Source organism: Culex pipiens, chromosome 1 (genome assembly GCF_016801865.2).
Source record: "Culex pipiens pallens isolate TS chromosome 1, TS_CPP_V2, whole genome shotgun sequence".
Taxonomy (NCBI): Eukaryota; Metazoa; Arthropoda; class Insecta; order Diptera; family Culicidae; genus Culex; species Culex pipiens.
In genome coordinates this window covers 133,600,642-133,888,999 of record NC_068937.1, presented here as the reverse complement: position 1 = coordinate 133,888,999, position 288,358 = coordinate 133,600,642, and the positions used below count along the sequence as shown (strand labels likewise).

The window sequence follows — 288,358 nt, the reverse complement described above, 5'->3', positions numbered from 1 at the left end:
TTTAAAGAAAAAAGATACATTTCATAATGAAAAGGCAACATACAATTAACGCTTTTTGGACTCCTGCTGAATGCGCGGCGAGGAATTCGTGGACATGTTGAACGAGGAATTAGTTTCATCAAGACTTCTTTTAGCTCGACGTTGATTCAGCTTCCGGATATCGTTTTTATCGCGAACACGTTCGATTTTTGAATTTTCGGTTCTTCTCATCAGGATAACACCATCTCTTCCCGGCCAGACGAACTTGATTTCCAGACTTTCCTGTAGATCACGTACTTCACGAAGCAGATTTATCCCGTACGGCGTAAGCTCATCCCGCAAGACGATTCTGCCCGAAGCTGATGCAAAGTTCGATCCTAGTTGAGCTGCCTTCAGGACACCATGCGTTCGCTTGCAGTCAAACAGCTTTTCTTTTGTCTCCTCGTTCGCAAAAACCACCCTAATCGGAGCCACTTTCCCTCCGTCTTTCTGATCCCCCATCCGCTTAGCTTCGAAAACTGCATCCTCGGGTAGTTGACAATTGATTGCCTCTGCTATCGCTTTGATTACAGCTGTGATGTTCTCGTCCTTGGTTGCCGGTACTCCCAGGATGACAGCATTTTTCAAATTCTCGAAATTCTTCAAATTCTTGAAATTCTTCAAATTCTTGAAATTCTTCAAATTCTTCAAATGCTTCAAATTCTTCAAATTCTTTAAATTCTTCAAATTCTTCAAATTCTTCAAATTCTTCAAATTCTTCAAATTTTTCAAATTTTTCAAATTCTTCAAATTCTTCAAAATCTATAAATTCTTTAAATTCTTCAAATTCTTGAAATTCTTCAAATTCTTAAAATTCTTGAAATTCTTGAAATTCTTGAAATTCTTGAAATTCTTGAAATTCTTGAAATTCTTAAAATTCTTGAAATTCTTGAAATTTTTGAAATTCTTAAAATTCTTGAAATTCTTGAAATTCTTGAAATTCTTGAAATTCTTGAAATTCTTGAAATTCTTGAAATTCTTTAAATTCTTTAAATTCTTAAAATTCTTGAAATTCTTGAAATTCTCGAAATTCTTCAAATTCTTCAAATTCTTGAAATTCTTCAAATCTTGAAATCCTTCAACTTCTTCAAATTCTTGAAATTCTTCAAATTCTTCAAATTCTTCAAATTCTTCAAATTCTTCAAATTATTCAAATTCTTCAATTTTTTCAAATTTTTCAAATTCTTCAAATTCTTCAAAATCTATAAATTCTTGAAATTCTTGAAATTCTTGAAATTCTTGAAATTCTTGAAATTCTTGAAATTCTTGAAATTCTTGAAATTCTTGAAATTCTTGAAATTCTTGAAATTCTTCAAATTCTTGAAATTCTTGAAATTCTTGAAATTCTTGAAATTCTTCAAAATCTTGAAATTCTTCAAATTCTTCAAATTCTTCAAATTCTTCAAATTCTGGAAATTCTTGAAATTCTTCAAATTCTTCAAATTCTTCAAATTCTTCAAATTCTTCAAATTCTTCAAATTCTTCAAATTCTTCAAATGCTTCAAATTCTTCAAATTCTTCAATTTCTTCAAATTCTTTAAATTCTTTAAATTCTATAAATTCTTCAAATCCTTCAAATTCTTGAAATTCTTGAAATTCTTGAAATTCTTCAAATTCTTCAAATTCTTCAAATTCTTCAAATTCTTCAAATTCTTCAAATTCTTCAAATTCTTCAAATTCTTCAAATTCTTCAAATTCTTCAAATTCTTCAAATTATTCAAATTCTTCAAATTCTTCAAATTCTTCAAATTCTTCAAATTCTTCAAATTCTTCAAATTCTTCAAAATTCTTCAAATTCTTCAAATTCCTCAAATTCTTCAAATTCTTCAAATTCTTCAAATTCTTCAAATTCTTCAAATTCTTCAAATTCTTCAAATTCTTCAAATTCTTCAAATTCTTCAAATTCTTCAAATTCTTCAAATTCTTCAAATTCTTCAAATTCTTCAAATTCTTCAAATTCTTCAAATTCTTCAAATTCTTCAAATTCTTCAAATTCTTCAAATTCTTCAAATTCTTCAAATTCTTCAAATTCTTCAAATTCTTCAAATTCTTCAAATTCTACAAATTCTTCAAATTCTTCAAATTCTTCAAATTCTTCATATTCTCAAATTCTTCAAATTCTTCAAATTCTTGACATTTTTAAAATTTTTGAATTTCTTGAATAAATATGTTTTCTAAATTTCTTCAAATGTTTTTCTTATTTTATGAAATTTTCGAATTTCTTGAGTTTCCGAAGTTTCTTGACTTTCTTTTAAACTTGATATTCCTTAAAAAAATGAAATTTGAAAACTTTAGTTTTGAATATTTGTAGATTTGTAAAATCCAAAAAGACCAAAAGAAAGTAATGTCCATGGATGTGTTTTTTTTCTCGTAGAAACATTTTTATTTTTGGGGATTGACGATTTGACGAATAGCTTCGAATTTCGAGGAATTTATTTAGAATCTTGATTTCTTTGAATTATAGTTTGTTTGAATTGTCGTATATCGTTTGGCACAATTATTCAAACATGTTCCATAAGAACTGGAATACCGGGTATTCTGGAATGCTGCCAAAGGATTTGATTGTACAGATTAGAGGTATTACGAAAACAAAAAAAATGACCGGATCTTTTGGTGGGTGAAGTTTAAAATAGTATCTAGAGAGAACACGGAATGATTTTTCATAACAGATTTTATTATATACTTTTTGGATGACTAATAATAATCAACCATTTTTATATGTTTAACTTGTTTGCATGTTTACTTCAAAAGTTACACAAACTAATATTATAGAAATCAGCCACGAAACATGAAAGAATAAATCCAAAATAATGCTTGCGCCGCGCACGAGAGTGTGTGCGTGAGACCGATGCAGACCACGCGGCGCACGAAGATTTTTTTTGGTCTCTGAGACTTCTCCTTTGTTTCGTTGCCCGTTGCTTTGCGCGAGCCGAAAATTATAAGTTTTTTTTTGGTAATCAAAAAACTCTGTTACAAAAGTTCATGAAATATTGATTTATATACACCAAAATGTTCGTTATATTCTAACGAATCCAACGGTATATAAACATATAGGCAAATAGTGGAAAATATTGTCAAAATCTGGGGAGGAACGGTCCCGCTCCGATTTTCCGTGAAGTCCAAGGGAATTGTAAAAAACGCAAATTTGATCATTTTTGCAAAAAAATTACAAAGATTGCTCTGGATAAAAGTTTACATAACTTTTCAAAAGAAACCAAAATACACTTCTGAAAGCTGAGACAATTTCCCACAATCGGACGAGTTTAGATTTTTGAAATTCGGTTCCTATTAAAAGTTATGAGCAAAACAAAAAAAAAAGTTAAAAACTCAATTTTCGCGGATGACCTCATCGGTGCCTGACCTTAATATTCCTTAGTGCGATCGTACGGCACTCACACACACCAAGTTAGGCGGTGGTGCTGAATTACTAAAAGTATCAAAAAAGGAATCTTCTTTGAAAAGTTTTCGTACATTCTTTCATTAACTGTAAATTATTTGTCATACAACTTGCCTAGGGCGTTTCTTAAGGTTCTTAATATAAAATAGTTGATTCGCCCTAAGCAAATGATGTGACCTTATTTTAGATTATTTTTTCTGTTATGGACATTTGCTTGCTTAGGGCAGGTATCCTACGGATCTATAGAAAAATTACAAGATTCGCCCTAAGCAAGTGATGTGACAAAATTTTTAATTTTATTTAAAGTGATTTTTGTTATTGGTTATTTGTCATGCTTAGGGCGTATCCGGAAGTAATTTTAATTACAACTTGCTTAAAACGTATCCTAGCGTTCTATATAAAAAGTATTAGATTTGCCATAAGCGTTCCATATAAAAAATATTAGACTCGCTCTAAGCAAGTGATGTGATCATATTTTAAATGATTTTTTTTCTTGGTCATTTGCCACGCTTAGGGTGTATCCAGAAGTATTTTTTCATAACACGACTTGCTTAGGGCGTATCCTAGGGGTCTTTATTGATATTACTTGATTCGCCATAAGCAAGTGATGTGACCATATTTTAAATTTATTTTTTGATGTTTTTTTTTGTTCTTTTTCATTTGCCATGCTTAGAGCGCATCTTGACGTTATTTTAATACTAGATAATACAACCTTCTTAGGGCGTATGCTTTGGGCTCTTTATAAAAAGCATTAGATTCGCCCTATGCAAATGTTGTGACCATATTTTAAATTTTAATTTTTAATATTTTTTGTTCTTGGTCATAGGGCGTTCTTTATTAAAAATATAAGATAAGCCCTTAGCAAGTTTTGTGACCATATTTTAAAATCAAATTTTAATTTTAATTACAATTTTTGATTCCAAAACCATTGATTCATGCTATCCTTACTTTGTCGGGATCTACTTCCCTTTTCCACGACAAACCTGGTAAACCCTAACGACGACGCTGCGAACGAACAGCTTATTTTATTTCGTTTCGCAATATGTACCTTAGCCTGGTTGTGTACGAATGTTCGTGTACATTTGTTATTATTGTCCATTTAGTTAATAGCTTTTCATTTTTCACCCGCCACCGCCACAACTGATTCATTAACACATCCCAGCAAGAATGTATGGACAGGGAGAGACTCTTCACGGGCTGTTTAGAATTCAAATTAGCATCCCTCTCTTCACAGCATTTATTGAGTCGTGTGGTACTCGTCAGGCCTCAAATGGCAACTGTCGTTGGACCTAAATGTACTTCTCTCGTCGACAATTAGTTGGTGTCCACCTCTATCCTTCCCATCGGGTATCGGTTTAGCTTGGAGATTCTCTACCGGCCAATTTCTGGAGTGTCACTTGATGGCTTTCCCGGCTGTCTGTTTTGCGAAATGGGACTCCGTCCGTCATTCTCGAGAGTGCTCTCGGACCTAAAACGACAACAAATTACGCAATTAGGCAAACAAACTACCCGCTGTGAGATGGGTTCGAGAGGGGTATTAGGTAATGAATGGACTTTATGTAGATTTAGAAGTGAGCTATTGCTATCAGAACTTGGTGGAATTCACATGGAAGTTTGACCATTTTTATGATTGAACTAAACAAAACAGTAAAAAATGTAATTTACGTCATTTTCACGTAATTTTACATCAACTTATGTGGAAAGCGAAAAGACATACAAGTACATGTAAATTGTCATCAAGTATTGTAACTTTTTTCCATGATTTTTTTACTGTGAATACAAACTATTGTTCAAATATCTTGAAATGTCCACAACCAAACGCCTCGATACTTCATAGCTGGCTGCCAATTAATCTCCGTTCCACTCCATCAGAGAGTCATTTGAATATTTTATAAGTGTGTTTGCTGTTTTCTGGCCACCCAGAATTGGACCCTCTCCTAATATAATAGTTTGGTTTGCCGAATGGACGCCGCTCAAAGTGCTTGCCGAAAAAAGGCGGGAGAAACATTTTAAAAAGGGTTGATTTTTAATTTCCATGCTAAACAAAGTTAAAGGTATCAATTTTTAATATAGTAATACAAAATAGACAAATAAATATGGTGTAACTTTACTTCGTTCGTATGTAATTTTTCTCAAATTAATGTGTAAGAAATTAAATAACTTGAAAAAAGACGTTAAAAATTTACATTGCGTTTTTTTGTTTTACTCAGATTGTGATGTAAAATTACATTTTTTTTTATTTTTTCGTCGAATATGGTGTAACTTTAACTTTTTTTTTAATGTAATTTTCTTTTTTCAATGCTTTTGAAATTTCCTTAAAAAATATGGCATTTTATGTTACCACACTCGAGCGTAGAATACTTTTAAAAAGGAATAAAGTGCCAATTCCCCAAGAAATCACCAACAAAAGAAGCTGTAAAACTTCGAAAATTGCTTTTTTTCCAGGATGCGATCGCGGAGTCCAATTTGATGAATTGGATCGATCTGTGAAAATTTGGATTGGGACTCGGGTTGATCGTTAAAGCTCCGGTTATTGCATAAGCCGGACAGCTAATAAGTTGCTGTTGATGAGACGCGCTTTTATGACTCGAAAAGGTTTAGAAGTTTCGTGTTTTATAACTTTTATGGCTTAGGCTTTTAACGTTTGGCATTTAAGTTTATTAGATAATGGATTTTGGTGTGGCATATGTTCCTCAAAATTAAATTTATTTGATTTGAATTTGCAAAAAAGTTTTGTGTCTCTTCAGCGAACTGTTTAGTTCCGGAATCGATCACTTCCAGTTCAATTTCCATTCCACTCTCCACCAAAATTGTAGTCACTACTTTCTACCACTTCAGCAAGAATCCCACGCACTTTACGCCCGGTACCTCCTACCGAGGCAAGCCACCATCGCACGGAGTCATCAGTACACGGCAGCAAGTCATGTTTTAATCATCACCCGACTTTGGAACTCCCCCACGTCTGCGCGGCTAGGTTAGACGCTCGTCTTTAACCCTCAAAGTTCCATTTTTGAAAAAGCTCAATTTCCTTACAGTTTATTTTAATCATCGAAGAATTTATTTGATCATATTACTTGCTTAGGGCGTATCCTCTTAAGTTATGTGAGGATGTATTGGTGTTTTCTCCCCCTAAATTGTAGGATTCGCTCTGAGCAAGTGTTATGACCATTGACCAAACTTCGGTCTTATTATTTAAAAATCATAATGTGCTCGACGAAGATCTTTTTCAGTAAGTTGAAAATAAGCTAAAATTATTTTATTTTATTTAAAAATCATATAGTTGATTCTACAGTAATTTTTTCATAACAACTTGTTTCAAAATTTTAGTTCAAAATTTCAAAATCATAAAAGTTTTTTTATTTTAAATTATTTGTTAATATTGTGGTCATACTACTTGCTTAGGGCGCATCCCTCTAATTATATTTATGATTGTAGTTGTGTAACTTCCTCGGAACAAGTCGTAAGATTCGCTCTGTGCAAGTGATATGATCTTTAACAAAAATGGATTGTGAAATCATTTGTTGAAAAAATTCCCACTTCCTTTGTTTTAATTCGGGCGCCGAAAGGGCACCCCCCGGTTTGGCTATCGCGCCAGCTTGTCAAGACACGTCGAGACAAGCCCGAAAACATGACCCCCGCGCGGATTTCTTTGCTCCGGCTGACGGCTATAATACCACAACGTACAATGAAAGAGAGTACCTACTCCGAAAGACAAACACAAATTTCACTTTCACTGAGACTCCCACCGCAAACAGCGCCAAACTTTTTCTTTGTTATTGTTTTTTTTTTTTTGGGTTTTGTTGTACTGACTCAGCACACGATACAACTGAATCGCAACGAACAATCCATATGCAAATTGTGGGCTTGAATCGCAATCAACTTTTTTTTTAATTTTGGTAGATTTTTTCTGTTACAGGCTTCAGAAAAAATAATAAAAATATTTTTAGAAAATTCAAATTCAAATGAATTTGCAAGCAGCAAATTCACCACCACAGACAAAGGCGCTCACACTAACACACTCACACAGCCAATTTAATTTTCGGCTGATTATTCAATCCAAGTTCCGGTTTCGCGCTCGAAACCGGAGAAATGGTTGGTTATGTCTCGTGGTCATTGCGAAATCGTCGGCGGTGTTCAGCGGCGGCGGCAGCGTGACTTTGAATCGGTAATGTCTCCTTCGCGATGGTCTTTTTTTATTTGCTGTTGTGGGCCGCGATTTCCGAACCCGAGGGGATGACACAATTGACCGAGTTATCGGCGTTCGATCGAGGGGGGTTCTTTTTTTTTGACGGGCGGAAATGAGCGAGTTGTGTGTATCTTGCGAATGTTTTATTGGTTTATCGAATTTACGTGCCGCTCGCGAGTTGGTTGCATCATTTGCGGAGGGGAAATTTTTGGTTTCTTTTTGGCGGGTTGTGCAGGAAATAAATTAAGATTTTCTAATCCAACACACCTGCGTGAATGTCGAAAGGTTTCGTTGAAAAACCCTATACCCATATCGAAGACCATGATCTGACATTGAATTGCATCTATTATAATTGCGTCATCCAATTAAAAAAATCAAATATTGTTTGAGGCGAAACCTGTGTCGTGTGAGAAAAAAAAACTGTTCCAATCTTGTCAAAGGTATGATATATTATGAGATTTTCACTCATAAACAAAATCTTATCACACAGTTAAAAAAATGTCAATTAACCCTCTACTGCCCAAATTTTTTTTTCGAAATTTTTTATTTTTCCCGTGTTCAGGAGGTCATTTTGAGCAACTTTTGCTCTACGAAAAACTTTTCTTCTCTTGTTGTATGTTTTTCTTGTTTCATTTTTAGTATTTTAATTTGCATTTATCTTGTTTAGTTTATGTTTGTTTTTGGTAGTTTTTGGACTACTCTACTACCTCCTTTTATTACATTTTGCCTATCTAATTTTGTCATGTTTTTACAGTAACTTTTTCAAATTTTTGCATATTTTTCACATTTTCTGCTATAAAATGGCACCATTACCATTTAAATTGTAAATAAATGCGTAGAGTCGTAGTCTGGGGCACCAGAAAAATTACTGCATACTTCTTTTTACTTAAAATATAAGAAATGTTAGTAAATAACACTTCCAAAGTTGACCTCTTAAAAAAATGACATTTTTTAAAACATTGGCAAAGTCACTTAAAACAAGTAAAACTTCCAACCCATAATTTTTTTAAAATTTTAAGAGTTCTTCTTTCCAATGCATTTTAAAGATCAAAAATTGGTTGAAAAATGATTTTTTGGCGATTTTTTAGATCGAAGCCCGTGAGTTGCGTTGGAGAATTTGAACGGTGCGCGTCGCGGTCCTCACGCAGGATATTCGTTGCCGTTTCCGTCTTTGTTGTCCCCCCGATTGTGTGTGTATTTCGATCCGGGCGGTTTCGGGATGTTTGACAGTTGCGTTGGAGAATTTGAACGGTGCGCGTCGCGGTCATCACGCAGGATTTTCGTTGCCGTTTCCGTCTTTGTTGTCCCCTCGATTGTGCGTGTATTTCGATCCGGGCGGTTTCGCGTTTTCGCATTTTATTTCGTTTTATCTTTCCACAGCCGGCTGTCTAAGATTAAATCATTTATGCTAAACTCAACACCAAATAACCGGGAATAGTCTCATCCGCATACTCCGACTGATTGCCTTGAGAATGCATAATACATCACACCGTTAAACAAAATTTATTGATTATTGGGTCGCATCATCATCCTCTATGTTGAATCCTGGCCATTACCCTTACCCACTAACAAAATCCCAAGTAGAAGTAGTTTTCCGGCACACGCGGGGGTGTGGATATCGTATAGAACCCACCCTTGGTAGCAGCCTGTGCTAACTAACATTCCCGTCCCATTTCCTCGAGATCTACAAACTGACATGGCGGGCGCCGTTGGTGGCCAACGACTGTTTCCTATTCGCACCGGCTCTAGTTTTGATGATTGTGATGTTTTATCTTTTCAGCGCATTCATGCATGCTGTTGATAAGGGAAACATCATTTGATCGTTGAAGCGTGTGACCGGTTGTGCTGATGGGATATTATGGTCCTGTTCAGCAACGGAGAAGGACAACCATGGGTGATCTCTCATGCTCATGCTCATGCTCAAAAATGATTTTTTGGCGATTTTTTAGATCGAAGCCCGTCTAAAGGCGGGGTTGGGTTGTAGAGGGTTAACTCTTTTTTTTAAATATCGAAAAAAGAGACATTGTTTTAAAATGTAAAACCATTTTTTTTTTACAAAAAGCAGCCAACAGCATTTATCTGTGCTTTACTTTTTAAAGACAGTGCAATTTTTTTTAATGTTGTTGTCTTCCCCATTTCCTCCCTTAAAAATTAAGGGGTAAAAAATTATTGCCTTAAATTTGTGTTTTTTTTTTAATAATCGTGTACAATACATTGACTATTTACAATACATTGACAAATTTTTAATTTTGGGACCCCAAAAACCAAGAGTCGTAAATCAGCAGAAAAAAATATGTTCACTAATTCATTGATATTTTGCAAGTATTTGACGGTAAAGTCTCTAAAATTTTCCTTTTTTTTTTTGCTAGATTAATAATTTGCTTAATTTGCTTGTCCAAAGAATTCATTTTGCATTTTTTATATACTCCATACAAAATGAACATATGAAAATTCTAAAATGATTACCATGAGTAGGGATTTCCTTATCAATTTGGTGTGTTGGGCAAAGTTGTAGGTTTTGAGGAGGACTATTCAGGAATTTGCATTCCGAAAACAAGTTTTTTTTTATTTTCGAGATTTATTATTTGTTTTAGAAGACTAAAAAAGGCATCTTTTGCGATAGAGTTTAAATTTTTTTTTAAGAGGACTAAAAAAGGCATCTTTTGCGATAGAGTTTAAAATGGTGCAATATCTGGTACCAGAGATTTGATTTATATTGTTAAAACAAATCTTCAAAACCTATTTTTTAAATGCAAAATCAAATTTGCAATCGAAAAGATTGAGGTAACATTTTTCGAAAAATGCTCAGACATTTGCAATTTAAAAAATACATCGTGAAGAAACAAAACTGCAAAAATAAGTCGAGAAAATTTCCAGAAATTTCCTTACAAGGTATTGTTGCTTAGATAAGGCCTCGTAAAATTTAAATTTTGTGAAAAAATGATTCCTCTTTTTTTACTTGCGATGTCTTGAAAGTATAAATTCTTAGTTTTTTTTTGTTTTTTTTTTCAACAGCATGTTTGAATGCGCTGATAAGATAAAACACCATGATTGATAAAACCAGATCAGTTGCGAATAGGTAAAAGTCATTGGCCACCAACGGCGCCCGCCATGTCAGTTTGTAGATCTCGATTTTAAGGCATTGGAATGTTAGTAGGCACAGCTTGCTACTAGGGCAGCTGATTTAGTCTGTAAACCACAAGTGCTAGGAAGCTGAGGTTTGACAAAGGCTCACATAAAAAAAATGTTTTTTTTATTTTCATATGATAAAAAATGTTTTTTTTTAATATTCACATGACGATACATAAACGACATTGATCAAATTTTATTTCGTTGGATTTTATGTTTTTTCTTAATACATTGGTCAAAATCCCACTTAACATAAACAAGCATCTGTAGTACAACGAAATTTCATTTAATTTTTAAAGAAAATAAATCGTAAATTGTGACCGTATTGAAATTATTCAAATTCAAAAAACGCGCTCAAATCACAGTTATGTAACGACGCAAGCTTATGCGTTACCCCAAAAAAACCTTACGTCATAATTCCGAGGCCCATAAACCCACTATCTGTTGGGCAGTATCTTTATGGGCTTCCTTAAACTGTCGCTTCTTTAAAACCAACCCCCTTTTCGTTGACTACGGACTTATTGCAGTCAAATCGCGTTTTCACGTCCACAATAAAACACAAAAGTCGAGCAGTTTCGCGTCCGTTCATTTTGTTATGACACACAAAAACAACGACCAGAAACTGTCATTTTGCCGCGCGCCACTCTTTTGTTATGCACTTTGTCCAGCATGGGTAGATGATCGCGTCCGAACCCAAGTTACGCATGTACCGCTGTGACTTCACCGCTTTGCCTACCCTCCCCGAAGGGGTCTGAAATTTGGTCAGCCAAGCTTTCCGGTCTGACGTGATGTCGTAACCGCTTCCAAACCATGACAAGAATCGTCGTCGTTGGCTTGTCTTGTCGTGGTTTTTGTGGTCGTGGAGACTTTCTTCAATGGTCACACGCTTTCTGGGTTAGTGAAAGTGAAAAAAGAGAGTGCAGTTATAAAAGGGCTTACGTAAGAAAAGTCTTCTAAACCGTTGGACAAACTCGGTTGGTCGGTTGAGAAGTTCGTTGATCTCGGCGGTTTGCTTGTCTCTCTGACCTCATCCGATTATCTCGTCGTTTGTTTGTGCCTCCCCCTTCTTAATATTTCTTTTAATTGAAGTGTCCAGAACGCGCGATGGGGCGGATTGTCAATACCCTCCAAGATCACCGCAGATGTTCATGTCAGCTTTTTTTTTGCGTTGTTGAAACTGTTCTGCTCGACCACCTCCCGTGAGCAATCAATCAATTAGCGGTGTCTACCTGTTGCACTTCTCCGGCGGAAGACATGACAAGACATTGCGCAGCGAGTAAATTTGACACGCTGAAGAGTATTCGTTGCCACAAATTTGAGCGCTTCGAAAAATAAAACCGCAAAGTTCTTAAAAAAGACGATTTTTTGTACTCGCTACACAGATCCAGATCCTTCATCTTTGGGACACTTTGCCACAAAGTATGCCTTTATGTGGGGGGCAGTAAAGTATAGAACGTCTTTGGACAGCTCTCGCTCGGAAACATACATTTACAATTGATGGTCGTGAGGTAGGATTTTGACGGTTTTCGGTTTTTCACCACATCATGTTTAATCCTTTTAAAAGCGTGTAAAGAGTGTGTAGCAAATGTTGAAGTATTTTATTTAATCGTTTTACAGGGTTGCCAGATCGTCCAAATTTATAAGGGGGGGGGGGGGGGGGGGGGGGGGGGGAGTCTTTCAAATATCTACAAAAATGTGCTTGTGGAAGTCTGATCTTGAAAAATTAAACAAATAACACTAAAGGTGGTAACGATTTTCAATCAAAATAACAACGGTGCGCTACTTCCATCTAAATATTCCCAAAAGTGAGAATCTCATTGGAAATTTTATGATCTACAACTTTGTAGAACATGCAAAAACTGTAACACTCGATCCTGAATAGTTATTAGCGATTTAAAAATAACATTTTTTTCACCAACTTTAGGCTTAGTCTCAACCAATTTCGCTCAAAATTTGCACAGATGCTTAAAATAACCCAAAACCTGTTTTCCGCTTGTGGAAAAGGGGGTCATTTTATCTGGGCACCCTACTGATGGGTCATACTGACCCAAAAATCGAAATTTTCTTAGCTGGTCCGTAATTTTGAAATCGTCCTTAAAAACATTTTTCCGCCCTTTTTTAAAATTCTGGGCTGAAAAGGTTACTATCCAAGATGTAAAAAGATTTTGTTTTCGAGAATAATTGTCAACCAAATTTCTTGAATCCAGTCTAAAGTCATAACTTCAAACAGTGAGTAATTTAATATTTAGCTCTCATTCAAATAGTCTTTAGAATAACATTGAAATTGACCTGAATAAAACCTGCAAAAACTGAGTAGAAAAAAGTAAAAAAAAAACTGAAAACTTTTGATCAAATTAAATTATAAGTGGGCATATTTTGAAAACGGTGCAATTTCTATAAAGTACTTTTCGATTGCAAATTCTCTATGGCCCAAAAGTTGCGGCTTTTTTCCACTAAACTAAAAACTAAAAATTCAAAAAATTAAAAAAATCAGATTTTGTAAAATTTAATTGTTGTAAAAACAAATATTTTAAAAATCTGCATTTTTCCGTGTACTTATTTAGTCCTACAACTTTGCCGAAGACACCAAATCGATCAGAAAAGTCCTTTAAAATATACAGATTTTTTAAAAATTTACGTACCATTTTTTACAAAATTGTATGGAGACCAAAAAATTTCAGCCAAATAATAAAAATACAAAAAAATGCTCAAAATCAGTCGTTTTCGAGAATTACTCTTCTTTTATACATCTGGCTAATTTTAGCAAATATGGTGTTTTAGCATAACTTTTAAATATCATAACATTCAATAGGGACTTATAATAACTAGGGTCAGTGAATTTTCACGATTTCGCGGACAGCGTAAAATTCGTGAAATTTGAAGATTTCCGTGAAATCCCGTGATATTTTTCAATTTTCTCAAATCAATAAAATTGACTGAACAAGTATATCGCGATATTTTTGTTATGATCGCAAATTTTTTTTCTTGATGCTTTGAATAATATTTAGTCTTAGGAAACTAACTGAATTAAGCAATATTTTCATTCGCCGCAAAAACAATTTAACTATAATATAATTTGAAATTCAAAAGGTATAACTTAAAAATAAATTTAAAGATTCAAGTTTGGTTTAATCAAGATTAAATAGATAGTTTTTTTTATCTCCAAAGTCACCTTTTTAGAACATTTCAGATTTTTTTCCTGAGTTCTGTTTGATTTTCATGATATTTGATTATTTGTATGGATGGTTCCCGTGGATGTTCTTTTTTTGTTTTTGATTTTAACCCTCTACAACCCAACCCCGCCTTTAGACGGGCTTCGATTAAAAAAATCGCCAAAAATCCATTTTTCAACCAATTTTTGATCTTTAAAAAGCATTGGAAAGAAGAACTCTTAAAATTTTAGAAAATTTTAGGGTTGGAAGTTTTACTTGTTTAATGTGACTTTGTCAATGTTTTTAAAAATGTAATTTTTTTTGGGGTCAACTTTGGCTGTGTTTTTTACTAACATTTCCTATATTTCAAGTAAAAATAAGTATGCAGTAATTTTTCTAGTGTCCCAGACTATGCCTCTACGCATTTTTTTACAGTTTAAATGATAATGGTGCCATTTTATAGCAGAAAATGTGAAAAACAAGCAAAAAATTGAAAAAAATTGAAAAAGTGACTGTAAAAACGTGAAAAAATAAGATTGGCAAAATGTAATGATAGGAGGTGGTAGAATAGGCCAAATACTACCAAAAACAAACATTCACTAAACAGGATAAATGCAAATTAAAATACTAAAAATGAAACAAGAAAAACATAAAACAAGAGAAGTAAAGTTTTTCGTAGAACAAAAGTTGCTCAAAATTACCTCCTGAACACGGGAAAAACAAAAATATTCGAAAAAAAATTTGGGCAGTAGAGGGTTAAAAGTATTTTTTGCAATTCCACTGTGAAACTGTCAACTTTTCCTGCCCTTCTGGAGAAACGAAACGGCCTACTTTTCCCTACCAAAAATAACAGAATGGAAAATTAATACCTTTCAATAACAGTGCTGAAAAGTTCTACTTTTCAGCACTGAAATGGGTGCTGAAAAGTTGAACTTTTCAGCACTATTATCGAAAAGTAACATTTTTCAATATTGTTTTGTTTTGAATGATGAATTTACTAAACACATGAATGTTTGACATAAAATTCCATTAAATAAGCGTTTTTCGGAATTGCAAAAAATTTTGTAAGCAACTCGTTGCAAAACTTGATTTTTTCAGCACTCGTCGTATTTATCCAACTCGGTAAACCTCGTTGGATAAATGTACAACTCGTGCTGAAAAAATCTTCTTTTTGCAACTTGTTGCATAAACTACTATTTTAAGATTTCGTTACAGATTAAATTATTTTCGCCTATTGATTTTTAATTTTGTTTTTGAAAAGTAACATGAAAAGACATTTTTACTGGGCAAAATGTCATAAAAAAGTTATTTTAATAGTTAGATTGTTTTGGTAAATTTGGCTTTGATATAAAATTCAATTAAATGTACCAAATTAAAATAGTAGCAAACCAGCAAAAACTATTAAACTGTATTTGTCGTACATTAATAAAGGGGCTCAATAAATGACAATGCGCATGCCCTACATTTTGTTTTCAAAATATATATAAAGCAAGTATAAATTTTATTTTGAAATTAGTAAAAGTTTTGTTAAGATTTTTTTTAAGTTTATTGAAAAATAATATATAATAAAGCATAAAAAGTAGTTTCTGTAAGTTTAACATAAGATTTTCATAGTTATTTTAATATATTCCACGTTCCGCGAAATTTCCGTGAAATTTGATGTTTTGAAATTAAGGTCCCCGTGAAATTTAAAATTTTTGAGCGTGAAAAATCCTTAAGCCTAATAATAACTTTTACTAAGTCAGAAGAACTGAGATTAATGGTATCATCTAATTCTGAGTTTAATACAAATTTTACTGTCCCATAATTTCGCTGCCGGCCACCAGGTATTTGGTAGGAAAACACAGAAATCTACCTAAAATCTACCTTTTTTGCAAGGTTAAGACTAACCAACGATCACGGTCATTGACAGACGACTACTGAACTTACCGTACATCTCAAACACCCTTTCTCATACATGACGCAAATCTCTAACAAGCCTCGCGGGCATTCGGGAAAGCCATCCCAGTCGTTTTGCTGATGCTAATCCATCAAAAGAATTCGGCGCGCGATGCCCGTGTCCGTCCGCGTACCATTCAGACAAGAGCTGACAGGTGACTTAATTCGCGAAGATAAATGGTCAACGACCGGCTTTCCCAAAGTGGAGATTTCGGGGAGGTTAACTTTCAACGTGGAGTTCACCGTGGAGTTGATTGGAGGTAGCTAAATGACGGGGTGTAGTCCTTGGACGGATCGCCGAGCTTCCGGACACTTCCATATCCGAAGAGTGTCCCCGAAAAAAAACGAGCAGAGACATTTGATTAATCACTCAAACGCAAACCGGAGGGTAATCATTATTAGCCGTTTCGTGTCCATATTCGGCATAAGCCACAGATACTTAGCGGGTGGAGCGGCGTTGATGTCTTCGGCTAGAGACCTTCTTGGTCGCCGTAATTACGGCTGCCGTTGATGGGATGTCCCTGAACTTTATGCCTCTACCTCTACATCTGATTCTGGGCAGACGTAATCAAATTAGCCAGATCTTCCCTGCGAGCATCACGACGATACCTCTGGCGTAGAATTGTTGCACGTCCCAAGCAAAAAAAAAAACTCATAAAGCCCATAAACAAAGTTGCCGTAATCATAACAATATCACTTAATGACGCAGCTCCGACCAAAGTTTTCGCACCAAGTTCAACCGGCTCTGGCTGCTCTGTGAACTGTGGAGTATGCAAATTGGCTCATTTGGGATTCAGCGGGCGACACCACCGCAAGACACGGCAACGCCCCACAAACGCCGAGTCTAGAAATTGGTTTGTGAACCGCCGGGATGAGAGTGTCCTTCGAAGACGCGGTGACATTTCTTAGTTCCTGTCCTGGTCGCGTCCGCGATATGGCTCTGAGTCGGCGTCCATAAATCACGCTTTGTGGTATTTCTGGAGACGAAAAGGTTCTGGAGTTGTTCTGGGATGAAGCTTCTTTTTGATCCACACGGAGAAAAATCAGTTCACAAAATCGAGAACAAACGCTCACGAAATTTGGAACTACGAACAAAATGTTTAAATTCCATGTTTCGTTTTTGAAAAACGTACATTGAAATTTAACACTTTGTTCATGGTTCCGAATTTCATGAACACTTGTTCACGATTTCAGGAACTGATTTTTCTCCGTGTAGGTAAATCTTGATTGAATTACATAAGGTGCCAAATCCTTCATATTGATCATCTTTGTGACTTGAACCCTGTATCAAGAACAAATTGGCCATAGCTGTCAAACGACCTAAGCAGGACGATGACAACAACCACAAGTTTGCGGTGAGCGTCGTTTGCGCGGAATTTATGCCGGGTTCCGCGAGGGTCTACCCCCTCGGACATTACCATAAGAATAGAGATAGCATCTTTCACCTCTCGGCGGCGGTCGACGGCACTCGAAGATCGTCGTCGTCGTCTTGCTGTTGTTGTCGTGTGCTAATCTCGTCACATATGCGCCATTCAACTTACTTTGGCGGTCGTTGTCGGTTAGAGCGGAGCGATTCCGATCTCCGCCCGTTGACGTCTTGGCCTAAGGGTTAGAGTACCCGTTTGGTCGATAACCTGGCCTGGTGAAGAGATGTCCAGATCTCCTGACGTGCCGGCCCGATTGAGCTATCCCGACAGCGGTCGCGTCAGCAATTTGTCGTTTGAAGTTCTGGTGACCATCCGTTTTTTGGGACATGTCGCGACATTCTTCGACACCTCGCGACGCTCCATTAGACCGCGCAAATTTTATGGATCTGGGCCGAGCGCGCGCGCGCGAGTTATGAAAAGTGTTCATTGTATTCGCGCCAATTCTTGAAAGCAGAGTCGTCGTCTCAGTCGCAATTTGGTTCCCATTCGCGCCAAAACCAACAATGCCATTGTGGTGGCCAGAAGTGTCTCAAAAAGTGACAGGTCGGCCGGCGAAGACCGCCGGCGTGTATGCAAACAATTAAATCAATTCAGAACTGCGAGTTGCGCCGACTCACGATTTCACCGCGGGTCTATTGAACGCCGCCGCCGGCTTGATTCGAATTTAATTGTGATAAATGAGCCCTGGTGTAAGAGAGACATCGCAGGTTTCTTTCAATTTCGGGGCGAGGATTAGAATCCGCTTCCTGGAACCTAGAGATAATCCATCAATCAGCGATCGCCAGCAGCGGCAACCTGCGGTTGAAAGTGGTCTACGGAGCTTACAGGTTCCTAGTTTGGAGAGCAATTCCCAACAGCAGGGTTCCATCTGGTACCAGATCGTACCTCTCATCGGCAATCAATCAACCGGACTTCTGTTTGTTCGAGCTAGGAGTACCTGAACATGATCTGGATCCCCGAAAACCCACAGCTCCCCCAACTTGCTGAATATCGTAGACCCTCGTCGAACAGACAGCAGGTTTCTTGGCCAACTGTACGCGAAGCAAGTTTTGGAGGTCACCTTAGTTTACACAACAAGCTACGCGTAGCGTTCAGGGTCTCCAACAGGCGCATACACACGATATGTGGAGTCGCCGCTGCCGCCGCCGCACAGGTCGACGATCGGCAAGAAATATTAATTAGCCCATAAATAATTCGCTCGTTTACGCACATATTAGAGGTATTTACACGCAGGTATCGCGTGCCGTTGAGGCTTGAATTTGAGCCGGCTTTGGCAGCTATTTAAGGCCGGAGGGGGGATAAGCTAACCCGGTGATGAGGATCGGTACGACTTAAAAGCGGATAATTTGGCATTTTTCAGAACTCCGCTAGGTTCGTTTAAGGACCAAGATCAACTTCCCAAAACAGTCAAACTGCAAGCAAAACTTATTTGGGAATACCGTGGAGATTTTCCCTTGTCCCCTTAAAAAAGTAGAACACTTCCCATTTTTCAAATCCCTTTCCTTGCACTAGTGCGCGGTGAAGTTGGGAGCGGCCAGCAATCGATGGCTGTCATGGTGTTGTTCCACGTGCAGAACGTACCCCTCAACTACCGTTCGTTTCGACTGCATTCACAGAAAAAAAAATCATGGTAATATTACATCTGGGAAGAGGTACATCTTTTATGTCAGAAAAAATGTGTAATTTTACCTCTGAAAACGTGTAATTTTACCACTATTCTGGTGTAATGTCTCTTTTTCAGTCTAAATTGGTTACTAAAGCCCTATGTCAATTTTTATGTACAACGGTAAAAAACAAGATCAAAAACCATTTCTGATCACTTTTTTTCATTTTCATGCAAAAAAAAATAATGACAAGACAACATTTTTTCGATGGATCAACTATGGTCCCCTTGGAACGAGCTGTCAAGTACACAGCAAAAAATACGATGTTACATCGCATGCAAAAGCATGCACATCACCTTTGTGAGAAAAAGCATGGGATCTGGTACGTTTCGCCGAATGTCGTTTCGCCGACGGTCATTTCGCCGAATGTCGTTTCGCCGAATGGTACGTTTCGCCGAAAGTCATTTCGCCGAATGGACGTTTCGCCGAATTGAATAAAAATTAACTTTTTTGTAAATTTATGCTATTTGTTCGCTGCCATCTATAAAAATTTAAAAAGTAAAGAACGTCTCATGTTTCAAAGAATGCAACAACTCACAGAAATAATACAAATAATTTGCTTACAAAATTAAGAATGCAAAAACTATCAGAAATTTTTCTAAATGTTATGCTAAAAATCAAAAGAACTGCTCATGTTTGAAAGATTGCAAAACCTCCCAAAAATTATAGAAATAATATGCTTAAAAACTAAACATACATAAACTTACCCAAATAATGGAAAAATATGCCAAAAATATAGAATGCAAAAACAAACAGCAATTTTGCAAAATGTGGTGCTGAAAACCAAAAGAACTGCTCATGTTTGAAAGAATGCAAAAACTCCCAAAAATTATACAAATAAATTGCTTAAAAAACAAAGAATGCAAAAACAAACAGAAATAATCTAAATTATAAGCAGCCAATTAAAATAAATGCTCATGTTTGAAAGAATGCAAAAGCTCACAAAAATTATACAAATAATTTGCTTAAAAAACAAAGAATGCAAAAAGAAACAAAAATAATCAAAATTATAAGCAGAAAATAAAAAAAAAACTGTTCAAGTTTGAAAGAATGCAAAAACTCTCAGAAATAATTTGAAAAATATGCTAAGTAAACAAAGAATGCAAAAACTATCGGCATTCTTTCAAAATGTTATGCTGAAAATCAAAAGAACTCCTCATGTTGGAAAGAATACAAAAACTTACAAAAAATATACAAATAATATGCTTAAAAATCAAAGAATGCAAAAACAAACAGAAATTTATCAAAATTATAAGCAGAAAATTAAAAAAACTGCTCATGGTTAACAGAACGCAAAAACTCACAGAAATAATTCAAATGATATATTAAAACAAGAATGCAAAAAAACTAACAGAAATTAATGCAAAAACTCACAGAAATGATTTAAAATTGTTTGCTGTAATTAAAAACTGCTTATATTTGAAAGAATGCAAAAACGCGCACAATTTTTTTCAACTAGATTATTTTTTAAGCGATTGTTTATGCATGTTTTGATGCATAAACTTATAAAAATAACATACTAAGAAACAATTTTTTTTTTTTAAGATTGCAAAATCACCTTTTAGGGACATTATACTTTTTAAAAATATTGTAATACAATTTGTGTCCATTTTATATATTTATTTAACGATTATTTGTCAATTCGGCGAAACGTCCCATTCGGCGAAACGTCCCATGCGGCGAAACGACATTCGGCAAAATGACCTTCGGCGAAATGACTGTCGGCGAAATGACTGTCGGCGAAATGACTGTCGGCGAAACGACATTCGGCGAAATGTTCCACACCCAAAGCATGTAATATTGTATGAGAAAACGTGTACACAAAAAGCATGTACCGAAGAAAAAAATCAGGTCTGCTCAAAAAATAACATCAATCCGGCGAGAGTCATATTCAGATTACCAAGTCCGCGCCCCAACCCACTCGGCTATTTCGCCGCTATGAAAATAGTTGGATCTTCACCGATGTAGCTGTAGGTTCCCCATACGTCGTATGCAGTTAACACAGTACATATTAGACGTACGGAAAACCTACTGTTACATTGGCATTGATCCGACCAATTTCATTGCGGCGAGATAGCCGAGTGGGTTGGGGCGCGGACTTGGTAATCTCAATATGACTCTCGCCGGATTGTTGTCATTTTTGGGGTGAGCAAACCTGATTTTTTTTCTTCGGTACATGCTTTTTGTGTACACGTTTTCTCATACAATATTACATGCTTTTTCTCACAAAGGCGATGTGCATGCTTTTCCATGCGATTTTACACAGATTTTTTTTGCTGTGTAGGAACTTTTCTGTCAAGAAGGACCGCGAGGTTAATTTTTCAAAATTGATTAAAAAATCCATTTTAAACTCTTTGTGGTCGTACAAAGGGTCATTGTACTCAGAAAAAAAAGGTTTATCGCTGTAAACAATAATATCAGTAATCTAAGCTTCATTGTAGGACCCAATTGAGGTAAAATTACATCATAAAAGAGGTAATATTCAACCTTCCAAAATTACAACTTCCAAATTTACATTATTTTTTGCTGTGTTGTTATTATTTTTGGCTGCTCTGTTCTTATCAATCGACGGCCATCAAAAACTTGCACGCGTGCATCGAAGGCCTCCAAAGAAACAATACCACGTGCCAACACAATTCAAAATTGAAGGTTTGAAAGTTTGGATGTCGGTCGCCCCTCGTCCAAACCTCCAAGACCCGCGCGCGCTCGTTTGGTTTTCATTAATCAAAACTACACCATAGTAGTTGGAACACAACCTGCTTGCGCTCGCGCTCGCACGCTAATCGGCCTAGATTTAAATATTAACTAGCCATCTTGAAGGGATTGGCGAGGGGCGTGTCAACCACGCGAGGAGATTCCTCGAGGGCTCTCTTTTACGAGAGTTTTGTAATTACATCGCGAGCGCTGCCGGCTGGTCAAAGGGTAGTCACCCTGGGGCCAGATCTTACCGCGTGCCGTTCGAAGAATCTCGTTTAATTGCTCAACGCAGCCTAATGCGCGCAACTCAATTGCATCTACATCTTGGAAGCTTATCACCAGGCTTCGCCTGGTGCGTCGAATCCCTGGGCTAGGACGATGCACCCTGAGGTTGTCGCGTCCGCCGCAAAACCAGCAGGTGACCTCTCCTCGGCGACCGGTTTATTGCGCGATCACGCAACACGCGCGATAGAGCTTGACAAATTCCTTTTAATTTGTGCGCAGTTTAGTGTAATCACTGGCGGTGACGATCGCGAGTTCGCGTTATTTGAATATCGGCACAAGCGCGCACAAGTGGAAGTTACGTCTCAGCCGAGATGACGTCTCGAGGGTGCAAATTGAACGTGCCGTTAATTAGCACTTCTCCGATAACCCGGTACACACTGATGTAATCCTTTCCAACTCTCTTCGCATTGCTCGGCAGTGATTGGATTCCAAACTTTACGATCTCCGCTCACGATCATGTCTTTCGAGGGTCATATCAAGTTTGTAATTTTCATTCCCAGCGTTAATTACCTCGACTTGACTTGGCGATTTTTTTTTTGCTCCTCAATTTTCCAATTTATTCATTCTTCGATTGCTCTCCAATTTCCAGTCAGCCAACTTTGTTTGCTGCTGACCTCCTCCTCCTCCTTCGCTCGATTAATCCAATTGCCGAATCAATCTCTCAAGTGTTTTGTTTGCGGCCAGGGGTGAGCGCGCGCCGCGATCGCACGCTTGAGGGCCCCACCACCATATTCAAATTAAGATCTGGACGTTCTCGCGGGTATCGATGATATCTTCCAAAGTAATTGAATTCCACAAGTTCTTCCGACACACAAAGAGCTACTCGAGAGAATCGCTCGGAGGAAGAGAAAAAAAATCCAGATCAATTCTTCGCGATCATTGGGCCACTTGAGACGGGCTGCTTTCAAGCATCGGAGAATGGGTTCTTCCTGTTTGGAGGAACCGCTCAAGAGCGCGCGACTCCAAAAGAGAACCACAAGTTCTTGGTCAGCAGATTCTTGGAACCTCTTTGGTTGGTGGTTTTTGCTCTTGACATCAGGGGGGCTATTCAGCTGCTTTGTGATGGATCATCAATCCAGCGTGGACTCTTGGTGTCACTCGGAGAAGGTGTCCTCTGATGTGGTTAGGCTCGGACCGAATGACGAAGAAATGAATTAAGCACCGGACAACGTTTTTGAATTGTTGTACTTTGATTCTACGACTCGCCGTGAATGGTTTGATTGGTTTTGTTTGCCGAATCGTGATCTGACAAGCATTCTCTAAGAGCTTAAGTTCATGCTTTCATTACATAATCTTGTTCTTTTTGAACAATTGGAGCTTAAATTCATGAAAAAACTCTTCAGTACAAATTGACATGAAAAATCAAAAACAAATATACAAAAACAAAAATGACAAAAAAAAACAAAAATGACAAAAATCTCAAAAATGACAAAAATGACAAAAATGACAAAAATGACAAAAATGACAAAAATGACAAAAATGACAAAAATGACAAAAATGACAAAAATGACAAAAATGACAAAAATGACAAAAATGACAAAAATGACAAAAATGACAAAAATGACAAAAATGACAAAAATGACAAAAATGACAAAAATGACAAAAATGACAAAAATGACAAAAATGACAAAAATGACAAAAATGACAAAAATGACAAAAATGACAAAAATGACAAAAATGACAAAAATGACAAAAATGACAAAAATGACAAAAATGACAAAAATTACAAAAATTACAAAAATTACAAAAATTACAAAAATTACAAAAATTACAAAAATTACAAAAATTACAAAAATTACAAAAATTACAAAAATTACAAAAATTACAAAAATTACAAAAATTACAAAAATTACAAAAATTACTAATAAATTACAAAAATTACAAAAATTACAAAAATTACAAAAATTACAAAAATTACAAAAATGACAAAAATTACAAAAATTACAAAAATGACAAAAATTACAAAAATTACAAAAATTACAAAAATTACAAAAATTACAAAAATTACAAAAATTACAAAAACTGCAAAAATTACAAAAATTACAAAAATTACAAAAATTACAAAAGTTACAAAAGTTACAAAAATTACAAAAATTACAAAAATTACAAAAATTACAAAAATTACAAAAATTACAAAAATTACAAAAATTACAAAAATTACAAAAATTACAAAAATTACAAAAATTACAAAAATTACGAAAAATACAAAAAATACAAAAATTACAAAAATTACAAAAATTACAAAAATTACAAAAATTACAAAAATGACAAAAATTACAAAAATTACAAAAATAACAAAAATAACAAAAATTACAAAAAATACAAAAATTACAAAAATTACAAAAATTACAAATATTACAAAAATTACAAATATTACAAAAATTACAAAAATTACAAAAATTACAAAAATTACAAAAATTACAAAAATTACAAAAATTACAAAAATTACAAAAATTACAAAAATTACAAAAATTACAAAAATTACAAAAATGACAAAAATGAAAAAAATGACAAAAATGACAAAAATGACAAAAAATGACAAAAATGACAAAAATGACAAAAATGACAAAAATGGCAAAAATTACAAAAATTACAAAAATTACAAAAATTACAAAAATTACAAAAATTACAAAAATCACCAAAATTACCAAAATTACCAAAATAACAAAAATTACAAAAATTACAAAAATTACAAAAATTACAAAAATTACAAAAATTACAAAAATTACAAAAATTACAAAAATTACAAAAATTACAAAAATTACAAAAATTACAAAAATTACAAAAATTACAAAAATTACAAAAATTACAAAAATTACAAAAATTACAAAAATTACAAAAATTACAAAAATTACAAAAATTACAAAAATTACAAAAAATACAAAAATTACAAAAATGCCAAAAATGAAAAAAATTACAAAAATGAAAAAAATGACAAAAATGACAAAAATGACAAAAATGACAAAAATGACAAAAATGACAAAAATGACAAAAATGACAAAAATGACAAAAATGACAAAAATGACAAAAATGACAAAAATGACAAAAATGACAAAAATGACCAAAATGACAAAAAATGACAAAAATGACAAAAATGACAAAAATGACAAAAATGACAAAATTGACAAAATTGACAAAAATGACAAAAATGACCAAAACGACAAAAATGACAAAAATGACAAAAATGACAAAAATGACAAAAATGACAAAAATGACAAAAATGACAAAAATGACAAAAATGACAAAAATGACAAAAATGACAAAAATGACAAAAATGACAAAAATGACAAAAATGACAAAAATGACAAAAATGACAAAAATGACAAAAATGACAAAAATGACAAAAATGACAAAAATGACAAAAATGACAAAAATGACAAAAATGTCAAAAATGACAAAAAATGACAAAAATGACAAAAATGACAAAAATGACAAAAATGACAAAAATGACAAAAATGACAAAAATGACAAAAATGACAAAAATGACAAAAATGACAAAAATGACAAAAATGACAAAAATGACAAAAATGACAAAAATGACAAAAATGACGAAAATGACGAAAATGACCAAAATGACAAAAAATGACAAAAATGATAAAAATGACAAAAATGACAAAAATGACAAAAATGACAAAAATGACAAAATTGACAAAAATGACAAAAATGACCAAAATGACAAAAATGACAAAAATGACAAAAATGATAAAAATGACAAAAATGATAAAAATGATAAAAATGACAAAAATTACAAATATTACAAAAATTACAAAACTTACAAAAATTACAAAAATTACAAAAATTACAAAAATTACAAAAATTACAAAAATTACAAAAATTACAAAAATTACAAAAATTACAAAAATTACAAAAATTACAAAAATTACAAAAATTACAAAAATTACAGAAATTACAAAAAATACAAAAATTACAAAAATTACAAAAATTACAAAAATTACAAAAATGACAAAAATGACAAAAATGACAAAAAGGACAAAAAGGACAAAAAGGACAAAAAGGACAAAAAGGACAAAAAGGACAAAAAGGACAAAAAGGACAAAAAGGACAAAAAGGACAAAAAGGACAAAAAGGACAAAAAGGACAAAAAGGACAAAAAGGACAAAAATTACAAAATAGAAAAAAAAATTACAAAATAGAAAAAAAATGTCAAAAATGACAAAAATACAAAAATTACACAAAATTCCAAAATCGCAAATAAAAAAATTAAAGAATTTTGCAACACCTGATTTAATTTGTTAATCACATTGTTTCAGGTTTTTGACTCGAAATCATCAAAACAAACAAAGGCTCTATTTACAAACAATTTCCAACTAATATCGCGTAGTTATGCTCATTTGGCGCGTCCAATTTCGAACCGGCCATTTAAACCAATTTCGATAGTTTTGTGCAGTTTATTGGTCATTTATCGCGAACCCGCCCGTCATGATCCAATTTTCCGTTCTTTGACCCTGATCCTGAATTTTGTGCGCGGCGGCTACGCACAAAAATTCCGAAATTGAACCATCAAACCTCCAAATTGGTCCGAATTTGGCCGATGCCAAAGTTGTTTTTGATGTTCTGAGTTCGAATGAAAAAAAAAAACACATATTTTTATGAGGAGACCCTGCCGGGCAGCAGCCTTAAATTGGCCAATTAAATCATTTACATTATTAAACACCTAATTTAGCGAATCGCCTGTTTTTTTTTTATTCTGAATTCCCTTCACCTCGCGCGATCCTCGCGCGATCTACCCAAAACAGTCCGCAAATTCCGCGCTTCTCCGATCTCCGATTCTGTTTCTTTTTTTTTGGCGCAAAAATCACGCAAACCAGCGCATACAACCTGCAGTGTGTAGCAGTGGTCGATCAGCAATTAATTAACCTTTCAATTTGTTCTCTCTCTTCTGTTTTCATGCCTCGTTACAGGTACGTATCGGAATAAACCAATTTAGGGGGCACCTTACCTCTCCCCGCCGTCTCGCTACCGCCAAGGTACGCCGGTTGAAAGTCTCGGTTTGAGTTGTTCTTCCTTCTCGACGGCGAAGAACCTCGGCGATCGATTTTCGAGACCGGTAGTGGGTAAGTGGGCTGCCGAAAAACCGGCCGCGGCCAAACAAGATTTCAATCGAATGGACCAACCGCCAATCGATGGACCAGAGTTGGATAGCTGCTCAATGCTGTACTCCAAAACAAGAGAACAAGAGTTGCCTCGACGAGACTTTTGGGAAAGAAGGGGCACTCTGCGAGAAACACTTTTTGAAGAATCGTTGAAGGCTGCGCGCGCGCCTGGGTCTGCTACCAAATACTCGAATGCAAAGAGAGATCTTGATCAGGTACAGTGAAACCGGGGTGGTTTGACAGTTGGTGACTTTTGAGTTCACAATATATAGCCGATCGAAGCTGCACTGTACCTCCTTGTACGGCGCAACGGTTGGGCAAGCGATCCCTGAAGAGAATTTCAATGATCGTCAATAGGAGCGCGATCGGAGTCAATAGTGATTTTACAACCACTGCGCTCTGCCAATGTTCGCAAAAATGTCCCAAATGCATTTTAATCACTTTTGTAGTAATATTTTGTTGGCCTTTTGTCTTGCATTTTTACCAACCTGCTGTTTTTGCAAGTGACATTTATGCGAAAAAGTTAGTGCTTTGCCACACTGGACTATAAACTGTCAGCTCTGGAATGTGTGCAGGCCTAGGTCAGGGCTGGTATAGGCTAATTGATGGGTTCTCTCTCTCGCTCCCCAGTCAACCGGGAGATTTATGCAACACCTGGCCACCGAGCCCGGAATTGGGGCTAATGGTCAAATTGACGTAACTGCAATGATTTGTGCGAGTCGTAATTTAGTGCATGGTGTGTTTTTGGAATCTACAACAAGTTCCGTGACGATAAATTTTCAAAGTTGATTGAGCGATGATAGATTTGGATTCTGATGGATGATCTCAAAAATGGTTTGGGATTGATTGTTTTAAAAGATATGTCCATGTCAGGTATCCCAGATTGCCAAGATGTCTGGTCAACTCCTTTTAGTGATATGCAGTTAAAATTCAGAGGAACTCAACAAATCTCGACTTTTTTTTATTAGTTCCTATACAAATATGAAAGACAATAGCTTATAGGACCTTTTCAAGAAAAAACTCTGGAAATACAGAATAGCGATGATGCATGACAGGGTTTTCAGATCTTCTAAATTTATGAATCTTTAAATATTTCTTTAAAAAAAATCTTTAAAATGCTTTGCTGAATTTGAGTAAACTCAACCCCTGTAGGTTGGTCACTTTTTCGTTTGAAACTTTTATAGTTTGTACCCCGTTGGTTGGTCAAAGTCAAACTAAAAAGTCACGAACTGTCACTTTTTACGTGGCCCTCACAAACACTTTCAAAACAAACGTTTGGTAGTGTGTGTAAGCTCTGTGTAGGGTGTCAAACTAAAAAGTGAACCCGTTCGTTTGACAACAGTTGGTGTCAAACCATCAGGGTTTGAGTGTAATTTAGTTTTTTAGACAGGGTTGCCAGAACTTAAATATCTCTTCACAGTTAGAATATTTTTAATTCAGTTCTTGACAATTACTCTAGTCAAAAATTCCTAATAAAAGTGATTTTATAAAAAAGTAATTCTCTAGAACTTAATTTTTAGGACTTTTTCAGAAAATAATGTCCCACGAAAAAACTGTTTGCCGATTTGTTAATTTAATTTTTGTCACTTTAAGTTAAATTCCTAAAATAATTATTTTTTTATATTTTTCCCCATCTTTTGCAATATTAAAATGACTCCGATTTTTTTTATAAATTGCATTGTTTTCAAGTAAAAAGCATTTTTAGCTTAAAAAAATTCGAAAATGTTTTTTTTTGCAATTTAAAACATGAAGAAAAAACCTTTCTACAAAGTAAAACTTTCGAAAAGCTGAGAAAATTTCCTACATATTTTTATGTTAGACTTAGTTATGCGCCTGCTGGTTGCTGAGATATATTCTTAAAAATATAAAATATGAGAAAAATTAGTTTTTCTCAGTGTTTCTTATTTACTTTCAATTTTCAACTGAAGATATCTCGGAAACTATTGGTTGGATATTGATAACAAATGAAACTATTGTGAAATTTTAGACTTTTTCAATAAAAATAATTATACAATTCAAGAATCAAGCCTAATATTTGAAATGGTCCAAAATAAGGGTTTGCAGCTCTTTTAAAATGTTATGCTTAATTTGTAGTTATTTTTATTGAATGAAAATATTGGAAATAAAACTAAGGTTTTCCGAGGTAGCACTGAGCACTCATTTTGCACAAATTTTAAGCTTTAAGAAACTGTATCTCAGCAACCAACAAACAATCAACTAAGTCTTAAAAGGAATATTGCAGGAAGGTTTCAGAGCCTTTCGAAAAATATGTTTTTAAATTGCAAATTTGCACATTTTTTGAACATTTTAACCTCCAATTGCCTGTAACTTGACATCAGTGAACTTCATTAAAAAAAAAAATATTTTTCAGTGGTACAGTCATCCCTCATATTCGGAACAGTTTACAGATCGGCCAATGTTCAGAAAATCATAGAAAATCGATAATTGAACTTGATGATTCGCTTTTACCTTCATTTGAAAGCTTTTCTTGCGATCTTTCGAATGCTGTATCAAACAACTGCAAATTTTAACTTTTATATCAAGTTTTTGAAGAAAAACTTTGACCCTTGAAATCCACAAATTCGGAACACTTTTTTCTTACGGATGTAAACAAACTTTGGTTCTCTCCATGAGTACACATTTTTTACAAAATAATGACTTCACGCACTGAAACCAACGAAACTCAAGCTTAGTTATGTTTTATGAATGGTCTGATAACATTTTTTTTGTGAAAATATCAGTTAAATTCAGGTGTTCCACAATTGTGGGAGGCACAATAACATCCCACAATCATGGAACAGGCAATTTGGAGGCAGAGTTTTGCTGCTCTGGATAAAGTAGTCTTGAAATGGGGTTTTTTGTTCAAAAAGTACTACTTTTACTAGTGAAATAGCAAGAGAATGTCCAAATGAAGGTCCTAATAATAGTAGGGTCGACACAATAGCTGCATTTGGCATGTTATTGACAAATTACCACAAAAGTGTTCCGAATTTGTGGGTGTTCCGAATATGTGGGATGACTGTACATTTGATTTTGCATCTAAATATTAATTTTTGGTTTCGTATGACCATGGCCGATATTTTCCTGATCATCCCACAAATTGTGTGGGAGCGGCCGTGGCTGACTGGTTACGGTGTTCGCTTTGTAAGCGAATGGTTCTGGGTTCGATTCCCATCTGCTCCCAACGAGAAAGTATAGGAAATATTAATCTTGAAACTCTGAACATGAACGAAAAATCAAAGTCGCTCGAGTCGGGGTTCGATCCCCCGTCCGTTGGATTGGTAAGCAAAAATGCTAACCACTAGGCCATCACTGTTTGGTGAGCTATGACTGGAATTAGTAATACTGTTACTATCAACTATATACGCGCTGGGTCCTTGTCCATTTGACAAGGGTTTGGAAGTTCTAAATAACGTTTGAATTTGATTGGTGCAAATGTTCTTCAGGGCGGGGCTTGTCGATTCAAGCTGAGGTACCTCGCGCTTGGCTAGCCAGCGTAGAAGTGGGTCACCGACCTTCCAAATGCCTATGCGAGTTATTTGCATGTAAAGAATGTAGATCTTAAAAATACATGGAAACAACTCAATTTGTAAGAAGTGGCCGCGTGGTGCCGTTTGGTTGGTTGCACACACACACACACACACACACACACACCTGATCAGCCCACAAGTTATATGGAAACTAATGTGGAAAAACGAATGATAAAAAATTGTTTCTTTTGACATACACAGCAAAAAAAAGTAGTAATCCAGCTGCGTGTAAAAGGCATGGGTGTTAAATAAATTTTGCATTATTTTATGAAATTCAATGCAATATTACACCCTGAAAAATGTAGCCCATCAGTGTGGGAAACGTACATAACCAAATGTCAATCTCATATATGCGCTTATCCTTCCCATTTTTCATCGGTCTGATGACCGAGCGGTGCCATTCCTTCCTATTGATTCTGGGTTTGAATTCCATTTGTTGCAACTTTTATTTTGTGTTTATAAAAATTGTACATGCAGTGTGTAATATTAAGGGTCTTAATTGACCAAGATGCACAGAAAAAAATAATATTGGACATACGAACATACGAAATAATACGAATTTATGTGTGATCCAGACGATTACACTGGATCTTAAGTTTACATCAACCGAGTTTACATGGGATTCATATTTTCCGTGTCGAGTAAATTTACACTTTTTTTCTGTTTGATGTGCATGCTTTTTCATGCAATCTTTATCATAAGATTCTTTGCAATACATGGAAACAAAAAAAAAAAGAAATCATCGAGAATCAAAAGTGGAAAAAAAACATTTTCAGTCATTTTCTCCGCTAAGGCTGATGGAATTCTGTCCGGATTTGTTCCATTCGGCCCAGTTTCGGGTCTTTTTGCTTGGTATTGAAAATCATAAAGTTAATAAAGTTGTTTAAGAGATACAACCTAAAAAAACGGTACAGCGATGATATTTTGTTTAACTTTCAAGTTAATCCCTATTTATAAGCAATCTTTATAACCAATCAGTGCATCGCTGCGAACGATTTGTCATAAATCAGAACTTCATTGTGCCGTGTCGGCGGAACCGTTTGCTGTCATCCAGGTCGGATGACAGCTCCCTGTATCATTATTGCTGAACAATGCGTCTGACGATGAAGTCACCCGCGCAGTCACCTTCCCGGGCAACAACCGGGTTTCGCGCGTAATATGACAGTATGACACATTGTGCGCGGTAGCTAATTTAGCGTCCCAAGTGATCCATTAGAATTTTTTTCGAGGTTTAACCGCCTAACGCCTTCAATCAACCCCGGGACTCCACATATCACACGTTCCGTAACGCGCACAATAGGTCACGACGACGTCCACCTGTCTGTCACACGACGGCGTTTGCAAGTTTTTGGCGTCTGGCTCCGCGTGTAGGACGGTCGTCACGCGAGTTCTTGACTCGTTCTCAGACCGACCAATATGGAGTTGGGTACCTTGAGTACACGCACGCGCGACAGCCGTGATTAGGTTGTCGACTTATGACGGACGAATCAGCCAGCATAAGAGCCCTTAACGAGATTGACAGCTCTTTGACATCGCGCTCGTTCGTCCACGTGACGCGCGACATTTGGAACTGTCACAGAGCTGTCAAAGCTTGTGTGATGGGGCTTTAGAACTTTCATCGTCGGGACGTCTCCAATTATTCACACCTCAACGTTGATTGAAGAGTTGGGTTCGGTCAAGGTTGTTAAATGTTAAGCTATTCCCGTTATTTCGAGACGATTAGATCGCAACTTTGATCAGCTTTGACAGGGCAACTCTCGCGGGGCTTGACATTTGAACAACCCCGCGGGGGGACGCTCGGCACAACTAAAGACTAGACTCAGAACCCTTAAAACCAGTATATGTATGGAAATGACGCGCTTTCCAAGAACGAATAAATCACCTGCGGAGTTGCGGCGGCGGTAAATCCCAGCACGTCATTAGTGCCATAACTCATTCGCGCGAAAAGACGGTGCCAATCGTCGTCGGCCGGGCCGGATCAGAAGGCTCCGCTCGGAAAAGGCTTAACATTATTACCCAACCCCGGTGACCGGTTTGACACTCTCGCGAGTGTGTGTGTGTTTTGAAGCGACAATATGGGCTTGGCGAGTTGCGCGATGATGAAACATAAACATCGAAACCAGATTCGATGACACTTGACACGGTAATTTTGCGGCGGCGTCGTTGTGTGGGACTACCTCAAGTGACCTGGGGCTGGACTCGGTTGAAGGACAGTTGAGAGTGAAAGTTGGCAAATTCAACTGTATTTTATTTTCTCATAATTTCATATCCGGCTCCTTTTTAAAATTTCTTTGTACTATAATTCAACGCTAAAGCATCTAGTCACGTAACTTTGCAGTGATAAAACATCGCCGAAAAAATTTAATAGACCTCTAATCAATGATCGATGATCCTAACCTTATTTAACTCTTATTTGTTCAAATTGAATGTATGATAAAAGGTCGAAAGACATAAGGTCGAATGGACAAAAGGTCAAATGCCAAAAGGTCGAATGGATAAAAGATCGAAATTGGACAAAATGTCGAATGGACAAAACATCGAAAGGACAAAAAGTCGAATTTAGAAAACTCACAACAATATTTAAGAAGCAGACCTTTCCATTTTTCGGAACTGTTAGAAGAAAGTATGAAAAAATCTCAAAAATATTATGACAATCAAGAAAAGTTTGTTTTAAAAAATAAAAATCAACTTTCAAAATATTTTGGATGTTGAACCTTTATTTTCGAAGAACTGGCCATGTTTGACAGAATGGAAAAATTCACAAAAACATTACGTTGTTAAAAAAGTCGAACTTTTTGCCTTTCTTACTAAAGAAAGGTATACACAGAAAAAAAAAGTTGAATTTTGGAATGTTGAAAATTTGGTAGGTTGAATATTACCTCTTTATTTGTGTAATATTACATAAAAAATGTGTAAAAATGTGAACCTGATGAATATTCATCAAAAACTGATGAAAATTCATCATTTTCTGGGGTAAAATTTATCATTTATTTTGCCACAAAATCTGTCACCATTTCCTGATGAATATTACCATCATTTTTTTTTTCTGTGTAGGTTTTACTTTATGGCTGGACGTCATTTTCATCTTCGTTAATATTACGATTTAGCATGAATTTTCATCGGAAAAATCGTCAAAAAATCACACTGCATCGATTTTCGACGCTCTATCGATTCACCTTGACAGAACTCGTCTATCTCCAACCCTCAAAGTTTGAGAAAATAAATTCCGTGGAGTTCGAGTAATGTTCGTGTGTGGTAAATTTTTTGCAAAATTTTTTGTCGCGAAGTCCTCGGCTCTCCTATTTTCGATTTTGATTGTTCCAAGTGCATTTGAAAGCTGGTGTGCTGAACAAGGGTCATTTTGAGACCGAATTTAGAAATATCCATCTGTTTTCGGATGTGGCCAGACTTTTCAACAAAATACACAGTTTTCAAATGAAAATATGGTAATTTTTTTCATTTTCATATCTTTTATTTATCTTAAAAGTTGCATTTTTCGAGCTCTACAACCTCCCAAATTTTCATCCAGATTCATAATTTGGTTCTGGAGTTAGAGCCGATTGATTAACCTACCATAAGAAAAAAAAATCCCTAAAAAAGGTAAAAGCCCACCTGGTGACCTTCGCCAACATTTTTCATTTCTGATTTTATCCGAAATTTCTTTCTACATTCATAGTACAGACCATGAGTGAGCATCTGAAACAAATTTGACATCTATCGGCAATCCCGATCAATTTTTAGAACGATTTACTTTTTGCCTTTTGTTACTAAAGAAAGGTATAGGTTTTACTTTATGGCTGGACGTCATTTTCATCTTCGTAAATATAACGATTCAGCATGAATTTTCATCGGAAAAATCGTAAAAAATCACACTGCATCGATTTTCGACGCTTCGTCGCCAAGTCGTCAAGTTGAGATTCGAATACTGTCGCGAGAATGCTGGCGCATATATTTTGTGGCTCGACTTATACTCGTTTTGTAGTTGCTTGTCTACCGATGTTTCCTACAAGTTGTAAGACATGTAACATGTAAGATATCGTAGCTTTTCGGTTTCTTTTGCCTTGTCCGTTTATGCATAACTGTCCAATGTTTATGCAAAAACTTTTGTGGCATCGGACATTCATCCGGCTACAATCAATTTGTTTCCCGTGTGCTTCTAAAATCGCCTAAAAGTAGACTGCATTTTTTCGTGGTTCTTTTTTTGGGAGCCATGGTTCGTTCGCTCTTTTAAATGAACCGGCTCTTTGAGCGGATCGCTCTTTTTTTGCCCACAATAGCTCTGTAATCAATGATTGATGATCCTTATTTGTAAAAATATATATCAATCAAATCGCCGGTCAGTCCGTAAAAAAAACGTGCAAAGAATCGCCAATTCTAGTGCAGACTGCTCGCCAAACAACAATAGACCTCTTGGCGGTTCTTGAACCTACCGCCGTCAATCGCCGTTTAATAGTTACAGTTGATGAGGCCATTTATGGTGGCAGTCACCGCTGCCGCCGCACTTGATAGATTAATAGCTACTTCGCGAACTACACAAAAGTTCAAGCATGATGAAGAAGCTTGTTCTTTTTCGGTTGACATTTCGTGACCCGCAACGGTCAAATTAGGTCGTGTTCTAGTGCTCCAGGAAGTGTACGCGAACATACCGCAATCTAGCGGGCGATAGTAAAAACTTCAAACACGTCCATAAATTAAGCTCCTGTGGAACATTTAACGACGCAACTGATGGGATAGGTTTAATTGTCAAAGCCACTTATCGGCCAATTAACCTTTCGCTGATCGGCCAACCGTATTACACCGAAACACCGTTAGCTCGGATCGAAAGTTGTTAGTCCTTGGCGGTTTGTACCGGCCCGATAGAACGAGCGTTCTAAGTACGACCGGCCAAGCCCCGTCATCAATGAATGTCAGTGTCGCGCTAATCGCCGATAGACCTGGAGGTACCTGCCTGTCTGCCATCTAAACAATATTAATTACCCTGCGCGAGATCTTGGACATGGCCACTGGCGAGAATGTCACAGAGTAGCGCGCGTTTAAGGGGAAGAGGGACCTCTCTCGCACGTTGAAAAACGATCTCCTGCGCTGGACGGTGGAGCTGCGGATGCGAGGGAGGCGTTGAAGATCTAATTCAATTACCACGCCGTGATAAATGAACCCCTTTTGGAGAGGTAAGCTGTAAACATTGTATGGGTGCGCCATCTATTGGACGCTAGCGTAGCTCTTTCGTGATGTACAAGATTTTGGGAGTTTGATAAGCCTTCAAGGTCGAGGGGGCGTCCAATTACCCCGGCATGACAAATGGGCCACTCGGGTACGCGCTGGCAACAATGTTCGGCTGTAATCGCAGCAGCGCCATCTCTTGGGCGATAGCTTGGAACTCGATGCCGATTGGAGAGGCACCCCGCGGAGGCGGATCAATGCAGTTTAACGGCACGACCGACAGGTCGGGGTGTTGGTGTGATACGGTTCGCCGAGCTTGTCATTACGGTCATGACTGGGGCGTTCCGGGTCGCGTCGTCGTCGTTGCAGTCATCATCATAAACCGGACTCGCCTAAAAAGGCAACACTGAAGGGCACTCCTTCCATAAATTAGCATCGCTCGAACTCGAACTCATCGTCTACTCGCAAGTCTCGCGATGTTCTGCAGACGTACAGACACAGAGTGCTCTTCCGGATCACCGTCGTCGATCGTCAAAACTGTAATAAAACTTGTCGAAGCGCCACATGAATTACCGCGCGGCGTTAAGGCGTATGACTAATTTCGTATGCACTCTTCGCGGATGGATGTTCACCAGCAACAATGGGCCCATTAAAGTATGGATTCGGTGCAGGCCTAATAAAACAAAGCCATTTCTTTCGAGGGAGAGAGAGCAAAAATGTAGATTACTGCGCCTTTAAAATTGGAATTTCAAATCCACAATCACGACAAAGTCAGCGTCCCCCGCCAACAGCTACGAGTCGCTCTCGTACAGGACATTGAACTAGATGGGCGTGAACACCATCTCTACCTCCCTCTCTCTCTCTCTCTTCAAAAGCAATTTTATTGTCAATCATAGCTCATCATTTGAATGGTTATGAAATTTCAATGACTCGATTCTTTTCGCCTTAGCGCGACACTCCTCGAATTCTGGCCGCCCCCCGTAACGGCACTCTCAAGAAGTGTACTTGCTTTCGGGCAAAGTCATGGTTAATTCGTTCCGAAGGCACGACCTTCGCACTCGAAAAGGCAATTATGTGGTGTGTTGCATTCAAGAGATCAAGCGTCGAACCTTCTTTGTTGCGGCGATGATGGGCACGGATTTTTTTAGGGGAATTAAATTATGAATTGACGAAATTGTTTGCGGCACTTCTTTGGTTCAGCAAATTTAAATTGAGGATCGATTCTCAGGAGGTTACAGGTACCGTTACTGTACAATTTGAAAGTCAATTCTGGGAACAATCTACCATGGTAACAGTTAAGCAAATACACAGAAAAAAAATCATGGTAATATTACATCTGGGAAGGGGTACATCTTTTATGTCAGAAAAAAGGTGTAATTTTACCTCTGGAAATGTGTAATTTTACCACTTTTCTGATATAGTACTTTACTTTTCAGTCTAAATCGAGGTAAAATTACATAAAAAAGAGTGTAGATTTTTTCAGAAGGTGGGCATACATTTTAAATTTTCTGACAAATTTTGCTCAAATAACTAATGAAAATTTCTACAATTTTCATTTTCATTCCCATATTGTTTTGGTCACCGAGAAATTAGATTAATAAAGTTTTAATAAGACTATTTCGGTGAAAACTGACACAAATTTTCTTCTAACATTTGTGTCAGTTTTCACCGAAATAGTCCGATTAAAATTTAATTAACAATTTTCATTTTTGGCCATGCAAATCGACTGAGATAAAGCATGAGCATGGGCATGGTTGACTGCCAATAAGCTGCAACTCCGTTATTGACAGATCAGCTGAAGTTAAACAATGAATCAAAAATAATCAGTGGGAGCCAACCATCCGTTCACTGTTTAACCTCTGAAGATCTCTACTTTGTTAGTCAATACCGGCGCCCTCCCAAGAAGCCTGCAATTCAATGAAAGGGAGGAATGTTGATATTGGCTTTTCGGTGCCTCCCGAGGTACGATGCTATGGGGAAGACTTACATAACAGACCCGTCGGCGAGCCTTCCGAGCAACGATGCTATGGAAATTTCTTTCTGGTTAACACACAATATCACTCACACAAAGTTATTTTGCTCCACCATTATCTCGACGATCCAAAATGTCAGCGCGTCTTTCGATCACTATATAAAAATGGCTTTTTCACCGTAAAAAAATAACACCTTATTCGAAAAATGTATACACAATTTACCCGACGCCGTGCCTTCCGATCAACGTTGATATAGAAAGGGTTTTGAAAATCACAGAACAATTAATTAAGGTTACACAAGCACATAAAACACAAATTACTCAACGAAAATGACGCTCAAGACTCAAATAATTTAGTAAGGCAAGCGCGTGGCCTAGTCGCAGCACACAATTCACGACAAAAAAAGCGAAAAATATGTTTTACGACCACACGCTCCCCTTGCCAATTATGCGCTCTGAACACGATCACGAATGCCGCACAAAATGAACATCACAAAAAATCATCATCCCGGTACTGCTGCTAACACGATTCTCAAATCGACTGAGATAAAGCACTGCCTTAAAAGAGCTCAGGCTCACTGGCTAGTGCAACAGTTTAGTGTGGAAGATTAAAGATCAATTGAAAAGAAGGGAGCCCATCCCCAAGCTTAAAAAGACAGCCGAGCCTAACTCCAGGTAAATCTTACAGTAGGTGAATATTCCAGCAAAATGCTGAGAAGTGTGCACGACGAAAAATTGAAATGACTCAAAACACAAGTTTTCGATTTGCATAAAATTCTGCCGAAGGATTTTTCATCTTAAACCATTTTTCACCAGCAAAAATTCCGAAAATAAGAGAGGGGTCTCCCTCTAGGACCACCTGCAAATTAATGACAGGGGCGTGTCCCGCCAATCGATACAAATCGCAAATCGTAAATTTTTGCACACCTTTTCGACGGACGGAACCGGTTCTAATCTCGTTGCCCGGGTTCGGGCGTCAACTAATTGTGGCAATTAAGATGACAAATCGAGGTGGTCAAAAATTCCGCCGAAATTGAGCGCTCATATTTTTTTGTTCTGATTTTAAGGTAAAAGTTAATGAACTTTGAAGTTTGAGGATAAATTTGACAAAAAGCAGGTTCGTACGTCAATTTTCCCAGGCAACGAATTTCATCTCATTGGCACGACAAAGTCATCAAAATCTCGCACGCAAAACTGTCCTAAACTAAATCGTTAGCGGCGATGCTCAGCTCCTGGATGGCGGCGGTGCCAGATGGTAATCTGCGACTTCTCCCGTTAAGAGTCGGGTTTTTGTGTTTAAGGCGATTAAACAAAATTTTCCAACGAAACGACTCGACGTCATGCAAAGTGTCGGTGCTGAAAAGATGAGTATCGCCGATTAGGTCCGAGACTTGGGTAGACTGACTGTCGTCAGCTTCAACGTTTTACTACCTTCGGAAGGCTTTTCTTTCGTCGTTCTTTAATTGATACGAATTTAAAAGTGTGGCCATTTCGGGGCGTTGAACTCTCTGTGGGAACAACTCGCGTCAGATCAGCCCTTCGCGTCGTCGTGTGAGATGACTCACGACTTCAACATTGTTGTAGTCCCCACCGTCCTCTGCTCGTTAGATCGAAAGTTATACCCTACTACCGTATAGTTTGCCAATTAAGTTTGCCACCCCCGCGCCCACACTTGGCTTGGAGCTCACGTGGAATCGAGTCCTGAATCGAGATCGCGTGAATGAAGTTGTTGTTTTGCTGTTTTGTTTCCCCCCGGCGAAACTGTGTCACCAGGTCTTTTTGTGGGCGAAGAACTTCGTCGCAGGCAGCTTCCTTGCGGGTTCTACCATGTAGTTGACTAGCCCGAAAAAAAGTTGTATTCCTACGCGAGAAGGGGGCTCAACCATATTTGATTCGATTATTTTTTGTGATTTTCTTGCTTCACACGATGTCGGTGGTGAAGAGATTCCCATGAAGTGATCTTAATTGGATGAGATGGTACACGGAAAACAAAGTTTTCCAGTAATCGTGATTTTTGTACCATGAAAACGTAAATATCACGATTTTTACGTTACGATTTTTTAAACCATGATTATTGGGTATCAATAACCAAGAAGCCGTGAATAAATGTTCATGACTTGCCATGATCGATATCACTCTTAAACGTGAATAAAATTCATAATTTCATGAAATTCAACAAAAAATCATGAATATTTTTCATGAATTTGAAAATTCATAAAAGTTCGCAAAAATGTTGGAGTCATGAATACAATTAATAAGTTCATGAATTTGAATTCACGATTTCATGAAAAGTATCACGAATTCATGAATTGAAGTTCATGATTTCACAATTTTTTTTGTTGAGCAATTCGCCTATTGAGCAGTTCTCTAAGATTTCGGTCATTCGATTTTTTTGTATTTTTTAATCCGACTGAAACTTTTTTGGTGCCTTCGATATGCCCAAAGAAGCCATTTGGCATCATTAGTTTGTCCATATAATTTTCCATACAAATTTAGGGCTGGCCATACAAAAATGATGTATGAAAATTCAAAAATCTGTATCTTTTGAAGGAATTTTTTGATCGATTTGGTGTCTTCGGCAAAGTTGTAGGTATGGATATGGACTGCACTGAAAAAAAATGATGCACGGTAAAACAAATTTTGGTGATTTTTTATTTAAGTTTATGTCACTAAAACTTGATTTGCAAAAAAAAAACACTATGTTTTATTTTTTTTATTTTTTTATATGTTTTAGAGGACATCAAATGCCAACTTTTCAGAAATTTCCAAAATTAGCATTAGCATTAGCATTTGGAGGACGCCCCACCACCGGAAGGCTCCACAACGCTTATCCCACTGTTTTGGTGTGGTTGTGTTAGACCCTCATCCGGAACAATTGAGAGAGATACCATGTTTTCATCTTTTGATGAGTGTGTAATACAACCCAGGGCATAAGAGGGTCCTGGCCGGGTCCAAGCTATCCTCAGGGATGGGGAGGATCGTTAGTAAACACCTATCTAAAGTACGCAAGGACCCCTACGTCACCTTAGTGGTATAGATGTTTGTAGGGAGGTTTTGGACTCAATGTTAGTAGGAAAGGTAGAACCCTAGGATACACCTCGAAAGGCATTGCGGGTTGGTTGTAACAGTATTCCAAATTCCAATCTTTGCGCACCAAGTCGTCATGGCCTAGTGGTTAGCATTTTTGCTTACCAATCCAAAGGATGGGGGATCGAACCCCGCCTCGGGTGACTTTGGTTTTTCGTTCATATTCATCATTTCAAATTTCTGTGTTCTTAACTTTCTCGTTGGGAGCAGATGGGAATCGAACCCAAAACCATTCGCTTACAAAGCAAACACCGTAACCAGTCAGCCACGGCCGCTCCTCACTTTTCAGAAATTTCCAAAATGGGCAAAAAATCTTTGACAAAGTTATAATTTTTTGAATCAATACAGATTTTTTCAAAAATTCGAAATATTGGTCGCAAAAATTTTGCAACATCAGTTTTCGATGTAAAATCAAATTTGCAATCAAAAAGTACTTAAGTAAAATTTTGATAAAGTACACCGTTTTCAAGTTAAATCCATTTTCAGGTGACGCAGTTTTTTATTTATTAAAATAAGTGCACATGTTTGCACACATTAAGAAAAAATATTTTCTATAAGCTGAGAATATTCTCTATGACTTTGTTGATATGACCTTTAGTTGCTGAGATATTGCAATTCAAAGGTTTAAAAACAGGAAAGTTGATGTTTTCTAAGTCTCACCCAAACAACCCACCATTTTTCAATTTCGATATCTCAGCAACTTATGGTCCGATTTTCAATGTTAAAATATGAAACATTTGTGAAATTTTCCGATCTTTTCGAAAACAATATTTTTAAAATTTTCAAATCAAGACTAACATTTCAAAAGGGCCAAACATTCAATATTTCGCCCTTTTAAAATGTCTTGATTTGAACATGTGCAAACATGTGCACTAATTATAAAAAATGAAAAACTGCGACTTTTTTCAAAAACCTGAAAACAGATTTAATTTTAAAACGGTGCACTTTATCAAAATTTCACTTAAGTACTTTTTGATTTAAAATTTGATTTTACATCGAAAAATGAAGTTGAAAAATTTTTGCGACCAATATTTCGATTTTTTGAAAAAATCAGTATTGATTCAAAAATTCATAACTCGCTCAATGATTTTTTGCACAACCTGGAAATTTCTGAAAAGTTGGCATTTTATGTCCTCTAAAACATATCAAAAAAAAATTAAAATTGTGTTTTTTTGCAAATCAAGTTTTAGTGATAAAAAGTTAAATAAAAAATCACCCAATTTTTTTTACTGTGTATAATTTTTTTTCCAGTGTAGTCCGTATTCATACCTGGGTAATTCTCCGCCAACTCACACAGCAGTTGCCCCGATCCCTCTTCGATTTGCGTGAAACTTTGTCCTAAGGGGTAACTTTTGTCCCTGATCACGAATCCGAGGTCCGTTTTTTGATATCTCGTGACGGAGGGGCGGTACGACCCCTTCAATTTTTGAACATGCGAAAAAAGAGGTATTTTTCAATAATTTGCAGCCTGAAACGGAGATGAGATAGAAATTTGGTGTCAAAGGGACTTTTATGTAAAATTAGACGCCCGATTTGATGGCGTACTCAGAATCCCGAAAAAACGATTTTTCATCGAAAAAACACTAAACACGTTTTAAAAATTCTCCCATTTTCCGTTACTCGACTGTAAAAAATTTTGGAACATGTCATTTTATGGGAAATTTAATGTACTTTTCGAATCTACATTGACCCAGAAGGGTCACTTTTTCATTTAGAACAAAAATTTTTCCTTTTTAAAATTTTTTTTTCGTAAAATCAATTTTTTTTCGTAAAATCACGATAACTCGTGATGTTTATAAGCAAACCCCTTATGTCAATACATCAAAATTTTTGTAATTGTCTGCTCTACAACATTGTAGATTATGATACACTCTAAAAAATAACCCTGCAAAGTTAGAAAAAACACGAAATTTTAAAATGAAAATTTTTGTACTAAATGAAAAAATGACCCTTCTGGGTCAATGTAGATTCGAAAACAACATTAAATTTCCCATAAAATGACATGTTCCAAAATTTTTTACAGTCGAGTAACGGAAAATGGGAGAATTTTTAAAACTTTTTTAGTGTTTTTTTCGATGAAAAATACGTTTTTTCGGAATTCTGAGTTCGCCATCAAATTTGGCGTCTAATTTTACATAAAAGTCCCTTTGACACCAAATTTCTATCTCAAATTATTGAAAACACCTCTTTTTTCGCATGTTCAAAAATGGAAGGGGTCGTACCGCCCCTCCGTCACGAGATATCAAAAAACGGACCTCGGATTCGTGATCAGGGACAAAAGTTACCCCTTAGGACAAAGTTTCACGCAAATCGAAGAGGAGTCAGGGCAACTTTTCCCGATTTCGTGTGAGTTGGTAGAGAATTACCCACCTACAACTTTGCCGAAGACACCGAATCGATCAAAAAGTTCCTTCAAAAGATACAGATTTTTGAATTTTGATACATCATTTTTGTATGGACAGCTGCCAATTTTGTATGGAAAATTATATGGACAAACTAATGATGCAAAATGGCTTCTTTGGGCATACCGAAGGCACCAAAAAAGTTTCAGTCGAATTAAAAAATACAAAAATTAAAATTGAAGAAAAAATACCGATTTCGTAGAGAATTACTCTATTATGAAAAAGGGTGCCTCAAGATTCATTCAGTTCTCCTCAAAGGAATTTGGATATCGCAGCATTTCAAGCCTTTCTTAATTGTTCAAAAAAAACTCATAAACTTTGACCATCGATGACGTCAATCTGCAGAGATTGCACTGGAAGCTTCTCAATCACCAGGGCTTCCACCAAAAAAATCAAACCAGCCCCATTCCAGCGATCCAAGTACCTTTCGAAAGATCTCTTTGTCCTCCACTTCGAAAACGCCCGAAAAATTGGCGCCAAATGTCAAGAGCTCGTTAACAAAAAAAAGCACGCCACACTTGGGCAACACGCCACTCTCTCGAAACCACCGGTGACAAACTCCAAAGTTGTGCTGTTGGTACATCGGTCAAGAAGGTCAGCGAGCTTTTCCCATGGAGCTTACCCCGAAGAGCACCGTTCATAGTTCACGCGCCGGCTTGCGCGGGCTCTGTAATCAGTTTGGGAAAATCTGCAGCATCTCCGACAGAGTCTGAAGACCGACTCTGGTGAGAATGATCTGATTCTGCAGCTGCCCTATGTATGCAGGTCACTTGGAAAGGGTCTTGCACCTTTCCCGAGAGATGATGGGTATCCCGTTCAGAAAAAGAAAGGTACTTTCTTCGCGCGAGAGCAAAAATTATGATGTTTGTTTGGCCCTTGGCCCGCCAAGGGTCGCGAGAAAGGGCTGCGCGTCTCGGAAATCTGAACACTTTGGGACGACACCAATCAACAGCTTGGTTGTACCTCCTCTTTGCTGAAGGTAGATATTAAAGGGATGATAAGCCCGTTGGCTACCGTGGTGATGCGGCTCAGATCTCGAGCAGTTTGTGAGTCATCTTCGTGGGCAGGGTTGCCAGTTCGTCAGAAAATGTTTATTGTTACAAGAACTTCAGTAAATAGAAAAACAAAAACGAAGTAAGGCTAAAATCTTTTTGTGAAAATGAACATTTCGCGGCAAGCTTGTAGACACACATTTATGTATATCTTCCGTTTGAAAATCTGGCAACTCTGTCTCAAGTTATGACTACTCAAGTAACATATATGCAGCCGGATTTTACTAATCTGTATAAAAACTTTGGCCGGATCCGTAATTTTTGTATAGGTCCTGTAATGGTCCTGTATCTTTTCGAAGAATTTTCTGATCGATTTGGTGTCTTCGGCAAAGTTGATGGTATTTATTAGGACTGTTAAAGAAAAAATATGTGGACGCTTTTTGAGTTTTCTTTTTTTCACGAATAAAAAGCAATTTTCAAAAATCCATTATGGTTTAAAAACAGGCCAATTCTCGCCTCTTGCTAACACTGCTACGATCCCACAATCTCTGGATCGTAGCTACGTCAAGTTTCAGTTTTGAAGGAGCCACTCAACGCTCCCTCCTCGGGACGGTGTATGTGTGTGTGTGCAGTGTGCATAAATAATAACATACTGCACACACAGCAAAAACCGCGCGGGATGAAAGTTGCATCACGATTTCACCATGAATGAATCTGTTTACAAACCCGACAACAACATGACGGACGAATCTCCTCCTACTCCTCCTCCGCGCTTGGTTGGTTGAATGGTTTCGGAGGAAGTAAATCAGATCACCAACCAACCAACCAACAAGCACTTGCTGACTGAAGTCTCTGAGGGTTTCATGAAATAATTGTGCAGCTTCAGCAAAACATTCCGAGCGCTTAAGGCCTCCATCAGTGTGTCCAGTACCTCGCACGGAGTCACGGAGGGAAATCGGTGACTTGGACGCCGCACACTAGAGAATCTCGAAGGTGGTTGAAGTTTCTCGCCGTGCCGCGCCAGCTGCATTCGGGGCTAGATTGACTACACCTTCAAGTCGTGAACAGCAGCAGCAGCAAGTTGTTGTTGAGCAGGCCCCCTTAGTTAGCCCAGTGAACTACTTGTTGGTGCTGACGAGATGTGGCTACCCTTGAAGTGGTGTCCACCGTAATTCCAGAGGGTTTGTGCTGATGTTTGCTTTTAGACACATTCAGCCTTATGGAAATATCTATCTCCGTGTCAGATCGTGAGAAATCCAAACATGCACCTTGTGGATTTTCCTAGAAGCTCCGCGAGTTGTTGTAAAGTCAGGACTTGCTGCAGTCGTGAATGAGATATGAGCTACTTAGCGCGCGCGCAACCCTTCAGCTACATGAGCTTCATGAGGTTCCGTGCCAACCATCTGTCAACAGCTTTGCGAGTCCCGTAGAGGTGACCATGGGGATCCGGACTCTCCGCCGACGAGCTGTCTAGAACGATTTGTTCAACAACTCGAGTTGCGAGTCCTACGCCGTGATAATTACTGGGCGCGTACAACTTCCTACGGATGTGTACGACCACGCGGATCGGAATCGTAACGGTTTCGGGTGGGACATGTAACGGCCGGCCGGTGGAGTTGTGAGCTTTATTCTGATACGCCTTTTTGTCAACCCAGCGGGAAGAGAACGCGGTCGGAGTCTCAGGCAAAAGTTGGTTTCGTTCGACTTCGTAGGATGTCGTGGCGTTCAACGGTACGGAAATGGCCCTGTAGAGTGCGGTTTCAAGTTTGCTGTAATGCAAGATTGCTACAAAAAAAATAGATAAAAAATCAATATATCAATTCAATGATCAAATCACTTTTTATGCATTTCTGAAGAACATTTTAAAACTTTGTTTTTTTTTTTGTCACAGGAAACAACCATAAAATTCTTTCTCAAGCAAATTCGTATCTTGAGACGGGTTGTATAGACAATTTGTAGGGCTAGTGATTTTTCGCGATTTCGCGGAAGCCGCGTAATCCGTGAAATTCGCCCCTGGCCGTGAAATTTCGTAAATACCGTGAAATGCCGCGAAATTTCAAATAGTGATTAGAAAAATTACTTTTCAGAGCAATAAAGCATTGATTTTTTTATTCGTACGCTTTGCAAGTTCCCAAATTAAACAAAAATGCCAGGCAAATTTAGATTTTTTTTTTTTCAAAATATAGTTCATTGCAATATTCTTTGATGTACAGATAATTAATTGAAAATTTCTAGCAATTTTTTTTGACTTTGCAAAATTTTAAAAGCATGTAAAACGTTATTGAAACCTACAGTAAAAGAAAAAGTTGAATAAAATAGCTATTTTATATCTTGAAGAGAAGAGAATTTTTATATTTGGTTATAAATGAACAGGTTGAAATAAAATTTACTTTGCATTTTGTATGGTATCATAATTTTCTGGAAATATCAATAAATGTAAATAAATGCTTCAAATGAAATTTGCCTGATCTTTGTTTGAATGCAAAAAATATCTTCTGCCGAAATTTATGAAAACGCGTAATTTCGTTTTTTTTTGCCGTGAAAAATCACTAGCCCTATCAATTTGGTATAATTGGCAAAATTGTAGTATTGGTTAGTAGACCATGAAAAGGCTTGTAAAACGGATTGCATTTTTTTTTTAAATAAATTTTATAACGTTTATTTTTGCATTTATTGGACATTTTAAAGCATTTCATAATCAAAAACATTTCTAATTTGAAATATGGGTATCAAACGAAGTGAAGTTTTGTATGCTTTTTCACTTATTAGATTCTTTTTTTGAAAAAAATAAATTTTCACAAAATTTTTAAAATTTGAGTATTTTTGAAAAATACGGTTTTTTTGTGAAATTTTAGTATTTTCAAAAAAACACATTAAAAAGTGAAAAAGCATACAAAATCTCGCTTCGTTTGATACCCATATTTCAAATCATAACAATTTAAGTACGTTCGAAAAAATACGGTATTTTGTGAACATATTAGTATTTTTCAAAAAAGACTCTACTAACTTGAAAATGCATAACAAATTTCGCTTCGTTTGATACCCAAATTGTAAATTTAGAAAATTTGAGTATTTTCGAGAAATACGGTATTTTGTGTAAACGTTATTATTTTACGATACCGATATTTACACAAAATACCGTATTTTTCGAAAATACTCAAATTTTCTAAATTTACAATACGGGTCAATATAGATATCAATCAATGGAATATAGATATTAATATAGAAGCGAAATTTGTTAGGCATTTTCAAATTTTCCTGATTTGAAATTTATATCAATGGAAGCGAAATTTTGTATCCTTTTTCACTTATTAAAGTCTTTTTTTTTAAATACGGTATTTTGTCAAAAAAAACATAAAATTTTTTTTTTTTTTTCAAAATTTTAGTACTTTTGAAAAAATATAGTATTTTGTGAAAATTTTAGTATTTTTTTACTGGATTTTTGCTACACTATAACTTTTAATGTAAAATACTAAAATTTTCACAAAGTACCGTTTTTAAAATACTCTAATTTACATAATACCAATACAAATGTTATTTTAAGTTTTCGTTTCTCCTTTATTTCAATTGTCAATTTTTAACACTACTTTTCACAATCTATTTTTTTTAAATACTCGAATTTTCATAAATTTCTCTTAAAAAAAGTTACGCTCCAGGAAGTATATTAAAAAAAGTGTTTTGACAACTTTAAACTGAAAATTTCGTTAATTTTTCTGATGTTTCTATGAAAATTATTTTTATAATTTGATCATCCAATTTATGTTCAAAACATGTTCATAATCAACAGCCCGATAGAAAAAATATCTTTCGAGTCACAGAGTCCATACTGTGTGTTTCTTATGGATTTTATTTCCACTGAATCCAGATTAGCTTCGTTTGGTCACAGTTTTAAACCATGCAATTTTTTAATTGAAAATAGTTTAAAGAAAATGATTTTTATTTTTGGTAGGAAATTTTCCCATCTTTCCAAAAATGCTCAATTTTGTTAGGTTTTGATGTGTTTCAGCGGAGAGACAACGACTTTCCCAAAACAAATACATCCAACCAATATTACTATTAGGCTACTAGGCATGACTCAATATCTCAAATATCAATATTAAAAAAGGGCGTAGCTTAAAATTTAGACAAGTTATATCATCAATTCCACATCCAGAAATGCAGATCGGCATACGAGTGGATAAAGAGCACGACTTGGTAGTAAAATGGTACTGTGTGCGGACTGAGAGGATAAATCCCGAAATTACCGAGAGTACTTTACTCATGGGTTCATCTTCAAAATAAAGTTCATCTACCAAAAAAAAAAGTACCGATACCGAGACTCGAACCCAAGACCTTCAGCATATTGAACCGTGCATTTACCGTATGGGCCACCATGGTTCGGTGACTAAGTGGCGGTCATTTGTCCATATAAGCCACTTAATAGGATGAACTGTTCCAATGAACGAATGAACACGCGAGAGGACTATACTCTCGCAAAATAGCACTTTCCTCACGTTTCTTTTCGTGAGGACTATCCCCTCGTTCTTTAACTTTGGGTGCATAAATTCTATCAATATAAGAGATTTTACTTCCTAAGTTTTGGTAAGAACAAAAAATAAACGATAAATACTTAAAACAAAGTAAGAAATTTACAAATTACTAAATTAATTAAATCATTTAAAAAGATCTAATTAATCGAAATAAAAACTCAAATTATTTGGTTTAATCTTTTGAAATCAATTTATTGTTTTTTGAAGTTAAACAAACTACTACCCTTGCAAGGGTCAACCTTGCAACTTTCCAGATCGGACTAGATCGTGGGTTAAAAAATTATCACGCAGCATATCCCCCTTCCCAGGACAAACCTCTGCTGGCGAGTGCAATGTGCATCGCGCATAAATTTGAATAACTCCGGCAATTGTTTGTCACGATAATTGCCCAGCAAATGGGCCTCAAAGTGTGTACGCGAATGTGAGCCAATAAAAATAACTCGCGCGGACGTGTGCGCGATTCTGGCAGGAAGAATCAGAAAGGTTGAGCGAAAAAGAAGGGGGGGGGAATTTCTAATGGGACACTTGGAACGACAATTGATTTAGTTATAACGGTCGTAAATTAAAGTATCCGCGCAATTGAATGCAGCGCGAAATTCCCCTTTGCATTGTTTGGAGTCCTTCTCTTTGGTTGGCCGCAGATGCACACAAAATTTAACTTGTTTTGTTTGCAACTCTGTTTTTTTTTTTTTTGTTTGTTTTTCTTATATCTGTTTTTTATTTTGTGAGTTATTTTTGTCAATTTTCGATTTTGAGTGCACGCAACTGCATTTTGTGCTCTACACATTTCCCCCCGTGTAATGCAGTTTTGCAATTTTGCGCGGGAATTAAATTAAGCCACAGTCAGTTTCTGTCGCTCCACCAACGTACATATAATTCGATTGTGTCTGTCAGAAAATGTGGACCGGACGTGAGTCGTGGCATTTGTCACTGTGACGTGCGGCGGCGGCGGCGGCGGATGTCAATCAGCATCAGGGCTATTAGAGGGCTCTAGTTGGTTGGTGCGGGAAAGGTTTGGTCGGAAGAAAGCTTCTTGTGGGAGAGAAGGGCACTCTAGAACCGTGTGACAAGCCATTAGTCGACAAGTGGGTTGATAGTTTTGTTTCAGATGATCAGGGGTGTAGCTCTTAAGATGAAATCTAGTACGTCACTGATTTTAAAATTAATCAAATATGTTATAAATACTGATCCTGAATTCAACACTCATAAATTTGTCTATCATTCTAGTACTACAGTTGAATTTTATGACAAAAATATCAATTTAATAGCAAAAAATAACAATTTGTTTTCTTAGAAATCATTAAAATAATAGCAGTTTATGCAACAAGTTGCAAAAAGAGGATTTTTTCAGCACGAGTCGTACATTTATCCAACGAGGTTCACCGAGTTGGATAAATACGAAGAGTGCTGAAAAAATCAAGTTTAGCAACGAGTTCCATACAACATTTTTTTGCAATTCCAAAAAAACACACACTGATTGAAATTTTATGTCAAATTATCATGTATTTTGTCAATAAATCGTTTAAATCAAGAAAATGTTGAAAAGTGTTACTTTTCAGCATTTATTTTGAAAAGTGTTGCTATTCGATTCTGTTATTTTTGGTACAGAAAAGTAGGCTATTTCGTCGTTCAAGAATGACAGGAAAAGTAAGTAGTTTCACGACGGAATTGCAAAAAATATATTTATAACACAGTCAACTTATTAGTAACTTTGTCTTTTTATTCTAGTACTGCAGAATATCATTTGGTACCCTTTGTATATATAATAATAAAAATTTATATGTTTAAAAGTGCATCTCAAATTTTGTTGATTTATGATGCTCCATGATTTTTTTTCTTTTTTTTTTATTCTTGAGTTATTTCTTTCATTATTCGATTATCTGAAATTAAATTTTTGCCTGGATTCTCAATAGTCAATTATGGATTTAATTCTTGTACTACAATTTTTCAAATATTGTTTTGAAAGATTTCGTACTTTTCTAGTCAACAAAATTTCTCAACACGAATCTTAACATATTTTTTTTTAAATTCTCAGCAATCTTTGTATTCTAGTACTACAATTAATATTCTAAAAATGTTTTGTTTTTTTTTATATATTTCAAATTTATCCGAAGTTCCATGATTTTTTTTTGTTTTATTTTTTAATTCTTGAGTTCATTTTTTTTTTGTTATTTGATTATCTGAAATAAAATTTTAGCAGTCATTTTTGAATTTAATTTTTGTTCTACAATTTTTCAAACATTTTTTTAAGGATTTCATCCTTTTCTAGTCAACACAATTTCTCAACACTAATTTTAACATGATTTTTTTTAATTTCTAAAAACGTATTGTGCGTCTAGTTTTTTTATATTTCAAATTTATCCGAAATTATTCGAAGCTCAATGGTTTTGTTTTTTCTTTTCTTTTTTAATTCTTGAGTTAATTTTTTTCGTTATTCGATTTTTTCTGAAATGAAATTTTTGCTTGGATTATTAACAGTCAATTTTGGATTTAATTTTTGTTCTAAAATTTTTCAACATTTTTAAGGATTTTACCTTTTTTAGTCACTTTTTCAAATGCCAATTTATCAACACTAATCTTAACAAGATTTTTTTTTTAGTTTCTTAGCAATCTTTATATTCTGGTACTACACTTAACATTGTAAAAAAAAGTTTTGTTTGGCTAGTTTTTTTTCTCAACAAATTTGATTGTAGTATTGTAGTATTTCAGTCTTGTACTACCTCGATATTAATCCCAGCAAGCTTAAAACAAAAGGGCACAGAGGCATCGAAATATTGGTCTTATTTCAAATGTTGAAAAATGTTGACCTTAATGTCATGATTCTAGTATTTTATTGAATTTCCTAAAAAAATGTACTGTTATTTATTTTATGATGTATTTCTGTCTTAAACGTTGAAAACACAAATAGCGTATTTTTCACAAACGTTATGTTATGTATTCCTGTTCTAGTACTGCAACATTTTCTGATTAAAAAATCGTGTTATTTTTCTGTCTATTTCTAATTTCTGCCATTTTCGTTAAAATAACATATCGATAAATTAACACTTATCATAATTTTGAAATAGAGAAAAAAAACATTCTTATTGTTGTAGTACTACCGTTGATTTTCTGAGGTTATATTTTGTTCGTCTAGCTCTTTAATTTGAGTTTTATTTTTAACAAGCAAAATATTTTATTACGGTTGATGTACTGGTTAAATTGTATAGATGTTTAAAACATCATTTGTAAAAATCTAGAACTTCTATTTTTAAACAATTTTAATTGCAAGCAAAATGTTTGTGTCAATCTCATTATTGTAGTTAGGTTAAAGTCACGTCATTATTTTAGTACAGAAATGATGTTGGAGATCAAGTTTTTTTGTTTCGTTCTTAAATTATTTTTTTATTTATTCAAGAAAAATCTTTAAAATTATTTTTTTTAATCAGTTAGTTTAGTTTATTAAGTATTTTGATTTATAAACTAGTACTGCAACGTGTTTTAACATTTATGTGTTGGCATACAATAACTATAATCAATGATGTGTTGATTTATGTTGATCTGTTGATTAATGAGCCCAAATAGATATGTTTTAAATAAGCTGGTATTCAAAGTTATTTCGACCAATAATCCTCATTAAAGGATTCATCCCTGCCACTTTCACAAAAGGGCGACAATTGCCGCCGTTGATACATCATTAACCCTTTCTTCTGCGACGTAACAAGCCACTCTCCGTTCTACACAACTGCTCGAGTCACGCCCATTTTCCACCCTGTTTCCGCTGGGAGATTTCGATCTTGGAGTTCCACTTTTGACGCCCCGGCGTTCCTCCATCCGCCTGTCGAGCAGTGCGCTAATCAAGTCTTGTTAATTATCATCAATTAAAAGGGGTAGTGCTCTGCATGCCGCTGCTGCTTTCCAACTCCGGAAGAGATCTGCGATCAACGAGTCCGTGCAGTACTAGATTGCAACCGTTGTTGCGCGTTACAAAGTGTTCTCGACCCCGCAGATCACCAAATCTCGCACGTGCCACGGCCACTCGCCGCAAATCGCCCGTTTTGACCCCAATCGGCCCCGAATTGGTCCCGTGCACCGGGCCAATCTTCGATGCACTTTTCTTGATTTATTACGGGGGTTATTAGTGTGGCCCAGTTCCAGCCGCTGCTCATGGCGAGTCCGAGGCTAATTGTCTTCGGTTGCGCTCGGGGGTTCCCGGACTCACAGTCTTGTAAGCGTATGCACACGGATGAACTATCGAGAGCAAAAGCGCAGCCAGTTCAGGGCGCAGTGGAGACCCCCAGGAGGACCCGGGGCCAGGTTTTTAGTTCCGAGTGTTTCACTCTCTAAGGGTTCGACGAGAAATGGCCGTTGCCAGATGTAACTTTGAGCTTTTCGAAAGGGTAGGTTAAGCTGTGAACGAATTGAACAAATCAACCACCTCTACGGTGGCTCGCTTTATCACTCTAGAAATAAAAGGCTGAAACAAAACAAAACGCAAACCTTCCTGGCAAAAGGGCCGCACCCTTCTTCGAAGGCTTCAGAGCATTATCGTAGAAAATCGGTTTCACCTTCGTGGCATCCACGTAGCGTCCAGGGAAGAAAAACGTGAAGGATGGCTAGCGTGCCCCATAATAGCCCTAAGTTGGCCCCGCGAAGGCTTCGTTTAAATTTTGAATTGTATTATATGCACATTTGCATGCCTGTTTGGTAGGCAAAAGGGAAAGATTTATAAGTTATGATCCGTGGCCAGTGATACCTCTCTCGATCTGCACACGGAGTTGATCTATATAAGATGTGTTACGGTCAACTTAGTCACGTTACTTTGAAATCGAATTTTCAAGATTTAAAAAAGATTTGTTTCGCCTGCGCAGCAACCCACCTTGTGCCAATCTAGTACTACACCAGGTGATAAAATTTTAATGAGCCCATTTAATGTCGTACTCACAACTCACTTTCAATCCGGCAAGGCAGACGTCAAGCAGGGCCAATCCCTAACCCCTCTCCGTAACTACTGCCCCGCCAATGTCAACCTTCTTTCCCATCGACGAACAAAAAAAGTGTCGTAAAAAAGCCCCATAAAAATAAGGAAGAATTTTAATTGATTAACCGTAAATCGACGAACGAAATCGCGCAAAAATGCAATAATAATAAAGTCGATATTTGCACTTGCAGCCAGCAAAGACTATGAAATGGTGTTAATCTCGGTGTTTCCTCCTTCTTTTTCTTCTTCTTGCAGTGTCCGTAGCGCCGCCACCGCAACGTCCCTGGATCCCGCTGGCGAGGCCAAATCGGTCCCGGGGTGCATGTAAGTAGATTTGGGATCGGTTTTCCGCATGCTGGTTTTTGATTTGCTTAATTAATTGTTGTGGTTTAGGTGGTAATCTAGTACTTCATTTTTTTTGTTTACACCTTAATTAACTCATTTTTAGTTGCACGCTTGATTAATATAAACTGCTTCAAGATAACACAAGCTAATTTTTAGCTAGCTAGTACTGCAGTTTAAACTGCTATATACAGATGTTGTACTAGATCACTTTTTGTTAGTCGCATTGTAATTTTTTTCTTGTTATTAACTAACCAGTTGCGCAAAGAATCGCTCAAATATTACATATCCCAAGATAGCCTTCTTCTTAATGTGTTACGTAATATTTGAATGACGCCCAATTGCACAAAATAATTTGAGACTTAGCAAGAAAATTTGTGAAAAATTACAACTGACCTTTTTACAGATTATAAAAAGGTTTGAAACACATCAGAAAATCATTATTTTGCTGAATTTAAAAGATTATTTTAATTCGCGATAATTTCCCTATTGGTTTCTTTTACTTAATCTTGTGGTCCATGTACTGCCCAAATGTTTATTTTTAGTTTCACTTTAATTTTCTTCAATTTTTTGTACATTTTTATAATGCATTTCTAGTATTACAATTATTCTATTCTGAGCAATTCCATGTCAAATAGGGAATCGGTTGTACCCGACCCTCTCCGATTTTAATGAAACTTTGTAGACATGTTATTCTACGCTTGTATAAGCCATAATGACATTTGAGAAGGGCGTAAGTGTTTTAAATATTTTTGTATTTCGTAATTTAAATATTGCTGTATCTCGAAGCCGTTTCTTCGTATCAAAAAGTGGTCAAAGTCAAACTTGTAGGAAATTTGACCGGCTTTCCGAAAAAAATACACTGAAACAAAAAAACACTCCATTTTTATGAGATATTTTGATTTTAAGTTTAAAATTCAAATTTGAAGGTGTGCCCACGATTTTTTTTCGTTAAATTTTTTTGTGAAAATAGCCTAAGATGTTACAAAAAGACTCACGAAAAATCATCAAAAAGCCATTTTTTTCAAAATTTTTATTTTTAAAACCGTAGTAACTTCACAAGGATTGGACTTAGAACAATGGTCAATATGGAGAATTTTTTGTAAAATTGTCTGGTGAATCGACTCTCGTGTTATATAATATTTAGATTGCAAATAATACAAAATATTCCGTATGTTAATGTCACTCTAGTACTGCATTTAAAATAACGCTTCGGTTTCGGTGTTGCATATTTCTACAATATTAAATCCATTACACAACTCATACTATTGCATGCAGCTTGCCTCGTATTCTAGTACCTCCCACCAAACTTGTGAAGTTGACTTTTTGGGTGATTTTTCAATTCTTTACAAACTTAGATTTTTTAACCGAGTTTGGTAAACTTTACCGATTTTTCACCGGCATTTAAATTCGTTAAAATCTTGCTGGAATTCTGTAATGAAATTCATCATTTTCATCGTACAACCAATTTTTGGTGAAATTCTGTTTTTTTACGGATTGTTTACCGATTTAAACGTTTCCGATTTTTCACCTACCGACTTCTTTATCACCTTGATACAATTCTAGTACTTCAAATCTTCGTTATGTAAGAATTGCTTAATTTAACTTAGAATCGGTGTTAAGAACTGTGATTTCGGTTGTTTTTAGTTTACTGATTTCTCAGCAGTTGAAATTATTCTAGTACTACAATTACTCTATCCATAATGTAAAAATGATTTCCTGAAGAAACAAAATTCTAGACAAATGTATAGTTTTTTTTAATTTAAAAATCTGTGTTGAAATTTATTATTTGTTGTCATTCTAGTACTGCATTTTTGCATAAAAGCTTCGGTTTCGGTTCTCCAGCAGCATAGTTTACTAATTTCCAACGAGTTTCACAAACTAATACCATCGCATGGTGCCTGCCTCGTAGTAATCTAGTACCTCCCACCGGCTCCCCCACGCCGCAAACGTCAAAATTTGAGAAGAAATCTTTCTCTCCACGCAGGTATATTCACCGTCATGTGCTATAACGTACTGTGCGATAAGTACGCCACCAGACAGATGTACGGCTACTGCCCGAGCTGGGCCCTGAGCTGGGAGTACCGGAAAAAGGTGCGTCATCAACCCCCCCAGGTCTCCAAACCAAACTGTAGTACTAGATTTACGTGTTTCTTTTTTTTGCAACTTAATTTGCAGGCCATCCTGGACGAGATCCGGCACTACTCGGCGGACATCATCAGCCTGCAGGAGGTCGAGACGGATCAGTTTTTCAACTTCTTCAAGCCCGAGCTGAAGAACGACGGGTACGAGGGCATCTTCTCGCCCAAGTCGCGCGCCAAAACCATGTCCGAGAGCGACCGGAAGTACGTCGACGGGTGCGCCATCTTCTTCCGGTCGAGCAAGTTAGTAGCAAGAGGTTTGTGGAGAGGACTTTGGATGTTGATATTGATTTTTTTTTGTAGGTTTTCGTTGATCAAGGAGACGCTGGTGGAGTTCAACCAGCTGGCGATGGCGAACGCCGAGGGCTCGGACAACATGTTGAACCGGGTGATGCCAAAGGACAACATCGGGCTGGCGGCGCTGCTTAAGGTGAAGGAGAGTGCGTGGGAGGGTTTGACGGTGGAGCAGGCCGCGATCTCACAGCCGATTCTGGTGTGTACGGCGCACATCCACTGGGATCCGGAGTTTTGCGACGTCAAGCTGATCCAGACGATGATGCTGAGCAATGAGATCAAGACGATACTGGACGAGGCAAGCCACAGCTTCCGGCCCGGCCACAAGTACGACACGAACAACGTGCAGCTGGTGCTGTGCGGTGACTTCAACTCGCTGCCGGACTCGGGCGTGATCGAGTTCCTGAGCGCCGGCCGTGTATCAATGGACCATCAAGATTTCAAGGAGCTGGGCTACAAATCCTGCCTGCAGCGTATATCAAATTGTGATACACCAAATGAATTTACTCATTCCTTTAAGCTAGCGTCTGCGTACAGTGAAGATATAATGCCATATACAAATTATACATTCGATTTTAAAGGTATTATTGATTATATATTTTACTCGAAGCAAGGTATGGTCCCGCTCGGTCTACTCGGGCCGATCTCGGGCGAGTGGCTGCGGGAGAACAAGGTGGTCGGCTGCCCCCATCCGCACATACCGTCGGACCACTTTCCGCTGCTGGTGGAGCTCGAGCTGATCCACATGGCGAGTAACCAGAACGGCCTCATCGGTCGGAGGTAGCAATAAAACTGGCGCAAAACAGCCGCCGCCGTCGCCGCAGCGGCCCCAGCATCCACCACAAAACAATAAGAATCATCATCACTCTAAAGCAGCAGCAGCAGCCGGAACAACACCACGTGGCAGACGTAGCACTAGTACCAGCAGCAGCAGTAGCAAATTGAACAAAAATCTAGCAGGCCCCGGGCCCTGCCCAATCTAGTACCACCAATTTGACCTTGACGACACCAAGAAGACTACGACCATCACCAGCACCAGCAAACAGCGCAGAGCCTACTTCTCCCAAGTACCAACACAGCACACACCCACGTCAACACACAACGACGGAAAGGCAGAGCCGGAACCTCCCTCCACAAAAAAACAGCAGTTAGGGAGGGAATGTTAGTAAGATCAAGCGCGCGCGAGAGAGAGAGAGGTTTGAATCTCAGCTAAAAGACCAACCAAACGCAACCATGCAATAGTTTAATCGATGAATGCGCGCGCACCGTGAAATCGAGATAGTGTCCAAAAAGTGAGCAAAAAACCCCAATTTAGTTTTGTCCCCACCCTCTTCTAAGCGCCCTTCGGGAACCCTGCGGGTTTCACCCCGGAGGCGTCAGTTTTGTGATATTTATTTTTTACTTAGGATTTTACTTTAAATTGTACAAACTCAACAAAACAAACAAAAAAAAAGCAAAAGAAAATCACAAACTTTTTCGACCAAAAACAAAGCAACCAACACACATTCATCGATTGTCGATTAATCTAGTACTACAACCGGAACCGGAAAGCTTTAGAAAACAAAACAAAAAGAAACTGTAAAAAATGGCCCCTCACAAGCCTCTCTCTGCATGTTTTTGTGTTCGTCGAATCCCGCGTAGGCTACTTGGATCCAACCACAAACTCACACACACACACACTTCGCATGGCAAACTGGAAAAAAAAATCAGCACCAACCTTTTTAATTACTCTGGATTTATATTTCCTTTTTCGGTACTACAGTAGATTCACCCACCTTTTTTTTGTTTATATTTTTTTCTCGGAAAACGTGTAGGCAAAGTATTTTGAGCTCCTAGAATGTAAGACTGTAATTTGTAGCAACCGGAAGAAGAAGAGGCAGTAGGGCAAAGAGCGCGTTTATCTGCGACGAAAGCGCACGAACAAAGTAAGAAACCAAATAACAACATTTAATGAAAAAAAAAACATACACAGAAAAATGAAAACAAAATGTCTTTTTGCTAACCCAAGGTTGTCCCGTCTTTTTGATCATTTTTTAAGTGTTAGGGAGCGCGCTAGCCTTGAAGTTAACTTTGGCGAAGATCGCAACTCGATACGCCTTCATACTCCAAACAACTTTTTAACTGTTTCTCAAACTTTGTCGCCCATACAAGTATCCATACAATACAATTTTGGCAGCTGTCCATAAAAAACGGGTACGAACAAATTTGAACAAGAAAAAAATCTGATCGATTTGGTGTCTTCGGCAAAGTTGTATTGGTATTGGTGACGATTTTTCCAAACTTTTTAGCCATAGAGAAGTACTGACAAAAAGTTTGCTGCCGTGTTTCTTTGAGCAAAAAAAACATAGAAATCTTACCTAAACACATCTTTTCACTTCACGTAAAATTTAATTTGCAATCGTAAATACACAATTTTTTTGTAAGGTGCATCATTTTCAAGTAATAGCAACTTTAAGTCTAATTAATGGCAAAAAAATGATTTTGATTTTATTTTTTAATATAATGAGCTGAGACTGGTGAGACATTTGAAAAAATTATTTGAACTTTCAAAATCGGACTATTAGTTTCTGAGATATCCCTGCAAAGAATATTTTTTTTACTTTTTTATTTTTAAATTACGTTTATCTATGTACCAAAAAGATTTATTTTTCAAAATTTTAAAATCTGTCCTAATCTTTGAAAAGATAGTTCGATCTCAGTTTTTTATTTGTTTACTTTTTTTCAAGTAAACCAATACTTTTCTATATTTACGTGATTTTTTAAACTCTATTTAGAAAAAAAATATTCTTGAAAAAGTTTCAATAGAAAAGACTTTATATTTAAAGAAATCTTCACTCATTTTGAAAATATTTTGTTGGTTATCCAAATTAAAATATTTTGAAAGGTTTTTTTTTGTTAAAAAGTCTTACCTGAAGCATATCTTTGCATTTTTTCGAATAAATCTATTTTTTCGTGATTGTTTTTTTTTTTGCGATAATTTCATTTTTTCCAAATATGAGCAAAACGTGCTCATATTCGATCATTCAAAATTGCCAGTTTTTTTTTTTTAAGTTGGCTTGGCTTTGGTTCTGGCAAAGATGTTGGAAAAATTTCTCGAACTAATAAGATTCGTGTAACAGTTTATATCGGCTCGCGCTGTAGTTGGTTGTAGTTAAATTCATGCATTTTTCCTATAAGTCATAGTACATTTGTATTTACTAACATTTGCAATCTAGTACTTCTTAAGTTATCCTTACCATAAAAAAAAATTTCTTAAAATACGCCCCTTTTCTTTCCATTTCCCGCATTTTGTTTTCTTCACCTCACATGAGATTACAAACGAAAACATCAGCCAAACGTCGCTCACCATCAAAAACAAACACAAAGCGCTACAAAACAAAACACGAAACAAAACACCCAAAAGACAAAAACGAAATGTGATCTTATTAAAGTTTTAAAACAAACACACGTGTGCTGTTGAAATTAACTCGTAAACAAAAGCAACAAAAATATTGTAAAAAAAATAACAGATTGTTACTTTAATATCTCTAAGATCAGATATAAGCGAAAACAGAAAAAAGTACAAAGTATCAACAACACTCACTGTGAACACGTGCGCGATCGGAAAAAAGTTAAAAATAGTGCTGCAAACAAAAACAATCATCTCTCGAACAGAAACCTTAAGTTGGCTTGCTATTGGTTAGTGTCAAACCATACTTCATTTCGTTATGAAGTGCTACTCTAGTTTTCAGTGTGAACTGCAGCTTCTCTGAGAAAAAAAAACACCCTGAAATGATTTTCTATCAACGAATTTGAAATAATAATTTAAATTAAACTTTTTCCCATACATAAAATTCATCTTGAATGGTAGTATAAACTTTTGTTCTCCACTCAAAATTTGATTTTGCTTGTCTAATCGTTTTTTTCAATCAAAACCTGCTGCATTCTAGTACTACGTTTGGCCACTGCTGGCCAAAGAGACAAAATCCCCTCTATTTTTAGTAGTAGTAGTAGAAGTAATTATTCTTCACTGTACAGGACGACGCTTGACGCGGAACCGGAATACCCGATCTCGAGCCGTTCGAATCGAAAACCATTTAAACGTAAACGCACTCTCACACACCCACACACGAAAAAAGAACAATGGCAGTTTGTAAGGAAGTTTAAAAAAAGGGGGTAACTGAAAAGGACTTATCATGGTACCTGTATTTTCACCATCTTTTCTAAGTAAACACACGCAACAACATCAACAACCACAACAAAAACATGGGAAAAGGGAAAAAACAAACATGGCTTGATGAAATTTAAGGTGAAAAATTCGTAAAATTCATCACGATCTGAAGTCCATTCTAGTTCCTCATTACATTTGGTTTAATGGAGAATCGTCGAACAAAAAAAACATCAACTTGCAGATCTAGTGCGATCTAGGGATTCTTCTGTCGAAGATCGCTCAATTTCATGCAGTTCCTGCATTTTCTAGCCAACTGAGCTACAGAACATAACTTGAAACTTTGAAATAATCGAAAAAAAAATGATTTTCTTAGTTTAAGAAAAATTAAAATGTTGATTTTTAACATATTTGAGTTCGACTTTCTGAGTAAAAATACAAAAAATCCCGTTTTCGCAAATTTGTTAAATTTTGATTTTTGAACCCAATATTGTCACCATTGGTTAATCTTTCTTTAAGTGAATTCTAGTACTTCGTTCTCGTTTCATTCTGTTCTTTCAAGATTTCTAAAAAATTCAAAGCAATTATTAATCTTAATCCTTTTTGATATGTTTGTTCTGTAGCCGTGGCTAAAACAAAATCATCGCCATTTTTTAAGAAGCTCATCGCCAAAAATATCGCACACTGACACAATCACAAAACACATTGAATGCATCGGTATATCCATACTCTTAAGCAGTCCTAGATATGAAGTTGAAGACAATGAGACAAAGGAATAAAAAAAAGAGAAAAAACACTCTAAAATCACGGTAACATTAAGCGAATGGTTATGTGCAGTCTGTAACAGATTACGAAATTTGCAGCAAAAGGGAAGGGAGTGACACTCATGCAAACATTAAAAATCAACATGAAGAAAAAGGAAATTATATTTTTAAAGAATAAACACTCACACAGAAACATAAAAAAAAAAACACTACACGGACAAAGTTAAAAAAAGAGGACTAGCAAAACAGCAAAAACAAAACAAACAAAAAACACTTCCGTCGCACACGTCAAAAACACATAGAAAAAAAAGATAAACAAACAACTCGTGACAGTAGCAAAACACTTTTTGGACCTCAGCAAACAAAATCAACTAGCTTAAAAGTGTGTGTAATTGACCTGGCTTGAGAACAATAGAGAAAAATCAATCAACATTCAAACTTTTTCCAAACTGCAGATCCAAAAACAAAACAAAAAAGAAGCATCAAATTTGCAGACCGCATTTTAACAATTATAATAGAGTAAAACAGAATAAGGTAACAAGCAAGCATAATTGGCAAACAAAATAAGCAAACACAGAGGAAAAAAAACCGATTATGCGAATATTTATTTGATCGTAAAAACACACACACACACACACCGATACAAACGTGAAGAAGAAAACAGCAGTGAATAAAAGGAGAATAGATGTTGCAAGGGAAAAGTAGTGAAGGTGGATAAAAAAACGTTTTTTTCTAAGTTGCAATAATTTTAAAACGCAAGTCAGCGAAACGTAAGGGAAGCCGGTGGCGCAAACAGTGTAATCAAAAGAATCAAAGTTTTTTTTTTCGTTAGTAAATCTGAGGAAAATGAGAAGTAAACAAAGTAAACAAACACACAGAAAATATATTAGTTGAAGCGAAGAAGAAGAAGAGGAAGGGTACGGGCGTTTGGTGAGACTGGAATAAAGCAGAATTTATGCAATGACACAAAACAAAACAAAAAAACACACTCAGACAAAAACATACATAACATACACACACAACAAACAAAAATACATACAGATGAAAAGATGTATGGTTTATAGGAGTAGTGAGAGATGGAGGCGGAAAGTAGATTTGGAAGGGTAGAGCGAAAGCAGAAGGTGGAATAATTTAAATGAGATGAGATTAGGAAAGTGTTGCTTCCTTATCAAAGAGATGAAAAATTACAGAAAATAAATCAGAAAATGATGGAAATAAAATGATAAAAATCTTATAAAAAATAAATCGACTGCCGATTTTGGTGATGAAAGAAATCCTTAAAATTTTGCTTTTGAATAAAAAACGAAACCCGTTAAATAGATTCTTAAATGGGTCAATGAAAGAAACACCTTTTTTATCATTTCGTAGCCGGCCATCAGTTAAAAAATTGGATGCAATCTAGACAACACCAAAAAACATTATGAGAATCATTTTTTTTCGTTTAGATTTCCAGCAAAATATCTTTAAGCATGTACGATGAATTAGTGAAAAAAAATCCTTTAATTGCGCAAATCACTTTTTTCATCGCTTATAACTTTTCGGTCGTAATTCGGGGTCTTGGACAAAATTGTAGAGCGGATTTTCAACTAAAATTACACACATTAAATGGAACAGTTGAACATGATTCGACAAAAACTTCTAAATGAACTCTTTTAAATTTCTATTTTTGTGAACTTAGCTAAAAAAATAAAATGATTTTTCGTGAATATTTTTTAACACCAAGTTAACAGCCTTTCTTGACAGAACGTATATTCATTGACAGCTTGTTTCAACGTTTTTCTTCGATTCGATTCGATAATAATATTTACCTTTTCTGACAGAAGTGGCGTTGTGGTTTTGCCGTGGGATTCCTAAGCTACTGTCAAAAAAGGTAAATACAGTAGTTGTTCGGTAACTGAGCGTTGTTTAACTGGACTGCTTTTTAACTGGGCGCTCGATAACTGGGCCGTAGCCCAGTTAAAAAGCAAACAAACGTCAAAAACCCAAAACAAACGGAAATGATCGAGGGGCTACTGGATGCAATAATCATGTTCAATAAATAAAAAAAAACTTTTTTTAAACTTTTATTTAATTTCACGTCACAATAAATTTTAGTAACTTCTATTTCCATATTTCATCTGGAAAATAAATATGCATCGGTGGTCCCCTCGTTATTTTTTGTTCAGTACAGTTAGCGAGCAGCATTCGGTGACTGGGCTACGTTCTCAGCCCAGTTACCGAACAAGTACTGTATAACTATTAATCGGATTACTAGATGAATTGGAGAACTGCCGAATTCTAGCATTTCAGGGCATGATCCCTACCTCAACCCTAAGCTGGATTCCGGAAATAATTGATTTTCCTCCACAAAAAAATGTAAATGGGCCAGTGTGAATTTGTAAACTAAGAGAGTTTACTTACTGCGCACTCCTAATGTAAACATCTACTGACATGTGCAGGATACCTTGGCAGGTTATGCTATTTGTTTACAAACTTAAATTGGTCTAATTACATCGTTTTGATCAATTCGATTTATTATGTTTAATTTTGGCCTTTACTGGTTGAGTTTTCGTCCAATTTAGCTCGTATTCGGCATTTTGGATCAGTCCAGAGAATGTGTAACAAAGCTCACTTATTTCGGAAATCTCAAATAAAACCCACAATTTCCTAACAGCACTGCCTTTATTCCACCGAAACCGACCTCCCCCAAACAACTCTAGATGTACTTGAACACCACGTCCTTCCGATCCTCGGTCGTCTGCAGCTCCAGCGTCACCGGACACTGCAGCCAGTACGCCAGCAGCTCCTCGCAATACCCGATCAGGAAGTACATCTTCCGCGGCGGGATTCCCCTCCGTATGATGGCCGCTATCCGGACGTGGTTGTGCTGCCGCTTGATGATGACCTCCGACAGCACCAGACCGTGCCAGGTTCCGGTCATGAAGCGCCGCACGAACTCGTCCTCGAGCATCGTCTGCGAGGCGCGCTGTTCGCCCTCCAGGTTCGAGGTGTTCCACGAGTTCCACGCCTTGCGGTGGGCAATCAGGTGGGGCGGGTTGGCCATTTCGTACGTGAGCGGCCGGTCTCCCTTGGGGGTGATTTTGTACTTGCCGGATTGCGTCTTGGCGCAGGCGGCCGTCACATGGAGCGAACGGCGGCTGGCCGCCGCGAGGGCCAGCGGGGTCTGGAACTATGAAAAGCAGTGATTTAGTTTAAAATTCACTTAAATTTTACGAAATTTTACTACCAATCGAATGTTTTGTAACAGGCTCATGGTGATATTCGTGTGCGCTGCGAGAGAGAACTGTCAAACGATTGGTCGATTGTTTTGATTTTTTTGGAGTTTCGTCGATTCTTTCGCGCGATATTCTCTCCTCCCTGCGACTGAAACTCGATTTTGCGCAAGTACCATTTTTCAGCACAGAATTTGTCTTGTTTAACGATCCGAAATCAAACTTCATAAAACAGAAAAAAATATTTTTTTTATTAAATTGCAAATTAGATACCAATACTCTCAAAACATAATTTTTGAACAGATTCAACATTGAAAATTGGACCAATAGTTGCTGATATATAAGGATTAGAAAATGGACAAATGTTATAAAGAGACATGCAAACTTCAATTTTCTTGTTTCTTTTTTTCCCTTTTATTCGCATGTATTTCAGAGGTCCAATCTTCAATGTCTCTTAGGCAAGTTTATTGAAAATTTTCTGAACTTTTCGAAAAACAAATAATTGAAAAACGAGATTTTTCAGTTGAAATTAAACTTTAAGTGGTTATATCTTGTAAACGGTGCACTTTATCAAAAATAATTGTAGAGTACTTTTCAATTGCAAATTCAATTTAATTTTTTTTTTTTTTACTCAAAAAATCGTAACTTGGTGGCAAATTGTTTGTCCATACGTCTCTATGGCTCAAAAATTGCGGTTTTGTTCTGAAACATCTAAAAAAAATAATAAAAATGGTTTTGGGAAATGATATTTTTTATAAAAAAAAAGCAATTTGGCTGCCGATGCGAAAATCCGAACTGCTAATATGCCACTCTTATGGGAAATTTCCCTGACGGAATAATTTTTAATTTTTTTTTTAATTAAATATGTCTTTATTGAACTTTCTTATAAAAATTACATTTCTTTTACATGCTAAGTGGTATGGCCTAATGCTCTTCATCTTTGTTGTATTTTTCGTTTTATTATTAACTGATCACATTTTTTTATTTACTTCAAATTGTTTTACATTATTGCATTGAATCGAATACATTTAGGTAAAAAAGAAAAAAAATTACTTTAACAACTTATCCTAACTTAAAACTAAAAAATAAATTCATTGAAATATTCAAAATCACTAGAACGAGTAAACTACGAACTGTATTTTAAGATGAATGCTCCAAGAGTTCTTACTTGTTCCTGGCGAGTTTTGCAATCACGAAGTGTTGTTGTCATCTCGATGAAAATTTTCAAAAGTTCTTGTGGTGAAAACAGGTCACTACTGCCTTCACCCACAGAGTAATCCAGAGGGAGCAGTCCGAACTAAAATCATCAAATTTTGTGGCTGCGTTACAGTTGTTGTTGTTGGACTTCGTAACGGTAGCAGGCGTTTTGATTTTCGATGCAGGCGTTACGAAAAAAATCAAACGATCTAGTAGCAACTTTTTGGTTTCCGTTGTCAACACAAACAAAATCAATATTCATGTTGAAACTAGCTCTGATGGTGAGTTGCTTTGCAGTAAATATTATTTTCTAAATTGATTCAAATTCTTCTTTCTAGGAAATCGACGATCAACGTTCCAGTCCGAATTTTCTATTTATTTGTTTGTAAAGAGTGTACGCTGCTGACAAGAAAAGGGGCTAAGAAAATTTGAATTTGCAGCGAAAGGAAGCCAGAGAGGATCGCGAAGAAAAGTAAAAAAATGGGTCCCTTTCTTTTGTTCTGCTGTTCGAAAACCCCTTCTCTTGGGAGGTATTGAGTGGCACTTTATGTTAAGAGTGGAAATAAAATATGAATGTGACTTTCATGGCTGCAAGTTCATGTGCTAAAAATCATGTATTTCCTTAGATTTAAATTAATAGAATGTGTTGAGATCAGGTGCCCGACTCCGGGGGTCGGGAGGACACGGGACTTTTTCCCCACCAACTTCTCCTCAATTAAGACCCTTTCCCTTAGCGAGATAGACTGCCCCCCATGTGTCCCCACAAATGCCCCTCATACTCAGTCATAAGTTGGCACCGCTGATTAAGATTCAAAACGGATAACCGGATATCGCAATCTTACTTCTGATGACGCCCACTTTGCTCCACATGAACAAGCCAGAGTCAAAGTTTAATAAAACCAGCGCAAACATAGCTTTTGCAAATTCAATGCCAGCTGCAATACTTTCATGAAAAGAAACTTACTTTCTTTAGAAGATCAATGAAAACCGAATGTAAAGCTCTGGAAACAGTGCGAGGGCAGCAACTAGAATTATAAATTTCAAATTTTCTTGTTGAGTTTGTTGATACGGCAACAACTGTCAAGAAGCTTGGAAACGTAACGCCTCGAATCCAGTGAACTGAGATTTAATGGTGTCCTACAGACAGCTTAAGTTTTCCTGAAGGGGGGATGTACCACGATTTACCGCGTAACGCAACCATAAATTAAATGCCAGTGCTCCCTCTGGATTACTCTGTGCTTCACCCGTTGATGTTGGTTGGTTTTCCCTCGGTTGCTGACTGAAGCCTGGAGGTGTTGTATTCTGTGCAACTCTTTGCCGCTGATTCAACAGCAATGGCTGCAGATTTGGTGCCACTCGAACAAATCCCGCTCCAGGTGACGCCAAAGCAGGAAAATCAACGTCCGTGAAAGTTGGTGGTGTTTTGCGACGATTTGGTTGGTGCCTTGTCGTCGCTTGCTGCCGAATTTTTACAAACTCAGCTCGTTTTGGGCAGTTTCGATTCTCGGTAGAATGGTCGCCGCCGCAATTGAAGCATTTCGCTTCGATGTTCTCGTTGATTGCTTCGCAAGCTTGAGTTTTGTGCTCACCTCCGCAGGTTGCACAACGACTCTTGATGAAACAGTTCCTTCCACCATGCCCAAACTGCAAACAGTTTGAACATTGTGTCACGTCACGGTGCACTGGACGATAACGTTCCCAAGACACGATGATGTTGAAAATTGCCCGAACTGCTTTCAGCTCAGACGGCGTTGTCGATCCTTTCTCGAGATGAACCAGGTACAGTTGATCACGATACTTGATGTCCTTGTTGTGTCTCGTCATCTTGAAGACTTCGATCACGTTCAACTTCAGAGTTTTGAGCTCTTCTTTCAGCACACTCAAATCCATGTCGTACAGGCCTCGGAGGACCTGTTTCATGGGCCGTTTACCTGGATCGTCATGGCTGTAGTATTCAATCTTTGTGTTGTTCAGGAAATTCCGAACGTAGTTGTAATCCTTTCTGGTAGGTAACAGAATTTTGAGTCCATCAGCACACCAGCGAATGGAAGCTCGTAAAGCACCAGATTTGATAAATCCGGTCAGCCACTTTCGCACCGAATCCGATGACGATGTTTTCACAAAAATGGGTGGCAACTTTTCCCGTCGTTCAAATTCTTCCTTCTCGCTCACGTCCACAGGGAGGGTAGCGAACTGGTTTCCAGACATTTTTTGAGCGTCCTTGCTCAAACTGCCTGGCTTTGCAGGTAGCGCTTCGGCATTTTTTAGCTTCTTCAAATCTGCCGATCCTACTGGTGAGGACCGCCTCTTTTTCTTGCCGTGAGGCATTTTGCACTTTTTAAGCACTTTTCAGGAGCTAAAATCCAGGAGTACCTCACTGATTGGTGGTCCACAAAGGAATTTCCTTGACGGAGATTTGGTGACAAACACTAAAACGCGTTTTTCTCGGAATACTTGATTTGGCATGATAGCCAAATTTTAAATTATGGGCAGTGTATGGGTGAATCAATCACACAAAATGGCTTCTTTAGTCATTGGAAAGGACCCCACAAAGTCTGAACCAAATAGAAAAATATGAATAAAATCCATTTCCCGTGTTGGTGGAGGACTGCTCAAATCGTCGCTGTCGTGCACGTGCATTTTGGGCCAAATTGAGTTAAAAAACGCCATTTTGTGCAGCTTACAAAGCCGCCCCTTTTGACCTTCACAGATCCCCAAAATTCGTTTTGAATCCTAAGATATTCAATAAAAACCGAAAAAACTTCGTGCATATGAAAGAAGTTTCAGTCTTGTCGTGCGACAAAGGGCAAAGCGATTTCAGGTCAGAACGCGTTTGACACAAGTACGAGCTCGACTTCCGTTTACATTTGTAATTATAACTGGAGACTCCAGCCACCAAATTCAACCAAACTTCAGGTGCTCCCGTTTTTGTTTATTCAAGGTCAAACATCTCGGAACGTCAAAAACGTCGAAATGCCAATAAACTCATTTCACCTCAATGCGCCCCTCTCTTCTTTGCCAACCCCTGCGACTGAGCGTTCATCCCTCGTGCGAAGGTTTTCCCCGTTTTTCTTCCACCCGACCCCACTTTTGGGGCTGCTGCCTGGAAAAACTACCCCCTCTTCCCTAGTTCGGTGCTGTCACCAGAGGACACTGTCAAGAAGTAATTTTCACCAGCTGGTTGTAATTTCGCAAATGGGCTTAAAAACTTAATGTTTCAAAAAGTAGATTTTTTAAAAGGAATGTGGGAAATATTCCGATAATTTCATGTGTTTGATGTTTTGTAGATATTTCTATAAAATTTATTTTTTCCATGAAAATCCTCCGCATATTCACTCATAATCCCCAACGCAATGTTAGTCCTCCCCCAGAAAGAAAAGTGAACCATGAGAAAAAACGAGAGTGCAGTGCGTTAAAAAATGAGGAAAATTGGATAAGCTAGCTCAAATCGTGCACTTTGGTGGGTTTTTCACGGTTCGGAACGGGCTCGCCTGCTGGAGCAAGTGATGGGTTCCGTGGGCCGCTACGGTTTGTAGGCTCCACCCGCCCCAAGTTAGGCTCGCGCGGTCAAGTGCAATGCAGAAGCCAATCATTAGAGCCAGTAGCAATAGCAGCAGCAGCAGCAATTTAGGCGCAGGGTGTGGATCAACGACGACGACGACAACGGTGCGGTTGCATACATTTGGGGGTAGTTTTTTTTCTTCTTCGTACGACAAATCCGGATTAAGTGGAACCGTGGGGAGGCGAGTGAGGGTAAGTTATGGCACCAGCAGCATCATCATCGCCTCGTAATTGTCGCGTCGCCAGCCTCGGATCTGCTGCCTGATGAGTTTAGAGAGGGCAGTAAAACTGTGTGTACCAGGCGAGCGCCGAAAGTTATGCTAATTTTATGTATCATGTAATCAGAAGGCGCATACATTCATTCATTTTTCGTCGCGTTTTTTGTTGTTGTTGCTGCTCTTTTCGGGGTTCTGTCTCTGCTGGCTTGTGTGTCCTTCTCTGCCTTCGGTGCGAGTGTGCATGCAGAACTGACCAGGGTGGCGAATTAGAAAAAAATGCAAGCAAAAAAAAAATACTGAAAAAATAAAAGTAAAAAAAACCAAACCAATTTTGAACTTGGCAAAAATCAAAATAAAATAAAGGAAAAATCATTGAATTATTTTAAATGTATGTTCTGAATAGTTTTCAATTTGTTAAGAAGTTTTTTCATTGAAAGTAAATTTTAAAACTCGACAAACAAAACCACGGCGTGTTTTCTGGGCAACCTCAAGGAGAAAAAATAGTCATCGCTACTTTCAAATGTGTCTTTTTTGAAATTTTCTCAGCTTTGCAATGATTCTAAGAGCGAAATTTTTTATCGGGAAATTTCTGAGATATCGCTATTTTAAGTTATTTGTTTTAAATCCTTAATCATTTATTGGAAACTTTTAAATAACAGTCCAGGAAACTTGTCAAATGATGTGTGTGTGAAATGTGTTTCATGTGTCATTTGCTCATCAAAAGGTGCAAAATAAGACAAGAAACAACTTTGTAGAAGGTTGCAAACCGCCAAACATTTTGAAATTGAAGTTTTAACCGAATTTTTTAATATATGGGATTTATTCAGAAATTAAAATCATGAAACCGCATTAAAATATAATTTTCACAAGAACAAATAAATTATTACATAATTGTTGTGTACAAATAACAACGGTCTGCTCTGTTTCAGCTTGGAATTAGCTGCTATAACCGAAATCAAACATTAACCAGTTGCATGGATACAAAACATTTTTAATACTCGAAATTAAACTTTAGGAGAAATACTTTTCATTAGTATGGAATAATTGTTTTAGTTTTTTGTATTAAATGATCAAGAAATTACCAATATTTTAGAAGTTTTTAAGACTCTCATCTTCAGTCTCATCTTAAAAAAAATATTTCTTGATTTTTGTTCAAATAGTTTCGAAAGATTTTGATTTTTGATTTTTTTGTTAAAATAATGTTAAAAAAAAGTTGTGACGGTAATTTCAGCATTCTGAATTGGAAGACTCGAGTTTTATTACTACTTGCAACAGAAAACATTTTATAAAATTTTATCTTCATTTTATACTCATGAAAATATGACTTTTGAAGCTTGCAACAGTAATATGTAGTACATTTTCGATTTTATATCATATTTGTATTTATGGTTAATGTTTGCTTAGAAAAATATCAAATTTATTCATTAAAATTCAATAATACCATTAATAATCACAGACCTGCCAAAGTTTCGGTTGAACAAACTAAATCAGAGCAGACACGTGATATTTGAACACAAAAAATATGTTATAATCTAATAATTCTTTTTAAAAAAATATTTTTAAACTGTTTTATGATTTTAATTTCTGAATAAATTCCATACATTCAAAAACTCAGACAAAACATAATTTTCAAAATGCTTAGCGGTTTGCAACCTTCTGCAAAGTGGTTTCTTGTCTTATTTGGAAACATTTTGATGAGTAAATGACACATGAAAAACATCATTTGATAAGTTTTCTGAACAGGTAGTATAAAATTTCCAATAAATAATAAAGGAATTTAAAACCAAAAAACTTAAAATAGAGATATCTCAGAAATTTCCCGATTAAACATTTCGCTCTTATAAGCATTGGAAAGCTGAGAAAATTTCCTATAAGACATATTTGAAGGTAGCGATGACTATTTTTTCCTGAAAAGTTTGTTCTAGAAAACACGCCGTGGGCTGAATTAGCAAAAACAAACTTCAAATTCATTTGTTGAAAAAGAAAAGATCGTTCACAAAAAATAAGGACAAAACACATATTTGACAGTGTTGCCAACCTTAAAAACAATTGAAAAACTGTTTAAAAAAATATAGTGGACTCTCTGGCTTTCGATCTTCTCGATATCAATATTGCTCCAGCTGTCAATAAAATTTTCAGTCCCTTCAAGAAGCATGCTTTGATTTTTCGTTCTATAATTTGATGCCTCCCGCTCTCGACGGTTCCTTCAATGTCGACAACGAGAGAGTCCACTGTATTAAAAAAAGCTTAATTTTTAAAAGTCGCTTCATGAATCAAAACAAAACATAATTTATGAAAATTTGATGTATATAGCAATGTAATCTAACAGTTCAAAGGAGCCTTATTTTACATCTTTCAAATGTTTTTCTTGAGTCATAATTTTTGAAAATATTCAGAAAATTTCAAGTATATTTAATTTTTTGACATTGACCATCGAACACATACATAGTTGCTGAAATATCTGATATTTCAAAATTGAAAAAAAATCCTCAAATTTCCTGTTTCTTTTTTATTTGAATCTGTAAATCAGCAACCAAAGGTTCAATCTTCAAAGTTTCTTAAACAGATTTAGTTTTTTTTTGGCTAACCTATAGTTAATTTTCTGGACTTTTTGAAAAATATATTTACAAATTTGGGTACATGCACTGTGATTATGTGCTGTGATTCTCATCAAAAATTTCTATTAAATACTTTTTTATTTCTATTCCTTTTTGAATAAAACGAAATTTTGACCATTTTTTAATTTTTTTTAGCAAAATATTGTATGCCTTTGCTAAAAAAAACTATAAAACAAGACGATTGTTAACCTAAAAAACTAAATTCAAGAGTAAGTAGCCACCCTGCTTCACAGGAGGTGCCACCCCTTTTCTTCAGGGCGGTAAAATCATGAGGACATGGTCTGTGGTGGCTGGCCCCCCACTGCTGGACTTGCCGAGAGGGGGAAAACACCAAACTGAAACCCCGCAGAGATAGCACGAGATGAAAAATGTATGCCGATTCTTATCAGCTCCTTGATTCAACTGTCCTGGTTTGTGTCCTTCTTGCAGCCAGCGGAGCCCACTACTCAACTCATGCACTGAACGACGACTGAGAAGAAGACGACGACGGCAGAGGATGTGAAGGCCCACCCCCGGAAGGGAATCGCCGCCAGCCAGTCAACCAAACCTACAAGAAGAAACAGCAGTCTAATAGGACAGCAAACGGACGCGTAACTTTCCTTATTTTGTACTATCGCCCCTCCTGAAAGTAGGCCACCAGCAGCGCGATGGAGCAGGAAATCGGCAGCTGGGACTCGGTCCTGCTCGAGAACCTTTCCGAGGACAGTTTTATCAGCAATCTGCACCAGCGCTACAAACGAGATTTGATCTACGTAAGTCTGTTATTATCGCTACCCACATTGTTTGAAACAGTTTAAAGTTGGACACACTAAATGCTTCATTATCTTTTTCCTTACATGGCGTCCTTTTCAGACCTACATCGGTACGTTTCTGGTGGCGCTGAATCCGTACAAACCGTTGGCCATCTACACGCCGGACCTGGTGCGGAAGTACGCCAACAAAAGTCTGTTCCAGTTGCCGCCGCACATGTAAGTTTTTTAACAGTTTCAAGCAGGGTGACGACTTGAGTGAATGATTTTGAGCTGTCCTGATGTCCTTTATTTTGAGACTTGTTTTAAATCAAAATTTTTATCTTCACAAAAATACATTGCCATATATTTTTGAAAGCATATCAAACTGATTTATGAAAAAAAAAACTGCAAGGCAAATTATTAATATTGTCAAAAAAAAAACATCAAAATATCAATAAAAGACGTGTAACCTACTTTTACCATGAATTAAACAGTTTATATGTGAAATTTCAATACTAACATGTTATGAACACCAGCAAAACAAAATATTTTTTAGTTTAAAATGTAATACACACAGAATGTTTCAGATAGTTCTAGGATCTTTATATTATTTTTTTTAATTTTGTAACACATACTACTGATTATGAAACAGCTTATTTATCAGTAAGAAAAAGTCATGCTTGCGCTTGAACAGCCTCCTACTTTGTAGATGTAAACAAAGTGGGATCATTCGAAAATCACGTTACGCATTCTCTCTATTTATTCATCACCCAGAACACCATCAAAACAAAATATTTTTGAGTTTAAAATGTAATACACACAGAATGTTTACGACTGTTCTAGGATCATTATTATTTTTTTGAATTCTGTATTTTTTTTATTAGAGTAATGCTTTGTTTATTTCAACTTTTGTCAAGGTCAAAAGAATCCATTTTGCATTATGATTTATTTGTTTTAGTTTGTATCACAAAACAGTTAAATTCCCAAAATTAGTACTTTATGTAATCCCTGAAATACAATTTAGACAATAAAAGTTTTCTCTCGAGGATTATAAAAAACTGGAAAATTTCAATAAAATGGCAAAATAAATTGTAAATTCAAATTTCCAATCGAAAATGTCTTTACATTTTTTATGAAGTGCTCTGTTTTCAAGTGAAAGGCACTTTCAGGAGATTTTTTTTGAAATTGTTTATTTGTTGGTTTTTTAAAAATGTTGCATGATGGAAAAACGCCCGATATTTTCAAAAAGCTGGAAAAAAATTGCCCAGTTTTTTTTTCAATTTTAAACGAAGAAAAAACAATAAAAAAAAGTAAACATAAAGATTTTGAAAAACGTAAATTTTCAAGAAGCTTTTTAATTTGCTATTTTTTATATTTTTAAAACATTGTTAGGCTAGTACAAATTTTATTTTTAGTTTTGTCCTCCTGCTTTGGTAGAAGTCAAAATGACTAAATTAGGTCCTTAAATTAAGCTTAAGGCTGGTAAAAAATTTATTTAAAGGTTTTGTTCAAAATTTTTGAAATTTTTTCGATCTTTTGTATCGCAAAAAGTTTTTTTTCGTTGAAATGTTTGTTTTCGTCAAATCTTACATTTTTGAAGACTACCCCACGACCCCGGCCGGAGCCTGGACAAAAACTTTGAAAAATATTTGCATTGGCCTAAATTGGCGATATTATTTTTCAAAACGATAAAGCTTATTTTTCTGAGAACAATTATCCTTTGTACGACCGCAAAGGATATAATATGGATTTTTAAATCAATTAAAAAAAAACTTCGTGGCCCTTCTTGACATAATAGGTCCTACTTGACAGCAAGGGGACCATTTTGTTTGCATTAAAATGAAAAAAGTGATCCAAAATGGTTTTTAATTGCGTTTTTTACCGTTGTACATAAAAGTTTACACAGGGCTTTAGGACCCTAATTCACATTTAAAGTCTTATTTTCAACTTTATGCTTAACACATTTTTTCAATAACGGTAATGCCACAAATTTGCAAAATATAAATGAGTTCACAAAAAATAATAGTACAATTTTTGTTTATTTTTCCGATCTGTAGTCCTAAAATTCAAAGCTTGTAAAAAAAAAACCTGCAAAATTGTTTACAATCGATTCTACAAGTATGCTCAATGAATGTTTCTCGACTTTTTTTTATTAGGTCTTATAAACATATTAAAGACAATAGGTTATAGGACCTTTTCAAGAAAAACTCTGGATTTAAATTATAAGCAGTAAACTTATTTATTATTGGCCACCAAGGGTTGAAAATAGATATTTAAACCAATTTAAAAAAAAAAATTACTTCGCGAACTTTCTTGACAGAAAGTATCTTACTTGACAGTGCGTAGTTTATCCATTACGAAATGTTGTCTCGCCAATTATTATTATTTATTTATTTTGATTAGAAAAGTGATAAAGTTATACATAACATTTTTCGCAGCGCTTCGAACCATATTATCCTAGATTTGACTATCCGAAGTGATTTTTTTCCGAGGACTTCGGATAATCGAGTATGGACCAGTGCTTACGAAATTTCAACTTTGTTTGTGATAGGTGACAGAACACTCCAAACGTCTTCACCACGACAACCACGATTTTGACATTCTGCCTTCATGTGTTTCACACACAAACGAATGAGTGCTACGCAGAGTCACTCACATTGACTTTCCGCCAGAAATACATTCGCTCAGAGAACGGTCGTTTGACATTCTACCGAGATTTTGATCATCCCTCCCATGATCGCATTCAAATGTCTTCCGTCACCACACCACGCAGCAAACACAAGAAAGAGAGAGACGAAAAACGAGAGAAAGAGCACGTTGTCTCGTTCGGGCGGCTGCTTGAGTGGCGCTCATTTTTCGTTCGTTTCGTCTTTGTGTTCACGTTCACCGACCGTCGACAAGCAGTGACGATCAGGATACTTCTCGTTTTGGGAAATGATCACTGACGGAAAGTTCCTTCAAATGCCGAGCAGTCCCATTCAGTGACAGATCCCTTTTCAAGCATTAGTCTGTACTGTGTGTTCCCCTCAGATTTTTTGAAGGAAATTAAATTTAATAAATTGAAATAAAATTGCCTTATCAAATTATTTAAATACAATTTCTTTCGAATGCTTCTTCAGCTTCGCCGTGGCCAACTCGGCCCACCAGTTCCTGCTCAACTACAACGAGGACCAGTGCATCGTGCTGTCGGGCGAGAGTGGCGCCGGCAAGACCGAGTCGGCCCGAATGATCGTCCACTTTTTGACGCAGCTGTCGGAGATGCGCCGCAGCCGGGCCCCGATCTTCTCGCTCAAGGGCTCCAACCCGGGCTCGCGCCAGTCCACGCCGAAGCACAGCACGATCCAGCGGGTCGGATCGTCGTTTGAAAGTGGCACCAGTGGCAGTTCGGGGATGGGGGCGACGGGTCGGCTGGACAGCATCATGAAGCAGTCGAGGGTGAGCGCGTTTTGCTGCATGGGCGATTATGATTTTGATCGGGATTATTTTTTCAGAAATGCTCGCACGAGAAAACGGTCGAGTTTGATTTGATTTCGCACCACAAGAGTTCGGAGAATTTGGCCGCGATGATGAACGCTGGCCACGTGGTTGGGACGGGTCCCGGAAGTGGCAACTTTTCCAGCACTCCCAAGTGTTTGAAGCACTCGAACCAGTCGATCAGCCGCTCGACCGAGGCCAGCGATTTTCCCACCAAGGCGACCCTCAAGTCGGCGTTCGCGTCCTGTCCGAAGCACAACAACTGCACCAGCGCCGGAAGTAGCCACATGGACCTGCACCGGATGTCCAGCTGCATCAATTCGCCCTCGCTGCAGAAGCGGTGCAGTTTGGTGCGCGGCTGTTGCCACCAGAGCAGCAACCGGTCGATCCACAAGTCTTCGTCGTCGATCACGTTGACGTACGACCACAGCAGCATGTCCCCGTCGGTGCACCGCCGTCAGATACTCAAATCCATCACGAAGGAGGTGTACCTGCGCGATCTGGAGCTGGCCAAGATGCGGGAACGGGTGGCGCACGCGGAGATCTTCCTCGAGGCCATGGGCAACGCGAGCACGGCTAAGAACACTAACTCGAGCCGATACGTGAGTGGGTTTGAGGTTAGATTTGATGCAATTTGATGATCTTGATCTTTTCCAGGGTAAATTCTTCGATATTGAGTTCGACTACAAGGGAGATCCTTCCGGAGGTCACCTGACTTTATGTGAGTATGAATCAAAAGCTTTTGGGAAGCTGCTTGCAGTAATGATATTTATTTTATCACTTTCTTAATATTGCTTAACCATAAAGACATGTTGGAGAAGGTATGTCTAAGCAATTTCTATCGACTCATATCTTGAAACTTATCTTTAAAATGTAATTTTTCTCCACCAGTCCCGCGTAACGTCACGAAGTTCCGGCGAACGAAACTTCCACATCTTCTACCAGTTGCTGTGTGGCGCCGACATCCATCTGCTCAGTAAGTTTTGATCAAGCTCAATATTGAACGACCTTACAGCTCCCGATAATTTCCAGAATCCCTCAAGCTGCAGCGGAACATTGACAAGTACGAGTTGCTCAAGTACGGCCTAACCAGCGAGGAAGATCGGACCAACTTTGGCTTCACCAAGGTACGATCTAGAACTAACATTTAAAGATCATTGAAGCTATTCGTGCCATTTCCAGCGTTCCCTTGAAGTCATTGGCTTCAACCCGGAGGAAATCTTCTCCATCTTCATCGTCCTGGCGGTGGTGCTCAAGCTGGGCAATCTGACGTTCATCCCGACAACCAACATCGACGGCAGCGAGGGTTGTGAGATCTCCAACGAGTACGGTAAGTAAGCCCTGATCTGATCCTCGCGAGGTCGTAACGCGATCGTCTTTGTCGCAGAACTCGAGGAGATCGCGCAGCTGCTCCAGCTCGACAGTCACCTGCTGTTCCACTGCCTGACGCGGGCCGGCGAGTCATGGGAGCAGATTGAGACGGACGGGACGGAGATCGACGCGGTGTACGCGTCCAAGATCAAGTTTGCGCTCTGCCGGACGCTGTACAGCCGGTTGTTCTCGCTGATTGCCGTTCGGATCAACGAGCAGCTCAAGGTGAAGCAGTACGGAATGAGCTCGGGGGCGACGGTGCGGGGCAAGACGATTGGTTTGCTGGATTTTTACGGGTTCGAGGTGCTCGAGAAGAACTCGTTCGAGCAGTTTGCCATCAACTACTGCAACGAGCGGTTGCAACAGGTTGGAGATGGATCATACGATGCGTCTAGATTTTGAGCTAACAATTGTTTCTTGCAGCACTACGTGAAGAACGTACTCAAGTATCAACAGGATCTGTACCTGGCCGAGGGATTGGACTGGATCAAGATTGACTACTTCGACAACCAGCCGATCTGCGAGCTGATCGACAAGCCGTGCTACGGAATCCTGCACCTGGTAGACGAACCGCAGATCATCAACGACGGAATTCTGCTGACGCGGTTGCACCAGTGCTGTTCCGGCCACACCAACTTCCTCGCGCGCGATCCCACGCTGCCTTCGAACTGCTTTCAGTGAGTTCGAACCCCACTTCCACTCCGTACTTGATCAACATCTCGTGCATTTACTCCACAGAGTTCGCCACTTTGAGGGACCAGTCCTGTACTCCAGCCAGGGCTTCATCGAGAAGAACCAGGACGTGCTGCCGAAGCACGTGAGTGCCTGCCTGTACCAGCACTGCGAGCTGCCGATCGTGGCCAGCCTCTTCCCGGAGGGCAACCCCAAGCGGTACAGCGGCAGTGCCGTTGGCCGCAAACCGCCGACCAGTTTGAGTACAAATCTACGCACCTCGCTGCAGACGCTGCTGAAGCAGCTCGAGCAACGCTACAACCACTACATCTTCTGCATCAAACCGAACGAGCTGAAGCAGCCCAAGATGCTGGAGCTCGGCCTGGTTCAGCACCAGGTGCGGTACATGTGGTAGGTCGTCACCCCCCCCAGGATTCTTTCTCAAACTCATCTAAATCCCACCCCATCCCATGCAGTCTTATGCCGCTGATCAACCTGTGGCGCAACGGGCACTACTTCAACATGGTGCACGCGCGCTTCGTCCAGCGCTACAAGCTGCTCTGCCAGTACACGTGGCCCCACCTGGCCGCCGGAACGACCATCGACGGGGTGGCGCTCATCATCCGGAGCGTACCGCTGCCGGGGGCCGAGTTCACGATCGGCCGCAAGAAGGTGTTTATCCGCAGTCCGCGCACCGTGTACGAGCTGGACGAGTTCCGGAAGGTGCGCCTGAACGAGCTGGCCGTGCTCATCCAGAAGACGTACCGGTGCTACACCAAGCGGAAACACTTTCTGGACCTGCGGCGCAGCCAGCTGGTGATTGCGGCCTTCTGGCGGACGTGGCGGGTGAGTTCTGTTTAACCTCACTTTGTATTCACTTGGATGGACTGTATTTTTCGGTTCCGGTTGGATAAAAACACGTTGGACCTACAAAACTGATCTGATTTTAATCTGATTGCGTCTTGCGTCTCGAAACGAAGTGAAAATTTGCCCTCTGTCTCGCGTCTCTATTTGAAAGTGCCTTCCCGGTGTGACGTTTCTCGCTGCCTGGTTGGCAGCATCGTTGACGTTTGAAGCACGTGTTTCTAAATTTTATGGACATTTGGCCTCATCGACCAAATTGACGTATTCTCAAACCACAGACGCAACAGACTAACAAAATGTGTTTTTTGAACTCTTATTATAGGAACGAGAGAAGATCCGTGTGGTGGAGTTCAAAAAGCAAGCACACTGGGCGGTCCAGGTGATTGGCCGATTTTTCGTCCTGATCAAGGTTTGTAGCACGTACGACTACAACAGAGTAGGCCCCCCTAACAAAAACGTTTTCTTCCAGACGCGCGAGTTCCTGCTGACGCTGCTGCTGCGGCTGCCGCACGACAACATGAGCCCCATCTGCCACGATTGGCCCCCGGCGCCGTCCTTCCTGGCCGAGACGTCCCAGCTGCTGCGAAACATCTTCCACCGGTGGCGGTGCTACAAGTACCGGAAGTCGTTTGACCAACCGGCTCGGAACCGGATGCGCGAAAAGGTCACCGCCAGCATCATCTTCAAGGACCGCAAGATCTCGTACCCCCGGACGGTGGCGCACCCCTTCCACGGCGACTACATCCGACTGCGGCAAAACGTCCAGTGGAAACGGGTCAGCTGCGAGCACAACGACCAGTACGTCGTGTTTGCCGACATCATAAACAAGATCGCCCGATCGAGCGGGAAGGTTGGTCCTATTCCGAAGACGGCTACTCAGAGCAAAACCTAACCTAATTTCAAACCCACAGTTCATCCCGATCCTGCTGGTGGTCTCGACCAACTCGATGCTGCTGCTGGACCAGAAAACGATGCAAATCAAGTACCGGATACCGGCCTCCGAGATCTACCGGATGTCGCTGAGCCCGTACTTTGACGACATTGCCGTGATCCACATACGAGCCGTAAGTGACCCACAATTCCCTCCATTTCCGCAAGTAGAGACCGTGCACCACCCAGCGCACACAAAACCGCTAAACAAATAGTTAAAAAATAGTTGTTCAAAAATTCTTAGAGCCCGTGTGTGTGTTCTTGTTTTTTTTTTCTCTTCTCTTTTTTCTCCCGCCACAAACCCCCTCGCCGTCTAACGAACCCGCTTTGAACCAAACAAAACAAATACACGCTTCTCCCGACCATCTCTGTGTGCGTAACAAACCCACCACTTCCCGTTGCGTGTTTTTATCCGTGTGTGTGTGTGTGTGTGAGCACCCGATTCCCGCCCCCTCTGTAGGACAATTACAGCTCCAACATGTCGGACCGGTCCGAGTCGCCCACGGGATGTTTGTTCCAGGTAAATGGTGCAGATTTTATCAATTATATAAAAAAAATATATAAATAAGGCTTTCTAGTCAGAAATTTACCAACACATTCAAAGTATGTTTACATGACAGCTGGACATTTGTTTGCATCAGGTTTCCTATCTCTTTCTAGCAAAATTTTTTTGTCAGGCGACTTCTAGCTGGTTTTTTTTGACTGACTGCCCGATATGTCAGCCAACATACTTCGCAGGGCTGTGACAGCTACAGCTCGATCATTGTTTGCATCAGGACACTGTGACGAGGAGTTCGTCATTTTTGAGTTAAATTATATTTTTTTCACTGGGCCTAGAAAGCCTTATACTCGACCTCAATCCATAGACCAGATTGTTACTTTTTACAACATATGAATATTAAGTTTCCCAGTCTGCAAATATTTTTGTCTTTGGTTTTGCTTGACATCTAACGAGGAATTTTAGAAAGTGCAATCAAAGATGGCCACTCGCTCGGCAGCTCTCGCAGTGATCGGTCGTTTTTCGAGTTTTAACGCGAGGGGGAGGGGGGGGGGGGAGACCCGACGGGTTTGAAGCGGAAAAGTAGCCGGCGACAGACAAGAAGAAGGGCTTGACTCTGATGTCACACCCCGCGTTCGCAAGTGGCTGACCGACCAAGGAGATGCATGGATTGTTCACTTCCGGCCAAAGTGTCGAGCGAACTGGCACTTCCGGGTTTCCTGCTGATTGACAAGGTACACTCAAACTCCGATGGTTTGACACCAATTGTTGTCAAACGAACGGGGTCACTTTTTACACTACCAAACGTTTGTTTTGATAAGGGCTCATCCATAAACCGCGTGAGCGGCGTGTAAAAACTGACAGTTCGTCACTTTTTAGTTTGACTTTAACCAACTAACGGGGTACAAACTAAAAAAGTGTCAAACAGATTGGAGCTGGAACTGAAGAGGCGGTCTAAGTTGCGAGCGCAAATGTAAAAGTACAAAGTGGAGATGCCAAAGCCGGCATCGCGAATGATAGTCAAACGCCCAGCGTAGTTTAGATATATCTACCCACCTCCCATCTTCCTCGCCCCAACCCCCTCCCTTATTCCGTCGTGGGTATGTCTAGCTCTAATAACCTAATTTAAAACACTGCCTTCTTTCAGAAAGAAAGCAGTTCTACCAAAAAATCTAAATATTATTGTTGTGAGACCATTATAGTCAAAAGATGACAAACATTTTAAGTTAGTCATCAAGAACGTTAAAAAGAGTCTGTTCGTAGTTGCAATAGCGATTTACAGGCACAAATCATGCGCGAGGTTTGGGCATGAACATCACGGTGAAATATTTCATCATTCGTCCAGCCAACCAGCGATCACGGAGCACGAGGGGTCCACTAATTTAATATTACGGCCGATTACAAGAGATTTTAATAATTATTTTTGTTTTTCTGTGGCAGATTTCAAACGCTCATACATGACAAGATTTTTTTTTCGAAATAAATAGGAAATAGGAAACTAAATGGGTTATTTTCAATTTTTATTCGCGTTTACGCTCAAAATATTGCGACTTTCAATCATTAATCAATCAATCATTAAAATTTTATAAAAAGTAAAAATCCCTTTTTTTGTTTTAGGAGACAAAGACTGGAAACTTATGAGCTGAACATAACAAATTGCGAAGAGTTATTAGTTTTTGGGAAAAATATTACTTTATATATATATTGAAAATTTACTTACTACCATATTTCGTTAACTGCTGAAATATTCCTATAGGATGTATAGATATATCTTTGAATATCTATAAAAAAAAAAAACAAAAAAAAAGTCTCAAAAGAAGTTTTAAACATTCAAAATTTCGAATGCATTTTCTCGTTCTCTTGCAGTCGGAAATCGGCAAAAAGAAGGGCGACTTCGTCTTCCAAACGGCACACTCGATCGAGATCGTGACGAAGCTGTTCCTGGTGATCCAGAACGCGACCGCCAAATCACCGGAAATCGTCATCAGCACAGAGTGAGGCTCATTTCAAGTTGAGTGTGTAGATTTTGCAATTGAAATTCGTTTTCCCACGATAGATTCGAGGCCAACTTTGGCCAGCAGACGGTGGTGTTTACGTTCAAGTGCGGTGGCCTGGCGGACAACCCGTACAACCAGACCCGGGTCCAGCGCAAGGGCAACCGGATGGAGGTGACCGTGTAACAGAGGGCGTTCCCGGAGCTGGGCGGCGGCGGCACGCACCACCACTCCACGTCGACGGAACGTCTGGTGCCACTGTTTGACTACGACGACGAGGACGGGCTGGAGTTTGGCGTGCGGGGCCTGGAGTTTGACTAACTTGTTTGGAGGTTTGGGCAAATAGTAAACCACTACACAAAACTACGATGATAGAAAACGAGGACATCTTTGAAGCGACGGCCTGGCAATGGCCAAATGCTTCGCGGAAAATCAATTAAGACAACCTATTAGCAATTGGAAATACGAAACTACTTGGAATTTGATGTCGACGGCGAGAAACAGTTTAATGAGTTGAAATAAAGTATAAAAATTGAATACAATCATAGAGTCTATTCTAGAAGAAAAATCTATCGCGAAAAAGAAATTTTACTAAACTCTAGCAAGGTTAGCGCGACTGGCAATGTGCGTTTTTTCAAACCGGAGATGCCATCGTGCAAACATTAACTCGTTTGAGCCAAATACTAAATTTTAACCTAGAACTTATTTTTGATATTGATTTTATCAACTACTTTCATATAGACCACGAAACGATGTTCAAGAGTTTAAAACACACGTAAATTAACAGAGTTTTTAAAGGAGTAACGAAAAAGTGCTCTCATTTCCAGCGTGTGTTGATCGACTTTGGCATTTTAAAATGTACTATTATAACCGGAACAGATATATAGAGAGTAAAATTATATAATACAGCTAGAACGGTCAAATAACACAACACGTATGTATGATATTTAGAAAGAGAGCAAATAAATTTAGAAAAAAATGTGTAGCGCATTGAATTTAGAAATTCCATAACAAAACCATTACAATTTAGGTAGCTCAATTTGTCTTACTAAATCGCATTAAATAAAACACTTATATTATAAAAAGCACTATCGTATCGTAAAAAGAGCGAAATTCTAATTAATTTGTGCTCGGTCCCATCTCAATTTTGAATCGAGGTGGTAAAATCACAACAAAACTAGGCCAAAAATAAAACAATTATTAGTCATTATTAAAACAAAGCATAGATCAGAGTAAAATATAACTTTAAACAAACAAAACATAATGGCAGTTGTGAGCAACACTGATAAAAAGAGAAAACTCAAAGACGCTTATTACGGTGACAGATATTATAGTGAACAGAAAAAGCAAGAGAAATAAACAAAAGTCGACAGAAAAACACTTACCACTAAGTATAAGAAAAAAAAAGAAGCAACTTTAAAAACAGGCTAAACCAAAAACAAACAAACAAAAATTAAATCAATTACTACTGCAAGCAAACAAACAAAATTAATCATAAGCGCAGAGGGGGGACTGTTATCGGCAAGGGGAAGAGTTTTTCGTGACGTGATTTTAATTTCACTTTTTTTTCTTTCTTCCATGTGCAAAACGGCGCGAGCTCATAGAAATCAAATAGAATACCTCAAGTCGTCGAAGTGTGCAATGTTTAGATGGTCGTAAACACGAGAGACACGGGTTCTTCCTTTACCGTTTAAATTGAAAACCGCCAATTTTGTGTGCCAAATGGTTAATAATGAGGGGGAAAATCGAATCACGTGTGGGTTCTTAAAAGCTGTTTGGTGACTTTTGAACTACAGAGATAAAAAAAAATGTGCCAAATGTTTTCCTTTTATGTGTACACATTCAGTTATTTTCTACGTGGAACTGTTTCGTACTGATCAAGTTTTTTGTATTTGTTGAGCAGTTGAACGGTTTTTCTATGCGATCTTTTCTCAAGTAATTGTAACGGTTAGCAGTAATATGGAATTATGAGAATATCTAGTTGAAAATGTAGCCAATTTACAAACACAGAAAATGGTTAATATAATTAAAACATCACACAAAAAACGACGTTACAGTTAACATAAAGCAACCAATTTGTGTCGAAACGTGTATGCCAATAGCAAAGTAGAAGTAAACAAAATAAACGGTTCTACGGTTGTTGCCAAATGTTTGTGTAGGCCTGTCGATAATTTAAATTGGTCTTGTTAAAAAAAAAATGTTGGAAAAATTGTTTAAACTCACAGCAACAAAAGTTGCTAAAGTTTGTTGATTTAATTTGAATTTGTTTTATTTATAAATTACATGACAGCAATATCGGCGTACCCCTCGTAAGTTCGTCACAAGTTCATTCATTCATTTTACGTGAAAGGTTTCAAAATCATAACCAAGGAAATATTTCACCCAAAGGCTCAAGCCTGGTTTGCATTTATTTTAAAATTGGAAGCAATTCGAAAAATCAAACTGAAACAAAGCAAACCGGGTGAAACATCATAAAAAGAAAGGAAAACCAAACTAAGCGAATTTAGATGACTAAACATAGGTGCCAAACGAATGAAATTGAGGGCAAATTGGACTCACCAAGCATTATCAAGCGATTTGAAAACAATAGATGAAGGAACCTCCTCACACTCACAATGATTCACACACACCACACCACACACACACATCAGATTCAACGTAGCCTCCAAGAAAATCCTATTAAATTATAAATACATATCTCATTCATTGAACAACCGGAGTAATAAATCGAATCATTAGAAAGAACCAACTAAATTGTGTTGGGTTTGTCATTTGAAGAATCCCCTGAATGATTTCATCCCATCCCTAGAAATCAGAAGCGGAAGTTGCTGGGTGCGGTCTCTGGAGCTGTCGACGGAGAAGGAAAGGTGGAGCAGAATCGGCTCAACAACAACAAGTATCTGCTGAAGAGGGATCTCGAGCTGGACGCACTGGAGCCACATGTCATCAAACGGAAGGAAAAGCACAAAAGTTGTGACAAGCACTATCATCCGGTGGGAGGCCTACCGGAACAAACAACCCAGGGTGGCCTAGTGTAAGAAATACCTGCATTTGGGAAATGTCACCTGCAGTCATCGTAGCCGAAGCCGCGAGCACGGACGTGATGAACTCAAGGATGAACTAAGAGCAAAAGGCAACATCGTAGTGGTCTACTAGATATTGGAAGATTTCATAATTATTCCTGAATTATGAGAGTATCGCCTCTGGACACTCTCTCAAAAATTTCTAATCAAAAATAATAGAAATAGAACTTAAAAAGAAAACACAGTAATTGATCTCTCAACTAAAGTCAATTATAGTTTACGATATCCTCTATCGATGAGTATATCAAGATATTAGACACAAGACATTGGTCTCCCTCCATAATAATCGGGGGAGAAGTCAAAAAGTTCTATTAATAGTAGAAATAGAAAATATTGAGAAAAACGCTTTTTATAATAATACTACCACAATTGAACCATGATCGTTCTTGTGCACTACTGATGTGTACAATCAATCAATTTTCTACAGATGTCGGTAAAGTAGACGGTTTATTTATAAACCCCTCTATTGCGACACCGTCAGCAACTGTCATTTCAAAATGCTTTCAGCATAGTCGGTAATGCAGTAGCGCGGAGTTTTCGCCCCTTCGAGTTTCGACGCCGGCGCTCTCAACCTCTCTCAGTGTTTTCCCCCAACTCTCTGTTTACCTTTTCAAGCTATGCATCTCCCATGGCAACGAAATCAGCATCGTCGACGTTCGTTTTTGCCTGCTTACGCTGTAGAGATGCCGGCCGGCAATCGCTAGCGCACCCTGATTGGCGACGGACAAAAGGCTGCTGCGAGCACTGCCAAAGCATACTTACCTGGCATAGGGGTTACCGTGATCACAAAGGCGGTTCCCCCAGGGCGAGGCCTTTCCATTGCACTTCGGTTAGGCTGACCCCTGCGATTATCCCTCATGTGGATAACTCGTATGTGTAATTTTTGGTAGCCGGGACGTGCGTACGCGCACATCCCGGTCCCTTAACTAATTGTAAAAAAAATGAACTTAATTCATTACTCACAGATATGTTAAGATGACCGTAAAATATTGAAATTTCGGTAGGTTTCCTCTATTATCAGTTATGTTACATAAAAAATGTGAACCTGACACAAAATCTGTCATCACTTCCTGATAATTGTTACCATTATTTTTAGTGTCTTACGTTACGATTTTCTCTCATTTCTTCAAATGACGCTTTTCATATTCTAACTTATCGAGAAATTAAAAGTGAGAGTGTGTGCGTGCAACATGGGGTTAAACTTTTCAAAGTTCCATGGTAATCTTCACAGCAACTTGACAGTAAGTTTAGCTCCATGTTGCACACACTCTCACTTTTAATTTCCCGATTGCAGGCATCCTTTAGGAAGTGTCCTGCTGGAGAATGATGGGCCGATTACGTCCCAACACCGTTATGTTCTAAACGGCCAGGCCAACAGCGTGAAGTTAACCGTACCGATGATTTAATGAAATGGATTGAGTTTGAGCATGAATATTCAAACAACAATACAGTTCTGAGCCTACAAGGGAGGAAGAAATGTGGAGTTTTCCCCCGCTCATGACGTGAGCAGGATACACACTCTTTGTTTACAAACTGTCATTAACCCATTTAAACTGTTTTGCTAGATTTGAAGGAAACTCGAAAAAATCTAAACCATTGGTGCATGGCGTTCAACAGAATGCATGGAAAAAGAGTTCAACTGGTTTTGAAGAAAGAAGAACATTGTATATCTCATTGTATAAGACTTTTTAAACAACTCTAGATTTACTGCTTCTGTTAGTATAGTTAAGAAAAAGACGACTGCTAAATAGCGGTGTAAAAAGTAAAGAATAAGGTTTTCTTCACAGACCAAACCAAAGCCTTATGTTCCATTGATTTAATCTGGCATTAGGACTTATTTGGTGTAAATAAAAAAAAAGCAAGAGCCATTTAGAAACTAAACCGTTTTCGATCCAGGTTTCCAATGAAACAATACATAAATTCTCTCATATTGCACATTTTTGCCCCTGCTGAACGCCAAAACCCACCCACACCCACTAACGAGTTCAGACCTCCCAACGAAAGAAAACAATCCAGAGATGTCTCGTGGTGCAAGTCTCACTCTCTCTGGCGCCGTCGCTCTCTTTCTCCCGGAGCGTCGTGTGGGTAAATAAACGGGACATTTCTCCACTGAATCCATTCAGTTGTCGGTCCGCTCCGGACGCGTTCAGTCACGATTTCAGTTACAGTGGTGTCTGTATACCAAAGGACAAGTTTGTGCAAAAATCGCGTGCCCCCAGTTCCGATCTCGTGCGGGCAGTGGGAGTGTGTTTGGGATAATTTGCTAATTTTGGGAGTTGCAGGCCGCCTACCTGTTGCCCCGGGAATAACTTCCCAAAAGTGTGCACCATCTGGACGAGGGAAAAAGTTAGATCGTCAAGGTTTTTTCGTGAAAAGGCGCACTTTTGCAGGTTCAAATGACACTTTTGCTGTTGATTATGACAGCTGGAGTGACATTTTGATCTCTGTGCCCGGTTTGTGGTGCATTAAGTTAGGTTTTATTTTGCGCGTAGAAAGTTGAAAGCGCGCTTCGGAGAGTAACCTAAATTCCTGTGACGTTCTTTACATGGCAAAAGGGCAAAGCTCGAGCTGCAGACACTAGAGTGAAACGTGAGAAAACGTCATTAGTCATCATAATTGTCTCTTTGTAGTGTATCGTCGTTTTCTGAGGTCAAAGAGTGAGCTCAAAATAATCACAAATCTAGTTGTGATGTGTCTGGTTGGATTACCATAATGACGAATGACGTTAACACGAATTGATAACGAATAGCACGAATGCTTCCGGCTTTGAGAAAGCCTTTATCACATTTCACAATTGAATAGCTGTAAACAACTGACTCATGAATGTCCTATTGACCGTTGCATGATTGCCTGTCGCCTACTTTGACGTTCATTGAAAAAAAAACGTCTCAAAAAGAACAATGACCCCCTAGCCCAGATTGACAATTTGCCGGTTGATCCCGTTATTTACGGAAACACGAAACTGATGCTTCTTTCTTTACCATAACAGAAAAGTGACTGGTAAACCACTTGAAACTTCGCGCCAACGCCACAGCAAAAAAAAAAAGGCGAGTGAAAGAGACCCAACGAAAACAAGTCTTGGCGCGGCCGGTGTGCGCGCCCCGTCCAGTAACCATGACCTTGGGTACGTCATCGTTCGGCCTACTTTCGGCCTTTTCCCTTCTGCTTTTGGCTGCTGAAACGCACGCGATCGCAGCAACCTCGCCGGCTGCCGGCGAAAGTAACAGCATCTTCGATAACATCATCAGCCAGCTGATCTCGACGGCGGCGACGGCCCAGAACTACCTGGACCTGGGAGCACAACAGGCCGAGGCGGCAACCAGTTCGATTCTGCGAGACCAGACGACGTCTGCTTCGGCGACCGGTTTTGGTCCGTCTACGCCGACGGTGACGACTACCACGACCACGACCACCGAGAGTACACCGTTCTGGAATCCGTTTACCTGGCTGAAACCGCGAGCCGTCTCCATTCCGTACAATCCGGACACCGACTTGAGCACGGTAAGTTCTAAAACATTTGTACTGTTTCGTAAAAAGTGGGTTTTTAGCCCTCTGATTTCAAAAAAAATCCAACTAGATCTAAGGGATGTCTCCATGCTACATTATACAGTAGTTACTTAGTTAGAGTGAGAAGGCATTACCGGCAAATCGTAGAAGGAGGGCAGGCCGACTGGCAATCTCCATGAGGAGGATAAACAAAGCTCTGAGAATTTGGCGGTGCGTGTGAAACGGGGAAAAGAAATTTGCACAGCTACCTACAAAGGGCAATTCACTTCTGATATTGCACCAATATGAAGCCAATATTGGAGTCGATACGGTATGCAGCCAAGGAATACTGCGCGAGTATTGCGCGCGTATGATATTCACGCTGATATTTGGGTACATATGACCTCAAATATGACGAATATGGGGTCTATATCGTCAATACGGTATGCAGACAATGAGAATATTATGTGCGTATGATACGCGTATGCAGTATACTCGAAGTGATTAACCCCTAGGCTACCTAGCAGTGTGGAGATATTTCTTTGTTTAATCAATGTAAATTTTACAGTCTATTCAGCTGTATAGTTTATAAAATTATGAACTCTAGCGTTGTTCTTACATTGATCAATTTAGTCCAATAGAGCTATTTGTTGTAAGATACGCAATAGTCTATATCCTTATGGAATATCAGGAGATTCTGATTGATTCAGACCTGACAGAGGTGACAATATTGACAGATGACAGATATTTATGCTTTGTGCTCAACGCGGCTTGTTTTACAAAGTAAGCTATTAGGTTTTACACCGTGACGTCCTTTGACAGTTGGTGTGCACTGTCCATGTAAACAGTGCACAGTTGAGTCGGTGTAAAATCTAATTCAGATCTCCTTCTTCATCCATAGTTCTGCTTGAGTGTACTTGTTGCACTAAGTTAAATTGTATCGAGTTTAATACCCTAGGACAGCACATTTTTGATCTTATTTATTAATATATACTACCTTGCTTCTGTCTAAAACAGCTTCCAGTATTATTGACGAAACCCGTACTTTTCTGGCGATGCCAAAGGTAAGCCTGGCGTCGCCGACGAAAAGAGGGTAGCTTTTTCGTCCATTCGGCACGCGTTGACTGCCGAAAAGAAAAAGATGTGGCCTGCTACGCGGTGGTTACCCAGCGACCGTCGTCTGCAGCTGATATTTTCTGCCTTTTTTGCCCCCTCCACTTCGCCGGCTGTGTATTGCTAACGGAGAACGTCCTGGCGCGGAGTACTGCTGCCGGTCGACCGTAGACTCGTTAGCTTTGCGCAGTGGCGATATCGTAACCAATGAGGTACATCCGAGGTGCGATTATTGCTAGTTGAAAACTAATACCAATACCCCGCCTTGAGGACGTGAAATACCGTCCGCTATGGCAATTTTTGGCACCCCCGCGAGGGGGACATAATTACAATATAAGGAAGTCCACAAGTCAGCAAAATCCAAGTCTGATACAAACTTTAATTGGCCATGTCAGCTAACGGGTATTGGTCTCAGACAAAAAAGGACAATTGTCCTGCAGTATAGACACACTTGGTACATTTGTCTTAACCTGGTTATTTTTTTTTTTTTTTCTCATAAAATTATTTTTATTAGGTCCTTTTCGGTACTGGGACCTGGTTAGGACCGAGTCGGCTTTTGTAATTACAAAAAACTTAATAATTACAGAGGATCTTGTGTGTAAATGTTAGTGGGAGGGGAGCCGATTACCCGCGGCCTACTCGGGGTTAGTAGGGAAGGGATTGATGTTAAAGACAAGGCGTGGGAAGGGAAGGGGGATTGTGTAGGGGTCTTGGTTGGCTCTTCTGGCCTTTGCGTTTTGTCCTCAGCCGCAACTCGGTGTCCAGCTGCTGGGGCGATCTTGCTTTGCTTCCGGTGCAAACCAGAAACGACGGCTTTGTGTGAAGGCGAGTTATACTAAATAGAGGAAAACTAACTGAAGAGAAACTAACTGGAAGAAAACTAAATAGATATTTTGGAATCTGAGAGGAACTGATAGATAGGATAGAGAACATCAAGGTCTAGCTGAGATAGCGCGTCTCGCATCGGGATTTCTGGTGGTCTTCCTCGGGCCCTGAGGGTATCTTTCAACTTAATTCTGTGAGCCTGGTGATCTGGACACGCCCATACGAGATGGTCGATGTCCTGATAACCCTGCCCACAGTCGCATAAGTTTGTATCACTCATGTTGATACGGTAAAGATGAGCCTTGGACGAGTAATGGTTCGACATAAGGCGGGACATCGTTCTGATGAATCCACGCGTCAAGTCCATTCCCTTGAACCAGGCTTTTCTTTGCACCTTAGGTCGTATGGAATACATCCAACGTCCTTTGGTGTCGTCGTCCCATTGATTTTGCCAATCCAGAAGCGCACGCTGCCTCGGAAAACCGTAGCATTCTTGTAGGCTAATTGGCCTTTCAAAAATGTTTCCACTCTCAGCACCCTTCTTGGCGAGCAAGTCCGCTTTCTCATTACCCGGAATCGAGCAATGAGCGCGGACCCATACCACCGTGATGCTGAAGGACTGAGCCGCCAGGTTGTTTAAAGTCTTGCGTATTTCCGTGAGGAAAAACGTAGACTCCCTGGTCGGCTTCAGAGTCCGGATAGCCTCAACAGAGCTAAAGCTATCGGTGAAGATGAAGTAGTGGTCAGGTGGCATGGTCTCGATGATTCGCAGTGCGCAGTAAACCGCGGCTAACTCTGCGACATAAACCGAACTCGGGTCCTTCAGCTTAAAGAACAGCTGATAAGATTCATGATAAACACCGAAGCCCGTACAGCCGTCGAGCTTGGAGCCATCGGTGAAGAATCTGTTGTTTGGAGGAACATGGTTGTACTTTGATGCGAAGATCGACGGTACAACTCCCCGCAGAAGATGGTTTGGGATACCGCGAGTATCGGCTTTCATGGACGTGTCGAAGCCAATCAGGGTGCTGCTGGTTAACGGAGGCGTGCGCTGTACCGTTGTGCTCGGGCTCCACTCCCACGATGACATAAAGTCATAATATAGAAGCATGCGCCGAGACTCAACGTGAAGGTTCAGCAACGTTTCAAAGTTGTCAATTACCAGTTTATTCCTGTAATCACACCGGATCAGGAACCGGTAAGACAGTTCGTAGTAACGAGTTCGCAGAGGCAACACTCCCGCCAAGACCTCGAGGGTCATGTTGTGAGTTGAGTGCATGCATCCCAAGACAATGCGAAGACTTCGGTACTGTATCCGCTGGAGAACCAACAAGCGTGATTTCGCAGCTGACTGGAAGCAGAAACTGCCATATTCCAGCACCGAGAGTATCGTTGTCTTGTACAGTCGAAGCAGGTCAGAAGGATGAGCACCCCACCGGTTGCCAGAGACGCTGCGCAGAAAATTAGTTCTTTGCAGGCACTTTTGCTTCAGGTAGTTAATGTGCTTCCCCCATGTTCCCTTCTGATCAAAGATGGTTCCCATGTACATGAAGTGGTCCGACTGCTCGATAGTCTTTCCCGAGAGAGAAAGATTGAGCTGCGGCGGTTCATGCTTCCCCGTAAAAACGACCAGTTCCGTCTTCTCCGGAGAGAATTCAATACCCTTTCCAACTGCCCAATGGGCCAAGTTGTTCAGGGTATCTTGCAAGGGTTCTAGCAGATCGACTTCCTTCTTGGCAGCGATTGAAACCACTGCGTCATCTGCGTACTGTATAAGGGTGCAGTCTCCGGTCAAGCAATCATCGATGTCGCTGACGTAGAAGTTATACATGGATGGGCTAAGGCGTGAGCCTTGTGCCAAACCCATGTAACTTATCCGGGTGATTGCCAGATCACCTTGCACAAAGTGCATGTGTTTTTCTGACAACAGGTTGATGAGGAAGTTGCACATCGTCGGATTGAGACCGCTCCGCCGCAGCTTTACTCCCAACACATCGATGGAGACTGAATCGAATGCACCCTTGATGTCTAGGAAGACAGAAGCCATTTGCTGTTTTTTACCACGGGCTATGTCGATCCCTGTGGCCAGCAAGGCTAGACAGTCGCTTGTTCCCTTGCCTCTCCGGAAGCCATACTGCGTGTCAGACAGCAAGTGCTCTCGTTCCATCCATGGTTCGAGGCGGTCGAGGATCATCTTCTCCAGCAACTTGCGTAGACACGACAGCAAGCTGATTGGACGATACGAGTTGTGGTCGGACGCCGGCTTACCGGGCTTTTGAATGGCAACCACCCGGACCTGTCGCCATTCGTGTGGAATTATGTTCTGCTCCACCAACGTGTTGAACAGATTCAACAGACGCTGCTTGGCGACGTCCGGAAGATTCTTCAGCAAGCTGAACTTGATCTTGTCCGGACCAGGAGCAGTGTTGTTGCCCGTCAATAGTGCTATGGAGAGCTCTACCATCGAGAAGGGAGGATTAGAATCGCTCCCATCAACAACGTCGAATGATGGTTGTGTCGGCACCGAGTCCGGGCACACCTTCTTGGCGAAATCCAATATCCACTTGTCTGATTTTTCCACACTCTCGTTCGGAACGGAACCTCTACGCATGGCCCTCGCAACGCTGGGTAGGCCGACTAGCAATCTCCGTGAGGAGGATAAACAAAGCTCTGAGTTTTTGGCGGTGCGTGTGAGACGGAGAAAAGAAATTTGCCCAGCTACCTAGCAGTGTGTTTCTTTGTTTAATCAATGTTAATTTTACAGTGTATTCAGCTGTTTGGTTTCTAAAATTATGAACGCAGCGTTGTTCTCACATTGACCAATTTAGTCTAATAGAGCTATTTCTTCTAAGATACGCCACAGACTAAATCCTCTTGTGAATCTCAGGAAATTCGGGATTGATTTAGATGACGGATCTGACAGAGGTGACAGAATCGACGAATGACAGATATTCAAGCTTTTTGCTCTACATGGCTTGTTTTACATAATAAGTTATTCAGATATCTCTCTTCATCTATAGTTCTACTTGAGTATACTTTTTGCACTTAGTTAATTTGTATTGCGTTTTATATTCTATGAATGCACAAGTTTGATTTAAATTATTAAAATATCCTACCAAGATACCTCTGTCAAATACAGCTTCCAGTCTTATTGACGAAACCCGTACTTTTCTGGCGATGCCAATGGTAAGCCTGGCGTCGCCGACAAAAAAGAGGGTAGCATTTTCGTCCATTCAGCACGCGTTGACTGCCGAAAAGAAGAAGATGCGTTCGGCAGCTGATATTCTCTGCCTTTTTTGCCCCCTCCACACCACACTCCATCATCGCCGGCTGTGTATTGCTAACGGAGAACGTCCTGGCGCGGAGTACTGCTGCCGGTCGACCGTTGACTCGTTAGCTTTGCGCAGTGGCGATATCGTAACCAATGAGGTACATCCGAGGTGCGATTATTGCTAGTTGAAAACTAATACCAATACCCCGCCTTGAGGACGTGAAATACCGTCCGCTATGGCAATTTTTGGCACCCCCGCGAGGGGGACATAATTACAAATAAAAGAAGTCTCCTTGAAATGATCTGTTAAATTTAAGTGTCTAATCTACAATGTCACCACTGCCCAGTCACGAAATATTCTAGCAGAGCTGGTTCTGCCAGAATCCTGCTAGAACGGTGGAACATTTTTGCTAGAATACTGTAAGAATATCCAGCTCTGTGAGAACTCTGCTAGAATCCTGCTAGAACGTCGTGACTAGGTGGGGCTGTGATAAGCCATATCAGCAGAATCCAAGTCTGATACAAACTATACTTTACCATAATTTCGCTGTCAGCCATGCAGATTGTAATGCAGTGTAGACATACTTGTTACATTTGTCTTAGCTTGATTATGCGTAAAGTGAGATAAATCGGGTCGAAAATCTGGTAGAATATCTGGAATAAATCAATTTAATTTTAATTTTTGTTAATCTACTCACAACAGCTTTGTTTTTTAATGATTCATTCTCATCTTTAATCATACTTAGCTGTGACCCATTGAATAACCGCAGATTACACTATGACACCGGTGACTAATCCTTAGATAATGATAACGAAGGCATTATATTAAACATGTCTACATGACGCAACACACATTCATTGCATCGACTGTAATGGTTCTGTTTGTTGACCCATCCGGTAACGACTGTTCCAGTGTGATAAGCTTACTCTTTAGAATTATAGTCTGGGTCAGAATGAACTACTTTCATTGACCAATCCGTAAACTACGAGGACACTTTTTTGGAAGTTTGGGACAGTTTGGTTCTCCATTAGTCCTGCACACATAATTAGCATGAGTACTGAAAACAGTAAAATTTACTTAAATTTGCACAGCAGATTTTTTCAATGAAAGAAAACTTCAGCAAAGTTTGTCAGCTTCCAACTAGAAAAACACACATATTTCGTAGTCGTATGACGTTTTTCAACGGATGTTTTAAATGGTTTACATATTCTCACGAAACCCCGTTAACACAAATTTGCAATTTAAATTAACATATCGCAAGGCGATGCAGATTAAAACCACTTAATTTTATGCATGTCTTCCCCCTCAGACTGAAAAAAAATCAGCTCCCACGTGGCCGTTAGAGCTGCCAGTCATTCCACAAATTGTTGACATAACCTTGAATAAATCACGCCAATTAGATGGAAGGCACGGAAGAATCGCATTTCTTGCTTTTATTAAATTAAAAAAGCTGCCCTTTAAAAATTCAGAATAAAAACAACCTCTACGCTAGCTAGCTGCCACCTTCATAATAAAATAGTTTCTTGCACGAATGCAGAAACATGATATCCACCCCTTAGGGAAAAACGCGAGAGGGTGGAGATGGCGTGTTCCCTATAAGACCGCCAGACATAATAGCAAGAACATCTTCGGAACTGCCATCGACCACCCCTATGAACAGCTGAATCGATAATTTGCATTTAAAATTAACTAGGCATTATGGTGGACTGTTACAGCACAGTTGTTTGTGGGAAAATAATGTTTCATAAGAAAATGTAAATTTCTTCTGACTCTTTGAATTGCAGATAAAAAATATAAACAAATATAAATACAAAGAACGCTATAACTTCAATCAATTACTTTTAAATAAATAAGACTATTTAAGTTGATAAAAAAAAATAAACATGGCTTAGAAGCATTTTTTATAACACTCACCCAATTGACACACGAAGTTAGCTCGTAAAACTATCCGATGGTCACGTCCGCCGCCCATAATTGGCCCCACAGACGGCTTCCATTGTACTGTTACAGTTTATGTCCGTGGCGTGGATGCCACAGTTCCCCACGCTCCGAGGACTCGTATTATAGTGGAGAATTTATGCCCACCAAAGGACATCCTGTTTTGAACTCGTTTCTTGCTGTAGATCGCATTAGAGCGTTTTTTAAAGCTGTGGTTAGCTGCCCATGTTCGTATAGCAGTCCCATTAGCAAACGCAAGTTTTCGAGCGCAGACTAAAATTTAGAGTCATTCCACCTGAAGTGTGCAAGAAAAAATGCAAATTTAAAAATTACCATCTCCGATTCTGCTCAAATTTGGCAGAGCTGTTGAGACTATCAAAACATGGAAAAATCCCAAATTTCATCCAAATCGGACCACCCCCTCCATTTTTGTACCCTCACAAAAAATCGACTTTTTGGCGATTTTTGAGCGAAACCCCTATCTTCAAACGACGATAACTCAGGAACCACAACTCTTAGAGGGTCGGTCTTAGACTCAATATTGAAGGAAATTGGTCGTAGAATCCATTTCCGTGATCAAAAGTTTAGATTAAATTATTTGTTCTACCTGTATTGCGCAATTGAAAAATTTAAATGGCTGTATCTCAAAACAGCCCTATTTATTTTTTAAATTTGACCTCACCATCGTATTCCCCAGCCAATTTTACATAAGAATCACTTATCGACAGAAAGGAATATGTTTCGTTCCAGAGATATCGAATTTTAAAGTTCTAAGTATTTGAGATTACCTGTATTTGCTTTATTTGCCGCATATGCTAGAAGCACTCGGGCGCGCTGATCAATAACTGCTAGAGCAAGAACGACACGCAATACAGGGCAGAATGGAATTCCCGCAGAGCTAGCAGGAAATTGCAATTGATCTTGAAAGTAACACTTAAAAAAAGTGTACGATACATTATCGTGTTAAAAATTATGAATTAACATGAATAAAACTCTCGTGAAGCATGATTAAGGAGGAGGATTTCTGGAAAGTATAAAACTGAAAAATGTAAGAAAATCACAAAGATTAATCTGATTTATTATCTGATTAAGATCAAATTCCGTGGTGTTGATTTCGACACCGTCCAAACAATATTTTTTTTGTTTCTCAACTATTTCGAAATCTTGGAAGACGATACAGCTGCTGTCCACATGTATCAGAAGTATACACAGCAAATTTTGGGTTGCAATTTCAGTAAAATAATTAACTGAATGCGATTCAGTAATCATCACATTTACTGAAATTCGGTAATAAACAAAAACATTACTGAAAAATCAGTAACTGGCTATCTGTCAAACTGAAATGTCACTTCTGACTTATTGTTTGGATGCTGCCGAGAGAAAATCCTCTTTCAAATGTGTTTTTGTATTGTGATCTTTAGAAACAAAGGTAAGAAAAATGTTAATAACAAATGCCTCGATGCTAACCACCTGTTTTTTAGGTTTGGACGATTGATGAAATAAATGAATGAATAACAGTATTTTAATGACAACCGAAATAAAATTTTGATAACTGAAATACCAGCAATGATTGCTGAATCTTCAGCAAATGATCTGTCAAACTGCCACAAGAAAATTACTGAATTTTCAGCAAAATAATTTGACGTTTCTTTTGCTGAAATTTCAGTTGTTTTGACAACCATTTTACTGAAATTTCAGTAAATCATCTGTCAAAGTGACAAAAATCAGTTAACTGAGAATTCAGTAAAATCTAGATTACTGAATCGTTTACTGAAATTTCAGTACATGAAAATTCAGTAAAACTTTACTGAATATCAGCAAAAAAAAAAATTTGGTGTGTATGGATGTTTGAAAAATCATCAATTATTCAGATGAAAACAATCTAAAAATCGGTTTAATTTAATCAATCTTTCAAACCGTAAGTCAGATTTTGGGGTTTTGCTGAATGGCACTATTTCGCTACCGCACATGGCAAAAGTTCTAGAACCCATGAGAATTATTTCATCTACTGCAGCCAGCTCTACATTTGTGCTTGCTTAAAAAAAAAAAAAAAGAAATAATTTGATAAAGTGGGAAGGAATGAGGAATTGGGAAAAATATGAAAACAATAGAAAAATTATATATTTTTTTAAATTGATTGTAAAAACGTTGTAGCATTTGCAAATAAATATTAAAAGTTCAAATTTTTATTAATATGGTTCAATGACACTGTGATCAGGAAAAATAGTGCATTAAAAATTACGCAATAAATATTCCTTAAACAAAAAATAGATTGTTCAAGATATTGATTATCTCAAAATCGTATAAAATTATAAAAATAATTCATATTACAGAACACCAGGTAGTAATTATTGATCAGTACGACTGAGTGCTTCTAGCATATGCGGTGAGTGTAGCTAATTTAGGTAATCTCAAATACTCAAAACTTTAAAATTCAATATCTCTGGAACGAAACATATTCCTTTCTGTCGATAAGTGATTCTTATGTAAAATTGGACGGGGAATACGATGGTGAGGTCAAATTTAAAAAAAATAAATAGGGCTGTTTTGAGATACGGCCATTTAAAATTTTCAATTGCGCAATACAGGTAGAAAAAATATTTTAATCTAAATTTTGATCACGGAAATGGATTCTACGTCCAATTTCTAAGATTTGTGGTTCCTGAGTTATCGTCGTTTGAAGATAGCGGTTTCGCTCAAAAATCGCCAAAAAATCGATTTTTTGGGAGGGTACAAAAATGGAGGGGGTGGTCCGATTTGGATGAAATTCGGGATTTTTGCATGTTTTGATAGTCTAAACAGCTCTGCCAAATTTGAGCAGAATCGGAGATGGTAATTTTCAAATGTTGTTCCGCTTCAGATGGAATGACCCGTATACTATTGTCTTTCATATGTTTATAGGACCTATTCAAAAAAAAAAAAAAAAAACTAGAAATTCTTTTGAGTTATGTAAAAAAATTTATTTCGAAATAAAAAAAAATATATGGGACATAGTAAAAACTAGAACACTGTCTCCATTTTACTGTGGTTTTCTATACTGCCCAGAAAAGCTTAACTGTCCCATCTGTTTGCAAGAATGAATTCAATATTGTTCAGCACTTTTTGCTTAGTTCTTTCGTTTTTACCTCGTAATAATTCTACGAAAAAGTATCTTGTTTTCAGTTAAACAGACGTTTATAGAAATAATTTGAGTTGCAAAAATAACCATTTTTTTAAAAAATGATCGAATAAACCAGATTTTCAGATTTTGCTTTTTGGGTTTTTTTAATCCCCTGACTCAAGGCGGTTTCAAAAACACCCAAAAAGCAAAAACTGGAAATTTGGTTTATTGGACCTTTAAAAAAACTCCAGAACATTACTTTTCTGGTCAGTAGGTATTTATAAAACCAGGGCAAAGTTTGTGTGCTTATCGTGATATTATTTGCAGGACTCAACCACAGGATAATAGCTACGTCTTTCCCTCTTTTTTGTAACGTGTTTTTTTTTGTTATCCGCTATGAGACGACGACGGTGTTTTATTTGTCCTGGTCATGACTTTGGCCATCAGCTGCTGCTGCTGACCAAAACGGACCACCATATCTGTCCTCGTGCACCCACCCACCACAAGTCATTTTTTTTCGCTCCTCTTTTGTTTGTGATAAATCTATTTTGGTCGCTTTTGGTGGCTACTGCCTTTGTGTTTGGAGAAAGTTACTGTTTTGTGTAGATCACAGCGGCTTTATTGTTGGGGCTTTAACTTTAAGCCCTAGGAAGAGAGGCTAAAATCCTATACAGACAAAAAATTTAAATAATTGGTATTACTGCAATAAATTATTTTTGCAAAAAAATGTTAAAATAAATACAAAACGTTACTTTATCCACCTTTAGGTGGTTGGTGCCTTCCTCACATTTAGAGGGTAATGCTATCCAAAATAGGTACAAAAGGGGTAACCTTTCAGTGTTATATCAACTTGATTTATTATTCATACCATCAGATTGAGTTGTCAGATCGTCATAATTCAGGGCACTTATGTGCTTATAACTTTTGATAGGGTTGTCAGATTTTCAATTTTTTGAACTCGATGAAAAGGTCTTTTGAATACCTTTTTAAAAATGTATAACATGACTGGGTTTCTTACAAAAACCACCCTTTTTACAATTTTCCGAACTTTTGTTAAAATCGTTTTTTTAGCATAACTTTTAAAATACTTAACTTAACTTTATAATTTTCAATAACGACTTATGGGACTCCAAGACGGATTGAATGAGACCAAAACGGTCCAAATCGGTTCAGCCAGTGTCGAGATAATCCAGTGCAATTTTTTTTTTATCAACATCCCACCACACACACAGACATTTGCTCAGGTCAAATTAAGAATTTCGTTTTTCGAGTGATTTTATAGCCTTTATTTATTTTATAGTTTAGTTTAAACTTTTTTTGTTTAGCTTATTTATCCTTAATTTTAAATTTAAGCCAAATTTTCATTGCATAAAAATGATACGATTTGATGAAAGTAGATAGTTTTCCATATAAGTTAAAAAGTCAAAATTTTTGGTTATTTTGGGTTGAACTGAACCACAACTGAACCTTAATTTTCTCTTAGAACCTTTTACCTCGGGATTTGAACTGATTCGTAAAGACCAACATGTATTCTAATTTATTGAAATAGATGGAAAAATTGTTGAATATTCCTTTCTTAACAAATTAGTTTTTTTTCAAAAATAAAATAAACTCTGTTATTTAAATATTCGCAATTCGCAATTTTCAGTGTAAGAACGGGCCTTGACCGATCTTATGCACCAGGTTCCCGACGATCACGCACTGCCCTTACACCTACATCTCACCCTTGCTCTGAGTCAGTACGAGCAGCACGCTAGAACACGCTTTGAGTGTTCGTGCCAGGCATGCACACCTTCTTTTCCGGTTACGCATTTTAACTCGGCCGGGGGTGGTACATTGCGTAGGGTTTGATGTAAGTATAAGCGCCTAACCATTTATAGTGTGCCTATCAATTTTCAGTAAAGCAAAAAACATTTTAATTTTTAGTTTGAATTCAAAAACTAATTGTTATTTACAGTGTATTGTTTTCTCCTGAAATCTTGCCTGATGTTGAGTCGTGTTAATCTGTTGCTATTTCTTCTGTCGCGGTGTTTTGTTACAATTTTTGGTCCTAAGCATGTTATAAAAGTTTACCAAAAATACAATAGTAATATTTGTGTTAATCCTTTAACCATTCCATAAATTGAGTAAGGGCTCAAACCTCACTTGTTTAAAAAAAGGGTGAAGATTGAAAACAATAGACAGTAAAAGAGAATTTATTTTATAAAAATCAAGAATCCATAGTAAGAGAATGATGAGCGTATTTAAAAGAAAAAAAATGAGAAGTTAGATGTATTAGATGTAAAATTAGACAATAGTTAATAAATAGAGATACAAAACAAGCTTAGATTATAGTAATGATAATTTATAGGACAGATAAAGAATTATTCAAATAAATAAATTCGCAATAAAATCAAAAAAAAAAAGATTAGACAAATGATAAATAGACTTGATATTACTAGTACATTAAGGAAAAGTATATTTTTAGGAATTGAGAATCAGTAGAGCAAAATAAAAATAGAAGATAGGTGGTAGCTGAGAATGAAGAGAAGAGAAACCCCGTTCTGCGATGCTCAGGTACATCCACAGCAGTTGACTCAACATACTGCGAATCAAAACAATACCGTCTACAATCACAAATAACTTCCCTTTCCCACATTGTCGCGCCCCTTTCTTTTAGCCGTCTCGACTCTGACCCGCGGAGGTCAAAGGTTTACGATCCGTTTCCACAGGCCACCAGCTAGGTCATCATGAAAACCAAGCCAACGTGGAGGTAAGAAAATAGGACACTCGCAAGGAACCAGAGCTATACTGTTCTGATCAAGATAATTCGGATGATCTAACAGAACTACGAATGTAGTTAGTTGCGCTCCTTCTAGGATGTTCCTTACGTGGACGTCAACCGAAGAGCACGCAACAAGGTCAATGCCATTGCATGCTCTTAGGTATCAATCCTTGGCCTGCAAACTCTGTTACTTAAATATATTTTAAAAATTCAAATAAATTTTCAGGATTAAAAATATAACGAAAACACAATTGTAAACAACTAGGTAAATGCCGTTAATTAATTTTCATTATTATTGTGTTGTCTTCAACAGCAAAAAGTTCTTCTCGACCTTGGACCAGACCGAGGGATTTAAATTTCTTATCTTTCTTATCAGGCAGCTACCTGACCTGATTTTTTTTTTGGGTTTTGTTGATTTGCATGAATTTTAACCAATTCAATTGGTTGGAGCTTATAAACTTTTGAATAAAACTATTGGATAGTTGTTATCTTCTTTTATCGAATAATTGCAAGATAAAAATGTCCAACAAATACTTGAAATTAGAAAAAAAAAATCAATTGATAGTGGTATTTCCCTGTATTTCCTTATGAAATAATTCGAATAAGCGTAATTTTTTTTCCACATTTGGCCGCAAGCTCAACTTTGATACTATATATAAAAAAAAACAAAAATGGTCAATGCAAAAAAAAAAATAAAAAATAACGAACATGATTTAACATGAACATGAAACTTGAAAAGTCAACCCCAGATGGAAAATATAGATTTTTTCTTTACCAGCATGCAAAGCAAATCGTTAGGCATGTGGTACACACTGGCACTAGCCATTTCAAACAATTTACGACGACTGGACTTCCTTCTTTTGCGCCGCATTTCACATGCAAGGTCAACCCAACCATAAATAACGGAGCCTTAACAACCTTAAAAACGCCCCGCTGAGCGTTATCTAGATCCTCCCATTTCTAATGACCACCTTTTCTTTCCTCCCTCTCTCCCTCACATAGCCGGAAATTGCCGTCCGCCACGGGTACGGCGCGGAATCGCACACGTTGAAAACGGCCGACGGCTACCTGCTGACGTTGCACCGAATTCCGTGCGGCAGAGCCGGATGTTCGGGCGGCAAGGGAACGGGCCAGCCGGTGTTTCTGCAGCACGGTCTGCTGTCCAGTTCGGCGGATTGGCTGCTGAGTGGACCGGAAAGGGCGCTGGCGTTTATTTTGGCCGATGCCGGGTACGACGTTTGGCTGGGGAATGCCCGCGGGAACACGTACTCGAGGAAGCACGTGTCCATGAACAGCGACGAGACGGCGTTCTGGGACTTTAGCTGGCACGAGATGGCGCTGTACGATGTTCCGGCGGAAATTGATTTTGTGTACGCGATGAGGGAGCTGGAACGGAACGATACGAGGAAGAATCTGCTCTACGTTGGCCACTCGATGGGAACTACGATGGCGTTTGTGCTGCTGGCCAGTCGACCGGAGTACAACGCGAAGATCCAGGCGGTTTTTGCGATGGCTCCGGTTGCCTTCATGGGTCACGTGAAGAGTCCGATTCGACTGTTGGCGCCATTTTCACACGACATTGAGGTAAGAATCGGTCCATCTCACGCAATTATTGTCCTCTGTGTAATTCATTACCATCATCCACACCCACATTTCACTAGTTCCCGAAGCTACCCATCGATCGGGTCGACAATCTTCATGTTCCCAATTGGGATAATCTCGCGAATGACATCCTGAAGCGTCTTTCGTTACGCCTATTGGTGAGTTCTCGTCCTTTGCAGTTCAGCATAACAAACCCGTAATCGCTGTACATAAAGCTCATCGCGTAACATCCGTTGGGAATAGGAAGACCTTCTCCTCTCACGCTAATCTGTCTCTCTATCACTCACACCGACCATTTCCGATTAATCTATTTCGTCACGTATGATCAACCGCACACTCACTCAAACTTCTCATTCGCAGATGATCCTAAAATTCTTCGGCGGCAACGAGTTCATGCCGCAGAACAAGATCATTCGCTACCTCGCCAAATACGGCTGCGAGCTGACCGAGGCGGAAAAGTACATCTGCGAGAACACAGTTTTTGTGCTGTGTGGCTTCGACAAGGAGCAGTACAACGCCACCCTAATGCCGGTCATCTTTGGCCACACCCCGGCCGGGACGTCCACCAAAACCGTCGTCCACTACGCGCAAGAGATCCACGAGTCCGGCAACTTTCAGCGCTTCGATTACGGAGAGGCGGAAAACGAACGCCGCTACGGGCAGGCCAAACCGCCCAGTTACGAGCTGGAGAACATCTCGACCCCGATTGCGCTGTTTTACGCCAGCAACGACTGGCTCGCCGGACCGAAGGACGTGGCCAACCTGTTCAACCGGCTGACGCGGACGGCGATCGGAATGTTCCAGGTGCCGAATGTTAACTTTAACCACGTGGACTTTTTGTGGGGCAACGACGCGCCGGAAGTGGTGTACAAGCAGCTGGTGATGCTCATGCAGCGGTACAAGTGAGGGGTGGGAGGAAGACCATGTGATCATGTGGGTTGGCTCTCTGTCTTAATGCTAGTGAAGGCATTTTCCAAATGAAATGAACAAACGCTTTAAATATTGCTATTTTTTGAATATATAGGTAACATATATTGCTAGTAACAAATCTGTTTCAATTCTTCTATCCGAAAATTAACGCTGGCCACTCAAGTCGGCAAATCGGGAAAGTCGGGCAAAAAGTCGGGAATTGGGTCCTAAAATGAAGCTTAGATTGCTGATATTATTGTTTACAACGATAAAGCTTATTTTTCTGAGTACAATGACCCTTTGTACGACCGCAAAGAGTTTAAAATGGATTTTCAAATCAATTTTGAAAAATTAACCTCGCGGTCCTTCTTGACAGAAAAGGCAGAAAAGCTCCTACTTGACAGCTCGTTCCAAGGGGACCATAGTTGATCCATCGAAAAAATGTTGTCTTGTCAATATTCATTTCTGATCACTTTTTTTCATTTTAATTCAAAAAAAAAAATATTGACAAGACAACATTTTTTCGATGGATCAACTATGGTCCCCTTGGAACGAGCTGTCAAATAGGAGCTTTTCTGTCAAGAAGGACCGCGAGGATAATTTTTCAAAATTGATTTAAAAATCCATTTTAAACTCTTTGTGGTCGTACAAAGGGTCATTGTACTCAGAAAAATAAGCTTTATCGCTGTAAACAATAATATCAGCAATCAAAGCTTCATTTTAGGACCCAATTTGCCAAAATCTACAAAAAATCGGGTAAAAGTCTGGTGATTTTTTGTCTGAAATTTTTTTTCTAACTCTTGAATAATTTTGCCATATTTTATACAGTTTTCAAATTAAATTCACTAAATTTTTCTTCAGTAACTTACTTACAGTGTTCAAGGTTCCTTTCATAATTTCAATCTGTTTCAGAATGAAAAGGCCATTTTAGACATTGAAGATCCTGATAAATATTGAATGCATTTGTCACAGATTTTCATGATATTTTTTATGAATCAAAAGATTTTTACTATTTTTTGTTTATCAAACAAAATCTATTTGAAAAAAAAAACAATTTTAACTGAAAACAACAAAGTTCGTTTTCGTTTTCGTTTTACGGAGCAAGGTGGGGGACGCGGCCTCAAGTCAGTCCAAGTCCGGTTTCTTGTGGAAAAAAGGGTAGTGGCCGAACTAGTATTGCATACAAAATGAACACCACCGGAAGATATAGGGAATCGGGAGGGGGAAGGTGAAAGAAAATTAGTGTAGGTGTGAGTAGTAAGAACTTGGATGACTTGAGCAGTTTAACACTGAATAAAGGAAATCTGAAGTTATGATTCAAAGTAAAAAGACCCGGAAGAAATTAAATTATTAGTTGTTTAAATAAGAAAATGTAACTATTCGGAGATTTATACACAGAAAACCTCAAATTTAAAGGAAATTAAAAAAAATACTGGAAATCGAATGATGAAAACTAACTTATCTAGGGAATAATCATTTACGGAAAACTAACTTGAATCAACAACCTTAACTAAACTATCTGAAAGTAACTTGAATCTCAAATCCCGAAATTTTAATTGCAAAGCCAAACATTCCTTTACCTTGTTTTTAAATCTGGTTTGCCGCTTCCAGATCCAATAAACATAAATTAACAGTTTATACTTTACAAGTTGAACACTCTTCGTACAGAAGCTCTGCAAACAAGAGTGTATCCCTATCATACTTTATGTAAACTGTCATTTGAGTGAAAGAGATACACTCCTGTTCACAAAACCCATGTGTCCCTTTGAAATGTTAGGCTTCATTTGATCGTCAAAACTCCAGTAGATCCTCGATTCGCAACAATGGTCGATACAACCATAATCCGAAAACCGTTAGTTCAACAGATTAACGAATTTTGTCCGATATCATTTCATTATTGATTGATCGAGACTCTATGGATTTTTTGACAATTCTGAATGGTTAGTATTAGACCACATAAATTGAAATCAGAGATTCTGATAGCATTACTTAACTCGCTTACACATAGATGGAGTCTGGAACTATTAAACAACCTAAAGTTACAAAAAAAAACTAACTATTCTGAGTGCCTTGCAAAAAAACTCATTTATCAAAATACCAAATCCTAACCTAACACTCACTTTAAAAAACGAAAAAAAATCTCAATGCATAGAAGAGGCCTCTTTTACTGTTGTGCGTAAGCGTTGTTTTGCTTTATGAATTTGTACCTAAGCTAACGATGTATCAAAAATATTTAAACCTGTTCCTACCAGATTTTACAAAGAAGAATATTGAGATGCAAATAAAAAAATCAATATCTGGCAATTTTAAATAGTAGGTATAAAAGTTGTGATTTCTATCAACACAAGTATATAAATATAAAATAAATGTGTGATATATATCAACATCGGAAACCATCTTGGCAAATAGCCCTGAAACGACGGCAACGTGTGGCTCCATCTCCAGGGAATTTTAACTGAAAACTACAAAGTTAATAAAAAACTAATAGAAAAATGGAACCTAATTTTAACGATTATGGCCAGGGTAAAGTTAAGATTATATTGAATGTATTGATTCTGTTTTAATATTGATTGAATAATTGAAAAAAAGGTTCCAACTAGAGTTTGGAGTTTATTCATTAATTAATTTCAAATATTTTTTCAAATGTTTATCTTGAACTTTTTTTGTGAGTATGGGTAAATTACTATAGATTAAGCTAGATTTTCAGTTTTCGGAAAACTTAAATATCGTATAAAATCCAATCGTTGTTCGTTCTGAATGAAAAAAAATAAAAACTTTTTTACGTTTTGTAAACATGAAAAAAATATTGAAAAATCAAAAAAGTAAATAAAAGAAATTTTGATTTAAGTTATTGCAAATATGTTTAAAGAATTTGTCTCTTCGAACATTTAGCATATGGTAGGTTGTAAAACATGGAATCTTATCAATCTGAATTTTTCATTGAAAAAAATTAAAACAGTTAAATACTGACAACTGGATACATCAGCATTGATTAAAAATCAATATCAAAATTTACAATATTTAGAAGGGAACTTAATTTTTTTAAGCAGTTTTCTAGATGTTTTTCTAAATTCTTTGAAATCATGTTTTAAGCGCTCTTTAATTTAAAATAAAATATTGCGCAATTCCCACTAACTTGGACTTCGCACTAATTTATTGCTATCGATCGCACTAGAGGTGGGCAAAACCGCTCTTTTTTAGGAGCCGCTCGCGTTTTTTTTTTTTTTAAGAACCGTGTAATTTTATAAGTTATTTCACATTTCACAAATTATTTGATAAAAAAAAATAAAACTGGAAACGAGAAGATGCCCTTGAAAACCATAGGTCTTGGCGGTCTCTAAGTCAAGATTTCTACTCGAACCGAAACATTCGAGTAATTGAATGGCATCCAAACTTAAATCTAGGAAAAACTGCTATTAATTTTAAAATTGCGTTTATTTCTGTAAGAATGGAACTAATGCTGATATTTTATTTGGAAAAAACATTCTGTGAACTCTTTTCTACATTCTGATTTAATCGATAAAGTCTATAAACGCTAAAGTTTGATCGGGAAAAAGGGTTTATTTTTTCAAAAATCTCTAAACTGTTCAGTAGATTTTTGGTAATATTTTACAAATTATGCAATTCGAAATGCTCAAATTCTCATCCCGGTAATACTTTAATGTACAATCAGTTGTACAATAAAAAGTTTTTTTTTAATTTTTTTTGAAAAATCAGTTACTTTTGGGATTATTTTTTATAAGCATTGAAATATTTGAAATTGCATTTTCGATCCTCAAAAACAAATTTAACACTAAATTTTGCATGGAAATTCAATAAATTATATTTATGACATAAATCATGCCATCTTGAAACGGTTCTTTCAAAAGATCGAAGTTTAAAAAAGAACCGCGGTTCTTTTTTTCTGAGCCACGGTTCGTTCGCTCTTTTCAGCGAACCGGCTCTTTGAGCGGCTCGCTCTTTTTTTGCCCACCTCTAGATCGCACTATTGCGACTTGTCAAACTGGCTTGAAGGATTTCAAATTTCCTAAAAAATGATCAAAGCGAGTCGAGGTTACCCGCTTGTTTTTCAGCTGTCAATCGCAATTTTGAAGTATGGAAGTCTAGTTTGGTGGAAATTGCGACTAGAAATGTAAATAAACAACAGCTGGTTGCCTAGTTTTTCAAACTCTTGTTGCCAAAAGTGCGAGAGAAAAGTGCGAGCCAAATCCAAGATACAGTGCAAGGATCACTAAAATTAAGAATAAAATATTATATTCAGTTATCTTTAACTTTTTGCCATTTCCAGTTGAAATTATGCATCAAAAACTATACGTTTGCCAGTTTTTAAAATTAACATTGACATTATAATTATTTGTAAGGTTTCGGTTGTTTTCAAAGTCTCTATTATTTGTTTATGTTTCTACTCTGAATCAAAATAATGAGTGCTACTGTTTTTAAAGTATTTTTTAGCAGTTTGTTGTTGAGTTTCTTTTTTACGAAAATTGTAAATAGTTTGATTGTTTTTAAAAAAGTTTAGATTTTTTTCGATGGCTGATATTAACTTTTTTATGGAGAGTTTTTTGTTTAAAATCATTATTTAGATAAGAAAAATGCCTAGCTTTTAAAAGCTATAAATATTTTTTTTATGTACTCTGAAGAGGTTTGCCTCAACTTAACAACCACCCTGTGGTTATTCAAAATGTCGATGAAGTAAAATCGATGAACTGCCTCTCTTCTCTCAAAATCCGCATAAACGTCACTTTTGTTGCAACCTCATCCTCGACTGTCAAACTTTCAAACCAAGAATCATCAGAAGCAGTGCGGCCGCAGCAATCCCGTAATTTTTGCCAGATTTGCAGCAAGTTAACACCCTTCCAGCGCCCAAAATGTCCACGGCAAACGTTGCGGCGTATCTGGCCGAGCAGAAGAAGACCACCGACCGGGAGTTGGCCACCGAGTGGACCCAAATCGAGGAGCTGTACAATGAAAAGTAAGTGCGCTTTGCTGCTTTTGGTGGGGTTGTTTTCCGCTAATGTAGCCGGATGTTTATCCCCCCAGGTTGTGGAACGAACTGACCATCAAGCTGAACACCTTCGTCAAGCATCCGGCCCTGCAGAGCGAGGAAGCGCTGCTGGCGTTGTACAACAACTTTATCGCCTCGTTCGAGACCAAGTGAGTAAAACTTCCCCCGGGGGAGAATGTTCCGACCGACGGTATTGACGCTCTTGCTTTCGCACACCCCCCTCGCAGGATCAACCCGTACGGACTGGTCGAGATCATGACGGTGGTGGTGGGCCACATCGCGGACAAAAAGGAAGCGGTGGCCTTCCTGGAGAAGCTCAAGGACAAGGTCTGCAAGGTGTGCGAGGAGGCGCTGTGGATGTGCAAGGTCCTGCAGGGGCAGATCTATCTGGAGCACCTGAACGAGCTCGACGAGACGAAGAAGATCATCGAGGACATGAAGGACAACCTGGAGGAGGCGGGCAATGTGACGCCGGTGCACGGAAAGTATTACATGCTGGCGGCGAACTACTACCGGTGAGTTTGCTGGAGACGGTTCCAGGGGCAATGGATTCTGCCCTTTAAAGATTTGTATGCTAAAGTATGATGAACGAACTTCAACGAAGAAAGTACTTGAGTACTTCAGTTCAACGCAGAGTCGATAAAGCAGTTTTGTGTGTGCTGCTAATCGACTAAAAGGGAACTGCACAAATGTTTTTGCTGCATATTCAATGCTAGTAGTTCGTTTTGTCACTTATCTAATTTTTGTTATAATGTTTAATCAATTTTGTTACAGCTGTTTTGTGAATATTTTTCTATTATTTTTGTTGAAAAAACTTACCCCAAATTCTACGACGGCTGCAGCGTCCGTTAATTCAGGATATATACAACCAAATTCACTCAAATTCTTGACCTGGTACACAGCTTCAACTAACAGTGCGGCGTAACCAGTAAAAGAACACCAAATTACTTAACTTTTTCACGTAATGCTTGTTGAAATACTGAACTTTGCCACATTTTCACTCGCACAGCTTTCTAGTTGACAGCGCGCGTAAAATTGCCTGTCAAACTTTTTTCACCCAAACTTTCATAAAACGATAAAAGTGCCTGATCGACCGAACTCACTAGGCTCACAGAAGCAAAAATCAAAGACTGGCAAATAAATCAAGACTACAAGTTATTTTGATTTTCAAGTTATTTTGATTAAAGTTTATTTAAAACCCTTAGCAAGATACACTTTAAGGGAAAATGTAATTTATTTTTTATTTTGATACAAAATAAAAGCTAAATTTCAGCAATCTTTGATAAGTTTAATTGATTTATCGCACAAGTTTCGATTAACAACTACTTCACAGATTAAACAGACAATGATTAAAATTAAACATATAAGGCTTTCTTGTCAGAAAGTTACCAACACATTCAAAGTATGTTTACATGACAGCTGGACGTTTGTTTGTAACCTCTTTCTAGCAAAAGTTTTTTTTTCAGGCGACTTCTAGCTGTTTTTTTTTGACTGACCGCCCGATATGTCAGCCAACATACTTCGCAGGGCTGTGACAGCTACAGCTCGATCTTTGTTTGCATCAGGACACTGTGACGAGGAGTTTGTCATTTTTGAGTTAATTATATTTTTTTCACTGGGCCTAGAAAGCCTTAAAAAAATTGTTTGGGATTTGATCATTAGTTTAAACCTCCTCTTATCGATAATTTTTAACAAATACTGAAGTTCTAGACAATTTTACTAAAATAAATCTTTCCCAGTTCCCATGAGCGGAACCATGCGGAACACCTTTGAGGAGTATCGGGGCCAACACGGGAGAGCTATCTTGTTTGCTTAAATACACAATGTTTAACATAATTTGGTGCTCAAAATAATATCAGGGTGGCATTTTGACGACTTACATAACGTTCTTTTTAAAATCTTTTAGGGTTATTTTGAAAAAAGAAAATTGAGTATTTTTGTTGAAGAAACTTTTGGTATGAGATTGAGGAGGAATGTTTCGAAGAGGCTTGCGAGACATATGCATGTGGACTGGAACAAGTAGGTACACTGTTCTATCCAATTTTAGTGACTTTCAAGAAATATTCTTAAGAACAAAGAACAAAATAACAGAAAGGAATTAGACCCCCTGCAAAATATATCGATACACCCCGAAAAATTTCGGCAAAGAGCCCTTTTGCTGTGCTGAGAAATCACAGACTTACAGATTTGAATGTGCCCGAAAAAATAAACCGCGACGGCGATTTTTTTAATTTGAAGCCTTTTTAAAAATAATTACTTAATTATTGTTATCAAATTATCAAATTAAAAGAGCCAAAATATTTACGAGGAACTGTTTCAGTTTTCGCAATATTTTGAATTTTCTATCAATTAAAAATATCTTTAAAAATGTTTGAAGGCATTGTTTGTCAAACAAAATTGAATGTTATTATTTTTTTCGAAAATAAGAATTGCACTCAAAAATTAAACCATATTCACACACAGTTAAGACTCATATTAATTCTGATTCCCTTCGCAGCTTGGTCGGTCAGCACAGCGACTACTACCGCTGCGGTTTGCAGTTCCTGGGCTGCTCGATGGACACCTACCCGAAGGACCAGTGGCCCCAGCAGGCATTCTTCCTTGGGCTGGCCGCCCTCCTCGGGGAAGGCATTTACAACATCGGTGAACTGGTGAGCTCTTGGTGCTGTTTCTGTTGCTTCTGTTTGACGATTCGAATTCTCTTCCAGTTGGCCCACCCGATTCTGGACTCGCTGACCGGCACCGAGAACGAGTGGCTGGTGGAGCTGCTGCGTGCGTTCAACTCCGGTGACATCAACAAGTTCGAGCAGATGAAGCCCAAGTGGAGCACGATCGCCGATCTGGCCGCCCAGGAGGTGAAACTGCGCCAGAAGATTTCGCTGCTCTGCCTGATGGAGATGACGTTCAAGCGGCCCGCCAACAAGCGCACCATCACGTTCGAGGAGATCGCCAAGGAGGCCAAACTGCCCGTGAAGGAGGTCGAGATACTGATCATGAAGGCGCTGGCGCAGGGACTGGTCAAGGGCGCCATCGACGAGGTCGCCGGAGTGGTCAACATGACGTGGGTGCAGCCGCGCGTGCTCGACCGGAAGCAGGTCGCCGCGATGGCCACCACCCTCGACACCTGGATGTCGTCGATCACCTCGATGGAGCAGCTCATCGAGAGCCGGGCGAGCGAAATCTTGACCAATTGAAGTTTTTCTTTTCTCATACGATTAAAACAAACACAAAACCTTTCTTTTTGCAAGTAAATTTAGCACTTATATTTAATAATGAATAAAAAGCTGTCTTATACAAATAGTTTGCGCGTTTTGGTTTATTCCGTTAGGGACCATCCATAAACCACGTGGACACTTTAGGGGGGGGGGGGGGGGGGTATGGCGATTGTCCATGATCCATACAAAAAAGATTTTTTTTGTATGGACAATTGTCCACGAGGGGGGGGGGGGGGGGGGTTGAGATTTCCAAAAAAGTGTCCACGTGGTTTGTGGATGGTCCCTTACATACATACTAGATAATATCGCTCCATAGTCACAACTTGACACTCAAGCTCAAGCAAAAAATAACTTAATCGCAACATAAAGAAGAAAAAAAAAACACTTATTGGCATACAATTAGGTTAGCAGCATGCAATGTTGGTCTTAAATGTGCAAACATCTGAGCCTCTTCTCCGGCACGCGTGACGTAAACTCGAACGAAACGTGGCGTCGCACGTTCTCGTGCGAGTCCCGCCGAATGCGGCGCGGCGTGCTTCCCAGCAGCGCCCCAATCGAAAGGTTCGCCTCGGCCACAAACCGCCGCACCAGCCCCTCCAGTTCGAACAGATGCTCGTCCGAGGCGCCCGGCAGCTCCTCGCGCATGAACACCGCCAACCGGACGAGATACTCGACGTTGTGTCCGCTCGGGCCACGGCACTGGGCGATCTGGCGCGCCGTTTCCACGATCGGTTCCTCGCCGATCCAGAGATCGTTTTTGGGCGTGGCGATGTAAACCAGCGCCGGGAAGGCCTCCCCGCTGATGCCGGAATGTTCGCTGGCCAGCCGGGGGAAGAACTTGATGTAGTCGGTGAGATAGCCGCCGAGGGTGCACTCGCGCTGGCGCAGATAGTCGAGGGCTAGCGTGCCGGACACTTGGAACGCGCAGCCCCACGTGATGCCCTGGAAATGGAAGCGAAAATTGGTTCATCAAAAAAAAGTTGGAAAACTTGAAATAAAATTCGTTTATTCAGTCTGTTCAGTCTGTGGCCGAACTGTGTTTCGTTTGATGGTCGGTGAGGCACAATCCGCCATTTTGATGACAGCTCTGCAGCTTGCCAAGTTGGCAGCAGAATAAGTTTCGCGCTAATTTAAGCGAAATCAAAACGGTCGGAAGTTTGACGCGAAAATTATAGAAAAATTTAGTGGTTTTCATGGTTTTCTTCGATTAACAAAGTCTTCTATGAAATCTCGATAGGCTTGATAGGGTTTGATCATTGTGATAACGCGAGTGCTTTGTGAATGTTTTTAACTAGTTTTCCGGTAAAAACGTGAGAAATTTATTATTTTGTTGAATGAGGTAAGCATTTTGCTATAATTCTAAAAATGCAAACATTTTTTCCCCCAATTTCCTTCCACAATAATATTTTTCCTGAAACTTTAGTCAAAAGCCACTTAAGTGGTTCTCTACGATTCCGCAAATCGAATTTTCTTTGTACAGTCCAGACTCGATTATCCGAAGTTCGATTATCCGAAGGTTTGTATGAGACTTCGGATAATCGAATCACAAAAAAAATTGTTTTTTTTTCTTTTTTTTTGTTTTAAACATCAAATTCGAGTTCTGCGACCTCATTTTAGTCAAACTTGAATAGTTGATTGCCTATTAAATTATAAAATGCCATATTGGCCGCCATCTTGGATTTAAAAAAATTTCAATCACTTTGCCGTAGTTTAGGGGTCCATACTTAAGCTCAACAATTAAAAATTAGACAGCGAAAAAATTTTTTTTTTCGTGATTCGGTTATCCGAAGTTTTGATTATCCGAAGTGAAATTTATCCGAGGCCTTCAGATAATCGAGTCTGGACTGTATTTGTATTTGATTTGGAGGAAACTTTTTCTGTGCATTTCCTATGTCAAAAGAGGTCTAAAAAAGCATTTTTGCATCATTAGTTTTCCCATACAAGTCTCCATAAAATTTTGGAGGCTGGTCTTCCCAAAAGGGTATGGAATTTATGGATTTTGTAGGTTTAAGATTAGCACTTTTCGGAAAAAATAGGTACACAAAATGAAATTCCGATTTTTTCTAAAATATTCGATCACTTCAAGTTAAAATCCCAAAATACGTATTTTCTAATTATCGATATTTTTATTAGCTATTGATCCGGTTTTCAATGATAAATAATGAAACCAATGCGATTTTTTTTTGTATCATAAAAATATTAAAAAAATCGGAATACAGTCGACTCTCTGGCTGTCGATCTTCTCGATATCAATATTGCTCTATGTACCGATGAATTCTTCAGTCCCTTCAAACTGCATACTTCGATTATCTTCATTCCTCGATATTTTCTCTTGTTTGAAGGATCTCTTCCTCGACGGTCCGTTGGATTCTATTTGCTCTAAAAATCTATTCCGGTTGTCAATAATTTCATTTTCTCATGGCTTGCATCGATATTTTTCTTTGAGAAACGAAGCTTTGAAGGTTGTTTGACATTTCTTTGTTTTTGTTTGCTGGACGTTGCCATGATTCTCTCCCATAGCTGGTTAGCAAGAAAACCCCAATTTCAATCGAGTCTTCATTTTGCATCGTTCTGTAAACTGATGCTTCTCTTCCTCGACGGTCCCTTGGATATTGACAACCAGAGAGTCGACTGTAATAGTTTCGGAGATATCGTTAGTTGAAAATAACAGGCTAACTCAGAAAAACATATTTTCATCGATTCGAATTCTTTTTTTTTTTCATAAAATTGTTGTTATTAGGTCCTTTTGGTACTGGGACCTGGTTAGGACCGAGTCGAACGTTCGAATTCTTTGTGAAGCTATATATCTCAGAAACTTGTTGCCAGATTTTTAAAGTTCAAGAGAGAAAATTTAATGCAAAATTCTCAGCCTTTAAAAAAAGTTCAGACGTGCTTTTCTACCAAAAAGTATCTTTTAATTTTATTTAAATGAAAAGAAGTCGAAAATTTATGCATAAAAGTAGCTATAATTTGTAAAGTGTAAATTTAGTTTAAAAAATTAAATAAACGAAATGTGAAAAACTCTTGGATTGTAAATTCAATATTGCTCTTAAAAAAATTTAAAAAATGTGCAGGTTTTCGATATTTAAAAAACTAGTTTTTTTTTCTTCAAATATTTATATCTTCTGAACCAGATATTGCATCATCACGCACTATAGCTCAGAAGATGTATTTTTTGCCCCTTAAAACATATCAATTTTTTTTTGTATTTTGGGATTTTAACTTTAAGTGATAATAAATTATTTGAATTAAAAAAATCGGATTTCTTTCGTTTCTTTTTTCCCGAAAAGTCCAAATTAGGTATAACCTACAACTTTGCTGAAGGCACCAAATCGACCAGAAAATTCCTTCTCAAGATACAGAATTTACATGTATGACAAGCCCCAAAATTGTATGGAGACTTATATGGAAAAACTAGTTATGCAAAAGAATGCATAAACAAAGTATCACCCAAATCAAAAAATTAAAATTAATAAATTGCGAAATAATTGGCAAAGAATTCTTAAAGGGACCATCCATAATCCTCGATCTAATTTTCAACTTCTTTTAATCCCATTAGGCAACTCATGGATCAGCGCGTTTATAAATAATGAAAAAAAAAAAAATATCGCATTTTTATAAAACAAACTGAAAATCGAACTCTCAGCCTGCTGCGACGGAGCGCACCCCTCGTACGGCGCCGAAGCAAGCCTCTCGTTTTATGCGTGTTGTTTGTTATTGTTTTGACAGGTGCCCGTGCTGTCGCTTGGCAATCAATCAGAAGAATCAAAACAATCTGACCAGGTCAGCTGCGAAAAGACACCAAAAATGTAAGTTTGAAAATTGAAAATACAGATGTTTTACCCTCAAAAAATACAGAATTAAGTGGGGCAACACCCTGCCCACATCCATCGCTAGAACCAAAGCATCAGCTCGCCCGCTATATATACCCCCTCACGTCGCAATGACTCTCAGGGTAAACGTGGTTCTTTCTAGTTCAATTCTCGTGGTCACATACGAGTCTCTTCTTGATGACTCCCCGCCCCTTCACCATGGGTAAAGTCCCCAGGCCGAGGACAGAAAGTGTTCAGGATCTAACCGGGTCCATATTGCATAGTCTCGTAACAAAGGACTTGTTGCAAATTCGCCAAATCGACTACAGTTATGTTTGAAATGATTGGAAGGGGGCGACCTCTTCCCGTCAAGCACAATGGGGCTTACTAAGAGGGAACTGCGGCACCTTTTTTGGATGAATTTGTTAAACTTTTGTTGCACACGATACTTACATCTTTCTCCTCGACCAGGGTGGCGACTCGCCCGGGCTGAAATAGATAGAGAAAATCACTTTTATTATGCTTTTATTGTGTCTTTTAAAATTGATTTTTTTTTTTTTTCATAAAATTATTTTTATTAGGTCCTTTTCGGTACTGGGACCTGGTTAGGACCGAGTCGGCTTTTGTAATTACATTTCTAGAGGTTTTTTTGAATAGGTCCTATAAACATATGAAAGACAATAGTTTATAGGTCCTTTTCAAAAGAAACTCTGGATTTGATTTAATAATTACAGAGGATCTTGTGAGTAAATGTTAGAGGGAGGGAAGCCGATTACCCGCGGCCTACTCGGGATCTTTTGAAATTGATGGTGGGATTATGTCTAAACCTAGTTAGCATGTGTTCCATCGGGCATCTAATGTTGAGGTTGTATTATAGCTTCTCTAAGAACGATTTCAATCAAAGCAAGTTTTTTTAAACAGTGAAGCAAACCCGTGACCTGCCAAGTCAATATGAGAATTTTCCCTGTACAAATCATAGATTTGGTGAAGCATTAATTATACTGCAGATGTCGTTTGAGCTAAGATGTCAGATTCCTAATTGTTGTCTATCTTTGAAGTTTTGTTTTTTATTATTAGATTAAGGATCGGGATGTGCGCGTACGCACGTCCCGGCTACCAAAAATTGCGCATACGAGTTATCCACATGAGGGATAATCGCAGGGGTCAGCCTAACCGTAGTGCAATGGAAAGGCCTCGCCCTGGGGGAACCGCCTTTGTGATCACGGTAACCCCTATGCCAGGTAAGTATGCTTTGGCAGTGCTCGCAGCAACGTTTTGGCCGTCGCCAATCAGGGTGCGCTAGCGATTGCCGGCCGGCATCTCTACAGCATAAACAGTCAAAAGCGACGTCGACGACGCTGCCTGGTTCGTCGTTGCCATGGGAGACGGACGAAGAGAGTGCAAAAACAAAGTGTTTGGGAGAGCACAGCACCATGTGCTTGACGTTTCATCCAGTTGCTGCTGAATTTACCTACTTTACCGACTTTGCTGAATGAATTCAAACTGGATGTCGGTGGGCATTCACGTGTCGATGAATCAATACTACTTAATTTGCTTTATAAAGGATTTGGCAGAATATGCATTTATCATACAAGTTACGAAAATGGGTGTTTCCTCGGTCGTTCGCTGTGAATTGTAGATAACCTGCTTACCTATTGAAGACACGTTACGTTAAAATGCTCAAAAAGTGCCATGAAAAAAAAACGTACATGTTCCTGAATACGTGCTCGTGGCCGATTTACGCTCGTAATTGTTGATGTTCCAGAGCCTTACACAACCGTGACTTGCATCCGTGGAACGACGTTATCAGTGCACGAAAACACATTAAAACCTGTTTGAACCTCCGCACTGAAACCGGTAAAGGCCGGTCAGAAAGTTGCGTATCCTTTCGTCGTCGTCTGCATCAGGCAAACCAGACTTGTCACGAGTGCTTCAAACAAAGAGCACCATCTGGCGGAAAGTGGGTGATAAAAATAGCAACCACTCAAAGCCGCGCAAAAACCGGGATTGTTTGCAAACAAATGGCCTGCTTTGCGTTTATTTTTAAAACTCACAGCGCGATTTGGCGATAGTGTTTGCTGAGCGGCGGCACACGTGCCGCATACTGCAGGTTTGTTTTGGTAAACATCAGGTGCAAAAGTGCAACTGTCGCGAGTGGTTGACAGATGTTGTCTGTTGAATGCAGCACTCAACGATGGTACAAAGTAAGCAGAGCCAAGTACGAACTACCTTCGAAAGCAGTGCTACCGTCGTGAAATTTTAGCCGACAACGAAAGAAGCCGTGTCGCCGACACGGTCTACAACCGAAACCGCAGACGGTACGGATTCTTCAGGTGTCGAATGGCGTGCGTTTGCTGCTTACCTTCTCCAGCGTTCCCCGGTGGGTCGTGTTGCCCTGCCAGAACCGGCGCACGTAGCCACGCACGTACCCGGTGATGCATTTGTCGTACTCGAAGCCCGGATACCAGCAGAGGCTCCCATAGCCGAAGATCCAGACCAACGGTCCGGCTGGGCTGTTATTGTTCTGGTTGTCTTCGTAGTTGAAGTTATCGTTATTGTTCATCATGTCGTCGAGATCAAGGACGTTTGCCGCCATGGTTGCCTTGGATCACTAAATATCTTGGCACAGTCTACTAGGATGGTCAACACGCGCGCGCTCCCCGGCGAAATAATATTACCCACTTTCTCACAGTCACTGCTTTTGCCTTGTCAACGGGTGTTTTAAAAACAAGAACCAGAGTTAATCGCAAACAATAACACACAACGCGGCTGCGGGTGCACACAGCTTCAGATTTCACATATGCAGAATCGCGGGAATGTTTCGAGCTTTGATCAGAAGTCCTTTGTTTGCACTGAGTTCACACTTGCGGTGCGCAGTTGCGCATCGCATCCTCAATCGAAGTAGTCTTCAATCGAGTACTTCCGGTCTCGAAGGGGGGGTGGCTAATCCCAGTGTGCCATGACGACCGACGCCAAGGGAGGCGGTGGCGGTGCTAAACGAAACGGAAAATGGCGCCGCTGGTGGTTGAAGTGGTTCTTGGCCACGATCGGAAGCAGCTGGTTGTCGCTGTTGGCCGGAAGTTCCGGAAGTTCGGTAGATGCTGACAGGATTGCAGCTTGTGCTATGCTGGACTGACGTTCTCGGCGACCGCTAGATACTGGCCTCATATTCTGCGAAAAAGAGATTAAATGGAAATTAATACTCCAACCGGGCCGAGGTGTGTGCGTGGGACTGGGCTGTGCCCGTGCGCTCGTCTGTGTGCAATCGTCATCATCGTAGCAATCATTGAAACACGCTGGCGGGACGTGATTTGCGCGCGTCGTGGCTTCGCCTACTACCACTGATGTTTACGTGCGCATCGAAGTGTTGGTGCGCCAAAGCCTACTTTGCGACGACCGCGCTGTGAAAGTTGGCAGTCGACTGAATGAAAATGCGCGGAAAATTTGGCGCGGCTGATGATTTCATTCCCCATTTTTGGGACAAACGCGTTGGCAAAACTATTTATTCAAAACACGTGTGTGGGACGTAGATAGATGGCCACCTGACAAGTGTCTATCCCTTGGGGGACATCAATTATTCAATTTATAAGTCATCCTATATGCTTAAACGGTCAGTAAGGGTGGCAATTTTTGCACTTGGGTAAGTGAGAGCGACCTGTAATCATCATACGAAGGTGTTGTTGTTGATCACTAGGTTGATAACGTGGCACTTATATAAATTGAGTGTTGACGCTTGTTGGAAGAAGGATGATTTTACTAATTGAATTGAGTGTTACTGGACTCAAGGGTCTATTCAATAATTATCCAAAAAATATTGGAACATCAAACTTTTAATGATCGTTCGATTGTCCGAAGGTCTTTTGAAATTAAGTAAGTATTAATTAATTAAGTATGCCAAAATTTAACAAACCCATCGAAACACCTTCCCTACGTGGCCAAAAGATTGAAGATCTGGCAACTCTGCCTCACGTTTTGACCACTTATGTGGTTTTTATTTCGAGTAAGTTTGCAATTGGTCTTTAGCGCCATTTGTAAGAAGCTCTTTTTCGAACACTTCTCGTTCAATTAACTTCAAAGATGCTTTGAATTGTTCAAATGAACTTTCTTTAAAATAGAGAACAATGAAAATTCTATTTGCTTTACATTTTTACTTTACTTTTTTTAGAGTTTAACATCAATTTTGTTGCATTGGTAATCGAAAGATCTTCCTACAATTCCAAAATATTGAAGATCTGGCAACCTGGTTCCAAGTTACGATCAGTTAAGTGATGTTAACGTTCTTTTAAACGCCGAATCACATTTATCTGTTTAATACTATGTCCAGATCCATCATTCGACCTATTGTTGGATAGGTTTATTGAAAAACTTTTCAAACGGATTGAAGATCTGGCAACTTTGTCTCATGTTATGACCACTTAAGTAATATTTATGTATTTTTTTTTATCTTGTCCTCACTTATCAGTATAAAAACTATGTTCCATCATTCCACCTATTGTTGAAAGACTGTCTAAAAGAGTATTAAAGTTTGAAGATCCGACAATCCTGTCTAGAGTTACGACCACTTAAGTTATATTTCTGTACTTTTTGACGGATCCTCATTGGAAGTGCATTTTTTTATTGAGTTGAAAATTATTTTCGAAAATACATTTCGTTCAAAAAGTGTTGTTGACATTATTCTTTGTTTATATTTTGCCTTGCTGATTTTTTTAGTGAATCGAAATAGAATATTAATTTTTTTTTTCTTTTCAAATTAATAAAAACGCAATTTTCAATAGTTTTACCAAATTTACGCAGTTTCAAACAGCCAGATTGGTCGTTAACCTAATTTCTCGACGCCATTCAGCGAAGGGCACTTATGCGTGGCCCCAATTTCAGACCAAACGCCGTCTCTCGTTCGTCTCAAGGACATTCTTGTTTGTATGCTAGAATACTCACGTTCAACGAAATTCCCCGTCTGGTGCCCGCCAAAATTTTCACTCACAAATTGTTCTGTGCCTGTTCCTTATTGCCTGTGCCTCTTTTTTTTAGAAACTACCACCACAACCGTACGAAACACAGCCACAACTACAGCAGGCCATGATTGGCAATGATGCAAACACTCACACACAAACGCAGGAAAAATACGCAAATCTAATTTCTTTCTTTTTCACTTGGTGGTGAACCCCTTTCAGTTAGGTTCAATGCCTACTGTGATCTATCAAGGTCACGGCTGTGATTTAGAGGAACTTGGTTGAATACTGAAATCTCGCAAAATATCACACCGAATATGGCCAACCTTCCCTGCACGACTTTGATTTGACGTGTCAAAAATTCCACTTGACCGATCTTAAACGACGGAACAGTGCGCAGAAGTCACAACTTTTTTTCGGTAATTCAGACGTCGCGATGACGGAGTTGCGACGTGGTCAATGAACGACGCGACGACTGATGCAGCTGAACTGAACTGAACCTGAACTCGCGGACGAACGGTGAAAAACCTTTTGTGGTTCGTGGCTGAATGATGAATGAGTTGGTTGGCTAGAGGGAAACACCTTCCTGGTCGGTGCATGCCAGCGAAAAACGCGAATGAATGAAACGCGACTTTGAGTGAACTTTTGAGAGGATGAACGGGGAAGCCACGTGTTTGGTGTTTTTATCTCTAAGAGAGAGAGGTGGGGTTCTCTCGCGAGTGAGTGAGAAAATGAATTGTTTGATTAACTTTAAGATACCGTTTGAACTCTTTGTTGGAAAAGCATTTTTTAAATGTATCCAAGATTGCAAATAAGCTTCGTGAGTAAAATTCGATTTAATCAAAAACAAAAATAAATTTAATTAAATGTAATCGTTTTCACATAACTGAGCCTAACAAAGCACGGTGAAGAGTCGAGAGTAATGAACCATTAAGTCGTATAGGCTCTCGTACTACACCTACGTTAAGAACAATGCAACGGCTGGATGACTCAAACAGGAAACTTTAGAACTTAGAACGTGGCGTAGAACGATGCAGTTGGTGCCAGCAAAAACCACGGAAACTTATTCAGTTTGAATGTTTTAGTTTCAAGCTGATTTTTACACAGTGAAACTCTAACCGAAACCGGATAAATTATTTGGTAAAGTAGTTTTTGCCAGCTTTCAACACTACTTTCAATAGTAAATCATTTAAAAAATAGCGAACGAGTCCCCAAACTTGGAAAACTTGTATGATGCAATAGTGTATCATGCTTTCGGCATACATTTATTTGAAAGACTTGCACGGAACATGGGAGAGAGAAATTAAAAACAGAGAGGAATGAAATGAACTAAACCTGAAAAAATATTCTTATTTGGAGAGAGTTGAGCGTGAGCGCGCGAAAACATTTTGGTTCAATGTTTGTGGTTCATTATTTTAGGATATTCTCTTTTAGCTCAATGTTACCAATATTGTTGTAAAAAAATGTCTAATCAAACTAATATTTAACAATTTAATTATTTTTTTTTCACATTTCAGGTTTGTAAAATATTGAGTAGGGTAGAGTAGTCATCAATGAGACACGGGGAACAATGATAAAATGGCTCTCACAAGTCGTAGTTTCAACCAATCAGGCTCATATTTGGGGGAAATGTGTGTCTACTGGAAACACGTCTGCCATATTAGTGGCTTTGGTTATGGACGCTCCCTTAAAAAGTTATTCGTACATGTTTGATTCTGGGGTGTAAAAGTAAATTATGGACATAAAATACTTTTTCGCTCGTAGGCTGCCATTTACTCCAAAACTAATATTTCTTCAAATTTCTTTCGACGTTCCATAGGGATTAAGTTGGGCTACAATGTCCTTTCATTAGATTTGGCCAAAATTTAGAATATACCCAGAATCCAGGGCTGTCTCATTGTTCCCCACTCATTTCAGCGCATGGGTAACAATGAGACACTTTGATTTTTCTTCATTAAACTTTTCAAAATCGATGGAAATCTTTCAAAACATGAATTAATAGTGATTTTTGGCATATTTATAGAGTTTAAACTTCATTTAACCAAAAATATAAAGTTATTTGGTAAAATATAAGGATTTTACAAAATTTAAACACTTTTTAGTATAACTTTTGTTAATTGAAGTTTCATGTTGGCCATATTGCTCTAAAATGTTCAAGGCAAGTCACCTGCAATGGAGCAATACAAAAACATGATGTTTTGCTAGAAAAATGTTGATTTTCGTAGAGTGTCTCATTGTTCCCCAACTGTCTCATTGTTCCTGCCAAGTGCGTCTACAATGAGACAGTTGAATAACTCTGGCTGTAGATGTCGGATCGATCTCATATTTTGCTCAATGTTAGAACACATTAAAAAAAAGATAATGCAACAAAAAGCTCATTAAAACATGCCGATGAAAAAAAAAGAAAAATCGCTGAAAATTGAAAACCAAAAGTGTCTCATTGATGACTACCCTACCCTACAGTCCAGACTCGATTATCCGAAGCCTCGATTATCCGAAGTTGGATTATCCGAAGGTTTGTATGGGACTTCGGATAATCGAATCACGAACAAAAAAAAAGTTTTTTCGTATTTGTTATTTTCTTACTTTAATAAGACAAAGATTTTTTTTTTGTGATTCCATTATCCGATGTTTTGATTATCTGAAGTGAAATTTTGCCAAGGCCTTCGGATAATCGAGTCTGGACTGTATTGCGTAATATTTTATTCTTTAAACATTCAGGTTTCATTTGAAACCTTGGAAAGGAGAATTTTTACCAATCTCTGACCAAATCAACATCAACTTGATCCAAAATTATGGGAAAATGGTTGAATCATTATTACTCTGACGTTCAACTGGAGGCCGGAATAAAACACGCGGTTTAACTTAAGCGGATAGAAAAATAGCGTGTATTCTCGTTTGGTTTTGTCACAGACTGATAGCGGAAGTGCAGCTGTCAAACAGCAGCAGCCCGCGTGTGCCCAGTGGGCTTGAGCGTCGTAGGGGCGAACAGAGTGCGGTGGTTGCCAACTTATCACCCCTGCTCAATCACAGCACGTCTCCTCCAATCCCAGCTTGGCGCGAAGATCCTTGAAGACAGCTGCCGGTAGACCTTTGGTCATGATGTCCGCTTGTTGCTCCGCAGAGCGCACGAACTTGAACTCGATCGTCCTCTGCTGCACCAGCTCCCACAGGAAGTGGAACTTGGTGTCCACGTGCTTCAGGCGCTTGCAGTCTCGGGAATCCTCGGCAATCCTGATCGTGGACTGGTTGTCCTCGAACATCGGTACGGGACCGTCCACTGGCTTGCCCAGATCGTCCAGCACGCGTATCGTCCACAGGGTGTGACACGCCGCCGTGCAGAGTGCCGCGAGCTCCGCCTCCGTCGACGACAGAGACACCGTCTGCTGCTTCCTCGTCAGCCAGCCGACCGTACATCCGAACAGCTTCACCACGCAGCCCGTGATCGAACGACGATCGGTAGTGTCGTTCGCCCAGTCCGCGTCGCTGTAGACTTCCAGCAGTGGAGAGTTCTCCACGGCCTTGTACACCAGACCGACGTCCAGTGTCCCCTTGATGTACCGCAGCATCCGCTTCAGATGGACCCAGTGTTCATCCGTCGGACACGACTGGAACTGACTGAAGTAGTTCACGGCCGCAGCAAGATCCGGTCTTGTTGTGAGGGACGCGTACGTCAGGCAACCGACCAGCTCACGGTAGGGCATCGACGATCTCTGCTTCTCCTCTCCTTTCACCAGCCTCAGCCGGTGCTCCATCGGTGTCGAGATCGGCTTGCAGTCATCCATCTGGAAACGCTTCAGGAGGCCATCGAAGTAGTCGCGCTGACTGATCTTCTGAACTCCTTTCAGCTTGTCACGTTCAAAGCGCATTCCTAGGAACTGCTTGATCTCACCTTCGTCCGTCATCTCGAACTCCTCGGTTAGCTTCTGCTTGACCGCTTCTAGCACTTTCAACGACGTTCCGGCCAGGAGGATGTCGTCCACGTACAGTACCAGGATCAGCTTCTTGTCTCCAGCTCCTCGGGTGTAGAGACACATGTCGTTGGCGCTCCGGACGAATCCGAGTTTGCTGATGAAGCCATGGAATCGGTCGTTCCACGCCCGGGACGCTTGCTTCAACCCGTAGATGGAACGGTTCAGCTTGCAGACCAGACCATTCCCCTGCTGAAACTCTTCCGGCTGGGTCATGTAGATCTCTTCAGCTAACTCACCGTTCAGGAACGCGGTTTTCACGTCCATCTGGTGCACGAACATTCGATTCTCGTTGGCCAGCGCCAACACCGCCCGCAGCGTGTCCAACTTCGCCACCGGAGAGTAGGTCTCAGTGTAGTCGAACCCGGGCTTCTGCGTGAAACCTCTGGCGACCAGTCTCGCCTTGAACCGGTCCGGTTTCTCAGCGTCGCCCCGCTTCACCTTGAACACCCACTTGCAGGTAACGGCTTTGCGTCCTGCAGGCAACTTCACCAGCGTCCAGGCGTTGTTGCGCTTCATGGAGTTCATCTCGTCTTGCATCGCAGCTCTCCACTCGTGCCAATCGTCCCGCTTTTTCAGCTCAGGGACCGAACTCGGGATGTCCTCGATGAAGTTCATCGCGTTGAGTGCAAAACTGGCGTACTCAACCTCGAAATCCTTGTGCCAAGCGGGAGGGTTCTTCGGTCTTTGAGGTCGGCCGCTGCCATCAGCTTCCTCAGCTTCGGGTTCATCGGCAGCACTGCTGAACTCGTCTTCCGAAGTCTCGTCTCCATCGTCGACACAGCTCGCGTCATCGACGCAGCTCTCTTCATCGGATTGAAGTGGCACAAACTGCGAGTCGGGTTGCACGACCTGCTGCTGCACCGCGACAGACTCCACGAAGTCCACGTCGCGCGCCGTGACGACCGTCCGTTTCTTGGGGTCCCAGACTCGATACCCGTTGTGTGAGTACCCGACGAGCGTTCCTTTCCACGCCTTGTCGTCCAGCTTTCGGCGCAACTCCTTCGGGACGTGGACGAACACATCGCTGCCAAAAACACGAATGTTCGACACGTCCGGCTTCTTGGACTCCCACAACTCGTACGGCGTTTTCTTCATCTCGAGAGCAGCGGTCGGGCTTCGGTTCGTCAGGTAGGCCGCCGTCAGCATGGCTTCCCCCCAGAACTTCTTGTCGACGCCAGCATCAGCAAGCATCGCTCGCGCCTTCTCGACTAGCGTCCGGTTCATGCGCTCGCTCAACGGGTTCATCTCCGGCGTGTAGGGGACAGTAGGCTCCATCCGGATCCCCTTTTGCTTGCAGAACCCCTCGAAACGCTTGTTCCGGTACTCGCCGCCGTTGTCGCACTTCAGCCGAGAGATCGGCCGCTCGAACTTCGCCGTCACCAAGGCCTCGTACTCCTCGAAACACTCCATGACCTCATCCTTGGAGCGAATCAGGTACACCATCACGAAATGGGTCCAGTCGTCGATGAACGTCACAAAATACTTCATCCCGTCGAGTCCCTCCGGCGATACGGGACCACACACGTCGGTGTGTACCAATTCGAGCACTCGCGACGATCGACGACCTTCACGCGGTGGATGAGGCTTCCGCGTTTGCTTGCCGACAACGCACGATTCACACACGACGGTATCGTCAGTCCCGGCGGTACTGAGGTCGAGTCCGGATACCATCTCCTTCTGCACCAGACACTTGAGGCTTTGCTCGTTCAAATGTCCAAAACGACGGTGCCAGAGAACGAACCCTTTCCGCACGCGACCGCACGTCAACAGCGAAGAATCGTCCGTACCGTGCCGAGCCAGAAAGTTCATTTCGTACAGCTTGTTCTGCACAGTAGCACACGCGACGATTTCGGAACCACTGTACACTGTCGCTTTCCCGTCTTCGAACACGACGCGCATCCCGGCTTGTTCAACGCGCAGCACCGAAAACAAATTGCAGCGCAACTTCGGCACGTACAACGCGTCTTTGATTGTACAGTTCACTCTCTTACCGTCCACGACCGCCACCACCTTCACCGTGCCGGAGTGCTCCGCCTGGATCGTTTCACCGCCCTTGGCCACCGCGATCTCGATGGGCTTCTTCAGACGATGCAGCTCACAGAACAGTTCCTTGTCCCGCACGAGGTGGTCCGTCGCACCGGAATCGATGAACCAGCGCGTCCGCGCCTGCTGGGGGTTCGCCTCGCTCACGAAGCAAACTTCCTTCCGGTTGCTGCCGGAATCCGCCACGTTCGCCTTCGACTTCTGCTTCCTCTTGCTCTGCTGCGGCTTCTTCTTCTCGGGACAGTCGGCCACCCGGTGGCCCTCCTTGTTGCAGCCGAAACACTTTTGCTTCTTCTGCGGCTTCGCCCCGTGAAACGCAGCATCGCTCTGGGACGGGGTGGGCGATTCAATGCCCTTCTTCGTCTCTTCGTCCAAGAGCCGGTTCTTGACGAAATCGAGCTTGAGGTCCTCCTGCGACATGGTTTCCAGCGCCGTCACAGCACCGGAGTACGCCGATCCCAACGAGATAAACAGGTGGCAAATCACGTCGATCTCCTCCAGCTTCGCGCCGGCAGACCGATACTCCCGGATCAACTTTTCGAACTGCAAAAAGTGCTGCTGCAGCTTTCCCCCATCGTAGCGCATCGTCACGATCTGCCGTTGGATCCGCATCCGGCTCGCGACGCTCTTCCGCGCGTGGATGTTGTGCAGCTTGTCCCAGATGTCCTTCGGGGACATGTCCTCCTCCAGGTGGTCCATCTGCGCATCGCTGATCCGCGCCATCAACTGCGAACGGCAGTGACGGTCCTTCCTGATGCGCTTGTCCAGCAGCTTCATCCGGGCCGTCTTTTCCTCCGGCTTTTCTCCCGCTTTCTCCTTCAGTTCCGCCACGTCGCCCACGTCCGACCGCACACATTCCAAGAGCTCGTGCTCCTCCAGGAACGATAACATGCGGAGACGCCAAGGGTTGAAGTTGGACTCGTCCAACATCGGCACCTGCACCGGAGCGGGTTTTGCGTCCGTCATGACGCCCGACGATTCCGCGCACTTTTCCGTTTGACCGAAACGCGACCTGGGCCCACAACCTAAAGAGGTTTCGGGGAGGCCGGAATAAAACACGCGGTTTAACTTAAGCGGATAGAAAAATAGCGTGTATTCTCGTTTGGTTTTGTCACAGACTGATAGCGGAAGTGCAGCTGTCAAACAGCAGCAGCCCGCGTGTGCCCAGTGGGCTTGAGCGTCGTAGGGGCGAACAGAGTGCGGTGGTTGCCAACTTATCACAAAAAAGGTGGAAACCTGCATGTGGTTTCCGACTTTTTCTTGAAGAAAGTCATCTTATAAAAAAATATCTGAAGTTATTGTGCAGAAATTTATTTCCCAAAAACTGATCTGAGATTATCTTTTACCAAAACTGATCTGAAGTTGCAAAAATGCATCTTACTAACGGATTTGAAATTATCTTGTATGAATTTATCTTGCAGAAATTCACCTGAAGTTATCTTGCCTTTTCCAAATATTGACTTCAAATGTTCATGCTCCTACAAAAAATGATCGGAAGTTATCTTGCAAAAATGTATCTTACAAAAATTGAGCTGAAATTATCTTGGAAGATGTTATCTTGCAGAAAGTTACTCAACAAAAAAATGATCTGAAGTTATCTTACAGAAATTCACTTGAAGTTATTTTGCCTCTAAAAAAATTACTTAAAATCATCATGCAAAAAATTATCGGAAGTTATCTTACAATAATTAAGTTGAAATTATCATGCAATATGTTATCTTTCAGAAAGCTGTTTAACAAAAAAATGATTTGAAGTAATCTTGCACAAATTGACCTGCAGCTATCTTGCTTCCTACATAATTTACTTGAAATTATCATGCAGAAAATATTCTTACAAAAAATTATCGATATTTATCTCGCAAACTACTGCATATAAACTTCACAATTTGCAAAAAAGGGTGGTTTTTGCATGAAAACCTGACATATTATATATTTATAGAAAGGTTTTGAAATGAACTTTCTTATGGATTAAGAATTTTTAAGATCTGACTTACTTATCTAAAATTACAAGCAGTTTCAAAAATGGTCTGAATTAACATAACCTCAATATATTTCTCCATAGGTTTTTGCCTTCCTCACTGATCGCCATGAAAAAGCCGTGTAGAGGGGAGCCATTTTCCTCAAAGGCGGTGTCTGTATAATCTTGACAAAAAGTCTGTTGGCAGTCTGTTTTTATTTACTCATCACTTATTTTATTAGGACCTCTTAGGTGCTGCGATCACGTTAGGAGAGATCCATAAACCATGTGGACACTTTAGGGGGATTGGAATCATAAATGAGAGGAAGGCACCAACCACCTAAAGGTGGATTAAGTAACGTTTTTTTTTATTTTAATGCAAAAAAAAAAAAATTGACGAGACGACATTTTTTCGAAGCATCAACTGTTGTCCCCTTGGAACGAGCTGTCAAGTATGACCTTTTCTTTCAAGATCTTATCTTACAAAGATTCGGAGTTAAAAGAAACAAGACTTACTGTAACCTAAGAATTTCGAAAAAAAAAATGTTAGCTTTAAAAAGCTATTATGAGGATTTCAAATGTTGCAGGAAAAGCATTGGAAAATTCTCTAAAAACTCCTGCAAGTAGTCTATCCGACAACGTGTTCGCGCCAGCTTTCCCAGCTTAGATTTCCCAACGTGCAGGGAAAATGCTAATCCTACTCAAACGCGCACACTCACACAACGACAAGCTGTGGGCGTGATCCTACTTCTAGCTCCACCCCTTCTTGACTAAACAACAACAACAACCCGGCAAAGAAGATCAAATTCTGAAGCACGATCCGAAAATTTGTCGCGCGCGTGCATCACCCATCCAAGGCGGCCGAGGTGTCTGTCACAACAAGCGTGCACCTTTTGGACGCAGAGGAAAAGGAAAAGTCAGCTCACGACGATGTTGTGATCGGCGTGTGTCGTCATCATCACAGCAAGCATAGACCAGCAGCGTCGCGCTAAGAATTTCGGGATTGTGAGACATTTCTTTTTTGTCACACACATGTGACAAACATCACGCGCGTCTCAAGGCGGTCGTCACCAACGGAGACGCAGTCTGCTCGTGAATCCGGTCGTCGACGGTTGGTCTGATCCGGGTTCTGGCCTACGGAGTGTGTGTTTGACGGGGCAGAAGATTCGAAGATCGTGCGTGGTCAAGTGAGCAGTGAACCATGACCAAGTTCAACAAGGCTCTGTGTCGGGGAACGGCTACTGCGGTTCCGCTGCCCAAACAGGGCTACGAAATCGGCCACAAGGGTTTGGAGGGGTCGCATATGACCATGACCATGGGTGGTTACGTGGGTCACAATCGTGGTAGCAATGGGGAGAGTGAGTTCTACCACCACCAATCAAGTGCAACGAATCCGGGATACGTCGTAAACGGCGCCTGTGGTGGTGGCTTGACGGCCGAGCAGAAGCTCAAGCTGAACATCCAGCAGTTGCAGATCCGGCAGAAACAGTTGCAACTTCACCAGCAGAGTTCTGGAGATGATTTTGACGAGGACGATGAAGACGACGACGACGACGACGACGAGGGGTGTGGTGTTGGGGGTGGAGTGGATTTTAGTTCCGAGGCCGAGGCCGAAGAGCACGTGCTGGCACCGGTTCGGGGCCCCGGATGTATGGCCACCGCGAACAGGCCGTGTTTGGCGTGGGCCTGCAAGGCTTGCAAGAAGAGGAGCGTCGCCGTGGACCGGCGGAAAGCGGCTACCCTGCGGGAGCGAAGGCGGTTAAGGAAGGTCAGTTTGGAGTATGAGGATGAGTTTTGGTTGGGATAGGTCGAGAAGGTATTGGGGTTCGGGGTGGTTTTAACAATATCAGATCCGTAATGGCTTATATACAAGATTTTTAACAAATAAGTTTTTAAAGGAATTCCGTTTTTAAGTTGAAATCATATAAAGGCTAAAATTTTGAAAAATGACAGCTTTTTTGCAATGGAACACTTTTATTCGAGCAAATAGTTTTTGATTTTGTTTTTTCCATGTATTCTTTAAGAAGCACATTCATTTGTACCAATCGAATCCTACTCCATTTCAAAAATATTTTATGAAGGAAAAGCACCCTTAAAAAACATATTTTCAACAAGCAGATAATTTTCTCTTATGTTTGGCAGATTAAAGACTCGGCCTTAATTCCGTCCAATTTGTAAATTCTCACTATTAGAAACAAATTGTTTTGCATATTTTTCATAGTAATTTTATTGATTCAAAAAAATAAAAAAAATATAAATATTGAAATAATAAGCCATAGTTTCAACATTTGCAAGTAAAAAATGTTTTAAAAAGCATTTTAAACTAGTTCAGTTGTTTTGCAATCATAAGTTTTCAAAAAATGTAAGATTTGACGAAAACAAAAATTTTAGCGAAAAAAAACATTGTGCGATGATGATAAAAATGATTCTGAACGCAGGGATTTCAGCTGATTGTAGTTCAATTCCCATTGAAATTTTCAAGTTTAAAAAGAAATTTTTTTGCCTCCTGAATTTTCGGGCCAACTTTGAAGGGGGAGGAGACAAAAACTTTAAATAGAATTTGTACCAGCCTTATTTTTTTTTTATTTTCATATTTTCAATGAATTTGTCGTGTTGTAATAGTACTAGACAACTTGTTATTATTGTTAGATTTTTGTTCAAAAGTTAAAATAAAAATTATAATACATTTTTAATTTTTAATATTTCCTCGTAGTAGTGTCATTAACAACTTTTATTGGCATTTTGTACCAAGTTTAATTTTACATTTTTTGAATTGGCATCAAATGGCTTTATATTTCCTGTAGAATTAAATTCATTTGCTTAAATATTTATAAGTATCCAAATTCCCTTGAGTCTCGACCAAATTCTCGGGAACCGAGAGGCTCAAAAATGGTCGATTTCTCAGAAAATTTGTCACGGGAATTCCCGCTCGTCACCCGCTACTCACTTCCCATTAAGCTATTTATTGCTTGATATCTAGGTTGAAAATGCTTTGTAGAAGTTGTGTCGGAGAACTCGCGATATTTTGGAACTGTTGGAACTACATATCTAAAAAAGTGTTGTAAGCCCTATCTAAAGGCTACGCTTGTTTCTAAAATTTCGAAATTATTTTTAATCGATAATTCAATTTTAAAAATAATTACCTTCTGCCATGGCGTCCCGCCCCCCCCTCTCGTAGCAATTTCCACACAAAAAACATTTTTTTGTATGGAGCGTGGACAACCGCCCCCCTAAAGTGTCCACGTGGTTTATGGATGGTCCCATAAAAGTTTCATGCTTCTCCATCGAATTGAGTTCCTGGTAAATTTTGCTGGAGATGCATGGTGTTTTATACTCATTGATGTATCGAATTCCCATTTTTTTATGATGTCTCAGAAGCCTGTTTATAAATATGTTACGTACATTTTCTGAAAAATCCTAGAAAAATATGTTTATCATACGTCAAACATTCTGAAAAATCCTAGAAAAATATGATTTTAGGAAAAAATCTTTTTACGAAAATCGTAAAATTCTTTGAACTACTTTATTTCGGTTAGGACCACTCTAATAGCTAAACAAAAAACGTTACTTAATCCACCTTTAGGTGGTTGGTGCCTTCCTCACATTCATAAAGTTAATACATTCAGCAAAAATAGCAACATTCCCCCTTAACATGTTAAGAGCGAGTTTTTCACCAATGTGTAACAGGTCGTATCGAGGTGCTCCGATTTGGATGAAACTTTCAGCGTTTGTTTGTCTATACATGGGATGAACTCATGCCAAATATGAGCCCTCTACGACAAAGGGAAGTGGGGTAAAACGGGCATTGAAATTTGAGGTCCAAAAAACATGAAAAATCTTATTGCTCCCATTTGCGTAAAACTTGATCAATTCCAACTCTCTTAGATGCATTCGAAAGGTCTTTTGAAGCACTTCAAAATGAGCCATAGACATCCAGGATTGGTTTAACTTTTTCTCATAGCTTTTGCAAATTGCTGTCAAAAATGGATTTTTTTAAAACCTTAATATCTTCTTGCAACAGCTTCAAACACCCATACTCCTATAGGTCAAAAGATAGGTAATTTCATGAACTATAAGCCTACGGAAAAAACTTTTTGGCCAATCGCAGTTTTTGTCATACTTTTTCGATTTTTCTATAACAAACATTTTACAACGTTAGTTTTTGCCCTGTAGGCCGTCATAGCGGCAATTTTTGGTCTCAATTTTGTCATATTCGGAATCCTCGGACAACGTAAGTTAGAAGTATTGGAGTTGTAAATTTGATTTAAAAAATAATTAAATTAAACATTTTTGAAAAAAGAAAAAGATCTTATTTACCCTGTGATCAATACGTCAAATGCTGTATCAAGTAGGCTAATATCTGTTTTACCCCTTATCTGAAAAATTGTTAAAAAATATTTTAAATCATTTTAAATGGCCATCATTTTAAATGGCATGTTCGATGTTTTGAATTTTTGAAGTACTTAACTAAATTTGCTGATTTTAAATAGAGACCCTTGGGACCCCAAGACAGATCGAATGAGACTAATACGGTCAAAATCCGTTCATCCAGTCCGGAGATAATCGAGTGACAATTTTTTTGTCCACCCACCTACACACATCCACACAGACATTTGCTCAGAACATGATTCTGAGTCGATATGTATACGTGAAGGTGGGTCTACGAGGTCAAATTAATAAGTTCATTTTTCAAGTGATTTTATAGCCTTTCCTCAGTAAGGTGAGGAAGGCAAAAATACGGGTCTAATTATGTTGGCCAAGAAACTCCCATACTAAATTTGAGCCAAATCTTGAACACTTCGATATGGATCCTGCTGGTCCGACGTCGAATCGCTGTATTCACAATTTACTGTAATTTTTTATTGTTAATTATTCTACAGAAAAATAACATTTTCTGGAAGATAAAATATTATTGAGCACTCTTTTAAATTATTGTCAAACTAAATCTAAACATTCGTTCCCAGGTTAACGAGGCATTCGAGGTTCTAAAACGTCGCACAAGCACGAACCCAAACCAGCGGTTACCAAAGGTGGAAATCCTTCGGAACGCCATCGAGTACATTGACAGCCTGCAAGCCCTGCTCGAGGTAGGTTTCAGTTTGTTGAAGATTGGTAATAAAAATCCTCTAACATCTCAAAATTTTCTCCTCTACCTCCAAGGAAACGCCTCCCATCCGCCAGAGTCCGGACATCCTCACCGACAGTAGCTCGGCGTCCAGCTTTTCATCACCCCAGGACTACATGGTAAGTAGAGGAAGGCGTAGGGATCGTTTAGTGCCCAATTAGCATCGCGATCACCTACGATCGTCAGTCCTCTAAGTCGTTACCCAGGGCCGTAGCCAGGATTTTTGTTCGGGGGGGGCTTGGGTGCAAAAATTCAAGGAGTATAAAAATCAGCAAATCATTTATACCATCACTTGGTTTGTGGTATAATTATTGAGATGAATTGTAAAATTTTAATGTAATGTATGCAAAAAAGTTTTCGAAGATTTTCATATTAAGTTATCAATGTATTTATTGAAAAAACTCGTTCGTCATTTTTTTTTTATTTTAACAGCTAGTTTGTATTAAAGGAGTAGAGAAAGTGTTTTTTTTAACATTTTCTTGAATTGTTTAATTGTAATCCAATTTCGTGATAAACGTCGCTAAATTTAAAATATACTTAACTTGAATCAAATTTTTGAAAGCATAATTTTTTTTTTAAAGAAATATCGATTTATCTAACCATAAGTATTATGTTTTCTGTATTTTATACTGAGAGAAATTTTAAACCGTCTGGATTTACATTTTCAGCTGTGTGATAATTGTGATGGTTTATCTAACATTTTTCATTTTTTCTAGCACAACATAAAACTCATAACTGGAATATTTGTTTTTCTTAAAATTTTATAAACAAACTTAAACAATGTTTTATTTTAATTGTTCTAAGCTATTGAAGCCATTTCATATTTTGCGAAGCTCCTGGTGCTCTCAAAAATAAATAATTTTAATGAAATACAAAAAAATATAATCGTTGAAATTTCAGCTTCTGAAGTGTCTCCATGGCAACAAAAAAAAATTACGTCGAATCTCAAGTTTACATCAACTGAGTTTACATGTGGTTCATTTTTTCCGTGTCGAGTAAATTCACATTTTTTTTCTGTGTAGGCCTATAATAAATATATATTTGAAGAAAAAAAATCAGTGCCTGTGTTTAATTTTAATGTGTTAAAAAATTTAGATAAAATGTATTAAATTAATTTTTAACGCCAAAATATTCACTGGAAGAGTTGTTAATAATGCATATGTAACCATTTTTAAATGCATATGTAACCGTTAAAATTTTCCTCGATTGCATCAAACATTAAAACGAATCATGTTTAACTTTAATATTCCGACTAAACGCCATTTTCAAATTCATTACTCATTGTATTCTGAAAATTGGTCCAGAATTTGAGCAAAAATAAAATTTTAAAACATGACAAAAAAATTTAATCAGGTCTCAATTCTAAAGATAATTTTTTAGTAAAATTTTAATCTATATACATGTTTAATAATTTAGGATTGTAACCATTTATTAAAATCGATGTTTGTTCAAGCAATACCTGGACTCTAGGAACAAAATCCTGCACATTTTATGGTTTAGAAATTTTATATTTACGAAACGTTGCTAAATTAAAAATAAAGAAAACTTTATGTAAGAATTCATAAATTGATTAGTTTTATCCTGTAAATCTTGAATTCAAACATACCAATATTCGAAGCATCAAAAAAATAAGATTATTAAAACATAATTTATTGAAATGATTGAAAATTATTTTTTGAATATCTTTATTTAAAAATGATAAAAAATGTTTTTTTTTATAATTTAAGGATTTTTTTAGTTGTAATTATTTTATATTTTTTTATGTATTTGATTTTTTTCATTTTTGGAATTTCTGATTTTTTTGAAATTATCATGTGTAATTATTATCTTAAATTTTTGTTTTAAAAGTAAAGAATACTTTATGTAAGAATTCTTAAAACAATTACATTTTTCCTGTAAATCAAATCTTAGTATGAATTTTGCTACAAGAACTATATTTTACTTTCAAACGAAAATTTTAAAAAATGTCCTGTAGTACGGAGACTCTTAAAACTCCATACAAAAAAATCTCAAGGAACGGTCAAGAAAAGGTTTACGAAAAGACTTCTCTTAAGCGGTACGCAGCTGAAAAGGAACAGAAACAAAAGGCGTCGTTTGATATTTCTTCGGGAGCTATATGTGTTGATGAGATTTTGATTTGTTTATTTGGATGCGACTGAAAATAACGTTTGAAAATAATGTATTCGCTTAAATAATATTGAAGAATTGCCTCATGAAGCTGACTATCAAAACGCTGAATCTTAAAATGCTGAAATAAGGGAAAAGCCATTACAAAAATCACTTAATTTTCTGGTAAATATAAATTAATTTAGGAATACTAGAATTCAAACATAAAAATATTTAAAGCATCCAAAAATTAAGATTGAAAAAACATAATTTATTGGATTTTGAATAACTTAATTTTAAAATGATATTTTTTTTAGTTTAGGATTTCTTAAGTATCAATTATTTTATAAATTTTTCAGTTTCAGATTTTTTAATTTTTGGAATTTCAGATTTTTTGATATTATTCTGTTGAATTGTTATCTTAAATTTTTCATGTTTTTCAAAAAATCAAATCAAATTATTCGCTCTACAGCATTGCCTTGGCGTTCTCGATTGCGAGATTCCTACTCGAAACTAGGTGTTCGAAGGCTTGATTGTTGAGGCAATTGCAAACCTCTTTTTACACCTTAGCTTCCATCCACCCCGGGATTCGAACTGACGACCTTTGGATTGTTAGTCCAACTGCCTACCAGCGACTCCACCGAGACAGGACCCAGGGAGACGACTCCTACACCTGGACTGAGCTAACGACCTAACCTTTTTTAGGTTAGTCCGGGACCAACATTTACTTCCCTTCCGATGGAAGGCGTGATCAGACAAATCTCGTCTCGAAAAATGTCACCGGGACCGTCTGGGATCGAACCCAGGCCGACTGGGTGAGAGGCAATCACGCTTACCCCTACACCACGGTCCCGGATTTTTCATGTTTTTATTATTTTTATTTTTGATTTCTGGCATTTCTTTGTCTTATATCAAAAAAAATTTTTTTTTTTTTTTTTGAGAGGGTGATCCAGCCGCACATCGTTGATGTCGAAACCTCTAAACTGGGCCCTCGTCCTGTCACGTCCGTCAGTAGTCTTGTCGTACATTACAACTAGAATCAGATCTGCCAATGAATTAGTACACTTCGACCAAATAAACACTGACGCTGTATGGATCTGACTCTAGAATAAATGCACAGTTGTGTGTTATTCATAAGTCCAAAATGTTCAATTATTCATATAAGTCCAAATATTCATTTGCTAACTACTTTGGATTAAAAATCTAAACTTTAATCTAAAATCCTCTAAACTTAATGTTCAAAACTAAACATTCCTTTAACTGTTGTAGTACTACTTCTATCAAAAACAATAAAAATCTATGAACTGATATACAAATAGGATAGAATCGCGATTTGAAAAAGAAATGACCATTTACGTCAAAAAATCCGTAGATCCTCGATTCGCAACAATGGTCGATACAACCATAATCCGAAAACCGTTAGTTCAACAGATCAACGAATTTTGTCCGATATCATTACATTATTGATTGATCGAGACTCTATGGACAATTTGACATAAAAGAATGCCTAGTATTCTACATCAATCAAAGTTTATTGACAGCATTACTCTTACTTAACAATTGCAACTAACTTTAACACCAAATAGATTTGGAAAGGATACAGATTTATTTTAAATGCTAATGGTAAGCAACAAATCAATTTTACTATCCTGAAGACCCAACCTAAATCCCACATTGTGATAGTGAAAAAGTCACAGAAGCAGCGGTGTCTTGTGCAATTGTGATATTTTCACTATCGGAGAACTACCTAGTTCACGAAGACAGCTTATCGGTCAACGCTTAAGCCCTGGGGCTGCGGCAAAGCGAGTTCTCGTAGCATGAAGTGGTGTCCATAGTGCTTATAAAAAAGAATGTTTACCCAAATTTTAACTAATGCACTAGGATCAAATCATGCCCCTTGACATTACAAGGCCCAGGGATTTTTGATTTCTGGCATTTCTTTGTCTTATACCAAAAAAATTTAAATCAAAAATTATGAAAATTGAAAAGTGTAAATTTATTAAATCTTCAATTAGCCGTTGCGAATATTATTCTGAAGTTTATGTCACTAAACTCTGACCAAAGTTGAGAGGGTTACAAATCAAAACTACAAGCTATGGTTTTATTATTTTAAAAGTGTTCAAAACACACTTTAAATCAGTACAGTTGTTTTGCATCATAAGTTTTCAAAATATCTAGCTGATGGCGAAATCCTTTTTTCGTGAGAAAAAACTTTCCGCGGTTCCGCGACATGTTACAAAAATTCTAAATATTTTTAAACGAGCCCAAACATGTCGTATATGATTATCAAAGCAGGAAAAACATTTCAAATTTGATTTCCGGACCGACATGGTCGCTGGTCCTAAAAAGACTTAATCGAAATAAGTTATTTCCATTAAAATTGTGAAGCTATTTTTTTTTTAAATATTGTATTTGCTCTCTGTTTTTTGGTCCATTTTGAAAAGGTGGCAAGATAAACTTTGGAAAATATTTACATATGATATTCAGAAATAAGAAATTATAAAAAAAATAATAAAGAAATTTTAAAATTTTCAAAATGCAAATTCTAATCTGTAAAATCCAAAAAATAGAAATTAAATAGTTAAAAAATGAATTATTGATCAGAAATTATATAATTTGAAAGTGATGTTTAATTAATTTAATTTCAGAGTTTTTGAATCCAAGCTTAAATTTTTTTAACGTTTTGAATATTTTTATCATTTTATTTCTTCCTTTAAAAATCGCAAGCTCATGCACAAAGTGAAAATTAGTTGATAATAAGTATTCACTTAGTTGATCTTCCGATTTTTGATATATTAAATAAAAATTGGAGATTGGCCACGGTGGAAACTAAAAAATGTGACCAAAAGAAAGCATTTTGGACGAGTGGTTTCGGAAAAAAAGTTTACGAAAAAGTAATAAAAAAATACACACAGATATTTCTCAAGCATTTTTCTCTAAGGTCTTAGATATGTAACTAACCATATTCTTAAAACCAAAACGATAAAATTAGAATTGTGTTTCTGATAATAGTCAAAATTCACTCAAATGTTTTTCATATTAAATGCTTTCGTTTTTGAAAACAAAATCTAAATATTTTTGAGAAATTATGATAAATTTTGAAAAATGTAGAGACATGTATTAACAGTTTAAAGGTTTTAATGCAAATAAAGGAGGGCTATTAATTTTACAATCCAAATTCGACTAGCCGAAGCCTCGATTATCCAAAGTTTCGATTATCCAAAGTTCGAAGGACTTCGGATAACCGAATCAGGAACAAATGAAATCGGCATGTTTTATTTGCTTGTTTTTAACATCAAATTCGGCATCTGTTTTTTTAATGGTCCAATACACCAAGTTTTTGCTTTTTGGGTGTTTTTTAATACCCCTGACGGTTTCAAAAGCACCCAAAAAGCAAAAACTGGAAATTTGGTTTATTAGACCTTTAAAAAAAACACCAGAAATATTTCTTGACCTCCATTTTGACCGCCACATTGAATCCAAAAATTCTAAATTATTTTATGGTTCTTCAGGGGTCATACTTAAGTTCTACAATCAAAAATAAGACAACAAGATCTAAGGATTTTTGCTGTCCCTATTCAGACTGTAGTCCCGATTCACCCCAGATGACGGTAATTATTTCTATGTAGCCCCTTAGAGCAATCCGCTCGGAAATTGCTATTTTCGAAGGTTAATAATATTTTAGCAAAAAAACCCAAAAAAATAAGGTGTCTTCGGGAAAGTTTTTCCAAATTTAAAGAAGATATTAGTTCTGAAAATTGATAAGAACTGGATAGTTATTGCGCCTTCCATTGGTCAAAAACTGAAACAGTTGCTTTTCTCCATACAATTTGACGATTTTGCCCAAACTTGGTGGTCAGTGGTCAGAAAAAGCTCAAATTTTGGAACTTAGGCTAGTGATGTGTAAATCTTTGATTTCAGGGGATAGCCCCAAGTAAGCCCAGATTTGGACCATCATAACCAATGTAATGCTAAAACTACAAGATAAATGAGATGTTACTGAATGGAACAATGTTCAAATCTGCAGCTCAAATTTTAAATATCCAAATTTTGGATCCATAATCTACAAAAACTGAGTCCGGCAATGGACAGGCAAATTACTTAGTTTGATCAATCAATTCTTGATTCTCTATCTTACAAATTATTTCTGGGAAGAGAACACACAATCATTGATTTAAGATTTTTTTAAGGTAGTTCAATTTTAAAAAAATTGGAAAAAATTTCGGGGGGGGCTGCAGCCCGGAAGCCCCCCCCCTGGCTACGGGCCTGTCGTTACCTATCAGCTCACACCTTGATCCATTAGTCGACTCGCCGTTGTCACATCACACGCTTGCCTGAAGATCGCGATCGTAGCAGGCCGTACCGTGTCATGGCGAGGCGTCAAGGGTTAAGTGGGCGGGAAAACATGATCGCGTGTGAGTGGAAAAATATTGTCGTTTAATTATTTGTTGATAAACATGGAAGTGATTCCACTCTGGGAGCCGGGTGGCGCGAATTCAAACGTTTTGCTCTTAGCGACCCATGTTTGATTCGAAAGGCGGTGGGATTTGACATTACACTACCTTTAACAGTGTTTGCCTTGATTTTGTAAGGTGTATCACATGTACCAATGTGGTACGGTAAGGTAAAGGTAAGGTAGCTGTCAAACTGATAAACAAAAGTTAGGGTCACAAAGTGTTCATTGCGAGATTGCTCAAGATTATGTCCACGAAATCGGTCCGGATCCAAGCTGGCTGCTTCATGGCAATAGTCTCAATCGTCGCCTACCGAGATGCTACTGGTGGAATCTGTCATCGGATGCCGTAAACACACTCACACACACGAGCACGGTTACTTTTTCCACGACGCGCGAATCGCACTCGCACACAAGATTAATGTTGTTGACGAATGGAGCGCTCCGGCTGATCATTAATCGTTTTGCGGAGGAAGTTGGCGCGTTGTGAGGGCGATCAGCCAAGGCAGAAAAAGTTAAGCCTGGATACTTTGTATAAAAATTCCGCCCTAGCGAGATAAATTTGTTTGCTTTCCTTCTTGTTTGGCAAACTCCAGCACGTGTCAACGTGATTTCGCGTGCGCGCGTAGTAGGCACAGGAAAAGGTCGCCCCACAGGGGAAAATCTCAATTAGCGTGCGCCGGGGCGTTGACAGCTCGGCGACGTGACAGTTCGTGACACCGCCACCGCCGACGACTAGCGCGGCTATAGCGATCCCCCGTCAGTTTGAAAACATAATTAGTTTCTAAGTGCAGTGATCTTGTCGTCGCCTACTACACGGCGGCGGTCTGCGCGGTGATGCGTGATGGTGGGAGATTCTCCAAAAATCTTGCACGCATTGGATCACGATCTACGGCATAGTATGCGGCTGAAGCGGGCCATAGATTGGGGTTGAAGATGGGTGGCGGCTATCCACGATCGGTAGCTGTCAAAGTGACAGCTGAATGTCACAAAGAGTCTGAAATTTTTTTCGAAAGTCAACAGACTCTAGTGTATGTCAAAGTAGTGTTCTAAATTTACAAAACATTGATTTTTCAGAGCCATTATTCAGCAAGACATACGCTTCAAGCAGTATCGTGTCTAGAATATCGATCTATGGTTTCTAATCCGTGAGTCTGGATCCGCGAAGGGGCGATCTACGCCTCGTAGTAGTTGAAAAATCTCGAACCATTTATTTTGCCGCTAGTCATAATATGTCACGCTGTCACGGTGACACTGTGAAGTGGCGGTGAAACAAATGTCACTCTGACCCGAAGACAGGGCCCAGACGATGCTTTCTCTCTGTCTGTGTACAATTGGGCGCGATGACATTATTATGCCGAACCCGTGGAAATGTTTAGATTCCGGGACTTGGACAACACGCTTTGCGGTGGCTATTTGAGTTTTATAGCGACCACCATTTTGGTTGAAACGTCAAAAACACGCGCACGCTGCATCGCAGCAAATCTGCTCAAGAGTTGAGGAAATTAATCTCCCCGGTTTGGAAAAGAGCAAAGGGCTACCGAGAACCGTTTCAAATGTCAAACTGGCAAGATTCTAGGCAAAGTAGCCGATGAAATCGCCACAATAACGAACGTTGACAGCAGCTCAAAGCGGCTAGTCAACATCGCGTACCGTTACAACCAATATCTCACTCTCTCGAAAGAGAGAAAGAGAGAGAGATATCCGTTGCGTTGCGTCGCGCACACAAGTGTCATCATTTATTTGTTTATTTTTGGGATCCTAGCAGCCGTCGGCGGTGACAAAGTCTTTGCGCCCAACTGAGTGAGTGTTGGAAATTGAAAGTGATCACCGCTCGATCGAGTTGGCTGTGACAGAACTGCGACACGTGAAGCTCACGTGAATCGTGACGAAAAGTCACCGAGTGAGCACGGCGCGGAATGCGATTACCCGAATTCCGCGCTGTCAGATCAGGTCTCGGTGGAAAAAAAATGTTCGCGGGTTTGTGTCAAGCTCGAGCGCGAAAAAATGGCGACGAGGCGCGCGAATTTGTATAATTCATAATGCAAAATGACTATTTTTTTTCTTCTCTGGGGTCGGATGTTGCCTGTCCGTGTGACAGCGTCAAAAAATGCGACGCTAATGGGTTGAGATATGGGAAATATTTTCTGGGTGGCACTGACAGCAACGGGAGTCGCAGACAAATAATGATCCTTGGTTGTCGCCATAATGGCGGATGCTATAAAAAAATCTTGCGGTAGCTGGATCATCGCAATGCAGGCCCTAGTTTATGTACAAGCTGCAAAAATGCAGGGACGGCAGCCGCCTCAAAAAGACGATGATTAACAAATTATGATCTAATTAAGCCGGATTAATCATTCATTTAGTGCGACAGACTGCGCTCCCGCTGACGGTGACTCTTTGATCTTTTCGGCGCAGCAATAACTCAGCTGGCGTGCGATGTTTCCCAGCCAAAATCCCGCGGGCCATAATGGCGACCTGTCAAAAACACGCCACTTGGTCGTCGGTTGGGGAGCGGGGCTCATTTCGATAGTTTTACGATCGTCTTTTGGGGAAAAGTTATGCTCGCTGATCCTCGCCGCCGTAGCCATGAGTCATTGTTTTTAATCCGGAGACTTTTCTGACGTTTGTTGGCCGCCATTTTTGCACGATCGCGCGCAGCGACCTAATCCAGAGGCGGCGGTATTTTACGATTGCCGCACGAATCGTGCGGGCTTCGAATCGCATAAATTAATTTTGTCGCTATAAAATAGCATAAACTCGTTCAGCTCCGTGACACACGAGCCAGGGAAAAGCTGGGAAAATATTTCGAAAACAAACAAAAGTGATCGCACACTAAACTGTCACGGCAGCGCACGCCACTCACCGCCGCCGGTTTTGTTTGCGTGTGACTTAACGGCAAAGCCTACTCTGTGCCAGGCCAGGCTGCTGCTGTCGGTCACAACGGCCAAGTCCGTCGTCGTCCGTGGAGTTTGACAGATTTAGGGGATGCTTATTTTTATATGGAGACGCAGGGAAAAATACGAACCGAGTGACACCCCCCACGGTCGTTATCGTTGGTTTTCCCGATAAATTACGCTTTTAATATTTCCTGAGGATTACGGCTTCTCCATTCCATTTTTTTTTCTTGTTGTGTGTGGCGGAATTTCAACCTCGACACCCTCTTAACCGCAAAAGTTTATGAATTCCGGAGCAGTTTTTTCATTTCTTCTAGAGCAGCAGCGGTTATCATTTTTTGACGTGTAGCTGTCACCTCAAATTTCAAGTATTCGATGAGGACGCCCTCCGTCGTCGCTCAAAATCAGGCAGAAAAAAAAGAATCACCCCAGAAAGATACAAATAGCTGCCTGTCTAACGGATACATGATTTTGTAATATGCGATCTTAAATGCCATCTTAAATCTTACGTTAAGTGGTCCGTATTATAGGCGCGACTGTCGTGCGTGTTGTTTTCAGGGCTGTTTCCTCGTATTCTTTCTTTCTTTTTTTTTCTTGCTGCCTTTTTCCAAATTTTACGACCTTTTCCCGTCCCGACTTCTTGTGCTGCTACTGTTCTTCGGCGCAAGAAGAAGAGGCAGAGATAGACGCTGAGAGGTGAGGACAAATATTTTGAAGTGCGTCCTCACCCTTCGCGCGCCACTTCTTGAGATTTCGGAGGTATCAATGTGACGCCCTACCCCGAGAGCGCATCGCATCGTTGTTTGCACCCTAAGTGGGTACACGTTTTGTAAGTTAATACACCACAATTAAGGGCTAAGTGACTTTTGGAACGGTGAAGTGGTCGCAAAAGGATGCCTTTTGCTAGCTTGGAAACAGTTTTAAGTGCTGTTTTTACGGTTAAGATTTGAGTTTGACATTTTTTAACTTTGACAAAGTCTCATAAAAAGTCAAATAACCAAACCTGAAAATTACTAAAAATGTAAGAGTTGTTTTTTTCGATGCTTTTGTAGCTGAATTTTGTATTTTTTCCATCTTTTGAATATTTGATTTTCGATGAATTTTGAAATAGGTGATCGTCTAGAGGCGGGATTGGCTTGTAAAGGGTTGAGCACACAAATTTGACCTTTTCGACTAGAACACGGAGAAAAATGAGTTCCGAAAATCGTGAACAAGCTTTCATGAAAATGAGAGCCAAGAACAAAGTGTTCTAATTCCAGGGTCGTTTGTTCACGATTTTGGGAACTATTTTTTCTCCGTGTTAAAAAAGAAAAAAATTCAAACGCATCAGAATGGTTAACGAAAATGTATTCAGTGTAAAAACATTACAATTGGGTCCTAAAATGAAGCTTGGATTGCTGATATTATTGTTTACAGCGATAAAGCTTATTTTTCTGAGTACAATGACCCTTTGTACGACCACAAAGAGTTTAAAATGGATTTTTAAATCAATTTTGAAAAAATAACCTCGCGGTCCTTCTTGACAGAAAAGCTCCTACTTGACAGCTCGTTCCAAGGGGACCATAGTTGATCCATCAAAAAAATGTTGTCTAGTCAAAAAAAAAATTGCATTAAAATGAAAAAAAAAAAAAAAATGATCAGAAATGGTTTTTAATCGTGTTTTTTTACCGTTGTAAATAAAAAGTGACATAGAGCTTCTGTGATAATTGCCATTTGAAAATAAGGTGCTTGTCCGGTGACACTTATTTATTGCTTTTTAAAATCAGTTCTCTTGCTTTTCGCAATTTTGTTTGGCACTTTCAAATTTTTAATTTCTCTGAAACATTGATTTCTTATGTCGAAAAAGATCGAAATAAGCCATTTTGTATCAAAAGCTTTTTTCATGAAAAATTGGGAACAACAAAATTTAATGATTTAATTTAATGATCTTTTTGAGCTTTTAAAACTAATCAAATATTTAATCGAAACGTAGTTTACCGAATTTTTGATAAAGTGCACCGTTTTGGAGTTAAAGTAACTTTTTGCAATTCCGTCGTGAAACTACTTACTTTTCCTGTCATTCTTGAACGACGAAATAGCCTACTTTTCTGTACCAAAAATAATAGAATCGAATAGCAACACTTTTCAAAATAAATGCTGAAAAGTTCTACTTTTCAGCACTGAAATGGGTGCTGAAAAGTTGAACTTTTCAGCACTTGTTTCGAAAAGTAACACTTTTCAACTTTTTTTTGATTTAAACGATTTATTGACAAAATACATGAAAATTCGACTTAAAATTTCACTCAATGGGTGTTTTTCAAAATTGCAAAAAATGTTGTATGGAACTCGTTGCAAAACTTGATTTTTTCAGCACTCTTCGTATTTATCCAACTCGGTGAACCTCGTTGGATAAATGTACGACTCGTGCTGAAAAAATCCTCTTTTTGCAACTTGTTGCATAAACTACTATTTAGGTTATAATTTCCGGAAATTTATCATTTTCCGTTTTTTAAGTACTTTGCAAAAAAATAAAAAAAAACAAAGAAAATGTTCTCCAATTTTCTCTCTGAGACTTTGGACAAAAAGTTTCTGAGATACAGCTTCACAAATAATTCGGCACATAACTAACCTGTAATTTTCAACTGACGATATCTCGAAAACTATTGGTACGATTTTCAATGTTAAAAATTTAAACTTTTGTGAAAAAAAAATATTTTTTTTAATCAAGCATAACTATTAGATCAAATTTAAAAATTTAGAACTATTTTTATTGAAAAGATCATAAAATTTCACAAATGTTAAATTTTTTAACGTAGGAAATCGAACCAGCAGTTTATGAAAAACTTATTTTCATCAACTCGAATCATTTGTGAGGCTGTATGTCCAATTATTCGATTTTTTAAGTCTCAGTGAGAAAAAAAAAAAAAACTGTTCATCAAGTAAAAAAAAAGAAAAATGTTAAAATTTCCGAAATTATAACCTAAAGTGTCTTTAACATTAAAACGGTGCACTTTATCAAAAATTTGGTAAAGTACTTTTTGATCGCAATTTTTAGTCCCCTAAAACAAGCCGATTTCGTAGAGAAGGGTTCTATACACGGAAACTGTAATGACTATGATTTGCAAAGTTTCCACAGTAGCATACCAGCACGGTGGCCACTCAAGTCGGGAAATCGGGAAAGTCGGGATAAAGTCGGGAATTCGTCGAAATCCGTCAAAAAATCGGGAAAAAGACGGAAAGTTGTGATTTTTGACAAAAAGTTGGGAATTCCAAGCAAACATGTTCTACTACAGTAACTTTCTCTAAATTTAAGGTTCCTTTCACAATTTCAATCTATTTGAGAATGAAAAGGTTATTCAATACATTAATAATCCTATTAAATATTGGATGCATTTGACACAGATTTTCATAACATTTGTTTATGAATCAAGAGATTTTTTTTTTATTATTTGCAGGCCAAGGATTGATACCTAAGAGCATGCAATGGCACTGACCTTGTTGCGTGCTCTTCGGTTGACGTCCACGTAAGGAACATCCTGGAAGGAGCGTAACTAACTTCATCCGTAGTTCTGTTAGATCATCCGAATTATCTTGATCAGAACAGTATAGCTCTGGTTCCTTGCGAGTGTCATATTTTCTTACCTCCACGTTGGCTTGGTTTTCATGATGACCTAGCTGGCGGCCTGTGGAAACGGATCGTAAACCTTTGACCACCGCGGGTCAGAGTCGAGACGGCTAAAAGAAAGGGGCGCGACAATGTGGGAAAGGGAAGTAATTTGTGATTGTAGACGGTATTGTTTTGATTCGCAGTATGTTGAGTCAACTGCTGTGGATGTACCTGAAACATCGCACAACGGGGTTTCTCTTCTCTTCATTCTCAGCTACCATCTATCTCCTATTTTGATTGTGCTCTACTGATTCTCACTTCTTCATTGATTCTTCTATTTAATATCCATCATTTGATTTTGATTTTACTAACTTTTGATTCTCTTATCTCTCAAAGCTTTTCCACTCTTTTTTACCAATTGATACTGCTGTAACAAACTTTGTTTTTTTCCTTAAAATATACTTTGCCTTAATGTACTAGTAATATCAAGTCTATTTATCATTTGCCTAATCTTTTTTTGATTTTATTGCGAATTTATTTATTTAAATAATTCTTTATCTGTCCTATGAATTATCATTACTATAATCTAAGCTTGTTTTGTATCTCTATTTATTAACTATTGTCTAATTTTACATCTAATACATCTAGCTTCTCATTTTTATTCTTTAAAATACGCTCATCATTCTCTTACTATTGATTCTTGATTTTTATTAAATAAATTCTCTTTTACTGTCTATTGTTTTCAATCTTCACCCTTTTTTTCAAACAAGTGAGGTTTGAGCCCTTACTCAATTTATGGAATGGTTAAAGGATTAACACAAATATTACTATTGTACTTTTGGTAAACTTTTATAACATGCTTAGGACCAAAAATTGTAACAAAAAACCGCGACAAAAGAAATAGCAACATATAAACACGACTCAACACTAGGGAAGATTTCAGGAGAAAACAATACACAGTAAAATAACAACTAGTTTTTTAATTCAAACTAAAAATAAAACAGTTTTTGCTTTAATGAACGTTGATAGGCACACTATAAATGATTAGGCGCTTATACTTACATCAAACCCTACGTAATGTACCACCCCCGGCCGAGTTAAAATGCGTAACCGGAAAAGAAGGTGTGCATGCCTGGCACGAACACTCAAAGCGTGTTCTAGCGTGTTGCTCGTACTGACTCAGAGCAAGGGTGAGATGTAGGTGTAAGGGCAGTGCGTGTTCGTCGGGAACCTAGTGCATAAGATCGGTCAAGGCCCGTTTTTACACTGAAAATTGCGAATTGCGAATGAATCAAGAGATTTTTTTTATTAATTTCAGTTTTTAAAACAAGAGATAAAGTTATGATTCTGTTTCATTTTGTCACATTGATTGATTATTAGAAAATAGATTCCATCTTCATTAAATCATTTCAAATATGTTGGTTTTTCCATATGATTCTCTTGAACTGTTTTGTGAGTATGCGTAAATTACTATATATAAATCTTGATTTCAGTCATCTGTAAACTTAAATATCGAATAAAATCCAATCGTTGTTAGTTCTTAATGAAAAAATGGAAAAAAACTGTTTTACGTTTTGAAAACATAAAAAATATTGACATTGCAATAAAAATAAATCTAAGAAATTACTGTAAATTACTGCAAATACGTTTTCAAGAATTTGTCTCTCCAAACAAAAAAAGTTAAATACTGTGAAGCAGACATTGAATCAACATTGATTCAAAAATTCAATATCAAAATTTACAAAATTAAAATGGGAACTTGGTAAAAACACCTTTCAAACGAATTTTTGTATATTTTGCTAAACAGTAATCTTCAGTAATCAAAATTTTAAATTAAGTTATCTTTAACTTTTTGCTATTTCCAGGAGAAACGAATATCCTATACATTTGCCAATTTTGAAAATAAACATTGAAATTATAAGTATTGTAAAGTATTCAGTTATTTTTCAAAGACTAATTCTAGATTACTTTTTCAAAACCACCAATGCGCCATGTGTTTCCTATGTACATTGGACCTTTTTAAAAAGATAGCAAGAATTGATTACGTTTCTACTCTGAATCAAAATTGAAGTCTTTTTTTTTAATTTGTTGTTAAATTTGTGTATGGTCAGCAATTTAATTTTTTTTAAATTTATTTGGATTTTTCTTTTTGATTGTTGATAAATATTCACTTTTTTACAAAGAGTTTTTATTTGGAATCAATTTTTAAGATAAGAAATGGCTATTATTTGAGTTTCTGGAAAAATCGGGAATATGAAAATGGGATTTTAGTTGTCACCTTGATATCACCTTAATTCTAATCTAATCGAATCCCTAGCCCATTTAACCTTTAGGACGCATTCTGGAGAATGAAGCATGCCACCTTGAAAAAAAAAAAAAAACAATTTGGAAACGATCCCCCTTCGCTAATTGTCTGTTGACCCCGTTAGAAATTCCACGCGTGCAAAATTTGCTTCCTGTCACAGCGAATTTCCCGCCAACCAAACGCAAGAACCAAACTTCAAAGAGTTTTCAGTACCGACCCGACCAGCTGTAAGGTCCAATTAAGTGCCGCTGGTGACTTAACCTCCTCGCTGCGCTGCTCTGCGCACCGCTCGTCCTAATGAGTAAGTGCTAATTGCATTAAACACCAGTGGCGTCCGCAGAAAGGGAGGAGGGGGAGGGTCCCCGTTCGCACAAACACACGTGTTATTTATTCATTGCGCAATTTTCGCGAGCACAAAGTTTTATGATCCTTTCAACACATCCCGACACGACAGATCTTCCGTTTCGCGCGGCTTAAAGGTCTTGGCTACGGTGCTGAACATGTTCAAAGCAAACTCCGCGCTTGTTGTGAATGGGAAGAAAAGACTTTCTCTCCTTCTAAAAGACCTAAGGGAGCGGTCGACCGCGCTACACTGAGCTTGATTAATTAGGAAATTAGAACTACACAGAATGCGATTAATTAGTGCGGCCGCCACTTTTTCGGGGCATGTCCGCAAGGACTGAGTGTGTGTGTGTCCCTTTGAACTGGAGCGAAACCGTGACGTACAACGGTTGACGCCCTTATGTACGCGGTGGCGAAGACCCGAACTCGATCCGTCGTGTCTGACATCTGACAGCGGCGGACATGGGCGTGACTGACAGCATGTTTGCCGTCCCAATCCAAAACGGCGCGGACTTAATTAGTGAAAAACACGCGTTTCTTGCAGGAAACTTGACGTAATATCAATACACATAATAAAGCCTTTGCATTAAACAAAATTAAAAAATCGAAATTCTATTGTTCCAAGAAGTCATTTTGTTTCGTTTATTCGACCATGCAATTCTTCGTACAAATTTGAGGGCTGTCTATACAAAAGTACTATGAGGGTAATTCTCCGCCAACTCACACAGCAGTTGGCCCGACCCCTCTTCGATTTGCGTGAAACTATGTCGTAAGGGGTAACTTTTGTCCCTGATCACAAATCCGAGGTCCGTTTTTTGATATCTCTTGACGGAGGGGCGGTACGACCCTTTCAATTTTTGAACATGCGAAAAAAGAGGTGTTTTTCAATAATTTGCAGCCTGAAACGGCAATGAGATAGAAATTTGGTGTCAATAGGACTTTTATGCAAAATTAGACGCCCCGTACTCAAAAGTCGGAAAAAAACGTATTTTTCATCGAAAAAAAAAACAATTAGAAAGTTTTAAAAACTCTGCCATTTTTCGTTACTCAACTGTAAATTTTTTTGGAACATTTCATTTTATGGGAAATTTAATTCGAATCTACATTGACCCAGAATAAAAGTAAAAAAAAAACCACCAAATTTCCATCCCATCACCATTTCAGGCTGCAAATTATTGAAAAAACCTTTTTTTTCGCATGTTCAAAAATTGAAGGGGTCGTACCGCCCCTCCGTCACGAGATATAAAAAAACGAACCTCGGATTCGTGATCAGGGACAAAAGTTACCCCTTGCGCCAAAGTTCCACGCAAATCGAAGAGGGGTCGGGCCAACTTTTCCCGATTTCGTGTGAGTTGGTAGATAATTACTCATGACTCTATTTGAAATTGTTATCTTACGAGAAAGGACTCTCTGAACGATTTGATGTACGTATCTTATGCAGGGTTAATCTGGATAATTCAGGAAAAAAATGGTTAAATTCTGCAACAACAAAAAAACAATTCAACAATTCTGCAAGATGGCGCGAACTATCGAAGAGTGACGATTTTTTGCCGTTTAGTTTTATAGCAGAGCAATTCCAGCTCAAATCAGGAATTTTTCTGGTACTTTTACCCTCTCCGATTTCAATGAAACTTTTAAGACATGTTATAAGCCATTTTTGTGTACATGGAGCCAGTTGCACTCGAAAATAACATTTGAGAAGGGCGCAAGTTATTTAAATATGTTTGTATTTTGTTATTTAAAAATTACTGTAACTCGAAGCCGTTGTATCGTTTCAAAAAGCGGTCAAAGACAAACTTGTAGGCAATTGGACGGGCTTTCTGAAAAAAATACACTGAAAGAAAAAATAAGTATCAAAGCTAAATTTAAAGGTGATGTCAAGATTTCTTTTCGTTCAAAATTTTTGAGAAATAGCCTAAGATGTTACAAAAAGACTCACAAAAAATGCAGGATGGTATGTCTCTCCTAAAAAAAATAAAGTCTGTCATATAGAAATTGCCAAAAACTTGCAAAAACCTATTTTTTCAACATTTTTATTTTTTAAACCGCTGTGTCTTCACAAGGATTGGAAATTGGACAATGGTCAATATGAAGACTTTTATGTAATATTGTCTGGGAAATCGATTCCTACTAATGTTGACGTTTAGACCACTTTTCTAAAAAAACAGTTTTAGTAAATGATTTTTGTATTTTTTTAGGAGAGACATACCATCCTGCATTTTTCGTAAGTCTTTTTATAACATCTTAGGCTATTTCCTCAAAAATTTTGAACGAAAAAAAATCGTGACATCGCCTTTAAATTTAGCTTTTATACTTAAAAATTCAAAAATCACATAGAAATGGCGTGTATTTTTCTTTCAGTGTATTTTTTCAGAAAGCCCGTCCAATTTCCTACAAGTTTGTCTTTGACCACAAAAAGTGGTTCGGTTACGGTAATTTTCAAATAACTTGCGCCCTTCTCAAATGTTATTTACGAGTGCAACTGGCTCCATTAACACAATAATGGCTTATATAGGCCTAGGATAACATGTCTTAAAAGTTTCATTGAAATCGGAGAGGGTCGTGTACAAAAGTACCAGAAAAATTCCTGATTTGAGCTGGAATTGCTCAGTAATGAAAACTAAAAAGTTTGCTATACATCTCTTAAACTAACTTTTGAGCAAACATTTATGTGGCTCGCTGTTAGACTTGTCGTCCTCCATACATTAAAGCTAAAAAAAAAAAACAGAAATACAAATATTCAAAAATGTGTTAAAGCTTGTCCTGGATCACCTCGAATTTTTGCTCAAATTTTGGAAATTCACAGAACAGAATTTATATACTAATAGGATGTAACAATATGGGTGAACTTTGCTTTCAGGGCATGATCCTCTAGTTGTACCGAATCCCAAATAAGGGCTTGATTGGTTGTGACAGGACCTGGCACTTTGACCTTGAAGTTAAAATGGAATTTAACCCGTAAAATCGGTACGTTTTGTTTTTTGCCAGTTTTGAGCCTCTTTAAAAATTTTGAAATATTTCAAAATCCTCATGAGCCTCATGTTTTAGCGAACAACTTTGGCGAAGAGTGCGAAAAGATTCGTAAAATATTAGGAAGGTTACAGAATAACAGAATAAATTTTAATTTGAGCGTTGGTTAGAATTGCCGAAGCACCCAAGTCGACTTTCAAATGAAAAATACTCAACTTGAGTTATTACCAAAGGGACAATATTTTGACAGTAACGTATACTTTTAAGCTGAAGCGAAATAATTCATCGGCCCAATTTTCCATTTCCCAAAATTGATTGATCTCCAGGGATTTGCTGCGCGCGCCCCTTCTCGAGATCGGTACAGATCTCTCTGAGAACACTTCAAAGCCCACAGGAACGACATTTCTTGGAAAGAAAAAAGAAGAAGTAAATTTCAAGAGCTACTAGCCTCACATGTACACCATGTGCGCAATTAGCCCCTGCTGTCATGCGGGGTTAACTCCGACTCCAATCTCTCGGCCGAGAGCTGGAATGTGAAACTTCCGTCGCAAAATCTGGGTTTCGCCGCGCGCGTCACCGGATTACCGGACCAGATGCCCGAGACCTGGCAACGGTCGCGCGCGATCGCTCTGTGATGAAATTTATTGAGACATGCAATTAAAATTCATTAAACAGCTTGTACTTGCAAATGTTGCGTTCCGCTGCCCGCGTGTCGTCGTCCTTTCGAGATTCCAAAATTAACCCGCAAAAAGCGAGCGAATTTTCCGCCGAGAGTGCAGTTTAATTTTGTTGTAATTTTGAGCACATTTTGAGGTTTTTGGACACCAGTCAATTTTCGGTTCGCCCACGGCTGGCGACGATCGACATGGAACGCGTTTCTGTGTCATGCCTTTGGAGAGCGAGAGGCATGTTCAATTAGTTTGCTATCGCTTCTCGAGGGACCATTCCGGACTTGGATCGATCGCGTCCTGCTCCCGCGAGGTGTTCATAGCTTGCGGAACTTCCCTTTTTATAGCAACACGATTCTGTTGGCTCTTTTTCGCGATCATCATAAACTGTCACAAATCGTCACCGAAACCAAGACAGATGGCCTGCTCCCCTCGTCGACGTCGACGCTGATCCCGGTTCGGGTCCAGATGGCATCAACTATAAGCTGCAGAAGAGAGAGGTGTACGATTACACAAACGCTGTGTGCGGTTTGCTTCTCCGCAAAATCGGCAATCCGTCTTCTGGGCTAGCGTCGGCGAAGACAGATAGACAGTTTGTCTCTTGGCACTGCCGTTGTGGCGGCGACGGCGGCGCGAGAATCCGCAGTGCTAATCGGCGAAAATGGGTGATTCCGAGCAAATTTTATTTGAAGCTTCACGAAATCATACTTGCGGTAAACCTTGAGCAGTAGGTCTGGCTGAGTCTGAAGACTCGATTACTCGAAGTCCTCAAAAAATTTACATACGCTTCAAAGTGATCTGGAAATATGTATTTCAAGATAGTGGCCAGAATGGCGGTAGACGAATTTTGAGAATTTTAATTTGGTAATGTAACAGGAAATCAACCACTTGATTTTAGGTCGCTGAACTCGAATTTGATCTAAAGGATAAGAAAATAAATAATGCATAGATCAATATGTTTTTCCCAATTTGATAATCCGAAGTTTCTTTGCAGACAAAACTTCCAAACTTTTTTTTTACAAAAAAAAAAAAACAAAAATTTACATATTTAGGATTCATAAAACAGTTAAAAACTAAAAGTCCGTTAAATTTGGAAAAATACAAAAAAGAAAAAAAAAATAAATGAAAAACAAAAAAAAAAATGAAAAACAAAACAAATGAAAAACAAAAATGTTGAAGTAGTAAATAGAAAAATATAGCCATCATATAGGCCGCTGCAAATATTTTTTGAAGTTTATGTCCCTCGACTCTGACCAAGTATTTAGGAAAAAATTAGTTTAGGTAGAAAATAAGTTTTTGCGCTACTATGATTATCAATGCAGACAAATGCAAAAGGAAAGATTGTTTAAAGTTGAAAAGACTTTTCCTTCCATCGAAATTTTTAAGTATACAATTCACATCTTTTTATTTTCTAAATGAAACATTAAAAAAAATACTGTTTGTAAAACCATTAAAAGTTTCAGAAATCCGAAAAGGTCTTAATATGAAAAAAAAATCTAAAACAAAAAACAAAAAATAACTCAAGTTTACAAAATTTAGATTTTTTTTTAAATTTGTCAAATTAACGACGAAAAGCTGTGACAATTTCCTACAGTGGTTGCTGAGAAATTGCCTCTAAGATATTTATTATCATTTTTTTTTTCAATGTCTTATAATTTGCCCACATTTTTCAACTCATGATATCTTGGCAACTTTTTTGATTTTCAATGTTAAAAATGAAACTAATGTGAAATTTTCTGTTCTTGTCATTCATATAAAAAATATGAATGGGCAAATTTCAATCAAAATAAAAAAAAAACAAAGAACAAAATCTCAAAAAAAAGGTCAGCATTTCCAAACACTAACCTCGTTGGATAAATGTACGACTCGTGCTGAAAAAATCAAGTTTTGCAACGAGTTTCATACAACTTTTTTTACAATTCCGAAAAACACCTTTTGAATGTAATTGTAAATCAAATGTCCATGTATCAAGTCAATCCACCGTTTAAATCAAAACAATGTTGAAAAGTATTACTTTTCAAAACAAGTGCTGAAAAGTTCAACTTTTCAGCACCCATTACAGTGCTGAAAAGTAGAACTTTTCAGCATTTGTTTTGAAACGTGTTTCTATTCAATTCTGTTATTTTTAGTAGAGAAAAGTAGGCTGTTTCGTTATTCGAGAATGACAGGAAAAGTAAAAAGTTTCAAGACGGAATTGCAAAAAATAAGATTTCCATAAATTCGTAGAAATTTTTATGAACTTTCGGCATATCGATGCCTCTGTGCTCTCTTATGCTAACTAGATAGGAGAACCAGCAAGCTTAGCACAAGAGAGCACAGATGCATCGATATGCTGCTGCCTGCTACTGGCATTCTGTCAAGGGTAAGTGAAATTTCGGAAGATATATTTCGCTTAAGCGCTCTGAGCGGTGAAATTTAGATGACGTCAGGAAATTTAAAATCGCTGAACTTACTGAACATTTTTGTTTTGTAATTTGTGAGTTAATATTTTCCATTATTTTGAAATTTAGCATGTCACAAAACAATTTGTTTCTATCTATATTACAGGAAAATGACATGGAATCAAAACCAATTTTGTATTAAATTTGGTCTCGTTGCAGGACGGGTCGCCTCGCCGTGAGCAGTGGCGTATCGTACAAGCAGGGTGGGGTGGGGCTGAAATGAAAACGTCAAAACAAAATTTGTCCCGTAAATCGCGCCGCCGTATTTAACGGTTCCGCGGGTCATAAAATAAAGCAGTAGGTACCTTAAGATTTTTCCTGGCGTTGCTTTTGTTTTGCGATGTTTTTGTTGACGTTGACATTTAGAGCCATCTAGTGCGCTAGTGTGTGCGTGTACGTTACGGCCGTATTTAAATGGCGGCTGTGCAAGTGAATTTTATAGCGGGTGACGTTTATGCTACCCTAAACAGATTGATTTTACGACAGTTGAGCCATTAACGGGGCGTTAAATGGACGGAGAGATAGGATAAGTTTGCTGTGATAGACGAAAGCTCACGCGGATTATGCTCGCAATTTAGCTGGTCTACTTTGATGGTATTGGTATTTTGAGTTTTAGTATTGATCAATTTGAAAATCTTCAACACAGAATCGCAAAAGATCGCTTCCAAAAGAATGTGTGCTGTTTTTCTCACAGGTTAACAGATATTATCCGATATGAACTGCTAAAAATAGCTCACCTTTTGATGTGTGGTTGGTGAGCTTCTTCCTGAGGATCTCATTTTCCCTCCTTCTTAAAACCATCACAAATGGGCGGATAGCCGGAGTAAAAAATGCTCAAAAGTTACGACTTCATCTTATTTTATAGTCGAATGTCATCTTTTTAATTGACGATATAGAAGAGCGAGTGTCGTAAAAAGTGATGCTCGCGAGTGAGACAAGGAGGGAGCGAGAGTTTTTCCTCGCGAGGTGATCGCCGCCGACGAGGGTTCCGTGAAAATAACTTAAATTAGGCATTTTGTTGCAACGTTTCTTCGTTTTCCTCGAGCGGCGGCAGTTATTTCGGGACCAGACTCATTTACCAAAATATAGCAAACAAATGGGTTGCTTGTACCGCAGCAGCAAGCTGAGAGATAATCAGAGAACCCGAGTTCGAGTCCCGGAAATTAATCACCAATTTTCATTTTCTCTCACTCTTTCCCAGAACTGCTGCTCCAACAGTTACCTGCGCGAACGGTTACACCAGCTCAGCAAGGACAGCGACCGTTACTCGCCAATCACCGGTAAGTTTGGGGCGTTTATAGCATCGCAGTCGCCATTATGGCGGCGCGTTTGACATTTCGCATCATTCGAGAGGGGGTGCAAAACGGGGAGGGGGAAGCTGCTTTGCAGCGGATCGTGAAAATCGTCCATTTCCTGGCAGCACACACAAGATCGCAGTAGGCCGCCGCCGCCGGTTAATGATGTGCCAACAGGCCAACTGTGATGTGGCCAAGGTGCACCACCGCCTCGAAAGGTGATCTAATAAACGTGACAAGATCTAAGTAGCACTGGGAGCAGATGAGGACGAGTCCGCGGACGAGTTGATTTCGTTCCAAATTAGAATATTCGGAATTCATCCGTGGCTTGATTTATCTCGGTTGCTGCGAATTCACCGAGGGTCTGCGATTCTCTCTCGGCTTAGGTGAATGTGCCCTTTATTGCGGGGTTGTTTCAATGAGTTGTTTTTTTTAAATAAGAAGAAGCTAAAAAATTTTCAGATTAATATGTGTTGAAAACATACAACAACACTTGAAAATAAATATAAATGTGCTTTTATTTAATTTTTTTTTCAATCATACAATCTGTATTTTTAGGATGGAATACTTTCAAAGACCCCTATCATGCTGATCAATACCGGCGCCGGCTATGACCAGTGGTAGGGTCACTGGGAAGTGGATGGGAATGTTAGTCCGATACTTGTGTGATAGAGACCGCCCAATCTCTGAAAATATGTTTTATGGATTTAGTTTCTAGTTTTAGTTTCTAGACTTAGCTGCCATGATATCTTTTTGGTCTACCAAATAAATCTAGTGACAAGAATCTGATCTTGATCCAGCACAAAACAACTGTTCTAATAATAACAGCATTCTTCATGTTAACATGTGCCGGTAGCACTTTTAACTCGCCTGAAGATGCGCTTCTCTCACGTTTCTTGCGTTGTTAAGCGTGACGGGAAAACATAACCTTACAATGCATCATACGCACGCCAGCCATAACTCATTTTTCGAGCGAGAATAAAACAATAACAACCATATCTTGCCGTTCTGCCGTGTAGAAAAGGGTACGCTCAATTCTAACTCCAATCTTTCCCCCTTCTCACTCTTTTCCAGGCCACCACCCCTCCAACTCAGCCAACGGCTCAAGTCTGGACTGTCTGAACCTGATCGTCCAAAGTATTACGAACGTGTCGGCTGCTGCAGCAGCGGCGGCGGCAGCGACAACCTCAACGACGACGACGACACTAGCGACATCGTCCCCGCCAGGATCGTCGACGTCCAAAATGACGGCACTACCTTAGGCCCGCCAAAATGCCATAGTTCAAATAAGTGCAATAGCTCCCTAGTCCCGTGCTCTCTCTCTCTAATTAATTGTAAATATTCGCTACGTTGGGAGCAAACAATGCCTTTCCTTTTTGGCGTCATCGTAAATTAAAGGGGCTAAAGCGTTGCTCAACCTTTTTTATTGTGTTTAGAGAAAGAAGAAACTAGTGCCAGTCGTAAAGAGCAGCAGTAGTTGAAAGCCAGTAACAGTATAAATTGCTTTATCTCTCTCTCTATGCAAGAGTCATTAGGGAATGCCAAAAATTGCAACGCTAGCCGGGGGTAAATGAGTCGAGGGAAGGAACAATACTTTTATTGTCTTTAGTTTAGTTTAGAGTGTAATCCTGGTGCATGATATATATATCAAGCAATTTACGCAACAGCGCAGCCCTTTTTTTGTCTTGGGTTTGAGAAATGGCAAAGTGAAATGCGTTAATTGAGAATAAATTATTTTTGAAGCGAATGATATTTTTAAATTGGCGTCAGATTTGTTTGCCGGCAGAATGCGAAAGAAAGTCACATGTGAAGATTAACACGGGTCTCAAAGTACATTGAATTAATTACAATTTTTATTTATTCATCAGAAAAAAATTAAAAATGCTATATTTCTCAGGTCTGACAACCTTGACCAATTTTTTATGTAATAACAGAATGCTTGGGAAAAATGATTCAAATATTGATACATAAATCCAAAATAAAAAAATCACGATCTAAAAATGTAAGATTATAAAATTCTAAAATCCTAAAATTCTAAAATTTTAAAATTCTAAAATTCTAAAATTCTCAAATTCTAAGATTCTAGAATTCTAAAATTCTAAAATTCTGAAATACTAAAATTCTAAAATTTTAAAATTCTACAACTCTACAATTCAACAATTCTAAAATTCTTAAAATTCTAAAATTCTCAAATTCTCAAATTCTAAAATTCTAAAATGGGAAAAATGATTCAAATATTGATACATAAATCCAAAATAAAAAAAACACCATCTAAAAATGTAAAATTATAAAATTCTAAAATTCTAAAATTCTAAAATTTTAAAATTCTAAAATTCTACAATTCTCAAATTCTAAGATTCTAGAATTCTAAAATTCTAAAATTTTGAAATACTAAAATTCTAAAATTTTAAAATTCTAAAATTCTACAATTCAACAATTCTAAAATTCTTAAAATTCTAAAATTCTAAAATTCTAAAATTCTCAAATAGCATAGCATAGCATAGCATTGGTGTCTACCCGTAGCTGCTACTTCGTTATTGACCAGGACCCCCAAAAATTGCTCCGTGGACCACAGATAAAAAGTAGGAACCAATCATCACCCCTTCGCAATTTTCAAAGGTCCCTATCATGCTGATCAATACCGACGCCGGCCACGACCAGTGGTAAGACACGGGGAAGTGGATGGGAATGTTAGTCCGATACTTGAGTGATGGGACCGCCAAATCGACTGCGTCTCCGACAAAGTATCACATGAGTTTTGAGGGGTTAGTAAGATGGGTATGAGGTCAGGATTCACTGTGGTAGGTGATGCGACCATAAGCAATTTGTTTATCGGTTGAAATTTTTAAAAATCTTAGGCAGCCGGCTGCGGAAAGATACATTGTTAATTATTTAGAAAGTTTTTAAACGAACGCGTGCCTTCCGAGCATTGGTGCTGTGGGAAGGACTTTTGATTTGCGAAAGCATATTAAATTTTAAATAAAAAATATATAAATGTAAAAGTAAAAATATATAAGAAAATATTCGAATTGATAAAATAAATAAGTCAAAGGATTGAGAATAATACACAAATGTGATCGGACAATAATCAATAAAATCGCGTGACAAACTCGACGGCAAACGTGGCAAAACATACTCTGGACGAAAACGAAACCGAACAACTTTTCGGCCCGAAAAATCATTCGCGACTCGGGACAACAAAGACGGAAAAGGCAACGAAAATCCTGCGAGACGACCGTGACGCGCACCCAATCGTGATGATCTAATTAATCACAAGAGAAACATTTTTAATTATCGACCGATTTTGAATTATTTCGCGGCAAAAGAATAGTATTAAGTCATTGAGAAGATTGAGAAAATATTTAAAAGCAATGTAAAGTCGAATCAACCACGCACGGAAAAGAGATAAAACCGATGATTACAATAAGGCTGACGCGCTCGAATCGAAGCCGGATAAAAATAAACAACTTTTCGATCAGATCTAATCACATGGAACGACAAACCGGCGGTACGAAACGATAATTACGGAATTACTTAGCGGGGAGAACCGACCACGACACGGAACGTTTAACGGCACCGAATGAACTGATATACTCTGAAAATAAAAACACTGACACAGAAAATACAAACAAGCAAACACACGCAAACACACACACACACACACACACACACACACACACACACACACGGCTTTAATCCACATTGTAGCGAATTCACTTAACCGTTTAGTAGTTCCTCATTTAGTAGCCGATTGTTCCGCAAAAGTCAACGCGTATAAATTATGGAAAAAAAATAATATAGGATTCAAAAAATATTGGACAATCCGGCAACACTGAATCTAGCTCAATTTTACTCTCACATGCAAACACGCAAACCCTCATACGTGCACTCTCTCACTCTGAATTCCTATTGGAATTTCCTCACCAGTTTCTGCCGCTGCTCCCGCCGACACCAGTCTCACGCCACGATCACAAAGTTTGCCACAAAACTTGCCGACAAAAATGATGCCGCTCTGCTCTCTCAGACTCGTGAGTGCTGCGCGTCTCCTTCGCCCCTTTCCTTTCGTTCAGAGTCCCGTTACCGTGTCCACCGCACTTACACCAACGCAATCTGCGCTGGCACATATGTAACCCGCTGTAACCTCGTGTCATCGCTGAACAACGCACGCATACAGGCAACCAAGCTCATTCCTTTTTCTTTCCGACGACACTAATACACAAACACACACCGAACCGAATTGAACCGACGCCGCGCAGATCATCAATATGGACAAAAAAAACTAATAGAAAAATCAAATTTAACGGGATTCAAACACAAAACCACCGGAAACTCGACTTCAAAACCAATTCCAGCACCAAAGTGGACCGAATCACACAAAATATGGAACAAATATTTCTCAAAACAGCCAAAAAAACACAAAAAATCGCACACGCGAGGCACAACGATCCGCACTCGATGACCCATTGGCAGCAACTCCTCTAAAATTCTAAAATTCTCAAATTCTTAAATTCTCAAATTCTCAAATTCTCAAATTCTCAAATTCTAAAATTCTAAAATTCAAAAATTCAAAAATTCAAAAATTCAAAAATTCAAAAATTTAAAAATTCAAAAATTCTAAAATTCTAAAATTCTAAAATTCTGAAATTTTTAAATTTTAAAATTCTGAAATTCTAAAATTCTGAAAATATAATATTCTAAAATTTCAAAATTTTAAAATACTAAAATTCTACAATTCTACAACTCTGCAACTCTACAATTCTACAATTCTGAAATTCTTAAAATTCTAAAATTCTATGATTCTAAAATTCTAATATTCTAAAATTCTAACTTTTCAAAATTTCAAAATTCTGAGATGCTAAAATTCTAAAATTTTAATATTCTAAAATTCTAAAAATATAAAATTCTAAAATCCTAAAATTCTAAAATTCTAAAATTTTGAAATTCTGAAATCCTAAAATTTTAAAATTCTGAAATTCTAAAATGTTAAGATTCTAAAATTCTAAAATTCTCAAATTCTAAAATTCTCAAATTCTCAAATTCTAAAATTCTAAGATTCTAAAATTCTAAAATTCTAAAATTCTACAATTCTACAATTCTACAATTCTACAACGCTACAACCCTACAATTCTACAATTCTAAAATTTTTAAATTCTTAAAATTTAAAATCCAAAACTCTACAATTCTACAATTCTAAAATTCTAAAATTCTTGAAATTCTAAAATTAAAAATTCTAAAATTCCTAAATCAGTAAATTCTTGAATTCTTAAAATTTTTAATTCTTAAATTCCTTTACTCGTAAATTCATAAATTCTTGAATTTTCAAATTCTCAAACATTAAATTAAAAAAATTTAATTCAAAAAACTTAAAAATTAAAATTTCAAAAATTTAATAATTTAAAAGAATTTAAAAGATTAAAAACTTGTTAAGTTTTCAAGCTCTTTGAATTTTGTATGCTATTTTTTTGAATTATTGATTCCTCAAATTTTAAATTCTAAAATGCCGCCATAAATTATAGAAAATCAGACCATTTTGGAGCATTTTTGGGAATTTTGGCGAAGGCTTTGGATAATCGAACACGAATCAAGTAATAATATTGTCATAACCCTTAGATTTTTGAACTTTTTTTTTATTTGAAATTTAATAATTGCTGAATTTGTACGTGAATATTTTTTTTTTGCATTTGTGAACTTTTTAATTCTAGAATATTTAGGTTTCATTACTTAGATTTCTTTGATTTTTTTTAAGAATTTGCATTTGGGAAGCTGACAAAAACTTCAAAAAATATTTGTACCAGTCTAAGCAAATCTAAATTACTTGAATTTTTTCATCCAGCAAGCAACAAGAAATCTTTTCGTGATCCATTACTTGACCTTTTTTTATTTATTGACAAGAACCGACAAAGAGAGGAATGTCAAGCAAGCGAAGATCGACAAATTTGATTTGATTCAAATGTTCCATAAATTTTACCCTAGTGCTAAATCTTTGGATAGGCTTGTCGGAACGCCCGCACTTACAGATATACGTTAATTTTTTGATTCTGAGTCGATATGTATCTGTGAAGGTGAGTCACTAAGGCTTATTCCTAAGGTGTCTATTTATCGAGTGATTCCTTACTTCAGTAAGGAAGACAAAAATGGGTAGACGGAAATTTGGACAGTTGATTTTTTTTCCGATCTAACGTACTGTTTCAAAAGGTCGTATCTGGATCGCAAAATGATTGAATAAAGGGGAAAGAAGTTTTGCTTGGTCGTTGACAAGCTAGGTTATGAAAAGTGCTCTAGAATGGTTTGTTTTAGAAATTTTGCTCTGAATTCAAACATTTCATTACCCTATCAAACAATTCCTTATCAGAGATAATCCAACAACGCCAAGGCCATCTGCCTTAAAACTCTCTCCATTCTCTCACAATGTTTACTAACATCGGCACATATCACCTTCTCTCATCGCTTAAACCACCTCTTATCACAAATTACGACTCTCTTTCTCTCCGTTCCATGCTCTCACTTCAAGTGTTTTGTTTTATTGTTCATTTCCTTTCCATTTGCAACAACATATCAACTCAGTCCAAATCGAGCCTCCAAGTTGTGCGCGTTGATCCGATCGTCAATTTCACGTAAAATTCCATGCCGCACTTGAACTTGATCGCAGCGTGCGCCCTCCTCTGGGCCGCTGGATCAGCCAGCTTGACCGGTGAGTACCCCCTTATGGCGGGCATGGCCTACTACTCCCAGCGTGTGATGTAACGCAGCTTTTTCGGTTTTCCAGCCGGTGCGTCGCTGCCATGTGCGTTACGTCAGTACCCGAGCGGGTCGGTTTGCGTTTGCAACGCGACCTACTGCGATACGTTGGAGTTTGAGGCACCAAAGGTGGCCGGGGAGTTTGTGCTGGTGTCGAGTGGTCGGGATGGCGCGAGGTTTAGGGAGGCGAGAGGGCGCTTTGTGAACGCGAGTAGGGTGGAGTTTTTGCCGGTGGTGATGAGGACGAACGGGCGAAGGGTTGTGAGGGCGACCCGGGAGGTTACGGTTACGGTGAACCGGGGGAGGAAGTTTCAGCGCGTTGTTGGGTTTGGGGGTGCGTTTACGGGGGCGGTGGCGTACAATTTGGGGCTGTTGAAGCCGGAGTTGAGGAAGAGCTTGTACCGGTCGTATTACTCGAAGAAGGTGGGGATCGGGTATAGCTTGATGAGGATCCCGATTGGGGGTTGTGACTTTGACTTGAAGCCGTGGGCTTACAATGAGGTGCCGGTGGATGATGCGGGGTTGAGCAACTTTACCAAGCTGGATGATCGGGACGTGGTGAAGATCGCGCAGATCAAGGAGTTGATGGAGGTGGCGGAGAATCGGGATGTTAAGATCATGGGAGCGGCGTGGAGTCCGCCACGGTGGATGAAATCGAATAACGACTGGAGTGGATCGAGCCGGTTGAAGACGGAGTACTTCCAGACGTGGGCAGATTACCACATTCGGTATTTGCAGCTGATGAAGGACGCCGGGTTGGACTATTGGGCGATCTCAACGGGGAATGAACCGATGAATGCGGTGATTGGATTTCTGTTTATACGGTTTATGAGCCTTGGTTGGACCGCTATTGAACAAGGCAAGTGGGTTGGGGAGAATCTCGGACCAGCATTGAGGAATTCCGCATTTAAAGACGTGAAACTGTTTGCTGGCGATGATCAACGGTACACGTTTCCATGGTGGTTTTCGCAAATGGATCAGGGTCATCTAAATGCTACCCAGTATCTGGACGGACTTGCCGTTCATTGGTACTGGGATGGCGTAACGCCAGCTGCTCTTCTCGATCAGGCAGCTAAGCAATACCCGGATAAGCTGCTCTTCAACACGGAAGCTTCGTTAGGGGATAAACCCTTCCAAACCCATGGTCCGATCCTTGGCTCATGGGATCGCGCCGAATCCTACATAACCTACATCCTGCAAGATCTTCAGCACAGCGTCAACGGATGGATCGACTGGAACCTGCTGCTGAACGAGATTGGAGGTCCCAACTATGCCAATAACTACGTCGAAACAGCCGTGGTCGTAAATGCGACCTCCGGCGAAGAGGTGTACAAACAGCCCATCTTCTACGGTTTGGGTCACTTTTCCCGGTTTATTACGGAGGGATCGACGCGGATCGAAACCAGCAGCAGCGACTCGGGCGTGATCGTGGTAGGCTTTGAGCGTAGCGACAAGCTGACGACCCTGGTATTTTACAACAAGTAAGTTTTGTTTTTCTATCAATCAAAATCAAAGATTGACAGCGTCTACTACGATTGACACTTTCTATGCTCAACAGGAAATCCACACCCTGCGAGTTGACCATCAGGGATCCGGACCGCGGCACGACCCAGCTGCGGCTCGAACCCAAATCCGTGCATTCCATTCTCTACGCCTAATTGAACCCGTGACAAATCGGTCGTGTAAAGGAGAAGCCAAAAAAGAAAAACAATAAACCAAAGCTCGCACATCCTCAAAAACACGGAACTGTCTGTCAACCTTTCTGCCGACCCTAACCTAGTCGCCGCCGACGACGTTGACTGCGCATGCAGCGATTGCAATGAGCCGTTCCTCCGTTTTCCCGGATAATCCCGGGGAACCATAAACAAAGATTTGGCACGTTCGTCTCGGCACACACACACATGTTGGCGTGACGCGAGCGCGCTCGGTACATGAAGAAACTGTCACGGTCTATTTCCACAACATGTTCGTTCGTCGTTTCTTTCGCCACGGCAACCGATTTTTGACAGTTTGGGTTGGTTCGCGATCGCGCCACCAGGTGCGCTGCCTGTCTCAAAACTTGATTGATCGCAGCAATCCGTCTGGATTTTCGCGCGTTTGATTCCGAGTGGAATGCCCCTTCGCGGAGTGCTTTGTTTACACTTGGATAATGGGCTTGACGGGGCGGCGGGTCTCTTGAGAGGAATTTTCACCGCTTGCTACTTAATAAATATAATGAGTTTATAATAGCTCTCCCCCTTTTCTCGAGTGTGTGTCGTCGCACAGAGTGAAAGACCTCTCTCAAGAGGCGTATAAATTATATCAGTGTATTTTAAAAATCCGATTATGATCCTTTATTTGTTTATCTTTTTGCCCCTTTCTCGAGTCACTAAAGCCACTCTCTCGTCGACGACTTTCTTCCAAAAGAATAAAAATAAGAATTCTCGCGTGAGCGAGCAAGCTCGTCGTCGAATAAAGATATCATTTCGGAGAATTTATAGTTTCTGATGAGTATATTTTGAATGTAATTGAGAAGGATTAGTGGGTCGACATCGCGCGCTACCGCGCTTCGTAGTAACGCAGTCGGAATCGGAGTAGGCCGCTAGATCGGTGTTCGATGGAGAGTGCGTCGCGACGTAAAAAACTTTTAAAAGATTGTGGCAAGATCTGCTTGTTATTGCCTTTTGGCTCGCGCAATCGTCATATTTTACGATCTTTCTCTCTCTCAAAGGCAGGTTTAGGGACGTGACAAGTTTTCCACCGGGGAGGTGAAGCAGAGGGTTGCGGAATTTATGGGATGGATTTCGGAAAGAGTGTTTTATTTTGTGATTTTTTGCTTTTTTCTTCTTGTTTTAAGATTTAGTAATAATGGCTATTAAAGCTAAGGCACGAAAGCCGGGCGCGAAATCTCTCGAGAGATTCCAGGGGCTTAACGGTCGGGTTGATGAAAGAAGTTTTTTTATTAAAATTTCTGAAATAGTTGTGTGATTCAGCTGATTTGTTTTTAAAAGATTTATTTTTTTGTATTTTTTTTATTTCCAAATCAAACAAAAAGCATTTTTTCAACATTTCATCATCGCCATTTTGGCCGCCATCTTGGACTCATACTTGGTCAAACTTGAGTTTAAAGGCGGTATTAAACTATGACAAACAAACAAACTTGCACTTTTGGTGTTTTACAGTTTGCCAAACTCGCAAACTTGTTTGCGGCAACCTCGCAAACAAAGCAAAATGATACTGTGAGCAACTCTCTACAAAATCGGCCGATTTCGACCATTTTTATTTTTTGTACCATTTGATTTGACTCAAACTTTGGGGGGGCCTTCCCTATGACCAAATAAGCTATTTTTCGTCCTTGGTTCACCCATACAAGTCTCCATACAATTTTGGCAGCTGTCCATACAAAAATGGTATGTAAATATTCAAACAGCTGTAACTTTTGAGTTTTTTCACTAAAACTCAATTTCCCAAAATACGTATTTTTTGATTTTCGAGATTTTTTGATATGTTTTAGGGGACAAAAATCCGCAACTTTTGAGGCCATAGAGAAACATGGTAAAAAAATCTGCCGCCGAGTTATGAATTTTTGAAAAAATAGTGATTTTTGGAAAAAATCGAAGTTTTATGCAAAAACAAGTTTGACATTATTTTTTAATGCAAAATTGAATTTGCAATCGAATATCTCAGCAACTAATGGTCCGATTTTCAATGTTAATGCATGAAACAAACGTGAAATTTTCCGATCTTTTCGAAAAAAATATTATGAAAATTTTTAAAACAAGACTAACATTTTAAAAGGGCCATTCATTGAATATTACGCCCATTTAAAATGCTAGTCTTGAATATTTACATACCATTTTTGTATGGACAGCAGCCAAAATTGTATGGAGACTTGTATGGGTGAACCAATGACGCAAAATAGCTTATTGGTCATAGGGAAGGCCCCCACAAAGTTTAAGTCAAATAAAAAAATACAAAAAATAAAAATTGTCGAAATCGGCCGATTTCGTAGAGAGTTGCTCATTTCAAGGTTTTTTTGTTCGAAATGAAAACTTCCAATTCCTTAGGTACGCCGGTTTTTTAGGTATCAAAAGTTTGTCAGCAGGAAAGGTGAATTCAAGCAAAACAATGTAAAGGGGCCAAAGCCGAAGTGTCTTTGAGTCTATCTTGCTCATTCCAAATATAAACATCAACTGACGTGAACAGGACAGACTCTTTGTTTACACTCTTTACAGTGTTTTGCTTGAATTATACTTTCATCGATTTCACCAATTTCCTGGCAAATCATCTGTAAGCGTTGCATTGCGATGTTGTTTTTGGATAAAGCGTTCCTTAATCCACCTCGAGGTGGTTGGTGCCTTCCTGACATTCATTCATCAACATATTTGAGATTCAGCATAAAAAAAGTTTGGAAATAACACTAAATTGTTAATAGCTTTTGAAAGGATTGTCAGATCTTCAATGTTTTTGGCCCTTTTGGAAAGGTCTTTTGAATACCCTTCTAAAAATGTATAACATTGTGGTTTTTTTCCCTCTAAAACCACCCGTTTTACAATCTTCCGAAGTTTAGTCAAAATAGTTTTTTAGCATTACTTTTGAAGTACTTTACTAAACTTTATAATTTTCAATAGCGACTTATAGGACCCCAAGACAGATCGAATGATCCCAAAACAGACAGAATCGGTTTAGCCAGTGCCGAGATAATCGAGTGACAATTTTTTGATCAACATCCCACCACAAACTCTGAGTCGATATTTATACATGTCTACGAGGTCAAATTGCGAAGTTCATTTTTCGAGTGATTTTCTAGCCTTTCCTCATTGGGGTGAGGAAGGCAAAAATAAACCAAAAGCGTTTTGCGATCCAGTTCAGTCCCTCAACTAGCTTTTGTCGGTCGAAAGAGCCGCCATACCATAATTTGGTATTTTATTTCCAAAGTGATATTCGAGTTTCGCAAAAAAGAGACACTACTTTTTTCATCGCAAAATGTCGGTAGGAAATCGACGTATTTTTTTGCTTGTCAACTTAAACGAGGGTATTGCTCGATGAAGAGCAACCCGAGTTAAAGCGGTGGATTGAGAAAATTTTGTTAGTAAGGTTGTTAGAATAATTTCATGCAAAGTTTATTATTTGGTAGAATTGTTAAATTAAGATTTTGTTAAGCATGCAGAACGAATAATGCCAGGCTTTCGGATAAGCGAAAAAGTGCCAAAATCTGAAAATTTAAATTTTTGTCACAATGATATACATAATATTTTATTATTTCCCATCGAATTGAAATACAATAATAATATTAATAATATAATAATAATAATTTTAATAATAGTTCGTAAAAAGAAAGAATGTTTCAGTTGTGATATCATCTTTCCCCTTTTTCAGTTTCGTATCTTTGATTACCTTTTGCTCACTATGATGCTGCTTGCCTTTCCTCATCGCGATCTTGAGTAACGAGTATAAACAACGCAAATTATAGACGTAGTCTTCTTATTGTTTTTGTTTTGTTATATTTTTCACTTTGCTACATTTCATAAATATATTCAGTTTAGCTTATAAAAAATAATCAATAAAAATAGTTAGTTAGCTTTGTTTCGCCTAATAGGGTTGCAATTCGGAATCGAAAAATACTTTTTTTGTTGTTGTTTAGCTATTTTATCAGTTGTTCTACATTTTGAAAATGAGAGTTTTTAAAAACGAAAAAAATGTCAACAAACGCGAACACGCAGCATTCAGTTAAATGTGTGTTTGTATATATGTAGAAGATATATTCAGATAACAAAATAAACCAGAATGTTTGGTTAAATAGAATATAAAAAGATTTTAATTAGTTTTCTTAGAAAAGATAACGAAACAAATGGAACTTCTTTTTTCGTCGCCAGCGTCTCCAAACTAAACTTTTCCCTTTTCCTAATCTATCCTCGTCTACTGAAGTTGTGTTTTGTTTATCTCTCTTCAAAACGTAAATTTTGTTACAATTTTCTCCCGATATATTCGATTATTGTTCTTTCGTTAGCAACGACACCGGTTCGTACTTCCTAACCTCTCCTCCTAGCCATCGTAAAGCTGTTTTTGGGTGACCGATTTGTTCGAAATTTTCACGTGTTGTATATGTATGTGTGTCTGTTTGTATGTATGCATGTATGTGTACGATAAGAGATATTTACCTACGAGACCATAGGCGCGCGGTGAGTCTATGTCGTATTTTTTTGTTGAAGTTGTTGTTCTATAAATCTTCAACAAAGGTTTACTATTCTCAAAACCCCTCAGACAGTCACGTATGTTTTTGTCATCATTCTGATATCCGCACGATCTCGCTTCCGGGATATATGGTTCCGGATGTCCACACAATCTCACATTCTCGCTCACACGCACGGACAAACCTTGTTAACCATGTTAAATCTTTCTTTGTTGTTCTCTCGAAATGCACTGGTGCGGGCCCCGTTCTTTGCTTTTAAGAGCCACCTACACGGAACCTCTAGACAATCTCCTGCAGCGAGAGGAGCGACTGGCGCAGAAACTCGTACTGCGTTTTGGCGTGCTTCATCTCCAGCTCGGCCAGTTCGATTAAGCTGTTTGTGATTTTAAATTTTTGGTTTTGAAAGGAGAAAAAAATACAGAATATTTGTTTAGAAAAATTGGTTTGGCAAAACTAATCTTAACATTACTTCAGAATTTGTTCTGTAATATTGATAATATTTGAGTGCTCCAACAGAGCGCCTGTCAGCTGTCATGGTCGTAATTTCGAAGCGACCGTCAGTGAACGCACACAAAATTGAAACGAACGAAACCGAGCGCGACACTCAAGCAGTCGATATTCTCTCTTTTTCTTACTCTCTCAACCTCTCTAATTATTGCGCGTGCAGTGCTGCATGGGCCAGCAATCATTTGAAAGCGTTTGTGGGCCAACTGGTAATTTTGGTCACTGATCACGAATCCGAGGAATTTTTTTCGATACCTCGTGAATTTTCGAAAAAAGACTGAAATTGTTATGAATTGGAATTTTGGTGTCAAAGGAACTATATTTATATTCGGAAAAAACGTATTTTTCATTGAAAAATACACAAAAATGGTTTCAAACCCTCTGCCATTTTTCGTACACTGTAAAAAAGGAGACATTTTATTTTATGGAATACTTTATGTACTTTTCGAATCTGCAATAACTCAGAAGGGTTATTTTTGCATTTTAAAATAGAGTTTTTTTTTTTGTAATTTTGCAGAGTATTTTTTTTCATTTCGGATAGCAAATTATTCAAAAACACGTCTTTTTTCTAATGTTCAAAAATGAAAGGGGTTGTACCGCCCCTCCGTCGCGAGAAATCGAAAAATGGACCTCGAATTCGTGATTAGGGTACCAAAATAACCCCTTAGGACAAAACGCAGCTCAAGTGGAGTCTGGGCAACTGCTGTGTGAGTTGGCGGAGAATGACTAATATCTGGAGTTTTTTTAAAGGTTCAAAAACGATATTTTCATTTTTTTTGCTTTTGGGTATTTTTGAAACCGCCTTGAGTCAGGGGTATCAAAAACACTCCAAAAGCGAAAAAATAAAATTTTGGCTTTCCAGGCCCAGTGAAAAAATATAATTTAACCCAAAAATGACGAACAACTCGTCACAGTGCCCTGATGCAAACTATGATCGAGCTCGAGCTGTCTCCTGCGAAATATGTTGGCGGACATGTCGGGCGGTCAGTAAAACAAAGTAGCTAGAACTCGTCTGACAAAAATCTTTTGCTAGACAGAGATAGCAAATCTGATGCAAACGAACCCGCAGCTGCCATGTGAACATAATTCGAATGTGTTGATGAATTTTTGACTAGAAAGCTTTATTGGACTATCATTTGTGTTTTGGCACAAGTTGGTCAAAATTCAATTGGAAGTGTTGCCAGTTTTGTAGGTTTTCTTTTGCTTAATGTTTTCATGGAACAGTTACTAAAAATTGTTTTCTTGCAGTTTTCTCTGCATCACCAAAAAAGCTTCGATTCTTTTTGAGTGACCATAAATCAGCAACCAATTTTCAATGTAATTGCAGCTAATTTATAGTAAATATTCTGATACTTTCGAGTACATATTTTTGGGATGCTTGGTCATTACTTTTACAGGTAAAAAGTTAGTTATTTATTTAGCAAAAAATATTTTTATGATGGCGAATAACTTGAAAACATTGCATGGCAGCACTTTTCGATTGAAAATTGAATTCCACGTCTGAAAATATAGTCAAAATAACTTTTTGGATTTTTTTCCCACTGTTTTCGAACATTATGATTTTTTTTTCGAAAATTGGCAACACTGCCAAATAGATTTTGACCGATATACCGATACTTTTTTCCTCTTATAGAAGCAATAATTGTAAGGAGCTGCACGACATTTCTCTTACGACCTTTCTTCCCATTCAAACACTTGTAATAAAAGGCCGTAAGAAAAACATCGTACCGCCCCCTTCAAATGTTGCTCTAGAATAGTCAAAGCTCAAAGATGACATTTTTCTTCTTTAACATATCCAACAACGAGAATTAACCGTGGTGATTATTGCATTCGATCTTAATATTACGATCGTAATTTCTCGACTCACGATCGAGATTTCTCGATAGTAAGATTACGATTTACCATCGACAAATCTCGATCTACCATCGACAAATTACGACTTACCATCGAGAGATTACGATCGTAATTTTACTATCGAGAAATCTCGATCGTGAGTCGAGAAATTACGATCGTAATTTGTAATACATTTTTTATTAAATATTTTTTATTTAAATGGAATATAAAAAAATCAAGTTTATTTTTTACTGTGAAAAAGTTACAAAATAAAATAAATCTAAATCAATTTAAAAAAATTCAAAAAATTCAAATATTTGAAAATTTTTAAAAATAAAAAAAAAATAAAAAATTTGAATAATCAAATCACGAAAAAAAAAATCGTTGTTCAATTTTTGATTGTCAAGCTGAAGTGATATTTTTTTTAATCCAAGATGAAATATTGAAAAAATGCATTTTATTATTCAACAGGCAATACACTATTCAAATTTGATAAAAATGGGGTCGCAGAACTTAAATTTGATGTTTAAAACAAGAAAAAGGAAAAAAACGAAAAAAAAAAATTGGTTCGTGATTCGATTATCCAAAGTCCCATACAAAATATAAAATAATAATAATAATAATAATAATCAAAACATCGGAATTTTTTATTTATTTATTTTATTTTTTTTCATTTTGATTTTGTGGAAATTTTTGATTTTTTTAAAATTTTTGAATTTTTGAAATTTTTGAATTTTTTTAAAATCTTTGAAATTTTGATATTTTTGAAGTTTTTAAAAATTTTGAAATTTTTAAAAATTTTGAAATTTTTGAAATCTTTAAAATTTTTGAAATTGAAATTTTTAAATTTTTTAAAGTTTTTAATTTTTTTGAAATTTTTGAAGACGAGCATCGAACCCATATCGAGATTTTCTCGATCGTCGGTCGTAATTTGTCGATGGTAGATCGAGAAACTACGATCGAATGATCTCAATCTACTATCGACAAATTACGACTTACCATCGACAAATTACGATCGTAATCTTACGAGTCGAGAAATTACGATTGTAATATTACGATCGAATGCAATAATCACAACGAACAATTACAGATACAGATTTTTGAAATTTTAATAACCTGTTGTACAATAATTGTCAAAATTGTATTGTGTTATGGAAAATGTTTTCTTTGGTCATAGCTGAATTCCATAAAACTCTTGGAAAAAATGCCCTTTACGTCAAAATTTTGCTTCAAAATGAAAGAACGTCACTTTCTCATAAAGCAAAAATGATGTTAACTCAACCAAACTAAAAACATTAACCTGAAGTAACGGTTAAATCATTTCCTCGATAGTATAGTGGTCAGTATCTCTTTCTTCTTTTTCAAACTGCAACTCACCTCTTCTTGAACGCCGCAACGCGACGCAACCGGAAGCTCACCAGTTCCTCCTTGCCGCGGGCCGACATCGCCTCGAACTTTTCGCAGGCCTGGGTTTGCGCCGTTTCAGCCTTTTGTTTTTATGTTTATTTATTTTTTGGAGAAAGAAACAAAAGTTCGATTATTAATTCGTTAAGCTTGTAAAAATTAGAGAAATCAAAGTTTGGGAAATTGGGTGAAAGTCGGGACTGCTAATTTGTGAGGGCGGGGTGCAACGTCAACCTAAAAATAATTAATTCAAGCGAAACTACCAGCTTAAAGAAGGGGGGAAATTTAGTGGGACTTCATGCAAAATTTCACGCAACAAGTTTAAGGGTATTGTTAAGGGGGGTCCACATCCAGTACCTCTTGCACCTCCGTTGGCTTCAGACGTGGGGGCGCAGACAGACAGAGATCGAGAGAAGGCGGGGTAAGACAGAGTGATTGATTTTGTGTTAAAATTGATTCAGCGAAAAGTCTAGTTGAACAAAAGATTTCGCGCGCCTTTTGAAGAATCTCAAAGTGAAAAATAAAAAACTTACCGCGTGAACGTCCTTGTTTTTGGCGCGCGCCTTTTCCAGATTCCGGTTGGCGGCCTCGTACGCCGCGAGGCAGCGTAGCCGGCGGATCAGCAGGGCCTTGGCGGCATTGCTGTCGCGCTGGTAGTACCGCAGCGTGTCGCCGAGCTTTAGGTCCTGATCGCTGGCGACGCGACCTTCCATGTTCTGGAATTTAAAGCAGGATTAAAGATTTTTAAGGATGTTGGTGTATGAGTCTTACCCGGATCTTTTCGAAAATGTCCGACGTCTTGGCCAGGAACTTCTCCATGGTGCCGTGCTCGGCCGTGGACAGCGTCGTCAGCACCGACGAGAAGCGGATGTGCGCGTCGGCCACCTCCTTGTGTTTGTTGGTCATCTTTTCGGTGCGCAGCGCCGCTTCCTTGAGGTGCGCGTGGTACTCGCCGAGGAATTGCAGCTCGTGCTCAAAGAAGTCGTTGACGTCTTTCACGGTCGCGCCCAGGTAGATTTCGTCGGTGGTTTTGCCTATGCTTCGCATCAGCCCACCAAACACGTCGATCTTCTTTTTCAGCTTGGCGCACAGATCCTGGTCGAATTCGAGAAACACTTTCAAGTGGGAATCGTTCCGGAACACCGGATGGGAGGCCAGTCGGGTGAGGAACACCTCGTGCATGGCCACCGTCTTCTTGAACGTCGCCAGATATTCCGCCTCCAGTTCCTGCTTCATCTTCTTAAACTCTTCCTTAGTCATGTTGCCTTCGCCCTCGCCCAGCCGCTGCAGCTTCTCCCGGGACGCGTCGAAATCCGGCCGCGGTGGACACGGCGGAATAATGTACCCGGCGTACTCTTCGTTCTCCTCGAACCGGTCGTGCAGCCACACGAACTCTTCATGCTGCCGCACCACCAAAAAGTCCGACTTGGCAAACCCAGGCAGGTTGGTGCGCGTGTGGACGGTAAATTTGACCCGCTCCTTCTCGCTCAAGGCATCGGAAATGTCCACCTACAAAGGACAAACAAACAGATCGTACCGCTTTCTCTTACCACCCCCGCGCACACGCTAATTGAATGACTCACCAGCAGCGAGTTTGGAGGGAGTGTCGCGTTATCTGTCTTGTTGCTGTTTCCGTTGCCCTGCTGTGGTGGCTGCGGCCCTTCCGCCGGCACTCCATTCCCGGAAGACAACTTCTGCGTAGGCAGCACATCATCATTCCCGCCCTCCAGCGGACTCCCGGCCAGCTGCGGCGTTCCGTTGCCGTTCTCCTCAATCGTCCCGTCCTGCAACGCAACAATCCCAACAATAAATTTCCTTCTTATCAGTGGTGCACCAAATTACTCACCATCATTTTGATTTGCTTGCAGCTGCTGCTCCTCCTCCTCCTTCCGAACGGAATCGATCCAACACGAAAAAAAAAAACACGCAAATCCCAAAACAACCTTCAACACCCGCTTCCGGAACACCCGCAGGAATCGATATCACCGCACTGCAAAATAATCTGGCCACAACACAGTGGAATCAAGCAGCAGCAGGAGCAAAAAAAAGCGACTTCGTCAGCAGATTTTCCGTGATAAACGAAGACAACGACGGAACAATCTCCTCCTCCTCCTCAGCGAAGAATGACAATCAACTGGCGAAAGGAGAACTGTCAGATTGTGGATTGCATTTTGTTTGGTGTGGATCGTGTGTGGTGGATGCAGGCGTGCCAGATGTAGAAAGTCATCAATTTACAGACTTTCCGTCACAGATACTTGAAAATGTCTGTAATGAAGATTTGTTCAACCGCTTTGCTAACTTTTCAAATAGCGCCATTGATACAGGCATTGCGTGAGACACAGCGATATTTGAAATGTTAGCAGCGATTTCGATTTAAAAAATGTCTATTCAAAAGTCTGTTACAGGGGTGCCCAACCTTTTGGCCCTGCGGGCCAGATCTGATTTTTCTAAAGCAGAGGCGGGCCGGAACTAATGTTGGTGAAAGTAAAAAACAGTAAACATTTTTTTCATAAAATTTATTTTAATAGGTTAATTCAAGTAAACAAATACAATTTACTTTTATTTTGTTTTGGAAAAAATTGTAACGTAATTGTTTTTGTCGATTGAAATTGAATTCCCTGACATCATTAACTTAAAAAAAATATCAAAATTTCGTCGTTGCAAGTTTTTTTTCAAGTTTGAAAAATCAACGAGACAAGATAAAATTTATTAAAACGAAATTTGGATTCAAATCTTCTCTACGAAAAAAATATTTTTGCGTTGTTGTGCACCTATATTCAAATATTTTACAAACCTTTCAAATTTTTATTAAAGAAATGAAATTTAAAAAAAAATGTATACAAATAAATATCTGATTCGTCATTCTTCAAATTTCTTAGAATTATTGAAGATTATGAAAAAATTGTTATCTTATTTTTTATTTTCTCTGGATTGTTTTTTTTTATTTTTTTAGATATTTGCAGCGATCTTTATTTTCAATATGAATAATTTGCCTTTTCAAGCTTTTTTCCCAACAAAACTTTATCATTGAAAAGTTGCTCTGAATTTTTTTATCAAAATCCTCAAAACAGAAGCAATTCAATTAGAAATAAAAACAGCCAAAACTTTAAGAAATTAGAATTCAGTGAATTTTGCAATCTTTTGGCATATTTTTCAAGTTTAATAATTATTTCTGATAACATCTCGGATAACATCAATATTGAAATGATAAGAATTAAATTCAAACATAAAGAATGTTTGGATGTGAAATAAACTCATTTCAAAAAATACAAAGGCATAATCCTAATAAACGTTGAATTAGCAACATTGTATGTCAAAAGCAAAATAAACAAATAAATGTTTTGTTATAATATCTGAAAAATTGAACTCAAGATATTTTTTTTTATTTAGAAACTCAATTTATTTATTGAATATTTAATGAACTATTTTGAAAAGCCATCGCGGGCCGGATGAAATGGCTTCAAGGGCCGGATCCGGCCCGTGGGCCGGACGTTGGGAAGGCCTGGTTTGTAATATAGATTTTGTCTACCGTTTATTTTTTATCATTTCAACGCCAACATTACAAAAAGCATCATGTACGTTCGTTTTGAGAAAAACGCATTTCTGGAGTTTTTTTTAAGGTCCAATAAACCAAATTTTAAGTTTTTTGCTTTATATGAGTTTTTTAATACCCCTGACTCAAGGCGGTTTCAAAAACACCCAAAAAGCAAATACTAAAAATTTGGTTTATTGGACCTTTAAACTCGAGATTTGAATGTTGTGCATCATTTTTCAAATTCCATTTTAATATAAAAGCAAAATAAGATATTCTCATGATAACATACGATGAAAATCGTTTGTTTTATTGATACTTGCAAGTATGTTGAAGATTAGATCAGTTATATATGCGTTTATGTAAGGTATGTACACTCAACCCCCGGTGGTTGGTCACTTTTTCGTTTGACACTTTTTTAGTTTGTACCCCGTTGGTTGGTCAAAGTCAAACTAAAAAGTGACGAACTGCACTAAAAAGTGACGAACTGTCACTTTTTACGCGGCGCTCACGCACACTATCAAAACAAACGTTTGGTAGTGTGTGTGAACTCCGTGTAAAAGGGGTGTCAAACTAGAAGGTGACCCCGTTCGTTTGACAACAGTTGGTATCAAACCATCGGGGTTTGAGTGTACCATCAACCCACTGAGAAATGTAACGACCCGATCAGTCTGATGGTTGGACAAAATCGGGCTTACCAAGGCCGATCGGGGCGTTACATTTATCAGTGCGAAGCGATTCTGACATATCAGGCGAACTTAACGCTGTTATTATACGTTACCATTTTAAAAATCACCAACGTAAAATATGGGAAGATATCTTATAAATGAAACACACATGTTTATTAAAAATAAATGAACTTTATTCAACTAAGAGCATTCTTCAAATTCCTTTTTTATCTAAATGCCTTCGTGCATTCTTGCTACTTAAATCTCAATACAGCTAATGGTCTGTTTTTAAAATACATATATATGTTTTCATCTATTTCCATTCTTCTTGCACTCGCTTACTCTGAATAAAAGATTACGTTTTTCAAGCGTTAGCACGTCAACCGCAGCTTTGCCGAAAACGTAACGCACATACCCTCGCATCAGAATTCCGTCTAAAACATTCAATTAAAATCTTAAATAATTTGCCGTTTCTTAGATTGTTCTGCCTTACAACTATACAAAAAGCAATACAAACTATTAATTTCCATTAAATAAAATAATCAACTAAAACATTTCTTTCTTTCCGTCAATTGTCCGAATCTACTTATAATCCTAAGCTCGTGAATGATACAACAACTCCTTCCCTTTTTTCTTTCTTAATTGCCGCACAGATTAGATCCGCTTCTGCCGCCGGTCGACGCGCCTCCGGAACAGGTGCTGGCAGTTGGCGAGAAAGACGACCATGGTGAGCGCGAAAAAGAGGATGCACGTGATCAGCAGCCCCAGCACCGTCGACGAGTACATGTCGGTCGGGTCGAGCACGTGGTCGCGCGCCAGCAGCTGGTAGTCCACCAGGACGGCGGTGCCATTTGGCGGCGGGCACGGCTGCTGCACGATGATCTCCTGGTGCTGGACCTGGGTTGGAAGTGAAGTGAAGTGTTAGAATTCTGTACGAGAAGCGCCAAAATCTGCGTTTTTCCGAAACGCAAATTGTTGCGTATTTGCCAGAACGCATGCGTTACCTGCTTGTTCCGGCACATCTGCTGGCTCGTCAGCGCGGCGATCGTTTCCGGGCTGTACTCCTGCTCGGTCAGCAGCGGCAGGATCCACTTCTCCAGCGAGAGCACCTCGCCCCACCGCAGGAAGTCGGGAATGTTGCGCGAGTGGAGCGCGTACCCGCCGAGGCTGGACACGGCCAGCAGCATCAGCGTGGTCAGGATCGTGCCGGAGATGCCGCAGGACACGAGGTGCGCGACGAACAGCACGATCGTCTGTATGGCCATTAGGTAGAGGAGCATGTAACCTGGGGGAGAAGGAAGGAAAATTACGGGTAAGAATGTGTAATTTTGAAGCGGATTTCGGGTTGCCGTACCCATGTACAGGTAGATTCCCATGTCGTTGTTACTCGAGGACGAGTACAGGCCGGCCATGCTGTGGGCCGGCAGAAGGTACGCCAGCCAGATGCACAGACTTGGCAGGACGCTCAGCGTCGTTTGGATGATGATGTACAGGAAGCGGCCGTACAGCCCCAGCCGGAGGTCCTTTTCGGCGTGCCGTCGGTCCTCCTGGACGTCGCGGATCTGCAGGATCAGCAGGGGCCACAGCGCGACCATCATGATGCAGTGGAGGAAGCTTGGTTGAAGAAGAAGAAATTGCGATTACAGAGATCGATCGTGGAGTGCTCTAACGCTGCTTACCCTAGTCGGTCGTTCAGGTTTAACTGCGGATCGGATGCAGGGACATCCCAGAAAACGGTTCCCACGAGCAGGGAGAGTACGGCAGCCAGGATAAGCCGGCTGATCCAGTTGAGCAGCGATCCGGGTTGTTTGTAGGACATGTACCTGTTTGAGCGAAAAATTTCAGTTACAGTACGTGCCAAACGATCTTTATTTTCAAAAATTAATGATTTCATCAATATTTAGATAAAATCTGGGTGTGTATGTCTTTGTCAACCCAAAAAACTGTGAATTTCAAAATTTCTCGAAACAACATAAAAGTCTGTGATACCAGACAAAGCTGTGTGTCTGGCACCACTGCCTACAACCTTGAGGAACCGAAAACGTAACGCCTGAAGGCATCGTAACGCACAACTGTCAATTGCGCGTGCATAATTGTTTTTGTGTTTGAATTCATGAAAAATAGTCATTTTAAAGTTAATTTCACGTAGAAGGCCAGATTCTGGAGATTAAGAGTTGGTAACAGTAGAGACGAGAATATTGGAGCGAGTAGAGAACGAGAAATCTGGGACAAAAATTGGGGGGGAAAGTGTAAAATGCGAGTGTTGGAGAGAAATAAATCAGTCTTGTAGTACGTACCTCTTGGCAAGGGCATTGATCTGTCCGAAGAAGCCGGCACTCTTGGTCGGTTCGGGCATGTTGGCAACGGGAGCGGCGAGCGGTGGTTCCGAGTTGACGTGGTCCCACGAGTTGGCCAGGGACTCGATCCGGGCGGACGACTCGAGCAGCGCAGCCGCCGACAGGTCGTCCAGCGTGACCAGATCCAGGTAGTAATCGGCCGGATTTTTGAACGGTGGACAGGGATAGCCCAGCTGGCCCATGTGTCGCGGAAGATCCGCGCGGCTGCCGGAGTAAACGGTGCGACCGCCGGAAAGTAGCAACACTCCGGAGCACATGGACAGGATCTCGAAGGTCGGCGGTTGCAGGGTCATGATGACCATCCGGCCGGCGCTGCACCATTGCCGCAGGTACTCCACCAGGAAGAACGTGTCGAAGATGTCCATGTTGACGGTGGTCTGGTCGAGCAGCAGTATCGAGGATTGCGTCAGCAGTTGGCAGGCCACATTCAGTCGCTGCTTTTCCGAGTGAGTCAGGCGGGACACGTTGGCTGAACGGACTGCCGTCAGGCCGAGGTCTTCCACGAGGATGTCAACGCGCTCCTCGAGGTCACTGCGGTCGTACGGACCGCGGAGTGCCGCGTGGAACGAGAGTGTGCTTTGGACGCTCATCCGGGGATCCAGCGGAGCTTTGTCCAGCGCGGGAACGTACCCGCACAGCTGTCGGAGTATGCGTCGGTTGACCTGACGACCGTTGACCAGGATTTCTCCGGCCATTCGTTTGCTGCAAAAGACTTTGTTAGAATCGAGTTTCAAAACGACAATTTCAAGAATCTTACCGAACTCCGGCCAACGCCTCGACCAGCGCGGTTCCCTCGCGACCCGACGTGGCCATGATGGCAAACAGGTCCCCGGCCTTGGCCTGCAGCGAAACTCCTCTCAACCCGGGCAGCACGTCCAGACAGTGCACCTGAATGTTCGGGTAGACCAGCCCCGCGATCGAGTGCCTCCGGCTCTGGGTGTTGTAGATCTCCTCCGGGTACATCCGCGTCTCGCCGTACGCCGGAGAGTCGTCGTAGTCCCACTCGGCCAGCAGGTCCGCTTCGCTCTGCGAACGCATGTTGTGATGCTGCCGCACGTTCGTCGCGTACGGATTGTACACGTGCGTCCCCGCTATACTGGCCCGGCTGTTGGCCTGCTTGAGCGCCGCCAGGGGAATGTTCTGGGCGCGGGAGCTTGGCCGCGAGGCGGTCGCCCCAATTGCACGGAAATCCGATTCGCTGCGGTATTTTCTGCTAAAGGTAAATTGTCGTTCAGTCTAGAGAATTTCAAAGTTAATCAAGCCACTAACCTTAAATTAGCTGGCACTCGACCCCGGTTGGTTTCGTTATCGCTGCTGTCGTACCCGGACGATCCCGGCCCGGGTCCGCTACTGTCCCGATAGCCCCGGTTCACGCGGCCACGCCCGTTCGCCTTGGACGAGTTACGCGGCCCCCGGCCTCCGTTCGGCGGGAAGACCCGCGGCAGGCCAAACTTGAGGTAGGTGTACATGTTGGAGTTGAGCGGGTTCGCTTTGGGGCCGCCGTAGCGGGGGTGGTTCGAGATGGCGGCCGAATCGTCCCGGTAGCCATTGCTGCGGTGCTGGGGGCTGTATGGCTGCGGGGATTTGTCCGACGAACCGAGCGCCGAGTCGGCAAAGTCTGAGTTGAGGTTTTGTCTGGAAGGAAAAAGAAAAAAAATAAAGGTAATCCAAGTTTGAAACAAACTATACTTTCCAATAATTTCGCTGCCGGCCAGCGAAAATTGGATTTGAAGTCACACAAAAAACTTGAATTTCACAAGTTTGGGTCCAGACGTAACTCAACATTGCATCAATATTTTGATCGCAGCTTGTAGTTATGATTATTCAATTTGCACAAACCTCAAACTGTAATGTCTTAATTTGCGAAACGAGTAAGCAAACAAAAGTGCATAAAACTTGATGTTTTTTGTGAACTGTATCATTTTTGCTTTCAAAACTATCCAACCCATCAAAACGAAACTTTCCATTTCGCCAAGCTTTTTTCTTCTCGCTCTTCAAACAAATCCAAAGTGCTGCCGCAATTAAGCAATCTTGATAAACCGTCCACCCCCCGGCTTCTCCCGTACGACTGCTAATTGCCTGCCAGCATCCCCTATTTGGTGCTGATTCCGCCATCAGTCAGTCAGTCAGCATACATTGAAGTGGTTCAATTATTTTCAATTTCAGAGACACGCTGGAAGAGAGAGTGAACTTCACCGAGTTTTAAATTTGACGCTTCATCGCACACTGCTAGGTGGATCGGTGCATAAACGCGCAATATTTCATTTTCCGTTGACAGGCGAAGAAAATTGGAAAACCACCCTCAATTATGCTGCTGACGGGGGTGGTGGTCAAATTGGTCAAGTTTCTCTTCCTATTTTCGTTAAAGCTCACCCCCGCCCGGGAGCTGACTGTTGATAGGCAAATTTTCGATTATTTTCATCGCGATTGCCACCGGATTTGTTTTCGTGGTCAAGTTCAATTACGGTCGATGATAGAAAAATAATGCCACAGACAAACAGATGCAAATCGATTTTTTTTAAATTGAATCGATATTTCAAAAACTTATGGTCTCTAGTTTGGTCCCATCTCCAAAATAATACAAAATATTGTTCAAATCGTGACAATTTTTCATCCTTTGAAACAAACTTAACATTATATGGCATTTTCAGCAACCTTTCATGTATGTCGTGATTTTTTTCTTCAAAACTGAAATGGTTCACTAATAGTCAAACAGTCTGAGATATTTGTATTTTTTGGGGTATTTCAATACAAATAAGTGCTAATTGGGTGAAAATGAGAAAATTTCGGCAATTGTAGCGGGAACTAGAATGCATATTTAATGTTTCCTAGGAAAACTTAAATTTTTTGATAGCATCGAATATTTTTTTCTGCTATGCCCATGGTCACAACTAGGGTTAGTGAATTTTCACAATTTTGTGAAATATGAATTTCCATGAATTCCCGTAAAATTTAACAACTAACTCATTCAATGCTGAAAATAAAAAACATTTAACAAATGTTTTCTATACATCCTTTTATGTAAAAAAGTTTTCAATTTAAAAGCTTAACAAAAACAATTTACCTCAAGATATTCTTCAGGACAAAAATTAAAGAGAAATAAACATAAAAATGGAAATGGTACAAATTTTTTAACTGCTGTGAAAAAGAATACTTAAAAAATCCGAACCATCAAGTCATTCCAAAATGCGAAGGGTTCCATAACTGCAGTTATTTTTAAACCAAGTGATCTACTTGACTCATTTCCATGAATTTTGGCTTTTGTTTGTTATGCTTTATTCATATTCACCTTGTTATTTTTTTGTTCAAAGATTAGTTCTTTTTAGAATATTTGAGATTTTTTCTGCGTCCGTGATATTTTTACGAGATCTGTTGATTTGATTTATTAATCCTGATCAACCAAAAATAACCAAAATATGATTTATTTTGGTAATATATTTTTTCTCAATTATTTTCTGAACTGTTTTTGATTTTTGTGTTGAGTGAACAACAATTTTTAATGATTTTTTAACAATTTTTTTTTCTCCTGATTTTCAATTAAATTTTTGAAGGGAGGGATTAAAGCATTTAAGTTTACTTTTATTGAACTTAAGATATCGTTCAAAGTGTTGAAAGAAATCCAAGTTATATTATTAATTTTGATTGGACTAGAACCTGTTAAACCTTGTTTTGTTTTCTTAATCAGTACACAAACAAATAAAGGAGATACAACAGAAGCGAATTTGAGAGAACAAAGGTTTCATAAAACGACAATTTAACTAAACAGAAAATTAGCGCATGCTTCATTTTAAAATTTATGTTATACAGTTAAACCTCGTATAGTGCGCAGTCATTACGCTTTGTACAGAGAAACCTCTTTTTACGCTGTGGCGTTACGCTTTTTATTTCGTCGATTTCTCTAAAACCATACAATGTTTCCGCAAGCTTCAAAAAGCTTTTTGTAGATCTGAACAAAACCTACAAATTGCTTCTAATAGAATGAAAAAATGTTGCATCGTTCCAGAGAAATCGACGAAACAGAAAATCGTAACGCACCGCGTAAACAGAGGTTTTACTGTAACATTTTTGAAATCTTTTTGCAACTAATTGTAGATTGGAACAAGACGAACAAATTGATTCATTTGCATTTGAGAAATCGACAAAATACAAAGCGAGGTTGGACTGTATTTTTATATACAGTGAAACCTCTTTTTAGGCGGTGCGTTACGTTTTTCTAATTTGTCGATTTCTCTGGAACGACGCAACATTTTTGCAATCTTTTGAGAGCAGTTTGTAGGTTTTGTTCAGATCTACAAATCACTTTTTGAAGCTTGCAAAAATATTGTACGGTTTAAGCGAAATCGCCGAAACAAAAAGCGTAACGCCACCGCGTAAAAAGAGGTTTCTCTGTATATTTTTTGTTTTACTTTCATTTTTTTACTAAACTTGTTTTGCAAGGCCCGATAATGTAATGTTTAGAACATTTTTTGGTTCAAAGCAATTTAGAAAAGGTTTTTAAATTTTATTAGTATCACCTTAAAAATTGGAAAAAAATTTCAAGTTCCTATAAATACTAGAATATTATAAAATAATGTATAAAAAGTACTTTTTGTAATTTCACATAAGTTTCCCAGGTTTTTTGAACACTTTTGAAGTTCCTTTGAATTGTTATGTAATTTTGTGTTTTGGAATTAAAGTGCCCTTAAAAATTATTTTTTTTGAGCGTGAAAAATCATTAAGCCTAGTCACAACTGAACAAAAAAAATGCTTTGTCCTGAAAATCAAAATATCACTTGTTTTTTTGTCAATTTAGGCCCCCTTTCAAAATTGGTTCGAAAAATCAGGGGGCAAAAATTATTTTTTTCAAAAATCTGCAAAATTTTAATGAAAATAGAAGTCAAATCAACTTAAAACAATCTAAAACGCATTTTTCTGCATGTATTATCATATTAAGCATTTTTGGGCTGGATTAAAAGTATTTTGAATTTTTATTAAATTCCAATGTACCAGCACCGCAAAAACTTTTTTTTTGCAAAAATTTTTTTTTTTCAATACTTCGGTATTTTGGAAACTAATGATGGCAAAACAACTGGGCAGGTGTAAAATGCATTTTTAAACACTTTGTTCATTCAAATGTTTAAACCATGGCTCGTAAATTCAATGTTTATTTATTTTTTTTTATTTTGTGCCCTCCTCGACTTTGGTCAGAGTCGAGGGACATAAAATTCAAAAAATATTAACAACGGCCTTATGAAGTATTTGTCAAAATCCCAAATGTAATTTGTTCATACTTCTTTAAAAAACAAAAAATGTCTTTTTTTTTGAAAATTAAATTCTAAATGATAAAAAGTTAAAGTAGAAAGAATATCTGATACAAAATCTATCAGATACATAATTTCCTAGTTAGAAATTTGCATACCATTATCGTATCGACAGTGGCCAGAATTGTATGGAGACTTGTACGGTTGAACAATTTAAGCCAAATAGAAGACACGTGGCGCAGGGGTAGCGGCTTCGGCTGCCGATCCCGATGATGCTATGATACGCGGGTTCGATTCCCGCCTTATCCACTGAGCTTCTATCGGATGGTGAAGTAAAACGTCGGTCCCGGTTTCTCCTGTCTCGTCAGAGGCGCTGGAGCAGAAATCCCACGTTAGAGGAAGGCCATGCCCCGGGGGGCGTAGTGCCAATAGTTTCGTTTTTTTTAGAAGACACAAATGAAATCCATTTTCCGATGTTATTGAAGAATGAAAAATGGATAAAAGAACAAAAAGTTGAAAGGACAAAACACGAAATACAAAAAAAGGACATAAGGTCGAAAGGGCAGAACATAGACAAGCAGACGAAAATTGCCATAATTTTTTTTTGCAAAATATTTTTGCGTGGCGTAACGTAATATCCCCCTGTCAAACGCGGTGAATTAAAATGTTGATTGACGAAATTTTCAGATGAGATTAAAATCTGTGTGATTTGCTTTCGATCAGATATTTAAAAATTTAAAGAAAAACATAATTGAAAATTTGATAAAATGTGAAGTTGACAACTAAAACTTTTTTCCATCAAAATAGTTAATGTTTATTGATTTTATTCAAAAACAAAAAGAAAGTCATTTTCCTACCTTTCCAAGTCCAGAAACAGCGTGGCAAATTTCCAGAGTTTGAAGCCCCATTCGGCCCGCGGGCTCTAATCAAGGTGAAAAAGTGATAATTATGCCGCGTGCGCTTTTTCTCCCCGTCAATTGTACACCGCCACAGAAGAAAAAATATGCTGGTTGCAGATCTTTTTGGCTCGGGGTGGTAAAATTAGGTTACTTTTCTCTTGTGCGCAGAGAGATCTCGTTGTGGTGCGGGTCAGTTATCAGCGAGCCAACCGAATTCCCAACCGCATCGGATGAGGGTTTTTGGAAAATCGAACATGTGTAGCGGATTCTGGCTTCGCCATAAGCCACTTGAGCCGCATGTGAGTAAACATTTCAATAGTTTTTGGTTTCTTGTTCACTCTGGAGAGCCTCCTTGAAAGCTGGCTTCGGCCATTGTTCAAACCTAGCAAACTAGGCTAGAAATGATTGGTTTTAGGCGGTTTGGCAATGCAGCATGCTTAACTGTTATCTAGTACGGGCTTTTTTTCCCTCGATTACTCAATACGACTTTCCACACAGATGTGTGGCTTCTGAAGATGGGAGGCAAACGTAGTTGGACGGAGAAAATGGGTCGAATTAAATCGGGATTGAATCATGTTTTGAGAGCGTAAGTAGATAAACAACCATGTCGATGAAAATATTGAAACGAAAAAGCATAATAATTGATCTAATTCGAGGTTTCACAAAAGGTTAAAGGAATCTGAATGCATGCTTTCGATTATTTTGACCATTAATGTAAGCTCTCATGTTTGTATGGTCCCAAGATCTTTGAGATACACTAAAACCCCCGATTACGCTCAGGCGTAACGCTTTTTGTTAGGTTGATTTCTCGAAAACAGTGTAATGTTTCTACAATCTTTTGAAATCAATTTGTAGATCTGCACAAGACGTAGGGTATTTTAACCATTAGTGGACCCCCTAGTAGAGCCGAAGCTCATTTTTCATAAATTTTCAATATTTTAAGCACTTTTTCATAACCTTTTGTACAAAACAATGAAAACTGAAGTCTTCTGAACAATTTTGACTATTTGTTTTATCAGTTTATTTGTTTTTGAGCAGAAAAATAGCCATTTGAAAAAAAAAGTTATTTTTGCCTGTTATGGACCCCCTTTTCCTATAGTGGACCCGGGTCCATAATCCGATTGTGGACCCGGGTCCACTATAGGCAAACTGTTATTTTCATACCATATTTAACCGATATTTGATGTTTTGATGCATGGTGTAGGTCTAATGATATGATATGATCTAAAGATTGATTTTGCTCACTTTTCATAATAAACAAATATGTTTTGTTAACAAATTTGGCTTTAAACAACAAAAAAAAAAACCTAACAGACATTTAAACACATTTATTTCCGAAAAAGATCAGAGAAAACGTTTCAAAAACTACAGTGAACATAAAAATATTAAAAAAATAATAATTTTTATTTTGATGCACATTTTTTCATATTAATTACATAAATAACTGACCGAAACTAAACAAAAGATTTGTTTACAGTTGCTGATAAAACCACGCATGTTTATTAAAAAAATGTTTTGTTCTTGATTTATTATTATAAAATATCTTTTTGCAATTCCGTCGTGAAACTACTTACTTTTCCTGTCAATCTTGAACGACGAAATAGCCTACTTTTCTGTACCAAAAATAACAGAATCGAATAGCAAAATAAATGTTGAAAAGTTCTACTTTTCAGCACTCAAATGGGTGCTGAAAAGTTGAACTTTTCAGCACTTGTTTCTAAAAGTAACACTTTTCAACATTTTTTTGATTTAAACGATTTATTGACAAAATACATGAAAATTTGACATAAAATTTCACTCAGTGCGTGTTTTTTGGAATTGCAAAAAATGTTGTATGGATCTCGTTGCAAAACTTGATTTTTTCAGCAAAGCGTTTTGTAGTTCTGAACAAAATCTACAAATTGCTTTTAAAAGATTGCAAAAATGTTGCGTCGTTCCAGAGAAATCGACAAATTATAAAAACGGAACGCATCGCGTAAAAAGAAGTTTCACTGCATTCATAATTTTAGAATTACAGCGTTGTAATATTGACAAAGGACTTTGTCTTAAAGCTCTATCTGCGGTGTCAATGCAAAAATTTTCGAAAATGTAGCGTTACCGTCGCATGCCCTTGGCGTGACATTCTGTTTCTGTTGCGTGGATGCCGTGCCAACTATTTAAGCTAAAAGTTAGCCTCTGGAGGATTTAGTGTCCATCACACTTTCATCAAAGACAGACCTTACGTTGAGAATTGTATTGCTCACACACACACACGCACACGTTGAAAGAAACAGGTGGTGCACGAACTTGAGAGGAGGTCCAAGAAGTTATTGAAGGTTGCCAGAACGGTCACCGGATTACCGAAATGATTGGGAACGAATTGGTAGAGTATCGGCCACACCCGGAGTGGCCAGTGCCCTGAGGGAAGGTTCTCCCGGGAGGAAATTTATGGAACCATACAAATTGGGGCAATATTAGTATCAAAATGCATGGTTTTTTAAACTGGTAATGAAAATGACCATTTTGACAGGATTGGCCACACCCGGAGTTTTCCAAAACATGCTTGTTTTGGCAATATTTTCGTTTTTTGGCAATTTGTTTCCATAGAGGTGCCAATTATTGAAAACATTAAATTAGAATTAATTATTAAAGATTAAATAAATTGGCGAAGAATTGAAAAATATAAATAAAAATGGATTTACTTTTTAGAGTTTTGTACAAAGTTCTTTGTCATATTGGTCATGTACAACATAACCACCTGCACCTTTTTTTACTCCGGGAAACAGTTATTTCTTTTATAAATCATTTAATCAAAAAAACGACCATCCATTAACCACGTGAATTTCTTGTGATTTCACAATCCCCCCTATCCCTCCTCGTGGACGATTCTACAGTTTTTTAAAATAAAAGTATGAGCTTACAGGGCCATCTAAAAAAATCTAGAATTGTCCACACAAAAAATGTACGGAGTGCTGAAAACTGCCAAGCATCCACGATATTTAGAAATAGCCCCAAATTCCAGAAAAAAATTGTTTCTTTACAGTTAAACCTCGCATAGTGCGCAGGCGTTACGCTTTGTATATCTTCGATTACTCTAAAAAGACACAATATTTTTACAATCTTTTTTAAGCTAATTGTAGATTGGAACAAGACGAACAAGTAGCTAGAAAAGGATTGCAAAAATATTGTGTCGTTCTAAAGTAATCAAAGAAATACAAAGCGTAACGCATGTGCATTATGCGAAGTTTAACTGTATATGAAGCCATTCGAGAAAAACATTTGAGAAAAGCGTTAAAAAAAGTTTTATAAATTTAAACATTGCTACAACCCACCCACTTAAATGTCCACTTGACGTTTTGAATATTTTTTTTCTACAGCTTTTTCCAAACAACTGAAACTGCCTTGATAATGTTTGAAAACCAAGCAAAACAAAACTTGAAAATACAATTCCAAATTCGATTTCCTCTCTGCATGGCATCGACCTTCACCAGCCAATTCCACCTTCAAGTGGCGTGGAACATAAAATAAAGGAAAATCACAACAAAAGCTGAATTTCCCATTCAAATCAAACCGGTGGTCTCCACGATCATTTCGATGCAAACTTATTATTTGCGGCGTTGATTGAGGAAATTTCTATTTCAATTGAGTCATAAAAGTGCCGTTTTTTTTAGTCTCAAACCTGTCAAAACGATTTTTTCACTCGACAATATTATCCGCGCACCACCAAACCGAAGTGCGCATCTCTTCTGTTCCGCAAAAAATCTGTTGCGCCATACAAAAATTTAGTGGTTTGTCGTAAGCGTGTACATCAGCCCGTGGCGCAACAGGCTTTGACAGGTTGCGCTCGTATTTTGATTTTTGTCTGCCTTCACAATAATAACCGGAGCAAGGTCCGTAAATTACGTAACAAAAGCGCGTAAAACAAAAATTAATAAACACATAAAACTAACCTGTAAATGGACCACGCGTGCAGATCGTCGGACGCGCCCGGGGGTAACGTGCCGTGCATTCCGTGGGGCATCGAGTACCGCCGGTCCTCGCGCTGTTGCTTCGGGGTGGTCATCGTGCGCAGTTCCATAACATTCGTGCCGGTGGGTGGGGGCGAGGGTTTACGGGGCGGGGGGTGTCTGGAAGAGAAAGAAAGTGAACAAGTTAGTTTTAGTTAAAAATTTAATCCAGTTTGAAAAAAATCGACCTTTTAACGATTCTGAAGCGTAAACACAGACAAACAGATGTAAATCATTCAACGTTTTTATCAGAAAGAAATACTCCTCACTAGAGCCATCTATTTTTGAACACGCACAACACGCTTAATTTTGTGGTGCGCTTCAATTTCAAGCAACTGTCAAACGCGCCAAAACGAGCTGTGGTGAATTCAAATGTGCCGTGGTGAGTTTCCAACAATTCAAATTTACCGTTAAATTGTAGATTCATGAGTTGTAAAGTCATTTGAGGGTTAAAACTCGATTCAAATTCCGCAAAGTCATGCCCATCTGAGCGATAATTTGTGACCAAGCTGGAAGGAGGAAAATAGATGCAGAGATTATGCTCCGGCGGACGCAATCACTAGCGTGCCCAGGTCCTCAAGGAAGGTGGGGCAAAAATATTAGAGTTTTGAAAATTTCGTCGTTTATGGACACCCCCTGCCCAATTTTAGAACAAATTTCCGAGGATGGTGGGGCAACTGCCCCATGTTGCCCCACCCTGGGCACGCTAGTGGACGCAATTAACGGACTGGTCTTAAGTCAGCTTGGTGAATAAGGGCGGCGCATGTTTGCACAAATCGGTGGGCGGTTTGTCAGGGCTGGATAAGTGGAGCGTTGAAAATGACACATTATGCAACAGGGGTGGGAATGTGCACTTTGTGCAATCCGGGGCCAGATTTGAAAGGTGATATAAATTGGCTGCAAGACGATTGAATTGATTTCAATGGACAGAAAGATAAAATGACAGCTAATGTGTTTTGAGGTGCTAAATGGTGAAACGGTCGAAAAAAAAAAACAGACAAGCATTTGTCATTTAATAAAAAAAATCCTCCTCACAAGAGCCATCTAGTAGCAAACATGAGCACCGCACGAAATTTAGGAGCAGTGGTGAAAACCAATTTGGTGTGGTGAGATTCAGACCGTTTAAATCGACCGTTAAATTTTGATTTTTGCATTTTAAAAAACATCTGATTGTCTCTTCTTTAACTTAGCGAACCTGTTAACGAGCTTTTAAATCAGAGCTTAAAGAAAAGAAAAATTAGAAATTACACTTTGAGCATGCCACAAAGGTCACACCGGCGTCAAAACGCGGCGGAAAACAGGCAATGAACCAAAACAAAAGCTCTCCTCCATCGAACGAGCGGAGTAGGAGAGGGGTAAGACACTGGGAAAATCTAATCAACGAAGAAGTATTTAAACGAGAGTGAGAGCGCGAAGAAATGCGTTGCCAGCGGTTTTCATGCTCTTTCACAGATCAATAGACAGAAAACTTTGCAAAAAATCGATGTTTCGGTTTTGTATCTTCATCTGGAAATGTCAAAATTTATTTATCAGAGAATTTAAAAATTAAATAATTTTAGAAACTACCATAGTTGAAGACCTCTGGCGGTAAATGACCCATTCGTGGGAACCTGCCGCCCGGTGGTCCCACGGGTCTTGTCACTTGAAGCAACAGGTCATTACCACAAGCCCGTTGGCCAGCCGCAGCCCAGTCACGGTTGACATCTTCATTAAAAACACTCATTTATTTCTTTAGTTTAGTATCCGCGAATGACCCACGCGGGCACAATAGAGTTGACCCCTCGCAGCGCCACGCTGCGGGAAAATCGGCAACTAACGTGACAGTTGCCGAAGGCGACATTGTTTTGATTGATGATGACGGCGGCGACATTTCACCTCACCGTAATTAGTCGGCATTCATGCCCGTCGTTGTCGTTTTCCGGGCGATTTGATTTGGACTTTGTTTATTGGTCGGCGATGGTCGTAAAGTGAAAAAAAAGGGAAACTTGGCCTTGGCTTTAAATTTTATGGTATTTTAATTGGATTTAATTGAATTCAAGGTGGCGGTGTCACCGAGTGGTGCATTAGGCCAATTCCGGCGCAGGGTGGTGAAATCTGTCCCGAAAAAACATTAACCTCAAACATTTTGTGGTTGATGTAGCGACCTGTCTTCAGCGAGACGTGACTTCTTTCTTGTGTACGTAAAACTTTGACTAATTGGATTCAAATGATTGTCAATCTAATCGTCCCTTTTGTTTTTATTTAATGTCATTCAAAATTACTTTAAATTTGTCAACACCGAAACTACCCTTAAATATGGTTTCAGACAAATATCAGCATTGGGTAAATTTTACTCAAAATCTGACAGTTGTTCAAACACTAATTTTTGAGTAAGTTTTTTTATGGCTTCCGTGTGATTTTGATGTAGTTTTTTTTGTTGAATAAACGATATTTTGAAATAATTTGGCGCCCTTAAATCGTGACTCATAAAACGATGCCAATTTTCATTAAACGTACACGACGTGTTACGTTGGACACAACATCGAGTGCCATTCATGCGGTCTTGTTTTTGTTCGCGGACAGCGTCACGCGGCGGAAAAGATTTGTGTCTAATTAATGCGAATCTAACACGGTTTTTTTTGTTTTCGTCTCCTACACCAAAGGTTAACGGATGTGCGCTTTTGTTTCACGTTGAAAAGTGCGTTTGCTTTCGTGTCGTGAGGGTTGGATTTTTTGGAGGTTAACCTTTTCCGTTGGTCTCAGGGTAACGCAATCGAAGGCAATTTAAAGACATGGTTCGAGTAATTTAATTTAGGGTCACGTTGAGCTTTGGTGCATAGCTAATTTACATAATTGACCAACCTTTAGAGAGTTTGCATTACAACTCAAAAAACTAAAATGATTCCAATTGTGTTAATAAAATTAGCTTTAAGAAACAAATCGTTGAAAAATATCCAAGAAAACAGAATTGAACTGATTGAAGGTTTATTCAAATTTAAGCACCTACGCTTAAATCTTGGGAAAACCACAGACAAGCAGATGTAAATTATTGAACATATTTATTCATAATCCATCAATCACCCTTAAAACAGTCATCTAATTTAAAAAAAAAGAATGTGTAGGTGAAAATAAAGTTTTAAGCAGCTGTCAAATGCGTTTAAATGCAATGTGGTGAATTTAAAATTCCCGTTGTGAGTTTCCGATAATTCAAATTAGCCGTTTTATTGTTGATTGATTGAAATTTGAGAAGATTTGCATTTGTTCACGTGTGTAATTACGCCGGTTGTTCGAAAACGATGTCCAACTTTATAATCACGTAATACCCGGACGACCCCTTCCCCGGGGAAGTTTATGGTCTTTCGATGGCCCGCGAACCCCGCTTGCACGTTGGTGGCACAAAGTGAAAGTGAGAGTTCGCGAGGCGTCACACCACTTCTTGTGTGTTGTGTCGCGCGGAGGGGCCATCCATAGGTGCCCCTCCCCCCCCCATTCACAAACAATTCTTCATGTTTCTACAGCCCAGCTGACTGACTCGCGACGTCGACTCGATGTTGAGGGAATGTTTATTTCTTCCCCGCTCGGCTAAACATCAGTGATCGACAAGAAAAGAAAACTTTGCGCACAGAAGAAGGAGAGAAAAAAACTGCAAAGAAAGAACTGTAACATCCATTGTTGACGCTTACGGACCATGGACGACCCCCGACCACTCCCCCCCCTTTGTGGACGGGAAAAGGGCGTCCACGTGGACGGGTTGCGTAATGAGTGTTGGAGTTTCGCCAACGACGTGACGCAGTGACGGTGGGGTCCAATCTGATGCTGGTCTTGGCGATTCAACTTCCAAGAGATAGGCTAATGTAGTTCAATTACTAGGGAGGCGCAGAAGGAGGAGGAGGGTTAACTTGGCGAACCGTTATGAGTGCATGGTGCAGAAGCGAAAGGGTATGATTATGAATATGGAACTATTCATGTCATCGACAGCTTGTTGGATGACAGGCGTCAACATGGTGGTGGCGAAGGTAACGATGTGGACCCTTAACACCACAAAACTTCTAACTTTGAAACTTATTTGATGATTTTTTCGAAAATAATATTTTTGACATTTTAGAATCAAGAAAAACATTACAAATGGGCGTATTATTGAATGTTTGGCCCTTTTGAAATGCCTTCTTTCTATTTTTTTTTCTACAGCTTTGCCGAAGACACCAAATCGATCAGGGAATTCCTTCAAAAATTACAGATTCTCGACCATTTTTGTATGGAGCCTTGTATGGGTGAACAAAACGGCTTATTTGGTCACAGGGTCCCACAAAGTAGGAATAAAAAAAAAACACAAATAAAATCTATTTCTATAAAAGTGCTTAAAAAGTTGAACTTTTTAGCATTACAACCACATCCCACAACCTTCACGTATATGCATCAATGTTGTTTAGCGATAAAATCATCGTCAAACAGACGTAAATCTCTTCCAAATCGATCAAAAAGCTTTTAACGGTCAGTTAAAATGATCGAAAACTCACCACGTCTGTCATCGATCAATAAATTATTTGGGATGGGTTGATCCCATACTTTTTCGAAGAAAAAAGATTTCCAGAAAATCCCATGTTAAAAATATAACTTTTTTTTTTTCATTATTTGCAATAATGGTTGTTAAAAGTTATTAAATTGGCATGAATTTCTACAACGTTTATGATCTCTTGCACAACATTTTCACACAAAACTTTTCTTTTGGATTATAATGCAATTTAAAAAAAATCGTCTTCAGCTAAATTTTTTTCTCAAACAGTCAGGAATGAAAAAAAATCAAAGCTCCATTGTAATTTCCTACAAGTATCAAATTTGATTTTTATAGGTCCTATAAACATATAAAACACAATAGGTTATAGGACCTTTTAAAACAACTCTTGTAATAATTGTTGAATGTTCATCTTAAAAAAAGAAAACTGAAAGTTATTTTCTTAGCCCCTCGAAAAAAATATTTCAGAGATGGACAAACAAAGACACTTCTATTCAAAATCAGAAATATCATTATTTCTAACTGATATTAGCTCTTTAGTAACATTTACGCCAGGCCTGCCTAACGTCCGGCCCGTGAGACCATTTCTCGACCGCGACGGCTTTTCAAATAGTTCTATGACCGGCCCTTTAGGCTGTTCATGAAATATTAAATAAATAAATTGAATGTCTGATTAAAAAAAATCTCGAGATCAAATTTGAACATATTTTAACAACATTCTTCATGTTTGAATAAAATTCCTATAATTTCTATTTTGATATTTCTAAATTGAAAAATGGTGCAAGAAAAAAAAATTATCCATTTCGTAAAATTGTGAAATTTATGAAAAAACTTGGATTGTTGTCTAAAAACATACAGAAAGACACTAAATTTAAATTTCTTTCAATTTTTACTGTGTTTGCTTCAATTTGATTTTTTTCTTTTTTCTATTTTTTTTAAATAAAGAAGTTAGCAAAAACAATTATGTATTTTTCCAGAATATCTTTTCAGTGATAAAGTTTTTTTTTAAATAAGCTGAAAAAGGCATATTATTCATAATGAGAATATAGCCAAAATATATTTTTTGTTCATAAACTTTGAATTTCGAAGGATAACGAATTGAAAATGATTAAATATATATTTTTACACTTTTTAAATATAGTGTGTGGTTAAATCATTTTAAAATATTTTTTAAATATTTGTACAAAGGTACACCACAACGCAAACAGCAAAAAAAAATCAAGATATGTAATGATATGATATGTAAAAACAATACAATTTTAAACAAACAAAAATTAAAATAAGTCAAATAAACACATTTTGGAATGTAATCTTGGATTTTCATTCTTAAAATAAAGATTTATGAATCTTATTTGCAACGATAGTTCTTATTTATACTTACTTTAAAAGAACCCAACCATAAAAAATGGAAAAAAAAGTGTGGAAAAAAGTGTTTACTTTTTCAACTTTTATCAAATATTAGTTCCGGCCCGCCACTGCTTCAGAAAAATCTGATCTGGCCCGCAGGTTCAAAAGTTAGTGCGCTTTCCAAGTTTTTTTTTATGAAAAATAATCAAAAATTCAGAACAACCAGAAAAAAATCTGTCCACATTTTTTTTTCGTTACCTACAGCATTGCTGAAGATACCAAACCGATAAACGATATCCCAAGACTAAGATTTTTGAATATTCAGCGATTCCACCTCAAACCAGAAGGATCCACATCAAAATTGATTTGGCTAAAATTAGGCATGGAAGTTCACAGGCCAAAATTATCCGATTTTTCTGTTTGACGATTAGGGTGGTCCTATCTGAAGTAGGACGGACCAAAAAATACGTTTTTTTTCAATTTTGCAAAAAAAAACATCTTCGGAGTGCAAAGAAGATATGTTTAATTTATTTTAGAATAAATAGAACAAATATTATAAAAGTCCACAATAGCTCGAATATTATTTTTACTTTTGCAATTGCTAGTTTTTTTTTACAATCTTCCCCATTGTTACATGTCATTATAATCGCATTACTTCACCACCGATACCATTAATTACCGCAACCAAGTATGAGAAGCTGAAATTTGAGCAACTTCGGAACAATACCTCCTCTCCTTCTCTCTCTCTCGACGGCAAAGACCTTTTTCCGCGCGCCAGTCGGCAGCGCATATTAAGGTGAAAATACCTTTCCTGCTCTTCACCTGCTGCCCTTCTTTCAGCCGAAAAACCCACCAACAACAATGACAGGAGGTGAGTCTTCTTGGCGGAGAGCGCGCGGAACATTGAGAGATCACTTCATTCTTTTTGCGCTGAAAACTCTCTCCCCCTCAGTAGCTTATTATTAAGGTTCGTCCATTCAAAAACGCGTGTCTTCAGCAACGCAAAAAAAAGTGAGGTTAACTGCCTCACGAAGAAAGCACCACCCGGGCAAAGAACGTCAGCGCTTGCGAGCTTGAACCGTTTAATTAAGAGGTGGTTGCGATTTTCACCGCGTGGCGGCGCTGCGCGCCATCTTGATCTCTGTGGTTGAGAGATGTTGGCGATCTACATGCAAATGAGTCCGGGGGTGATCGTGTGCGATACGGAGGGGGGTGTGACCGAGAGTGCGTGTGATGGAATTAACGGGGGTTTTTCTTTGAAGGGGGAATAACAGTTAACGTGTTAATTCAAGCAAATTATCACTTCTTGAGATGGGCGCACATTTGTGGTGAGAATGTGTTCTAATTTCTAGTTTGTGTCATTTCGTTTTGAGCCAAACTGGCAAGGCGAGTTGGGTTATAATCTGTTCTAAAATGACATTTAGAAATGCAAACAAATAGCTGTGGTGAATTCTAAATCGTCGTGGTGAGTTTCCGATTGTTCAAAGTGACTTTAACGGAAAGTCTGTTTGTCTGTGCGTCTTCAATCGGAGTTCACTTTCGGGGTGCACTATCGAAACCCGCGGGCAAATAAATATGTAAAGTTCGGTCTGACTAATTAGCCGCGGTATTCGGCTGTGGAAAGTGCTTTACAGCTGTGGTACCACCACAACTATCATGAACGACCACATTAATTATGCAGTTATAACTCTCGGAGCGCTAATTGTTAGGGGGAAAACGTGAGGAAGTTTTTTTTTGTTTTCGTGCAGCAATGACTCTTGAATTAATGCACAATTTTGACGGTCAAGTGCAGCTCGTTTGTTCCCACGAGATCGGTGAACGGTGAAGTTCAAAAACAGATAAATAGACGTAATGTTTAATAATATACACCGCTTCAACCTACTGTCAAACACGTGTAAATGAGCTGTGGTGAGTTTCTAAATTGACGTGGTGAGTTTCTGATCATTCAAATTGACCGTTAAATTTTTGATATATCTTTTGTTATAGAGATTTACGTCTTTTTGTCTGTGTAAACTTCACTTAACCTTTTAATTTTTTAAATTTTCAATAATTTTGATTTTATATCCAAATATAAATTAATGATACGTTTTACATACTCTTAATTTATGAAGTTTAAATCGCTGAGGAAAATAATAATAAATCAAATAATAAAAATTTAAAATTAATCTCGCGCCGCCATCAGAAAACATCACCACTAATTTGACTTTCGTTTCCTTGCGTCTCAACCAAGTCTCTCATGACTTTTCCCGCTGCTGCTCAGTCGCCTCACTCAGCGCGTTCAACGCCATCGTCATCTTCATCATCATTACCATCTCGTGGACTGTAAGTTTTCGGTCAATGTTGCAATGTTAAACCGTTGAATGATGCAACTTTGCTTCTTACATTTCAAATTGCTTACATTCGAAACGTCAAACTTCCTAGAGCCATCTATTAGTGAACGCGAGCATCACAAAAAATGACAACTTCAACTGTCAAACGCGTGTTAACGAGCAGTGGTGAATTAAAAATTGACGTGGTGAGTTTCTAAATGTCTTATTGTTTTGTTATCTTTCATTTTTAAATATTAAAAAAAAATAAGCTCATTCAAAGCGTTCAACTTCACCCCACCCTCCGGTATCCACTCTCAGTTTGAATATCTGACGGGGTGGTGACTCCCGGGAGAAAGTGACCGTTTTCGGGTTTCAAGATTTGGGTGCGGCGGCGGTGAGGTGAGAAACTTTCTTCTCAAAAATTTATGCAACTCAGCTGCAGCGGACCTGACGTGAGTCGAAAAAACCTGTCGCGGCTTCCCTCTTGTTCGGAATTTGTTATGTGATATGCTAAATCGCGCTCGCCGCGAGGTGCGAGTGCTGATTTATGCGTTGAAGATCGAGAGCGGGTTCCGGAAGAGGGTAGATGTCGTGGAATGTGAATCGGATCCGAGCTTGAGGTTACGTAAAACGCGCGTTTGGGCTGGGAGATCACGATTTTTGTTGGGTGATTGGGATTGGGGTTGGCATATTGATGAAAGCTGACCGGAACTGTAGCCGATTTCAAAGCAACTTCAAACAGGTTATAGTCAATAGTATCCTAAATCCAAAAACCAAAAGTTAACAGGAACAGTTCAAAATTGTTCAATGCCAAAAACAGCAACTGCATTTAAAATTAACACTAAGTTGCACCAAGGCCAAATTGGAAAAGTCAGGAAAACGATAAACATCGATGAACAAGTAATTAGTGCTTCCTCTAAATCTTCCGGCAAAAGTCGCCTCACTTTGCGTTCGAGAAATAAATAACAATTGCAATTAAAGTTTCCTTCCTCGCGACTCAAACCCGATGTTAGAACATGTTGTTTCAGCCAAAAGAGAACCGCCGCGTGGTGCTAATTTATGACCCATTGTTTTGGGCTCAAATCAACCCAAAGTGGAGAGCGCCGTGCGGCACTTTGAGCTGAGTTTGACTTCCCAAGAAGACGTCACACGGGTTAAGGGCATAAGCGATCTTAGTTTTGTTTTAACCGAGTATCACTCAATTTTGGATTTTAACAATTGTTTTGTTAAACTTGATATCAGTAAAATTGATTAAAACAAAAATTGTATTGTAAAAAAAATTGCAATCGAAAATTACTTTTTGCAATTCCACTGTGACACTGTCAACTTTTCCTGTCCTTCTGGAAAACCGAAACGGCCTACTTTTCCCTACCAAAAATAACAGAATGGAAAATTAATACCTTTCAATAACAGTGCTGAAAAGTTCTACTTTTCAGCACTGAAATGGGTGCTGAAAAGTTGAACTTTTCAACACTAGTATTGAAAAGTAACATTTCTCAATATTTTTTTGTTTTGAACGATGAATTTAACCAACACATAAATGTTTGACATATAATTCCGCGTTTTTCGAAATTGCAAAAAATGTTGTAAGCAACTCGTTGCAAAACTTGATTTTTTCAGCACTCGTCGTATTTATCCAACTCGGTAAACCTCGTTGGATAAATGTACAACTCGTGCTGAAAAAATCTTCTTTTTGCAACTTGTTGCATAAACTACTATTTTGCAATTCCGTCGTGGAACTACTTACTTTTCCTGTCATTCGTCAACGACGAAATAGCCTACTTTTCTGTACCAAAAATAACAGAATCGAATAGCAACACTTTTCAAAATAAGTAACAATTTCCAACAATTTTTTGGTTTAAACGATTTATTGACAAAATACATGAAAATTTGACATAAAATTTCACTCAGTGTGTGTTTTTTGGAATTGCAAAAAATGTTGTATGGAACTCGTTGCAAAACTTGTTTTTTTCAGCACTCTTCGTATTTATCAAACTCGGTGAACCTCGTTGGATAAATGTACGACTCGTGCTGAAAAAATCCTGTTTTTGCAACTTGTTGCGTAAACTACTGTTACAATTTCTAATAAGGTACTGTTTTCGAACTGTATATTTAATTAAATGATAATTTTCTAAAAATCTAGAGTTTTTTTTAAAGTTCCAATAAACATTTTTTTTGCATTTTGGGTATGTTAAGAATCTCCTTGAGTCAGGGGTATTCAAAAACACCCAAAAGGCAAAAAAAAGAAAAATGTTTACAGGACCTTAAAAAAAAAATAAAAAAAACTCCAGAAATGTTGATTTCAGTGATATTGAAAAATCTTTGATAAATTAATTAATTCGAAAAACTGAGTAAACTTCTATTTCATTCCAAAGTATGAATTTTAATTTTTTTAGTATTAACTTGAGTCTTTGCCATTTTTTGGCAAATCGTGTCTCGAATCAGTCCCACACCTCTTTCTCTTTCTCAAATTGAAATCGGTTTACTGTTTCCATTTCTACACACACACACACACAATTACCGGGTATGTTTGCAGCCATTTCGACACCGAAAAAAAAGAGCCCATCTAACGAGCACATAGCTTTGAATGGTTTTCCATGCTGCTCGGGAGCTTTTTTGCCGTACAAGGTGTGAATAGTTTATTAGTTTTTATAACCCACATTCGCGCCGACCTGGAATTTTTCTAGCCATTTCTCAGCCTCACCTTCACCCATATGTGCAGGAACGCGGCAAATTGGTGGAGGGTAAGTGTTTTGCTGGAAACCTAAACTTGGCATGGCACAATTTTGTTCTTGGTAAAAAGTTAGTGGGTAATGCTATTCGCGAATCGGGTTTTTTTGAGGACCACCTAAGATGGTTACGCTTTATGGGAAAGTAGTAACTATCTTTATAAAACTCCATAGAAGTAACCATAGTCTCACATTTGCACACCAATATGACACCACACAACGCAGTTCATTAAACATTTTCCATTTGCAACTTCATGTTGGAAAATCGATTTTCCACGCTCGATTAAGCTCCCACAGGTCGTGTCAGCTGACTGCTGGAACAGAAAACAACAACAACAAAAAATCGAGGAAACACCTATTCATAATTATTATCGACACCACCAGTCGTAAATCGCGGCTGCCCATAATTTACCATTTTTATCGCACTTTAGCAATCTTTCCGGCAGCTGAAGCACCTCTCGATCGATATTGGCCCTCCACGTGGGCTGCAGTTCGATGCAGCAGCACCTTAACGAAATTGAGCGCGAGTGAGAGAAAGTTTGCCCTGGAATCGATCCGCGGACGGACATAACCTTAACTTATAGTTGGACTTAATCTTGGATGTTTTGTTGGCACGTGTGCGTGTTTTAATCGACCTTTGTTAGTTCCGAACAATCGTGATGCGTTACAAGTTGCAAATTAGCAGTCCTCTTAGTTGCTGTTTAAAAATTAGTTTTAAATTTTGTTATTTTATTATGTTCAAAGAAATGATATTGCATCATTGATCAGCCGGACAAGTCTTCATACAATTTTGTAAGCCTAACAAAATGCGTTTATTGAACATGTGTATCCTGTTTGGTAAACAATAGTTAAAAAAACCCTATCATTTCAAGATTCCTTTAGATAATTATCAGAGAATAGCACCATACGTTTTCTTCAAATTTTGATTATTTAAATTATTCCAAAATGTAATTTTAATACGTAAAAAATAATAATAACATTATGCTTGATATCACATTTTTTTTGCTTTGCCTTTGGAAAGGCTCACTTGAAAAATGAACTGCTTTATTTGACCTCGTAGACCCACCTTCACGTATACCTATCGACTCAGAATCAAATTCTGAACAAATGTCCGTGCCTGTGTATGTCTGTAAGTCCGTGCTCCGAAAATATGCACACGACTTTCTCCGGACTGGCTGAACCGATTCGGACCGTTTCGGTCTCATTCGATCCGTCTTGGGACCCTAGTTAATATTAAGAAGTTTAGAAAAGTACTTCTAACGTTATATTTAAAAATCGATTTTAGCATAACTTCGGAAGATTGTAAAAAGGATGTTTTTTTGTAAGAAAACCCGTCGTGCTATATATTGTTAGAAATGTATTTGAAAGACCTTTCTAACGCGTTCAAAACATTGAAGATCTGATGACCCTATCAAAAGTTATGAATACTTAAGTGTTATTTAAACACTTTTCCAAGGCCGGATCTCAAATATTTTGATGAAAAAGTTGTCCGGTGACCAGTAGCGTGCCCAGCTCCTTGAGGAAGGTGGGGCAATAATATGGACGTTTCGAATATTACGTCGTTTATGGACACCCCCTGACCAAATTTAAAACAAACTTCTGAGGATGGTGGGGCAGTTGCCCCCAGGTTGCCCCACCCTGTGCACGCTAGTGCCGGTGACCCATCGTTGGATAAGTAATCAAAAGACCTTTCCAACAAGCCCAAAACATTGAAGATCGGACAACCCTATTGGAAGTTATAAGTACTTTAGTGTTTTTAATACACTTTTTTATACACTTTATTGAGGCTGTGTAGTTTAATTAGATTAGATTAGACACTTTATTGAGGCCGTGTAGTGTATTCACTTTATTAATGCAACCACATAGAGGTGGATTAAGTAACGTTTTTTTTTTATTATAGAAAAGCAACCGCTTTATAACAGATTTATAACAGTTTCTTTTTTTGATTTTTAACATTGAAATTGAACCAATGCTTTAAAAAATGTTTTTCAACTCTCAACAACCAGTGTTATCTACGATAACGTTACTGAAATACAATAATTTTACTAGCGATAAATTGTCGGCGATAATAATTTACTCTCTATTGGCCTTTTTTATTTTTCCCGTGTTTATGAAGATCTTTTGTTTTACGGAAAACTTTAAAATTTAATGACAACCATATTAAACTTTTAAGCCAAAAAGGATCACAAATTCCTATTTGCTTTGTCTTTTTTACTTTCCTTTATAATAGTTATGCTACCGTAAAAATTGCTATGAATTCAAGACAGTTTATTGTTGTAAAGTTCAACGTCTTTTCCTATTTTGAACCCAAAATTTAAAATTTGAAGCCATTATTAAATAAATAACAAACGATTAACCAAGCTTTATCACTTGACATTCAAATTTTAAGCAATATAAAATAAATTAATTTCAAAAACATGAAATATAATTGCCTTATGACTAAATGTTGAGTTTTCAAATCCACATTTTTGGACTATCGATTTTTTGTATATGTTCAAGAGTACGTGCAGATTTTTTTTCTCCGTAGAAAAAATATTCAATAAATTCGACTAAGAAACATTGAAGGTTGGTCTTTGTTTTTGAAATACAGCCACTCAAATATAAACAAAAAATACAATTTATTTTTACCCAAGCTGCACTCAATTTTAAATGACGACATCTCTGGAACTAACAGTCCGATTTTCAATGCAACAAAACTGAATTACTGAAATGTGTGAGTAATCTGTCATTTAATTCAAAACTAGTGCGTCCATCCCGAGAATTCCAGGGACAATAATCCCGGAATTTTACCACAACCGGGAATTCCCGAATGCCGGGAATTTTTATACTTTGTCCCGGAAATTCCCGAAATTGAAAAAAAAAAGTCAAATTTTGGTTTGGAAATTCAGAATTGGTTGTGAATGGTCGAACAGTTGAATACTAAGAAATCTACAAGAATTTTAAAGCATTCAAATTTAAACTCAGCATGTATCAGCATTTATTTGGCCTATAAGGGAATATTGTTAAAAAATTAGTTTAAAGATCCGCATAATGCCTAGCACCTATTGCCTATATTCTTTTAAATTTTATATATTTTTGAAAAGACTGGGTAGTCCCGATTTTCCCCAGTTGGCGGTAGTGACTTAAAAATAATTTGTAAAATATTTTTTATTAAGAAATGCCTGGATCTATCTAAAAAAAAATCACATGGAATGGTAAAATGTTATTTGTATCCTTTTTTGTTTTATTTTTACATTTTAAAAGAAATGTTGAAGCTTTTCTAGTTATGTCATTTAAAAAAAAATTATAAGAGACTTATTTAATTCAAATCATATTGGATCAGAAATTGCGGAGCGTTTGAATTCAAAGCACAACAAAAAAAATCTTTTTAGCTATCTAAAAAGTGTTGATTAGTATATGAGCTATTTAAAATTTTAAGCCAAGCTAGATTTAAAAAATATTTTTTCCGTTTCCCGGGAAATTCAAAACCCGAGAAAATTGGACGCCCCATTCAAAACTAACTTCTGAAAATGATGTAATGTTTAATTTTTGGACTTTTGAAATGATTTGAAAAAGAACATTTTTGTTCAAGTAGGGGAAATTCTCGTATGTTTGGCAGGTTAAGCACTCGCTCCTAACTCCATCCAATTTGCTGATTTTCACTATTTAAACAACTAATTTTGCAAAACTTTTGATAGAAACTGGCTTGCTCACTTTTTATTGAGCTATTTATCACTCCATTTCAGTTGAAAACGCTTTTAATTAGCTTTAATTGAATGTCAAAGTTCTGACCTGCCAACATTAGAGGCACGCTGGAATTAGATGCTGTTCCCCTATTCACCATATTAACAAAAAATAATAACTCAACAGAAAATTTTCTGCCCATACTTTTCCAAGGCTCAAAAGATGCTTTTGTTTGTTCCCCAAAGAAATATTTCAAAAATTCTAAAATCTAAAAATACTGAATTTGGGAATTCAACTAATTGTAATGAAAAGTTTATAAAACATATGTGTATTTTTTAGAGTGTATCTTTTTTTCAGGATAGTCCTTACCAACACCTACTATTTTGCCAAAGACTCCAAATCGATCAGAAGGTTCCTTCTCAAGAGACAGATTTTCGAACATTTGCGTACCATTTTTGTATGGATGGCTGCCAAAATTGTGTGAAGACTAGGGCGATAAGAATTTGTTTTTTAATTGTGCTTAACTCGATTCTCTACAAAAAAAAAATAAGTTGCTGTGTCAATTTTGAGCCAATTCGGTTAAGGTTTAAGGGTCGCTATTTGTCGTTGAAGTTTGTATGAGAAAAATCGCAAAAATGCATTAGGGGTAATTTTTTTTTCAAAATTCCACCAAAAGGTTGGCGTTAAATGTGTCGGTGCGTTGTCAAGGGCGAGATTCTTGAGTAAAATTTCATGACAAACAACAATCCGAGTTGACTCTGACGAGTTATCAGCGGAAGAGTTTTTGCATGAAAAGATTTTTTTTTAACTTACTCTAACGGTCTATAGCGACCCTTTAATCTTAACCGATTTAACTAAAAAAATCACAGTTTTTATATTTGCCTAAGGAATCGAACCAGGGGCTATCCTTGAGATCGATTTTTTTTATTGACGCCCTAGTGGAGACTCAACTTTAATCAATGAAAATTTATTTATTTTCACATAAAACTATAATGTTTTTTTTAAAGCAGCAGAAAAAAAAATTTTACGTTGGCATCAGAAAATAGTCCTGATGACTTATTTGAAAAATTGAACCCCAAGAAATGAGTGTGTGCAAACTCCAACACGTATGTCGGTCAACCACCAGCCCAGGTGTGTGGTTTACCATGTGTGTCACGTCGTTTCGCGGATTTAAAGCATGAATGAAAAAAAAAATGCGTCATTTTCGAGCTGGCGCGCCTATTTTTGTTTTTGCTATGTTGTGAAGCAATTCAGGGCATAATTTAGGGCTTGTCAAAACGAGAAAAGTGCTAGAAGCCGGGCCGCCACAGTTGTCTGAGAATGTTGCTCTGGTTTTAAGGGTTGGTGTTCTTAGGTATTATGTTGACCAACGGAATCGGTTGGGGTGCGACGTTTGAAAGAACGGGACTTGGCTTAAATCATGCGTGTAACTTTGAGGTTAGGAAATGTGTGTCGACTTGATAATTATGGGGTTTGAAACGCACATGTTTGAAGTTGTTAGACTTGTTGCTTGATTTTTAAGTGCTCTGTTTTAATGGTATCACAAATATTGTAACTTGTAACTCAGGAAATGGAAACTGTTAAGTTAAGATCGTTAAAAACTTTCCAAGAAGGAATCTCTGCGAGTGCTCTCAACTAAGGACTTCCATTTAACAAAAATAGCCAAAGGGTACTTACGGCTTACCGTAGTTCAACCAGAGAGCTCTATTATTACTTGCACCCCGGACTCGCCTTAAGCGGGCCGTCAAAACCGCCGCGACTTAGGAGTTCATTACCAAGTCCACGGCTTTTGTTTGGGAAATCGCTCAACGCGTACGCTATAGCTTGAACTGAAAACTTCAAGGTTGCAATAACTGCTTCTGCTTGGCGTTGGTGGTGTTCAGGGGGTTGCAATATTGAGGCCACATTTGGCTTCGAAGGGGGCGCCTTGTGGTGGCGTGCCATCGTCGGAGGAGGAGGCGCCTTCCGGTTGACAGCCAGCGGACGCGACGACGGTGACTTAAGTATGTAATTAAGGGGCGGCAAGTGGCAAGTGATGAGAAAACAAACAAGCAACAGACGAGGTACCTCCGCGAGTTTGAAGTCGTCATCCGGCTTGGAGAGACGATGAATCACTTCTTGTTTGGCGCTTCTGAGGAAGCTCGGCGGTGGTGAGCCGCCAGATTAGAGAATGTTTTGGATGAGTAACTTAAGGTTAACTCGCGTAGGAGGACTTGTGGCGGAATTCGACCAATCCCCAACTGCCAACGTCAACAAAAGAACCAGGTAGAGTTCCAGTACGGTGCACATTAAGGTGCAGTTTGTGGGGCTTTGTGCTGACCACAAAACCCCCTGCTGCACAATCATTCGGTTTGTTTGGCGCAATTGGTGAAATTGTTCACAATCTCCACTTGTTCCAGGGAAAGCAATCCGAAAACGAGGAGTGTTTGCGGCAGGTAAATGTACCACTCACGTACCGAATTCAATTGGTCGATTGATCCGGAAATGGCAGACGAATGAATCTCTCTGATTGTGGTTCGAACGTTTGTGGCTGCAATCGCATTGTTTGGGCTCGTGAGATAATTGAGTTTGCGAGAGTTTATTTCAACGTTTGTAGAAATATCGCTTCTATTTTTGTATTGTATTTTTGTTTTTTTTTTTGTATTTTTGTATTTTTGTATTTTTGTATTTTTGTATTTTTGTATTTTTGTTTTTTTGTATTTTTGTATTTTTGTATTTTTGTATTTTTGTATTTTTGTATTTTTGTATTTTTGTATTTTTGTATTTTTGTATTTTTGTATTTTTGTATTTTTGTATTTTTGTATTTTTGTATTTTTGTATTTTTGTATTTTTGTATTTTTGTATTTTTGTATTTTTGTATTTTTGTATTTTTGTATTTTTGTATTTTTGTATTTTTGTATTTTTGTATTTTTGTATTTTTGTATTTTTGTATTTTTGTATTTTTGTATTTTTGTATTTTTGTATTTTTGTATTTTTGTATTTTTGTATTTTTGTATTTTTGTATTTATGTATTTTTGTATTTTTGTATTTTTGTATTTTTGTTTTTTTGTATTTTTGTATTTTTGTATTTTTGTATTTTTGTATTTTTGTATTTTTGTATTTTTGTATTTTTGTATTTTTGTATTTTTGTATTTTTGTATTTTTGTATTTTTGTATTTTTGTATTTTTGTATTTTTGTATTTTTGTATTTTTGTATTTTTGTATTTTTGTATTTTTGTATTTTTGTATTTTTGTATTTTTGTATTTTTGTATTTTTGTATTTTTGTATTTTTGTATTTTTGTATTTTTGTAATTTGTATTTTTGTATTTTTGTATTTTTATATTTTTGTATTTTTGTATTTTTGTATTTTTGTATTTTTGTATTTTTGTATTTTTGTATTTTTGTATTTTTGTATTTTTGTATTTTTGTATTTTTGTATTTTTGTATTTTTGTATTTTTGTATTTTTGTATTTTTGTATTTTTGTATTTTTGTATTTTTGTATTTTTGTATTTTTGTATTTTTGTATTTTTGTATTTTTGTATTTTTGTATTTTTGTATTTTTGTATTTATGTATTTTTGTATTTTTGTATTTTTGTATTTTTGTATTTTTGTATTTTTATATTTTTGTATTTTTGTATTTTTGTATTTTTGTATTTTTGTATTTTTGTATTTTTGTATTTTTGTATTTTTGTATTTTTGTATTTTTGTATTTTTGTATTTTTGTATTTTTGTATTTTTGTATTTTTGTATTTTTGTATTTTTGTATTTTTGTATTTTTGTATTTTTGTATTTTTGTATTTTTGTATTTTTGTATTTTTGTATTTTTGTATTTTTGTATTTTTGTATTTTTGTAATTTGTATTTTTGTATTTTTATATTTTTGTATTTTTGTATTTTTGTATTTTTGTATTTTTGTATTTTTGTATTTTTGTATTTTTGTATTTTTGTATTTTTGTATTTTTGTATTTTTGTATTTTTGTATTTTTGTATTTTTGTATTTTTGTATTTTTGTATTTTTGTATTTTTGTATTTTTGTATTTTTGTATTTTTGTATTTTTGTATTTTTGTATTTTTGTATTTTTGTATTTTTGTATTTTTATATTTTTGTATTTTTGTATTTTTGTATTTTTGTATTTTTGTATTTTTGTATTTTTGTATTTTTGAATTTTTGTATTTTTGTATTTTTGAATTTTTGTATTTTTGTATTTTTGTATTTTTGTTTTTTTTTTGTATTTTTGTATTTTTGTATTTTTGTATTTTTGTATTTTTGTATTTTTGTATTTTTGTATTTTTGTATTTTTGTATTTTTGCATTTTTGTATTTTTGTATTTTTGTATTTTTGTATTTTTGTATTTTTGTATTTTTGTATTTTTGTATTTTTGTATTTTTGTATTTTTGTATTTTTGTATTTTTGTATTTTTGTATTTTTGTATTTTTGTATTTTTGTATTTTTGTATTGTTGTATTTTTGTATTTTTGTATTTTTGTATTTTTATAATTTTGTGGATGAGCTTTTCCATGAAATTCTGGCCCCAAAACCAGTATTTCCTCGAGTTCCATATCCTGTTCCTACCTTTCTTCTAACACGTCCAAAATCTGGGCCAATCCACCGTTTTCCACGACAGTGCTGCCCCCTAGAGCTGCCCCAGGTGATGCAATTTTCTTCGCGCACGGTGACATGGAAATTAGCTCACTCGCGGGAGACCCGCGGCGTCGACGACACCGGGGCAAATATGCAGAACGAACTTATGCACAAGGTTGCATAAAATCCCGCCTGTCAACTCGCGTTCGAGCCGAGGTTTGCTCAACCGTTTCATGTAAGGCTCATCACATGCGTACATTTTAGCCGGTTTTCCGCCAATATCTCCACCCCTGGGTCGGCTGGTAGAGCCGGTTCGGCTACCCGTAAAATATAGGTCTTTGGAGTACCCGGCCTGCAATCGCAGCAGCAGGCCATGCCGCCTAACTGTGTCTTCACGCGATTAGAGTAACACGCGTCGTCGACGACCGGTTTACTTCGATTTCCAGGCCGGGGAGCTTCTTCGGCTGCCTGCAACTCGTCGGAGTCGTCGCTGACACAAAAACGCAGCACGCCATGATGCAACCACCACCAACCGAACCCACCGGTAACCGGCTGGGTAAACACCGGTAAATCAGCAGTGGTCAGTACCCCTACTTGGATTTGATGTTGTTTTTTTCTCTCAACTTATTCAAACCCCGCCACGTACTAGATTAGTTTGTTTAACTTTTTTAGGCCAATCCAAATCGATCGATTTTGATCAAACTTTTACTTCCGCGAATCGCCGTTTGGCGGCGCTACTCGCGTCTACGCGAGTGAAGTTAGCTTTTGTTACTTGTTTACTGTTTACTTTGTGAGTATTTTGCTTGAAAACGTGCGATTTACGTATTTTCGTGAAATCGGTTTCGCTTTCCTCGGCCGCGGAGAGCAATGATTGCGCGGTTCGAAGCCCCGTTAATCATACCTTTGATTGTTTTCGGCCGGTCGGTGGTTTCTCCACGAGATGGAAAATTGAACCGAGATGAAAATCTTGCCGCAATCGCAAATGGCCGGCGAAGATTTGTTTTACACAAAGCTTGTTTAAAGAGCAGTGACTCGGAAACCGAAAGTTGAACTTGCAAGCGAGGTCTTTTCTACGCGAGCGTGTAACTTTGACAGTACGCGAGTCGCGCGAAGAATCTCTTCGAAACGAGCCGGAAGTTCTGAAATAGATTGTTTTTTGAGTTGCAAGTTGAAGGTTCTGTTGGGTAGATGGCGTGATTCCTCAATTTCGTGGCTTCCGTCCGGCGTCGTCAAAGACTTGTCTACTGCTAATTGGAGTTACCCGACTTTAGCTTGGAGTTGGAGCGGAAAGAGTTATTTGATGTCGTGCGTCGACGCGGAACGTCGCTAACAAGACGTTGGCCAATGTCAACAGAAGTTTGGAGAATTTACTTGACGGAAGAGTAAATTAGATTTAATTTAAGACGGTTGCTAGCCGCAGCTTGATAATGGGAAATTTCGAGAGAAAATGTTAACTTTTCAGGCGAATCTACGGTTTAGCACGTAGACAATTTTGACAGTTGCAACTGTCAACTTCCTCAGATCATCAGATTTGTTTTTGCAGAATTTGTGTTGATGAAATCACAAATTTCTTTAAAAAACGATGCATTCATCTACAAGTTCCAGGAAACTTCAACTTATCTCGCCATTGGTGAAGTCATTCCAAAGATGGCCAATGACGGTGCAGTTCGCTCGCGTAGCGAATTGCCGTGCCGCACCAGGCCGACATGCGAATGACCGGCCGGAAGAAGTGCGCCGGAGACGGCGAGGAACCACGCCAAGTTTCACTCCACGGTCACGGTTGTTGTGAGGCCGCAGCAGAGAAGGAAAAAAAAGAGTTACAGACTCGCAAAACGCTGGCAAAGCGATTGAAAGAGGTGGAGAAACTGTCGGAAGAATGTCCGCGGGTTCAGTGGTGGGAAAATCGAAATTTTTTGAGGTTAAAATTATTTTGATTGGTTTCGAAGAATCGAAAACTTAATCTTTGTAAACGAAATTCATCGTGTAACCAATTTAAAAACATTGACTTTTGACAGTTCTAGCACAGACAAACAGACGTAAACCATTAAACAATGTTATCAGAATTTCATCAATCACTATTAACTAGAACCATCTAGTTTTGGATGCAGGCACCACATAAGTCAATTGTTTCAAGAAACTGTCAAACGTGTCCAGGTCATTTAAACTGACCGTTAAATTGTTAAATTCATGAAAAGTTTCAAGCTCTCGCCACCAGATGGCAACAGCGAGTTTTTTTATTTGCAACGAGATTTTCATCACTGTCACGGCAATAAAGCAGGAGTGCATAAAGTACCGTGGTGGTGGCCAATCCGTGCAAGAGGAAAGAAAACCGCGTAAAGAATTGGCTTGGCATGCTCCAGACGAGACAACCTGTGCCATGGCTAGGGGAAAAGGCACTAAAATCAACTGCGTTTGGTAACACTGGTTCTTTTTGACACCTTTTTCATATTTTGACAGATTTGAGGTCATTGAATTGTCAAACATTTTGAACATTAGGACAAACTCCAAATTTGCTTCAAAATCTCCTTCAGTCAAGTTAAGAACCAACTCCCCTACCTCTACCACGTCATTTGTATTCATCGACGTCGACGATCTCCGCTGGAAAAAAGCTCTAAAAAGTGACCGCACCGTCTTCACCGTGGCACATTTCAAATGGCCAACCCGGCGGGGTCGTTGCTGTCCAGACTCTCGACTGGCGGCGCAGAAAAAAGATGCAACGAATTTGCCGGGCTGGTGAAGAAACGGCTGGTGAACAAAAAGAAGGTGGGGAAGAAAGGCGAAAAAGTCGCTGAACTCTCCGGGGTGAGGTGCTTTGGCTGGTGTTGGTGAATTTGCAAGATTGAAACTTAGAAAAAAATGTCTTAAAATTGTCTTCCAAGATTCGCAGTGATGCTGGCCGGCAGCAAAATTATGGGAAAGTATCGTTAGTTTAATTTTACAACCAGCTGTCAAAGACTTTACCGAGGGGCAGGGATGCCAGATTTGCAGATTTCTCTGCAAATTTGAAGATTTCCGAAATTTGTTGCAGACAACTTTTTTGTTGCAGATTTTTGCAGATATTTTACCGGTGAGGTTTGCAAAAAAACTTTAATCCTTCTGTGACAATTTCTTTGAATAAGATGAGTAACCCAACTGTACAGAGCATTTTATAAATTCAGAAAAAAATCTTCTTAGACCCACATCAAGTTTGATTACTGTCAAAATATGCAAGTATTTTACCAACTATTCTTTTTAATCACTTAAGAATTGTCGCAAAAAAAATTACAAATCAGATTGTGCGCTCTACAACATGGCTTTGGTATACTCTACTGCAAGATTCCTACTCAAAGCTAGGTGTTCAAAAGGTTGAAGTTGCTTGTTTACCAAGATTTTGGCTATTGTTAAAAAAACGCTGTCCCTAATTCCAAATATGAGCTCATTCTGACCAATCGTATGAAATTTGTATGGGAGAAATCGTTAAAATGTATGGAGAATGACAACTGTTTCACTTTTTTACCCTTGGAGGGCGCAATAGTTATCCAGATGTAGAACTTTCATTAATTTTAGAAAAACTTCCCTCAAGACACCATATTTTTAGGAACCCGTGGTCAGAATGAGCTCAAATTTGGAATATATCCTAGTGATGTGTCAATCTTTGATTTCAGGGGGTAGTTCCGAAGAAGCTCGAATTTGAATTACCCTAGGAAACATAAATAAATTCAATTTGAGTATTGAGTATTAAGTATTAATTAAGTATTAAGTCTACCTCTGTTTATTTTTAAAAACAAAAAAATAAATGGAAGTGCGAAGTTACATAAGATTTTCAATGTGGTTCTCAGTAGTAAAACGTTGGTCAAAATCAATATTTTTTTCCGATATGTCAAAATGTACGGAGTATCTTTTTTAATTGAACCGCTACAGCCAAATTTGATTGATGATTTGTTTCAGTGAGTTTTGTTTTAGATAACCTATTTATTTTTGTTAGCTTAAAGCTTATGACAAACAGCTAATTTCAATTTGCCAAAAACATAAACTAACAAGTTGTAACAAATATTATCCCAATTCAATCAACATCATCAATGATGTTGCAAATGTTTTTTTTTAGTTTTCATCTCATCTTTTTATTTTTTTCTTATATATTAAACGACAAATTGCAAAAGAATCATACATAAATACGAATTCCTAATAAAGAGGTCCCTTTTACTAATGAATTTGTAGCACTTCCTTCATTACTGTTTGTATTACAATACATATCTAGATTTTTTTTCGAAAAGGTCCTTTAAACATATGAAAGACAATAGCTTATAGGACCTTTTAAAAAAAACTCTAGATGTAAAAGAAAAAAAATCTTGTATGATTTTGTCTGATGTATAGATAACTTAAGGCGTTCACATATGGGTAATTCTCCGCCAACTCACACAGCAGTTGCCCCGACCCCTCTTCGATTTGCGTGAAACTTTGTCCTAAGGGGTAACTTTTGTCCCTGATCACGAATCCGATGTCCATTTTTTGATATCTCGTGACGGAGGGGCGGTACGACCCCTTCCATTTTTGAACATGTGAAAAAAGAGGTGTTTTTCAATAATTTGCAGCCTGAAACGGTGATGAGATAGAAATTTGGTGTCAAAGGGACTTTTATGTAAAATTAGACGCCCGATTTGATGGCGTACTCAGAATTCCGAATAAACGTATATTTCATCGAAAAAAACACTAAAAAAGTTTTAAAAATTCTCCCATTTTCCGTTACTCGACTGTAAAAAATTTTGGAACATGTCATTTTATGGGAAATTTAATGTACTTTTCGAATCTACATTGTCCCAGAAGGGTCATTTTTTCATTTAGAACAAAATTTTTCATTTTAAAATTTCGTGTTTTTTCTAACTTTGCAGATTATTTTTTAGAGTATAACAATATTCTACAAAGTTGTAGAGCAGACAATTACAAAAATTTTGATATATAGACATAAGGGGTTTGCTTATAAACATCACGAGTTATCGCGATTTTACGAAAAAAAGTTTTGAAAAAGTTGGTCGTCATCGATCATGGCCATTCATGGTCACCCGCGACAGACACGGACGACGAAACAAAGAGAAACGCAAAAAGTAACTATTTCAAAACTTTTTTTCGTAAAATCGCGATAACTCGTGATGTTTATAAGCAAACCCCTTATGTCTATATATCAAAATTTTTGTAATTGTCTGCTCTACAACTTTGTAGAACATTGTTACACTCTAAAAAATAACCCTGCAAAGTTAGAAAAAACACGAAATTTTAAAATGAAAAATTTTGTTCTAAATGAAAAAATGACCCTTCTGGGACAATGTAGATTCGAAAAGTACATTAAATTTCCCATAAAATGACATGTTCCAAAATTTTTTACAGTCGAGTAACGGAAAATGGGAGAATTTTTAAAACTTTTTTAGTGTTTTTTTCGATGAAAAATACGTTTATTCGGAATTCCGAGTACGCCATCAAATCGGGCGTCTAATTTTACATAAAAGTCCCTTTGACACCAAATTTCTATCTCATCACCGTTTCAGGCTGCAAATTGTTGAAAAACACCTCTTTTTTCGCATGTTCAAAAATGGAAGGGGTCGTACCGCCCCTCCGTCACGAGATATCAAAAAACGGACCTCGGATTCGTGATCAGGGACAAAAGTTACCCCTTAGGACAAAATTTCACGAAAATCGAAGAGGGGTCGGGGCAACTTTTCCCGATTTCGTGTGAGTTGGTAGAGAATTACCCATATAAAGAATGATAAGTTTAGTTTTTTTTAAGTGATTAAAATAAATTTATTTCAACACATATTGTTTGCCTTGTTTTTAATTATGGGTTTGTGTTTCGAATCATTTCAAAATATTTCAAATATTTTTTGTAAATTGTACAAAAAACGTTAGTTGCATACTTCTTTTTTTATTTTATTAGATTCATTACAATAATTATAATTCTAAATTTCTTAACGACTATTACAATTTTTCTTAAAAATTTGGCAGCACAAAAATGATTCAAAAAAATTAGAATTAGTTTTTAATACAATAGATATTTAAAAAGAAATTTTTGCTCTCAGAAGAATCCAATGAAGATAAACTTAAAAACAGAAAAAAATTAAAGCGTTTCTAGTTGTCTGAAAGGGCACATGACATTAGTTTTGATTATTTTTTTTTTAAATATTTAACATGAAATAGCAAAATCGCTATAGAAGTAAAATAATTCAATTTATATATAACATAAAATCTTCATTTTATACATATTTCAATACCATTTCACCATCAAATCTTTTTAATTCATGGTTTATTAATGGTACACAAAAATATCAAATCTGGAGGAATTTCTTGTAATAAAGCTCAACTGTTAACAAAATAAATCCAGAATATGCTGGACAAAAATTAAAACACAGGATAAAATAAAATAAATTGTAGGTATTGGAGGATGAATTAAACTCACAAAAAATGGAACTATAGGACTATAGGCTAGCGGAATACATAAGATTAATTAAACATTAATTGCAATTTAAGTGCTTTTCAATTCAGTTTTGATTAAAATATACAAAAAAATAAGAACATGAAACTTTTATTTAAAAAAACACTTTGGCAATATTAATATGAAGTTTAATATCTAACATATTTTTATTTATTTTAATATGCAACAATCGTCTCTCCATGCATTTAAATTTATGGGACCGTTAAGGGAAAGATTGAGCGAAAATATCAAACAAAAGTCAAAGTAGTTATGTCACAGACATAACCGGAATGGCGTAGACTTACGTAAAATTTAGATATGTGGACATGTGGGTTTTCCATATATTAATTTGAAGAATTAGCTATATTCTTTAAATAGATTTACGGAATATGATCATGAATGGGAGATGGAATTCAGCTAAGGGCATTATTTCGGGGTGGTAGTGTTTGGTGGGAATGATGAACAAGAAGAACTCTTTCGTGAGAAAATTGGTGGCCCTAAAAAGGACCGATTAGAGTTGGATGGTGGCGTTGGTCGCAAGGCTGCAGCCGGGAGATGTTCTGTCCAGATGGGTGATAGGCCGCGGTGGATGCTGCAGGTGCTGGCGTTGTTGATGGATGCGAAACCGACAAAGTTGTTTAGGAAAGCGTGTAGTATTTGCAAATGATTGTGGTGCGAAATTTATATTAGGCTGGTGTATCAACCAAAGTCAAAATCGGCCGATGATAACTAAAATACGAAACATACCTTCGTGACTGTGTCAGAACATTTCTACCAAAAACAAGGTCAAGGCATGTGCGCCCAAAGGATTGGAAAGCAGATCAAGCTTGAGGTACTCTTTCATAATTCATAAAATCAACAAATTTCAAATTTTCCGGTTTGAGGATATCAATGTTAAAATCCCCAGACACAACATTGCGGATGTCCTGCTTTGCATACCAGAACAAATTCCGGATCAAGAAAGAAATTTTCTGTTTGTATGTTGCACTTGGCGAAATATACACAACAACAAACAATGTTTGAATCCCATTTTCTGAAACTTTTGTGGCACAAATATCCCCAAACGAATCAGCCTCGAGTAAAATTGGACCATGTTCCTCACTTAACTGCTCAAGATCGTGAGGCATGGCCGTCGAAGAAGACGAACGAACGGCAAAGAGAGGAAAGAAAGAGACGAAGGAATTTTAGCGAGCCGAATGGGGGGAGGAGGAGAGGGGGCATAGGGGTTGGGGGCGAGAGCAGCCTCAGAAAGCTGTGCAATCCGTCGCCCCCGAAGACCAAAATTTGTTCCTGAAATTTAAATTCAAATTAGCTCGCTGCCTCGTCCCGGGTGGGACGAGGGCAACTCTTTCAACACTAGAATTTGATGAGACGTAAATCTTTCAGAAGCGCTCGCCGCGAATGCGACGAGCTAGTTGGATGTCCCGATTGTTTAACAACCAAGGCTTGACCCACGAGAGGCTTTTCGGCGGAAGGCAGCAGGCGCGCGCCTCATCTTGTTGATGCCTCGTCCCGGGTGGGACGAGGGATGGGGATTGAAGCATCTCCGAACCACAGCAACCACGAAAGATCCTAACGGTCCGGCCATCGAGAGGCAACTGGCTGACGGTGACGACGAGAAGGCGATGCGCACTTCTTTTCCAGTTCTGGTCCCTCTCTCCTGCTGCTGCTGCTCTGGTCTCTCTCCTGCTGCTGCTGCTCTGGGCTGAGCTTTCCTGCTGCTGCTGCTGCTGCTGCTGCCGGTCCGACGTCTGAGACGTGAATGATGGAATGGGCTCTGGCGCGCGTTCTTATGTATGATTTCGGCCCGCTACTTCCCCTCCTTTTTCGCGACCGACACTCGGTCGCGTTGATCGGATGATTTTCCCCTCAAAATAGGTACTTGACATTCCCGTCCGTGAGTGGGAAGCGCTCATTTTGCTTGCAAAATCTGTGCATTTTGAAAACATTTTAAAACATTCAATTGTTTCAATAGTTAAACTATTTTGCCAACAATGAAAGTTTTATAGCAAATTGCTGAATAATTTTCGAATCGAATGGCACATAAATCGTGTCGATTCGATTAGAGGGAAGGAAGATATAAGCGTTTGACGGATGACGCAGTAATCCAGGGCCTTCGGCCCGGGTTTTTTGGAATGACACCCCAGTACCTTCGACAAAGACGTAAGTCTACGTCAAAAGATTAATCGATTTTGCAAGAAGATTAGAGTATGGATTCATCACTGTTTGTATCAAAACGACTGCATTTTTTTTTGTTTATCGAGTTTATCGAGGAGAAAAACGACAATAAAGTGTTAACTTTTACATGTTAACAAAAAAAAAAACATTTTATTTATGATAACACATACAGCCCAGACTCGACTGATCCAAGTTTTACTTTTATGAAGTTGTACAGATTTACTTGTGATAAACAAATAAACAAACACAATATTTAAAAAAAACGTTTCTTAATCCACCATTAGGTAGGTGGTGCCTTCCTCACATTTACAAAGTAATAATGAAAATAAGTTTATGAAAAAATATATACCTCTCATTTGAAGCAATGTGGCAACCGGGCGTTTCGCATCTGGCGTGACTCTCGCACGTAAAAAAAAGAACCGGCCTTTTGAGGTTAGGCAAAAAATCGCCCTTTTTTGTATCTACAAAAATCTTTTTCTTGGCATAACTTTTTAAATACTTAACTAAACAGAATAAAATTTAATAGGGTCTTAGGGGACCCCAAAACGAACAGAATAAGGCGGATCCGGCCAAAATCGGTTCAGCCAGTTCTGAGATAATCGTGTGGAAAAAAAAATCATGTCTACACACATCCCCACAGACATTTGTTCAGAATTTGATTCTGAGTCGATAGGTATACGTGAAGGTATATCTAGGAGTCGTATTTAAGAAGTTCATTTTTCGAGTGATTTTATAGCCTTGCCTCAGTGAGGTGAGGAAGGCAAAAACATTTTATCATCTTTTTTAATATTTTTAAGAATTCATTTTGTAACTAACTTATTGTTCCACAATTTTCAGCATGAGTTACTTCACAAAATTTAGAGTTAGGTTTAATTTTTTTTTTATGTTTATGAACATAATGTTTGAAATGCCTAAAGGGTAAATATTTATAAACATTCTTACACACGTTAAATTTTTCCAGATCACTTCAGATGATTTTGGGGCATAAATGAGCTCAACGACTTAAATTTTTTTAACGTGATTTGATTTTCCATAATAAACAAATTGCGAAGGTTTAGGAGATTTTGGTGTGGACCGTATTTTACAGTTTTTAATGTTTACATTACAGATTTATTAACCATTTAAGTATCACTTGGGTTTTTAATATTCAATAATTTCCATATCTTGGCTCAAACTAAACCAATTTTAGTTCTTTTGGGTTCGTTCGCTCAGTAATTTAACACCGAACACGATGCCTCAAAACCTAGATTCCGGTATCCTGGCTGGAGATATTCTGGATTCTCCAGGGCCAGATTTGAGCTAGCCTGGTGATTTTCTGATCACAAAATCATTCAAAAAATTTGTTAGTGATGAACTATTGAAATATTTTACCATCGACAACATTATCTTTTGGTTAACTGTTTCATATTATTTTTTAAATTAGGCCGTTGCAAATATTTTTTGAAGTTTATGTCGCTCGACTCTGACCAAAGTCGAAGGGGGGGGGGGAGCAAAAAAAATTAAAAAAAAGATTAAAAATTGAATTTACGAGCCATGGTTTGAACATTTGAATAAAAAAAAAGTGTTTTAAAATGCATTATACTATACACCTGTCCAGTAGTTTTGCAATCATTAGTTTCCAAAATATCTAAATATTGACAAAAATTTTATTTTTCGCGAAAAAAAAAGTTTTTTGCGGTGCTGTGCATTGGAGTTTCATATAAATTCAAAATATTTTCAATCCAGCCCTAACATGATTGTTTTCAGCTGATTTAATTTTTATTTTCATTGAAATTTTGGAGTTTTTTAAAACTATTTTTTTTCCTATGATTTTTTTTTGACAAATTTTGAAGGAGGGGCGACATAAACTTTGAAAAATATTTTCAACGGCTTTACAAGAAAATTAAAAATGTAAAACATTGATTTATTTCGTTAACCCTCTAACGCCCAGAGCTGTTTGCTTATCGTAAAAAAAGTAAATGGTAAAATTTTGGTACAATAATGGAAATACTTTACTTTAACCCATAAACATCGAATTGGTGCAAAAAAGTTGAATTTGAAGTGGCGCACCCATAGGATAAGCAACTTTTACTAAGTAACTATATTACAAAAACTGATTTTCTTCAAATCTATTGGTTCAGTTGTTTGAAAATGCATCGACATTTATTTAAAACTACTTATTCTTTTCTGTAAGACCATATTTCTGAAGTATGAAATACAAATTCTAAAATCTCTGCACTTTCAGATTTCTTTGATTGGCTCATTCAAAACTCACAAACACCCATTTTCATCAAAATTAAGGAAGATAATAAAACCATCGGTCTAATAACAATGTTTTGTCTTGTTTTTGAATAGTCTTAACGTTTATAAACTTTTGTTTTGATTGAAATGTTTTTTTTTTGTAATTTGGAAAAAGTGCTCCTGAATATTTAGTTGCTCATATGCCCAGGTGGTGCTCTGGTGCACCTAATGGAAAAGGTTGAAAAACACTCAACATCGGTCCAAACTCACAATGTTATTCACAGGGGTTCTTGTCCAAGGTTTGTTTCATAAAATGTCGCGTTTGGTAATTTTTACGGGCTTTTGGAAACAGTTATTATTTATACCCCTGAAATTGGCCCATTTTTGTTTACATTTCGCACTGTAACTTTGCTTGTGCTAAACCAAATTTGATTAAATTTGGAGATATGTTAGCATACATTCTACATGAACAACTGCAACTTGAAGCACCATGAAAAGTTGAGTCAGTATATTAAAGTTCAAAATTTTGGTACTCTGAAGTAACCATGAGCGGGAGAGATTTAACTTAGTTATTGAAATTAGTTTTAAAATTATATGTGATATTTTTGAACTGAATCTTTAGAAATCACAAAAAAATATATTGAATTGTTTGAGTTCAGCATTTTGATTCCCATTTATTTTCTTTTTTTATCATGAATAGCGAAAAATAAATTTTTGTGTGAATGAATTATAATTCAGAGACGTATAAATATTTGAAATAAATAAGAATTTTCGTATCAATTTAGAAAATTATCGCATATGTATTTTAACTGCGAGATGCAACAAAAATTCCTTTCCACTTATAATAAATAAAATAATTTTGAAGTTTATGTTAATAACTGACATGACCATACAAATAGTAAACATTTCATGTAAAGTGGTACAAGAAGAATAAGCCATTAAAATAGTTATGAAAAATTGGACTTATCTGAAAATATGCTACATGGACTTTAGAGATTCAAAAACATATTTATAATTACATGAAATCTGCTTAAACCGTTGAAACAATAATTTCCTTAGATACAATACAGCACGAAATAAGACTATCGCTAATTTTATTTTAACATTTTGTTAAGTTATTCAAAAGTATCACAAAACTAAAAACCGTACCCTAATTATTTATTTATAATTATTTTAAATGGCAGTTAATTTTTTTGTTAAATTTTTGTTTTCGAAACACATTGGAAAAACCCCTGAAAAGTATTTTGATATTAGCCTAACCTTGAAATAGAAAAACACATTGAGAAATAAAATACTAGATAAAAATGTTTTAATTTTAAAAATATTGTTTGTCGTTTTATCGAAAAGGTAATCTACATTTTTATTACGTTTTTTTTTCAAATTAATGGAATTTATTGCAAATAATTGTAGCTAAATAATTTGTTTTCACACAGATTTAAGTACATAAAACATAAATTAAACGTTGTTTAAGTTAAACATCATAATTTAGTTAAACAAAATTGTAGGATACGAATCCATAAACCTAGTTTTACGTGTATTTAAGTTTGCAGATTTTTGCAGATATTTGAAAAACAAATTTGCAGATAACTCAAAATTTCATCTGGCATCCCTGCCGAGGGGCACGCCACTGTCCTCAAAGCGTTTAAAAGTTGATGCTGCGAGAAAGACATCCAGCGTTGTTTACCGAAGAATCTTGGCAATTCATCCTCGCAGTCTTCTTTTTTCATCTTTTAAACTTTTTTACCCCCTGTCTGACGCCTCAGACGTTCACACGTTTTGTGAAAACTGCAACAACGTTGCGCGATCGATGTTTGCAACTTTCAGCTTTCCATACGGCACACACAATCACACCGAGTCGACGGCGCAAGTTCAAGTTCAAAAACACGTCAAAATTGAATCATTTTCGGCGAAAATTGCCGACGATCATCGTTTTGGAAAGGGCCAATGAACTGCAATTTTGACAGCTCATCGTTGTTCGATTTCGCTCATTGGCCCCTTTGGAAATGTGGTTTCTCTGCCAAGGTTCGCCAAGCCTACTCGGTTTCTGTGCATCGCGCCCACTTGGATCACTTTGCGGTGACGCTGCACAGCGTAGTAATAACCGCCCGCAAGACCTTGAGTCTTGGCGTGCCCCCCCGGCGTCGTAGCAACGCCCCTCTTGTATTGCCGTCATTTGACAGATGGCGAGGTTAGGGGGCGTACCGCAAAAACTCCCGGATCGTTACAAGCCACGAGAGACTTTAGAAACTGGATGGCGTCCCGTAATAAAGCGAGTACGGTTTTATTTGGGTAAATCAGGGTAAAACCACAAGGATAACCTGACGTTTCACTGGCGGTGGTGTCGCAATCTATGTATATCTTGAAAAGGGTCAGAGGAGTTTTCGGTTGGAAACAAAGTGTTACCTCTAATTGTCCATGTCTCAGAAGTTGTAATGATAGTTCAGTACATACCTGAAATGAGAAAAGAATAAAACATTTAACAACTCGAAAGGATTTAATCATGAAAAAAAGTATAAATATTAGACTATTTAAAATATCTTCACAGACAACCAGACGTAGAAGCTTAGTAATTAAAAGTCATCGATCAAGCCGTTTAGTGTAAACACAAGAAATATACACCCAATCAAACGTGACCACAGTTGCAAGCATCTGTCAAACACAAATTTCTGTGGTGAGTTTCCGGTTATTCAAATTGACCGTTAAATTGACGAGTGATAGATTTTGAAAGACTTTTTCTTTTGTTTGTCTATGATTAAATGTGGATAAAAGTGACCTGAATTAAACTTCAAAATGTTTACTAATAACTACTTATTTATTAAATCGACAGCATATCCTCTCTGTTGGGCCTGGTAATTGTGATAATTTTCGCGACCATTAAACTTAACCTCGACTTTCGATAATCGCCCACCAGCGAGGGCCAATCCCACGCCTAATCCAGCCGATTTGTACCAGCGCGAGTCCGCGCAATTACGTACGAAAATCAATTTTCGAAAGCGAATCAAATCGAAACACTTGACCAACAGCAAACAATAGAAGCAGATCTTGAAGGCCTTACGACCTTGTTTATTTCCATTCGCATTACACCTGGTGGTGGCGCATAAGCAAAACACAGTTATGCCCTAATCTGCCGGCGTCCACGACTTCAAAAACCCCTGTGGAAATGGTCCGAAATTACCCCAAACATCAACCACCGGAGAAGACGAAAACAACGAAAAAAGTTTCTCTTTTCACCGCTGGGGTCATTAAAATTAGCCGCAGCAATGATGGCCACACTGTTTTGCGTTACAAACAGAAGAAGAAATTTGATTACTTTTCGTCGTCGTTGTCAGTCGACGACCACGATGATTGTGCGGTGGCGAATTGTTTCAGTGTAAACAAACAAACGTCAGATACACGCTGAGCTTTGTTTGCTAAACTTTTCGATCGTTTTCACCTAAGCGCGCGATTGAATCAGTTCGAATTGGGTTAAAATCGTGATCGTCGAATAATGTGCTCACTCACTGGAAGGGGGTTGACCCTTGAAGCTCGTGCCGGAGAGAGAGTGGTCTGATGATGGCGTAAAAATAAGCTTCTTTCAAAGGAACAACAGACAGTAATTGAATAACAATATTAGCTAATGATGTGCCGAAAGTTTGGTTGGTAGCAAAACAGCCGAAGTTTTTGGCAGGTGATTTGAAGGTTTTTGCTCTCATTTTGGTTAAGGACAGTAAGAAGTTAAAATTAAGTTATTGGCAAACCTTTAAAGTAAATAAAGTAAGTATTTGACAGTCTTTTTTCGATTTTTTAAAGATATTTTTGTGAATTTTTGTTTATGTAAATTGTCAATAGTTTGATAAGAAATGTTTGACTTGAACAAAATGTTTGCAAATGTTTATTTTTTCTTTACATTTTCTTTTTTTGGTAATATTTTGTGAGTTTTTCAATTCTTTAAAACATGAGTAGTTCTCAAATAGTGTGTTTTATTGTTTAGTATTTTTTATCAATTATTTATTAATAGCATTTCAAACTTTAACAATACTGTTTAACTGAATTTTGTTTTCCTTTTATCAAAGTTATACATTTTAAAAAATAATCCATTTCATCAATTTTTTTAATTTTTGGGAAAAAAAAGATTTATTACAAATTCAGGGCATTTAAAACGAACAACTCTGCCTTCTCTGCCCAAAACATCTAATCAAAAAACGACCTCCAAAGTCGCAACGTCGAATTAGGTGTTCTACTTTTTCTTTTTAACGCTATTATTTCATGTCTGTCGATCAACACCTTTCGCATCTAGGTGTTCAACCCGAAGCGCCCGTATTCCCTGACGGAGGTCCGCCCTTCCCTCTCACACCTCGCCGCTGATTAAGTAATTGAGCGTATGTTATGAAAAGGTTAACATACTTTTAAGCATGATTTTAGCTTGTTTCCCCCTTTTTTTCTTTTTTGCCCACGCGTAGAGCTGTTTTCCCATTGATCAACGCACGCACGCAATAGCTATTAGGACTTTAATTTCTTGGGAGTTCGGAGCTTGTGAAGGCGTTTAAGTCATGTCAAAACATGACCTTTGCTTCGTCATCAAATATTTTACGGCATAATCGTCTACAAATATGCAAAGTTGGTTTGCCATCTATTGGCAGTTTTTTGTACTAAACGACTAGATTTTAGTCTCAAAGTAATTTTTTTCTTCTAAACTTTGAATGAACGCAAGTACGAGCGAACTCAACGATTCAAACGGTTCGCTAGTGGGCAATTAGGTTGGTCCAATAATTGGCCCCTTTCCCGTTGAAAAATGGGTCACCGCAGTGCCCTTGCGAGGCGCGCGCGCGAGAAGTGTTGCCAAATTGGACACGTGTGTGCGCCTGAGATGTGCGGGTTTCGATTAATGACCGTTAAACGGTTCTCGCGCGCAGCATAATTGGTCAATTCAGCCGGAGTGCTAATTTTCGGGGTGAGACATTTGACCAGAACGGAGTTTTAAAGCTGCATTTGGAACGTGATTTGCAGATTTGAGACGATCGAGACTGGAAAAAAATGATCTTGAATGAAATTTTCATTTCATTTCATAGATTTTTATTTGGTTTTTTGAAATTCTATAAAATATATATTTTTTTCCATTTCATGCCTCACAGACAAACAGATGAAAATAATTGGAGATTTTTTTCAGTAGCACCACCTAGTTGTGAAAACGGCATCGAACGAAATTTACCGAACCAACTGTCAAACGCATGCAAAGGAGCTGTTACGAATTTAAAATCACCGTGGCGTCCAAAGTATCAAAATGACGGTTAAATTTGTGATTGATGGAATCCAAACGAGATTTTCGCCTGTTTGTCTGTTTCAAAACTAAGTGTTTTATTGGATGGCTTCCTTGTTAAAATGTTCAAAATCATAAATCTTTCAACAAAACTGATTCAAACGCTTCAGTTTGTTTCAAATTTTCGGGTTCGTCGCCTGCTTTGAAGCAACTCTTCAGCTGATGGTCACGAACACAGACGCAAGACAGCTAGTACGAAGCGAAGAAAGAGAATAAAACTGCCTTTTAAATTAAGATTTGGCTAGAACTGCTTAAATGAATGGCGTATTGGTTATTTTTTCAGCAATTTGTTTCATTATTAAGAAGTCGTTTCAAAATCTGTTTCAAAACAGAAAATTCATGAACAAAAGCAAACGTAATCGAACCAAGACTAACAAATCACAAAAAAGAAGGGGGAGCTCGATGATCCCGTTATGTTCTGAAATGTGGAACTATCAAGCGCGAGAGGGCCCCACGATCTTCGTCGATATCGGTGATGGACTAGCGAAGAAATCGTTTCAACTATACTAATGCTGGCCATTTGTATGCTACAGTTGGTATTGAATGTTTTGCTCTCGCTCTTCGTTTGGGTTGTAATAGAACTGGTTTCGATGCTGATTGATAGCGCGGAGGGGGAGGAAGCGCGATTGGTATTTGTAGGTTAGGAACACGATTTAACCGGTTGGAAGGACAGAGTGATAACCGTTTATAGCGGTTTTACATATGGGCCAGAGAGTACCGAAGCGAATTAATTGATGTAAACTGGTTGAGTAACTTTTTCCTCGATAAAGTGGTTAATTTCTTGCGTTGCAGAATGATTGATAGCGTGTCTGTGACATACTTCTTGTGTGAGTGAGATTTTGTGTGAAAATAGATAGCTGAATATCACTGATCTTAACCGCGTTTGTACGAGGTATGGTGAATTCTCATTTACTGTGGTGAGTTTTCAATCATTCAAAATGACCGGTAAATTCTTGAATATTTTTTTTTCGTCTGTGTTTAATTATTTTTTTTTCCAAAACATCTTCCATTGCGATAAAATTGGAACAAATTCCATCCATTAGTCAACGACGAAAGACGTCATATCGGTCGTGCCACGTGACGCGTGACCGGTGAATCTGCTCCATAATTCACCACGCCATACGGACCTTGAAATAGTTGTACGTTGTACATACCACCCTGTCGTGCACTCTTGGGGGTCATGATTTCAGAGTTTGGACCACTGACCGAGTTCAGTGGTCGTTGGGCCAGTGGTAATTTTTAAGTAAGCTCTACTATCACAGACTATTAGACGCGATTTTCTTTCAAAAAATCCATCAATTGACATTTCAACGGAAACTCACCACTGTAATTTTGAATTCACCACACCTCATTTAAACGCGATTGACAGTCACTTCAAGCGTTATGAGAGGTGGATTTCAAAATACCTTACGTCTGTTTATCTGTGGTGCTACTTGCACTCAACTCCACGACCCGTGGAAGGATCTAGCCATCGATCAGTGCCTTGTGCCGGACTCAAATGTACCGCGGATGATGAATTCACCACCGCACACTGTTTGCTGCTCGGGTTGGCCAAAAATGGTGTAATCACTTCCACTTTTTTTTCCGCACCGCGCTTGGTTGATTTGTGGGCTTTGCGAGGGGTCGTAAAATATAAATTAGGAAATTTTTCAAAAAATAATTTATGACTGCTCGCGCCTAGCTCGGTTTCCCAGCTGGTCAGTAAGTCAGTCGGTAGCAATGACATAACACAACAAAGTGCGAGCTTGTTTGAGGTGTTTTGGGGTGCATTTGTTAGCATTTTGATCGATTTTGGAGGTAAGGTTTTGAGCGTCTCAGCTGGCCTTGAAAAGTTTGATTTGACGTATAGTTAAGTTGGGCCTTGTCTTTATTCTCCATTTTGATTTTTTTTAAAAGATTTTCAAGTTCTAAAATATCGAGCTCCCTTTTGATAGAAATCACAGACAAAAAGACAAAAAGAATTTGAAACTTTTTCTACAAGTCCTTAATAAATAACGTCAACGTTAGGCTCCATCACCCGATATAAAAATGCATATCAAATGGTAATTAATCCCCGTCTTTTTTTATTAAACGCATGCAAATCACGTAGCCATTCGAAGGAAGTGCATTCGACTGACGTCCGACGCGGCGTCTGACCATCAAGTATGGTCTTATGACCGGTAAATATGGCGGTAATTAGCTGCCTGGATGCACTTTACCAGAGTCGTAAACCAGCCTGAGCGCTGGGGTGAGATAATCTTGCGTTCCCCTTATAGTGGTGGAAATGTCAACAGTTTCACCCTGAGTTGAATTTCTAATGGGGAAGAATCGTTTGGAGGAAGGATTTTCAGATAGGCAACCAGACTCTTTTAGTGGCCAACAATCAACGTTTTAACGGTCAATTTGAATGTTCACCACTAAAAATTCAAATTCACCACAGATCAAGCGTTTGACAGTTGTGACACAGACAGTCAGATGCAAGTAAATGAGCTGTTATGAGTTCCAATTTTCTGTGGTGAGACAATTGATTTAAAAAGAGATTTTGGTCAATTTGTCTGAAACCTTTTGCACAATTATTTACTTTTCACAACTAGATGGCTTTAGTGAGGAGTGATTCATAGTTTTTTATTAAAAATGTTAAATGTTTTACGTCTGTTGAAGTAATCTGTTGGCAAAAGGCAATTTAAAAAAGTTCGTTTATCTTCTTATCTAAAAGAACAAATTCAAACTCATGGTTTAGTGTTTACGATTAACTAGCACCGATATCCCCTTTCCTGCTAATTAGTAAACATACAGCACTAAAAGCGGTAATGCAGTGCTGCCAGCCCGAACAGCTCGCGAAATTGTTTTCATCACCATTTCACGCCAATCAACGCGATCTGTCAGAAATGGAAATGGCCCGCGAGCTCTGAAATGGCTTCTTCAAGTTTACTGTTTTTATTTGCCCGCAGAACGAACCACTTTGGTTGCAAATACTAAAAGAAAAGAAGTGGAAAAAAAGAACCCCGCAGACCTGGGCTGTGTAGGTTGCGGGCGGCGTGTTCTGAAGAAAAGACAGAACTAAGAACGGGAAGAAACAGCGCGAGAGAAATGACATTAACCTTTGCCGTCAGTCAGTCGGCGATTCAAGTTTGCAGCGAAATCGCCGCGAGGTTCTGTACGGAGAGGGAGTGAAATGGGCAATACATGTCAAGTGGGCGAAATTCGCGTCAGTTTGACACCAGTGGTGCCAGTTTTGTAGTTTTTATTATTATCAAAATGAAAATTTTGAAATTTTGATGGAATTGACAGCAAGCTGTCAGCTGAACCCCACACGACCCTTCCGCGAAACCCGCAGCGCAGCGGTGGGCAGTGACGTACGGATGTCGCCGTTGGCGGTACAGAGTACTGTAAACTTGGAGGTTGTAATTAACGATTTCATAAGAATTAAGTGTACAGCCGCCCCGCGGTGTGCGCTGTCTCGTGTGTCCCCTTGGGGAGGGAAAGCAAACTGTTCGGGGGGTTCCGGTAACTCTTTGCTCGGTTAAAGTGTTAAATAATAGCCACGTTCTGGCGAATTAGGCGATAGTGCTGTTAGCTAGAACCGCAAGTTTTGCACGTTTTAAAGTTACGCTATCTACTCAGGGTATGTAAATTTCGTAGAAAAGTTTAGTTTTGGCAATGGTTTAAAAAACCTCAGTGTCAAGTTAGTCATAATATGTCAAAAACTAACCTGTGAAATGATTTGCCCAATCACGAATCTCGTACATCCCACATTCAAAGGTTAAAGTTACACCTTCAAGGTCCAATCGAGACCCCTCAACTAATCGTTTAACATATTTTCAACCAGCCGTAAAACAGCATTATTATCTGGCATCTTTATTACTAATGCTACCGGCGCGACTTCCATTACAGCAAATGCAAAAGATCAATTACACTTGCACTTTCCCGGCTGCTGGCGCTGCCAGGGAGGGGGCAAGAGATGTTAAGGTGACTCAACTGTCACTAATGGGGCAGAGAGAGACAAATGATCATCGTGAGGCAATTCCCTTGGTGCCTTAAGACCCCGCGTCGAATCGGGCGGGAAAATGGCCATGGAAAATGTTCACACCAAACAGCCGTTGTGCACAATCGACATTCCTCTCCGAGTTTGTTTTCACAGTTCACAGGCAAAGCTTAATCAATTGAGACCGTTCACTTTTACTTTTTGTGTTGTTTTGTTTTATTTTTGTGGCTAGAGAAAGAAAAACACAACATGGGGTTTCCTCTTTCAAAAAGTAATTATTATATTTTTAGTTTTTTTTTAATAAATAAAAAGTTTGTATGGCAACCCTTACTCAAAATGGGTCTAATTGAAAACAGGATTCAAACAAACGAAATTTGGCTGTGACCAGATTCATTAACATAAAATCAAGTTCCAACCAGGATGACATCACCTTCGCCAAAAATGAACTTTCTCCTAGTTTTAGATTCGCGTCGAAGATTTACACTTTTATTTCAAACGTTTTATTGAATGAACGTGCCCACAATCGTTATGCAAATTTGGCGGAAATTGGCCGTTCGTCCTCGCACTCGGAAGAGTTGAACGTTAAGCAGTTCTTCGATCGACCTGAGAGGCATTTGAGAAATGTGACAATCTATACGTAACGTAAGTTCATTATGAGGTGGCTTTCACCTTCGTTGACGAGCTTCTTTTTTTTATTAACGACGCCTTCAGGGGAAGACTCATTTGTATTTCGAACATAATATGAGTGTTATGTCAGGAGCAGCGCATGGAAGAGAGATGGGCAATTTGTGATACCGAGGCGGAGGGTATCTCATTTCGAGCAATTATGTTGCAAAACGGCATTCGAAGTTGATGCCGCGCGGAAATGCTCACGGGAATGTGGCAGAGAACATTCCTTGGTGATTTGCATTATTTTTACGAGCGAGCGAGCGAGTAATTGCGGTGGATAAGTGCATCTTAATAACTGCATTTGCCAAAGTCATGTTTACTAAGTGAATCTGATTCATGTTGAAAAATGACTTTTTCGGAAAACCACATCCTATTCATCTTTTAGCGTGCATCACGGCAGCGCTGCCAGATTTATTGAAATTATTTTTATTTTATTATATGTTTGTTAAAATCAAAGATGGTGTAAGTGTCCATAAAACTTTATAACATAGGGTCTTAAATTTATCATAATTATGGTGAAATAGTCGATTTATATTGCAGTGATGCCAGATCTGAGAATAGCAATAAAAAATATTTTAAAAAATTGATACAGTAAAACAATTGCCTTCATTTAACATTTATATTGCAATTAATAAAAAAAGAGATATTTTCAATGATTTGAGAGCGATATTCGCATTCCCATTTGCATGGAGACAATGATCTTAGCGGGTTGCAGACTGGATTTCGTCATGTAGGTGGTAATTGTCCAGCCCCGGCAGCTCAGAAATTTATTTGAGTGAATTAAAACCAATTCTACGGGAATTGTTGATGCTGAACTTACTTAGAAAAAGCTAGCGAAACCGCTGGATCTTTATCTCAACCATTTGCCAAAAAAAAAAGTATAATTTTAGTACCTTAAAGAAACAATACAATATTTTGTAAAAGGATGAGTATATTAAACTAAAACTTTGGTCCAGACAATATTTATCTGAACGAAATATTGCGTCATTTGTATTAATATGGCAAATTATGAAAATTCGAGTTTTTTTAAATACGGTATTTTGTGAATGTTTTTGAGAACGTCATCTGGAGCGAATCGGACACATGAGGCGAATTGTGACAGCTGTTTTAGCCGTGTTGTTGCACAACTCGTTTGTTATTTTTAATGGTTTCAGATATAACAGACACAAAACAACAAAATAAGTACGTATCGAGTTCCAAATTTAATGCATTCAAGTGTTCCAGGGTGGCCATTCAAATTCCTTTTTAAAAATTTCCCGAGTTTTCATAAAATAAGCTACCTTAAAACCTCAAAAATACACAACAGAAAACATCATCAACCACCGAAAAAAAAAATCTTACACCCAAAACTGGCAGCGCTAGTCCGGGAGAATGATGGTCTCGAGTCGAGAGAATAGTGGTACCATTCATGGACGCAGAGAACACAGCTCGAGATGGGCGATAGAACTATTCTCTCGAGGTTCATTTGCAAAAAAAGTTAATCCGTCAAACAAAAAACCAAAAGTGTCGACAACGCGAATCGAACCAGAGACCTTTGACAAACCAATCCAATGACTTAGCTGCCTCGGCCACCACAGCTTGGTGACCAAGGAGAAGTCAGAAGTCGATGTATGACACTTGTTGGAGATTTATTGATTCAACTAACGAATGAACTCATTTGTTATGATGTTGTGAGTTGGTACCATTATTCTATCGATTTTGGCACTGAGCCCTCAATAAATTTTGAGAGAACGATTATTTCGACTCTGAATTTTGGGTGTAATGAATGAAAATGCCAACTACTGCCAATGTTAGCCAAAATTGAATTTAATTAAAATATGTTTTAAGAAATGTACTTGAGGCATGGAAGCATTCATAATTTTGCCTGTAAGAGGAAACTTATCCAACCAAAATTTTCAACAACAAAAAAATAAAATCTCAAAAATATTTAAACATTACCAAAAATTAAGTTTTAGTTCTTTGATTTTAATAGGAAAAAAGAGGAAAATGGTTCATCATTAGTAGAACATTAGAGAACAACTTTATTTCTTGAAAAAAAAATTATAGGGTTCATTTTTTAGTTTTTTGATCAACAATTCAGTTATAAAAATCCATGATGATTACTTAATTGCCTAGATGAAAAACTTCATAAACCTATGTTATTACTCTAACAATTCCAAGATTTTTTCATATTTTCAGAAATCATATATTCAGAAATCAACATTTTTCTACATTTGTTTACACCATGCTTATAAAAAATTAAGAGTAGGGGTGCCCAACGTTTTTGAACGGGAAGTTTTTTTTAAGCTCACATGAACTTGAGAGACTAATGTGAAAAATGGTCTATTTAAAAAAATAGTTACGTAATATCATTCTTAAAATGGAAAAAAAAACATCCATAACTAGATTTTTTTAATGTCAAGTATTTTTTTGTCATTTTCTTCATTGAAATAGTAACGAAAAGAAAATTGAATGTTTTAACCAGCTTTTTTAAACTGATTGAAAACATTTTTTAATAAATAAATTGAAATGTTAAAAGAGAGTTAGGCCGTCGCAAATATTTTTTGAAGTTTATGTCCCTCGACTCTGGTCAAAGTCGAGGAGGGCAAAAAAAAATTACAAGCCATGGTATTTATATTTGAATGGAAAAAGCGTTTTAAAATGCATTTTACACTTTCCCAGTTGTTTTACAATTATTAGTTTTCAAAATATCCAAGTATTGAAGAGATTTTATATTTTCGCCGGAAAAAAAAAACTTTTTGCGGTGCTGTACATTGGAATTCCACAAAAAATGAAAATATTTTTGATAGATCTCAGACATGCTAAATATGATTTAAAACGCGGGAAAATGCATTTAAAATTGTTTTTAATTGATAAGATATCTGCAGGGTTGCGAATGAGCGAGCGAGCCAGAATCCGTGCTCGCTCATTCATGAGCATGAGAACAACTTAACAGGTAGCTCGTGCTCACTCATACTCAACGCATGCGCTCGCGCTCAATTAGCGCTCATCAGCAAATCCGGTAGATTTTTAGTATTGTTTATTAATCTGGCACAGGCCAATCGGATTGCCACTTTTGAAGATAATTTCATCGCGAAAAAGGGACATGAACTCATCAAAGTTGCATTGGTAATTTAATTTTGGTTAACCGCGGTAAATTCATCAAATTATTCGTTGGCGTCGAACTGTCGAAAATTGATCGCGGTGGATTTCGGGGGATGTGGTAATGGTAAATTTATGAAACTTTAATGTTGTCAGCCTATATTTTTTTTTCAGAGTTTGATAATTTTGATTTTTGATAATTTAGATTTCACTTTCAAATTTAGAGTAAACTGTCAAGGAACGGAATTTTTAGGTCTTAAATAAGCTGTAAATAGGATGGTAATCGATTTTTTTTTATATAAAACATGTTTTTACTTGTGAGCACGCTTATTCTCATTTATTTATTTGGATTGACTCCAGCATATAAATAAGATAATTGATGTGAAAATTATCTAAGACACAGATTTGACATTTATTATGCAAAATTATTTACAAATAATTGACTAAACAAGATGAGGTGCCCAGGAATTAAAACATGACTAAACGTTTTACCAAAAAACATATTTGTGTTCCTTAAAAGATACTTTTCAGCTTTATTAAATAGTTCACTTTCACGTGTCACTCTATTATCAACTTTTTTTTATTAATCGAATTATTTCCACACAGTAAAAAGTGTACATTTGGAAGTTGTAATTTTGTAAGGTTGAATATTACCTCTTAAATGTTATAATTTTACCTCGATTTAGACTGAAAAAGTTGCATGGCACCAGAAAAGTTGCAAAATTACACATTTTCAGAAGTAAAATTAAGCAGTTTTCTAACTTAAAAGACGTACTTCCCAGATGTAATATTTCTATGGTTTTTTTTTATTGTGTACAGATCTTAATGTAACACCTTAACCCCTTAACTCTGACTCCAAAACAAGTTTCAAAACAAAAAAATATGACAAATAACTTCATCCAATATTATTAAGATTAGCCTATTCAAGCCTCCATTAAAAAAAACAACCTCGAAGCTCTGTTGAAAAAAAAATTATTATCGTTTACCCGTTACAGGTAAAAAAATACCGCTCATTTTGCTCAATGAGCAAAAATGAGCGCGAGCGCGAGCATTGAGCATTTTCGCTCATAAAATAAATGAGCAAACACGAGCACGAGCAAACGTGAGCTAGCTCGCGTCGCGCTCCCCTCACGAATGAGCGAAAAATGCTCGCTCATGAGCGGATGAGCGCTCAAAATCGCAACACTGGATATCTGTTTCCTTTAAAATTTTGAAGTTTTTTGAAAAAAATATTTTTTTGTCCCCTGATTTTTTGGAGCGATTTTGAGGGGGGGGGGGGGGGGGGGTCGACATGAACTTTGAAAAATATTTGCAATGGCCTTATTGAAAATTGAACGAAATATTCAAAAGATAGAACATACATTTTATTACAGTATGCTTGAGATTCCGGACTTTTTCTGACCTCTTGATAAAAAAAAATCCCTGCTTTTTCCCGAATTTGGCTGAATCCAGACTTTTTCTCGATTTGGGTGGCCACCCTGGTGTTGCAAAAAGCCGTCTCTCTTCAGACTGCAGTCCCGATTTGCCGTTACCCAGTTGACGTTACTTACACATTTAATTTAAGCACTTTTGAAAAATATATTTTCAGTAAAAGCTTTTTAAGTCTGAAAAGATTGTGTTTGAATCAGTTCCTCTTGATAAGTTACATAAAATGAGTTATCATCAGTTTTTGTTAAAAAATACCGCTGATAGAATAATCGTAATTCAATGACGATAACTTTCGGTTATCGCAAAACGATATAATAATCGCTTAACAACGTTAATTGAGTGGTTGATTATTACTTGGTATACTTAATAAAGAAGGCAAAAAAAGTACCTCAAAACAACATAATTCCACATCCAACGACATTATTAACAAAACTTTCTTTTAACCAAAATAATACCGAACCACTCCCTCCACAAAAAAAACCACAACAACCTTCAGTCCGACCACAACACGATCGTGACATTAAAGGACACATGTACAAAAAAAGACGACAAAAAAAGTCAAGTTCCGCCAAATCTCTCGCTGAAACAGGTTCCCCGCCCCGTCAAAGAGACACCGGTCAGTCAACTTTCGCCGTGACGAAACCAAATTTTTGAGGCAACGAAGACGACGTCGATCGAAAATCATAAACAAAACTTACGACTTTTTTTTTGGCTGGAAAAGGTCCGGGTGGTCAACCCTCTCGCATACAGAAAAATAGATCAAAAATCTTTGAGTGGTGAGTTTCCGCAAAAAAAAAAACAACAATTTCGTCTGAATGTCTGTGCCTCCCTGTTGGAACGAAAGGGTGGTTCACCCTAACTTTGGTTGACAAATTTTTGGTTTGGTCAATCACGCCAACTTTAAGAAATGCCGTTAATCCGTATTGATTTCCAGCTGATGCGATAGAGAGACTGGTTAACGGGATTCGAAGAGAGAGGAAAAAAGGGTTTGTTTTAAAGGTTCTTTGATCCATACCGGAATGACACGCACGCATCGTGTGTCTTTGGGGCGTCCAGCGGATCATTTTCAAGATAATTCAGAGTGAAGCGGAACATCACCGTAGGGGAGGGGGTTTCAGGAGTGAAGCAAAACTGGAAGATAATAAATTAAGATCTAATATGTGATTTTTTTTTAAGTTTCAAGATATTCAACTTGTTTAGCGTCCAGACTAGTCTTAAAACAAGATATCCAATTAACATTTGAGTTCCAATTTGATTCAAAGCAACAATATCCCATACATCTCCCCGCCATGTTCCCTCCAGTGTACAGTCACGTGGGATGCATTGGCATCCAGGAGCTGGTTACGTTCCAGCGAAACCGACGTCGCCGTACAAAACCAATTCGTTAAACTATCAAGTAAACATTCCCTCGGTACAAGAACATTCATCAGAGAACCCCCTCGCTCCACCACCCCCCAAACAACCCAGAGAGTTGCATAACACACACACACCGCGCAACTCGCATTGCGTCGCGGAACCCAACTGGCCCGCGCCAGGCCATGTCAGGAGAGGTACCCCAGATTGGCCAGAACGATAAATCCTCGCCCAAGTTGGCGGCATTCCGTCGCCGCCGCCAATGCAGTTGTTTAGGAGGTCTGCAGCAAGCCAAGCGCAGAGGAAAACCAGCTTTTTCTGTACCAACTCGCAACGACTCGAGTCGCGGCCAAGACCCTCATCCAGGTCGTAGGAAGTACCAACTGTGTAACCAAACGGCAACATTCCAAACATGTGCGCGCGATGATGAATCTATAAAAGCACATCAACAACTCGTTTCGAGAAGCCTTCATCCCCGAGGAGCGTCCGAAGAGCGCGAATCATCGGGCTATAATGGAAGCTGCTCAAATGGAGAAATGCTATTTCAAGTGCATCTCGGAGCAGCGCGCTGATTTCTATTTCTCGACGCGGGCCACTTGAACGGAACTTGAAAAGTTGTTGGCCTGTTGGCCTGTGGCGATCATCAGCCAGCATCATCATCAGAGGCTGGCAGCCGGGCTGCGGCGCACTATGGGCCATCTCCATACAAACAGGCGGCCAAATTATTTTTTTGCTTTTTAAATGTTTTTCATGAAAATTTGGGTAATTGTATGGTATTGAAATGATATACGTCCAGTTTTATGACTTTTCATGTCTTTCAATAGTTGATTGTTTATAATAAATAGTCTTTTCATACATTTGCAAATGCAACAGAATTGCGTATATATTGTATTGCAAGTTTATATTATTAAATTATGGATAAGCTAATACATCCCCACTTTAAGGACACAACCCCTCCCTCCTATTTCTTTAACCCCCCCCCCCCTCCCCTCCTCCCCTCTAACAAAATTTTGTTAAGCGTAATAAATTCATTTTAAGTCAAATATTTATTATTTACTGCTGTGTGTTTCTTTTTGTGAGTCCATGTCATATAACTTGAGACCCCCCCTCCCCTTCCTCCACCCTTATGGGCAAAAATTGCGAAAATTTTAATTGTTAAAATCAAATAACAGAAAAATTAATTTTATTCAAAATTACTAACTAATCCTAATGTTCTTGTTCATGAAAATTCATTTGATGTCAGAAACTCTTCAGGATATGTTAAGGTAGGTACTATTTATGATGTTTTGTACTAACCAACATAGAACTTAGATGTGGATCAGTTTCATAGATTGATCACAGAAATTCATCATGCTAAGTCAATATTTTGCTGAATACTTTTTTCGGTATCAAACTGAGATTCTCCTGTTTCGCTTGAGAAACTTCGGTACGAATACTTTATTTTGCCTAAGGTACTCAATTTTAAATGTAGGCAACAGAAAATTCCAATAAAGTCATTTCGAACTTCTTGAAACCAGGTATTGATTTTTGAAGCGACGATACCCACGAAGTAGGTAGCAAAGCAAGTGAAATAAACGGGCACATATGTAGATTGCATCAAATTTTGATAAAACGTAAATGTTCAAAATGGCATATCTCCGAAAACGCAAAAAATCGCAGGCTGGAAATTTCAGCAATGTTAGATTATGATCCAATCTTTCAAGTGATCTTAGTTTCATGTTTAGCATCGGTTAGCAAAAAAAGTACTCGATTAACAAACACAAGAAAATAAGTTTTGTCAAAAAAATGCTTCAGTTATTCGATGAAAACTTCAGTTTTTGGTTTGGAAACAACATTTTATCTATTAATAGTTTCAAAGCTTATCTCATTACCTTTCCAACGATGTATAATTGTCCTAATAAAATATTTGAAATGGCTGATTTATGTTAAAATTAAACAATCAGCCTTTTTTACGACAAACGCTAGTTTTTTACTCAATTTTTTGACTTTCAGCTTGCGTATCTCCGTAATAAACAAACTTAGAGCTTTGAAAATTTGGATTTTTCTTAGTTAGAATGTTTACATTCGAGAAAAAAATACCAAAAAATATTTGGAGAAGGTAACTTTTTTGAAACTTGGCCACCCAATGTACCATAGTGCGGCGTCGGTTCAACGGTGAAGAATTCTTTTTACAATCGGTTAAGGACCCTCGTCGTGTCGGGGTAAGGGTTTGGAGTAACAAGAACATTCCTGATTTTTTTCGATGCAAAAACACTTGTTGTGCTAGATGTTGGCTACATGATACTTGGAGGCATCTTTTTACATTTTTCTCAAATAATGTGTACATTTTTTTCGCTATTTCTTAAATAATCTGAAATACATCAATTCCATGAGTTTTTTTTCGTTATTTTTGATATATATTCCCTTACCATGGTTTTAAATTTTAAACAAAAATGGCTCAATAATTTTTATTATTTTGTTTCAGTAAAGCTCAAAGTAACTCTGAAGTGAATAAACTCGATTTGAGTTTCCGCCTCTCAATTTCAATCAAATCCAGCTGAAATTTCAAAACATATCAAATCGACTCAACCAGACACACACCAAATCCTAACGGGGCGACTCTGCACAGAGATTGCGTGGCAGCCGCACAAATCCGGTTCCCCGCGCTCTCATCAGGGCCAGATATTAGGTTTCAGAGTTCTGAGCAAAGATCTTGGCCATGCGCAACGACGACTCTTACATATATTAACGGAACCTTTCCCGACGCTATATTTTTGCAGTGCCGCGTTCCCGGAGTTTGCGTGGGAAGCGCACGCAAATCTTAACTTTTGTCAAAAAGACGTCTGGTAACCCTATTTAAAACGACGACACGACAAATCGAAATTAAACGCGCGACTTTGCGTTGGTTGCGTGTTGCGACCCGGGTGGGAAATTTGCCCCTTCAAGTGCAAATTACCGCGATGCGTCGCGACGCCGCCGCTGGCACCTGGTGAAAATGAGAGATTGTCGTCGAAGTCGGCGGTGCCATTGAACTGCAGCAGCAGCAGCAGCGTGGTTCACAATGGAGCAACGTCTCGCACGCGAAAGCTTTCACGTGTCGTGTCGTTGCGATGAGAACTATTTGAAAGGTCTGTCTTGTTGTGGTTTATGGTGGTCTGTCAACTGTTTTTTTTTTTCATTGGAATTATGATGATGATGCACCTGGCGCAAAGTTATACAGTTTTAGAAGATTTAATCTAATGAGTTAAAAAATATTTAACTATTCCACGTCAAACTAGCAGGATCCAGATCAAAAGTGCTCCGATTTCGCTCAAAATTGGCATGTTAGCTCCATTGTTAAAATAATTAGTTTTTGTTGTTTGGCGATTAGCGTTCTCCATCGTAAGATCGATGCTTTTCCAAGATATGTCAGTCCAATAATCTTCAGGAGTTGCTTTGTTCGATGATCGATGACAGGCATAAAGTTCTGCGAATGCGACTTTTGGTGCTCCAAGTATTTTTGATACTTTTTTTGTTGACTAAATGTTAAAAAGATTTTAAAATGTATCACAAAGTGCAGTGCTAAAGATATCATATCGTTATATTATGTTTGCAGTTCTAGTTCTGAGCAAATCTCTATGTTTTTGTAAATCAATTTTCATCCGCATTTTTTATATATTTATAAAATGTTTTACATCGTTTTCTTATGCACAAGTTTTCTTATCCTTTTAGAAAAACCAGGAATTTAATAACACTTAAAATATTTTAAAATGAGGAAATCGTTCGCTTTTGGTCATATTTAAATATTTCAATAATAAAAATCGTTTGATTTTTTGTTGTACGACTGAGAAAGCCGGTATCACCCCAGGTTTTGAATATTAATCGTGATATTAAAATTATAAAAAAATCTAAAAGAACGAAGGAAAACAATTAAAAAACCTTTTAAATTTGGGGGCTAATAAGTAGCAATGTTTTGACCATTTTCAATCTTTTGAAAGCCATATCTTACTAGCCAAAGTTTGGATGAACAATACTCAATACATTGTACAGAATCTTCTTAAGAGCGAGTTTTTCATCATTGTGTCACATGTCGTATCGAGGTGCTCCGGTGAAACTTTCAACGTAGACAAACGTCTATTCATGAGATGAACTGATGCCGAATATGAGCCCTCTACGACAAAAAGAAGTGGGGTAAAACTACTCCTAAAACCATTAAAAAACCTAAAATGACTATCATTTTCGTACAACTTGATAAAATCCAATTCTCTTGGTTGCATTTGAAGATCCGGGATTGGTTTGACTTATTCTCATACACAGAAAAAAAATCATGGTAATATTACATCTGGAAAGGGGTACATCTTTTATGTCAGAAAAAATGTGAAATTTTACCTCTGAAAATGTGTAATTTTACCACTATTCTGGTGTAATGTCGCATTTTCAGTCTAAATTGAGGTAAAATTACATCATAAAAGAGGTAATATTCAACCTTCTAAAATTACACCTTCCAAATTTACACTTTTTTATGCTGTGTAGCTTTTACAAATTACTGTGAAAAAATAATCTCAATATCTTTTTGCAACAGCCTTCAACATCCTTACTCTCTTAAGTCAACTGATTTTCAAAAAAAAAAAGACGAAAAGTTTATTTTTTTTCTAAAGCTTTTGCGTCTGCGGTCCCAAAATTCAAAATTTGTTAAGAGATTCAAAAATCTTTAGGCTGTTTAGGTGAAAAATAAGGCAAAATTTCAATGTAATTATAAGTGGAATCAGCAAAACACAGTTTAAAGTGCATCCCCTGATTTTATAATTACTTTTAAGTTAATTCAAAAACATTTTGAAAAAAAAGATATTTTGCAAACAAAAAAATTGAAATAAGAAGCCATAGCCTCAACATTTAAATGCAAAAAGTGTTTTAAATGCATTTTACATTAGTTCAGTTGTTTTGCAATCGTAAGTTTCTAAAAATGTTAAATTTGAAAATTTTAGCGAAAAAAAACTTTTTGCGATACTTAACATTGAATCGGGTTCCCAAACATGCTAAAAATGATTCTAAACGCAGAGGAATAAATTTTTAAATTGATTCCACCTGATTGCACTTAAATTTTCATTGAAATTTTGTAATTTTTTTGAAAAAATATTTTGTTGCCCCTTTTGAGGGGGATGGGGGAAAATAAAAAAACTAACTTAATCCACCTATGTGGTTGGAGCCTTCCTCACAACAATGGCTGTACACAAGTTTCATCTATTTTTTAGATCCGGCTTCCAAAAAGTACATCGATATCACTTAAGTGGCCATATCTCGAGACAGGGTTGCCAGATCTTCAATGTTTTGGGCTCGTTGGAAAGGTATTTTGATAACCTAACCAACAATGGGTCGGATGATGGACCCGGACATAGTTTACATACATTTAAGTGAGATCCGGCTTCAAAAAAGTACATCAATATCACTTAAGAGGCCATATCTCGAGACAGGGTAGCCAGATCTTCAATATTTTAGACTCGTTGGAAAGGTCTTTTGATAATCTAACCAAAGATGGGTCGGATAATGGACCCGGACATAGTTTACATACATTTAAGTGAGATCCAAATATATGTGAAAACACATTTTTATACATAACTTTTGAACTACTTATCGAAACTTCAATCTGTATAAAACTCGATCTATGGGACCCTAAACCAAGTCGAATGCAACATGTTCGGGTCAAATCGGTTCAGCCAGTGCCGAGAAACATGAGCTAGTTTGTTGGTCACATACATACATACACACACACATACACACACACATACACACAGACATTTGTTCAGTTTTCGATTCTGAGTCGATATGTATACATGAAGGTGGGTATACGATGTTTTTATACGAAGTTCATTTTTAGAGCAGGATTATAGCCTTACCTCAGTGAGGAAGGCAAAAGAATTGCAAGGTTGAAAAGATAGTTGGATATTGCTCTTTTTTGTGCAGTTTTTCCTAAAAAAATGTGTACAAAAAATCAACAGAAACTGTTAAAAATTTCACAGGTTCACAGGATATATAATAATAATATATAATTTTTGTCCAAAAATCTATTCTCAAAGAAATGTGTCAGTATGCAGTAATGTAGGATCGCAGACTTTGCCTCTACGAATTTTTTACAATTTAAATGACAATGGTGCCATTTTATAGCAGAAAATGTGAAAAACAAGCAACAAATTAAAAAGAGTTACTGTAAAAACATGAAAAAAATTACATAGGCAAAATGTAATGGTAGGAGGTGGTACACAGAAAAAAAATGATGGTAATATTCATCAGGAAATGGTGACAGATTTTGTGGCAAAAAAATGATTAATTTTACCCCAGAAAATTATGAATTTTCATCAGTTTTTGATGAATATTCATCAGGTTCACATTTTTACACATTTTTTATGTAATATTACTCAAAAAAGAGGTAATATTCAACCTACCAAATTTTCAACATTCCAAAACTCAACTTTTTTTTCTGTGTAGTGGAAAAAAGGATAAACTTTGCATCGGTAAACCATCCGCAAAGCAAACAAAAAAATTACCTAAAACCGGTTTAACGATAAACAATAATAAACTTCAATACCAAAGTTCGGTAAGATTTTGCCGAGATTGGTAGTTTTTGGTTTGCCGAACTGTCCAGCAGTTTAAAATTCGGTAATCTTTCTTTACCAAATTTGGTATAAAAATCTAAGTGTCAGAGCATTTATTATTCAATAAAATTAGCACAGTTGATAAATTCCAAACAATTTGTATAAGTTTAAAATCCTACCATCTTTCCGAAAACGAATTGATACAGCTAACATGTTTATTATCAAAAACAAATCTCCAAAAGGATTGTTTTAATCTCATTTTCTTCGAAGCAACAAACCCCTCAACCGATGCGTGAAATCCGATTTTTGTACCAACCTTCAAATTTATAGCTTGCTCCGCGGGGCTTCTCCAGTCCAGCTAATATTTCGCTTCGGCAGTTATTCGTTCTTTCTCTCAATCAGGTGGGTTTAGCTTTTTTTGTGCTGTTTGATTTTTGTTCTGTCTTAATCCTCCATGTATTTTCCAGCTGGAAAATTCACCAGATCAAATCGACCCGTTCCACTGCATACAGCTATCTCAGTGCAGTGCTTCCAATAAGAACTGCTACCGCCCACGACTTTTTTCCAGTACTTTAAATTTTATGCAAAACGCAGTTGGCTTTGCTTGCGCACGCGCACTATGCCGAAAATACACTCAGGAGTACCTAATTTCGACCCACTTTGAGTCACTCGCGCGTACTGTTTTCGCCAAATTTTGTTTCTTTTTTAAATTCCAGAGAGTAAATCGCGCAAGGAATTTCTCAGGTCTTCCAAGCGACGAACTCGATTTTTTAAGCCAGCTTTTCTCCTCCAGACTCTCTTACACAGACACACACACACAGCCAAACGTAATCACCAACTTTAGCGCTGCGGGAAAGCACAACCAGACACAGACAACGGGATAGCAGCGAGCGCTCGCACACACCAAAACAACGGAAAAAAGACCAAGATGACGACGATGGACACACGAACGAATGGATCCAGCAGGAATTTCTTCTCGTCGTCGCCGTCGTCGTGAGGTGCCTTCGGGAGATCGCGAATCAATTTGGCTCTTTTCTTCGTTCGTCGTCGTCGATCAGTCGATCGACTCTTCTTCTTCGCGTTTTTTCTCTGTTTCTTTGCAGGAATGACCGCAATTCCGAACACTCTTTTTTTCTGCTACTATTTTTCTCTGTTGTAAATAGCGTTGTATTTGTATGTGTTTTTCTTCTTTTACACTCAATAACTCTGTGTCACTCACTGTTGTTTTAGGCGGATCTGTTTTGATTAGCACTTAAAACTGCATTTAAATTACGAGCATTTCCATTTGTCACCGCGCAAACAATGACGGCTAACCTTCAAATCGCCATTCATGCAAAGTTGATTCACAATACACTCTCGGCGCGCGGCGCGAATGATCCAATTGAGAACGAACTCCACAATAGCTGTCAAAAAAAAAAAAGTTCCACAAGTCAAAATCGGCACTTGATCGCTGCTAAAACGCTCCGACTAACTTTTGAACCTTAATCTTCTTCACGACCACAAAATCTTCAGCCCAAAATTTTAAGGGAGCAGCACCTCCTGGGAAGAAAGCAAAGAGGAAGAGCAGCTGGCGTGTGGCCTCTGTCCGGCAGTGAAGCGAAACCTCTACTGACGGAGCAGCGGATCGCGAGGTGGCCATATTGCCGTGATCCGATGTGATGACCGCCGCCGCGACGAAAGTCAAGAGAGCGCGAGAGAAAGAGTTGAGCGATCGAGAGTTCGTGTTCGCGTGCGTTTGGTGGTGGTCGTAGGATGGCTTTGGGCTCTTCGAAAAACATTGACTCGCGGAATGTTAGCGGGTTGGTGAATGAAAAAAGTTGCAGGTGAATGAAAAATTGGTGGATGTTGAGATATTGTAATAGAGTTTACAAAATTTTGTGGAAATATAAGTTTCGCTTAGTAAAACTATCTTAATTCGCATGCTCTTTTGTTCTGGAATATTTGAAAGTGTTCGGTTTATACGTGGCATTGAAAATGTAAACAAACTCATAACTTAACATATGACTCATAGGGTATAGCGAGCACTTAAGCACCATCAATCTATTCTGGGCAATTTTTATTTTAGAAGCTTCCAAATGTTATGACACAAAACAAAATTTAAACTCATAAATTAATGCTTAATTGCACATAAATGCATAGTTGTTCTATGTTGAATTTTGTATTTGTTGAGTGATTTACACCAAACTAATTATTTTATTATCAGGTTTCAAGAAAACTAAACAACTGTCTGGATACATATTATACATAACATATTATAATAAAAATATGTACAGTCCAGACTCGATTATCCGAAGCCTCGATTATCCGAAGTTTCGATTATCCGAAGGTTTGTATGGGACTTAGGATAATCGAATCACGAACAAAAAAAAAATTGTTTTCGTATTTTTTTTTCATTTTCTTGTATTTAACTAAAAAATTTAGTTGTACGCCCCATTTTAATCAAATTTGAGTTGTTGATTGCCTATTAAAAAATAAAATGCATTTTTTCAATATTGCATAACCGCCATTTCGGCCGCCACCTTGGATTTAAAAATGCTTAACCATTTTAGCGTAGTTTAGGGGTTATACCTAAGATGGACAATTAAAAATTAGACCACGAATTTTTTTTCGTGATTCGATTATCCGAAGTTTCGATTATTCGAATTGAAATTTTTCCGAGGCCTTAGGATAATCGAGTCTGGACTGTAATATATTTTTTATTTTCATATTTTTAACATCCAATTCGAGTTCTGCGATCCAATTTTAGTCAAATTAGAATATTGTATTGCCTTTTAAATAAAAAAAAAAAAACATTTTTTTTAAATATTCCATCACCACCATTTTGGCCGCCATCTTGGATTTTAAAAATCTAAATAATTTTAGAACGAAATTAAAAAAAAATTGATGAAATTTTTTTTACAGTTTTAAATACTTAATGAAGACAAAGCATCCCAACCAAAAATATAGAAACTCGTGTTATCTTGGCAACTATTTGTGAGATTTTCAATATTAACATATGAAACTATTGTGAAATTTTCCTGCATTATACACCTGTTTGCCAAAAAAAAAAGTTTTTGCGGTGTGGTGCTACATTGGAATTCCATAAAAAAATCAACATATTTTAAAACGATCCCAAACATGCTAATTATCAATGCAGAAGAACGCCAAAAAGAAAATTTCACAGAGGTTTAATTTGTTAGACAGACCAACCAATATAGTCCAGAATCACATTTTTTTTGTCTTATTTTTGATTTTCGAGCTTAAGTATGACCCCTTAACTACTCTCACATACACTTGTCTGACTTTGAACTTTTAAATCCAAAATGGAGATAATGAAATATTGAAAAAAAAATATTTGGTAATTTTTAAATCTATTAATAAAATGGTTCATAAAAATTGGATCATGAAAATGAAGTTTTATGTTAAAAGTAAGAATTTTTTTTTGCTCATGAGTCGATTATTCATACAAACCTTCTGATAATTGAACTTCGGATAGTCAAGCTTAGGATAATCGAGTCTGGACTGTAGTGACAAAAGCTTTGAAAATTCGTCTGTTGTGTGCTATCCTGTGACAACGACCATTTTGGTCGAAAATTAGTTAATGAAGACGTTTTGCTATACTTAACACTACACTACAAGATGATTTAACCCGATTTTAGGAATTAGCTTCCGTTTCCCAGATTTTCAAAGCACACTTGTGACATAGACCATTATATCATCAAAATAATCGTGCACACTTGTGACACGTCATACATGCTGTTGGAAGATATGGAGAATTTTTGTTATTTTCCACAATTTTTTTTCGACAATTTTTTTAAAGCAATTCCATCTTTTGTTTTTAAAAATAAACTAATTAAATCGATTAAACCATTGATTTGAGCTTATTTTAGTTTGTATGGGAATTCTGTGCACACTTGTGACACGTAGTACACTTTTATTTTCAAAACACACTTGTGACACGTGCTTTTCAGATTTTTGTTTACATAATTTACTGTATCTTTTAACTGGTGTAACCAAATTAGTTGAAACTTGGAACGTTTGTTCAGCGATAGTATGGGAACCGATTGCTTCAAAAAGTTTTACTCCATCATTCATAGTTTCGAAAAGTACTAAATGGTCGTTGTCACAAGATAGCACACAACAGACGAATTATTTGCAACGACCTGCAACTGAAAAGTTTTTTTATACTTGAATGATGTTAATTGGAATTTAAACATCTAAGGAGAAAACATGGTTTCTGATATGTTGCTACATCGAGAAAAAGATGGAACTCAAAAACTTTTTCAGCCCTGTTTTTTATGTCTTTAAAATTAATATTATTTGTTAGCAACATAGTTTTGTGCAGTTTTTAGCAGCATTTTTTAAAATACAAATGCAAAAAATATACCCAGTTGATTTTTTTTTAAATAAGACTTGGCCAAGTACCCCAAACCAAACAGACCTGTATTGGTCCAAACGCGATCATCCGTCGCGCTCTCACCTGTTCGCGTTCCCTCGCTTGTATTGCACTTTTCGAACCCCGAGCGCGACTCTTCGAATCTCACCAGCGCTCGACTCACCTGTGAAGACACACTCTCCGCGACGGATACCTTCGCGATCGCCGCTGGCCAGGCTCAGTCGCGATCGAACCGCGAAGTTCGTCGGAGGTGCTTTTTCATCGTCGATCGTCCGCTGCAGCGTGATCGTTTGATTTGTGTGAGAGAGAGAGTGAGAGAGCGAAAATGATCGGCAGTGACTACGTGCTCGAGGCGCACAACATTTACCACACAACCGAGGTTAGTTTGGGATTTTTTTTTCTGCTGGTGTTGGGAGTGAGAGAGAAAATTTTGTGGAGAGCGAGAAGGTGACCTCTTTTGGCTTCCGAAAGTTAATTTGTTTTGGTGCAAATCCACCGTTCCTCTCTGCTATTCTATTGTTATTGCTATTCCGTGAACGTGCTCCGGATTTATACAAACTATTGCAGCTTTTTGGTCACATAAGTCCCCGGAAAGTGTTGGTTCCGGTTGAAGGTTTGTTGTTGATGGCGCGAGCAAGTCTCTCGTTTGAGGAATCTTTCGGAAATAGTGTTGGATAATCGTTTGCCTCGTAAATACTTGATTTTAAATAATAATATTGCTGAAACATGAATTTTAATGTTTGATTTTCAAGTTTTATTTAGATGTCATGTCTTTTCGTGTTGAGTTTACATTGAACGATCCAGTTACCACTGCAAACATCACGCAAACATTTTTTTTTGGGGAAATGTAAATCATAAGGAAGAATGTTATATCGTCGTGATGTTTAATGATAAACATTGAATGATGTTACGTGATAGAATGAGTGTTGTATCGTTTGTGTTTGTAGTTCTTTTGGACACGATTCTTTGTAATGATAAAACAAGCGAGAATTCCTTTCCTCAAATAGTTCAAATCCAAAGTTTTTTTTAACACTATTTTTAAATTTTGCTTTTGGGTGTTTTTGAAATCGCCTCGAGTCAGAGGTATTCAAAAACACTCAAAAAGTCAAAATTCGGATAGCTGTACAGTTGTCTTTTTTGGATCTTGAAAATTGGACAATTATTTGCTAAAAAATCTCAATTTTGTTTGTGTAGTGAGTTTTAGCTAAATGGATGGAAAAATGTTAACAAACCTGCCAAAAATAGAATCATTTCATGACTTTAAAAATTTTATTCTATCCCTAGGTCGACACCGGCGGCTGCTTCAATGGCGGTGGCCAATCTGCGCTGGTCCTGAAAGGGGTCCACCTCACCGTTCACAGTGGCGAAGTGATGGCCATCCTCGGTTCGAAGGGCAGTGGAAAGCGCGCCCTGTTGGACGTGATCGCCCGTCGCTCGGAAGGTTCGTCCCGGGGCCAGGTTCTGCTCAACGGATCTCCGCTGACAAAGTCGCTGTTTCAGCAACGTTGCGGCTACGTGACCCATGCCTGTGACTTCATCCCTGGGCTGACCGTGTCGCAGACGCTCAACTATACGCCGACCATTTTGGGCGGATATTTGAAGAGCTCGAAGGTGCGCCAGGTGTTGGCCGATTTGGCGCTGTCCCAGGTTTCGCACAAAAAGGTTGAGAATCTGAACATCAGCGAGAAACGTCGGCTGGCGATTGGGGTTCAGCTGGTGAGGGATCCGGTGATGTTGTTGCTAGATGAACCTACCCAGGGGTTGGATCCGCTGAGTGCTTACCTGTTGATCAGTATTTTGTCCAATTCGGCTAAGAAAACCGGATGTGGAATACTGCTGTCGATGGAGAAGCCACGATCGGACGTGTTTCCATTTTTGGATAGGTATGTTTCAGGATTCGAATTTGTCAGAGTAATCTCTCTAATGTATATCTTAATATTTCAGAGCACTTTTCCTATGCCTGGGAGGAGCTGTTTACTCTGGAGGAACCAGAGCTATGCTGGAGTACTTCCATGGAATCGGGTTTCCTTGCCCACAGCTTGAGAATCCTCTGATGTATTATCTCTGCCTATCGACGGTGGATCGCAGGTTAGTGAACTTTATTTGTCTTTTAATAAACAGTTTTATATTTATTCAATCCCAAAGAAACTTATAATTAATCAATAATAGGTATGTCAGCAGCTCAAAAAGTTTTAAATCTCTAACAAATCGAAACCATTCGGTACCGTCAAGAGGGGAAATCGGGACATCAGTCTGAATAGGGACACCAATTTTTGAGAGATCCTAAAAATAGTAAATGTTATAATCGATGTACTTATTATGCTGGTATGTTTGTTTTAACCAAAACCACCACAAAAGACCTGGGGTTGTTGAAGTGAATTGATTTTATTTTTTTTAGTTCTCTAGAAACACGAACAGAAAAAAAATGCTTAGCTTTTTTTCATATTTTTAACATCAAATTTAAGTTCTGGGACCACATTTTACTTAAATTTGAAAGTAGTTGATTGCAACCTAAATAAAAAACAAAACTTTTTTTTATTTCATCACCGTCATTTTAGCCACCATTTTGAATTTGAAAATCACATAAGTTTGACAATACAAAATTAGACAATGATATTTTTAATTTTTATGATTCGATTATCCGAAGTGAAATTTTTCGAAGGCCTTCGGATAATTGAGTGTGGACTGTACCAAATTTCAGATAAATTTCACAAAAATCAGAAGTTTCCAGTTTACCGATTATTTACTAATTCTGTTTCTTATTAATTCAAACTCCTATTTTTATTCAATGCTTGCATTGTTCTGGTTGTATTTATTTTTTTTAAAGTATGATGACATTACATTTTCATTGATTGTACGATAAGCAAGGAAAAGTGGTTGTTTTTATAAAACATGAGTTGTTGAAATGAGAAAAAAAAAAAAACAAAACTATTGGCACTACGCCCCCCGGGGCATGGCCTTCCTCTAACGTGGGATTTCTGCTCCAGCGCCTCTGACGAGACAGGAGAAACCGGACCGACGTTTTACTTCACCATCCGATAGAAGCTCAGTGGATAAGGCGGGAATCGAACCCGCGTCTCATAGCATCATCGGGATCGGCAGCCGAAGCCGCTACCCCTGCGCCACGAGACCCACTGAGAAAAAAAATCATGTGCAAATAACAGGGAAGAAGCAAACGGCTTTCTAGTCTAGACTTTTTTTTATTGAGTGTATCCCTTTCAAACCTTATGTCAATGTCCATCGGAGTAAGCGGGATACACTCAATGTTTACATTTGTTTATAGGACCTAATAAAAAGAGGCGAGCAGTGATCATTTGAAATCGGGTAAGGTGTAGTTTTTTAAATCTACTTTCATGTTTTTCACACTTTTTAAGTTCTTGCCTTCCTCACTGAGGTAAGGCTATAATCCTGCTCTAAAAATGAACTTTGTATAAAAACGTCGTAGACCCACCTTCATGTGTACATATGGACTCAGAATCGAAAACTGAACAAATGTGTGTGTGTATGTGTGTGTATGTGTGTGTGTATGTGTGTGTGTATGTATGTATGTGACCAACAAACTAGCTCATGTTTCTCGGCACTGGCTGAACCGATTTGACCCGAACCTGTTGCATTCGACTTGGTTTAGGGTCCCATAGATCGAGTTTTATTCAGACTGAAGTTTCGATAAGTAGTTCAAAAGTTATGTATAAAAATGTGTTTTCACATATATCCGGATCTCACTTAAATGTATGTAAACTATGTCCGGGTCCATCATCCGACCCATCGTTGGTTAGGTTATCAAAAGACCTTTCCAACGAGCCTAAAACATTGAAGATCTGGCAACCCTGTCTCGGGATATCCCCACTTAAGTGATATTTATGTACTTTTTGGAAGCCGGATCTCTTTTAAATGTATGTAAACTATGTCCAGGTCCATCACCCGACCCATTGTTGGTTAGATTATCAAATGACCTTTCCAACGAGTTTAAAACATTGAAGATCTGGCAACCCTGTCTCGAGATATGTCCACTTAAGTGATATTGATGTACTTTTTGGAAGCTGGATCTCACTTAAATGTATGTAAACAATGTCCGGATCCACCATCCAACCCATTGTTGATTAGGTTATCAAAAGAACTTTCCAACGAGTTCAAAACATTAAAGATCTGGCAACCCTGTCTCGAGATATCCCCACTTAAGTGATATTTATGTACTTTTTGGAATCCGGATCTCACCTAAATGTATGTAAACTATGTCCAGGTCCATCATCCGACCCATCTTTGATTATATTATCAGAAAATCTTTCCAACGAGCCTAAAACATTGAAGATCTGGCAACCTTGTCTCGAGATATGTCCACTTAAGTGATATTGATGTACTTTTTGGAAGCCGGATCTCACTTAAACGTATGTAAACTATGTCCGGATCCACCATCCAACCCATCGTTGGTTAGGTTATCAGAAGATCTTTTCAACGAGTCCAAAACATTGATGATCTGGCAACCCTGTCTCGAGGTATGACCACTTTAGTGATATTTATGTACTTTTTTATTCCGGATCTTAAAAATAGATGAATTATACAATGAAAACAATAATAACAATTCACAAAGTCACGTCATTTTTACCCTGTTTGATTTTAGTATAATTCTGAATCACGGCATTTTTTTGAAATTTGGATATTTTACATCAAAAACTATAATTAAGTAAGGCATTTGCCAAGAGGCAAACTATGGCAAATTGAGTGCTTAAAAATTTCGGTCTATGGCATTTTTATTTAGAACGCGTGCTTTTTAACTTGCTACATTTAAATATTTTTTCCTGATAAAAGCTAATGTCAAACGTTAGTTCCGTACACCGTAGTGACATTGATTGGATTTCACTTTATTTTTCAAATATTATTTAAACGGCAAGACTTATCGAAAGTTTTTTAATTTTTCAAACATGTACAGTAGTTTTAACAAAAAAGTTTTTTTCAATAGTGCTTTTAATAAATAGTTTCCTCGGAAATTGTTATTTTAAAATTTGAGGTGACTTTGATAATTATGTTTCCTACAAATTTCAGCCTAAAAGTGTGCATATTGAATTTATTACATCAAAATGACCGTTGGTAAGGTTTCTTTGAATGTTTCATTTGAAAAACTCAAAATACAATTTTTGTTAAACTAAGTTCAATAACATTCAATAAAATGGTTAAGTTAATAAAAAGTACCATATTTATTTATTATTCATAAAAATATCAAATTTTGTTGTCATCCCGGGTTCGCAACGACTGATTATTTTGAATCTTTCTGGTTTTGACGAGCAGAAAAAACAGAATTTTTCTACTTCACCGACGTTTCGACTTTTATTTAATGGCCTTCAAAATATAAAGGCCAAAACATAGGTGAAGTAGAAAAAAACTGTTTTTCTTTTTCTACAAGACTGCTCGCCAAAACCAGAAAGATTTGTTGTCGTCAAATTTTTGTTTCAAAAAATCTAATACTTTTTTGTGAAAAAATAACTTTTTGCGGTAGTTTACAGCGAAAATTCACAAAAACAAATATTTTTAAATTAACTTTAACATGTTAAGAATGATTATAAATGCAGGGAAATGAATTTTAAATTGTTTTCAGCTGATTGCACTTAAAATTAGACCGTTTATGAAGGAGGGGGAGACAAAAACTTGGAAAAATATTTGGAACAGAGTATTCGCATAAAAAAAAAGTTTTATCTCATTTGTGACTAAAGTAATTTTGAACTTCTAAATCCAAGATGGCGGCAAAAATGTCGGTGATGAAATTTAGAAAAAATGTGTTTACAACCAACTATTAAATTTTGAATAAAATTGGGTCGTATAGTTTATTTCGGAGTTTATTTTTAAAAGAAAGAAAATAAAAACGTTTGTCTTGTTAATGATTCGATTATCCGAAGTACCATACAAACTTTTAGATAATCGAACTTTAGTTAATCGAAATTTCGGATAATCGAGTCTGTAGCTTTAAACAAACTCGGATGAACTAATGGCTTTGTTCGGCTTCTTTCATCATAAAAATCTAGACTTTTTTTTTAAAAGGTCCTATAACCTTTGAAACACAATAGCTTATATGACCTTTAAAAAAACTCTAGAAATGTACTGAGAACGTTTTGAATTGTATAAAATAAAAATGCTAAACTATATTAACAGCAGTAAATTTCAAAGTACATTTTTAAAAGGTCCAATAAACTAATTTTTTTAGTTTTTGCTTATTGGGTGTTTATGAAACCGCCTTGAGTCAGGAGTATTAAAAACACCCAAAAAGCAAGAACTGAAAATTTGGTTTATTAAAACTTTAAAAAAAAACTCCAGATTTTATGTAAAAAGAAACATACCTTTTAAAACGATCACCCCTACTTTAGAGCCACTCAATGTCTCTCTCTCATTCTATCAACCACTTCCTCTCTCGTCACGCTCAACACAACCACACTCACACAGCCGCGAGTGAGTGCTTCACAGCGTTTCACTCACCATTTCGTGAGAACGCGCGCCGCACTCATCCATCTCACGTTTCCTCTGCTCCTCATTCTTTTTCTCTTTCCCAATCTTCGTTTCACCTTCGCTCAAGCTCAGGTTCTGTAAAAGACGCCTCTTTCTACTCTTTCGCGTTCCGTCCGGTCTAGTCTGGTCTGGTCAGCAGAAAACGCGATCCACGCGAGGGATGAATGATCTTTTCACTCCAAGGACACGAGTTCAAGCTTGGAGTTTTTTTTTTGATCGTGAGCTTTTGTTTCGCTCATGGCTGCGATCGTCGCCATGGCCAACGTTGTGTTGTGAGATCGTGAGTGATCGCCGACTCACGAACTTCGTGTTTGTGCCACGTTGGCAACACACAGTGCTTTTTGCTGCCTTCCAGATCGAGACTCAAGTCTCGCTCGATCGTGCCTTCGTACGAAGTGCGTGACTTGGCGATTGCCGCCGTGGTCGTTGTTGTTGTTTTTTTGCCTCAGTTCTTCGTGTATTGTTGTTTTGCTGGGGGAAACAGATAGGGTGGCGGTGGTGGACGGACGGACGGAACAAAAAAATCCAGAAAACATGAATTTGATGCACGTTCGCCAATACAAGCAGCCCCTCGCGTGGTGGGTCGCGGGGAGCACATTTTGTCACGCTCCGCGGCTGGCTGGTTGGACGGCTCAGGTTGTTGTAACGTGGGTCGGTGTGTGTGTGTGTTTGTGTGGCTTGTTGAAGATAGCAGAAGCCCTCGCGAGCCACGACTGTGACTACAGAGTGCGGATGGTAACAAAGAACACAGTGGCTTGGGGGATTGAATCAAGTCGAAGCAGGAAGAGCAGAGTCAGGGGGTTTACCAGGAAAACGTGAAGATTTAAAAAGACCGGAATAATGCCTAGAACATTGATGAAGTTGGCGTGAATTGCAAAAGTTTTCAAAATCGGCCCACAATTATAATTTTTAACGAATTTGGAAAATTGTCTGTAAACTGAATAATACAGAATTCGGAAAAATCGTATTTAACTGCGGTAATAAACATTGGTCTATTCGTCAATATCTTTGCTGCAAATAAAGTACTTTTCGAGGTTCATTCAACTTCGAAAAATTGAACCAAAAAATATTTTCGAAGTTTTCGTAAATCAATTTTATTTTCAAAAAATGGCAGCACTGCCAAATGAATGTTGACCAACTTGAGCCATAGCACAACATAATATGTATTTTTATTTTTTCCACTTATATCCAAAACAGAGAATTTATCATAAAAATATGTAGCACAATACACAGAAAAAAATCAATTCCCGTAATCGTGAATTAAGTTCACGAATGTGAGATCCACGAAGGAATTTATTCATGAGTATGGTGCATTTGCACCATAAACGTGAATATATTCCTTCGTGGTTCTCATAATCGTGAACTGACTTCACGGTTTCGAGAATTGATTTTTTTCTGTGTAATTTGTGAAAAGTTTAATTTTTTTTTAGTCTGAAACTGATTTTTGAATATTTAATTCAGATATTTCGTCTTTTCGGAAATGTATTTTAATTACTTTTTCAACAAAGAGTCGAATTGCAGACTCGAATAATTTCTGGAGCAACACGATAAAAGGGTGGATAAGCATTTTGACAGCTCATGATCTGTCCCAGAATGTTCGAAATAGTTCTAGCTGTCAAAATGCGCCCTTATCAAATGTTGCTCCAGATTTAATCAAAATTACTGAGTTCTGACATTAAAAAGAATTAAATAGTGAGTTTATTGAATACAGTCCAGACTCGATTATCCGAAGGCCTCGGAAAAAATTCACTTCGGATAATCGAAACTTCGGATAATCGAATCACGGAAATTTTTGTTGTTGTTGTCTAATTTTTAATTGTTGAGCATAGGTTTGACCCCTAAACTACGATAAAATTATTTAGAATTTTTAAATCAAAGGTGGTGGTGATGCAATATTGAAAAAGTGCATTTTATTTATTAAAAGGCAATCAACAACTCATATTTGACTAAAATGGGGTAGTAGAAATCCAAGTTTAGGTTAAAAACAAGAAAATGAAAAAAATACGATTTTTTTGTTCGTGATTCGATTATCCGAAGTCCCATACAAACCTTCGGATAATCGAACTTCGGATAATCGAAACTTCGGATAATCGAGGCTTCGGATAATCGAGTCTGGACTGTATCTCTAAAGATATGGTTGCCAGATTTTTTTTAAGTTTGTGACTCTTTGGAAAAAATGATGATGATGAGATGAGATGATCGCATTGTAGATACATAAAACTTACTGAAATCCGACAGCAAAAATGTGTAAAAATATTACTTAAGTGGTAATTTTTCAAGATAGTTGCCAGACTACTTTGAAAGGTCTGTCAAATATCTATCCGGAGACCGGTGGATTTCAAGCTCAAGATTCAAGGTTTAATTTAACAAAAAAAATGTGTTGATTGTACTCAGCAAAATGTCAACTCGTACAGGTTGTTTCTGTCTGGTCTTTTCATTTATAATTACAAGAAAAAGTGCATTTTCATTTGAAAACTCATGCAAACGATGCTAAAATAATTTAATGTTTCTTTATATTTTGGAAACTTTTGACAGCACCTTACTGTACACTGAAACCCCGATGGTTTGACATCAACTGTTGTCAAACAAACGAGGTCACTTTTTAATTTGACACCCTCTTTACACAGAGCTCACACTTACTACCAAACGTTTGTTTTGATAGTGTGCGTGAGCGCCGTGTAAAAAGTGACAGTTCGTTACTTTTTAGTTTGACTTTGTCAAACCAACGGGGTACAAACTAAAAAAGTGTCAAACGAAAAAGTGCCCAACCACCGGGGGATGATTGTAATCATGTATCAGGCTCATCCATAAAATCTATAAACCAGGTGGCCTTTTTAGGGAAAGGGGCGAAAAATCATATAAAAAGTAAACAAACATGTTTTTAGAAAAAAGCCAGTAGTAGGGGTTTACAATTTATAGTTTGGAAACTACGTTGTTTATGTACTAGCCCAAGCAGTTTGTGATACTTTTTTCTAACATTTTTTTTAAATCTAGCCTAATATTTAAAGTTTAGTTTCATGGCGATGTGTGATCCGGAAAAGATTAATAGTTTTTCAAAAAGTATGGAGTTTTTATAGTTCTTAAATCCAAATTTTAAGAGGTAACAATAATTCCAGAAGTATTTTTTTTCGTGATTCACTGTTTTGAAAACTGGTCATCATCAACACAATTTTATTTTTGGAATGGCTTCTTTTCCAATTTCAACGCAATTTGTTTGTTTCTTTCGCACGAAAGTTCTTACCCTTAAAACGGGAAGAAGCAAAGCAAAAAATTCACACCGTTTCCCACTTTGTTTCGTGCTTCTTCGAATGTCCACCCCGCCGCGCGCAATCCTCTGTGTACCCTTCGTCACGCCACCGTCGTCACCGGCAGCTGAATCGGCTCCATCATCAGCCTCTTTCTTCTGCCAATGTCTGAACGAAGAGCACACACACCACGACGATATCCTTTGCGTCGAGTTGTACCTGTTGTACCTGTGTGTGAAGATATTCTTCTGGAGTTCTTTCTTACCTGCGGTGTGTGTGCGCTGTGCAGTAGAGATGGTAGGGTTTTTGTGGTTGGTTCAATGTGGACTTTGTGCGCTGCAACCCCAGACCCGAGCTTCTCTACGCACCGGTCTTTTTTTGTGAGTTTCTTCGTGTACATCGCGTGCTTTGCGTGTATCTGCGCCAAGCATGAAACGTGCACCTTTGCTTCGTAGAAGCTGCGGAAGAAGCCGTGGCGGCGACGACAGGTGGGGTGTACGGCAGGGGAGAAGACGCGATAGAGAACTGGAAAACGTGACTCTCACCAAGTTTGCAGGTCCAGCAAGCCAGGCAGGTCGGTGGTTGAGTCGGGTGCACTCACGATTTAGTTGAGCGTTGAGAGTGAACCGAAGTGGTCGTGCTTTTTTTCGTCGTCGCGCGTCGGAACGTCGAGTCGGTGTTGTGTGCGTGCGTGACAAATACGACGCAAAGAAGGAAGTGTGTAGCAGACGAAGCGCGAAGTAGCAGCTAGAAGAAGGAAAGACTCGGTGTGTATCAAGAAGTGGGAAGTGTCTAGCAGAACGACGAGGTGAAGAAGGTAGCGACGCAAACTGGACATGCAAGGCTCGTTGACTGCCAACAAGAACTGCAAACAGACGAGTCTTCCTGCCGTCGTCGTCGTCGTCGTGCCATCGAACTTTGAGCATCGGCTTCGTCGTGACCTGCGGCTACGAGGATGATGCGACGGGATCAACAGACGCCGTCCTCATCCACATCCACCAACGGTGGCAACAGATCGGCTTCGATTACACTGCTGGACGGGTCACTGCCACCTGCCGTCGTCAACGCGGCAGGTATCCGTGATGCACGAAGCAAGAGTGCGGACACCATGAGACGGGACAAGCTGGACGGCAAGGCGGCAGCGGCCGCTTTGATGTACATGCAGCTCCAGATAAAGGAGGAAGCGGCCGATCCGGACATCCAGGTATGCCATGATACACTCCCATTTAAACATCCACTTTGACGTGACGCTGTGTGACGTGGTCAGCTTCCAAAATGGCGGACCTCGCACGCCTGCACGAGCTGTGAAAGTCGAACGAAGAACGAATTATCCAGCGTTCCTCCTCTTCACAGTGTTTCCGCGTGTCGAATGCAATGACGGAATATATACACAAACAAGTGGTCGTCGCCGATGAGCGCCGCGGCGCTCATCACCACTACACTCGAGATTCTCTCTTTGTTTTCGTGTACCGTTACACGTTCGTTCTCTCACTCTCTTGCGAGAGAGAGAGAGCGCGCGCGTGTTCCGGTATTTTGGAAGCTTGCGGTCGTGACGCGTGATGTCGTGATCAACAAACTGTGGAAACTCATGAGTGAATCACGTAGAAGGGTGCTAATTTTGCGCTGCGACAATGTATTCCATCGACTTTCTAGCGGAGAGCAACGTGTTTTGTGTTGCTTTCTTCACGCTGATGTCAGGTCAATGTGACTTGAAACGCGTGACTTGTAGCCCGCCTCCGCACCACAAAACTTACAGCACTCCCACGTCAAAGAGTCCAAATTCAACCCTCAAACTCTAACCATCAAACCCCAATTTTAGGCCGACTCGGAAGTATCCCTCGACGCCAACAGCACGCTCGCCCAAGTCCTCGAGGACTTCTCCAACGATGAGGCGCCCCACGAGCCGGAAATCGAAATCAAAACCCGCTCGCTCGCGGACGAGTCCGCCTTCCGGAAGCAGTTCGGCCTGTCGACCGGCACCGCCGCCGCCGCCCAAAAGTCGCTCCAGTTCCAGCTGGGCAACATGTCGTACCAGCTGGCGGACCAGATGTTCAAACCCACCCCCGTCAACCTGCTCACCAAGGACATGCTCGAGCAGAAGATCACCGAGAAGGATCCGGATCTGGTGTACCGGAAGCACCACAACAACAACAGCACCTGGGCGCGTTACATGCCGATGTACTACAAAGGGGTCAAGCAGAACTACGTGCGGTGTTTGGAGTGCGGCTGGTTGGTTCTGCACAAGGCCAGCACCGGAACGGGATCGCTGCTGAGGCACAAGTGCAAGATCAAGCTGCCGTCCGGGGTGGAGGTGAAGATCGAGCAGCAACCGGCCTCCAACCGGAACCTCCCGACGAAGCAGACCAACGGAAGTGGGGGAGGTGCCTCGGCGACGGCTGCGGCGGCCAAGTTCCAGACGACAGCTATGCCGCAGAACGTGATCGATGATCTCGTGCGGCAGCAGGCGTGTTTCCTGTACAAAGATCTCAGCAGCGTGGAGCTGTTCGACAGTGCGAGCTTCCGGACGTTCGCGCAGATGTTGGTCAACGTTGGGGTGTACTACGGTCAGCAGGATATTGGGTTCCTGGCGGATAAGTCGAAGCTGCTGGATCGGATAATTCCCTCGATCTACCAGCAGGCCAGGATGCAGCTGAACCAAGCGTTGGTGGACTGTGATCTCAGCTACAGTTTGAGCATGTTCCGGAACGAGGCGGAGCAGAAATCGTACGTTACGGTTAATTCCTACACGGTTGCAGAGGATTACTACTTCCGCAAGATCAACGTTAAGACTGTCCAAGTAGATGAGCTAGATGAGTTTGTTGGCAGCATGCCGACGATAATTCCTGAGATTTTGGAGCGAGAACAGACGGAACCGCTGAAGCTGGTGTACGGTTCCAAACTCAACGTGCCACGCTCCGAGGAGTTCGAGCTGATTCCGTGCGTGGTGACCGCCCTCTGGGGGATCATGAAGAAGATCATGGACATGTTCGAGTTTGACAGCGAACAGTACGTGGAGAAGATCTTCCTGGCCGAAGATGACGACGAGGACGAGGATGCGATGAAGAAGATACTGGCTCCGTTCAAGGAACCACTGCGGAGTCTGGTGGCGGACGGGACGGCGACAATAAGCGAGGTGGTTCTCTGGAAGAAGAAGCTGGAGAAACACTTTCGCGTTGAGGAGGCAGACGACGAGAACATGAAGACTATTAAAGAAGCATTCCAGATGCAGATCAAGCAAAGCTTGAAGCTGCACGACTACCACAAGATAGCGGTCTTCCTGGATCCGAAGTTCAAGGGACTTCGCTTCCTAACCGAAGAGGAGCGCGTCGAAACGCTTGCCATCGTGAAGGCGCAACTGGCCCGCGATCAGGACGGGATCGAGCAGCTGCGGAAGCTACACTCGAGCGGCAAAAAGAACGTCGACATCCAGAAGGAGTCCAAGTTCTACGAATTTATGGACCTCTCGCTGGAGGTGGAATCGTCCGACGTGGTGGACGACGAAATTCGCCAGTACGTGGACGTCAAGCTGGAAGCCCCGGTGGACGTCCTGAGCTACTGGCGCACCGAGTGTTCCTTCCCGCTGCTCAAGAAGCTCTGCCAGCGAGTACTAAACATTCCAGCGGCCTGTGATGACATGAAGCTGCGATTCGGCCGAGCCGACCAGCTGGACTTCCTCAAGAAGCGGGCCGTACTGCGCGAGGAGGAGATCGACATGATGCTCTACTTGAACCAGAATGGTCCGTGAAAAGCAAATAAAAGACTTGAAATGTGTTATTTTTATACTAAACTCAGTTTGTTTCACTGTTACGACGATCACCCATCCAAATCTCCCTTGAATCGCCTAGTAGTATTACTCAACCCTCAAAACCCCCTCCCAACAGATCCCGCGATCGCTTCCTCGAGTCGAGCCAGCAGATCGAAGCCCTAGTGGAGCGTTTCGCCCGGGAATCTCCCATCCCGGAAGCCCCGATCAACCCGATCGGTAGCGGTAAGATCCCACTGGCGTACGGCAAACCCGGCGAGCTAAAGGTCTGGGGCATCCTGTACCTGCGCCTGCTGGCGGCGACCTTCTCCTGCGGGTACGCCGGCATGAAGGCGATGTTCCTGCGACTGCTGGCCCTGCCGGCGGCCGTTGGACTGCTGTGGCTGTTCTACAGCCAGGTCGGGGACGACTCGCACGGGTTCTTCAGCAAGAGTGGACTGATCATGACGGTGCTGGGGCTGAGCTACGGAGTTGGCATTTGGACGACGATCACGTTGTGTAAGTTTGAGGTTTTTGATGTCTTAGTACGCTTGACTTCAAGATTTATTTTCAGTCCCATCGTGGCGCAAACGCTTCTGCCAGGAATACTCGGAAGGTCTGTACACCGGAGCAACGCTGCTGATCGCGTACAACACCGTGTCGATGCCGTTTTCGTTTATCTCGGCCGCGATCGCGGCCTGCGCCTTCTACCCGCTGGTTCTTGATCCCGTCAACCCGAACGGTCTTTACTTTATGTACATCCTGGTTGCTCTCTGGACTAGCTTCATGCTCGCCGAACAACTTAGTATCGCATTCTTGGTGAGTTGATCAGTTCAAAAGTGTTCCAGAACCAATGTTAACCTTTTCCTCCACCCAAAAAAAGCTCATTGTCAAGTCTCAGATCAATGCCGCCATCGCCGTGTCCTACATCTTGATCGTGTGCTTAGTTCTGGCCAGTGGAACCGTCCGGTAAGATACCACAACCACCACACAATCTCTTCCCAAATCAGATCTAATCAATTCCGTTTTCCCCCCAGCTCCTTCAAGGGCCTCTCGCCGTGGCTGCAGGACAACAGCAAGGGCGTGCACACCAAGTACGCGAGCTCGCTGCTTCACTCGACGATCTTCCACGCGCGCCCGATGCGCTGCCAGCCCGGCCCCGGAACGGTTTGCCCCACGCCAGCGGACTTTTTGCTCGAGCGCATTGGGAAGGCGCACCCCCAGGAAACGACGGACATTGCGGCGAGCATTGCGTTTGCGCTGGGGCTGTGCGCGTTCAACATGATTCTCTATCTGCTGCCGATGCCGCGGTGCGTGCGGAGGAAGTTTAGGGATTGAGATTGTTTGCGTGTGCTGCTGAGTAGATTTATGTATTTAACTCTCTTTTAATTAGAAGATTATCCAGCTTCGTACTTTTACGACATGATGAATTAAAAGTATTGAATAACATTTTATTATCGATTTTCTTTATTTGGTGACAATTCCAAAATGAACATAAATCAAATTGATGTCATGTCCTTTAATCAGGCCTCTCTAGCATTTTTAAATAATGTTATTTCTGTAATTTTAAAGCACCGCAACATTGAAATTGTAGAAGATAAGATTTATTTGCATACGTTCAATCCTAGCACTTGCATCTGCGATCCTGCGAGTTTACCATTGTAGATGAAACTTTATGATGAACCATGCGGTTCCATCGAAAGGAAAGCTTACTCAGATGATCATGGGGACGCATGGTACAAAAAAAAATCGTTCTACTTTATGGAAGCAATTCCATAGTAAAAGCACGGATCCCCTAACAAATTCATAAGTTCATGTTTCCTGTTTATGCATAATTTAAATAATTGGTAGTGACAATTGCTCTGAAATGAATTATGACGTAACATACAGCTGAAATGAACACAAAAACTCTGTTAGGTAAATTAAATGAACAAATTGTAACAAAACCGAATTGAAATTATTAGTTTTTATTTATTTATTGCAGCTCGATCATCAAAATGAAAAATGTTTATCATAACTAAAACATGAGTTATTCATTTGTATGAAACCAAATAGGGTCGATTTTTCGCTATTTCTCACTACTTTTCAACGTCACGGGGTAATCGATGTGACAAATGAAAAGTTCGACTTGAAATTAGTTTTCCATGATAACTTTTTGTGGAAAATTCAATTTCTAATCCAAATTTGTAATGGTTTTGATATCATACGAAACATATTTCGAAAAATGTGGGGAAAAAACTTGTTACGTGATCGCGGAATGTGTCAATTGAAGAATTTTCATCAATATTCACTAAGAGAGATATCGGAAAGGAATGTTCATTGGTGGATTTTTACCTTCCTCTCTGGGTAGCATTTTTGTTTGATTTTATTGTATGATTGTTGTAAAATCTTTATTTAAAAAAAATAAAAAAAGACCTCTAAGTGAATTGTCCTTGTTCCGTGTTTTTAAAATGGTGAAAAGTGATTTTACACATTTTACACTAGCCAAGTTGTTTTGCAATCATTAGTTTTCAAAATATCTTTGCATCGACATTTTTTTGTAAAACCGAAATAGTAGTTTATGCAACAAGTTGCAAAAAGAGGATTTTTTCAGCACGAGTCGTACATTTATCCAACGAGGTTCACCGAGTTGGATAAATACGACGAGTGCTGAAAAAATCAAGTTTTGCAACGAGTTCCATACAACATTTTTTGCAATTTTGAAAAACACTTATTGAGTGAAATTTTAAGTCGCATTTTCATGTATTTTGTCAATAAATCGTTTAAATCAAAAAAATGTTGAAAAGTGTTACTTTTCGAAACAAGTGCTGAAAAGTTCAACTTTTCAGCACCCATTTCAGTGCTGAAAAGTAGAACTTTTCAGCATTTATTTTGAAAAGTGTTGCTATTCGATTCTGTTATTTTTGGTACAGAAAAGTAGGCTATTTCGTCGTTCAAGAATGACAGGAAAAGTAAGTAGTTTCACGACGGAATTGCAAAAAAAGCTTTTTTGTGGTACTGTGTATCAGAATTTTACAAAAAATAAAAATATTTTCAATCGAGCACAAATATGCTAATAACGTATAAATTTAATCGAAGGAAAATGCATTTCAAATTGTTTTCGGTTAGAATTGGATTTTTTTGTCACAAAAAAAAAAAAAAAACACACGGTCAATACTTAGATATTTTGAAAATCAAACTAGAACAATTTTAGAGATGTCAAAAGCACTCTAAAACACTTTTTCATACAAGTGTTGAAACCATAGCTTTAAATTTGAATTTTATATTTTTTTTTAAGTCTTGGGAGAAAATAAAAATAAACCCATTCAGCTTTATTTTGAGTCATAAAAAGGAATGATAGTCAAAATTGTGTTCTTTTTGTACAACAATAAAAAATTTATCTAGTTGGCATTTTACAATAGATCAACTACCTAGAAAGTACTGTCAAATAAGAAACATTTTGTCAAGAAAGTTCGTAAACCTAAACTTTTGAAATTTATTTAAAAAATTACGACCAGAAAAAGTTAAAATTTCTAGTCGAAGAAAGTGCCAGTGCCAGCGATGGAATAATCATCATCAAAAGAATATCTTTGGATGTTCATCAAGAGAAAAAATCCGAAGGGAGCATGGCTCCTCTCTCTCGCGCACGAAAGATCGGTAAAAAGAATCTAAAAAAATCATCATCTAGGTTATTCGGTGGAACATCTTTTTCACCACTACTCTTGCAAGTGTAACGTCACACGTCGAAAAACGACCTGTCACATTTTGTAGATGGGCAATGTATGTAAACAAAGCGAAATAAATATTTTTAAGTGGTGCTGACAAGGAAACTCACAAAATATCATCAGTAGATTGATTTTCTTAGAGAATTTCGGGAGCGATTTTCTTTTGCGCGATTCGCCTCCTCTCTCTTTCACGGGTGAAGAAAGTTCGCAAAATTCGAAATTGATTTTTTCGCGATGATTCCATCCCTGGCCAGTGCACATAAAAAAGTAGGCTTTTCCATTGAGTACAATAAAAAAGCATTTTTGCAATTCCGTCGTGAAACTACTTACTTTTCCTGTCATTCTTGAACGACGAAATAGCCTACTTTTCTGTACCAAAAATAACAGAATCGAATAGCAACACTTTTCAAAATAAATGCTGAAAAGTTCTACTTTTCAGCACTGAAATGGGTGCTGAAAAGTTGAACTTTTCAGCACTTGTTTCGAAAAGTAACACTTTTCAACATTTTTTTGAATTAAACGATTTATTGACAAAATACATGAAAATTCGACTTAAAATTTCACTCACTGGGTGTTTTTCGAAATTGCAAAAAATGTTGTATGGAACTCGTTGCAAAACTTGATTTTTTCAGCACTCGTCGTATTTATCCAACTCGGTGAACCTCGTTGGATAAATGTACGACTCGTGCTGAAAAAATCCTCTTTTTGCAACTTGTTGCATAAACTACTATTTTAAAACTCTTTATTAATTATGATTAAGTAAACTATTAAAAAGTCACTAGTAACACCACCGTACTTAAGCATTTGTTTATCTCTTTTTTACGATTTTTTAAGAACAATAATTCGGAAATTTATTCAAAGCTAAATTTATGGATTTTTCTTTCGTTGGCTTTCCATTTTCAATAACATTACTGGGCAAATGTTAGTATATTTGTCAGAAAAGCTGAATTGATTGGATATAGGTTAAAAAAAAATCAGACCACCGGAATTTTACGGTAAGTAGAAAATATACGCCCGATGGGTTTGCAACTCTCTGCTGGCAATGCAATGAGAATAGATTCATAAGGTGGGAAATGAATTTCATCTGCTTCGGTGAGAAATTAAAGTTTTGATCAAGCTAATTTGCATTATTTTTGTTTGTTTTGTTATTACCATTGACAGTCAAAAATATCCATAATCCAAAGAAAATAAATTTAATACTTTGTAATTTGATAACATATTACTTGAAAATAGTTTTCAATTTTCAATAAAAAAAACGCGTCTTTGGGAATCAAACCCTGTTCCTGGTAAAAAATTAGCAAAATCGATAAAGATTTTGCTATTTCTTTAGAACAAAATGACGTTTTAGTTATTTACGGACCATAATGAAATTTGTTGTTACAAAAAATGTTCTTTCTGCCAAATCTGCACAAGATTCACTAACTAACCACTAACTAACTAACTAACCATGTTTTGAAAATTAAACGCTCAACAAAATTTAATATTTCAAAATGATAAAACATATTTGTATTGCTTTGATGAAGAATTAGGGAAAAAGACTTGAACTCGTTTTCCTCAGGCTACCTGTGTTTTCATAATAGACGAAATATCAAATATTGTTAAAGTGCTGACAACACTGTCAAAAGTTGAATTTGATTTTTATAAAAATCGAAAAAATGTTAGGATGTTGAACATTTGATAAAAAAAATCAAAATATCTTGCAATGGTTATTGTTGTTATTGATTTTTTCTAGGGGAACTTTAACGTGAAAGACTTACATCATTGTTAGGGTTAGTGAAATTTCACGATTTCGCGGACAACGTGAAATCCGTGAAATTTGTCTGTTTCCGCGAAATCCCGTTTATGTTTGTGTGAAACTGTAACGATTTTTCTCAAAATATTTTATCAAACTCAAATAGAAATAAAAATAATTTAAAGATCTACTGTAGAATAAAACGAGTGAATACCCTTGTTCAATTACTAATAAAAGGTTAGTGAAATTTTATGACCGTCCGCGAACGGTGTGAAATTCTGGATATTTATAAATTTTCGCAAGTCATTTTTTCCTTCTAATAACATCAATATTCCAAACATAAAGACTATTTAAGTAAATTTTATAAGTTTTCAATTGAAAAGATTGATATGAATCATTTGAAGAATTGTTTAGATTTTTCAGTTTTAAGGAACTAACAAAATTTAGTAATATTTTTTTCACTTTAGTAAAAAATCACTACTATTTAATTTGAAATGTAAAATTTCAAAAGAAATTTCAAGAATAAATCTTTGTTTTATCCAAAATTAAGTGAAGATTATTTTTTATCTTTGAAATCACATTTTAAAAATATTTCAGATTTTGTTCCAAGTTCTGTTTAATTTTAACGATATTGGATTATTTGGGTGGATGATTTCCGTGAAAGTTAAAAATTACAACTTTTTTTTGTTTTCGTTCTCATTTTGAAAAAAAAATTGATTTTGTTACAAATTATATTATTTTTTCCTATTGATTTTAAATTTAGTTTTTGAAAAGAGAGATGAAATCCTTAAAACATATTTTGAATGGGCTAATTATCGCAGAAAATTCAAACTATTTTTCTCATTTTGGCTGGATGAATCTTGCTTTGATATGAAATTCAATAAAATGTAAACTGATAAAACAGAAGCAAACCAGCGAAAACGTTTTTGCTTTATTAGGCGAATATCAAAAAAGTAGATCAATAAATAATAATACGCATGACCAACATTTTGTTTTAAAATATAAAAAGAGCTCATCCATAAACCAGAAGGAATCTTTTTTGAAAATTATTAGATTTTTTTTTGTGTCACGTTCAAATTTAGTGAAGATTTTTTTTTGTTTATTAAAGAATAATGTATAATGAAGCATAAAAAGAAGTTTCAGCGATTTAAACAAAAGATTTTTCAGAGTTATTTTAACTTTTTCATGTTCCGCGAAATTTGCTTGAAATTTATTGTTTTAAAATTGAGGTCCCCGTGAAATTTGCTATTCTCGAGCGTGAAAAATCACTAAGCCTAATCATTGTCATGATTTTTCGTTCAAAGATATAAATTTTGCGTCGCTTTCAATATTTTGACAAAATTCCTTCAACAAGTTGTTTAGAATAGTGCCATACACATGCTGATTCCTTTTGGTAGCGATTATCCCATTCCTTGTAAAGTTATGGAAATCTTCATTTATCAATGATTGGCAACTAGGACGTCAATGACTGTGCCACAAAATTATATAAATTTTGAAGCACATTTGATTTAGATCAAAAATTCTTTCAGTGGCTTTAAGAAGGCAACAACCGGCACATGCTGATTCCTTTTGGTGCTGAAATTCGTTAAATTGAAATCAATAAAGAGCATTTTAGAGTGATGATCAATTTTCTTCGAAAATGATCAACGGCTTCACCTTAACCCTATGGGTAAGGGTTAAAAAAACTTTTAATTTACCGTCAACTGGGGTGAATTGGGAAAGCAGTTTTAACCATGTTAGTGCACAATATTTTGATTTTTCTGGTTGGTTTCGGATAGAACAGACTCAGACCAACAAAATGTGTACATCCATTTCCAAATTTAAAACCTTTAAGTGCTCTAAATACTGCTGTCCCTATTCAGACTGTAGTCCCGATTCGCCCCAGATGACGGTAACTACGATTCTTAAAGGGTTCCTCTGACCTGCGAAATCTTCAATCTAAAGTACGTTTCAAACAAGTTATAAAAGTTAAACCTAAGTGCGTCGTCAAGTGGCTCACATTAGCTCCCTTTTTCCAAGCCCACACCAGCCTCCATCAAGAAAGGTCAAAGATTCTTGCTGCTTCAATCACACGGCACTTCTTCTATATACTGAAGCATTCCGAGCGCAACTTACAACTTACTTTGCACCCTTTCACTAAAAAGAAGTCCGCGCCACTTTGGAGAGTAGGTAGAAGTGCTCCAAGTCTAAAACTTAACTTTGGTGGGACTGCCTTCTTGAGTTTGGAGAGGAAGATGGAAAAAAACGTGCAAGATTAGGTCATTTCTGGCTATCGAACAGAAATCGCACACGTTTGATTAGAGAGCAGCTGCAGCAAGACTGCATGCTACATGTGGTGCTCTCTGCAGTGAATGCATTCACCAAATGCATACGGAGTGGATTGGATTGTGGAGTGTTGAATCTTCTACCTTCTCCAGCGCGCGAACGCAAACTGATGGAATTACGTTATCAATTTGTTGCTACATCATCGGCGGAGAAGGAGGAGGAGGAGGTTGATCTGAGTGTGCAACTCTTTGGAACTTGCGCTGAGAAGGGAGATGTTACGCAAATAGAAGGAAAAAACCCCATCGCGCTTGGCGGGAAAGTTATGTGAGAATTCTTCGAACGATCGCAAGTTGCAGTCGACGACGACGACGACGCCCGTGGATCGGCTTAGGCCTGGAGCGAAATTGCATTGAACACGGTGCAGATTGCACACGAAAACTGCTCATCAGTCAGACGAGGTTGCGAGTGCAGCCAAACGCTGTTTGTTCATCTGCAAAAGGGCCATCAGCGGTGAAAACAAAACAAACCGATTTGGAGCTGGAGAAGAGTGCGGCTCAAGTCGGCGGGGCCATGTGGCTCATAAAGTTTTGAGGAAGCTGTGAAGTCTGAAGATCTTCAATCTAAGGAAAAACGGAAATCACATCGCATCGCGCGTCAAATCGTTGAGCAGATCGGAGATGAGTGTTTAGATTTGCACACTTGCGCAATAACCTCCTCGAAATTGCAATTATTGTTGGAGTCTTCCTCTTCAATGACCCTGCGATGATGGCGAATTTGGTCGGTTTGAGCTTGGGATTGTTGACTGGAATAGATCTACCTATGCCTTTATTCAGGCTTGAACCGCTGATTGCGACCTTCGCGTGGTGAGTCTTTGTGATGTTTTCTTTCTACGCTGAGATTTAAAAAATTCCGCAGATATAAAAAAAGCGCACGGGGACATTAAAAAAAAACTAAATTGTGTTTCTTGAACATGTGTGAACCGATTTCAGCAATGAAAAAATGTAAAAAAGACAACAGTGCTGTGCTCCTAAATTTCTCAAATAATGTCTAAATATTTTAAACGAACCCAACCATGACAAACTTTGATCAACGCAGAAAAAAAAAACAAATTACAATAACAATTCTTAATCCTTTGATTATTTTTTATATTCTATTTTGCCTTAGTATTCCAGTTACAGTATTTTTTTAAATTCGCTTTTTTGAACGTCGTTGATCCGACTTTTGATATATATTTCATAAAATCCTGTTTTTTTTAAATCAGCCTTTATTTTGAATATTTATTTGTCTAGGTATATCTAAACATTTCATGAAATTGTTTGTCCTGATTAAAATTATATGAAATTTGTTTGTTTTTATATCAAAATTTTGTTGCGCTTTTTTTGTATGTTTTATTGCAAGTTTAAAACACCGTTCAACAAAAAACGAAAACGAAGCCAAGCAGCATTGTATAGATATTTTTACTAGGATGTTTACTCACATCTACATTAAGGTGCCCAAAAAAAAATGAACCCCTGTTTCATAAGCAGAAAACGAAGAATTAGGTAAATATTAACAACCATGACTTAAGTTGGTGTAAAAATAATATGTTCATGCAATATTTACTAATCACTATTTAGGATCAAGCTATACAACTTTGATCCGTTGCAGTTTTGAGATTATTTGATTTGTTTTTCGATTTTTCCCAAACAAACTTCACCCTAGAGAATCAGTGAGTAAATGTTGACCAATTTTGCTCATTTTTGGCACAGAGGCTTGAAATAGCCTAGGAAGCAATATTCAGCTTGGAAAGAGAGGTTTTGAAAAAAAAGGCCCATATCTTGGACAGCATACTCAACATTGAACCAAAAATCAGACTTCAGATATTAGTTTACAGTCCAGACTCGATAATCTAAAGGCCTCAGAAAAATTGAATAAGTGACTTTAAAAGCATGAAAAAATAAGAAAGGCAAAATGTAATGATAGGAGGTGGTAGAATAGGCCAAATGCTACCAAAATCAAACATGATCTAAACAAGATAAATGCAAATTAAAATACTAAAAATGAAACAAGAAAAACATAAAACAAGAGAAACAAAGTTTTTCGTAGAACAAAAGTTGCTCAAAATGACCTCTTAAACACGGGAAAAATTAAAATTTTCGAAAAAAATTGGGTAGTAGAGGGTTAAGTATGTGTGTGTGTGTGTGTGTGTGTGTGTGTGTGTGTGTGTGTGTGTGTGTGTGTGTGTGTGTGTGTGTGCAACCAACCAAACGGGACCACGCGACCGCTTCTTACAAATTGAGTTGTTTCCATGTATTTTTAGATTTTTTTATTCCATACATGCAAATAACTCGCATAGGCATTTGGATGGTGTTAGCTCTGCCGAGCTTCGGTGACCCATTTCTACGCTGGCTAGCCGAGCGCGAGGTTCCTCAGCTTGAATCGACATGCCCCGCCCAGAAGAACGTTTGCACCAATCGGGTTCAAACGTTATTTAGAACTTCCGAACCTTTGTCAAATGGACAAAGACCCAGCGCGTATATAGTAGTAACAGTATTCCTAATTCCAGCATTTTTGCTTACCAACCCAAAGGACGGGGGATCGAACCCCACCTCGAGTGACTTTGATTTTTCGTTCTTATTTCACTATTTCAAGTATTTCTAAGTCTAAAACCTTTCTCGTTGGGAGCAGATGGGCATCGAACCCAGGACCATTTGCTTACAAAGCGAACACCGTAACCAGTCAGCCACGGCCGCTCACAGGCAGTAGAGGCTTAAGTATGACCTCTTAACTACCCTCAGCCTGGTTGGTCACTTTTCCGTTTGACACTTTTTTAGTTTGTACCCGGTTGGTTGGTCAAAGTCAAACAAAAAAGTGACGAACTGTCACTTTTTACACGGCGCTCACGCACATTATCAAAACAAACGTTTGATAGTGTGTGTGAACTCCGTGTAAAAGGGGTGTCAAATTAAAAAGTGACCCCGTTCGTTTGACAACAGTTGGTGTCAAACCATCGGGGTTTGAGTGTACTCTGAAATGATTTAGAGTTTTAAAATCCAAAATGGCGGCCAAAATGGCGGTGATAAATGATTTGAGAAAATGCATTTCATTGCCTCTGTGCTCTCTTATGCTAACTAGATAGGAAAACCAGTAAGCTTTTCCAAGAGAGCTCAAATGCATCGATTTGGTAATTTAATAGGAATATACCATTTAAATTTGACTTTAATGGGGTCGCAGGATTCGAATTTGATGTTTAAAGTAAAAAAATAAATAAACGTATGAACATTTTTTTGTTTATGATTTGTTTATCCGAAGTCCTATACAAACCATTGGATAATCGATATTCGGATAACTGGACTGTATTCTGTTTTTGATCCTAAAACGTTCCGTAAGCGAACCATAAGGTAATTTTCTTAACAGGACGTGCATAGCACATTTCATCAATCAACGTTCCATTCACAGCGTGAACCGTCTTGGTCACTTGTGCCACTCGAGGCCATTGTGAGTATTTAGCAGATGATGCTACCAGCACCATGTAATGCACCATAGCCTCCCTCTTCAAGCAGTTAGAGCCTCATATCCACACACCACCTTCATCATATTGAACCAGCTTTTGTTGTTACACATGTGTCCAAAATTGCTCCCTGCTGGCTGACTTTAAGAATGGGCAGGAAATTACACCACCACCACCACCACCACAGCCCAGTGGTCAACGCCGCGAGACGAATTCCAACCACCCCTTTTGCTGCAACAACAACTATGTGGGAGGTTCGAGAGATCTACCGGGGCAGATTCCACTCTGCGGGGAAGAGATGCTATAATTATTTGGTTGTGGTCTATCCGACGCGGTGAATCCCTTCACCCCCAAGGGTAGAGATCCACTGGAGAAGTGCCTTCGTGCTAAAAATAACGTTTTTTTTTGTTACTGGGACGCGGCGGTCAGTACTTTTAATTGCTCAGGCACGTTAAGGGTCGCAAAAAGCAGATCTCCGAGCGCGCTGACGGTCGATCAAAAGCCGGACGCGCAAGCCCCTCTACGAAGACCTTCACCTGACAGCATCCTGAACGGCAGCAGCAGCATGTGAACATCTCTCGATTCATGGCATTCTAATTCACCTGCTGGAACCCTGCGCATTGGTTTGAGGCAAAAAACGAACCAACGACGCATGACTAAGCCAAAGTCGAGAGTCTTGTAATTGAATTCGAGCTCGAAATAATCTAATAAAAGCGAGAGTTCCGCGGTCAAATCGTGGCCGAGTTTCGACGTTTTTGCACGTGCTTAAATCCCGCTCAGGGTGCATAATAGGATACCTTCTGCTTAGTATAGTTACGACTGTGTAATCCACTCAAATCGATGCCCTGAGGAGAGTACTGCAGGTACAGGTATTCGACGCGCGGATCTTCACATAGCAGCACATGCTCTACCGTATAGAGCGAGGAGTACAAGGTAAACTAGTTTTGAGCCGTGTTTTTCGCGCAGATTCTCGCCAAAGGGTTCTGAACGGTGCTCCTCGTAACTTGTTTTGACAGCGCGGGTCAACGCGGAGAAGATGGTTTATGGGGAGCAGCGCAGTCGCAGAATCGCAAAGAGTTAAAGTCTGAGCCAAAAGGGTAATTGGTAGTTCTGGTTTGAGATGATGTGGCGAGCTGGCTGTAGCGCGGATTGCAAACCGGTGATTCAATTATGCAAGAAGATGAACGGATGACTTGGAAGTTTGCTCGAATTGAACCGGGGATATTGAGCGATGGCCTTCAGATGGTTGTTAATTTTTAATGTTTTTTTTCTGATTTAATAGATCATTGAAAAACCTAACTAGAGGAAAATATGAGGTGTGATTCCACAGCTTCTTTAAATCAATAAGAAAGCAGGAAACAATGGACATGACCGTCAACTTAAAAATAACAAAATTAAAGTTTGCTAGGGCTGTTACAATTCTCCCTATTTTAGGGCAATGCAATCACTATCCCGTTGCTAAACAATATCGTGATTATCAGAAACATCCTCCAACCCTTTTTATTGAAAAGTAGTATTTCGGTGATAGAACAATCACCTCCAATCAATACCTTTTGCCTTTTTAGTTTTCTCATGTTTTTATAGCCACTTTTACAATTTTTAGCGCGTTTCTCACATTTTCTGCTATAGAACGATACGATTGTCATTTTAATCGTTGAAAATTCGTAGAGGGGACACTACCAGCATTACTGCATACTTATTTTTACAAAGCATATAGCAAATGTTACTCAAAACACAGCCAAAGTTGACCCCTAGAAAAATGTTATTTTTAAATACATTGACAATGTCACATAAAAAAGGTCTAACTTCCAAACCTCAAATTTTCTTAAATTTAAAGAGTTTCCTTTCCAAGATCAAAATATCACAAAGATCAAAAATTGGTTGGAAAATGGATTTTCGATTTTTTTATATTAAAGCCCGCCTAAAGGCGGGATTGGGTTCCATAGAGTTATTCTTATTTAACAAAAAATACTGTTTTTTTTTCAAGGTACTTAAACATTTATTGTAAATATTTTGCTTGGCCGTCGTTTTCTTTGGAAATGTGTGTTGACGGCCTTATTTGACCAAAATATCCTTTCATCAAAAGAAGACAACTCAATTCATTTCCCATCAAATCCGACAGCCCCAAGGACTCAAAAGCTAGATATCATCTTCAGTCAATGACGAGCTAACCGTGGTCAGCTTCGTTCAATAAATGATTCCAATTATTCGATTCACCTGGGGGGACCTCGAGAAAAGAAAAAAAAAACCCAGCAACACTTTTATTCCGCCGATGGCTCGTCTCAAATTTAAGTTGATGATCGACCAAAACAGTTGAACCGTGGTCACAGTAAATGCCTGCAGGCCCGTTTGCTGCTAATAGAACCTCTCTCGACCGGTGTGTGCGAGAGCTAATTATTGCCAAACTTTTAATTCCACCAAACAACTCGCGCGACCATCATCATCCGAAAATCTTTACAGTTTCTCCCCCTCATCGGATGGACCTTTGAGATTCTAGGTGGGCCATGTGGAGTTGAGTTTCGGAAATTTGTACCAATGAAATTTCTTAAATTTATAGTTTGTCCCATTTTACCCCAAATCATAATTTTTTCAACATTTCGCGGTCACAATAACATAAAATGCAGCAAAGCAAATCACAATCACTATTTATATGCTCGTTAGACGATTAAAATCTCGCCTACTCGGTTGGCGCTTGGTTCTCATGCTTTTGGGGGTTGATTTTTTTGTTTTCGGTGGGTGCCCGCATAGTGACAGAGTCATAGTCAACGGGTTTAGTGTGAAAATGACCAAAAATCACGTTAAGCTTTTTGTTGTTGCTGTCTCTCAGTTCTATTTTGACACTCTGTCCAGCTTGAGCTACACAATAAAATTAGTTTGTCTCGGAAACAAGTCGCGACTAAGTCGTGGCTTAGTTTCCGTTTTTTTTCTTGTATTCTTCTCAGCAACGAGAGCATGGAAGCGTTTTTTTTTGTGCGCTGGCAGAAAATGGCTAGTAGAACATGACAAGGTGCCATCGGCGGCGGTGGGCACACACGCGTGCGACCAAAACGTGGTGCGTGGGAAGTTTTGGCCGGTTTAAGGTCTTTTTCGAAGGAATTTAGAGCAGTTGGAAATTGCTGGAAGCCTATGCTAGTGACCATAATAAGCTTAGTAGAATAATTAATTTAAGGGTTTAATTATCGAGTGAACTTTAGAAACAAGAGAATAACGTAAAAATCATACATTTTCAATAAGTTTTAAGACAAACTAGGGTCATTTCAAATATTGTTTGAAGATTTGTCCCTCGATTCTGGTCAAAGCCAAGGCCCTCCTTTCCTCGACTTTGACCAGAATCGAGGGACAAATCTTCAAACAACATATGAAATGTCTCCAATCTGGCTTAACACAGATTGAAAATGGACCAGTTCATCTTCAATGATTTATTAAGTTCAGCATTAAATTATAATAAATTTTAAAATTGAAGCACTTTTCTAATATTTTGGTAACACACAGCAACCCAGGATGATTATTTGTTCTTCTCACAAAAAATTTGTAGGAAATTTTTACACACTAAAAAATAAACCTGCAAAGTTACAAAACAAGAAATTTTAAACTGAAAAAAAATGTTCTAAATGAAAAAAATACCCTAATTTTGTATTTTCCAAATCATCACCAATTCAGGCTGGAAATTATTGAAAAACAAGATCATCACCAATTCAGGCTGGAAATTATTGAAAAACAAGAACAAGACAAAAGTTTAAAAAAATGTGTCAGAGTAAGGTTTAGATCAGATTTCCTGCGATAAGGGTCACGAAATGTGAACACATTATTTAAAAAACTTTATTTAAAAAAGATTATTGGGAAAAGCAATTTACACAGGAAATGCAACTTGCTTTTTATTCAGAAAGCGTATAATTTCAAAAACATTCGCTATTTTTACTAAATATTAACCACAACCAAATTGATTAAAAAAATATTACAATTTTCATAAAGTAACTGTTAGTAAACTGTCGAACATTAAAAATCCGATTGCAAACTGGTCTGTTTACAATTAGATGCACCAATTGCAACTGCGTCAGCAAATTACGTCACCACAATCGCTGTGCGTCACGCCACTGTCAAATTAGCCATGATAAACAACGCCCCCTTGACGTCAAAAAGCTGCGGCTCCACAATCTCTAACCTCAGCAATTGCAATGTTCGTCACCTCCACCCACGCTTTCCGTTTTTCACTCTCTTACGGGTCTAACATCCCTCCCTATTGTTTCTTGGACTTAATCTGTTGTGATACAGTGTCGAGTGCCCCCGAAAACTGTGTGGAGTGGAGCCTCCGATGTTTTTCCTCCCTACATAATGACAGATGGGGATCGTGAGCGAACCGGCGCGAAAGCGATTATAATTTTTGCGGTGTTGTCAGCCCCTTGGACCCCGAAGTTGGGGTCATTTTTTGAGACCAAGGGATGATGGGCGTTACGTGTGGCCCCCGAAAATTAGGAAAACAAAAAAATAGTAGCATCATTCAGCTGAGATGTAATAGAATATGCACAGAGGTGGTTTTTTGGTTGATTTACCGTATGCCAAAGTATGATTTAAGTTTTTTAATTTAAAATTCTTGGTATGATAACTTGTGGCATTTCCCCACATTTTCTTGGGCCCATACGACCCACACAATTTCCAATTCCTAGAAAATCTGATTCGAAATACAATAGACAAAGTCACCCAAGATAACGGTACAATTTCGCGGGTCAGGTCGCGTCCGGTAACCTAGCTCTCGCGTGTCTTTCTGATAGACGGTTTCACTGCAGGCTGACCTCGAGTGGGTGTGGGTGTGTCAAGAAGTGAACTCTGCAGACCGTTGGCCAAGGGGGCCACGCCAAAACGAAAACAAAAAATAAACCTATCATCTTCATAAGAAGGTTGTTTTTTTGGCACACACCATTCCACCCCGGCTAGATGAGATTGATGCGCGATAAAGAAAGACTTTTGTTTTCGCTAAATTGATGGTGGCTGCCGGAGTGACGCCCACCGAAACCCTGAGAGCGGGTCAACCGGACCCCGAACCGGGGGCTGATGTTTGTGGATGGACAAATCTTGTTGGGCATGGTGAAGACGATCTTTTGAGGGAAGTGTTCGAAGATTTTTTATAATTTTTATTTACAAGTTTTGTTTCAACAAGAAATGCAGAATTATCATATTTTTTTTAAATAACGTAAAGAACTTAACGTCATTTAAAAATATTATGACTATTTGAGTAAGAATTTAGGGCTGAGGAGTCGAGTTGCTTTGCGATTGACTCTGATAATAATTCCGGCTTTTGAAAAATTTAAGACAGCAAATTCCATAGAAAGTTCATTTCAATAGGCTGACTCCGACTCCGGCTTCTCAGAATTTAATTTCACTGGCAGTTAATCTAATGCTTTGAAATTCAAATAATAAAATGTAAATGTAAGTACCGTAAACCGGGGTGACTTTGATAGGATTTCAATTTGTTTTTTGAATATTTTCCAACATGTAAGGTTTTTCTCAAGATTATTATTTTTAAAACATGTACTGGGGTAAGCCACACAAAGTCCATGCACTATTTTGGAAAAAAAGTTGTTTCAATAGTGTTTAGAAAAAGAGTTGAGTTAAAAATTCTTAGTTTAAATTCCGGGGTGACTTTGATAGTCATAGTTTTTCTTGTTAAAATCATATTTAAGATGTTCAAACTTTATTTGTACGTTAAATGTACCATCACTAAAGAAGCTGATATAGTTTTTAGGAAAAAAAATCAATGTTTATAATTAGTTAACAAAGTTTATAAGCTTTTTAACAAAATACACATAAATTTTAGGTAAAATTGCTGAAAAGTCGGAATTTTGTCAGAAATTTGTTAAAACTAGTTTTGTTTATAAAATTATCGATTTATATTGCATTTTATACTGAATTCGAAGCACGAATCACAAGTTTTCACATTTTGTATAAAATTTGTTCTACTGAAAATGCCTATAAATCTGAAGATTTTTTTAAATTGTTTTTCAAAAACACATTTTATTTGTTATTTACTAACTTATTTAACCTTCTCCTAGTGGAAAATTTTCCAAAGAATCCGAAAATGCATTCCGCTTTCCGATTCAAAATCATGTTCATTGAGAAAATTATGACACTTTGAGAAGTTTAAAATTATGACTTTCATCAACATTTTATTAACTATAGTAAACTAACTTTTTAAACTTTTCAAAATTTTATGAAAAGTTCTTTTTGAGGTACTTTGAACACTTCTCTACCACGGTCAGTATGATTCTAAACCATTCCGTACGTATTTTAATTGTACTCTTCATTTTGCGGAACAATTGCAAACCTATCAAAGTCACCCCGGCTATCAAAGTCACCCCGTTTTACGGTACCCAAAAAAGAAAAGATCAACTAATAATCTATCTTTTGCGTCCAAGACAGCCAAAATCGGATGTAACGGGACGAAGTTATGATTCCTTGTAAAAAGTGGTTATTGCGAAAATCGACTAGGATAACCATTTTGCGGAATGCCCAGAAAAAATTGAGCCCGATCGGAGAACTTTTTTTTTCAGTAAATGCTCTTTTCAAATGGAATTGCTGAATAGTTCGTTTAGAACATCTAAAAAAATCTTTGCTGTTATGGTTGATAAATTACAGTTTTCCTTTAGGGGGTGCATATAATCCCCTGTAAGGCTTTCTAGTCGAAAATTTATTAACACATTCACACTTCTGAGTGTCACAGAAGTTGGTTTGTCTGCATCAGATCCGCTTTCTCTTTCTAGCAAAAGTTTTTTTTATCATGCGACTTTTAGCTGGGTTTTTAAGGCCTACCGCCGAATGACAGCTAACATGTTTCGCAGGGACAATGACAGCAAGACACCGTGACGAGGAGTTCGTCATTTTTGAGTAAAATTAAATTTTCTTCACTTGGACAAGAAAGCCTTCTTTCTTCTACCCCTTGAAATTGCTATATTCTGCTTGTTAATAATTCTTTCACTTTAATATATAAAAAAATAAATAAATTATTATTGTTAAGCAAAAACACTCCAATGTTCATTGAAAAATGAAAAAAATGCATTAGAGGCATTTATAATAATTGAAGGTTTTATAATAATTTATTATAATTGAGTACTAAAGCCCTATGTCCATTTTTATGTACAACGGTAAAAAACACGATTAAAAACCATTTCTGATCACTTTTTTTTTCATTTTAATGCAATAAAAAATATTGACAAGACAACATTTTTTCGATGGATCAACTATGGTCCCCTTGGAACGAGCTGTCAAGTAGGAACTTATCTGTCAAGAAGGACCGCGAGGTTAATTTTTCAAAATTGATTTAAAAGTCCATTTTAAACTCTTTGTGGTCGTACAAAGGGTCATTATACTCAGAAAAATAAGCTTTATTGCTGTAAACAATAATATCAGCAATCTAAGCTTCATTTTAGGACCCAATTGACGGTTTTCTTCTAGCATCTCTGGAAAACTGGAATTTAACAAGATAAGTTCGTAGAAATTCTAAACACTGAAACAAAAACCCTGAAAAATAAAAATGACTTTGTGAGACATTTATTCTGTTTATCTGGCATCACTGCCATTGTGTTCCCTCCAAAAATTGGGCACGGCCCAACCCACACCGGGCTCTGATTACGTAACGCTTCTGCCCAAAGGAAAATTATAGGACCGTCAGGTACTCAATTCACTTTACTTTTTGTCATGTTCCATCCAAATATATACTCCTCCCGCAATCACTTCATCATCACCACCCACAGTTGCAAGTTTTGCGGAATTTAAATTTCTTCTCCAAATTGCTACACAACAGCACATTTGATGGCATGCAATTAGCAGGTTTTGCGATTTGCATTTTAGTGCAATGACCATAACGGATTTGTGGATGTTTGTTTTAAGCTGAGGTAATATAGAAGTTAAGATGGGTATCTCGCGGTTGTATTTGATAGCCGCAATCACATTACAAGTAAATTCCGCGGTCCAATCGTCAGAGCTCTATTAGCATTTTTGCTTGAATTTTCGTTTGAAAACATTCAGTCGTCGTCGTCCCCTCGAAGAAGTGATCATTAAAACGATCGCCGTGGCACAGCTAATTCATTCATGATGGGGAGGTAGTTGTAAATGTTGAGCAAATCCCAGAGACCTCTGCGAAGATCCGTGCCAAGATCTGCTACGACGACGGCGAGCTTCACGCGCGCTCGCGCGCAACTTCAACGAAGATCTTCCACTAGCAGCGTGTTGTTGTCGTTGCTTGTCCCCTCTCGCTCTCTGATCTATTCGGTCGCAAGTTGCTGGTTTTTCGCGCCATTCCACCATCTACAAGACGAGCTGTTGTGACATTTGTCGTTTTTCCTTCCCTTTCGCTAAGAAAAAGCGTCACGAGGAGACTTCTAACAAGAAGGTTCTAAGCGACTTCACGGATGTGCTCTTTTGGATTTTAAAAAGTCAATAATTTTAAATAAGTAGTAAATAATAAGAGAAAAAGATTTTTGTAGGTTTACTTTTTTCATTTCAAGAAATATTCAGAAATCAGCAAATCGTCAGTCTTGAAGCCATCAACAACTCCTAATATGTGCCACGTTGTTGTTATGCTCAGGAATCTTCACGGGAGCCTCGCGGAGTCGTTGGTGTCGACTTGCCGAACGTTTTCAGATGCTGGTGATGACTTTTTACAGCCTAAGGTCGTTCTCAGCCCAGCTCGGCAGCAGCAGAGGGCTGATGTCTGCCGCAGTAATGGCAACTTCTCAGCCCTCAACCTCAACTCCTCCATCGCATTCCAACAACCACCACCAGGCTCGGCAGATTTTATGAGCCCGATTGAACTGGCGAATGCTAATATGTTGTATATACTTATTTGAAATAAATGTGGGCTCCTCTCTATCCGGCTTTGGAGCGGTTTGGCAAAGGCGAAAGTTCAAACCGCAAGCGATCGACCGACCGACCTTTAGTACGGATCCTGATTTGTTGGTGTTGTTGACGCTGAGGGGTCTCGCGCTGTAGCGTTTCATAGGCACAGTTTAGACCTTGAAAGCGCTACTGGATGACGTTAGAAATAAAAGGAAAGGGCTGTTCTAGCGAGTGCGATGAGTTACGACACTGCCTGGAGGAAGATGTTATTTGAAGAATGACAACAATTTTAACCTTAGCTTCAACTAAAGTTAAATTTATAACTTGTGCTTCTAGCATGTTGGGCGTTATGAACATTTAATCGTAACTACGCTTCAAAAGCCCACATTTCAGAAATTTAAACTTGTTACTACAGAAATGTTTCCAAATCTATAAAAAAAAACGATTTAAATCTAAACTGCTAGTGTACTACATAACAATGCCATTTTGGTCATAGTTGGCCATGATTGAACATTAATTTAAAAATCTCTGATAAAGTTATCGCCTATCTACAATCAACTTAACTTAGGTTTCTACATAAGCAGTCAACAAGGTTGTAGGATGTCAATCAAACATCAGGCCCAGTTTGCTACGATGTTCTGTCAACACAATATTGACGATTTTGGCTGGGTCATAAGGGACAGCTTAGTAGCATGATTGTAGATAGGCCATTACCCGTGACAGCAAGCCAGCAAACTTGTTCAACGTTTTACGGATTTCTTATAAAGTGTCTGATATTCCATAATAACATGGTGATTTGTTTCAAAAATCAAAATGCGCAAATATTTGTACACATTCTGAAAGCTGGCTTTCCAATGAATGTGTTGCAAAAATAAATATTTTGAAGCACTCGGTTTACAACCCAGTTAGTTTATTCTCGTCATTTAGTGTCTGAGTTTCGAATCATAACGTAAGTAAAAACTCATACACGGAGAGACTGTGCCCAGAAATTTTAACAAATAAAGTTGTTGATTTTACTTTCGTAAATTTTAACAAAAACGTACTTGTTACTGCCAATATTCCGTTAAAATAACTAAAATTCAGTATTAATTTAATAACCTGTTTGTTGAAAATGCTAGAGGCAAAAAGCTAACAGATTTCCCGAACTCGAATGGACGTGCTCGACTGTTAGCTTTGGTTTTAGGAAAATCAAAAATTTTGTTGGTTGAATATAATTAACAATTGGTTGAATATTTAAAAGATGAACTTGGGTTTGTTTACGTCTGTCATTTGAAGTCAGGATTCGAACGAGAGCGGTCGATTTGTTGAGTTTGTGTTGTTAATTATGAAGTAAGAGGATGTGAAAGGTGAAAATCACACTATTTGGCTAAGTTGAAGTGGCAAATCGAAGTGCACACTGCTGCAACTGTGAAGGTGGAATTGGTGAGTAAGTTTGTTGAGGATTTCTTTGCAGGTGATAAACTATGAAGAGCAAGACGAGGACATTCGCAATGAGGACCCTGATGCGAGGGGACTTCATGACAATGTTTGAAAGAATGGGAAGGGCAGTGAAAGGAAGAAGCGGGCGAAATTTTGCACGACAATACTTGCACGGGCAAATTCAACAAAATGTTGGTTAATCTAAGTAAGTATGGGTTTATTTTTACACAACAATTTATCTATTGTGATTTTAATTAGAAAACTGAATCATCAAAAACCTTCGTGCTTACGATGGATACAATTTTAATGAACCATTATTTTTTCAGAATCATCAACCATAAAATACATGGAAATGCGTACACATTATATCAAAGTAAAAATTCGATGGTGGGAAATGTCTAAAAAAAATAAAATTTATAAAAGATATTGCGGCTGTCAGGATTAATTATCATTCTGCTGCGATCGTATCACGCATTTGCGGAAATCGCAGAGTTCCCTTAGTAGGCTCAATTTAGCCATGTCTGATCAACATGCTTGATTTCATACCTAAAAAAGTCACGTGATTGCAAAAAATTCTGAAAAAAGCAAAGCATGCTCGGGATGACATGCTGGTTTTTGGTATCCTGAAGTGACACGTGGTCGTAAAATGCGTTGCGCCAATCAAAGTGCGCTTTATAGTCGCAGCCAACCAACAGTTCAGAACAGACCGCCGCACATTGCGCAGTAGCCAGACTGGCGCTCTCTAGAACCGCAGAATGTTAACTTATCTTGCAAGGTATAATATACAAAAGAAGATATTAATATTTTAAAAATGCTGTTGAAAAAGACTGCTCAATAAACTGGTAAGTAAAACTCAAAATATTGTTTTCAGGAATCGGAGTACGTTGAACAAATTGAATCAAATGCAATGAAAGTGTGTTGCCAAAAGTAGTTGTTAAATTAGTGCAAACTTGGTAAGTAGCATTATTGATATTTCTTGTTAATAATTACATTAATTTACGTTCCTTTTATCAGTTAAGAGCCGAAATTAATTTTTTTTCTTAGATAAATAATAAATTTCATATGTCTATTTGCAGCAAAAGGTTCGCTTTGGTGTAAATTCTGTGTCCAACCACAAGAAAAATAACTAAACATGAGACCATTGTAGATGATGACGACTTATCGGATGATTTCACAGTGATGGTAAGTGAATACAACACTTAATTGTATACAACATAATAAAAATATAAGCTTAAAACTTGGTGAAAATTTTACTCGGTTTCTACTTTTAAGGAATTTACGAGAAATTAAATATGTTTTTGAACATGTTTAACAAAATTTGTAAAATGCTTTTTTTAATATATTTTTTTTAAACATTAATCAAACTTAACATGTTTTATAATAACAATTAAAAAAATACAAATAAGTACAAGTACAACAAATTAATTTGTGAGGCATTATTACAAAATTTACTGCAAATTCAATAAAAATATTGCTAACAAGAGCTAATTACTGACTACATGTACGAATATTTTTCTGTATTCAAGTAAGACTTTAGTTAAAAATATAGCTAGAAATTCGGCCCAGCCTGTATCGTTAAATAATTAAAGAAAATATATATAGTCACTAACATCAATTATGTTTAATTAAGAAATGTTTTGTTATAAACCACTAATAATTTGCTGCATGCAAAAATATTTCAGTTAATACAACGAAAAAAAATGTTAAAAAATAGTTCAAAAATATTGTCCAGCCTGATTGTTACAGAATATTTCTCGAATAAATTTTCAAAAGGCCCTATCTGCATAGGAAACCCATGAGGGATAGGTTGTTTTGAAAATTTAATCTGGATTTAACAATATTTCAGCTGAAAACAAAAAAAAATGTTAATTTTCTGAAAAAAATATTCTAGCAGTCGACTGCTAGAATTTTTTTTCGGTCATTTAACCAACAAAAATGGCAATTCTAACTATTTTTTTAGTTACTTTTACCTACTGGTGGTCAGCAATTTCGGGTTAACAAAATCAACAATCGATTGTAGAAAAAAAGCTGTGTAGAAAATTAACCCATACTTTTAGTTAAATTAACCAAGAATTTCTTAGATTTGCCCTGGCCGGTCTCTCCGTGTAGTTCACAGAAAAAAATGATGGTAATATTCATCAGGAAATGGTGACAGATTTTGTGGCAAAAAAAAAAGATTAATTTTATCCCAGAAAATGATGAATTTTCATCAGTTTTTGATGAATATTCATCAGGTTCACATTTTTACACATTTTGACAAAGAACTTTGTCCTAAGGGCACTGTCTACGGGTGTCAATCCAAAATTTCGCGAAGCGAAAGTGTAACGATTTGTGTCGTCTTTCAAATGCTTGTATCTTCCCCCCCCTATCAAACAATCTTTATGTTTTACCCACCAAACGAAAGAGGAAGTCTTAAAGTACAAGTAGACTACCTCGTAAAGTTGATAAAACTTTGTTGAAGTACTTAAAAGTTAAGACGAAAATAAAAAATCAGACCGGAGTAATCCCGGTCGCTGATTGGTTGAGCGCAACCTTTCCCGAACACATTAATCAGATTCAAGTATCTAGCACTTAGCAAATTTTGCTCTCTGCCACTGCTTCGAAAGTGTCGAGCCGTCACAGCCAAGCGAGGTTATAAAAGAGCGCCACGCCACCGGTCGAAGCTCAAACAAGTCCGAAGCTTTGCACGAGGAGGATCGAGAAGCAGCAGCAGCACAGCAGAGCCGCCGAGAGGAAGGAGAGAATTGTTCTGGAAAGAGAGGCAGAGCAGGCGCTGGAGGGAAAATTGCCGGCAACTTGGAGCAAACTTGGAGTGTCATCATCGCATGGTTTTATCAACGTCATAGGACGTTAAAATGGCCCTTTTCAGAGCCAATTCACACGAAAGAGTATTCTTCAAAAATCTGGTTGGGTACGGTAGTGAGTGTTTGTGTGTGCGGAAGGGAAATCGAGAGGCAAGTTTGGTGCTTGAAAGAGCACCGAATTACGCATACACACAAACGCGGGCTGGAGCGCTTCATTTGTGTGCATCTGGTTTCTGCAGTGCAGCTACCTGTCGCCCTACACGAGTTTGCTCACACCTAGTGGCCACAATTGTGAGGGGCCCGAGTCCCCGGGGGGTGTTCCGATGAGGGAAAATTTTCCGAACCATAAGAGTTGGGGCAATATGGGTATCAAACTTTATGGTTTTTGATACTGGACATGAAATTTGACATTTCGGCAGTAGTGGCCACAATCCGGAGTGGCCGGAGGCCCCGCGGATGTTCCGATGGCGGACATTTGCCGAACCATAAGAGTTGGGGCAATATGGATATCAAACTTTATGGTTTCCGATACTGGACATGAAAAGTTGCATTTGGCCATTATCTAAAACTAAGCAGTAAAAATAAATTGAAGTAATATATAGATTGCTGCGAAGCATTTTTTTTGTGCCGCTAAGAAAATCTGTTTCTGGAAATTTAAAAAAAAACTATTTTGTAATCAATTAGAACCCTGAAAAGGGCAGTTTTGATGTTTGCTGTTAAAATTTACTTTCCTGCCGCCGATTGCTTGCAACAGCCTTGCAAAAACATTTCAGCATCTTGGTAACTTTCGAGTGGTGAGTGAAAGTCGATTGATTTCACCTTGAATTCTATTTTAGCTCCACTTGCAATTTCCGTCCCCTCAGTTTGATAGGACGTAATTATATGGGAATCATGGAGAAATTTGGACCGGACATTCTAATCGAAAATTTCAACAATCATCTTGCAAAGTTCTTTGTCATACTGGTCATGTGTAACATAACCACCTGCACCTTTTTTATGTAATACAAGCCTTACCCGACAAACTTCGTTCTGCCTTTGTTTCGTTTGTTGACGTTTTAGCCTTTTTGCTTATTCAGGCTCCTGTGATCAAAATTTGATTTTACGTAACATTCTCCATACGATTTGCCGATGCTCCGGAATCGGTTCCAGAGTGGCCAAAGTGTCAATTAGTTAGCGTATAAACCTTCCTTGGGCTTATACGAACCCAATGCAAAAAAAGCACCTCGATCCGACGATCCGTATTGAACTGATGTCGAACAAAACCGTCGAAAAATTTTATATATATAGATTACTCAAAAACAGATCTACCAAATTTTCAACATTCCAAAACTCAACTTTTTTTTCTGTGTTACACAGAGAAAAATCAGTTCTCAAAATCGTAAACATGCGTTCATGAAATACGAAACAACGAACAAAATGTTCAAATTCCTTGGTACGATTAGAATACCATGAGATTTGAACACTTTGTTCCTGGTTCCGAATTTCATGAACGTTTTTTTCACGATTTTGAGAACTGATTTTTCTCGGTGAATCATACAAGTCAAATTGTTTTACTTGTAGCGAAAACGAGTAAATAATAAAAACTATATTCAAACATAATAAAATATCCCCAAATCCACTGAAATAACCTTCACACAAGTTATCATCAAAAAACAACAGTCGACATCGTGCTAAGCCCCCCGATTACAACTGGCAAAACATACCATTTTCGGACCCCATAATCACCGTCTAACTCTCCCTTCACTAATCACATCACAATTAAGGTTTAGTTTGTCCTTCCAGCCTCCTCATCAGCGGCAATAACAACGCGACCCACCGTCTTGCTCATCGCTGAGGACACACACTCTCGGAGAGAATACCTTTTTCGGATCTTCGCACTCGCGCGCGCGCCGCCACAGATGATCCATCCCGGGGTCATCCATTGGTTCGGAGGAGGAGGTTCGCATTACGGTGTACGCGTACGTACAGGTTGACTCCGTGGACTGTTGTTTACATTACGACTTGAAACGTCATGTCAAAATCCGGGGGGGTTCATCGCTTGCTCGTTGAGGTCTCTTTGCACGATCGGCGGAATTCGACTTCTGGCGGTGGACGGACGAGGCCGTCTCGCAAATGGGAACATGACAAGTGAATGGTTCAAGTACGTCGCGGTCGTTGGGTCAGGTCAGGCGGATTGTAGCAAAGAGGGAAGATTTTACAATGATGTTGCCTTTGATCTAGTTTTTATTTTTTTCAAAAGACCACATTTCAGCATTGGATCAACTGGAGCTGAACATCAACAACTCGCGCTAGTTTAAATGGCTTGATATTGGAATGAGCGCGAAACCGACGACGACGACTTCAGAGGGGATGATGAAAGAAGTTCTACCGGGGAGGTGGGTCGTACAAGAGTGATGAATTACGGTTGCTATTTATTGTAGAAAAATCCATCAGTCGAGTGCAGCTGAAGAAAAACAACATAAATCAATCCAAAGTAAAATAAAACATTTTTATTACAGTTAAAAAAAACTTTTTAGACAGCAGCATTACTCAACCGAATTAGTCCGTCACTGCAAAATTTCCGCCTAATCAACTAGTTATGCCAAATTGTGTCATCATCTCGTCTTTCAAACTTTCCCAGATTACCTTTCAAAAAAAGGTAAGTTAGACCAAAAAGCCCACAACAATAGTCCCAATTTAGAAAGGTTTCAACCACTCTCCTCACTCCCCTCAACAGAGTTTTCAGCGTCCCCAAAATGTCAGTGAATCAAA

General features: G+C 38.2%; 12 protein-coding genes and 4 non-coding genes across 29 annotated transcripts; 11 read left to right on the top strand and 5 right to left on the bottom strand.

Annotated features, from left to right (window-relative positions):
* Positions 1 to 53,891: 53,891 nt before the first annotated feature.
* On the top strand, positions 53,892 to 62,324 carry LOC120431729 (CCR4-NOT transcription complex subunit 6-like). Its single transcript, XM_039596857.2, has 4 exons — positions 53,892 to 53,960; positions 55,966 to 56,072; positions 56,157 to 56,362; positions 56,423 to 62,324. Exons 2-4 carry the CDS (start codon positions 55,980 to 55,982, stop codon positions 57,195 to 57,197), a joined length of 1,074 nt encoding a protein of 357 aa, XP_039452791.1. The 5' UTR covers positions 53,892 to 53,960; positions 55,966 to 55,979; the 3' UTR covers positions 57,198 to 62,324.
* A 1,641-nt stretch (positions 62,325 to 63,965) lies between these two features.
* LOC120431785 (28S ribosomal protein S24, mitochondrial) lies at positions 63,966 to 64,674 on the bottom strand. Of its 2 annotated transcripts, none has more exons than XM_039596914.2 (2): positions 64,551 to 64,674; positions 63,966 to 64,493 (listed from the first exon to the last, which is right to left on the bottom strand). In XM_039596914.2, the coding sequence occupies exons 1-2, from the start codon at positions 64,575 to 64,577 to the stop codon at positions 64,020 to 64,022; spliced, it is 501 nt and encodes a 166-aa protein (XP_039452848.1). In that variant the 5' UTR covers positions 64,578 to 64,674; the 3' UTR covers positions 63,966 to 64,019. The 2 variants fall into 2 exon arrangements, with proteins under 2 accessions (XP_039452848.1, XP_039452841.1); XM_039596907.2 differs by having other exon boundaries at positions 64,548 to 64,671.
* A 4,408-nt stretch (positions 64,675 to 69,082) lies between these two features.
* On the top strand, positions 69,083 to 84,903 carry LOC120431802 (unconventional myosin-Ia). 2 transcript variants are annotated; one of them, XM_039596924.2, is made up of 20 exons: positions 69,083 to 69,486; positions 72,560 to 72,882; positions 72,983 to 73,098; positions 75,981 to 76,296; positions 76,353 to 76,937; positions 76,993 to 77,056; positions 77,143 to 77,156; positions 77,227 to 77,311; positions 77,368 to 77,462; positions 77,518 to 77,665; positions 77,723 to 78,072; positions 78,130 to 78,383; positions 78,445 to 78,789; positions 78,855 to 79,224; positions 79,565 to 79,651; positions 79,712 to 80,092; positions 80,154 to 80,306; positions 80,633 to 80,692; positions 82,538 to 82,665; positions 82,728 to 84,903. In XM_039596924.2, exons 2-20 carry the CDS (start codon positions 72,778 to 72,780, stop codon positions 82,849 to 82,851), a joined length of 3,780 nt encoding a protein of 1,259 aa, XP_039452858.1. In that variant the 5' UTR covers positions 69,083 to 69,486; positions 72,560 to 72,777; the 3' UTR covers positions 82,852 to 84,903. The 2 variants fall into 2 exon arrangements, with proteins under 2 accessions (XP_039452858.1, XP_039452864.1); XM_039596930.2 differs by lacking the exon at positions 80,633 to 80,692.
* A 1,599-nt stretch (positions 84,904 to 86,502) lies between these two features.
* Positions 86,503 to 86,666, top strand: LOC120432147 (U1 spliceosomal RNA). The gene has a single exon (XR_005608026.1). It is a non-coding gene; the product is annotated as a U1 spliceosomal RNA (small nuclear RNA).
* A 1,208-nt stretch (positions 86,667 to 87,874) lies between these two features.
* LOC120432028 (lipase 3-like) lies at positions 87,875 to 104,880 on the top strand. Of its 8 annotated transcripts, none has more exons than XM_039597177.2 (4): positions 87,875 to 88,094; positions 88,738 to 89,249; positions 103,249 to 103,830; positions 104,209 to 104,880. In XM_039597177.2, the coding sequence occupies exons 2-4, from the start codon at positions 88,863 to 88,865 to the stop codon at positions 104,752 to 104,754; spliced, it is 1,515 nt and encodes a 504-aa protein (XP_039453111.1). In that variant the 5' UTR covers positions 87,875 to 88,094; positions 88,738 to 88,862; the 3' UTR covers positions 104,755 to 104,880. The 8 variants fall into 8 exon arrangements, with proteins under 8 accessions (XP_039453111.1, XP_039453109.1, XP_052562665.1 ...); XM_039597175.2 differs by having other exon boundaries at positions 87,875 to 88,108; XM_052706705.1 differs by having other exon boundaries at positions 87,875 to 88,138.
* LOC120432150 (U4 spliceosomal RNA) lies at positions 90,526 to 90,666 on the top strand. Its single transcript, XR_005608029.1, has one exon. It is a non-coding gene; the product is annotated as a U4 spliceosomal RNA (small nuclear RNA).
* On the top strand, positions 94,568 to 94,708 carry LOC120432149 (U4 spliceosomal RNA). The gene has a single exon (XR_005608028.1). It is a non-coding gene; the product is annotated as a U4 spliceosomal RNA (small nuclear RNA).
* A 4,656-nt stretch (positions 104,881 to 109,536) lies between the features above and the next one.
* LOC120431739 (26S proteasome non-ATPase regulatory subunit 13) lies at positions 109,537 to 113,062 on the top strand. The gene is made up of 5 exons (XM_039596866.2): positions 109,537 to 109,729; positions 109,798 to 109,911; positions 109,990 to 110,277; positions 112,260 to 112,413; positions 112,471 to 113,062. The coding sequence occupies exons 1-5, from the start codon at positions 109,626 to 109,628 to the stop codon at positions 112,954 to 112,956; spliced, it is 1,146 nt and encodes a 381-aa protein (XP_039452800.1). The 5' UTR covers positions 109,537 to 109,625; the 3' UTR covers positions 112,957 to 113,062.
* On the bottom strand, positions 112,997 to 122,296 carry LOC120431748 (glutathione-specific gamma-glutamylcyclotransferase 1). Its single transcript, XM_039596874.2, has 4 exons — positions 121,725 to 122,296; positions 119,152 to 119,960; positions 117,243 to 117,278; positions 112,997 to 113,919 (listed from the first exon to the last, which is right to left on the bottom strand). The coding sequence occupies exons 2-4, from the start codon at positions 119,383 to 119,385 to the stop codon at positions 113,404 to 113,406; spliced, it is 786 nt and encodes a 261-aa protein (XP_039452808.1). The 5' UTR covers positions 119,386 to 119,960; positions 121,725 to 122,296; the 3' UTR covers positions 112,997 to 113,403.
* LOC120432148 (U1 spliceosomal RNA) lies at positions 117,875 to 118,038 on the bottom strand. The gene has a single exon (XR_005608027.1). It is a non-coding gene; the product is annotated as a U1 spliceosomal RNA (small nuclear RNA).
* Positions 122,297 to 130,604: 8,308 nt separating the features above from the next.
* Positions 130,605 to 159,660, top strand: LOC120432094 (myogenic-determination protein). Its single transcript, XM_039597233.2, has 5 exons — positions 130,605 to 131,480; positions 134,677 to 134,799; positions 134,873 to 134,956; positions 157,807 to 157,885; positions 158,975 to 159,660. Exons 1-5 carry the CDS (start codon positions 130,914 to 130,916, stop codon positions 159,160 to 159,162), a joined length of 1,041 nt encoding a protein of 346 aa, XP_039453167.1. The 5' UTR covers positions 130,605 to 130,913; the 3' UTR covers positions 159,163 to 159,660.
* A 4,770-nt stretch (positions 159,661 to 164,430) lies between these two features.
* Positions 164,431 to 166,384, top strand: LOC120432131 (lysosomal acid glucosylceramidase-like). Of its 2 annotated transcripts, none has more exons than XM_039597264.2 (3): positions 164,431 to 164,591; positions 164,667 to 166,119; positions 166,197 to 166,384. In XM_039597264.2, the coding sequence occupies exons 1-3, from the start codon at positions 164,525 to 164,527 to the stop codon at positions 166,294 to 166,296; spliced, it is 1,620 nt and encodes a 539-aa protein (XP_039453198.1). In that variant the 5' UTR covers positions 164,431 to 164,524; the 3' UTR covers positions 166,297 to 166,384. The 2 variants fall into 2 exon arrangements, with proteins under 2 accessions (XP_039453198.1, XP_039453202.1); XM_039597268.1 differs by having other exon boundaries at positions 164,445 to 164,591; positions 164,650 to 166,119.
* A 3,665-nt stretch (positions 166,385 to 170,049) lies between these two features.
* Positions 170,050 to 176,677, bottom strand: LOC120431826 (sorting nexin-32). 2 transcript variants are annotated; one of them, XM_039596952.2, is made up of 7 exons: positions 176,398 to 176,677; positions 176,135 to 176,335; positions 175,323 to 176,060; positions 175,085 to 175,267; positions 174,909 to 174,926; positions 174,525 to 174,634; positions 170,050 to 171,183 (listed from the first exon to the last, which is right to left on the bottom strand). In XM_039596952.2, exons 1-7 carry the CDS (start codon positions 176,401 to 176,403, stop codon positions 171,090 to 171,092), a joined length of 1,350 nt encoding a protein of 449 aa, XP_039452886.1. In that variant the 5' UTR covers positions 176,404 to 176,677; the 3' UTR covers positions 170,050 to 171,089. The 2 variants fall into 2 exon arrangements, with proteins under 2 accessions (XP_039452886.1, XP_039452894.1); XM_039596960.2 differs by lacking the exon at positions 174,909 to 174,926.
* A 2,246-nt stretch (positions 176,678 to 178,923) lies between these two features.
* Positions 178,924 to 245,131, bottom strand: LOC120431840 (uncharacterized). 3 transcript variants are annotated; one of them, XM_039596976.2, is made up of 10 exons: positions 244,983 to 245,119; positions 243,827 to 244,913; positions 191,177 to 191,353; positions 182,378 to 182,743; positions 181,866 to 182,321; positions 181,049 to 181,810; positions 180,431 to 180,574; positions 180,106 to 180,365; positions 179,756 to 180,036; positions 178,924 to 179,648 (listed from the first exon to the last, which is right to left on the bottom strand). In XM_039596976.2, exons 3-10 carry the CDS (start codon positions 191,302 to 191,304, stop codon positions 179,406 to 179,408), a joined length of 2,640 nt encoding a protein of 879 aa, XP_039452910.1. In that variant the 5' UTR covers positions 191,305 to 191,353; positions 243,827 to 244,913; positions 244,983 to 245,119; the 3' UTR covers positions 178,924 to 179,405. The 3 variants fall into 3 exon arrangements, with proteins under 3 accessions (XP_039452910.1, XP_039452905.1, XP_039452915.1); XM_039596971.2 differs by having other exon boundaries at positions 243,827 to 245,131; XM_039596981.2 differs by having other exon boundaries at positions 181,866 to 182,318; positions 243,827 to 245,131.
* A 2,982-nt stretch (positions 245,132 to 248,113) lies between these two features.
* Positions 248,114 to 262,813, top strand: LOC120431707 (ATP-binding cassette sub-family G member 5). The gene is made up of 7 exons (XM_039596828.2): positions 248,114 to 248,264; positions 249,170 to 249,768; positions 249,830 to 249,973; positions 261,504 to 261,883; positions 261,939 to 262,183; positions 262,248 to 262,333; positions 262,402 to 262,813. The coding sequence occupies exons 1-7, from the start codon at positions 248,211 to 248,213 to the stop codon at positions 262,700 to 262,702; spliced, it is 1,809 nt and encodes a 602-aa protein (XP_039452762.1). The 5' UTR covers positions 248,114 to 248,210; the 3' UTR covers positions 262,703 to 262,813.
* On the top strand, positions 258,175 to 261,409 carry LOC120431701 (uncharacterized). The gene is made up of 2 exons (XM_039596821.2): positions 258,175 to 258,826; positions 259,442 to 261,409. The coding sequence occupies exons 1-2, from the start codon at positions 258,578 to 258,580 to the stop codon at positions 261,365 to 261,367; spliced, it is 2,175 nt and encodes a 724-aa protein (XP_039452755.1). The 5' UTR covers positions 258,175 to 258,577; the 3' UTR covers positions 261,368 to 261,409.
* Positions 262,814 to 288,358: the final 25,545 nt, after the last annotated feature.

Bases quoted from the DNA above. Each gene is read 5' to 3' on its own strand.
- LOC120431729 (XM_039596857.2), top strand. From the start codon at position 55,980: ATGTGCTATAACGTACTGTGCGATAAGTACGCCACCAGACAGATGTAC. The intron at 56,073-56,156 runs GTGCGTCATCAA...CTTAATTTGCAG, and splicing joins GCTGGGAGTACCGGAAAAAG to GCCATCCTGGACGAGATCCG. The intron at 56,363-56,422 runs GTTAGTAGCAAG...TTTTTTTTGTAG, and splicing joins ATCTTCTTCCGGTCGAGCAA to GTTTTCGTTGATCAAGGAGA.
- LOC120431785 (XM_039596907.2), bottom strand. From the start codon at position 64,577: ATGAGCCTGTTACAAAACATTCGATTGGTA. The intron at 64,494-64,547 runs GTAAAATTTCGT...TGCTTTTCATAG, and splicing joins TACAAAACATTCGATTGGTA to TTCCAGACCCCGCTGGCCCT.
- LOC120431802 (XM_039596924.2), top strand. From the start codon at position 72,778: ATGGAGCAGGAAATCGGCAGCTGGGACTCGGTCCTGCTCGAGAACCTT. The intron at 76,938-76,992 runs GTGAGTGGGTTT...GATCTTTTCCAG, and splicing joins ACACTAACTCGAGCCGATAC to GGTAAATTCTTCGATATTGA. The intron at 80,093-80,153 runs GTTGGTCCTATT...TCAAACCCACAG, and splicing joins TCGCCCGATCGAGCGGGAAG to TTCATCCCGATCCTGCTGGT.
- LOC120432028 (XM_039597177.2), top strand. From the start codon at position 88,863: ATGACCTTGGGTACGTCATCGTTCGGCCTACTTTCGGCCTTTTCCCTT. The intron at 89,250-103,248 runs GTAAGTTCTAAA...TCCCTCACATAG, and splicing joins CGGACACCGACTTGAGCACG to CCGGAAATTGCCGTCCGCCA. The intron at 103,831-104,208 runs GTAAGAATCGGT...TCTCATTCGCAG, and splicing joins CATTTTCACACGACATTGAG to ATGATCCTAAAATTCTTCGG.
- LOC120431739 (XM_039596866.2), top strand. From the start codon at position 109,626: ATGTCCACGGCAAACGTTGCGGCGTATCTGGCCGAGCAGAAGAAGACC. The intron at 109,730-109,797 runs GTAAGTGCGCTT...TTATCCCCCCAG, and splicing joins GAGGAGCTGTACAATGAAAA to GTTGTGGAACGAACTGACCA. The intron at 109,912-109,989 runs GTGAGTAAAACT...CCCCCCTCGCAG, and splicing joins ATCGCCTCGTTCGAGACCAA to GATCAACCCGTACGGACTGG.
- LOC120431748 (XM_039596874.2), bottom strand. From the start codon at position 119,385: ATGGCGGCAAACGTCCTTGATCTCGACGACATGATGAACAATAACGAT. The intron at 117,279-119,151 runs GTAAGCAGCAAA...TATCTATTTCAG, and splicing joins ACCGGGGAACGCTGGAGAAG to CCCGGGCGAGTCGCCACCCT. The intron at 113,920-117,242 runs GTAAGTATCGTG...TTCCATTTCCAG, and splicing joins CCCTGGTCGAGGAGAAAGAT to GGCATCACGTGGGGCTGCGC.
- LOC120432094 (XM_039597233.2), top strand. From the start codon at position 130,914: ATGACCAAGTTCAACAAGGCTCTGTGTCGGGGAACGGCTACTGCGGTT. The intron at 131,481-134,676 runs GTCAGTTTGGAG...ATTCGTTCCCAG, and splicing joins AGCGAAGGCGGTTAAGGAAG to GTTAACGAGGCATTCGAGGT. The intron at 134,800-134,872 runs GTAGGTTTCAGT...TCTACCTCCAAG, and splicing joins GCCTGCAAGCCCTGCTCGAG to GAAACGCCTCCCATCCGCCA.
- LOC120432131 (XM_039597264.2), top strand. From the start codon at position 164,525: ATGCCGCACTTGAACTTGATCGCAGCGTGCGCCCTCCTCTGGGCCGCT. The intron at 164,592-164,666 runs GTGAGTACCCCC...TCGGTTTTCCAG, and splicing joins TGGATCAGCCAGCTTGACCG to CCGGTGCGTCGCTGCCATGT. The intron at 166,120-166,196 runs GTAAGTTTTGTT...TATGCTCAACAG, and splicing joins ACCCTGGTATTTTACAACAA to GAAATCCACACCCTGCGAGT.
- LOC120431826 (XM_039596952.2), bottom strand. The intron at 176,061-176,134 runs GTGAGTCATTCA...TGTCCTTTGTAG, and splicing joins TCCCTCCAAACTCGCTGCTG to GTGGACATTTCCGATGCCTT. The intron at 171,184-174,524 runs GTGAGTTGCAGT...AATCACAAACAG, and splicing joins GTTGCGGCGTTCAAGAAGAG to CTTAATCGAACTGGCCGAGC.
- LOC120431840 (XM_039596971.2), bottom strand. From the start codon at position 191,304: ATGGAACTGCGCACGATGACCACCCCGAAGCAACAGCGCGAGGACCGG. The intron at 180,366-180,430 runs GTAAGCAGCGTT...TCTTCAACCAAG, and splicing joins AACCTGAACGACCGACTAGG to CTTCCTCCACTGCATCATGA. The intron at 180,037-180,105 runs GTACGGCAACCC...CTTCTCCCCCAG, and splicing joins GGGAATCTACCTGTACATGG to GTTACATGCTCCTCTACCTA.
- LOC120431707 (XM_039596828.2), top strand. From the start codon at position 248,211: ATGATCGGCAGTGACTACGTGCTCGAGGCGCACAACATTTACCACACA. The intron at 261,884-261,938 runs GTAAGTTTGAGG...ATTTATTTTCAG, and splicing joins TTGGACGACGATCACGTTGT to TCCCATCGTGGCGCAAACGC. The intron at 262,334-262,401 runs GTAAGATACCAC...TTTTCCCCCCAG, and splicing joins CTGGCCAGTGGAACCGTCCG to CTCCTTCAAGGGCCTCTCGC.
- LOC120431701 (XM_039596821.2), top strand. From the start codon at position 258,578: ATGATGCGACGGGATCAACAGACGCCGTCCTCATCCACATCCACCAAC. The intron at 258,827-259,441 runs GTATGCCATGAT...CCCCAATTTTAG, and splicing joins CGGCCGATCCGGACATCCAG to GCCGACTCGGAAGTATCCCT.